The following is a 288,358-nucleotide window of genomic DNA, read 5'->3' on the forward strand; positions in this document are numbered from 1 at the left end:
GGTCGCTTTATAAGAAAAACTACACAATTTTTCAGTTTATTAATATTTATTAGTGTCACCCGATATCTCTTCAACTTTCCGAAGACGCTAAGGCATTCAAGAAACTAATTTTTCACCTTAATGAGGCCATCATCGAAATGAATTCAACTATTCGTGGATATACGCTCCTAGCGCCTACATTGATAATTCCCCATACGTTTTCTATGGAGTTTAGGTCAGATGAATGAGCCGGCCATGGTGTTGATCTTGCGTTGCTAATGGTAAAATCAGAGGGTGAGGCCATATGATTTCTATATAGAAATATTACGGAATGATTACTCAAAAATTATTTAAAAGTAGAAGAAATGAATGATCTTCTAGTTGAATCTTCTAGTTGACCTCCAAATCAGCCCCTTTTTTCTCCTTCAGAATTCACGTCAGCGCTGGGAATAGGATAAATTACCTACAGTAAACATGAATGAGTAATAACCCTGTGAGTGGGGAAAGCAAGGACGAAAACGATTAGTTCAAGATATCCAGCATATTCAAACTTTTCACTCGATATCAGGTCCAACGAATTGCATGCTAGATTATAACCAAAACCCAGGACGTATTTGATTAGCAGTTTGCGAGATGCTTGGTCACAATGTTAGCAGAATCACCTTGAATTATGAATAACTGAATTTAGAGACAAGAGAAATCTTACATTCATACTAGAGAAATCAAAGCAGTAAATCAGTAAATCTCGCCGGCCTCGGTGGCGGCGGAGTGAGGTCCTCGCCTGCCAAACATGTGATCACGGGTTCTAGTCCCGCCTGGGTAGGATGGCGTGGTTGTTCGCACACATAATAGGTGGTTTCCTTTTATTTTTTTACCTAAAACGAAAGATTATTACTCCTGGAGTAAGCATTTCAAACTTTAAGATTTTTTAATGACGATTTCTATTTTTTTCGTAATTAAATGTAAAGTGCAAATTTTCAAGCGCGCGAAAACGCGACGGATAAGTATGAATGCCGAGAAAAGCCCGTGTGACGTCATTCTGGTTCCCGCTGCCGCAAGGTGAGGTGACCTTGGGCGAGGAAATGTGCGCCGCTAGGCGCAGGCTGCTAGCAGGTAGCAGAGTGCCCTGCTAGCAGGTAGCGGAGTGCCCTGCTAGCAGGTAGCGCTTGGCTTAATTATGGATTATTAATACCTTATCAAACGAAGGAAACTTCTCGAGTTTAAACATTAGGGTTAGGGTGGCAGAGATTTTTCAGAAGCTGCCCGATCTCTAATCGATTGCCTTGAGGAGGGCACCTCACATGCAGCACTCCGTCCGTCGGATGGGACGTAAAGCTTGGGCCTTTACGAAAGGACCCAAGGCGCCTTTCGTAAAAAGTAGGCTAATACCGACGCCGAGTTTCTCTCATGTCGAGCAGCTAAAGGCACACACATTGAAATTCACTAATAACTATTTTTTTTACCGTTTGAGGCGAAAATTTCGAAAAAATAATAAACAGTAAGTAATTCCGTTTTCATTAAAAACCATGTTAAAAACAGCGCAATTCTTTTACGATAACCCTGCATAATGATTTTAAAATGAGCAAAAATTACATATAGTAATAGCATGTATCGTACTTCCGGTAAATACACACATTCCCTTGAGAAAACAGGATAAGGATTTTCTCATGTCAAGATGAATGTAGTTCTCAAGTAGAACAATGAAGTTGGGACCACACACTACCAATCCTTATGATTCTGGTCTGTCCGAGATGTACGGCCTCTTGCTCTGGACTTCGACTAAGATACCACAGGACAGCGACTTCACGCCCTCAATTTGCTGAAAATGGAGTGAAGACAGTATGTAGAAAATTGTGGTTGACTCAGTTTAGCTATTCATGTTTTACAAAAGATAATGCCAAAAAATAATTCGGTTACCATTAAAAACAAATACATGGCAGAAAATGAGTTAATCTAAATAAATAATAGTTTTTTAAACATCAGTGTATTTTTCCTGCATCACTGTGCCATGGGAATCTTTTTTTTTTTTGAAAGAAATGCAAAAAAAACAATGCAAAGGGTTTTCCACCACACGTAACCAGAAGGAGACTTGATTTAACAAGAGAATGATTTTGACAGGGTGGTTTACTATTTGTTTAATTGCTTAAATCGAAAGATTATTACTCCTGGAGTACGTATTTCTCGCTTTTAGATTTTAAATGACGATATCTATTTTACGCGATAAAATGAAAAGTGAAAATTTTCAAGCGCGCGAAAGCTCGACGGCTAAGTATGAATGCTGGGAAAATCCCATGTGACGTCATTCTGGTTCCAGCTGCCGCCGTGTGAGGCCACCTCGGTGCGAGGCTATGAACGCCGCTACGACGCAGGCTGCTAGCAGATAGCAGAGTACCCCAATAGCAGTTAGCGCTTGGCTTAAATAAGGATTATTAACACCCAATCAAATGAAGGAAACTTTCCGACCAAAGGTAATTTTAATAGATGATTATTAAAAGATTTTCCCTGAGCTCTGTGCCTCATGCAAGCATTGGTAATCTCAGACGATGTAAAACTCCCATCTACTCGTATAGAAACTAGGTCCCTGTGACGTCACGTGGAGTGGCATCTCATGGGCGCCAACCCGGCCTCTTTCAAATGAGGTTAAAATTAACCATTAGCATTCAGGTTAACTGGTATTTCTAAAAAAATAGTTTGTATATTATGAATACACTAATGGTGGGTAACGAATCGCAATCAATGCCTTTCGTTCTCTTTGATTAAGGAAACTACCCTATTGTGGATATAGAAGTGCCACATAAATCTCAAAAAAGGAAAGTTTGATTGCAAGGAAAACTTGTAATTGGAACCTGCCACGAGAGTACTAGATAAGGCAATTTAGATATTAGGCTTGATATATATTCTTCAAGTAACACGTCCATACACACGTACATGCGTCCATCTTTCTATGTCCTTACTGGCCGTACAAACAGTAAGGTCGCATCATCACATTCCTGCTCAGGTAGTTTAAAATATCGTACGCATCCTAACTTTTAACATAATCCCAATATGCTTATCTATTTATCAGTATTTTAGTCCTCGATACAAATTTCAAATTGCTTTATCTTCCGTAGCATTAACTAATTATGAACTCAGGAGGAAGAAAGGTGTTTTAACAGCGATTTCATTGAGTAGGATCGGAAAATAATCAGTCTTATCTTTGAATCCATGACAAATACCGATGAATACATTTTCATTAAAAATAAAAAAAACTAATGAAGAAGTCTTAACTCTCAGACTATGTAGCAGAATTTTTGACATCCCAATCCCTTTTGTTGCAACAGTCTTAAATGCGATTTATCGGTTCAGCAACCATAAAAATGTCATGAAAATCAGTTGCTGGTCGCACAATGAATTGATGGTTAAAATTGAAAAAGTTTGCATTCCAGCATAAAAACGCGAAAATAAACGAGCGAATTTGATTATACTTTTTTTAATGGGATCAGCAATCTTATCTATTACCTTTCTTATCCTAGATTTTTACTTGTCACGCTCATGTGGAAGAATGTTGCAACGAAAAGAAGTACAGTTTTCTTGGAAGGTCGATTAACTAATAACAAATGCAATAGGGTGGTTTCCTATTATTTTTTTATTGCCTAAATTGAAAGATTATTACTCCTGGAGTACGCATTTCGCGCTCTTAGATTTTCGAATGACAATATCTATTTTTCGCGATTAAACGAAAAGTGAAAAATTTCAAGCGCGCGAAAACTCGACGGCTAAGTAGGAATGATGGGAAAATCCCATATGACGTCATTCTGGTTCCAGCTGCCGCCGTGTGAGGCCACCTCGGTGCGAGGCTATGAACGCAACTACGACGCAGGCTGCTAGGAGGTAGCAGAGTAGCCTGCTAGCAGGTAGCGCTTGGCTTAAATAAGGATTATTAATACCCTATCAAACGAAGGAAACTTTCCGACCATATGCAATTTTAATAGGTGATTATTAAGAAATGTTTCGCTGAGCTCTGCGCCTCATGCATGCATTGGTAATCTCAGACGATGTGAAACTCGTATCTATTCGTATAGAAACTAGGTCCCTGTGACGTCTCGCGGAGTGGAATCGCATGGGCGCCAATCTGGCCTTTTTCAAATGAGGTTAAAATTGACAATTGCCATTCGTCTAAAATGGGATTTCTAAAACCCAATAATTTGTATATTATGAAAACCCTAATGTTGGTTAACGAATAGCCATCAATGCATTTCGTTTTATTTGATGAAGGAAACTACCCTATCGAAAGATAATAAAAATCAACAATGTAAATTTTGGAATGTGTGAAGGCGCAAAGCTCCGAAATGTCCACTTCGAGAAAATGTTTAGTGCATCGTCAGAAGAGGATAGAAACATTGGGATTTTCAATTTCAATCCCTTGCAATGGACATAAGTATTCATATTTTTTTTAAACTACCCGACTCACTTTAAATTGTCGTGCAAGAGGCATTTTTACATTAGCATCGGATTTTTTCTCTTAGATACTTCTACATTTCCAAGGGGTGATACATTTAATTCGGGTGATTAATGGACAAAATGTCCTCAATTTCCTCGTAAGGGTAACAATTCATCAAAAATTCAATATTTTGTATGTAAAACAAGCGGTCTAGGTCTATCGCAGCGGATAGGGTTGCTAACGTATCGGATCCTACGGTGCGTTTGGTTACCAAGAGCACTCAAAAATGGATGAATGCGGAATAAACTACGTTTCTCTAATTAGTAAGGAAAACGTGACACGACATCGAGAACCACGGAGGAGCTATTTTCCCAGCCTCAAGGCAGCCCATCCCACATTCCTGGAAAAAATTAATTACGAAAAAATAGACAATAGGGTAGTTTCCTTCATCAAAGAAAACGAAAGGCATTGATTGCGATTCGTTACCCATCATTAGTGTATTCATAATATACAAATTATTTGGTTTTAGAAATACCGGTTTAGACGAATGGCAAGGGTCAATTTTATGCTCATTTGAAGAAGGCCAGATTGACGCCCTACGCGATGCCACTCCACGTGACGTCACAGGGATATAGTTTCTACAGGAGAGGATAGGAGTTTTACATCGTCTAAGATTACCAATGCATGTATGAGGCACAGAGCTCAGGGAAACATGTCTTAATAATCACCTATTAAAACTGGCTAAGGTCGGAAAGTTTCCTTCATTTGATTGGGTGTTAATAATCCTTATTTAAGCCAAGCGCTAACTGCTATTAGGGTACTCTGCTATCTGCTAGCAGCCTGCGTCGTAGCGGCGCTCATAGCCTCGCACCGAGGTGGCCTCACACGGCGGCAGCGGGAACCAGAACGACGTCATACGGAGTTTTTCCCAGCATTCATACTTAGCCGTCGCGTTTTCGCGCGCTTGAAAATTTTCACTTTTCAAAAAATCGCGTAAAATAGATATCGTAATTTAAAAATCTAAAAGCGTGAAATACGTACTCCAGGAGTAATAATCTTTCGATTTAGGCAATAAAAAAATAATAGGAAACCACCCAGACGGCACAGGAAGTTTTCGTACCTAAATACGAGGGTGGACAATCAAGATACAAAAATCGCGCTTAGGAAGTTACTTAGAAGGTTTTGTTTCTTTATTTCCTTTAATGACGAAAAAAGATGCAAGAGGACTGGCAAATTCATATGCATCGATAAAATTGTATCTCATCGATAAAACTGTATTCGGTCTGGGACTATTTTCTTTCGCGGGTGGTGCCATCGTGCCCTATCCTCCTAGAAAGATCACATGCCTTCACAAGCCGTTGGAGATCGCGTCGTTTACGTCACGTCTCACTACATTTCAGGGATTTTTGTGGTTAAGTTAGTGAAGAATAGAGTGTCTGGTAATGTGGAAGTTTCCCTTATTCTTTAATTTCATTCACTGGGCTTCAGAAACGTGTTTGTGAGATATTTTTGTTAGAAATGCCTTTCGTGTGTGTATTGTCGGGATGTAATGGAAACTCCGGGACATATGGTTCAAGTTTTTAGCTCTCCAAAAGATCCTGAGTTGAAGAAGAAGTGCATTTGGGCGATAAGAAGAAAACATTTCACCCCTACGAAAAACTGTGAGGTATGTACTCTACCTCGCTGTAATTATTTGGATGTAATTTTAAGTCAGAAGTGGCTATTCAGTACTAAAAATGGTGATTCAAAATATTGTAGCAGTATTTCTTTTGAAAATTCTTGCATTTTAGTTGTCTTTTTTGTATTAATTCATTCGGTAAACGTGTGGTTAAAGGAGAAACTAGGAATAAGCTGCCAAGTTTATAGGATCGAATATTGCTTCTTAGCTTGCCCTATGGTGTATTACACGTCGGCTTTCATCATTTCAAATTATCTTATGCTATAGTTTAAAACAATAAAAATATCAGGCATACAAATATTTACTATATTTACGAGCCTAGTAATTTGATTTCTCATGCAGAAATACCAAAAATTGGAAATGATTTGACCTAATAAGTTACATGGTATTTTATTATTTATTAATTTTAGGTGTGTGAGCTTCACATTGCACCATTGTGATATCAGAAAGTAATCTGTGGCCTTGGACGAGAAGACGAGGAGAAAATTCTTGCTGAATGGAAGGTGCCCAGATTGGAGGAAGGTACCATTGCTTCACTGTTACCTGTCGCCAAGAAGACACCCAGCAAGGAAAAACTGATTTCCATCAGATTTAACACTGATTTCCAACAGGTTTGACGCACTGATTTCCTTCTCCTTTGAATCTGTTTTGAAAATTGAAACAGCTGGAAATCAGTAGGAGGACAGTGGGAAATCAGTTGTGAAGGTCCAACATGGCGGCTGTTTTCCTACTCATTTCCATGAATGTGGTTTGACTCTGGTTTCCACTGTTCAACAGATTTGAATCCGGTTTCCCCGTTTAAGCTTTTTCGAATCTGTTTTCCACCTTCATACCTATCTGAATCTTGTTTGCGACTCGATTCTCACCTCCTATGACCTGCTGATGCATAAGTTAACTTCAGATACATGAGTTAACTGCTGATACCCGAGGCGGAAATAATTATTTCCGCCAGGTCCAAGTTTCGCAGAGCTGCACTCAACCAACGTTTCTAACTCCACATGCTACATCTCTATCATTAATCTGGATGTAGACTCAGCTGAAAAAAGTTGACAAAATACAGCCTAACAAAATGAACTTCATGTAAGTCTTCCACCACAACAAAATAACACAGGCTCTATTAACGTATTTATTAAGAATGCACAAACTCTGTTGGAAGTACATATTCAATTGAAAATACATAGTCATCTAATTTGGTAAACTTCTGCGGCAGAATACACTTAAAATCTCAATTTCATGCGTTAGAAATAATTTAGGGAAACACAGAATTTACAGATGAAATCTCATTAGAAGGAGAGTTAGACAAACTAGTTGTGCTTTTTGTAATTGTTTATCAGTTCTTGAAAAGTCATCGAAAGGCAAAAGTTTTGCCAAGAGTAACAGAACAGTCACTGCACCAGAACAACAACAACTTGCATCAGATTCCACAATCTTGAATTATCGAGGAGCACAAATTTTTCCGTGATTAACAGAAAAATCACTACACTAGAAAATATTTCAGATGCCTTTACGAAAGAAAGACTTCTTTACGTGACTTATGAAAATAATTCTGGTTCAGAATTAAGCCAACGATATCTGTATGTTGCACTACAGAAACTTTCCATTAATGTTTAAATACATGAACACGGTCGTTTCACTTAGCACAAACAAACCAGCAAGATACACAATACTCTGAAAATCCTGGTAGGTTCTCTTCGGCGACGTAACGCAAGTACATATTATACATATTGTACACAAAAATATTAGTAATCGCTCAAAATCTGTTGACACAAGATAAATTATTCAATGAAAACACAAAAGATCGAAATCACATCAGGCTTCCACTGTCGCTTGAAGACTGAAGAGATGCACGAATGGCTTAATTCAACGCTGCGGGAATTTAGCACTGGTTAAATAATACTGATATGATTATTTTTTCTCCACGCCCTATTACTTTAGCACAAAACAGAACCACAAGCACGTAAACATTCAGAACCAAAGTTCAGAACGGAATCGGCGTATCGGCGTTGCTACTTTGGTTTGCTATCTTTTGTAGTTAGGTGGCAGCACCGCTATATTTTTTTTAAAGGCGAAGTCGCAAAGTGAGGTTTAAACGTGCTTAAGCCGTATTAGCCACTTAAATTGCATGCCCGGTGAGCTCCAGCAGGTGAAATGATGCACAATACAAAATGTGGATGATGTACAGTAAATTTTTTTTATCACCCGTGAATTTTTGCAAGACGGCAAGGTACATATTTCCTCTACGTCATTATTTTATTTCTGACCATGATTTTGAACTAATTATACTCATTGACACCTCAGAAGAAGTAATTTTCCAATCAACGCAGTCGTAAAGCCTGTGTGAGATAGGTTTTTATAAGACACTCATTACAAGAGAATTTCAAATTCATTCTACAATTCAACTCTGTTGGAAAGCACTTGTGGAAAACTCTTTCAAGCCAATAAATAAGGAAAAGAGTTTCAAATGACATTCAAGTCAGTGTCAATACAGTCCATGTGGAAGACGGCTGGAAACCAGTTACAATGGAAATGAGATTCAAATCACTTCCTTCCATTTCCTGTCCGCTGGAAACCAGTGGAAATCAGTGTCAAGACAGAGTCAAATCAGATTTTAAGGATTCAGATCAGATTCAAATGAGGTTCAAAACTGTTGGAAATCAGTTTTTCTTTCCTGGGCAGACATTGTGGCAGAAGTGACATATTTGTGGATGTGGATTTGATTTGTGCAAGTTGGTGCAGTGATAGTGGACGTTCATCGGAGAAAGTATTGACGATAGTTTGTATGTATCGACCAGTCCTCTTTTAAATAATTTTCTATTCGAAAGAGAATAAGAGTAATTGTTTCGCTAAATTAGATGTGGGATAGAAGAGAAAATTGGAAATATTATTGTGGTTGACAATAGAAAATACATAATATATGTATTGTATTTCTGTGGGTTTTTTCTTTCCTGCCTCTTTAAAATTTCTTGCGGTGGTGACTTCATGCAAAGTAAGTATAAAATCGGAGGTGTGATCTAAGAGATAACATGTTTTATTTTACAAGTGTTTATGCTGGTGATTTGGCAGGACTTTCATATTTTTAATAGGTTGATACATTTACTGCAGTTACCTAGGGACTTTTACTTATACCAAATAATTTTTCAAATACTTTAGCGCCTGATATGGGTAAGTTTTAGTAGCTGAGACTGAACTATACGTTAATTTTTGCTTGCATTTTGATGAATTCGATCATACTAATAGCAGATGTGTCAGCAATCCTGTTTCATCGGCAATTTTTATTTAAAAATCTTATTTCGTCAGGCTTTAGGGTAAGCTTTTTAATGCTCGTGGGCTATGTGATGTCTTATTTAGTGTCAAAATTAATAAGAATTTACTCTCATTAACATCTCAAGGTTTCCAAGTAAGTACGAGCCACTTAACAATGCTGGATGCTGGTGGTGCGTGAATTAGCCGTGAGAATCTCATTTTTCGCAGAGTTATTTAAGTGGCCGAGTAAGTTTTGTAAGTTCTCAATGGGTAAATAATACTATATCATGAATTCTAATTACCATGAAAAACTCACAACCGACAAAAACTTTGTCGGTCGTGAGTCTTTCATGGTAATTAGAATTCATGATATGGTGTTATTTACCTATTGAGAACTTACAATTCATTCGTATCAAGGTTCTCGCTACGGTCGGTAGTTATCGATTGTGTTGCGTTCGATACATTTTTCGATCGTGCGAGTTACGATATAACTAATTTCGACCTAATCGATTGAGATTAGCCTGAGTGCCGTGTTCCTGCGCGCTATGTATCCAATCGTACGTGCTTAGTAGCGGACATTCACATGCTGCGTACGCGCTTCGTCGACAGGCCGCGAATGGTATGTATCCATTGACGAAAAGCGACGGAGCGGCACAGTATCCCCTTAGTCAATGGGTACTATGTACATACGAATTAGATACGGAGGGTTCTGTGCCGTCTGGGCACCCTATTCTATTCTTCATGAAAAGTCACCAAATTATATCCTTTCAAATTTACCCACCGACCACAAACACGCATTCGGCACTAATCTCGGGAAACTAAAGAAATCGCTCGCTACACTTTCGATGTGAAGATCGCATTGCTCCATTCGACGTGAACTCGCTAAGCAATTCCTTCCGGCTTGCATCTCTGGCACGAATACACAATAGCTGTAACATATTTAATTACAAACAAAGCAACCATTAAACCCAGCCACAACAGGAGATATACCTGCCTCTGCAAGAATTACCAATTTATAATTCATTGCAATATCACTGGTAACCACACGTCAGAAATAAATGCTAGCAAAATATAATTATCACAATTCGTAGTTGATTTTTAAACGAAAAAGTCGTATATAAACAAGTTTACTTCTGCTAAAAATTCTTACACAGTTCACAGAATCATCACGTACCTTCGTCATCATCCAATACTCTGACAATGGTGTATATAAGGGCCTTGACTCTGACTCGGCAACTAAAACATCTTTCTTCGTAGCAGCAGTAGTTAGCAGCAGGCGCGCGAGTGAATGACGCCCACGCCTCTTATATATACTTTACGCCTGACAAGCGAGAATCGTGATTCGCCAACCGTGGGATTTCGCGGAGAATATGAAAACCAATAACATAGCAGAATAGTTGAGCACGCATTAGTTGATACAAGAGAAACTATGATTTAAGAAATGCAGCTCTTTCACTACAAAATACTTTCGTTAGTAACAAAAATTTTCATTGACAAATCCTGAATTTGACTAAGATACCTACTCACACAAAGAAATCCCAATTGATGCCATTGGTTTTGGAAAAAATATTTCACAAAGTAAGAGTTGCCCAGATGTGCAACATAGAACTAATGGAAAATTCTGATACTAAGCAACAATTGATGAATTCTTAAAATCCAATGCATGTCGGACCTGAGACGTATTATCACTGTGATGTATTGCATAAAACTAATGTATGTAAGGGATAAGTAATGGATCACAGCCCCCAAAACAATGACCTTAATCCAACGCTGACCTGTTTTAGACTTCTCTCTCTCGAAGATGCAAAATGACAGCACTTAATTACCGAAGCACATACTGGTCAACTCCTCCCTTCATACAAGCTTGTTCACGATCCATGAAACTTCTTTAGAAAGAATCTTTCGGTAGTAGCACAATCGTAGCTTACCATAGTTTTAACGTCTAAGATTAAGTAGGAGAAGGGTAACATAATTTCTTGACACTTTTATGTTATCACATTTTTAAGATTGAACCCAAAGGCAGAGTAAGGGAAACGGATCACTTATCCACAGCATCTACGTCATAACTAGTACCTACGCATTGAGGAAAATTTTGATACCAAAGACCTACACTGAGACAAAATTGTAAAAAAGCACCTGGAGCCTCAATAACACAAAATTTTGTTTCATCCAGCAATAGCTTTTCAGGGACCATAAAAGTTATGACTTGACCCACCTTTTCCAGAATCAAACCAACATTCTATCACCCATTTTATATCAACATTTCATTCCATTAAAGGCCAAACAAAGCGTAACAATTGCTGATAGCAGCTGTTCATTCTGATTGGCTGAAAGACAGTCTCAGCAATGGGATACAGAAATGGAATAATAGACCAGCCAAGTAATGGGAAAAGGGACGGGACTTCACATCCCTAGAGCCATTACGGGAAATATTTGAGTGAAATTGTCATTTTTCTGCCATTATTAGGGTAATTAATGGAGTTCTCCTTCAAGAGGGATGGACAATAAGATTGTATGATTGACATTTAAGATATAGAAAAAAGATTTCTAATCTTAAAAGATACTATGTATATCAAGTTGGTAGGAAATGAAGAAAAGATATTAACTGAAGGAGCAACAAGAAATGAAGCGCCCAAGGTAAGGTAAGTATACATCAACCGATTGAAGACAATATGAGTAAATTTTATTTCATTACAATCTTTTGTATAGATCTATCAAAATATGTACATTACATAAAACTCATAAATTACCATGTCATTTTTGTCCAAAATGATGAGCATATCCCCTTAGGATAGCATTTCCAGCTCTGGTAAACTAATCCACTGACGCTTTCCACAGCGTTTTTGAGGTAACTGATGGCCAGCAACTAAATACTACAAGAAACTGAATGAAACATCTTTGTCAATTATTCAATGAAACATGGAGTATGAGAAAAAAATTCATTTTGACAAGTTAGGAGATTATAAAATGACAGGAGGTGTGGGGCTATTAACATGGATATTTCTCTAAATTTATAATAGCCGTAGACCTGTAAGGTTGATTTACAAATTTGCCACTTTTTAGTTCATGTTTCATTAAGTTTCAGTCATTTAAAAGAACACCTAACCTTCTTGTGAGATAAGGGAAAACAGTAAATTTTCTATTGTCTGATTGTTAGACTAGACTATAGTTTCAAGGTATGTACTAATTTCAAAAATACATATTCGCAACTGAGAGGTAGGCCCAATGTTTTTGGGGGGGTAAAGGCATGTGACTTCTTGAAAACCAACCAAAAAGCAATGGGCAAGTCCTAGACTTCACAAAATTCAGTCGCCTTCTTTCAGACTTTCAGCCAAAAATTTTATTCCGCTTAAAACTAGATCACTACTCTAGTAATTTAAGGTGACGGAAGGGACAATTTTTGAGTTTTTGAGCATTTGAGTTAGGGGAAATAGAGATCCCAAAAGCAAAAATTAAAAATAATTGGTCGATATACAGCTACATGGACTGATTTTTCAAGATACAACTTCGTGGACTGGTATTCAGACACATGATTTGATGGACAAAATTTCAGATACAATTATATACCTCAAATTTTACATTTGCAATTTTCTGGAGTAGAAATTCAAGATGTGCAATTGAATGGAATGATTTTTTGAGATACATACTACTTTGCGGCTAGGAGTGGTCGATATACTACATCCTTTGCATCTTTCATTTTAATATTGAAGGAATTGAGAAAAATTTTGCCAAAGATATATGTAAATATGTAGTTTATCAAGGTGATTTTTGTTCTTAAGGTACTTCATTTGGCTGTAAACAAAATGTCTAAGTTGGCAATATTTTATGATTATTAAATAATTGCAAAATTTGTAAAAAGATTACTATTCAACATACAAATTATTGATTGCAACATATTTAGTAGAAACACTAAGGAATCACTACAAAATAAATAAATTATTAAAATTATGGCTTATTCATTGAGAAATAATAGGTATTTGTAAATTGACCCTTGCTTTCTCTAAGTTTTTGTATTCTCTTAAATGACTGTACATAATTTCATAAATTATTAACTTGGTAAGTTAACAGTAGCAAACTCATAAATCACTCGCCTAGGTCTATAACATTATTTTTGAGGAATATTATCGATAGCAACACTGCACTTCCTGCTTGAATTTGAATAGATATATGTATCCTATTACATATGTACATTGATTGAATTTCAGCAACAACTTACCTCATCCATTTACGCTTGTTTCTTTCATATCATTTGTACTCTTCACACCAGATTCAAGATTTTTTGCTTCTTCAGCTTTTTCTGAGGCCTGCTTTTCCAGTTTCAGGACAAAATCCTCAAATTTTCTCCTTGCCTTGTAGAGGATAATTGGATTTTTCGGCTCATGGCCAAGAGCAATTAAACGAGCATGCCTGGCCTTCATAGTTTCAAGACTATGACAGAGGATCCTTGATGAACTTGAAATTTGCCCTGGGTCAAACTTTGGACTCATTTCTGAATCACCTGCAAAAGAGAATACCAGAGGGTTGTAGCCCGGTTTTTCAGATGCACTTCAACTGCCTAGGCAATGTCCATACCAAATTTCCATTTTTGATCTCCCTGATTTCTCCCCGTTATTACCAGTGACCCAGCGAGTCCTTACAGCCACTCCCCATGAAATAAAGCCCACCCCTACCACTCATTTATGATCCTCACCGCAGAAACCCATTGGGAAGTGGTTATATTGTCAATAGTTTTTTTCAATGATATATTTTGTTGCATACTACAATTTTTTATACTTTGAAATGAATTCTTCAATTTCTTCTGTGCGTAAGCATTTTTTAAACAAAATTTTGGCATTAAAAATAATGGACTTAGAGCCATAGTACATTGTGTTCACTAACTTTGCTGTTATTAATGCTAGAAATCCGTTTAAAATTCCTAAATGCTTAAAAAAAATTGTTAGTAATAGGGTAGTTTCCTTCATCAAAGAAAATGAAAGGCATTGATTGCGATTCATTACCCACCATTACTGTATTCATAATATACAAATTATTTCGTTTTAGAAATACCGGTTTAGACGAATGGCTATGGTCCATTTTTATCCTCATTTGAAAAGGGCCAGATTGGCGCCCATGCGATGCCACTCCACGTGACGTCACAGGGACCTAGTTTCTATACGAGAAGATAGGAGTTATACATCGTCTGAGGTTACCAATGCATGCATGAGGCGCAGAGCTCAGGGAAACATGTCTTAATAATCACTTATTAAAACTGGCTAAGGTCGGAAAGTTTTCTTCGTTTCATAAGGTATTAATAATCCTTATTTAAACCAAGCGCTACCAGCCAGCAGGGTACTCAGCTACCCGCTAGCAGCCTGCGTCGTATCAGCGCTCAACTCGCCTCAAGGTCACCTCACAGGGCAGCAGCGGGAACAAGAAATACGTTACACGGAGAGATTTCCCGGCATTCATACCTCCGCGTCGCGTTTTCGCGCACTTGAAAATTTTCACTTTTCATTTAATCGCGAAAAATAGATATCGTCATTTAAAAATCTAAAAGCGTGAAATACGTACTCCAGGAGTAATAATCTTTCGATTTAGGCAATAAAAAATAATAGGAAACCACCCTATTCTTTAAGAAGAGCAAATTATTGAAAATGAAATGCAATATTTTGTTGAAAAAAACACTGGTAGTGCACTACGTTGACCCTGGATTCGTGCTCTGATAATGTTAGAGGGTGTAGTCCAGTGGCCAGGATAAGGGACAGGTGTCCTGTTGAGCTGGGTCCCAAATATCAGGGACGAAAATACCCGGGCAACTCACCCCCAAAAAAGAGCTCCATACAGAGAGGTTTAAAATGTTCTCATGCTATTCATAGCATGGAAATAGTTTTCCCATTGTAGGCACCAGCAGGGAAGGGTTAACTCATGCCTTTGAAGAAAAATTGAAAAGGGAATGACAAACCAAGGCTTATAAATTACAAAGACTCCTCACCATCTTTTCCGAGGAGGAAGTCCAATGTGTTGCATAGCTTGGCAGCACCCATTCTCTGTAGCTGCGGCTGTCGTTCAAGGACTACTTGTGCCTCCTCCTTGCTTATGTTCAGTCGAGACGAAAGGTAGTCCACCATGGAATCCTTATGTGGCCCAAGGAGTGCTCGCTTTTCAGCTTGGAGGCGAATTGTGCTGCAATCAGGACAAGACAGGATTCCATGAGTAAGACCCTCTAAGACCATTTTCAAATGCAGCAGCACCAGTCATGTAGCCAGATATTTGCTGCGAGCTGTGCTTGGGAGGTACATTTGTGGGTTGCCTGCGCTGATGTTGCATTTTGTTTTTGCCACCCATTTCATCAAGTCAGCTTTATATTTCAATTACAAAACGTTGAAAGTGAAATTAAGTGTTAGTTCTTGGGAGACATTAAAAAAATATACCTGCAGTCAACTCTTGATTAAAGAGCTTACGTGCTGAGAATTTTATCAGTGCAGCGCACCATCCATGTCTTGAACTGCTTAATGCCACCTTCCCTTGCTATCTGTACTCTCTCCTGCACTTTCTCCACTCGATAGCGAAAAACCCACATGTCCCTCAGGATTCTCGACGGTGGAACCCCGGCATCTGTAAAATTATCATGAATGCGCACACTATCAGAAGAATAGGAGCTTCAACAACCCAGAAAATAGATCATAATTGTGTTGAAAATTGTCTTGAAACTGTACCTTGAAATAGGATTGAAAATTGATACCCTGCAACGAGTTAGTAAATTACCAACACATTTAAATGGTCTGGAACTAATCCCATGAATTTATTAAACCAATTTATAATTTCTGATTCTTTATAGGGGATGGGAAGCCAAAATGTATGAACATTAGCAACAAAAAAGCTTATTGTAATAGTCTTGTAGAAGAGCATTGAAGATATTTATCACAATTTCAATCAAGGTTCAAGAGAATTTCAACCCGACTTCATTTTAAAAAGGATAGCATAATGGCACCCCATAAGCCCATGTGAGTTTCTAAGGCACAAAGAGAAGTCATTCCTTGGATGACAAGCTACATGGTAAACACTCACCTTAGACAAGATATAAATTCTTGCTTAAACAAAACATAAACACATAAAGGCTTCCGCGGAGTGGTGTCGATGATCGGCTGCTTTCAGGTTCTCTCCCGCATATGTTCATCTCAGGCCACGATATGTTTCGCTAACGTTGCAGTTTGCTTCTTCAAGTCCGAAGTGTAGTATGCAGTCTGTGGCGCCGACTCCATGGGGCCTGAGGGGGCCCAAGCCCCCACAAAAATTCGTTATGGGTGTGAGGAAAAAATGTTTCAAGCTTGTCGATATTTCCAAGAGTGTCCAGATATCCAGATTCGAGTTATCAGGGTTCTAATGTTGATCATTTGACTCTTCTAAAATGCTTAAAAAACTTAAAACTCACTACTTAAAAAATTTCACGGGACAAGATACCCGGTTTGGGCCCCCCCAATATTTTTTGGAAGTCGGCACCCCGGTATGCAGTTGGTGATTTCCATACCTTTCCTTCAGCCGGGGGCCGGTTCGTTTTGGTGTGCTTTCTTGTTTTCGCTGAAAACTTGTATCCAACAGCTGAGCAGTGTGTAGCCATCTTCTCCATTGAAATTATTTGGGTTTTTCTTTATTTCAATGGCTTCTCTGATGAGTCTCGGATAATAGCGTCTTTCTTTTGTGATCAATCTTGCTTCTCCCACATTTAAATTGTGTTTCCATCCGCTCCATGTGTGTTCGGCGATTGCTTAGGTACGAAACTGCCTGTTTTTAATGGCTCTCTTGAAGGCGGCATCTATGAGCTAGACTTTTGGCCAATGTATGCCTGGCCGCAATCACACTTCTCCTCATATACTCCTCCATGGATGCTTTAGGTCAGTTTGTCTTTGCTATTGCTGAGTAAATCTGCTGTCTTGGAGATGGAGGCATATCTGGTCACCATGTTGTGTCTCCTAATTATTCTCGCGATTTTTTCTGTGGTTCCAGCCATGTAAGGCAGTACGGCACATATGGGTTTTTTCAATGTTTGTAGTGCCGGTTCCACAGAGGTCCTTTTAAGGGCTGTAAATGTCTTCCCTTCTACCTTTCTGGCTGCCTTGATGATATTTTTTACATTGAAGCCGTTATTTTGAAAGGCCTTGATGAGGTGGCATTTCTCCTTGGGGAGCGATGAAGAGTCCGAAACTGAGTGGGCCCGATGGAAGAGCGTCTGCACCACTCCCATTTTTTGTTGTGGGTGGGTGGTGAGAATTTGCATTTAGGTACTGGTCTGTGAGGGTCTTTTTTCGGTAGATGGAGTGGCCAAGTGTTCCATCTTCTCTTTTCATGATCAGGACATCCAGGAAGAGCATAGGGTTGTTTTCTTCAACCTCTATGATGAATTGGATGGCAGGATTGATCGAATTCAGGTGTTGGAGGAAATTCTTGAGTTCCGTTCTTCCATGTTGCCATATCGCAAACATATCATCCATGTATCTTAGAAATAGCTTAGGTTTCTTCACCAACGAATGCAGTGCCTTTTTCTCGAGGTTTTCCATAAGGATGTTGGCGATTATCGATGACAGCGGAGATCCCATGGCGGCACCTTCAGTTTGCTTGAAATATTTCCCATTCCATAGGAAATATGAGTTCCGCAGACAAAATTCAACTAGCTTGGGGAATCCCTTTGGTAGTGTTTCTTTCGAGAGGGCCCTGACAATTTCCATGGTTTTGCCAAAAGGGATGCTGGTGAACAGGGAGATGACATTGAAACTTACTAGAAGGTCCCCTTTGTCGACTCTTAAGTTTTGGATTATCTTGACGAAATGTGGAGTATTCTTGACGTATGTAGGTGTTTTACCCACAAGACGCTGGAAGGTTCAGGCCAGGTATTTCGCCAGTTTGTGGGTGGGCGAGTTAATAGTACTCATGATGGGGCGTAACACCACTCCTGCTTTGTGAACTTTCGGAAGTCCATGAAGTCTGGGTGGTTTAGGAGCACTTTTGATCAGATATCACTGATAATGACACCAACCTTCTGATCCTACTAGCTGACAAAGGGAATTCTATGGTTGCAATGAATAGACAAGATTACGCCTCCAAGATCCTAGACCTATTGAAAGAAGAGACATACCAAGAGCTGAAGTCGGATCCCACCTCCAAAATTCACAGAGAAACCAACAGGCTCATCATACACTCATGCATTCCTGAAGAAGAGCAGCGATATCTGATCGAAAGTGCTCCTAAACCACCCAGACTTTACAGACTTCCGAAAGTTCACTAAGATGCTATCCGAGACTCATCAGAGAAGCCATCGAAATAAAGAAAAACCCAAATAATTTCAGTAGAGAAGATAGCTACACACTGCTCAGCTGTTGGAAATGAGTTTTCAGCGAAAACAAGAAAGAGCACCAAAACGAACCGGCCCCTGGCTGAAGGGAAGGAATATAAAGAAATCACCAACTGCATCCTACACTTCGGACCGGAAGAAGCAAACGGCAACGTTTGCAAAACATGTCGTCGCCTGAGATGAACAGATGCAGGAGAGAACCTGAAAGCAGCCAATCATAAAAACATAAAATTTAATACCTGAACGTATAAAAGATTTTTGTCGATTGGAATGGAACATATACAGATGCATAAAACAAATTAGAATTAGTTGTATTTTCTGTTAATGCTTTTGCACAAGTTGTTTGATTGTCCACAGCATTCTTGCATTTAAACATTAACTCGAATGTGATACACACAGGTAAATATGATTCAGTACTATGTCACATAAATAACCAGGCCATAATAGTACCATCTATAGAAGATGATAGAGATAGTGAGATTGATCAAAAGCAAAAAGCATTATGAATTAAGATGACAGGAATAGAATATGGAAAGAACTTAATTGACTTACCTAACAGTATTTCCAAAATTTGACTCATTCGTTCAAATGGTACGGTGAGTAGAAAACTATGGGTAGACACAGCAAGTGCAATATCAGCCGGATCACACTACCACCCAAAAAAGAGAAATGGATGGTGTTATAAGCATGAAGCACCCATATGTCAAGGCTATCTACCTTAAATTTGAAAAACTACGCAAATAGCCTTTGTAGTGACATATCATTACCTTTAACCTCTCACAGAGATATGATAATTTTGTCTTGTCCAATTGGCCATCGGCGTGGCACCAAGATAATGTTTTATTCAATTGTTTGACTGAATATCGAAGCAGGGGGAAGGCGGCTTCGTAGTTATGGATTCCAATTTTGGCTAAAACGGCTACCTTTTTCCTTAGAGAATCTGAAAATATAAGTATAAAATTTTCATGCGCGGTATTCGAGATCATATACTGATGTAGTGATGAGCAATTTTTACAAGAAATGGAACATTATCACACCTTCTTGTCAGTGAATTAGTATGACTTCGAGATACGAGACAAATCATGCAAATAGAAAATGATGATAAGAAAAATTTGGACCAAAGATCAGCGTTAGACCCACAGCGATTGGAAATGAACACTTTCTCACCTTCTGACTCAGTGAGGAGCCAGCAATTCATCGTAATGGTATCCATAGGCACACCTTCTTCAATTAAAAACTTAACAGCCCTTGAAATCTCGCTGGAACTAACATGTTTCAATATAGGATACTCCCTTAACATTAAAATAGCTACTGACTCAATGCAACCGGTACATTCCATTAGCCGGGCAATATTCTCCTTCCAAGGCAGCTTTCCAAATTCATGCTTCGACTCGCCTTCTATTTTGTCATCATTAGAATCAGGTGAGCCCAGAATCGTATTCGATTTGCTCATAAAACGTACATATACTTCCTCATGAATCCAGATGTTCAACTTTGGTGAAATTTTAAAGTAGGTTTTTATTACACGGCTATTACTACTACATAGAGTTTTAATATTGCCACAGCTAACAAATAACAATCGTGCAGAGGATTTCACCAACATTTTAAGAGTTCACACGATCAGCATAAATAAATATAAAACTACAACCCACTTTTAACCCACAGAAAAAATAAGCATATACGTCGATTTAAACCCCACATGAATTTTCTTCCGCGTGCGCATTCCCATTTTCTCCCAAATGAAAAGTGATATCCGCAATTTCTGCGTGCGAGGGATTTATAAATCGAGTTCAACGCGTAGTTCAAAACTAGAATGAAATGTTATAGTCAGAAGTGGACCGGGGAGTGCATTATTTTCAAGTTCAAGACAAGCTTGAAAAACTTGTTAATATTGTAGGAATTTTTTCATCCCAAAAACTCCCTCAGTGCTATTATAAACATCTTATATTATAAACTCGTATTTCGCCATCCCAGGCGGCCATTGGCGTATGAGGATATTGCTGAGCATAAAAGTCGACGTATGGAGTAATTTTATCATGCCTAAATCGAATCGGCGGAATTAAGCGGTGCTTTTAGTAAGTGTAATAAATGCTTGTACCACTTTTACATCGGAAGATATAACAATAGTTATAGCTGACTCCTATGAATATTTAATCGACCAAGCTCAGTTAGTCACCATTAGTACCAGTGCCAACGAGAATTTTCAAATAGATAACCGTAATTAAGCAACTCTATGCACTTTTCAACCTGTAGTAAACCATCTAAAATCATGCTTATAAAAAATGACTTCCTCTTTGACTACATCCACACAAAAATTGGGCTTAAAGAAATGGACATAAAATTATATAAACAATTGCCGCTTTATATGTGAAATGAATCAGTAACATCAATGCCTTTTTAATCAAAAAAGAAAAAGTGCCTCCTCAAACTGCACCCATGCCTTCACCATGCATTTGCACTGCACCCAACGTTCTACTTGTTCCACACCCATGCCCTGCCTACCCAAACAACAACCTCATCCTTCCTTCTTATGATATTTCTTAGTGAATGGGGAGCAGGAAAGGAGTGCGTCAGAAAAGGGAGAGGGGGAGGTTTATTGGGGGGGGGGGGGGGTTGCATGAGATGTTCAACCCAGGGAAGCTATCGGCTAGCAGATGCCAAATGCACACCACTTCGAGGGTGTGGAGATTGAGAGTGGAGTCAGTGGGGGGGGGGAGGCAATAATTGATACGTTGAAACATTCATTGAAGATAGATTTCTTTTAAGGTAAAATACTCTATTCTCTTTGTCTCTTCAAAAACTTGTACCTTTTCAGATTGGTATTATTTTTTGCAGTGTACTTTAGGATTGGAGAAAAGTTTTGTGTCATTTCAGTTTCATGCCTATTGTCTTTTGTACCAAGGGCGTACCCAGGATCAAAACTGGTTGGGGGGGGGGGGGGGGTAAGCCATAGCTGTTCAAGTTATGGGTAAGATTTAAGCATGGAAAAGAATTAAACAAACATTTTAAGGAGACTATAACTGCTCTTCATTTGTTTTAAAAAATTATTTGCTTGAAAAAATATTATTTTCCTTAAAGACATTTGCGATTTTTGCTTCTGGGGAGGGGGGCAGCTGCCCCCTACTGCCCCTCGCTGGGTACGCCCATGTTTTGTACCTTAACATGGACTATTTGCCTGTACATGGACTGAAACTTTTGGATTCTATTCTTTAACCCTTTCACTGCTGTGAACGTGCCTAGTACGTTCGCATGGCATACTGCTGTGAACGTACTTTTTCTTCCTTCATGCCATGCACTTTGCATCCAAAAGCACTTTGAAGGGTCCCTAATCTAAAACCCTTTCCTCGATGAGCTCACCCATGCAGGACCGTCTCATCGACCCTACCAGCGGGAGGCCTCCCTCCCGAAAAGTGACCTCTCTGACTGCAATTTGAAAATCAATCAATCAATCCTATTATCAAAAAATGATTGTTTTCATCGCACTCCTGCCAATCATGCAATCAAGTACGTCTTTGAACCGTGTTTCTGCGATGAAAAATAACGATTTTGATAACTTTGCTAAAATGGTCATTTTCCGGTGGTCCGCAGCCACGTTTTTAGCAAAGTTGACAAAATCGCTATTTTTCATCAAAGAAACACGGTTCAAAGATGTGCTTGATTGGCAGGAGTGCGATGCAAACAATCATTTTTTGATGATCGGATTGATTGGTAGATTTTCAAATTGCAGTCAGAGCGGTCACTTTTCGGGAGGGAGGTCCCCTGCTGGTGGGGTCGATGAGACAGTCCTGTGTGGGTGAGCTCGTTGAGGATTGGGTCCCGGATTAGCGACCCTTTGGAGGGTGTACCACGCCCATTATTGGAGTACCTGCTCCATGGGCCCACGAAACGCATTTTAACCTTTCCTCAGCATGTGAGGAGAAGGTTTTCAGAGATTGAACAGCAGCGAAAGGGTTACGGTGCTTTTTTCATACCAGATCTAAACCCTGATGAATACAATTAGGAATCTATTTTGGAGAGCCTTTCTCCAGACACTTGATAGTGTTTTGTAGTGTATTATGGTATTATGTATGTCACTTGTTTCCTGCCGCCCTCTCAAATGCTAGGTCTTCGCTTTCATGATACAGGGCCCATACAATCTCTCTGTCCCGAAGCCCTAAAATGAACTGGTCCCTGAGTGAGTGATCAGAAAAATCGATATAGTCATTTAAAAATCTATAAGCATGAAATATGTACTCCAGGAGCAATAATCTTTTGCATTAGGCAATTAAAAAATAATAGTAAACCACCCTATTGGAGGCAGACCGTTGGCGAGGCCAAATACCATCCAGGGTAAATGGCCATGGGAGTAAGTAAGTACATGGTAAACCTATGCAAGGCTGTAGCCAGGGGGGGGTGTCAAGGGGGATTGATTGCCCCCCCCCCCCCGAAATGAAAAAAAATAAATAGATACTTTATGCTCGCTTGGTGCTCACACGACGATATTATATAGTGGCGTAGGGACATCTAGTAGTCCAATGCGACTTAAGTCAATAATTATCTAAGCAAATTTGTTGGTGCAGTGTGTGTAGTTGTAGTGCAGTGTGTGAAATAATAGTGCTGTGAATTAGTAGAGAGGTGAGTGATTTATGAGCCTCCTGAGGGACCGCAAAATTGACAGCGACACCGAGGAGTTAATTGATTTGTTCGCTGCAAAGAAAGCTAGAAGGCTAAATTAAATTTTATAATAATATCTTTATATTTTCCTTTAATGGTTTAAAATAAATATGTATATTTAACCATATATGCTATTTTATTTATCCTATAAAAATAATTTTATGTTTGCCAACTATTCCATAAACCCCCCCCAAAAATATTTTCTGGCTACGGCCTTGAACCTATGGCTACGTATCATTCATGGTATAAGTTTTCTTTTTTTCCTGATCTATATCAAATTCACAAAGGGATCAATGAGACTGAAATGCAGAGGCAATAAGCAAAGGCGATATTCAAAGACACTCTAAGTACCGAGCAGTGAGGGTGTGATTGAATGTCATTAGACAGTAGACAGGGGTGGATTTAGGGGAGGTCATGATGCCCCCCCCCCAAATTTTATAAAAAGAATTTAATTTATTTTGGTTTGATATTTTTTGTATCCTGGTAAAGAAGTGAAGGAAATGTTTAAGCAAAAGCTACAAGTCCCGAACGGGAGAGAAGTTTGAGTTGCATTTATTATATCGTATTGTGAAAATCTCCCTACTGTAAAAAACGCCTTTCTCTCATGGGAGTAGTCCTAATTCCACAGACCCCAGTCATTACCCCTCTCCCCAACTTTGATGCTGAATCTGCCCCTGTCTGTAGTGAACCTATCTTTTGATTAAAAAACATCATTACTGCTAAGGTATTAACCACAAAATTTTACATAAATTTATTTATTTATTATTACAAATTATGTACACTGACATGGAGGTGTGCCTTTCTGTAGGTTTATCTATTCAATTATTTCAATGAACAATTAAGTATTAATGCATGCCATACGAGCACACAGACACAAGCGTAATGACTTGAAAATTTTTTTAGGGCTTGAATCATTTCCAAAAACACCTTGGAAAGAAAGCCTTTATAATTGTACATGGATGGAAATTTATATTTAAAAGTAACATAATTATAATTACATTTTTCAAAAAATGTTTTCCTTCTAAAAAATCAGAATAAAAAAATTTCAGCGTTTACAAATAAAATAAGCATTCCTCCAACTTACAATTACATTAAAAAACCAATAACTCTTCAAGGCATACATAACTACATTTAAGAAGTAAACACGTTAGTAATGCAAAGCCAACTAACACATTAGCAAAGTAAAATACTCTATGAGACATAGTTTTCAAAAACAGAAATTTCAATCGAAGTAATGTTAAGCCTACGATTATTATTGCATGGCTATGCATTGATATTGATTAAAGATATTTTTCATTAGCATGGACCACATATGCAATAGAAACTATAAGGGAAAAATGATTTAAATATGTCTCCATCATAATCTCAAATTGCATTGAAATATAAATTAAAAACTGAGTCAAGATTGAGAAAAAAAATGGAATGGAGGTCATGATTGTTACATGAAAAATCAGATTCATAAATTCTTATAGATGAAAACATTTAATTTCACACTTCCAGCTTAAGTTTGGCATACGAACTAGAGAGCATTTCATTAGTCAATATATTGATGCCAATAAGGAATCGGAGAGATATCAAGAACAATTTCCACGAGAGGAACATAATTTTCTTGAAAGATATGTCAACTTCGACACCTGAGTACCACCAGTGAGGTTTAAAATTAAAACCATGAGGTTTAAAATTAAAACCATCGAAACGTCCAACAAACTTTTTTAAAAATCAAGGACTGAATATCCCTAGCTGAGTTATTTCAGAAGATATAAAATTATTTTTTGTCCACAACATAATGCACATGTAAAAAGAAAAGAAAGTTCAATGTCCTTATTACTTTAGAGAAACCCTTATTTAGAGTATAAGAGTAGAATCAGCATGATTTCATCATGAGTAATTGATTTTAGAACAAAGGAATGCAAAAACACTATGTCAATACAATCATTCTATAGAAGTACATAGGTTTGAATAATTTTTTTAAAAACAGGAGAGATTCTTAAATTGCATCCACAGCACTTCACAAAACAAGACAGTTTCCATATCGTAGATGATTCAAGACAACCTAAAAAATCTTAAGTTTTTGAAACATAAACATATGTTATTGGAAATACATACAAGATAATGATAACTTTTCACGTACACTCTCTAACTTTAAAAAAACATACAAAAACTCTTTAATCGTTTTACCATTTTTCAAGGATAAATCAATAAAATACTGGATGGATTGTTCATCAATTGAGCCTTTCACCTATATCATACATGACAAACATTAAACATTATTCATCTACAGGAAGGTAATGCAACCTGCTGAGGCAAAAATCTTGATTTCAGCAAAAAAATGCAAATCAATGGACTACTTTCTAGATGAATATCTCTTATGAGTTGATGAGACATGCAAGTATCACACCATTTCATTCAATAAAGCTCTGGCCCTACGTATTACTATAACTTAAATCAGAAGTGTCCTCAATGCTCAAAGACCAAAAGGAAAAAAAAAACATCACAATAGATAGAGTACGTCCTCAAGGAATGATAATTTCTTCGCGATCATTAAAATTAAGAGAGCTATGTGTCGATGAATGCAATCTAAAACTGAAGATTGCACACATGTAATAGAAAAACTCTCAATAGTGATTCCTATCACACGCAAGTAATACTCCAACTACACAAATGGAATCTAAATGCCATCAATCGGGATTAATACGACAGCAAAACTGTCAGTCATGCATGAAATGTGTCCCTTTTCTTTCTTATCAAATAGTTTTCAGAAATTTCACAAGAAAAAAAAATCCAGCAGTGACTTAAGTAAGTCATGTCCAGCCTCAGCAATGCTCTTACACCATTTTTTTCAGCATAGGAAACTGTCACTTTCCTTCATGCACACATAATATTGGGCTGAAAACCACATCTTCCACAAAAGAAAAAAAGTCGTACAGAAAAACTTTGACAGAGTTTTGTGAAGTCGAGATCACTGTTCAAGAAACCCTGAAGATTTCTTTGCATGAAAAGTCACAGGCCCAAATCATTTTGAACACAGTTCATTACCCATAACTGTAATAAACACTTAAACATCTCCACTGGAAGTTGTCAAGTCCTGACCCCAGGACTCAGAAGTACAGGAAGCCAAAAAATCATGGCAAAGATGCCTCACGGTCCATGAGAGAAGTACTCCTCTGTATCTGCAGTACTCCATCCTGAAATGCAAGACAATTTTGTAACCAAGAAGTATACATATATTGAATGCAAGCATACATGCCAAGAAGCTACACCAACACACTGTCAGAACAATTTTCTTGTGAAAGTCTCTTAAATAACCCAAAAAAAATAGGGTGAATCTGCTGGTACATATCTAGAAGAGAAACTTCCGTTGATCTTGTTTTTTCATGCCCCAAGTTTGTTACATTCCTTCCTCATGCTTCTAACTCATTATCTTACCACCAAATTCTTCCCATAGATTGCAAAATGTGGACAATTCAGCATTTACCAAGATATATTACTAGTCTTAGTGATTATTATGTTATTGGGCATGCAGAATTTCAAGAAGTAACCATAATTAACAAGAGCGAAGGGAAACTGCTCTCATGATAGTCGGGTTGGAAAGCCATGTCAAGTGTCACATTATTATGAATCAACAGCTACATATTAACAGCTTAGGTAGCCAATTGATGACCAAAATATTGGTGACCAGGTCAATCCTCTAAATGTGAAAAATAATGAAAGAGCCTGTTAGCATTGAAAGACACTTTGCTACCATCAACCTATATGTTCAAGAGACCCTCCTGAATGTAGAGGTTTATGGTAAAGAGATGGATCCTCTCCCTTGATTTTTCATAGAAGACTTGAATTTTAAAAATAGTGACCCCCTTGGCTTTTGTACATTCGATCTTATAACTGCCTAAAGCCAGCAAGACTCCAAAACCTCCCCAACCATTCAAAGCAATGCACTGCATGATAATTAAGGTAAAATATCATTTTTCCCTGCTTTCTCAGACAAATGAAGCAGATGATTAAAATTGCATACACAGTAAATGTTACTGTAACCATTTTCAGAAACCACTGGTCAATAGTTAAAATAATACTTTTCTCAACCAAAACACAGTAAATTAAAAACTTGGAAAATGGCACTGACTGATGAGCACATCCCAGATAACACGGCATTTGTATTACATCTGTATAACATCAATAATACACAAAAAATACGTGACCAAATACATATGTATAAGATGGAATATGATCGTATTACATCGGTATATTTCACGTAGAAGTGGTTCAAAAGTCCCTATGGATGTATGTATACGTGCGTATTACAAATTGGAAATCTGAATACCCATACATGAATTATACATATGTATACGATGGAATACAACCGTATTACGTCTGTATATTTCACGTAAAAGTGGCTCAAAAGTCCCTCAGGATGTATGTATACATGCGTATTACAAATTGGAAATCTGAATATCCTTACATGTAATATACATATGTATCTGCAGGCCCTCATGCACGAATTATACATATTGATTTTCTGACCCACATCCACTTAATGTCAATATGGATCAAACGGATGAATAAATATAAGGAAACCAGAACATACAGATAATAAAACATTTATTCAAAGAGAAAAATAAAATAATACACACAAAGAACAAGTGTGGCCATGAATATTGCTAACAAGCATTAAGGGCCAGCAAACAGTAGGTGAAACTTAGTTTTAAAAAATGGCACAAAGATAAATCAAGTACAAACAATGGTTTGAGTTGGAAAGTAGAAAAAAATATTAGCACGGAACAAGCGTTGTAATCCATTGCACAAGAAGAAACCTGGATTCAGGAAACCAACTCTGCACCATTAGCCACTTCCTGAATGGAGAAAAGAAGAAGTCAAGTTTAATAGTCATGCAAAAATATATCTTTTTGTAAGATCTGAATAGGAGCTCAAGGCCTTTAAATTTTATTTTTTTAAATTCATATAGGCAGTCAGTATTCTGTGAAGTCTGTAATTTTAGTACTAATTCTGTATTCTGAATGCAAATGAAAGTTTGGCTTCTCTGCTAGATTCCAGACATGAGTTTTAAATTTTTTCATTTACCAATTATGCCGAGGTCCCAGCTAGCGCAGATTTGACCTTGTCCTTTGAGAAATCATATATTTTGGGGATATGCTTTCATTTTACAAAATTTATAGCCTTTCTCTTAAGAAGAATGAGAAATATGAGAAAAGATCATATGACTACTTTTAAATATAAATTAACTAGGAAAAAGTGTATCCATTGGTATGCTTATTTAGTACATGATACAAATATAATAGTACCATGATTTAGTAGCGGATGATTCACACAGAAAAAATATAAACTTGTGATATCAAATTTTCGAACAAATAAATTTCATACCACCGATAATTTCAGGCTTAACTTTAAGAAACCTCTCCATTATGGATTTTAAAAAACTTTTCCCTCAAACCTTACCTCGGTATTAACAATTCCACATGGTCTTCTGGCTTTGCTTCGTCGTTTTTTCCGTAATCCATTCTCCTCTTGTCCAGGCCAAGCTATTTACATCGTCGCCGCCTCCTGGGTATGCGCGAAAGAGCATGAAAGTAAAATTATATTTAATCAATTTGGCCCATACGCATCTCTTTCTTACACATAATGACAAACTTTCGCATGAAAATTACGTATTTATCTTGTGTTAATAATAACGACGAAATGCACCTTGATTGACTGCCTTTCAAGATGAAAGAAATATTACACTTGGCTTTAAGGGAACCGATATTACACGACCAATACTTCTTGTTCGTTAAATAATTAGAAGTAGTGGGCAAAACGGCTCGGAACCTCGAGGAATCTATTAGTGACAAGGCTACGCTGATAAGTCTGCGGTCAAAGATGTTATGACTAAAGCATAGGATAACTAGGAATGCAAGAACTACAATACAGTAGGTTGTGGTAATAAACAGCGATAAAACAACTTACACGTGAACGAAAACATCCCTTTAAACAATTTTTTCTGCTCTTTATTAAGAGAAGAAAAAGTGTAACTTCAGCCGCGAAGCACGGAATTACTATAAGACGCATAATCTATTAATTTATACGTACAAGGTTGACATTACACTATATTTTACCCGTTTTACAATATAACTTCAATGGAGACCAGTCTCCTCGATACGTAACTCAACAAAAAAGGAAAACAATAGCCAAACATAAACAAAATTGGCGCAATGTGGTCAACACATTGCGCCAATATAGTTGTATCCAAATATACTCAAATAACATAATTAATGTAGTCTTTGTAGGCGTACAATATAATAAAAGATAAATCATACCTCACCTTAGTTATCCAGTGACAGGAAACTGTTGGAGCTGGCTTGCAGGAATCGCAATAACCTGCGGGATTGAAGCATTGAAGCACATTTCCAGCAAAACATAGCTTCGGGTTGAGCACACCATCCACAAGCACCGGTTATCGAGGATTAAAACACTATGTCAATTCTTCCAATACGTATAATAATGCAAACAAATATAAAATTAACTATACATCAATAGCCGGAGTTCCTCCTACAGCACGATCTCGACGTTCTCGTAGTCTCGAACGAAATGCCGAGCTTAACTGTTAACGAGATTATAACGAAAGGGATCACTCCCTCTCACTTCCCTAGTTTATTGCGACAGTGGAGGCGCAGAATTGAGAATTTATTTTTTTTGTTTAAACAGTTAATTTAAAATATTGTTTAAAAAATTAAACTTCGCTTTTACTTTTGCTCTGTGCAAGAACTATTTTTTGTATTTTTCATGTATTGTGAGGATTGTGAGCCATTTTCCATGTGTATATTTCGCGGATGGAAACTGAATTTTACATATGTAATACGTCTGTATTTCGCGTGCATTTACAAATTAACATAAATATGGTCGCCATATTACCCTTGCTCACATCGATCAGTATATGATTTATTTTTAAGCTTTCTGGGTATAAAATCGAATGGATGAATGATCATTGAAATGAGAAAATCTGGCGTTTGCAGTGAACATATTATTTCTGGAAAAAATGTTTATGAACATTTCACAAGACGCCACGAAAATCCACCTCTCAAAAATTACAGAAAATATACATAATGTATATTTTGTGTATTTTTGACCACATTTACATATGTATTTCCTCTGTATTCATACATATGTAAAAGTAGCAAGTGTTACACGATATTTACATTTGTATTTTTGACCACATTTACATAAGTATTCAATTTTCAAAAATACAAATGTATTTATCGTGTAACACGTACCACTTTTACATATGTATGAATACAAAGAATATACATTCAATAATACATATGTATTACACATGTGATACATAACAAAAATACATATGTATGTGACCCATGAAAATACAATATAAATACATAATGTATATCCAAATGTGTGCTGTTGGGGATAAGAGCATCGTTTGTGGTAAAGGAGACAATTTTTGCTGTCTTATTGACAGAACAAACCATCTACCATATAAGAAAGTCATAAAGAGCTAGGGGAAATACGTTCTAGTGAGGTTGTAGCAGATTGAACACGGCTCTGGACCGCAGAGCAGTATGGCACCCATGGGTGTTTATGGGCTAATTGTAATTAAAAACAGTACGATGAAACTATTTTCCATTACCTAATGCCCATTGCTATGATTCAGTTCCTTGTCTTCTGATCCTGGGAGAAGTGGGGATGCTGTTGTTCTCACGGTTGGTGCACTGCAAGGAGTAAAGCATAAATCATTCTTTATTAGCAATTTGCATAATACATATACATATAATAATAACATAATACATATACAATAATAATAAAACATAAAAGTACAAACATAATTTCAAAAGATTCAGGCTTCAATTAGTAGAAGTTAGACATGTTTAAATAAATAAAAGATTGTGACACTTTTCCACAAAAATTTTTTACTGCATACAATGCGTTTCGGCTCACAGAGCCATCATCTGGTGCAACACTGGTCATAATAAATAAGACTAAACATAATAAATATAAGTAAATAACAATGCACTAAATGTAATCTTATTGACCATGAGGGTTTCTATTAAGGTAGAAAAGAGCGTGGTTTATAAAATTGTGGATAGGAAAAGAGAACGGGTCAATGTGGTCTGGAAGAGAGACAGAAGACGATGGAATTTTTGGTCAGTGACAATCTGGGAACGGGCATATGGAGGAGCGAATGCGTGCGAGTGGGTCTGAATGGAACTTTAAAAGTTAGATTACAGATGAGATCAGGACAGTCAACGACAGAGTTTAAAATGCTATGTAATAGTTTTAAATCGGATTTGAGAATTACATTTGGAATATTAGATGTAGAGAGTGTAGGCAAAACAGTATTAGCTGGCATATTACGAAGATGAGAGACTCTGTATTTCAGGGGTGCAGTTAGGAATTAAGGCTGGGAGGGGCTTAGTTACACCTAATACTGGGGTGTGTGGGGTATGGAATACCCACCAGGATAAGGGGTAGGTGCGAGATTAATAAATTGCGGAATTTTAAAGATAAATGGTTAAAAATTGTGAGTTTTACGGCTTTCTGAGGGATCTATTCATCCTTAGACTATTCTATTAGTAATATCAATACAATTAAGTAAAATGGATTAAACTTAAAAATTTCTCTGAGCTCTGGGGGGAGGGTTTATCCCCCAAAACCCCCCCTCGCTGCGCCACTGCTGTACTAAACTATTTGCGTGAAACTATTTTACTGAACTTAAAAAAATAAAAATCCATTCACTTGCTCCAAGGGTCTCAGAACTCACCGATTTCTTCCTTTCCCATGCCTGAACGGCAGCTTTATGCTTCTCGAATGCATGACACCACTCCGAGTACACTCGCTGGTAATCACGAGAGCGTGCAGGAGCACCACACCTGTTGGAATCCACAGTCAGGTTGTAGCTGCAGAGAAGTGATGGGCCAAGCCATGCATCGTACCGACCAGCCTCCCCTTCACTAACACTCACAATCACCAGGCCATGCTCCGATGTCTCTATGTACTTGTCGTGCCTGACAATATCAAAATACATGTTTGAAAATTTGACTTAGGCATTAGAATAATGGAATCAACTAAAATATATTTAGACCAACAATTTCATCAAGTGATTAACTAATACTAATTACACACAACTTGTTCCCAATAAAACATAGTCAATATATAAAAGACAAGTGAACCAAAAATTTTCTTGTTGTCTAATTAAAAATCATTGGTTGATATTAAAAGTAGGAAGTAAAATTTTACGAAATTTTCAGGAAAATACACAATTTTTTTGGAGAATATTCCATCCATCATTATAAAAGCAGCAACTAAATTACAAATGCATCAAGCTGTGAATAAATACTCATTTCAAATATTGATATTTGAAGAAAGATAGCAATGATTGGTAAGAATTAAACATAGCATGATGAAGCAAAAGTTTTCCCTAGTATCCTTACAAAAAAAATAAGCACACAAATGGCACAACATGCATGGGTAAAATAGACCTTCAGATATAACAATGTGCGATTTAACTGGCAATAAGTGTGGAAAAAGGCAAATATTGGATATTACTCATAATTAAGCATCCGAGAATTTTATACTACATATTTACAGTCATTCTCTGAATACATATAAATATGCTAGGTTGCATGAGCGTATTTAAATGGATCCACAAGAAAGATTTCTGTCAATTAACAGTACGGAGAGGTTAAAAATAATTAAGTTAAATATTTTGCATTAACAATGTTCTCGAAGGGATAATAGAAAACAAGTATGGGAGCAAGGTAAACAGTTGGCTCCAAATATCTAATGCAATGGATATTGTTTTGTAGAATGGCATGTGAATGCTATCAGTAAGAGATAGAGAAATAATTAAAAATGAAGACATACAATATCTATAGGGTTACCGACATTACATGCTTGAATTTGATGAAACCATGAGGTTATGTAGGTATGTATGTATGTTATGTATAAGCTTAGGAGGTTAAGGTTATTAAAGACCTTTCACCTGTATGACATGGTCATTGGCTGACACAGAGGTCATACTGTATTTTTCAATACAAGAATGGAGTCATGGGCATACCCAGCGAGGGGCAGGAGGGGGCAGCTGCCCCCCCTAGAAGCAAAAATCTTAAACGTCTTTAAGGAAAATAATGTTTTTTCAAGCAAATAATTTTAAAAATTAATAAAGAGCTGTTACAGTTTCCTAAAAATGTTGGTTTCATTCACATTTTCAATGCTTAAATCTTACCTATAACTTGAACAACCATGGCTTGTCCCCCCTAGTTTTATCCTAGGTACGCCCGTGAATAGAGTCATATTGATTGACCGGCAATCCGACAAAAATTTTGACTCCAAGCACTTCAGAAACTATATGCAAGCCTCAAGGGTTTCAAATAGATAATACATATATGTAATTAAATTAATAATAATGCCTCTAATCCATTACAGCACACTATTTTTGAATAGTCCATTCATATTCTGTATTTACCTGTAGGTGATTTGCAGCCTTCCTTTGTCTTTGTAATGATACCATGTAACTTTCTGGCCTTCCAGTCCTTCAGATAGGTGAACAAGGCAACTTAAATGGACACTTTGACCCCATGTGACTACAATTTTCTTCTTCATCACACTGGACTCACATATGTTGGCTGTCTTGTTTTCCACATCTTGCAGATACCTAGCAAAATATATAGGAAGACAATTGAGTCAAGTTTGACACTTATAAAGATTGCATGCTTTTAATGATGTAAGTGTCATATTGCAAAACAACTTCATGATTATTTCAATTTATAAATGTAGAGGGGCAAGGAAAATGGTATAAGAAGATGGAGTGCAGAATTACTTAAACAGTTTTTTTGGTACCAGCCATTGTTAAATAATTTGTGTCACACAGATCAATGGTAGGTATGCCGAAGTAGCATATAAAGCCAGAAGTACTACATGTGGACACTACCAAAAATACTATAGCCAATACAGAGAAATATTTTATAGAAATAAGATTTTTCCTTATAGAAGATGGTATAATGGCAAGTGTATCTCTGCGAACATTAGTATAACATGTTCATTAACAACAAATGATGACTTTACAATTTTGTACTCATCATTCACAATATAATAAGAAAATGATCAATGTCAATGAATGCTGTCAGTATCACTGACACTGAATTTACAAGCTGTGATATCAGACAAATTTAGTGTAAATTTTTAGCTTCATCCTAGCAAATTTTTCAAATAAAAAATTCCCTCCTTTTTAGGTACCCTGAATTTCCTTCAACATAATGAGATCTGCAATATTTTTATGCGTTCCTAAATTATTTCCAAGGTATCACAATCAAAACTATTCAAATAAATGAGAGAGCAATAATGGCGCAACGGTCTTCAACCCGCAGCACGCAGACTAATTTCTTGCAGCTCCTGGAGGCTAAATAAAATGTTGAATCGCAAACCAAATATCAACGCACTCGTCAAAAATAAACTATGTAAAAACTCACATTGATTGATTGAACTTTTTTACCAATAAAGATAATTGCAGATTGAAACTATGAAAATATTTTAACCGATGTGGTGGTAAAGTGACGTGGAGAACTGTGGCCCTCCAGATGATATGAAATCGATTTTTGGCCCTTGCATTGAAAAAGGTTGAAGACCCCTGACTTACAGGACTAATAAACATTCATTTGCTCATTCATCTCTGATATTTAATTAGCATAAAATTGCCAAATTACTTTTTAAAAATGAGTTGAATCTAAAATCAATCATACCCAGCTTTGTAGTTCCGGCAGGTATTCCCGACTTTATCCCATCCACAGTGTGGGTCCCGGACGCATCTCAGGCAGCTGTCATACCGCCACTTGCACATATACTGATCAATTTGTTTGATTTGTGTGTCAGTTCCAACATAGATAGCTTTGTGCTGCAAAAAAAAAAAATGTAAATCACAATTAAAAACAAATTTGTAGGACAGTCACCCTGGTAATTACTTATTCCCAGTGGCAGCAGCAGGGGTGGGTTATGGCCCACTCAAATTGCTTTTTGCCCACCCAAATTAGTTGGACAAATTTCAGAATTGAATTCCAAATTTAAATTTTATTTTATAAAGAAAACAAGTTAAAGCCCAAGGCATAATTTGTTTTTATTGTGTGGCATGTCAGGAAAGGGCTACCATTCATGTAAGGTCAATAAATAAATGTTTTAAATTATATTTTATCCTTCATATATACCCACGTGAACTCGAGGTTAGGCCCACCCGTATGGCTCGTGCTAGAGCTGCTGCTGCTCATTCCCCAAGCAAAATGACATATTTCATAAGTGTATGGAGTTTAAGTATAACGCGTTTGAAATATCTCCTTCAAAAATTTATGACCAACAACTACTACAATCACAAAAATTAATCTTAAAATAGGAGAGAAATTAATGAATTTTGCAGTGAGGATAATAAAAGGTACCTAGATGAAAAACAGCAAAAAGTACTCAATGTTAAACTTAGTCATTATTTTTCTGCAAAAAACCTATTATTAGTGGCCACAAACCCATCTTTTAGATGCAAAATTTTTCTGTCATCTATTCATAAAATTGCAATACTGAGCACATGTTAAGGATATAACAAAATTTCTTTTTTTATTTATTTGCATTCATATCTCCAAAAAAGTTACAGCAGATGGAGTACTCTGGGTCATGATATAAATTCCTCCTTTCTATTCGTATCTCCGATAAGATCAATTTAATTTTTAGATAAAAATCTGTCCTCAGCAGTATTATTAATTACCAAGACAGACCTTAATACATTCAATCCGGGCCCGATTTTCATGACAGTCGTCAGAATCGGCCAATAAAATAAGAAAGAAAAATAGAGACAGGTTTTCGCACCATAACTTCCGTTCAAATACTGCTATTTACAAATGGTGCACACAGGTCGAAAGAGGGAAATTTGCTGAAGGCCATACATATGATTGGAGGAATCGGAAGTGGATATTATATGGTACAGAGGCGGAGGAAGGGCTTCCGGCCTGACCAGCAGAGCACGTGCTCCGTATCTCGGCTTGGACAGGGCCACGTCAATTGACGTGCTCCGTGCTGAATGTGTTAATGCAGACAGGAAACTGTTAAAAACCACAATTTTGCAGAGATATTTTTATCCTTCATGCTAACAGAACAAAAATGTCATTTGTCAGACATTTTTGTTAAATGAAACTTCCAGCACATCCAAAACAGTAAACAATATACAAAACTTGAAATAAGTTCTCAAATGCTAACTGGTTTTCATTCAACACACCTTCTTTGATATATCCATGACCCTTATTGGTTCACCAGGAGTAACATCATAAACATCCAAAAGAAAAGATGAACTCTGGGCTCCTTCATCTGTTAGCCACTGCACCATCTTATACACTTTTCCTTCATCTGATAGGAAAAAATGCTTGATTAGTACATGTGATACTTTAATAAATAAAAGTAACAATGATAATAATTTGAACTCAATCATTCTCAAAGCAGAACATTATAGCACCTCATACATGGCATTGAAAAATAAAAAGTATCAATATTATAAAAAAAGGCATACAACAACAAATAAATATGCACTCTATGGTTTCCATAAGACAGAGAGGAGTCTAGAAGCAGAGGTTCCACAGTAGTGTACAGCGTGGAGAAAAATTGTGTCACTAAACTTGCCATGAATAGCTGATGCCAGTAGGAAACAAAATTACTGATAATGTTTAGGTCGAAAATGTACCATTTTTAAGCAGCAGCAGCTTTGAGCCAAGTGTTCCGAGCAGCTGAGAGTTTTCCCTATTGCCACATTCCTTGGATACATTGATTTTTTTGGCAGGCAAGGCATTCGAAGTCATGAGTTGTCCATAGCACCCAGCAACAAGGCGAACTCACGGCCAGTCAGACAATTTAGCTTAAAGTTTCTGTTGCTTAAAAACTGAGTGTTTTTGACCTAAACATTATTATTAATTTTGGTTCTTACAGCCATCAGCTATCCAGGGTTAAAATTTTGAGAAAAATTTTTTCTCCACCTTGTGTATGTAAAAATAGCCCATGGGGTAATAATATGGTTTAAGGGCAAGTGATTCCTCTCAGTGGTGCCGACTCCATTGGGCCTGAGGAGGCCCGAGCCCCCTCAAAAATTCATTATGGGTGTGAGGAAAAAATGTTTCAGGCTTGTCAATTTTCCCTAGAGTGTCCAGATATCGAGGTTCAAGTTATCAGGGTTCAAATTTTGATCATATGACTCTTCTAAAATGATTAAAAAACTACTTATAAAATTTCCCGGGGCAAGATCACCAGTTTGGGCCCCCCCGATATTTTTTGTAAGTCGGCATCCCTGCTCAAAATGAGACCAATATCATTGGATTCTTTCTCATGCAGCGGTTGAGAAAATTTGTCCGAAAATTTAAAAATCTCCAATTAGATTTTAATTATGTATTGACAGCTGCAATCAAGGGTCACTCTATGCACCATGTCTCCCCCATCAAAAATATGCACTCACTTGAGCCAATGTACATGATCGTGTACTGTGCTTCCTTTCCTTCCACAGAGCTGTTCATCCTTTCCACAACAATTTGGGTGAATATCACATCCCTCTTGTAGAACGCAGGCTTGGAGAATTCATGCTCAACTGCCATGTCCATCAGGGGATGAGATCGGATGAAATTCAAAACAGTGTCTGGAAATAGTAACAAGAGAAATAAGAATGAATAATGAATACATTGAATTCATAGTAACAATTAAAATTTTTCTGGTTTCATGCATGTGGAAGAGCAACATTTTTTAGTAAAATCACCCATTTGATGGGTCACAAACCCATTCTGACATTCAAAATGGTAGATGAACACTGAGCACCATCATCTACAACTACACCATTGGTGTACTTAAGAGATAACAGCAGGGGTGGATTTAGGGGAGTTACAAGGATCATGAACCCCCCAAATTTGATCAAAAATTATGTTTTTTTAATAGCTTTGTACCCTTGTAAAAGAGTAAAGGGAGTGTTTAGGCAAATGAATAGCTACAAAAGTCCCAAACAAGAGAGAAGTTAAGTGAATAAAAAAACCTCTTCCTGAGTACCAGCTAAGCCTGCATATGAGTGAAAGTGTTCATTTGAAACATTAAAACCAACAGTCAATATGGCATCAGCAACAGACTTGCTGAGTTCATTGCCAGCTACACTTCCCAGTACCCGTGTCAGTGCCATGCCGTGCAATGCTGAATGAAAGCTCACATTTCATTACATTACATTCAGCACTGGTACCAGCATTGGTAATGGCACTCCAGAACGCTTGAAAATGGCCCATGAAATACAAAATAATTTTGAAGGGATTCAGTGCTTATTAATTAAATATTATATTCATATTACAGCATTCCTACTTGTTTGAAAAACAGTTAATGTAATGCTTTAGTTTTAATTCAGCCTCTCAATAACATAACTGGTAACTTAAGGCTTAACTATGTGAAACCTCTCCATATTGGAAATAAAAGATTAAAACCCGCGTTTCGTAAAGTAGTTACATCTTCAGGAGAAGATGTAACTACGTTATGAAACCTGGGTTGTGCCTTTTTATATACACAAGTGAACCTTAAAAAGTTTTAGCCTGTATAATTTATTTCAGCAAATATTAGTTAATTTGCATAATCAATCAAAGAGGTTCCCTTTAACTGATACACCCAATATAAAGCAAAATTTTGTGCATTATTTCCCTTTGAGAGGTGCTGTTCAATCTCATTCAACTCCCTACCCTCAAAGCCAAGCTCTAGATACACCATTGGGTATTGCTTACCTGGAAGAGTTTCTGTGTCATCTATGCACTGGCCAGGCCTTGGCTCAGGAACACGGTTAGACAAAACTGGCAACCAGGCAGAGCTACTGGTTGCCTGCTCCTTGAATCTCTCTGCAAAAGCTTGCTGGACAGATTCCAACGTAAAGGAGCACACAGCTGATCCCATAAGGCCATTGTTGGATGTTGAAAACGTCCCATAAAAGTGAGTATCATCTCCTGGGATTTTGTACATGCTCTCTAGAAAGATCATAGAAAAGAATCATCAACTATCTTTACTCGAATGATCCATTACAAGTAAAAATATCTGTAATCACGAGAATAATTATTCAAGAGACTCGCCACCTATCCTGAGTTAAGAAATCCAGCATATATTAAATAAAAAAAATCAAATGTAATAGTGCCATACACAAAATTACTCCTAAAAATTCATTAATGAAGTGATTACGTTAACAAATCAAGCTGCACTGTCTGATTGGCTTAAAAGGTATCTAAAATTCACATGAAGTTAATAACGCTCATTCCTGATACGAGAGAATATTACAGCCAGTAGAAAATGGTATGAGAGAATACTTATAAAATGTAAACAAATGACGCATGTATCTACGAAGGAAAATACTGATGATCAGTTATCCACAAAATATTATGGAAAGTACCATGTAGAGGGAATAAAAAATAGGGCAGAGTCATAGATCAGTGATTCCGCCATTACTTCATTTGAAATACCTGGAGTTTATTATTTCTCACATGGACCTGATTCCTGACTCAATCAACACTCACTTTAGACAGCCAGCACATGGTGTGACTCAGTGCATATGTCACACCATGTGCTGGCCAGGTAGGTCCTTGATTGGTAAACAATTAACTTTTGCAATCATCGTATAACGTAAATTATGGAAAGCGCTGGCAGCCTATGATTCCAAATTAATGCTAGCATGAAGGGCTGGGAGGAAAATTGCTATGTGCCATTGTGATTACACACTTAAATCACATTCACACATTAAAATGAAATTAGAACCAACATTTCACCATTATGCTTCAATTATTGTTGTCGTCATGCCATCGATAACAATTACCGTAAATAAAACTCATTCAAACCGGGCATGTGACATCAGGACATGGCTTTTCCTCTTCGGTATCAATTCGAAAAATTTGCAACCTCAATGGCTCCTTTTATTTACAAGATGAAAAAAAAAATTTATGCCAGAAATGGCTCTCTTTAAATACACTGATTTGTTAATAATCTCTCATCGACTAACTCTGACCTTGGCAAATATTCTAACATGAATATAAAGGCAATTTCAAAGTGTATACTCACGGATTTCATTGAAGTAAAACGGGAATTCCCCAGGTATAGAGCAGTTCAGTCGGGCTTTGAGGAAAGTAACCCAGTTCTGGTTGAGGATATTCTTGCCACCCGTATCACGTTTGCACACACGAGCAACGCGAGAATAGATGCTTTTTCCGCAGTTGATGTACTCCACGGCTGTCTCTCTGAAGAAGAAGAATACGTACTTCCCGACGTCAAAGGATGCCACGAAGTTGGGCTCTGCAAAAGAGAAATGTTTTTTTTTTTAAAAGAAATCACCAGGAAGATATGGCGCAAAAAGCACGTGCTAATGAGACACGAGGATTTCAGGATTTAATGGCACCCAACTAAAGATAATTTAGGGTCCCAGAGAGATTGAGTGAGGGCCAGATGAGAGCATGAAACTGACTTTAGAAATATGAATGGTTTATCCAACAATAATGGCTTTAAAAAATTGAGGCTGTTTAACACAAAAATTAGCAAAAAGTTTAAACTAAGTACATCATGAAAAATTAACTCTGTGGCATTTATGGAACAAATTATAGAAGGCTGGATGCTATTTATCACTCTTCTAAAGAACTAATAAAAAAATGCTGCATACACTTTAGTGAAATTGAGTGGAGTATTTTCCAAGCTGCCTCCGTGTCTTTTTGGAGACTACTTCTCCATTTCATGTACTATCTACAGTGAAACCTCGATTTTACATTCTCCCATTATACATTTTCCCTGATTTTGCACAGTTTTTATCAGGTCCCAAACAATACCGCCTTTATATAATGATACTCTATTTTACAATTTCCTCAATTTTGCACTTTTTGTAAGTGGTCCATTCAAAAGTGTAAAATAGAGGTTTCACTGTATGTTATTTTTCAAGAATTTACTTGGACAGTGTAATAGATTAAAGTTATATTAATTATATAAGAAACTCAAGGTGAAATAAATTAAAAAACTTTTCTCAAGCATTACACTGGATGTGAACTCAGAGAAGTATTTTTACAACAGGGCAAGTTTCTTAAAAGATCATTTCAGATGGAATTTATACCATACCTTAAATTAGATATTAATCATTCAAAGGAGGAATACCAAAGGAATAAAAAAATCATATTTATGACACACATGGCAAGGTTTTCCCAACATTGTCTCATTAGCTGATATTAGAAAATAGCTGCTAATTACTTGCTACTTGGACATTACCCTATTTGCAAGGTGTCATTAAATAAATAAATAAAATGAAAAAAAAACATTAAGTTAAAAGTATAAAAGCACGAACTCACTATCAAGCCACTTAGAGTCATATTTTAGGGTTCTCTTGAATGCAAATTCTCTTCTCCCAGTGGTCAGGTTGTGCAGGTCAGTGCGGAATATGACTGTATCAGCTTTGGTGAATTCAGCATTTGTACCACTGTAAAGTCCCGGTAGGTTTCCAGGGTTACCCTTGTCAACCCAAACTGCAGTTGAGTTGTCATTGGGGTCAAAGGGACACTTGGCAATCCCAGTGCCAATGCCAGGAACGTATTCATGCCGTGGTAGATGAGTGAGGTTCGACTGTTTCGTACAATAGAGGAGAGAAATATCAGTAACAATATTAACATAATAATAGCATATAAAAATAATTAAAATTACAAACAAACTACATAATATAATGTAATCCTTTTGAGCCTTATTAACCAGCACTCTGCTTATTCAATGCTAAAAGAAATTTTCCCTCAAAAATAAAAGTTAAAAAAAAAAAACTAGTTCACATTCATTGTGATGGAAAAAATTCCCTAGACTGGGATTATAATCCTATGTTAAATTTACTTTTTATGAATCAAGCAACCTGAATAGTATTGAGGTCTGCCTCGATAGTGACCAAAGGTCTATGCTTTGATTTCTGGTCCAGGGAAGTTATTTCCCATAGCAATTATCGCATTTAAAAAAAGACTTCAACCCTTTGATTGCCACACAACAATGAAGTCATTGATAAATTGATTTTGGATTTGGGGTATGGTCAAGATCTCCACCGTCGCATTTTGTCTTCAATTCAAAAACTTATTGAAATCATGCACAGGGAAAACTTTGAATTTTTCTTCACACGCCTAATGCTGTTTTTGCTACAATTGTTGGTAGCAGCCTTTACACATATAGCCAAATGATATGATGTATCACAACAAGCTCATGAGTGAGATAGAGCCACAACCTATCATATCGGCTACAAATATAAGGCTAAGCCTACATTTGATCATTAGATCATCACAATGACTCAGAGAGTGCCACTGATCAACTTAAGTTGATTCCGAGTTCACATGATGACAAAGGACAATTATATCATGTAGCAATATACGAACTACCTCCAACAGAGGAGGCATCTGGTGATCATCACTGCAAAATTACTGCACTTGGGGTGCCGCAATGCAGCCAGATGTCTCTTGCTGGAGGCAGTTCATAAATTGTCTTAAGAGATCATTTTCCTAAGTAATCAAATGAACTCTATTTACCTTTTCATTTTGGCACTTTCAAAAATACCCCTGAATCCAAAAAAGTCTATATTGAGGGTCATAATTTTTTTTCAGCTCAAAAGGAAATAAAAATAGCAAAATTAGTTGCAACAAGGAGTATTGTATACTAAACCATTGGGTTAGTTGCCCATCTAATTGTTCCATTTATGTACATCTAAATTATAAGGAAAAAGTTATTTTGTATCATTAAGCTTTTAAAACTTACATGAATCACCCAATCCTTTGGACTGTGGGCATTGGTACCACATATATAAAGACGACTGCCATCTGCCATTGGTTGTATAACACGGATATGATTCCTGCAGTCGAAATGCTGTCAGATAAAATAAAAGAATCTCATTAGCATAGAGTTTAGATAAAATTGTAACTTAGAGTCCTAATAATTACAAAATGATTCTCAAGCATGTATGTACTGTGAGGCAATGATTTTGAATGTATGGTCACTTTCTCAAGGTATTACTGAATATCAAGCATATCAATGAGTACTTACCTCGGATTTTCCTCTGGAGACACAATTAGCTACACTGCTGGGCTCTAAACTTAGGGAATCCCTCTGCAAATTCAAATGAAAGAGGAAAATTATAGAAGTAAATATGTGAACGTCCAAGTATCACTAGCAGCATTTTGCACATAACTCTCATTGCTAGCATGAAAATATGTGCAAAAATTATTAATTGAAAACTATGATAGCGGATGTATGGAAAAGAAGGATAGATATGTACATGAATTTTTATGGTTAAGTTGATGATGTATGTTTTGGTTTGTATGGTTTTGAATTTGTATAGTTAAGTTGATCTATAGCTCAGGGCTGGCTGGTATTTCAAATACAGGTATATATTTTAAAATACATTTATTATTTTGTATTTGGTACTTTTCCATTCTAAAATAAAAAATACATTAGTAAAATACTTTTCAAGTAGCTCAGATAACACTTCTGTAAACATTACGCTGCAGAAATTATTTCGTTTTTGTCAGAATCGTTTTCTTCATGTTTAAACGCAACTATCCATAATGTGCCAAGGCAGGTTTTATTTTTTAAAGATGTCTTTGTTCTCATATGAATGTATTATGTATTTTAAAAGGTACATATTTAAAATACTATTTGGAAGTTTGTTTTTCAAATGCCCAAGTCAAAGCTATCAAATGCTTAAATACCTGTTTCAAATACATACCTAAGTCAAAGTAAAAAAATATTTCGCATTTCAAATACATTTGGAGTGGTATTTTATACTTCAAATACTCCTCGAATAGTATTTTGTCCAGCCCTGCTATAGCTACATTAGTAAGATGTAAAAATTAAATGCAACCAAGTAAGTTGTGCACAATAAAATTAACTGCTGCTTACCTCACAATCAGATCCAGTTACATTGGCTGAATTAAGTCTGTACACAGCATCCCTGAAATGAAGGCAAAGTTTTCATTGCAAAATTTCCACGAAATGGAATACTACTGCTTTTCAAGTAATTTAAACAATTGAGTAGGTACTTACATAGCACCAACATATAAGGAATCTCTGGTGTCATCCAGAAAGAATGTTCGGTAGTAAAGCTTTCCACAGCTGAACTTCTTAATATAATCAACTGCAAAAAAAGACAACAGCTATATCATCATAATGAAAATAAGAGAGAAACTCTCCATGCATACATCAAATATTCACATGTATGTAGTGAATATGGTGAATTATAAGTCTTAGGTAAGAAGAGGGAAAAAATTTCACTGTTCACTAAATATATTACAGCAGCGGAGACATTGTAAATATATGCTTCAGATACATATTAATAAAAGCCTCTTCCTCCATTCCAATACATTTTTAAAGAATAAAAGTTATTACAAAGCTCAAAAGAGCAAAAAAGTAATATTAATGATAAGATGATACCTCCCCAGCAAAAATGCACAGCAATTGCCCATTGAATCAAATCCGCTCATCTGGTAGCCCAACAATACGAATCTGCTCAGCTGGCAGGGATGAGCGGATTTGATTCGGTGGGGGATTGTTGAGCAAGTGATTTTTGCAGTGGAGGTATCGAAAAGACTTTATGTCATAGCTTAAAATAAAAACTGGCATAAGGCCTGATAAAATTAACTTGTTCATTAATTTTTACTTTTTGATTAACGTATCCATCAAATTTGATTATTTTTACAGTATAGATATATCTTTGGGAAGGAAAATACGGATAGGCTCCTATATCAAAACATGAGAAGCACATACTAAGAGGTATTTGGAGTTGTTACTTAATATGTACCAAAAATGTTATGTTCTATCATTACACTTTCCCAAAAAAGGAATAGCCAGTAGTTCTGTTACTCAAGAACATGGAGAGAAGTCCTTGGATTGTCTTGAATAGATAGAAGCTCAAGAGGCAGAAGTGCCTTTTTTCAAGAGAGAGCGATAGTTAGTCGAACTGACTGGCAAACCTCGTCTTTAAATATTACAAAAGCATACCTGGGGGTGGTGTCTGGACTCCAGCAGTAACAATCTCTGCCTTGATCATTCCATACGAGGATGGGACCACAATGAACAAGAAAATGGACATGATGGGTGACAAGGAATTTCTTGTCGCTGCCATCTTGATATCTTCTTTCTCTATCTTTTCAATTTCTCACACATAAAATTTTCTGATCCACAACTCTGTCCGTGATGTGGAAGTGATTGAGAAGAGGCCACAGTCTGAGCCTCCCGATCACCCAGCTGGCAAGCAATAGACCTGAAATGACATACGAAAAAAATGTATTATTATCAAGAGCCAGGCAACAATTAACATTTAACATTATTCACGGTAGACAGAAAAAAAGAGTACCTTCTTCTCCATCTAACCCCTTACTAATTATATAGGTATCTACTCTTGAAATTCTCAAATACAGAGAAGTGAAAACACAAGGTGACGTCTCATTTCTCGATTTCAAGGTAGCATTTGAGTAACTTAAAGACCTTTTGTACAAATTACAGCCTTGCGGATTACGCAAAAAAAATGTTAGGCAGATTTAAGGCTCATTGAGTGATTATAAGCAAAAACTTGTAGCTCTGATGTAGCTCCGGTGACAACTAGTGTCCTACAAAAAGTGTAATTACTCCCTATTTGTGAATTAGTAGTAATAATTAAGGTAGTTTTAGGATATTATTCACTTAACACTCTTGGAAGTACATAGACGAGTTGAATGGCATAATGCTTTGTTTTCCTTTAACATTTCGATATCATGAGTCTCACTGACTATGAGCAACATGAAAAAACCATAGTCCACACCCAAGTCATGAATGGACTCCTCAGGTGAAAATATAAACAATTTGATGTCAGTGATACAAGTTCAATACAGTGCAACGGATTCTAGTCATGGGATTTAGTTTAAACGGCAAACACCTACATCACAGGATGGAATTAATGGGACTGACTGGCTGACTACAGCGATAGTTTGTTTTCATGCCATTCATTTCAGCTGGAAATTTTATTTCCCCTAAATTTAACTCTCAAGAGGAAAGCAAAGTATCAGGAGGACTTCAACAAAATCGATTTTTTATTATTTCCTTCGCTAACTGTTTCCAAATCCCATTGCATTGCAGCCGTGAGTTAAAAATTGAGGTTAACATAAAGTAACGTAAAACCTCTGAAGAAGCACACCAGATATATTTCCACACACCTTAACGGATCGATAGATCATGACAGACTGAATTAGAATAAAGAATCTCACCCCCACGAATGGAAGGTTGAAAAAAATCTAAAACACCAAGCTTACATGAGACAAAAGAAGTACGTCTGCAAGTTTAACCTCAACTCATAGCATCTTATAAAATCTTTTCAGGCCTCATTTGGTGGAAGTTTGATATATCCATGATAAAAACACAACTGATAATTCCGGCTTCCGATGTCGGTCAGGTTTAGTCTTCATAATTTTAGAGTGCTTTTGAACGCGCTCACTAGACGCCTGTCTTTCTAATTCTACTTCACTAACACTGGAAAGGTTACACTGGTCCTTACACACTTGTTTTGTCATAATTGTCCCGCGTACGCACTTAGCGCACAATCATCGCCGCTGAAGAGGTGGAATAAATACTCACCGGCAGCAGGACTATCCACCGCTATATAAGCCGGCTATTTTTGACTTTAAATCAAAACTCAACGACCACTACAGATACCATGGTCTGTAGTTGAGTTTTGACTTAAGGCGTGGAAATTACAATTTGTGTTTTTATCATGGTTCAACACATAGAAATTGTGGTGTCAATGTTTGCCTAGGCTTTAAGCAAATTGCACAGCCCTCACGCGCGTTCTTGTATATATTTACGCATGGGTCTAGAGTGAATACCACTTTCCTGGTGCACCTAACGAAAGGGGAGGAAAAGTGATCAATTCCTGCGGAAGTCACCACCTCGCGGACAACCCCTGCTTTCCCCAGGCGACAATGCCCACGACAAACTACGGCTCCTTGTTCCAGATAATACCGCGACAACAATGGGCGTCCCATCGCCAAACCAACTGGTCAGGGGGACAAAAGCTAGCCTCTATTCAGAGCCTCCATCTTGCGACCACGTGCACAAGAAGTTTCCCGCCGACCAAAGAGCCGGACGTGACCCTTTACCTCCTGGACATTGGCGAACCCATTAAAGCCACCACGTAGGTGCGTTCGGTCTCGGAGAATATGCTGGACACCAAAACCACGAACATTCTCACCGCAAGACTCGGTATCTACAAATGAACGCCCGCAGGTACCCGCGAACTTTAGAAATATTCAATACCAGCAGGAAAAACCTGAATGGGATCATATTTTTCAATTAATCTATACGTCAGCTAACTTCACGACCTATTCTTGACGAAAAATCATAGGTCTTCACTTTTTCGCGGATAAGTTGATGACGACACGAACTCATGCCAAGCGAATTATCGCTCCTCAGCTACTCACCGGCCAAGTGCATGACTCTCCAGGGGCTCGTTGTTGTTTACACTCTTGTGAGTGATACATTCCCTAAACCAAAGGTCCTCCCTGAACTCGTAAATGAGTCAGATGACGTCACCAACTCATGAAAAGTAGGCGGTAAAATTAATGTTTCTTTGTTTTAAATTTATTAGTGAAATGGGAAGATCTATTTTGTCGTAACTTACCTTTAACCGGCAATAAAATCTTTCCTTAGCCAAGGATACGCTCATGCTTATAAAAGAATGGATAGATATGTAAGGTTTTATAGAAAAGGTAATTGAAGACGCTGATAGCGTTTTACGGTGCAGAAAAATGGACACTTAGAAAGAAGAACGAGAATAAACAGGAGGCGAGAAGTGGGTCTGGATGAGATTGAAGAAGGTACAGTGGAACGAGAGAAGGAGGAACGACGAAGTGCTGGACAAGGTGGGTGAGCTTCCGGTCGAGATACGGAAGAGACACAAGTTGTGGATGGAGCGAGTATTGAACGGGGAGGGGATGTTGAAAACAGTGTTAACAGGGTAAAGTGCTAAGTAAACGAGGGAGAGGAAGGAAGAGAACGAAATTTAGATAGAATGAAAGGGATTAGGTCTTAATGTGAATTAAACAAGTAAGTAAGTGCATTACGGGAGGGATGGATGCCAGAATGCTTCTTATGCAATCCGTGGAAACCTACTTCAATCGGTAAGAATACTTAATCATAACTTTTCTTTACCTTCCATCCGTCAAAGCCTTTTCATGAATAACGATTTCGGGTCTCGTGATTGACCGACCCCATTCGCATGGGCAAGAAAGTCTTTCATTGTCATTTTCATCCGCAAAGTTTACTCGCTGGATTCTATTTATTTATAAAACAATTCATATCTCACGACGTCAACCGCGTAAAGAGTAAGGACCACTACAGAATTCGATCAAATCAAATGTTTTGGTCTAAGTGGAATGCGAACGTTCACTGGTTATCCATAGCTTAGGGAATGGATACTATCCATAAATAAATCGTAGTTTTGTACTCGATGTGTCACTCATATTATATTAAAAACTGTTACCAGCCACGTTTAGTGTTTACATGATATAACTTGATGCATTGTAAAAAATATGCATGCATTTTTTTCTCTGATTACGATTCGAAAATTTTCATTTTTTGAACAACAATATTAGCAATCGCACATATTTATTTACGGAATCGATGCAGGTGCTTGCACCTTTGAGGCTGCCTAAAACTCCGAATTATTTGTACTAAAATTGTGCTAACAGCTGTGGAGTAAATATACACTATTATATTATAATTATAAATTTGATGAGGCAGCAATCTGGAGGGGTGGGTTGAGGGGCGTGGGAAGGCACTTTTCCATTCTTTGGGGCCCGTCATTTCGGAACGTAATCGTGGGTATAGTCTTCCTAGCCAGATCACAGATAATATAGGCAGGGAAGTAAAATCTGATGCTTTCCCTGCGAATATATTAAAAAAGGCTATTCGGGCTTCCAGCCGGGTGGTCTCCCTCCATTCTGCCGACGTTTCGGAACCCGACTCGTGTTCCGAAACGTCGGCAGAATGGAGGGAGACCACCCGGCTGGAAGCCCGAAAAGCCTTTTTTGAATATATTCGCAGGGAAAGCATCCATTCTGCCGACGTTTCGGAACACGAGTCGGGTTCCGAAACGTCGGCAGAATGGAGGGAGACCACCCGGCTGGAAGCCCGAATAGCCTTTTTTTAATATAGGCAGGGCCCCACCACTGCCCGTCGATGCATTACTATGGAGAGCGACCCACCCAAATTTCCCAGAGCCTTTTTTAGCCAAAGGTAATCAAGTATTGTTCGATTTTTTTCACGTAATTACCTAGAAAAGTAAGAAAATGTGTCTCCATTAAGATATTTTTAACTCACTACCTTCATTGAAAGAGTTAGCTAAACTATAGGCCTACTTGGACATCAATGCCTTTCACCTAGAGATCACGACTCGTGAAAAATATCCCGATAGAGACGTTAAATAACTTTAGGAACTACATTTATTTCCATGAAAATTTCATTTTCACGGTCAGAAATAATGACGTTTTACATTCCTTAGGCACGCATTCAATAGAAATATCTGAATTTAAGATTAAAACGGAAAACGATGAAATAAAAGATTAAAATTAACAGTGATTTCGTTTCAAATACATTCCTCACTGAAAGACAAAAAAAAAAAACACTTCGTAATTCATTCCGTAGTGAGCCCACTATATGACGTCAGATTCGTCTCCTTTTTCTCAATTAACGCGTTTTAGTTGAGTACTTTCAGGGTAGGGAGACTTATACCGGCTAACCGGCCGATGACGAACATATTTTGCCTCTCATGGAAATGCGCGCGCACATATTTTAGGTCACAACAGTAATTTCGAAGATGGGACGAGAAGATAGCGTTCGAAATTTGCGACTGTCGGAAAGTCCGAAGCATAAAAAGGGAAGAGCAGAACTCGAGTGATTTATACGGTAGGGTGGATCCTTTTACGGATTGAGGAAGGGAGGATAATGCCTCCGACGCATTTTGAATCATTGGGATTTATACCACGCATAAACGTACACGCAGTCGTCCGATCCCGTAGATTACGGCACAGAACCCTTCCCCCACAAATATCGCCCCGGCTTTTAAGCATTCCCCCTTGCTAATGGCTTCTGAATCCAAACGTTGGTGACACCCTTCAATATCACCCTTCCCCACAAACCCTTCCGTTTTCATTTCGCTACCCCATTCAACTGGCGCGTTCAAGCGTTCGTTTGTTGCACTCGCGCGCATCAACAATGGCGGCCGATTCGCCACGAGCCATATTATCCAACACTTATACTTCTATTCACGCCTATGAATGCCGAATCATTCACTGCACGTTAGATTTTTCCCAGAATGCGAAATAAAAATGGGCGTGGAAAAGAACACTTCTATATCTACAATGCACCCTCTGATTCGATGCGGGGGCGTGTTGCAGTCGATCTATGGGTGTATGTTGAGTGAAGAAAGGGTAAATTAAAGGAATATCGGCGACGAATGGACTGAAACGAAATATTCGCATTGCAACGCTCTAACCTCATTTTTGCCATGCAGACATTTTTGAGAACCGATTAAAATGTTCCCATGTTGACGGACGACACACAACAAGGTTCAACGGGACGTAGTGGGACCTTATCTATGAAACCCTGCTTTCTATTCCATAGAACTCCACTACGAAATTGGCCATAATTAAGGCTATTAACCCATGCATATGTACGGATTGATGTGATTTATCGAATTCATTACTTCCCAGTGCTATTACTCTCGATCGAAAATATCATATTGGAAATTTTGGGGATCTCTCTTCACTCATCGCCCTGCACCGGGTTTAAATAGAAACTGATAAAAATGGGCCCTAATTGGCTACATTAATGAAGCTCCCACGTGACAGAATGCAGCCTCCTCTATATAGTACCACCGCCCTGGACATTTGAAGCAGCAACCAATTACGAGTAAGAGGAAACTTTTACCTGCATGAATACACTCGGCAGTACGTGATCTCATCTTGATTTTGTACTCTGCAAACAAATCGGGGGATTCAATCAGGAGTCGGTTACACAGATTCTGTTTAATTCGTGCATTAGGATGCACTCTGTATAGTAGCCACGGGAATAACGCATTAACGGATGTATCTATGCTATACAGCAAAACGCAGGGACTTGAGTCATGGGTACAAAATGAAGAGAGGAGCGGAAGAAAAATTTAACCGCGACCCATAAAATGTGATGCATATACCGACGAAACTCTGAATATTACGTCTTACTTACGATTTAAAAAAAAAAGATATTAGGAAATTTTCGATCTTAGAATGATTTCAATCTAAAGATTGGAAGATACAGAAAAACTAATGCCCGCATTAAAAATTTTTCTTTACAGTTACGACGTGCGAGTATAAGTACCATTAACATTAATTTAGAGTTACTTTTTGAAGTACGATAGTTTTCTCAAATCCTATAAAATGGAGTTAAATTTCGTTCAATTATCCTCAGCATTTACTGTTCGTTGTTAGTTCATTTTGAAAACTAATTACCGACCATAAGATTCGGAGAATCCAATAGGCCTGAATCGGAGCCAGGCTATCTTAATCCAACAAGCAAAAGCAGAGCAATACTTATTGTTAAATGAAGCTGCTTAATACTAAAGCATGCATATATTGTAAGGTCCCACGTAAGGTAGAAGAGAAATACAACACATTAATTAAATTCTAAAAAGTAAAGTCTTCCCGACGATTGTATATTCTGCGGGCGATAACGTCACAGTTATCTGGCTGAATGAAAGGCGCTTTAAAGAAGGACCAAATGCAAAAACTACAGTTTGAATAAGCGAACTTTTGGTTTACGATTAAATTTGGCGGAAAAAATCTCTAAAGCGGTAGAGAAGCGATTTAAGCACCCCGTAGACGCGAGGATACAAAAGCATACATCGTAGCTAATGAAAGCGGTGCTCGCTCCACTCGAACGAGCGCTGCAAACTTTGATTGTCCTAGCAAACATTTACTGAAAAAAAGTAGTGCATCGTGATCGTCCAAAAAACCTCCCTAAAAACATTTAGATAAAATACGAAACTTTCGACGGAAGCAGCTGTTTCAAGTTGCGTTCGCAGAACAGATAAATAGATAAAGCGTCGGCATGCATCCACGTTATCCCTATTGCAGGGCTAATTGGACAGCGTAATGATTCAATTACTCCGGCGACACGAGCCCATCCAAGACCCCTCATAAATCCAGCACCCAAATGAAGGGATACGCTTTAATCGCACCGAGTCGCTAGTCGCTGGCGGCAGTAGTAGAGGCAAGGGGACATTAGCGTAACGAAAGCATTTCGCGTGAGCCTCAAACGCGGAATTATCCCCAACGCTCAAGAGATGGCGTGCCGGAGAGAAAGGGCGGGAAGTAGTAGAAGTTGGGGAAACGTTGCGTCGACGAGGGAAATTAATGGAGATTAAGAGGAAACGCGAGATGGAAGTAGGGATATTCCGACTGAAATGGTTGAATTAAAACCTGCGTTCGCTCGAGGGGAGAGAGAGAGAATCTTCGGTATTCGAGAACGCCACGGACATGCAGCATATCCTTCCGCGCGCGCCTCTTCCGGCGAGGAAACAATTACGCTTCCGCTACGAAATGTTAATTGTTGCCTTCGTAAATAGCAACGGAGACTGGAAGAATTCACTTCGCTTTAATTTGGAGGGTGGAAGTGAATTTTCACGGAATACCTCAATTTTCTTCTTGTAATTCCGACTCAAGAAATAGGGAGGCAATGAGGTATAAATTAAATCGATGTGTTAAACATGTACTTTATAGGTGATATGTTACAGTTATCTAACTAGCAGCAATAAGAGATAAAGGTAAGTACAGGGTGTTTCAAGTCGAGGGAGAAAATTTTAAGCATTATTTTTGTCCATAAACATGGGATTGCAACTCCTTAGTTATTGAGCCATGGCGACGCAAACATTTTTTCGAATACACTTTGCAGTTATCATGAAAACGGTTTTTCTTTAGTAACCAGCCTTTTCGACATTTTATTTAATATTTTGGATTTTTAAGCACATTAAATACTTAAGGTTAGAAGAAAATGTGCGATTAGAATTGACATAAACCATTTATCTGAGGATGCGTCAAATTGCTCAATCGTATTTTTAATACTCGCTGAAAGTTCTTGTTTAATTAAGATTAAGTATTAGAAATCTGACATATATACAAGTATGAACGCATAGTTACGGTTAATTTTGTTTTAAACAAGCCATTCTTTCACAAGGTTGCTATAACAATTGTGACATCTTCCTCTATTTACACTGGTAATTGTTATTACGAATTGCATACGATCGATAGTCATTGTAGAGTAATTTGGGCGGTGAATTAAACGTGATTGGGAGTCCAGATCGGACGAAACAAAACATTAGCGGATCTCAGATCGCTGATATCTTTGAGCCCATAATCCCATTTCCAAATTTAATTATTTAAGTGGGAATCTGTTTTTTAAACATTCCCCCACGACGCAATTCAATGTGTTCCGATTTATCGATAAACGGAAAAAATATAACCCGTATCACGTAAATACCAGTAACGTTGAAAAGAACCAACGATTTGATTCACAAAGTCCAAATTATTTAAAAAGATTTGACGAAATCACAAAATATATTCTCTCTCCTGTAGTATTTATTTACAAGATGGCAAAGCGTATCAAGTTATACAAATGTGTAACGTCTTGCTACGAGCACTTTTAAGCTGATCTATGATGCATTGATGGGGTTGCGTTGAGATGACATGCAACGTGTGTACGTTGTGTTTACAACGCAACGCGTTCTTTGGATGGGATTGTTAAAAAAAGAGATGAAAGTTTTTTTTTGGAAAATAGCTTCGCGGTACTTATTATGAGATATAAATTTGGTTGAAAGACGTTTTCATGTGTTTGACATCACAAATGGCACGAATAAGGGGATGGCTAAGGGCCGAAAAATACCCTAAAATAACTACCTAGCTTAAAAAAAATAGTAAACAGGGGTTAACTCAAAAATATGGACCAATTTTCAAAACTTCGTGCTTATTCAAGAACGAATACAAAATGAACACGCTTTATGCTAATGAAAAGAGGACATTTCAAAGTTTTTTCCATAATGGGTGACATCCATTTAATTTCAAAAAATTTAATGATTTGTTATAACAATTTCCTACGAATTATTGAAAATGGGCCAATACAGAAATCCTGTGTAACGCACATACTCGGAATTTTTGCGGTGATTTGATATCGATAGAACTGCTTAGATTAAACATGACAGCAAGATGATAGATCGATAGGATCACGTGGAGATAAAACACGAATCCCAGAGTGAGACGTCAGAACAGCCTGGTGGGACATTATTTCGTCGGGGTACGGCCAAGTGCTGAGGGTGACGGCACCCTTTAAATCAGGCAGACATCGTGAAAGCGAGTTAGACAGGGAATGGATGGCGGTGGGGGTAGCTGAACAGGGTATCGAACAGCGTAAGGGAGGAAGGGAAAGGACTTAGTGCTATCTCGTAGTACGAGGGTGTTACGCATTCGCCAAGGCCCCATTCGACAGCGGCGTGGAACGCCATTTTACCCCCACACCACTCGATACGAGCCCTCAATGAAAGAAACATGAATACGGCGATAATATTACTCTTATACAAGAATATGGCTCGCTTTCTCTCGCTGGTGGCTCTGCCCCCTTTAGAAAAAAACTAGACGCAATGGTTAAATACAACTGACGACACGATTCAACTGCATGAATGATGAAGAAATATGAATAAAGCATTTCAATAAAATAATTATGACTATATCTCAGGATCACGGCCTGCAATTTGCTTCAGGATGTGCTTTGGTGGTTTCCGGGATGCCTCTACTGATATATATTTTGTAGTCAATCCGCAATCATCTGAAAACCATGCATTTCAAATCAAATCCAGGGGGGTCTGGAAGGGCTCTGCTTCCCTAGACCTCCCCGGAAATGGCCTGCGGTCTTTTCAGGTCAAGTTCTTAAAATTTTTGCCTGCCTTTTGTTCATTAAGGATCGATTTTTTCCGGTTATATCTAACCTCCTTAAATTGAATCCTAGGAATATCAAACTCTTCTAGGCTTCCACGCTTCCTAACTGCTATAAGGAGGAGATTAATGGCTGCTACAATTACTCAGATGCCATTAACAAGTTTTTCCGCGATGCTCAAATTTCTCTTTGCAATCGATTTTTTAAACCCCAAAAAGTAGGCACAGTTGGTAACAATGTATAGTGTAATAGATAGAAAATTTGGTGTTTCGAAAGTTTTTCCTAGGGTTTCAGACGATTTTAGAGGGAGTCGATTCCATGACTTTTTCATTTATATTAATTATTCCGCCAGTCAGTCCATGATCGGAAGTGGGTTTTGTACTATCATTTAATATGAAGGATACAAAGAGTCAACATTACCACCAATAAATTATTAGAAAAAAACTGTTGCTGAGAATAATGTAGTAACTGGAACACGTTGCCTCGATATACATACGATAGTCGCGGCATTTTCAAGAATAACTTTTATGGATATTTCAAGAATTGATTAAAAAAATATTTTCGTGGATAAAATCGGATGGTCGCACGTCGGATAGTAAGTACCTACATAGAGCTCCTCCTAGGATAAGATTCCCTAGTCGGCCACAAGATGTCACCCACTATGCATTAAAACGGGTTTACTAAAGTCGCCACTCGCGGCGCTGACGGTAGCGCGATCCGTATTTCACGGGGAAATGTAAGAAACTTAGGACCGTAAACCGAAATCTGAATACGAGATCATATAATCCCAATCAAATAGTATCGACTGAATCGAACTCTATCGACCGAATCGAATTATCCGAATGAATCGATGGTATTCCTAGCGAGTGCAAATAATACATTTGAAACATAGGTGATAAATGACTCGCTCTGCGTTCATCGCCACGATGTGTACATTTTTGGAAACATAATATAGAGGAGCGAAGTGGCAGAAAAACAAGGTTCTACGAGATGGACTGGTACTTCCACTATGTGGTCCCATAGGAAGAAAACCCAGGAATACGTTCCTTCCCCTCCATTCCAGTCTGTTGCTTTCAATTCCAACCACCCCTATCTTCAATAATGACTCCGTTTCAACCATACCTTGCCCACTCGTTCAAACATATCCACCCCTCTCAGACGACTGGGAAACTTTTTTTTGTCTCGGGCCGAACAAAACCATCATACTATTTTCAAAAAGGAAAATAAAAAATCGTCACCACCCGGCAAAAAAACGATTGATTCAACAAAAAAACAAACGCATTCAATCGCGGCAAGGAGGAATATTCTCTTGCATCCGCCTTTTCATACATTCTCACAACAGCACACCACACACGTTTTAACGAAAAAAAAAACAAAAAAGGAACGAAAATGAAGCCGCCCTTTTCCACATGTCGTGGCGGAAAAAATACGCCATTGTTTGAAGGTACGAATTGAAAGGTATGAAATAAAAAATGGTTTCATTGTATGCACTCCCTAGGGGTGTGTTCCGGATTCCCTGAAAGGGTGCGAAGTAATATCTGGATCCTCCATCCATATTTCAGTGACGAAAAAAATTGAATAACGGATGCGAAAAGCGTTTTGATTCTTTTTCAAATTGCTTAGGTCCATCCGCGGGAAAAACAATTGAACCGCCATTACCGCAATGTGCCACCTGTGCTACCTGTGCCTTCAAAACAGATTGATTTAAACGGGACAGGGATGTTTTTCAAATATTTTACCCTCGGGTTATTGCTATACGCTCCGATTTAACGACAAAGCAAAAATATTCTATTCGGCGACATAGAAAGACCAGAAAGATTGAAAAGGGTCATTCATCTGACCCGCAGGTGTCCAGAATCACTAAAATGATTTGAAGTAACCAGAAACGACAATTTTTCAACCGTAATTTTTCCACAATACTCATGTATTTACAAATTTGAAACGTTTTTCGACATGCAACACGAATGTACGGACCAATACCTAGGAAAATTACAGCTAAGAGATTGTCTTTCCCACTAAAGATAACGTCCAAAAACGTGAGTTCATTTCAACGTGATGTTTATGGCATTAACTAATACGTTTGGAACGTATATATGTTACATTAATTAACACAACATTCAATTGAACACACTAATATTGTTTGATTTTATTATGATCTGTCTGATTTGTCTGTTTGTAATAGAATTCATTGAAACGTTTTTTCCAATATTTTATAATTTCCATTTAAATATTCTAAAACATTTGAACGGATTGAAAACCAACGTATAAGTCATAGACACGCGAGGAAGAAATGTTTTTAATATGAATTCGATAAAGATATTCTTAAAATTATTTGAACACTGGACGATTTTAGGGAAGTTGGCATAAAAAATTGACCGGTGTTTTTTGTTCGTCGGTGTTAGGTACTTTCAGGCCGACGTTCCGAACGACTCAGGAAATCTAAAAAGCCTTAAAATTGAACGAACTCATGAACGTGAAGCAGTAGGTGACAACAATCTTATTTTGTGTTCGCTAACTAATAGCAGAGAGGAGAAATAGGTAACGGTAATAGGTAACCTCGCTAATAGGTAACGGTACTTTTGGGCTCCTGACAAAAATCCAGTTATCATCACAGATCAGCAATCCAAAGATTGGTTTCACGCAGCTCTGCCCTCGATTCTCTAACCAGCCTTTGTAATATATTCACACCCAAATCAACAGGGGTATCCTAAAAAAATGGTTCGAATTTGAACGTGGTTTAAATGAAAATAGAATTCCTTACAGTATGTGTTTTTTTATTTTTCGAATTTGTCGTCTTGAACAATTTTTTTACATAATCAATAATTTTCACTATGTGCGCCCGTAGTCGCTCGACAAGAGAGAAACCCGGCGTCGGCATTATCCTGCCCTTAAGGAAAGGCGCCAAGGGGACCACGGCTTAGAGTCCCATGCGACGGACGACGTGCACTAAAGCAGGGATAGGGCAGCCGCTGCCACTCACATTCCCTACTTTCTTCACATGAAAAACTGAAACCGCACCATTCTATAATGATAATCACGTATTTCTTCTCTTTCACACGCAGTACAAGAATAAATTAGAAAATGGAAAAGGAGCAGCAGTTCTGTTACGATCTGCGTGTTTTACTTAGAAATTTTGCTCTGGAACAATTTCAGTACGCGACTTTATCCACACGACTAACATCTAGAACATGGAAGTTGATAGGGCGTTGTCATGGGAGGAAGATGTCGCTCGTAAAAACAAATGAGGTTGATATAGCCGCCATTCCGAGTCTGCTGGACAGTGCCAGACCTCGGGTGCTCCGCTCAACCCCATATCCCGGAGGATTATATGTAAATCTTGGCGACGCCCATGCAATGGAGTTTGTACATGCTCTTAGGGACTGCTAATTCTTGTCACGAACAGTCCATTAAGGCCGCAACGGGGACCACGGCATACAGAAGTAATTAGTACCCTGCTCGTCACGTAAAGGGCGTTCGGTTGCGAATAATGTTAAGATACCAAACTACTCAAGGCACGTATTCAAAGACACCAAGCTAATACGTGCATATACTTTAAAATCACCAGTAAAAAGTGATAATTTCACAATAAAACTGGAAAGTAATCAATTCAAATACAATTGAAAAAATTAGTTAAACAAAGGTAAATAACTTATACATTATACATGGTGTAAGATAGAAATTTTGGGCCTAGAATTAAAATGTAAAATAAGTATGCGCCATCTATTAGGTACACCCAACGAGGTTAATACGCGGTTATTTCGTCTAAAACAAACAATTTTTGACAGGATTACCTAAAAAAAAACTTGGTTTTACACAATTTTTTTCAATTTAGGCATTTTTCACGGGGTAAACACCATTCAGCCGTATTGGAAAATAACCAATTCTCCATTTTTAAGGCGTGCTACTTTCTGAATATAGAATTCCATACTTAACTGAATTGACCGTTTGAGGAGTACAGCAATTAAGCTCAGGTGTCGTCTGATTGGCTGATGCTCTCTTGACATTATTTCCTTACTTTCCTCATATTTTTTATGGAATTGATTACAGGTGTCCAAGTATTGCTAATAAGAAAGGCAGTATCTCGATTGAAATTTTTTGGATTCATCTACATCTACATACTACCCAGCAAACCGCCTAAAAGGCGTGTGGCAGGGGGTGTTAGGACACCAGCCTTGGCACATAAAAAGTAATGCTCTAACGAAATTACTACTGGAATTTGTTAAAGTTCATTATGGTTCAGGGGAAAAAGGAATTCGCACATCTATCCGTTCAGCAAAATATCTCTCCTAAATTATCGCTTCTATAGGACCAAGAAATATAGTTAGGCTCTAATATTATGTTCACCGTGTCACTCTTAATGATATACATTCTAAATTGTTATAACAATCTAAGCCTAGCGCGCAGCCTCCGAGTCTCCAGCGGCTCCCAGCCTAATTCGCTTAACGTCTGGGTAACGCTGCCTGTAAGCCAGTAGCAGTTTTTGACAAACCGCGCAGCCTTCCTTTGTATTTTATTCAGTTTAAGGCGATGATTCAGTTAAAGGGATTGAGGCGGATCTCGACGACTTTCTTGATAATGCTGTTCCAGTAGCGTCGTGAAAGGCAAAGAATTTTTGCATCTCCCCATCTAATGGCATGATCGTCATTGATACTGTGTTCAGCCACATACTTCAGACTTCTCTGGTTGCGCAAATCTAAAATGCCTTCGGTGCTCTTTCAGCCTCGTCTCTATTGTTCGGATTGTTTCCCCTACATATGATATATTTTGCTGCAGTTGCAAAAGCCACACAAAGCCAACATTCCTAATAAAGAGAGGATTGCTCAGAATTTCTTGAGAAGAAACACTTCAATCATTGTTCTTCCTGCAGACAAGGGCAATGCCACCGTCCTTGTGAAAAGTGTTGATTACCGCCATAAGATTCTAGAGTACTTTGTGAGGGTACATACCTACAGGAGAATACTCCGAAACAGCAAATCTTTTTACACCTACGTGTGACTTGCGCACGCGACGTGGAACGACGAGTCACTCCATGAAGCGGCACATTTTGGGGTCCTTGCCAGGTTGTCAGCCGACCAGAGACCAAGAACACTCTTTCACAGTTTTTAAAATTAGTTTTATTTCCAAAATCACAGCTTACACAGCTAACAATCACCAACAACACCAATAATCTCCAACTCCACACTTTGTGCCATGGCGACTCCCACAGCAATGTCTCCTCGGGCTATACACCAGGTTAATTCGTATTGGTCGACGTTTCGGAAAACAACTTTTCCTCCATTCTCAAGGCGTGCAACAGTCTGAATGTAGAATTTCACAATGAACTGAATTGACCGTTTGACGAGTACAACAATTAAGCTCCAGTGTCGTCTGATAGGCTGATGATCCATCCAAACAAACAAACCCCGAAAGCAAACCCATCCAAACAAACCCCGCTTCCTGACAACCAGGCTTTATCAACAAACTCCTCCCACTCCAGAGCCTCCTCCATCCCACAACTCAGACGCACCACCCTTTGTGTTCACAATACGTATTTCATCTCTTTCACATCTTTCTTTACCCGTTCCATATATTTTGTTCAAGACCTTCCTTTCCGGTTCTTGCCATCTACTTGTCCTTCTACGATTGTCTTCATCAGACCATCATGTCTGAAGATGTGGCCAATAAGGTTGTTCCGTCTTATTCTCTAGGTTTTCACGAGGCTTCTCTTCTCTCTTACTCTTCTTAGGACTTCCGCATTACTTACTAGGTCAATCCATTTGACCATCATAATTCCATACCACATTTTTAATATTTACCGTGCTGACCTAGTGCTGTAGTTGGGCCGGCACGGCGTACCCCCTAAAATCCATACTCGTTAAATTACCTTTTAAAATTGCATAAAAAGGCCCTACTGTAAATTGTCCAATGGATTTCAGAAAGAAAAATCGGAACTGATTATTTACTTGTTCGGAGTTATCCCGTGGCACAACTTGGAACTACTTGGGCCCATAAGAGTTGGAGTTCGACATTTCAATCGCGCTCAGATGTATAATACATGTCCAGCTCGGCTGAAGAAACAGCGTGTCGAAAATGTGACCCACTCAACGAAGTCCACTACAAGTCCATCTGGAACCACCTTAACTGATTTTTGGTGAGTACCGCCAAAATCATTTTCCCAACTACAGCACTGTGCTGACCATATCACCGTAGACCTGTACCCTAGTGCGGGCCATTTTCAATACTCTTGAGTTATTTCTTAACAACCAACCTTAGATGCGAGGAATAGGTGTTCGGTATAATTTTAAAGAATGAAAATTTCTTTTGTTTTTACCACTTGCTTATTTCAAGGTTAGATTTAGAGGTTTACCACATTGTTAAAAAATGGCAAACTACGTGTTTTAAAAGACGAAAGGCGTAATATTACGCCCATAACACGCAAAGTGCTAAAGCCTACAGTCCTTGATTTATCCGCTGCTGTCATTGCCCATGCCTCACTTCCGTAGCAAAGCATATTTAACATGTAAGTTCTAAGAAATTTTACCCTAAAAGCTTTATTTTAATGTTTTGTTGTAAGACTATCTTTCTGTTGGTGGAACGATCTCTCTGCCTTGGCTATTCTGCTGATAATTTCTTTCTTGCATCTTCCATCACTATATATTCCGCTCCCCAAATAATGAATTCATTCATCTATTCTAGTTTTTGTTTCTCCATTTTAACGTTAGAATTGACATCTTCTGGGATGACTATTATTTAAAATAATTAGAGTTTAATTTTGAGCAAGGCTTCATCGACAAGATATGATACAGAAAATGAACGTGGACGTGGAAAAGGAAAAATTTCTCTCCCTCACGCAAGCTTCAAAATGGATGAGGTTCATACATGTCAATCTAAATCTGCTTGACAGACACAGGGTGAGCTGTGCCAATGCATCAGTCGGTGTCATCCTACCGTTCGACACACGACAGATATTTTCAATCAAGTCCACTGAAAAAAATACGTGAATAGCAGGAGCGCCCGTTGCGGCTGCACAGTGACCGTGAGCTGAGCCCAGCATTGAAACGACGAGACTTCGGATAAATGCCGAATTTAACTAGAAATTGCACAATATATTCGTGGAGTTCGGTAAGTGAGAAGATATCCACGGTTATCGAATCAATTTATCAGAGCGTATTATGCAATGCTCCTTACTATCTCAGTCCATGACTTACGAGGGAAGTGTCACAAGTAGATCACGTCCAAATTTGGCTAGATTATAGGAAATGGATCCCCATGAAGTGTAGTTTTTGTCTCGGCTGCCAACGCTGAATAATTTTTGAGATATTAGGGACGGAAAGCAGCACGAAAACGCCAAAGTTTATGCAACACACATCACGACAATACACCGTCTTCGTCGTAACAACGAAGTATAAGGGTCTATTGTTACTCTGCTGGTCGCAAAAAAATAGGCGTTTCCCACTTACATTCCGTCGCTAATACCCCAAAAAGTATTGAGCGTTAGCGGCTGAAACTACACCTCATGGTCATCTATTTTCTATCACCCAGAAAATTCGAACGAGATCTGGTGGTGACCCATGAGGGACTTCCCTTGTTAGATACATAAATAAACAAGTAAGGAATCCTTGGCAACAATATAAAAACTAAAGTCACCATTAACGGTCGCCATGTTAACCCCCTTCGTCACCATTGAGGAGATCGGTAAGTGAGAAGATCTTCACTTTTATCGAATTAATTTATTAGAGCTTATTCAGCAGTGCTCCTTAAAATCTCAGTCCATGACTTAGATACCCAGATTTGGAAACCCAGTGGAAAGAAAGCAATGTCCAATTTTACTACTATTAAGAACTTCCACCACATCGTGCCTCACATCATACAAGATATTATTTCCAAATGTCGATACTCGATTCCAAATATTCTCGGGTACGGAATCGGAATCGAGAATCGATCGCTTAAAGTCGATTCCGTTTCCATCGATTCCAGGAAGATAAATATTTTGAACATAAATTATAAGCTTAGGGCAAAAAGGCCGCCACACGCCTGAGCCATTGCGCACTGTACAATGTATACAGTGTATGTATGTATGAATGTATGTATATATGTATAGTGTATACTGTATTATGTACAGGGTACACATAATTAAGTCAGCAATCTATGTCTGAAACAGTTAATCTGTTTAATATTTTATTAAAGCTGAGAGTATATAATTACAATACTAATTCGCTATTTTTAATAAATATATTTTTTGGGCAATTTAATTGTCTTTGTCATCATATTCCATTCAATTCTTAAAATTTTAATGACAGCAATGCTACAGAAAAATAAATATCCCACTTGTTAGTACGAATAAAAATCGATGGAATCGAGAATCGGGAATCGATTTGAAAGAATCGGTATCGAAAAAAAGTGGAATAGACTCGTCCCTAACTAATTTATATAGCTTTTTTTTACGATACATAGGGTAGTTTCCTTCATCAAAGACAAAGAAAGGCATTGATTGCGATTCGTTACCCAACATTAGTGTATTCATAATATATAAATTATTTGGTTTTAGAAATCCCAGTTTAGACGAATGTTAATGGTCAATTTTAACCTCATTAGAAAAAGGCCAGATTGGCGCCCATGTGATGCCACTCCATGTGACGTCACAGGAACCTAGATGCTATACGAGTAGATAGGAGTTTTACATCGCCTGAGATTACCAATGCATGCATGAGGCACAGAACTAAGGGAAACATCTCTTAATAATCACCTATTAAAACTGCCTATGGTCGGAAAGTTTCCTTCGTTTGATTAGGTATTAATAATCCCTATTTAAGCCAAGCGCTACCTGCTAGCAGCCCAATCGTAGCGGCGCTCATAGCCTCGCACCAAGGTATCCTCACACGGCGGCAGCTGCAACCATAATGACGTCAGACGTGCTTTTCCCAGCATTCATTCTAAGCCGTCGCGTTTTTGCGCGCTTGAAAATTTTCCTTTTTCATTTAATCGCGAAAAAGAGATATCGTCATTTAAAAATTTAAAAGCGTGATAACCGTATCCAGAATTAATTATCTTTCGATCTAGGCAATGAAAAATAATAGGAAACCACCCTATTCCCAGTAATTGCAAGCGCGGCATAGAATATTCCTATTTTTGACATTCATTCCAATGCCCGCGGTAGCTAGAGCACTGCCACCATTACTATTACCCGTCGAAGTCCTTTGATAAACTTATATCTTTCGTCAGTATCGCTACTTCCTTGACTGCCAATTAAAACTTCCCTCCGTCAATTCTCGTTCTTGAGACGGAGCCGCAATAGGAACTGGGACGGAAAACCCAACGAGAGAATGTATACGGGTTGACTCGGGCGACCTGCAGATAACTCCTCCGAACGCAGCAACACTCATCTAGCATTCAAATTGCGAAAAACAACAAAACCCTTCCCGCATCTGCATATCAACTGGCAATTACGTCAAATTTGGTACACGCGATACCGTCAGCGTGGAAGCGAACGCCTCCGTTGAGATGCATGGAGAAAAGGAAAGGACGAAATATAGTAGGCCCGCTTGAGGATAAAACAGCTTCGTCCTTTGTATGCAAGTACCCCTGGAATAAGGAGAAAAGCACACCTCACGAAGCTCCCTTAAACTAAACTCGTGAATATTCATTAATTTTATCAGCAGAGTGACGAGACGACTGGAATTGAGTTTTCTAAAATGTGAGCCCGAGAAGTTCTGATGAAGAAGCCGTTGGATATTTCTTATCATTACCTATGTGACCAAAACTTTTTTGTTTTAAGAAAATGGTACACATATAGCAACAGTGCTAATTTAAAGTGCAGTTAAACAATAAAATGAAACAAAGAAGCTAACTACATGTATAAATCAAGAAGTAAAAAAAAACAAAAATTAAACAACAAACCGATCACGGTGGCCCCAACAATAGTATTTAGCAAGTTATAAAGTCGTTTTGCATTAAATGATATGATGCCACGTGTATTTGAAAGAAAATGGTACACATACAGCAAGAACGCTATATACTATGAACTCATTTTACATTACATGATATGATGGCAAGAGTATTTGAAAGAAAATGGTATACACAATACATACAGCAATAATGCCAATTCAAAGTGCACTTATAACGATAAAATGAAAAAAAGAAGCTCAATTAAAGTAAAAATCAAACAGTAACAAAACAAAAACTAACAAAAAACCAATCACGGTCGCCACAACCTCAGTATTTGGAAATTTATGCACTCATTTTGCATTAAATGATATAATGCCACGTCTATTTTAAATAAAATCGTACAAATACAGCAAGAATGCCATTACAACAATGACATGAAACAAAGAAGCTTACTAAAATTACAAATCAAACAGGAGAAAAGGCATAAACAAAACAAAAAACAGATGACAATGGCCACAACCTCAGTATTTAGCGATATATGTATGTACTCATTTTGTATCAGATGATATGATGCCAAGTCTATTTTTAAAGAAAATGGTACACATACCGCAAGAATGCCAATTTGAAGTGCACTTATAACAATAAAATGAAACAAAGAAGCTAACAATAATTAAAAATTAAGCATTAACAAAAAAAAAGAATTAAATACACCGGTTACCGTGGCCACAACTTCCGAATTAGCAAGTTGTATTGTCATATTGCATTAAACAAGATTTTCCCAAGTCAGAGAAAATTTTAATTGACAACTGAAGATCAATGCTAGCCGGGAGAGAATTTTTTAGGACGGAAAGTCGATAGAATAAAGAACGCTTAATTAATGATAGCCTGGGTAATGGCATGTGGGGCAGGGAGTTCAAACAAGTGCGGCGGGAATGTATTCTAATAACTAGAATGAGACACGAAGAGCAAAACTATACTATTATCTTCTTTTTTCGATTATTTTCTCTTGAAAGTATTTCTTTAAATTGAAACCTAACTGAATGTTCAAAACATACATACATCTAAAACATGAGGGGGCCGCTTAGGCTTCCTTGTAGGACACCGGATGTCACTTTAACTACATCAGATGTCATACTACGCCAAATGAGGATATTTTGACGTCCTACGCGTCCTTTCGAATGTTGTAATTTGTGAAATCAAAAATACATGTTTGGTTTTCAATGTAAAACTCGAAAATTATAAAAATAAACTTTATAGGGCGTTTCCGCGTAGTTCAAGTCACATTCCAATGTTTCGCGACCCCTGCTGGTCGCTTCTTCAGAGTTGATTGGGCTGCTAACGGTGTGCATTGAAATAAATACTCTTCAAGTTTGTAGGTTGAATGTGTAAGGGGTGAGGAGGAAGGGGGAAAGGTTGAGGAGGATAGCCTGTCAAAACAGGCAACAGGAGTTACTCAATTGGAGGCCGCCATTCCCGCTGAAATAGTAATTCTGTTTTCGAGTTTCTATCGCCACTGGAAAAAGCCGAGGTTTAATTTTTTTTTGCAAGAACTCTGGTTTTCTCAAAATCAATATGGTTTCCTCGAACAAGAAGCATGTAGACAAAAATGGAGCGACCATCAGGGGTCGCGAAACGTCAGAATGTAACCTGAACTACGCAGTAAGATCCGGAAAAGTTTATTTTGATCTCTACATTTCTTCAGGCGGAAGAAAACCCTGAAGAAATGCAGAGATCAGACCATCTCCACGGAAACCTACGTTCTAACATTTAAGTTTATTTTTATCAACCCTGAACAGCAAAAGTCTCAATGAAGAAACAATGTAAAACTTGTTTTTTTTTTGCTCACCAAATTCACTAGCAAGGGGGTGGTGGAAGGTTTCCATTTTAACAGCAAGGGGTCGAAGTAAAAAAATGTTTGAGAACCCCCGTAGAATGTAGATGAAAGAATTTCCGTCACCCTGGATGTGAAGCAGAGATCACGTGGGGTGCATCCGAAAGGTTTATAGAGGAAGGATATTCGGAAGCCATTAAGGCCGCCGGGAGCGGCCGGATTGTAGTTATGGAGGGAGGATATGGACCCAGCATCCCTGCGGAAATGCTCTCGCGTCATTAAATCCCGAATAAATTCTCATCGAAGAGAGTTCCAAGCCTCAACCGCCTCCCTTACCCGCTCTCTCCTTCACGCCATTAGGTTCCCATGCCAACGAGAGCGCGCTGCAAATGTATGCAAAAGGCGCGCTAAAAACATAATGGAGACGGTTGCCACGGAAACCGTATCCATTATTCGAAATGAGTCGGCTTTACCCCATCCGACTCCCTTTTTTATGTATTTTAATGGGGTTAAAGTGAGAGTCCCGCAAGAGCGTGATTACAGAGAGGCTTTGGCAAACATTTCTTTTTGTATTTAGTTCCGCACAGCCCATTAGCCAAGTATATTTTTATTTTAAGACGACACACCGTAATAAATTTCCTGACCTAGGTGGATATTCAGGCGTAAGGAAACGCCTAAAAAATGTTGTGATGAGGAAGTGCAGAGTTTTAAGAAGTATTTTTATAAACACTTTTTCCCATCAATAGCGCAAGAGCTTTAAGTTAACAAATTTCAACACAATTATTAGACTTACTGAACGAATCTATGACCATTTCACGGTGGTTACTTATTGCAGGCATGCATATTTTATTGTTTGCGGTGTGCAGGGTCTTCACTCTAACTAAATAATAAAATTCACGGTTTTTGTTCCAGATTTTCACGGTCTAAATGTCGTCAAATTCACAGTCTGCTGATGAGCCATTTTAGGCAGAAATACTGATCACCTAAAAATAACCGGCCGCACGTTAACTAAAAATTTAATACGCGACAGACGTTGTGAATCCAAACGCAGCAATGAAAGTATCTCATATGACGTCACCTATCGTTGATCGTTGACGTCACTTATCGTTAGCAAAATCCAGGGCCGGCTAAAGGTTGTGAGAGGGAAAATGGAGGGAGTAGGGTGGCAGGGAAGTGAAGAAGTGTCTGATTTTTCGACAGGGTTAATGAAAACTTTGGTTACCGGTCTTCCAATAACAGGCTTTAAGTCTATGTGTCGCCATGCACTCGGACCAATGTTTGCGCTTCGAATATACTTGTGTAGATAAATGCCTGGACAGTGTCGGCGCGTTACTGACCTTGGAATATGATCGACACATCGATTTTTCTTTTGATTTGTAAATCGTAGGTCTACAATCAAGTTTAGGAAACTTTTTAAGGTTTTATGATGAAATTCATGGTTTATTCACTGTTGAGTGGTAGCCCTGGGTTTGTCAAGTAATGTATGCAAATGTTAGTTACGTTCATTAAATTCCATTGGCGAATACAAAAGCAGGTGATGAAAGAGTTGAGCATAGTCTTATAACGTTTGCATTTAATAAAGTCAGATTGGTAAAATGCATATGTAGAGGGGGCTTCGACAATTGTCCTGGCACTTAGCCTTATCTTGACCAAACATATAACACCTGCCTGCCACTTGCAGACAGTGGACAAGGAATAAATGAAATACGCCAATTTAAAATATTCCTCCCATATCGATATCCATGGAGGAGAGATAATTTTTATAAGGCTTTGTGAGTTCATCTCCACCAATACTTTGTCTTGGTATGACCACATTTTATATGTTTACAATACATTTGATGCTGTTCTCCATCATCTACTGCCTATCCAGGTACGAATTCAACGTTTCCCCTCATTAATTTTTCCACAATACAAGTAAGTACTACTAACTTATGTCCTTACAGCAGATCATAATATCAAGTTTCAATGCCTGATAAATGTCTCATTCAGATTCATGTATAAAAACAATTTAGCTATAACAATACTAAAAATTAAACATTTTTGATAAATTTTGTGGGGGGTGAGTCATGACCCCCTGCATACGACACTGATTATATAACATTGTCCATGATTCTCACTGCAGTTTTCTAAAACCCTGTTTACAGTCTGCCTTAATTTCAGCACGTAAACTTTCGAGGCAATTGAAATTTTCCCGTTTCAAAACCAGAAGGTACGGTCACGCGGCGTCCATCTAACCGGCGACGGAATCCGATTACGGCCGATGCGTTCGAATTCCTCGTCTCCGAGTGGGGCCAATCCAATCTCAAAACTCCGCTGTGGACACGAAGCGGTGTGGACGCTCAGTGTGCTGAGGACGGACTTCCGGACGGACTGAGATTGGAAAAACAAACGAGGACTAGACCTCGCCGTAAATCTCATTGTTGACTTGGACCGCATTCGACCGGGCGCGGAAAGCCGCAGGAACAAAAGAAGACCCTAGAAATTACTAGGGCGCGGATGTCCAGTTTAATGCCGCCCGCATGGAAAGTGGCGGGAAAACAAAATATCAAGCAGTTTAACTGGGCCAACTTGAAATAGCTGTTCCGAAAAAAGAAAACATAAATTACTGGGAAAATATTGCATTAAAGAATATGTTTCTCCTAGTAATTAACTCTCCAAAAGAAAACTCTACATAATTTATCCGTGAACTTAATAAAATACAAAGGAAAGCTGCGGGATACGTCAAAAACTGCTGATGTCGTAAAGAAAACGTTATACATATGTTATACGAATTAGGCTGGGAGCCGCTAAAGACTTGGTGGCTGCGCGCTAGGCTTAGATCGCTTGTACAAATAAGAATAGATATTTTTAAGAGTAGCACAGAGGACTTCATATAAGAACCCCACTATTTTTTCAGGTTCGGAGGAAACGATAGATAAAGTGATATATTTTGCAGAACAAGACCTATTCCATTCAATTAGGATCAAGTCCTGGAGAAAGTGTCGCTTTTCCAATACTAAGGATGCGATATAACATATGAAGAGGGCATAGATATTAAAAATAAAGTTAATACTTTCCAGAGAATATGTGGCACAATTGAAAGAACTCTAAAAAATAAAAAGAGAAAAGGAACACAAATAAAATTTTATGAAATGATGGCAGTCCGTACTGTACTTAACGGATCAGATTGTTGAGTACCAAATAAGAATGAATTATGGCAGACGGAATCGTCGAAAATGAAAATTTTAAAGACGATCAGTGAAAGGCTGCACAAGATTGGATAAATTAAGAAATACTCAAGTAAGAGATGGACTGGGTTTCCACGCAGTTATTGATAAATTACAAGAGCACAAACACAGATGGAAGGAACATATACTTCTAATGCCAAATAAAAGAATTCCAGAACAAACAATGGAATATCAACCAATTGGCAAGAGAAGTGTTGAAAGACCAAGAGAAAGATGGTAATGTGGAGCCGGAACAGGCTTTGTAGCCTAATCCTGGAAGGAAGAAGAAGAAGATTTTGCGGAACGGATAGGTATGTGAATTCGTTTTTCCCTCCGACAATTAATGATTTTAATAAAAGCTACGCGGAACTTTGTCAGAAAATTTCCCTTTCTATTTGACCACGGCTGGTGCCCTGACACCCCCCATGGTTACGAAAATATTTATCGTTATTTACCGATGTAATAGTTGTTTTATAGCACTCCTTTTAAAATGGATTCATACAGATACATTTATAGATGAGGAAGTTTTGATGTACTGCTAGGCATCAGATCTCTCATTTTTTTGCACCCACTAAACATAAACTGGGATGGAAAAAAGCAATATTTTTTGAACAAGCGCAATCAGACTTTTTTTTAACGTACAACAATACTCTGGCAGCGAAAAGCAATCAAACGAGAAGAATTACTTTTTTCACGAAGTAACTGTGATTGCGCTCAGTTACTTCTTCCCAGTACTTCTACCAACACTGTTTACAACTCGAATACTGAAAGGAATATAGTAGTTCGTAACATAGAACATTTCTCAACAGGGATATCGACACCATACCCAACCAACCCACCTCTGCCTTCAGAACCAGATCCCGAACACGGATCTTTCAATGACCCTACCCCCTCTGGAGCGGTGTCTGCCTTTGGCATCCATCCATCCCCCCTAAACTCAAGTTTCCACCCCCCGCAACCCAAAAGGGTTCACACCCACGTTTCCCCAACTCGGTGGAAAGGGACCCGTTTTAAAGGGACATAGGAGAACGTCAGAGAGAGGGGAAGAGACATACCCTGTCGCTGGCACACCCCAGAATACGACCCAACTCCAGGAATAAAATCGTTCCTAACCCCACACACATACACCAGCTGGAGGAACTGGAGGAAGCTCCAGCCGGGCGACGTAAAGGGTCCTTTACCCAGCTAACACACACATCCCCAGCATGTGCCATGAAGAGCGAACTCTCTCTATATTTGTATATATGAAGGAAACCAGAGAAAAAGACCGGTTAGGACCCCTCGGAGTGAACCAATTTGAGCTTCCGAAACTCCCCAAATGAACTTCTGCCCGCAATCTAACCCCGAAAACGCCTTGCATTGTGAGCCTGTCATGGCTGCTTGAGACAGAATAGATTGTAGTTCAGATGACATCCACGGAGAAGGCAGGGCGACACTCGGTTTTCTACAATCGGCATCGAAAACAACGCGATCAGCTCGCAAAGTAAAATCATTTCATGAAGCTTACTCCGAGAAAACAATTACTGCTTATTGCAAACGAAATTTAAATTTTTATTAGTATATACGCATCTAGGAACAATGGTATGCCATTGAAATTAAGACTCCGCTTTGGGGTTATAGACTCCATTTACATTTGGAATGTTTTCGATGTGTTGCTACTTATTTGAACAAAAGTGAATCAATGATGGCAGTTACAAGAGAAATCCAGAATTTGAACAAATAAATGAAAGTCCTGAACTAGGACATTTGGCATTGCACTGATGCACCTCAATCCGTAGATTATCTAATCAAATTCGACACATCACTCAAGACAACACAACCAATTTCTTACACTTTCACAATGCCTATATTCATTCTTTGCATCAGTTATAAATTTAGGCAACACACTACATATATCATGGGTCCTGGGAAACTTTGCTTAAAGATTTCTGTTCTAGGTCTGCGTAATTCTACAATTAAGTGTCATTTTCATAACAAATTAAGAACATGTAGACTGTTCACACAGATAGTGGTTCATAAAAAGCCACGCCATGGGAGGGCGACATTCGGTTTACAACAATCGGCCTCGAAAACAATGCAATCAATTAGTAAAGAATATTGCTTAGCGTAGGCTAGTCCGTGAAACCAAGAATCATCATTTTCATGAAAATTTCAAAATAGACTTCTAATAGTAGGTCATAGATAGATGGCCACAATAATAGACTTTCCGAGCTATATTTTTAGAATATTTCATTTGAGAATCCAAATTTTTATACATACCCCTATCGCCACACTTAAGCACATGAATAATGCTGATTAATACCAGAGCATTATCAATATAAGTCATAAATCCGAGGATTGGTTCGGAGTAATCCACTCGCTCTCCTGTCTGCTAACCTGTTCGAATTTTATCTCTTTTAAATCTTTTGAACTTTCATCGACATGGATTATTCAAGACCTTCATTAGCATTTCTTTTATATATGATCAGTGCTGTAGTAGGGGAAAAAATTAAGCGGTATTCACCACAATTTGCCAGCAGCTGAACATGTATTACATATATCCGGCCGCGATTGAAATGTCAAACTCCAACTCTTATATTAGTTCCAAGTTGTGCCGCGAGATAACTCTGAACAAATAAATAATCATGTCCGATTTTTCTTTCTGAAATCCATCGGACAATTTACAGTAGGGCTATTTTTTACAGATTTAAAAAGGTAGTTTAACCGGCACGCTCATAACGAGTTTGGATTTTAGGGGGTACGTCGTACCGGCCCAACTACAGCCCTGGATACGATTTAATTGTAAATTCTCTCGATAACAAAGGCTAAATAGTCCTAGATAGTTATATAAAACGTTGTAGGTTATTTGGAGTATGTATGGACCTGTGTGGAAATTACAAAGCTGTCTCATTCACAGTTTTTCAAATTAGAGTAGACTGCCGGGCATACCTCGCTTGATGTGCATAATATCGTGAACTCTATTTTTATAAAATGAGATGGGAAAATCATTCCGCCAACAACGCGATACATGGACACAACAGCATCGCTAAGTGACAGTGACGTAGAGTCTGTTTACTCGGTAGAAGGCGCTTCCTATGCAACGCGTGGACACGAGTTGACACGAGACGGCTTGTGTCGCAGTTTTTGCCTCCCATTCCACCGGTGTCGTAAATGAACCGGGCGTTTGGTCAGCACGGTCAGCACAGAAGCCGCATATAGGTGATTTTCCTCGAGCAAACACAAGTGGACGCATGGGTCACGTGAATGGAAAGCACACAGTGGGCTGAAATCGAAAATAGCTGACCTAAAACTCAGAAATAGTTTTTTTTTCGAGTTAGGAAGTTGAAACTTTGCACAGTTGCTGTCATTACATAAGTGCATGTTTTGACACATGACGATTTTCATAGGTGGCTTCTTTTAAATAATACGTGACCTCAAAAGTAAACAAGTTTCCTAAAAACTGCTCGTATTGAATTTTTTTCGAAATTCATCACATGAAAACTAATGGTATAACTTTTTTAGCAATGCAATGAAACCAAAAATAGAACATGCAATCTATTCAACGGTTTCCTATTGTTATTATTAACAAATTTAACATAACACACGGTCTCAGGCGTTATTTTGTGGAATTGCTTCATTATTGAATGAAATAAAATAACTTTGTTTTATTCCACACTTTATTCAACAACAAATTTCACGGCTTTGCTGTAGTATTTGATTTGTGACCAATACGATACATAATGGCGGACCCTATTTTTCGTTGAATATTTTTTTTTATTGTTTTTGTAGGAGAAAATGGTTTTTGTAAAATACGTTAACATTGATCCTCCTTAACACCTCTTTTATAAAGTTTTACCATTATACATACATGAAACATATCGTATTATTTTAGAATGTACCATTTTACAGAGAAGAGGAATCAGACCCTAGTGACGAACTGAGTTCATCGGAGGATTGAAAATTAAAATTCGGTAAATGAAAAAACACAATTAGATGGATTAAAAAAAGGACAGTAATAGGTGATTTCCAAAATAAGTATTTCTTTAATATTCTAATTCATCCTTCTAAATTAGGTCATTTATAAGTAGGTATTAGTTGATGTTGATATTCCATTGATGCTAGTTACATTTTTTGATCTAACTTTACATTTACGAATTTAGCAGCAATAAAAATTTTTTTACCGATGCCTTTGTACGATTTCATTTTAAATTTGCATTTATCAAATCTGTCCCTAAATAAATTTGTTCATGATGGATGACCGAAAGAGAAGTTTGCCCAAGACAAAGTAACTCTAAATTTACCCTCTTCATATATAAGATACAAATTTCGAATTCAAAGGGATAACAATTTTCACTTTCTTTCTCCTTGAATATTACCCTAGCCTTGAATGAACCTTGGTCAAATGGAAAAATCTTGTGGAGGAATCCAAATACCAAGGCTATGCGTCGTAATAAAACGTCCCTTTCCGCGCGACCCACCTCGACGAGGATTGAAAAGGAAGGGTTGGGACAAAGAGAAAGGCTGTTGCCATTCCCAGAAACTGTTCATTTCTCTCTCTTTCGCATGCCGCCTGAATATTCTAATAATACTTCAATATCCGAAGTTTACTTCTTATCCGTAGAACGGTTAGGACAAAAATCAAATCCTTACCATCTTCACTAGAGTAATGCGTTAAATAGTCAAGTCGATCGATCTATTATCCTGGTAATAGTGTTTTAGGTCCATACTGATCATGCGCAATGCTTCAAATAACGACTTTTAAGAATAAATTCTCAAAGAACTTGATAAATCGACAGCAGTCTCCGAGCCCCAGGTTACCGCGTCGCGTAGCTCGGATTTGACGCGCGATCGAAAAATCGCTCTCGTTTCCTTGGTTGCAAACATTTTTCCAAGATTTTCTCGTAGTATTCTTAATCAACCTCTACTCAACACTGTGATGTAAATTTTCCGAGTTACATATTTCCTAAACGAAAAATTATGTCAACTTTATTTTAAATTCCACGCGAAAAATGGGTACGCCATTTTGTGTTGTAAAACCATCCAGATGTGAACGGAAATCTTCAAAAAATAATGGACAATACAGCAAAAAAATCTGGTCAAAAGAATATTCTGTTTTTTATTCCATAAAATCATAATACCGCAACACCACCTGCTTAAGATCAAAGATTTTCGAAGAAAAACGAGATCGCGAGCGTTTTTTAAAAATTGGTCATTTTTGACCGACTGTATCTCAGCAACTTATCAATTTTATGTAAAATGGCATACAAATCCATAATCAGCAATCATTTATAAGTATTTACGCTAAGTTTTTAGTACCTATTTAAAAAAAGCTATTTTGGACTTTTTTCCGGCTTTTTCCGATTTCGGACCACTGTGGACTGTGGTGTACGCTTCGTGAGTAAGTTAGCTGTGTTGCCAATTATAATCGTAGCATTGGCAACAAATAAAATTCAATAAATAATTATTTATTGAGTTTTCAATCACTCACCAAATTCCCAAGCACACACATAAGCAGAAGGCGAGGACCATAGGACTGAACTCACCTAAAAATAAAGAAATTATGTAATTAGTCTTTGCAGCTATACATACAACATCATTCTCTCACCAAAAGTTTATCAATTATAGTATCAAAGTAGGTACATCTAAGGTAAAAGTGACCTAAAAATCTCTACAAAGTAGAGGTGACACAAAAAAATTGCTAAACTCCTTTCTGCTCGATAGCTTACGAACTTCAATGTTTCACTACCGATAGCACTAGAAGCATATGACGGATTTCAAAGTGGAACATCCGTTTGCTTTCGTTAGAGTTCATTTCAGATATCTTTGCTAGTATTTAATCAAATATTAAGATAAAGAAGAAAATCATTCAGATAAAACGGGATATTATGAAAGGAGGTGATATTTCTCAAAATATCATTGCTGCAGACCCACAAGGTTTATTTACAAATTTGTCACATTTTAGTTCATATTTCATGAACTTTCAGCCATACAGAAGAACACCGAACCTTCTGGTGAGATAGGGGACAAAGGTAAATTTTCAAATGTCTAAATTTTGGACTAGACTAGAGTTCATTTCAAATATCTTTGCGACTGAGACTGAGATGAGAGTAGAGGACATGTGACTTCCTGAAAACCAATCAAAATGAAATAGACGGAACCTAGCCTGATAGGGAAATTCAGTCCCTTCCTGACCACCGTGGTATACGGTTCGTGAGTAAGTTAGCTGTGTTGCCAAGTAGTACGAGAGTTTTTGACACACTCTTTCGTTTCCGTTCCTGACAAAGTCTTTTGAGGAAACATGGCAACAAGAGGCAATGGCCTCTCTTTCTCCCCCATCTCTATTGTCGTAGATCCCACCTCCTGCCGCGACGACGCTCGAAACATTCCGAGCTAGCACGACTGGGCCAGTCCCAAAGACACTTTAAAAGGATCATAATACACTGATATATTTTATAAATTTAAATTGGCATTCATGTTCCATGAAAATATGAAATGTGTATCGGTCACTTACGTACCTGGGGAGCGAATTAATGACCATACACGGAAATAGGGGCACCTTTGAGATGATTTTTTTATGAGTTTCCAACTGGTTTAGAATCTCTTTTTATGTCCACGCGTCGCTAATTGAAGACTTCAACTTTTTTTTCAAAAAATTCATAGCAGTGGCTCATCGGGAAAGCACCAAATACTTCTTAAGTATTGTTTTATCAACGTAGAAAAATGTACCAAAATGGAAGTTTGTTAACTTTACCAATTATATTATTGCCACAAAAACAATGAACGAATTCTCTGGCTATGCAATTCCGAAATGCGATAGCTGCAAGTAAATATTTATGTGTTAATTTGACAAACAATTTATAGTGGGGCTTAAATATGAATTGCATCACTAAAGATGCGTTCAAACGCTGCACTGAGTCATGTGAAACCTCAGACGGAGTGGAAAGGCTACATGGGATATGGCCAATATAAGCCTGGTTGGCCCTATCTTTGAGTACGCTTCTCTAGAATGGGATTCACACATGAAAGGTCAGGGTGCTTACTATATTGGAGAAGTGCTACGAAAAGCAGCCAGGTATGAATTAGGAAGATATGAGAAAATAGATAGTGTTGAGAAAATGATATACGTACTGGAATGGGATAACAAAGTAAAGGAGAAAAAACAGCAGGATGTTACCAAAAAAAGAGCATGGGAAGATCTCGTGAAGGAAATATTAAGGCTTATCTTTGTTGGAAAGAATGATCAACAATTTAACATTAAGTGCCGATCACAAAGGACTAACATTAAGGAGATTTCGTACCTTAATAGAGCAAAACTTGTCTAGAATGAAATACCAGCAAATTTCCTTAAAGCTTTCCCGAAAATATATATTTAAGAATAGGTTGAATAAGGGTGTCTATCATTTAATGGTAAGGTATTGTTAACTAGCGCAAAGGTGTTTATTGTTCGTACGTGTATCTATGCTACCATCAGGCCAACAATCAACTTGTACATTATTGATGTAATAATAATAGTGATGAAATAAGAGAGGTAAGTTGGTAATTGAAATGGCCACTCATGAAAAAATTATGATAAAAGTTAAATTGCTGCATCTCTATGCGCCTGATTTTCAAAAAAATCATTTTGAAATGAATGCGGATTCCGTATTATCAAATATCACTTTAAAATATGAATAAAATTTTCGCATCAGTACACCAGCTCACATGACTTAATAGCGACTGTCTATCTCTTCCGATGTATTGATCAATTACACATCCTTAAGCGGAGTACCTATTCTGTGATGGTTAATATGCTGAGTACATAACGGTATGCAGCATAATGCACATTCCCTCGTTCATCACAACTCTGAGCCTGTAGCATTACATTATCAACAAGAGCTCAATAACTCCTCAGATCGAAAAGCAACAGATAGGACGGACCCCGTTGACCAAGCGGCAACATATCGGACTTTGATATTACATTAACGCAGTCAAAGCAAACGGGTACACATTACAGTGCCATCATGAAGCATAAGGTAGAGGAGAGGTTAGCGCGATAGTGTCTACGAATTGATTGATTAATTGATTATGGGAGGATTGCAGGGTAACATATCAAACATATCCTCAGCTTCATAATACACAGATGGTTGAGAATCCCAGCGGTCCCTTTTGTATAGTGGCATGCCCTATCACCTGCTTTAACCGCTTGGAGAGCTGCTTGTGGGATCAATAATCCGACACGGGAATGAGCATTGCAAACAATATCAGCCGCCCTTGGAAACTAGATGCAAAGGTGTTTACACCGCCGCAGGAATCCTGAACAATGAAGTTCTTGGTGTTGCCATTTTTCAACCACTAGGTGAAGGAATTGAGCGTCATATTTTTGTTTCTTTTCTTACTAAAAGCAGATGATTTATCTTGAACAGTTGAGAAATTAAACATTAAATATAATTTTAATTACTAAGTATATATATATATCTATATACAATGTTTTGGAAAATATGATATGCACGTGGCACGTAATATAAATAGTTCAAGTTAATAACGATAAACACAGAGACACAAAAAAGAAACACTCACATTGAAAAAATAAACTCGTCGAAGCTATCGAAGCACTTCAGGCTTCTTCGTCAGCTGAAGTATGAATGGTGAGGAAAGGAGAGGGTTGGAAGAGGGAGAAGAGGGGTAAGGGGAGAGGTGTATGGGGAGGGGGAGTTAGGAATAGGGGTTAGGATGCGACGTTCAGACCTGGAAGGCTATTGGCTTGAAAGTGCCAAATGCAAGCCAATTCGAGGGTGTGGAGGTTGAGGGCGGAGTCGGTGGGAGGGAGGGAGGCAATAATGGATACTTTGTAGCATTGATTGAAAATGGAATCATGTGAAAGACAATGTGTAGGAACTGGTAGAGAGGAGTGGGGGGAAGATGGACAACAGGAGGCGCGATGATTGTTAATTCTGAGATTGAGAGGGGTAGTGCATTGGCCAATATAGAAAGCAGGGCAGAAATTACAGTGAAGAAGGTAAATGATGTTGGTGGAAGTACAAGTAGTGGAGGGGAAAATCGGTAGGAATTTAAGCTTGGGGAGAAAAGAGGCAGGGGGTGGAGAGAATATCTTGCAGGTTTTACACCTGGGACGATTGCAAGGTGAGGGTGTGGAGATAGTGACTGACTGCGACTTTTGGAGAGGGCGGGTGGCTTTAAATATGGTGTTTAAATTCGGCGGTCTCTTAAATGTTATCCGAGGAGTGGAAGGGAAAATCTGAGAGGTGGACTTGTGTTTGGAAAGGATGGGGTACAGGTCCTTCAATATATTTTGTAGCAAATGAGCACCAGGAAAATAGGTTGTGAGCAGAGAAGGAGAGCAATGTTTGTCTGCGCGGGGTTTATTGTGAATAGCCGGTTTTTTTCTTATTTTGTTCAACAAGAGTTTTTCGGGGTAGCCGCGGTGAAGAAGAGAGGTGTGGAGTTTGGAGAGGAATTTTTGAAGGTCTTCGGGGTTATTACAGATTCTGTGTCCCCGGACAGAGAGGGAATAAGGGATGGAACGTTTGGTGTGTGGTGGATGGCAACTGCTGTAGTGAAGGTATTGTTGTTTGTTGGTAGCTTTGATGTGAACCGATGTTTTGAATTTGTTATTATCTGAAAGGTGTATGTCCACATCTAAGAAGGTGATATTAGTTTTGGAGATGGAAGAGGTGAAAGAGACTGAGGCAGAAGCGTTAAGTGAAGAAACAAAGGTATTGAGAGAGTCGATGTCATGAGGCCAGAGAATGAAAATGTCATGTATCTGAGCCAAAGAAGAGGTTTTAGAGGGTAATCAGTGAGGAAATTTTCTTCAAACAGGCCAAGGAAAAGATTTGCATAAGAAGGGCTAAACCTACTGCCCATGGCGCAGCCAGATATTTGCAGATAGTAGTTATTGTTAAAAGAGAAGGAATTGTGGGTGAGAATGAAATGGGAAAGATCAAGAAGGAAGTCAGTGCTAGGGTTTTGAGGAGTGGGTCGTAATGAAAGATAGTGGCGGAGAGCAGCGAGTCCCTCAGAATGAGGGATTGAAGTGTAAAGTGAGGTTACATCAATAGTGGCCATGATAATGGGCTGATTGGGGGGGAGGGAAATGGAGTTGAGTTTAGAAAGGAAGTCATGAGAATCTTTGATGTATGATGGAAGGGACTGAACGAAGGGTTGGAGATAGAAATCAACGAAGGCCGATATTCGCTCCGTAGGAGAGTTGCGAGAGGAAACTATGGGGCGGCCTGGGTTATTAGTTTTATGAATTTTTGGAAGGATGTAGAAAGATGGCGAAGTGGGGTGAGCTGGTAAGAGAAGAGAAATGTCTGACTGGCTTAGGCCCTCAGAGGGAGCATTTGTTTTTAGTAGGGCATTCAATTCTGTGTGAAAATCAGAGGTAGGATCTGATGAGAGAGGGGAGTAGGAGGAAGGGTCTCCTAGTAGTCGGTTGCATTCTGATATGTAGTCGCTGGTGTCAAGTACAACGACCGTGGAACCTTTGTCGGCCGAGGTAATCACTATGTTAGGGTTTTTTTGGAGTTTCCTGATGGCGGCGGACTCCGAGGGGGAGAGATTTGGCGGCGGGTGGAGAGAGCGTAGGAAAGATTCACTCGAAGCCCTAGAGAGGAGACAGTTGATAAAAATTTCAAGCGGGTGGTGGGGAGGAAGAGGTTTGGGCTGGTGAGAGGACGGGGAGCGGAATTTGAAGAGGGCATTGTGAACAGAGTCCTCTGGATTGTTGATAATACACTACAAAGTTGAGTCGTCGCATCCTACCATCTTTGTTCTCTGCACTCGTTGTTTACGTTATGAAAGAGAATGTGGCCGGCAGTTGCTCGGCAAGATTTTCCGTTATTTGTAGTAGAAATACGGCACAATAAGTTGTAGTTCGGCTCCTAATTGCTACATTAGCACCAAGGACGTGTTTAAAAATTTTATTTTCCCTCAAAATATTGAGAGAAGAGCGAAATGGCTTCAAATATGCCGAAGGGACAAGTGACACCAAACAACGTCTTCCCGCCTACGTGAGGTAAGTTTTTCTACACATAATGGTTCCTTTAATACTATTACCTTAAATTTTTAATAGTGCTGATCCACATATTCCAATTATTAGGTTTGAACTGTGTATAAGTAGTAATTTAAAAAAATATGTATTCCGGTTCAGATAATCCGGCGAGGTTCTTGACGAGTGTTTTTGTGCTTGTATGTTTTCTATTCATCAGAGGAATATGTGAAATTTTGTGACTAAAATATAATATTTAGTCTGGGTTTCAGAGATGATTGACTTAGTTCTTTACTACGTACCAGAAAGTGTAACAATAACTATTAGTGCTGCTAGTTTTGTACTCAATAAAAATATTTGTTTTTGTCAATGCCGGTATGAAGTAATCTTACGGTCATTTACAACAATAAAGACAATTACGTTTTTGACTAGAATCTGCATATCCGGATACTTATTAGTGGAAGAAACTCCGCTTTTCATTGCTTAATTTGTGTGTTGTTCATGAGAATAATGACTATTATATTTCGAAGTAGTGTGAATGCTTAATTTTAGGATGCAATTAAAATCTCGACGAGTCGCTTTTGCGACTAATCTTTTCCTTGACTCATTCCGAATTTTTAATTCCAGTTTTGTTTGAAGAGGATTACATTCCTAGGGCTGGTTAAAACGGAAAAACACATCAACACCGAACTTTTGTCGTGGCCCAGTGCTTATACTGCTGTCTGCTCCTGTGTACTTGAAGTTTCAACATCTTTGGCCGAATATTTACTTGTGGTACGTATTCGAGCTTAGTAACTAATTGTAAAATATGGAAATATATAATTAATTAGGTTTTTCTGAAATGGCTTCAGTGATTATCAAAGAGGACGGTACCATTCATGCCTAATTATTGAGAGTTATTACAAAAATATGGCTATGGATAACTAGGAGTTTTTGATTATTTCTTCGTACACCATTTCAATTTCAATGCGTTATTGTCAGTGTGTATATTATTCATGTACATTTCTCTAGAACTTATTGTTTTACTTTTATATTTACTTTTATTAAGCCTGTGCGTTTAATTATGCTTTTATAAATCTTATATAAATAGTGATTATTAAGAGTGGAGTGGAAGCTTATTGTTAATGTGTAGATATAACTTATTCAAGACCTGATGCGGTATTGTGTGAAAAGAATACGGTTTTAATGATATCTTGGAGATATCATGATTTCTGTTGCAATAAAAACTTCTTTAAATGCATTTCTTAGTGATATGTTGCGATAAACCTAGGATATTGTACTCCTAAATCCATTTATGGTGTTTATCCTAAGCCGTAGGGGGACTTTCTGCCATTTCCTTTTGCGTTGATTCTATATTCTAGTGATTAGTAATGTTTACCACTGGAATAAATTAATAAATTTGATTTGCATTATCACTTGCATGTTGCTGCTGCTGTTCAAGCAGGTTCCAAGGGTGTCATTTGGCGAGGGAGCAACATAGGAAGAACTAGTGCACGATGCTAAAATTACTGATTGGGCAAGTTCTACATTTTACACTAAATACCCTGACATTGAACGTTCAACTACCCTTTCTCACCAGTATGTATGAATAGGGTACCACATTACTATTTATTTGTTTCTTAAGGGTTGAGGTTAGTGTCTGTAGCTTTGAATATATTTGTTGAAGGTAATTCATTAGAGTTCCTACAGAAAATGGTGCACTGCAAAGTTAAAGCCAAAAACCTCATAATGAAAGTGGCATATAAATATTAGACACATTGGTTCTCTTTGAGTTCGAACTTAACTTTAATTGTAGTATAAGCTTTACTTTTTTTATACATCACTGATTGGCTGAATTTTTATCATTTTAAGATTGGCATCATTCTTTTCCAAAGATATTATGGCTTCATCGATAAACATGCAGAAGATAATTCATATTTAAATGTAATTTTTGGGTTTCTTGTTTAGTTCTCGTATTTGTTGAATAGAACACCAAAGAATCATTTTGTCTTCAGTAGAATACATTATAAGGGCCTACTATACTGTATGGTTGAAGTACAACAGAGTGTTTTAAGCATGCTGTAGAGTTGTAATTCTTACTTTCAATTTTCTACTTCAGCATATGGTTAAAATAATTTTGCAATAGGTCATTGCAACATGGTTGAATTTTTTAATCAATGATATTGTAAACCACATACTATGAAGCCACTGCTTTTTATCCTTCAGTCAAGTTTTAAAGTTCCAGTTACGAAGTACCCCCTTATTTTTGCAGAGGAAATTAGTATGTATGAAATGTTATTATGTTCATGAGATTAATGCTGAAATCAAATTACAAATAAGTGCAACAGTCGTTCTTAGAGAGGGGGGAAATCAAGCCAAAAACATGTTTAATCAAATTAAATATTGCAAGTAATATGATTCCATACTCAAATCCAAGTCGATATTTGGCCTCACCAACAAGTTTTCTCTTCAGACTCCTCTGTCCTCCATAATGTCAACCTTTTCCCCAACTCATCCCATGCCCTCAAACACTGGGTCATTGCATCTTAGTCTTGGTCTTTCTTGTGGGTGTCTTCCCTCTGGTTGACCTCTCCACACTCCTCACTTCTTCTTACATGACCAAGCCATGCAATTCTCCTACTTCTGATCACAGTGACAATATCTTGTTTTATGAAGTTTCCTGCTCTATGTTTTTCAGTATTCTCCAAACCCCTTCGTCAAACGTTGGACCATATATCCTTCTCGATGTTTAATTTCCAACAGTTATTTACTTCTTCTAAGGCTGCTTTGTTAGGGTCTTTACCTCAGCCTCATTTAAGAGCACTTGCTGTATTATGATAGTATACATTCTAATTTTTATCTATCTTGAGTTGATATATACCTGGGGTTGGTATATTGAGAATTTGGATCTATGATAATTTTGATAGGCTCCTGTAGCATCTATTAGCTTAATTTATCCCCATTTGTATCTCTTCATCTATTTCATTTTGGCAGTTAATGGTGACTACCAAATACCAGCAGAGAAATGTTAGGCTCTGCCACTCTTCCAATTTTCATATATTTAGTTTTATCTTCAATTACCTGTAATCCTACTTTTATTACTATTCTACTTGGGCTACTGATTTGAGGTTACTTTTACTATAGGCTTTTAAGGCTACATCAGCAGCATAGGCCAATATATTTATTTTTCCTTCGATACTTGCCCTTCTTGGTATAGCTTCAGTTGCTTTCAAAGCTTTTTCTAGTGCCAAGTCTCTTCTTCATAATTGAGAATACTTCTTTTGATGGGTAAGTTTAGTTTTTTTGTGCATAAATGCACTGCAATTCAAAGATTCCTCTTTTTAAGTTAGTTTCTTTCCAGAAGTGTGGATTGCTTAATCCTTTTGGCAAATTACTACATTATATGTTGTACTTAAAGGAATATATATTCCATGACGGTGTTAATGGAGAGTGTAAATGTTGTTCATCTCATTGATTTGAGGGTACCATGAACATTGACTTGAACCCTTCACTGAACAGTTTTCTGGGGTTGAAATCTGTTCTTCATAATTACTAGTGTCTCTTTTGATAAGCAAGTTTGGTCTTGCTGTGCATAAATTCACTACTATTCTGAGATTCCTCTTATACAGTCAATTTTTTTCCATAACTATTGACTACTTAATCCTGGTCTGAATGTTATTAAGTATAATGGATGTAATACCGGAGGAAACTGTATGACACATTCCATGATGGCGTTAATGGAGATAGGTAAATGGTGTTCATCGTTATAATGAGGGTCATTAATTGGGGGGTACCTTCACCATTGACATGAATTCTTTGCTAAACAGTATTCTGGGGTTAAAATATGGGATACGTTTGAGAATACCTATTAAATGTGAAATCTATGAACCTATTCCGCTGTTTGGAATGTTTTAAAATGTAAATATTTTTTAAAGGGGAAGAGCATACGATGGTTGAGATTAGGCAATGGAGTAGTTTAATATGACTGTATGTCTTCAATTTGATAATATTTTTAGATGATCTAATAAATGTTGAAATATTTGTGTCAAGGAGTAATGGCAATGGCGTAACTAGGAATATGCTTTGGGAAGGATAGGATGGCCTGGGGTGGCACCCCCCCCCCCCATCAGACAACGAATCAGTCCAAGAAAATTTTTGAAGAATAACATTCCTGGAAATACATTTGAAATCATTTTGGCACTAAAGATTTAACTTTTAGTCGATGCAGTTCAATATATAAAATAATTATAAATAATTTTTTTATTTCTCTGAGGCTTTGGGGAGGGATCTTTCCCTTCCTCCCCCCGTAGATATGCCACTGAGTAACAGTGTTGTGGAATGTTAATGTCATATTATTCCTTTTTATAATTTTGTATGCTGACAGGAAGATTGCCATCTTGGTAATAGAATTAATTTCTTGAAAGTTGTCTGCCAATTGAAATTTAATTTATTAATTTCCTATTGCTCAAACCATGAAATATGATATAGAAACAAGTGATTGCATGTTTAATAAACATCTACACATTATAGAACTTTATCATGACTGTTGATTGTGAGAATTTGATGTATCACTGAGATGCTGTTCATTAAAATTACTTGTGAATTAATGCTTTTGGTGTAATTAACGAAATTTTATTTATATTTTTAATTACAGGTTCATATACTCGAGTAGTCAATGTCATGGTGGTAAAGGAACATAGCAAAATTGAGAATAATGCAAGATGTGTGGCAGCTGTCATCACCTGTACATCATTCTCTCCTACTAATTTGAATCCATTTTAATATAAATGTTACATCATGTGCACTTCAGATTTATTTATTTTGTTTATTTTGCATTATGTAAATAATCTTAGTTTCAATGAAATTGTTAAATCATTCTGGAAATCTTAAAATGTAACATTTCTGGTGTGTGTACATTATATACTTTGGAAAAATGTGATTTTTTCCTTTATATACCTCCTTTGATGATATCTTTTATGATCTGCAACTCTCGTGAAAAGTACAAAAATTGCATGTCAGCTTGTGACTTCTGTAGTTTTTCTTGTCTAATTTTGGGGTAGGATAATATTTCCGATTTGTCGGCACTAAAAATTGACCAGACTTGTCCTCAAATTCCTCGTATAATATCCATTGCGCTGTTTTCATGGAAGTTTACTCGGATATTACATGCGACATCTCTTCCGATCAGAAGATAACAAATCTCTCTCAGCTGATATTGGACTTTTCAAAATCTGAAATTATTCCTTTGACGAGAAAAAATCGCTATATAGTAGCCCTGAGAGCAGTAATAGTAGTTTTGGAAATAATTTACCCTGTTTCAGACATAAATATGAGAGTTTCATATCTAGAAAAACGTCCTGTGAAAAGAATCAAAACTTAATTGAAGCGCGAATATTTGTTATTTTTCACGATTTAAAATTTACAAAATGATAGTAAAGTGTTCCTAGTACCTCAAGACTGAATATATTATAATTTATAATTACCGAAAATGCGACAGGAATCGCGTATTTATGAAAAAACTGGCATTATATCACTTTCCCCCATAAGACTCTATAGAGACGGAAGAACTAAAATGGCGGACGTTTCAATTCCCATAGTGGAAGTGTATGGAACGACTCGACCCTATGAGGGAGTAGTGTAGAGAACTGCCATCCAGAGGACTCTGATTGTGAACACCCTCCGGCGCCTGTTGTCTCATGTGGGAATTCCAGAAAACCTTCCACCGAAGGTTTCGGCAAAAATGCAAAATGTCCGTGAGAAGAGTAGTGGGGTTAATCCTAGGCGTTGGGGAGAAAGAGAGTCCGCGGTTGAGGACAGAAACCTCGGCGGGGCTGAGCTTAGCGGAAGAAAGGTTTACCACTTGCTGGTCGGTGGGTTCCACTGGGTCCCGGTCGTTAGGGTCAATTGGCAAAGGATCGCGCCGAGGAGGCCGGGTTGAGCGCTCCGGGGCCGCTGTGGGTCGCGGCGGAGGTGGGGGTGAAGGGGGGAGTTTAAAAAGTGTGGCCAGGTCTGGTTTGACACCTATGAGTGGAGGGGGGGCCTGTGGGTGGGGTGAGAGACGCAGGGGGAGGGAAAGGCCATCTCGGAAATGTGAAATGCATAGGGAAGAGAGTTTGTGCAGTGAATTCTCGCGTTTCTTCTCGAGGAAGAGATGTGGGCATACACCTTTCAGATAATAACAAATTCAAAACATCGGTTCACATCAAAGCTACCAACAAACAACAATACCTTCACTACAGCAGTTGCCATCCACCACACACCAAACGTTCCATCCCTTATTCCCTCTCTGTCCGGGGACACAGAATCTGTAATAACCCCGAAGACCTTCAAAAATTCCTCTCCAAACTCCACACCTCTCTTCTTCACCGCGGCTACCCCGAAAAACTCTTGTTGAACAAAATAAGAAAAAAACCGGCTATTCACAATAAACCCCGCGCAGACAAACATTGCTCTCCTTCTCTGCTCACAACCTATTTTCCTGGTGCTCATTTGCTACAAAATATATTGAAGGACCTGTACCCCATCCTTTCCAAACACAAGTCCACCTCTCAGATTTTCCCTTCCACTCCTCGGATAACATTTAAGAGACCGCCGAATTTAAACACCATATTTAAAGCCACCCGCCCTCTCCAAAAGTCGCAGTCAGTCACTATCTCCACACCCTCACCTTGCAATCGTCCCAGGTGTAAAACCTGCAAGATATTCTCTCCACCCCCTGCCTCTTTTCTCCCCAAGCTTAAATTCCTACCGATTTTCCCCTCCACTACTTGTACTTCCACCAACATCATTTACCTTCTTCACTGTAATTTCTGCCCTGCTTTCTATATTGGCCAATGCACTACCCCTCTCAATCTCAGAATTAACAATCATCGCGCCTCCTGTTGTCCATCTTCCCCCCACTCCTCTCTACCAGTTCCTACACATTGTCTTTCACATGATTCCATTTTCAATCAATGCTACAAAGTATCCATTATTGCCTCCCTCCCTCCCACCGACTCCGCCCTCAACCTCCACACCCTCGAATTGGCTTGCATTTGGCACTTTCAAGCCAATAGCCTTCCAGGTCTGAACGTCGCATCCTAACCCCTATTCCTAACTCCCCCTCCCCATACACCTCTCCCCTTACCCCTCTTCTCCCTCTTCCAACCCTCTCCTTTCCTCACCATTCATACTTCAGCTGACGAAGAAGCCTGAAGTGCTTCGATAGCTTCGACGAGTTTATTTTTTCAATGTGAGTGTTTCTTTTTTGTGTCTCTGTGTTTATCGTTATTAACTTGAACTATTTATATATATCTATATATATATACATCTCAAAAATGAATTAAAAATGAATAGCTACTCCGAGAGACAGAATTTCCAGACAGAAATGTTTGTAGATTCCATGAATCTATAAATGTTTTAATAACGATTTTTTTCTCCAATTGCAATAATTAACATGGGGTCGCAGCTCCTTACTTAATGACCTATGGGAACGCAAAAAAGTTTTTGGATGCAATTTACAGTTACCATTGTTTTTCTTGGTTATCTAGCCTTTTCGACACTTCATTTTATACTCTGGATTCTTAAGGATATTAAATTGTCAAGGTTGGACGAAAATCTGCCATTACATTCGTCTGAAACAATAAATCTCAAAATGAGATTGTGTTATCGTTATGTTGATACTCGCTCAAAACTATTGTTTCATTAAGCTCAAAGATTAATTGTTTCAGATGATTATAATCCCACATTGCCATAGGCAATAACTAAGGAATTGCGATTCCATGTTCATGGACATAAAATGTTTAAAATTGTGAGAAAATTCCACACAGGAAAAAAGCATTCGCCTTGACCAGGATTCGAACCCGGATCCCCAATAAACCGGAAACCTCAACTACAGTATTACTATGGGAAATGGAAAGAATAGGCAAGAGGAATCCATTGAATTGGTTAAAACTTTCGCGGTCCACGATGACGTAGCGATCTTCTTTTGGCTACATCCGCATCACAGTTAAAAATAATTATCTTTTCAACCCCAAACTTTTTTGCGCAAAAGCAGAAAATCGCTCTTGTTTATATATTTTCCCAGAGGTTGGCATTTGTGAATGGCGGCGAGCACATCGACGAGATGCAGGAGTGAAGCGAGGTGACAGTCGACGAGCGGCTTCCGCACGCCTCTCGCTCCCGCGGAAAACGTCATCCCGCGATTCAATCACTCTGTTACTACGTTTTTTCTTCTCCCGCATTTCTAGTTCGAACCTTTTCCGACAGGAGGTGCGAGTGTATCGGAAAGGCTGAATAGCTCACGACCCCAAAAATTTTTTATTCGCCAGTTGGATCGGTTTCCACAAACCGTCACTTCCCAGAAATGCAGTGCGTCGGCTTTTTTATAAGGCAACAAACACCAGCAAACGAACAGATTTCTTTCAGTTTTGTGAATTGTATTTGGATCCAAAAACCACTCCGCCCGAATTCTTCCAATTTCAATTTGAAACGACTCACATTTTAAGCGCAAACAACTGCTAGGGGGCTGCATACATTAAAGATTTTTGCGAGAATCAACTTCACGGTTAAGGTGATGCATAGTAATTTAAAATTTTTGGTTCAACCAATTTTTTCTTCAATCACTTTTTCAATTAACTCTGATTCTCCTCGATCGTTCCCCGGCTTGAAGACAAGGTTGCGGAGTGCAGTCTCCACATGCCTGCCCTTCTGAAATGCGTGCTCATGTCTATTCAGAGGACAGTCGCGAGTGGGACCGTCTCTGATGTATCTAAGAGGGACGTTTTATTTTCAACCTCCGTCAGCTCAGCAAAAACACAATACTAGCAACAGGCGGGCACTGCACGCATAGGGCAACTGCGCATCCTCCGCACCACACGCTCAAGTCATTTCTGATCTTAAGTTTTTAGTTTAAGGTTAACAGCAATCTCATTAACTACATTGCTTCAGTGGATTCTCACGCCAAGTGTGCAGTGCGGAGCCATAGCCTAGCAACTCCCCGAATGGCTTCAGCATTGACATGTCTCGACCTTTATGCCGATAAAAGAGAATTTTTAATGCAATGTGGCTAGAGTGTGAAATAGTGAGAAGCATTACACTCATTCCCATTCAAAACAAAAGAGAAGATTGTGCGAAAAATCCACAGAGGAAAAAATCATTCGCCTTGACCGGGATTCGATTTTTCCTCTGTGGATTTTTCGCACAATTTGTGCATTGCGGGTGACTCCGTAAAAGTTATCACCGTGACTAGTCCCGGAATACTTAAATAAAACAAAAGAGGAGGCATGATGGCTTCTGGAAGTGTTCTGATCCATGACAACGACCGTCATCTCAGCGCTGATGCAGCCCAACTGCTCCTTGAGCATTTTCAATGGGACATTTTCGATCATCCGCCGTGCTATGTCGACATAATGCCGCGTGACTTCCATATGGGAATAATTGGCTAGGAGGGAAGGGTTTTCAAACAGGCTTTGAGATTCAGAACTAAGGAAAATTTTCATTGGAGGTCACTGGAGGCAACATCTTCTGAAGAGGATACAGTAAAACTTGTCCACAAGCACGACCTATACCTCACTTGACGAGGCGATTATGTCGAAAGGATACCAGAAGTGTGCTCAACATTTATCATTGAAATTATTTTTAATCATTCACTTCGTTTTCTGTGCATGATCCATCGGAGGTTAAAAAAGCGTACCTCGTATCACCTTTCTTCTCTAGCGTTTTCAGCAGAAGAGGCATCAGGCTAATGATCCTAAAGGAGCTATCCTTACTGTGGTCCGTTCTTCCTGGTTTGGGAATAAAGACGATTTTAGTGGTTCTTTCTTTCTATTCTTTTCTGGATGTGCAAATATGCTAGGAAGGAGCGGTAAATTATCACCATTTGAGGTAGCACAAGCTCCCTCTTAAAGAAGTACCAGGAAATTGTTACCGTGAAACGGTCATTTGCTTCCGCCATTTGCTCCGGATATTACCAAAGACGTGCAATTAGCCTTTTTTAAAAAATAATTAGCTATATTTTATTAAAAATTCAATTGCTTATTACCTTCAAAGATAAAATTTTTGCAATTCAGAATATCCTCCAGACTTTTTCAATCATTATTACTAAGTATTAGTGCGTTGCACGATTGGCTATTGATCGAAGGGTACCTGGTGAAACTCCTACGTGAAGATTTCGTAAACCTCACCAAATCCTTGACGCATGAGGTGGCACAGGGTTAAGAAATACACCCCCTGCTCCAAATGTGAGAAAATCTCTCGCCAGTGGCTTAGTCCGAGGTGAGGTCCACCCTAAAATATCCGAACCAACCTTCGGATTGGCACACTGAGTGAGTGGGTAAGCTGTTGTCACGAATAATACAAAAGACGATCATTAAGTAGTCGGCCTCTAAATGCGTAGTCAACCACCGCGCATTTAAATGGGTTTACAGAAGTCGCCACTCGCGTCGCTGACGGACAAATTGATCCGAGTTTCACGGGGAAATAAGGTATTATTCGGGTTGTCAGCCGAAAGTTACATTCATGACGATGTCATCGATAAAAATGCATAATTTTTCATGCTATTTCTCTCAATTTAAAACACTTTTATGCAAAATATTAGAGTAAAAGTGGATCGCATTGCACTCATCACCGTGCCGCGGACATTTTTGAAAACCAATTAAAATGCGACCGAAGAGACAATTGTGAAGCAAAATAAAAATCTATGGCCTTCTATGGGGTGGCATCCTCCATGCAGTCCTCTTCGTGGTTTCCTATGGCAATCGCTTGCTATCCATGAGGCTCTAGTTCCAAATTCGGCCGATAGTTCACATAGAAGTGTTTCACTTGTCTGGATTCGCGATTTTTTTCTAGGACAGAAAAAGATTTGAATATGAACTATGTTATAACGGAATAATTGAGAAGGTCTACTGACGTCTTGCCATGTTTTAGTCATACTGGCAACGGGACTACCGTACTAAAGAAGGCCTCTGTCCAGCCAATGGAAGCTTGAATGAAACCGCAGTGGCAACAACAATCAGCCTTCTTTGGGATGTAATTGGCCATCTTCTATGCAGTCCCTTTGCCAGGAGAAGTCCCTCGAAAGGGATTGAACAAAATGATCATTCGATTCAGGCTGTAGTTAAAAAAGGAAGTGTCATTCATAGTTATTTGAGAAACGTAAATCCCAAAAAAAAAACACCCTACCTCCGGCAAGGGCGTTCGTCAGAATTATGGGAGAAAATGCTAATGCGACCTTTCGCAGTCATTAATCGATGGGGCGAAATAAATCCCGGATTTCGATGGTCTTTTGTTTCCTGCGCGTTGAAAATGCCACGCGAGCTCGCGATAAGTTGATAGGCCCATTCATCGCTTGATTTATCGATGGGTTCCGAAGAATGGGTTTTCAAAATTTATGTCCCCATAGGCTACAGTGGCAGAAGTCAGGAACACGAGAACACAAATCAAACGCTTTTTCCTTTCATTTTTTTCCGAAAAGATTTCTTTCTCCACTACGGAGATATTTCTCTCCTTCCACAATTAATATCCACGATGACAAGAAAAAAAATTTCAGTCGAACTATTTAAGCCATTATTACACAGGGTTATCATAAAAAATGATGCAGTTTCGATCATGGTTTAAATGAAAACAAAATTACTTGAAGATAAGATTTTAAATCGAAACTTTAAGCTTGTACGTAGCGGATGGGGTCCATATTATCAATAAAAAAAAACTTTATAACTTCCACAATATATTTAGAAAAATATTTTCTGTACTAGATAAGGGAGTAACAGCAGAAACCGGTCAAAAACATTTAAAAAATTATTGTGGAAGTAACTAAGTGTCTGTTATTGATTAGATAAGTTTTTTTAATTTTTTAATTTGTTGCCTAAAACCGGTTTTTAAATAATTAATATATTTCGATATGCTTGGCCATAGTCGCTCGACAATAGAAAAACCCGGTTTCGACATTAGCCTACTCCTTAGGAAAGGCGTCAAGGGGATCACGGCTTAACGTCCTATTCGACGGACGGAGTGCTGAACTTCAATTTCCCTCTTCTTGGAGCAGGGATCAGGCAGCCTCTGAAAAATCTCTGCAACCCTATCCCTTCTTTCTTCTAATGAATCACCGAAATAAGTTTTTTTAATTTTTTTAATTTGTTGCCTAAAACCGGTTTTTAAATAATTAATATTTTTCGATATGCTTGGCCATAGTCGCTCGACAATAGAAAAACCCGGTTTCGACATTAGCCTACTCCTTAGGAAAGGCGTCAAGGGGATCACGGCTTAACGTCCTATTCGACGGACGGAGTGCTGAACTTCAATTTCCCTCTTCTTGGAGCAGGGATCAGGCAGCCTCTGAAAAATCTCTGCAACCCTATCCCTTCTTTCTTCTAATGAATCACCGAAACCGTACCATTTATTTACGATAAACCTAATTTTCATTCATGTTTTAGGTGAATTGATTACATTGATTCTACCCCAGTCATAACTTAATTCAAAGTTGTCTTTTTCATGATTAAATTATCTATTTTATAATAAAAATTGAATCTTATATTTAATTTCTAATTAGGAAGTCCTAAGAAGAGTAGGACAGAAGAAAAGCCTCATGAATACCTTAATAAGAAGACGGAACAACCTTGTTGGCCACATAATTTGAGTTGAGACATGATGGTCTGATGAAGACAATTTTCGAGGGACAAGTGGATGGCAAGAACGGAAAAGGAAGACCTAGAACAAAATATATGGAGCAGGTAAAGAAGTATGTGAAAGATAAGAAATACGCAGGTGGGAAAAGATCAGCTGACCGGAGAATTGAGTGGAGAGCAAGAAGGCTCACTTGCTGCAAGAAAACAAGCGACCTTCTGCCTAAGCGAAGGACAAGATCTCGCGCTTACTCTACGAGGGAGTGTATCAATTGCAATGCCCTTGTGGTAAATGTTACGTAGGACAGACCGGACGATCTATCATAACCAGGATAGGGGAACATGAACGCGCCACGGAGAAGAAGCATTTCCGCCTTTCCGCTATCTCGGAGCACGTGTGGTCAGAACCTGGCTACACTGTGGATTCCGATAAGCCTATAGTCCTGTGTAATGAAAGTCGTTACAATCTTAGGCTAATCCCAGAAGCTATAGAGATAACTAAGCATCCTGAGAACTGCAACAGAGAAGACCGCTACACATTAGCCAACACATGGAAAAGGGTCTTCAAAATCAATGACCAATCAGAGCCCGCCTGAGAACCAACCAATCAGAACCAACCTCTGATCCCCAAAGTACCTATATAAGACGGGCAATACATGCATTGCCCTTTGTCTCGGATGGACACCGCATAGTGACGCCCTATGGCCGTTAGCGCGGATGAAGCCGCTGGAGGAGACTCTTCGTTCTCAGACACAGAAACTTTTCCAGGAGGTCGCGAAGTCACAGTTTCCGGAGCTGCGACGGATAGCAGAATTCCCTGTCCGGCCCTGGGACAAATACAGATGACCCTGCGCCGGAACCGGACAAACAGAAAATCTTCCTCCGAAGGAACAAAAGAACGCGGTCCCGTAACGGGATTTACGGCCTCAACATAGGAGGCTTTTACAGGGAATAAGTCCCTTGGCAAGTTGGAACCCGAAGCGAACCATAATCTGAAGAGCCCAGGAGTGCTGAGCAGATTAATACCAATATACAATTGGTATGAAATACCACGCGTCTAGCTACTTCTGACCTGAAGACGCCAGCAGGATGGCTGGAGAAACTATCGTCACCTAAGGACAACTCAACGCGGAGGAACGCCCGAAAGCCGTGACTCACATCCTTCGAAGCAAAGTTCTGACTGCGTGTCTCTCAGGAGCAATACCCAGAGAAAACAAATATTTTATTATCAAAATTGTAAATTCTTCTTGCCTTGCCCAAGAAATGATAGGAAGAGGGATCCTGTTCTTTCCTATCTTGAGAACGAGGGGCATCGTCCCACCGAAAATTAAAACAAACTATACCCCGTAAGCTCCATCTTTTTATTATTTTAACTTCGTGTTTTTTATGTGCCACCCCTAGGGTAAGAAAAAGTTTTATTCACGATGTTCGTGTGAGTCACTTTCAAACACGTGCATTATCAAAATTATCATTTATACGAGTGAGGGTCATTCCTTGCAGCGAGGTCAAAACATGAAGCAAGGTCACTTTGAGAGCGATTCGTGCTCTATCATCTGTAGAAATAAACGGATGAGCAGAACTTGAACAAGAAAAAATTCAGTACATTTCAGTACAAATTACAGTACCGTGATTCACGCGCGTTTAGGCACGCGGGCATTCTTTTAGCCCGTGAACCGTGGATCCGCTTAAACTTCTTGAATTCCAGTATGGCAAAGGGTTCTCCACGATAACCTATTCACCGTGTGCATTCAAAACAATTCCGACAGCGGCGCAATTCCGCAAAGCTCACAAACAGACGACGCAAACGCAACCGCAAACCTGAACGAGGACGCCGCGTTTGGCGACAGCGCATAATTGCTGAGCGGTTGTTTTTGCGAGCGACGAGAGCCCTGTCGTCATGCCGACGGGGGTAATTATTGGCCAATCAAAGAGCGGGCGGAAGCTGTCTTTTCCCTCTTGTTTTTCATTGACCCCGACAAGGTTCCTCCGACGGGGTTGGGTCGCATAGCTTCGAGTTTCCGAACGACAAAAATAAACGAACATACCATTGACGGGAAAGACCAGAGAGAAAAGAACACAATGCATTAGGGACACAAATTTTTCTCAGCATAATTTTTCTTCTCCAAACTGTGGAGGAAAATGAGGATTTGCAATCACGACTCATCTTTCCCTTCGACAAGTCATTTTTGGTTACGAATTACTAATTACGTTAGTACCCTGCCTCAGCGTAGATAAGGGAGCTGTAAACAAAAAACCCTGAGAAAACGCACTGAGAAACAGCCAACCCTCTCGTGGATACATGTAAACAAAAATAAATAAATACGTCCATTACCTGAAAATAAAAGCAATGAAATAGTAAATATTTAAGAAATTCTGCATAGATACGGTAATTTTTTTAATTAAAGTATAATGAAAACATAATGTAGGATAATACGTTCCCGGTGTGAAATTCGTTTTAAAAAATCATTACATTAATACAATTATTTCTCTCAGAAGTACGCCACTCAATATGTGATATTATCCGAAGGCTAGATAAGAGAATATAAGTTTCTTTATTAAAATAGAAGGATTATTTCCTCTCTATCGGTCGAATACTGTATTTCTGGTTTCTTAAAACTTGTTTTAAGCTTAAGGCGTCGTCGCCACATTTTCAAGGCTAATCGAGGTACCCTGGTTAAATTTGTCTGAATCTCAAATTTATGAAACAAATACATCTGAGACAATATCGGAGTTAACAGTGTATCGCAGGCTATATCGCAGTAACAGATGGGCAAAAGATTCGTCCTCTAAACAGCTCGCAAGAAAAGTTCCACGAAATGAAACCCTATTCCTGCTGCCACTCCGATAGATGGCAGGCCTTTCGCCTGCACGCCGGGGCTGTTCATTTGTCCGTCAGGCTGTTTATTTTCTCATTAAACGGAATGAAAGGAGATACTCTGTCAGAGCAAAAGAGGCGCCGAAAAAGGGGGGTCGACCATTTCGTATTCTCCTGCCCCCCCTCTCCCCACTAACAGATCCCCCTGGAGGAGGAAGAGGATATTGGCTGTTTGCCCTGTCAACCGTGGAATTTATATTGACGCTCCCTCGTCTCAAGTCGCACGTCACCGTCAAACACGCATCGGGGCCATGTTGCGAACAGGGACGGTTACTTGGTGAAAGGTTTCCAATTTTGCTGAGAGAGACGAACGGTTCGTCTGCAATGAATGTCGGATCGCTTCAATGTACCCTCTCTACCCATATTTTAAAAGCACTCGTTTTCGAAATGTTTTAACTTATTTATCCCACTGATGACACCACAAAACAGGGTACTTTAAGGGGATGTGTCGTACTTTGGAAACATGGCACTTTTTCTTTTGTGATCTGCTAAGAATAGTGTTTTTTTACCGCAGTCATGCATTTATGGTAGTGAGGAACCCTCTGAGAAATCGCCGTGATGTAGTACCAGATAAGTTATGATTTATTAATTGCTGAAGCTTTATTGCTATTTGTCGATGCCCCTAGGTATCGAAACACCTGCTAAAATTCAAGAAAAATTTCCCTGACATTTTCTACTATCCTTTATGGGTCAGCCATATTGGCTCATTACGTCCGCTACTTCAGCGCCGCGATCGTTGATTTGAGCCTCGAATTGAGAGGAACTAACAATAAGTCCATAGCAAGGTTTTTAGGTTGACCTCCGCGTCGATTCATCTTCATGACGATAGTTTCGACGGCGTTGCAGCTGGCGTCTTCAGGTTCGAAGAGTTTAAATTCAGGTATTTGCCGCCTTATATAAGCCTTGGTTTTGGCTAGGTCCGTTCTGATTGGTCCGTTTGGGTAAGTCTCTTCTAGGCATTTGAGAGCGAATAGCTGCCCTCCCTGTACAATGTTGTAGTTTTCGCTATTTCGATAGCCTCTCGTATGAGTCGGGGAAAGTAATGCTTCCCTCTAGCAATGATTTTTGCATTTTCAAAGTCCACATTATGTGTTGGTACTTGGTCCTTCCCATACGTGCTCGGCGATGGCGGATAAGCGAAACTGTCTATTCTTGGTGGCCCTTAGGTGTTCTTGCATTCTGCATTTCATGGCTCTTGATGCTAGGCCAATGTATGAGTCTCCGCAAGAGCACTAACTTCGACGCGGAGGTCAACCCGAAAAGCTTGCTACGCATGCGGCACCACTCCGCGAAAGTCTCCGTCAACAACATACAAAAAGTCTTAAGGCGACAAAAAGTCTTAACCTTTACTGCCATGATAAAATAAAATAAAAAAAACTTTGTCCTTTCCACACAATTTTAATATTTAGCGACCGGTTTCGACGTGCTTTACGTCATTTTCAAGCTACACTGCCCAGTCAGTCTAGCGGCAGACTTGCTTGAAAATGACGCAGAACACGTCGAAACCGGTCGATAAATAGTAAAATTGTGTGGGAAGTAAAAATTGTATTTATTTTATCATGTATAACTTCCAAAAAGTAAACTAACCTACCATCAACTTCATTAACCTTCACTGCCATTTATCGTTCCCCTATGTGTCGAAACACCACCTTAAAAATCAAGAAAAATCTTCTTTCACATGATCCACCTAATTTTTCGCACCGACTCTCGACGATTCCTCCTATTACACCGATGTTATCATCACAACAACATCTTCCATGCGTCGGCCATGTTGGAAAATTACCTCAGAGCCTCCAGCGCCGCCAACGGTGATTTCATTCTCCAATTCGTAGGAACTGAATCATAAGGAGGCCAACCACTACAGACTCAGTCTGCCGTGCGTTTCGACCATTCATTCCTTCTCATCATTTCTATTCATTTCTCCGACGCCTCTCATTAGTTCCCAGAATTCCACCGTATCTCTCTTCCCCGTCTGTTTACCCGTGCGAAGGTTCGCCGCGGATAGCAATCGGCAGCAATGGAAGGAGACCAATATTTACGGAACCGATACTTTCTCTTTCCCCTGAATCTCCCCACAGAGAGGTCACCACTCGTAATAATAACATTCAGAGGTAATCCGTGGTAAAGGGGGAAAAATAAATACCAGATAATTCACTCTTATCAGTCGTTCAATGTTTTCCATGCCGGCATTTGGCTGATCAGCATAGATGAATAAGAGTTTTATTTATCACGGTAGCGGACTTCGGAATCAAGTGAATTTTATATTTGGCCACACAATCAACCTAATGCAACTCATTTTACCTAACCTAGGCCACTGACGTTGCTTGCGGATAATTGCGCGAAGATAAAACAAAACTCAATTCAAATGATAATGTAGCATCAATCATAGGTTTTAGTGACAGATTGAGCACTGCCAATACGGTAAGTGAGCTAAAATCAAAAATATTTAAGGCCGAGGGGCCATAAATACTGGAAGCCGTCCTTGGATTGGATTTTGCCTTCTCTCTAAGAAAGCTAGGATGCTGAGATCAATAACGGCTAACATTAATGTCTGACTAACGCTAACCATAATGTGATACTACCTTCAACTTTACCTAGAGGTCGATGATAGTTCCGATTAGCTTCTGTGTACGGCCAGACTCCATGCTAACCAGAACTTTCATTCACCGCCTGGTAAAGTGAAAGACTGTTTATCTTATGGTTAGCGCTTACCAGGTATTTTTAAACCGAAAATTCACTAACTCATTCTTACCCTTGAGGTATTCCATTATAAGATTTCTTGGACAATTCACATTTACTTATACCACTACTTTTTTATGTATCGCCAAAAAGTTATTGTTAAACCGGTTATAACTGTCACAATAATCACGTTATATTGCAACTAACCACTTCATTAAATGTCCCATGATGCCATGATAGAATCTCAGTTTGTATTGCACGCTATGATATTTATTAAATATTCATGGTTAAATAAAAACACAGTACTGTTCCACAACCTATTAAATGTATCAAAAGCAGGTACCATGAATTAAAAAAATATTTTGCTCTAAATTACTCCTCAAAACGAGGCTAATAATCACACAAGTCCGTCAAAGATTAATCTTGGCGCTGGAAAAGCCTAAAAAAAATGACCTCATAATATTGTATCAATTTTAAATTTTAAACGGCATTCTTATTTTTGTGCAATCAATCAATACTCTTTCAAGAGAGAGAGACCTAAAGTAACATATTAGATGAATAACACCTCTTTCTTGAACCATGCATTATATTTGACTGATTCTATGCTTTGTAACATTTGAGAAACTAAAGACAGATCAAAAGTAGAATTTGCAAGCTGCCCCAGCAGGATGACGAGTTTTGTATCCTGCGACTTCTGCAGCAACCTTTTAATTACATTTGATATTTGGCCTTCTTTACTGCGCGGAGCAAACAGTCAAGTGGATTAGTTCATTAGCTTTCGCTAGAATTGCTCCTCATCAACATAATACCACTGAAATGGATAATTAGCAATGAAGTCGCTTTTTCTTGAAATGGAAAACTTTGTAAGTCTCACATACGTACTACTCGAACGTTTAACGGGGAAACCAGTCGGGTAAAGGTAAGCACATGAAATAACTAATTTTTATTCAAAATCCTACAATAATTCGTTATATACATTAAAATAGGGTTGACAACGTGACATCATACGGGACATAATGGGATCGTACGATGGGTTAATAATTTAACTAGCTAATACCAGTGACTGTTGTCCTTTCTGTTGCATAGCAACGATATATAAAACAACACCGCTTATAACAATTGAATTTCCGCCATTAACACTCCCATTATCTTTCTAGAAGGCGCAGTTAAGTTAGGACGTGGCTACGCTGAGCCATTTTGAAAGTTGCCCTTTCCGTTGCCTAGCAACGATACATAAAACAACACCGTTTATAAAAATTGAATTTCCGCCATTAACACTCAAATTATCTTTCTAGGTGGCGCAGTTAAGTCAGGGCGTGGCTACGCTGAGCCATGGGACATCACACATGGAAATAAGACGAGCAAAATGCGACTAATTGGCAATTATTCCGGAGCAATTAATCCAGATTCATTCGACGCCTCGCAACCGGAATGCTCAAAGGGACACGTGCGAATTAATCACATAACGACTACAGACTTTTCATGACAGATGACAGGCAAACGAGCGCATTCTTCAAGTCACTTACACGATGAAAAAAAAGTGATCATTTACCTAAAATGCAAAAGGAGCCGTAATTACAGAATTGCATGTGCTGAAAAAAATTGGTGATAAGCCAATTTCAACCAGTCTCACCAGAATATTGATTTTAATGTTTTTCTTTTTTTAATCCTTCACTACACTGATACATGTGATGACCGTTATGGGTGCTACTATTTATTACATAGTTGCTAAGGAGGCTGATTTGTTTATATGTTCATGTAACTAAGTCATGGACTGAGATCGTAAGTGGCACTGCATAAAAAGTTCCAATAAATTGATTCGATAAACGTGGAGAACTTCTTACTTATCCATCTCCATATATACGTGCGATACCTACAAATAATTAATTACTTTGGGCAGAAATAAGAGAACAAAATGGATATTTAGGGTGTTTTCGTCAGAATTAAAATATAATTACGAGATGAGTTATTTATTCACAGTAGTATTAATACATTCAGTCGACACAACTCCACAACATTTATTCACTGCTTTCACGAGAAGTTAATCAGACTAACATGCCAAAATTGGATTTCAAAAACATTCAAGACTCTTCCTAAGCAAATACGATTAAGGCTCTTCCATATTTCAGGATGGATAATGAAGGAATTGGTGGTTCAATACCTCGATAAATAGAGTAACTTGGTTAAGAATGAATGATTCGATTCCGGCTAATTATTATTGTGTAGCAAGGGTCATGCACTAGCTACGTCTCAAAGCAAGATAGTTAGTAAAATTATTACAAAAAATCGCCTATTTGGCGAATAAATCACGTATAATATTTTCAAAGACTAGCGAAGTAGCTCGGAAACGTGGTTCGATTCTTGTTGCAGGTGAATTTTTAAAACTCCTAACACAGTAACTATTGTGATAAAGTTCAGACCTACTCCATGAACGGAGATGGAATCCAATTCCATTTTGACGAAAAAATATCCCCAGTGTCGGGAATCGAACTACGTATTTCCGAGCCACTACGTAGACCACTATTCTCGCAATTGAATGTATAAAAATAGCATCGAGTGCTAAATTAAATGAATTGTGAAGTAGTCTGCAAAGAGGCGCGGAAAACTGAATGTCCGAGGTTCGATTTCCGGTTCAGGATATATTTTTTTCCATGGTACCGGTTTTATGAGCAATTATTTGTCATGAAATACAATATTATGTGTGAATTAATTAATTCTTAAACTAATTTTCCTTCACTCAATTTATGTCGTTATGGAGTTATTATTATGTCGGTAAATTACTGAATTCATAAGGGTGAGTAAATGACGGGACAACAGAGGGCGGTGCTTATGCCCTCCACCCCTGATCATCTTCTACCGTGCGAGCTAAAAAAAAATTCAAAAAATATAAAGCGTTAATCTTCGAATGCCATCAGATTTATGAGCGGCTGCGTGAAATGGAACTGCTCTCTCAGGCACTCCCACTTGGACGTGTTAAGGGCGCCTTCAATTTATCTCGCTGCACGGAGAAAAATACTCGAAGAGGAGAAAGGTTCGCTATGCGCTGTTGTTTTGTCTCTTTTTCCCTCCCAATTCCACAGAGAGGGGGTCGCAATCTCTCCTCACGCTTCCCATGAACCCCCAGATCCCATTGGAGGAAATGGGCACACGACATGCGAAGGGGATAACCGAAATAAAATGAGAATTTCCGAAAAAAACAATTGACGACGTTGTGGCGTGCGAGTGGCGGATATTGGGGTGCGACACGCAACTCCTTCAGCGAAGCGAGCTTTCAAGATCTCCTCCTTTCCTGCTCAAGATGTGGGGCCCTCACTCAGTTGGCGTTTTGAATGAAAAACAAAAGGGCATCGCCATTCGCTGAATACGTAACTGTAAGATTTCTTCCCCCATATCCTCTCGAGACGAATCGAAATTGATTGAATGAATATTGGTGCTCCGTTAAAGTTGTCACGACCTGTCACGGCATTCTTGACCCAAAATGTGAGACGTATAATGGAGGCATATTTCTTCGAGAGCCGATTTTGTCTTCAAGCTCGTGAAATAGCTTTCATGATCGCATAAATATACAGAAGAACGGCTACAGAAATTCGAATGTCTACCCAAACCCAACCTGAACTTTGAACAATTGAACTCTGGTTGCTATTCACCGCGAACGGGAGCAGTTGAAGCCAGACTGAAGTTTCAAACATGGCCGATCTATTTTAAACTAGGAGGTTGTAATTATCCCTACCTGAACTTTGAACAATTGAACTCTGGTTGCTATTCACCGCGAACGGGAGCAGCTGAAGCCAGACTGAAGTTCCAAACATGGCCGATCTATTTTAAACTAGGAGGTTGTAATTATGTGGAGGCGCTCTTTCCAAGTTTTTAGCGCGGTCAAATTTCCGCCATCTTGGTTTGACAATTTTTGTACTTTTATCTCCGCCTGACATTTTGAGGTGGCTAAGTTTAGTTCTGAAAATAAACTACATTTTAAAACATCCTACCATAACATTAGTATTTTGCCGGTGATTACCATAAGATATTTCCCACCATTCGCGATAATTCTATTAATATTTAAGCTTTGTGTCTGTTAGCCACTTTACAGGAGGGGATATCCTTGAAAATATACTTTATTACTGTAATTGTTAGATTTCCGTTGGCTATAATAAAATTAAATACCAGTATAAGTGCAGGTAAATGACTAGTTTACTCTCGTAAAATCTTTTTTCATTCAGCTGACCTGGTTGTAGAACGATATCGTGGTGACTAATAATAATTTTTCCCTGGGAAAAGATGTTTGAGTCAACTTCTCGAAGCCTACCAACGAAGTAAGAAAAAAAGGTTCACATTGTGCGTTCCATAAGTTATTTTAATGTGTTAACGAGTTATGGCCAAAAATTTCACCCAATAGTAGGTATTAACCGTTATGGGATTGTCAATGTTTTGGTCAAAGTGGGCGTGGCTTGTCTTACCCAAGCACCCCTATTCACGCCACGCTTCGCTCCACGTTCGAAACCAATGATGCCTCCTCCAGATATTTACAATCTCCTTGATTTTTAACTAGAAGGTTGGAATATATAGAGACGCAGCTTCCGGGTTTTAGGATGTTCAAAATTCCGCCATCTTGGTATGACAATAGGGTGGTTTCCTATTATTTTTTTATTGCCTAAATCGAAAGATTATTACTCCTGGAGTACGTATTTCACGCTTTTAGATTTTTAAATGACAATATCTATTTTTCGCGATTAAATGAAAAGTGAAAATTTACAAGCGCGCGAAAACGCGACGCGTAAGTAGGAATGATGGGAAATCTCTCCGTACGTCGTATTTCTGGTTCCCCCTCCGCCCGGTGAGGTGACCTTGAGGCGAGGCTTAGCGCTGATACGTCGCAGGCTGCCAGCGGGTAGCCTAGTGCCCTGCCGCCTGGTAGCGCTTGGCTTAAATAAGGATTATTAATACCTTATCAAACGAGGAAAACTTTCCGACCTTGGCCAGTTTTAATAAGTGATTTTTAAGACATGTTTCCCTGAGATCTGTGACTCATGCATGCATTGGTAACCTCAGACGATGTATAACTCCTATCTTCTCCTATAGAAACTAGGTCCCTGTGACGTCACGTGGAGTGGCATCGCATGGGCGCCAATCTGGCCCTTTTCAAATGAGGATAAAAATGGACCATTGCCATTCGTCTAAACCGGCATTTATAAAACGAAATAATTTGTATATTATGAATACACTAATGGAGGGTAACGAATCGCAAATATTGCCTTTTGTTTTCTTTGATGAAGGAAACTACCCTATTTTTGGACTTGGTCTCGGACAGATGTATTGAGTTAGCTAAGTGGTATTCTGCACCAAGCTAAATGAGAATGCTGCCATAATAACTTGTTTTTAGCCGGTGATTGTCATCCGAGTTTTCCGTTCATTCGTGATACTACTATTAATGCATAAACTCTGCATCCTATTAGCCATTTCACCATTACTTTTTTTTATTTTTACTATTAGTTTCAAACGAAATAAATTATCTACATATAGAGCGATCATAAAAAATCGCCAAAGATGGATAATTCCCACGTTTCCCGTCACGGAAAGGCCAGAGGTGGCGGTAGGGTCACATGGCTGCGGTGGGTTTCCAATATTGACCGCATGTAGGTACTGAAGCCAATTATCGCTCCTTCCTGTCCAGTGGATAATAGCCGTTATTCTGAGCCTTAAAAAAATCGGAGCACTAGCAGACGATACCTCTCACTATCTGCAAAACCGGCTATCGAAAGGAAAAGTATCGAAAATGAAATAACAATTCCTAATGTTAAGTCGGGTTGTTTCACCAACGATTCTAACCGCAATAGGACTTCCGATGATAATCTCACGGCGTGGCCGCGCCGAAGGTGCGAAGCATTGGCTTGTAGCGGTGAGTCAAAACTAACCCCAAAATAACCCCATATTGCAAAAGAATATTACAAAATGGCGCTAGCGTATCGTTGACAGTAAAATGTGGAGTCGGTGTGAATTAGGAAACTTAAAAACAACGAAAATGTGCACAATTTATAAGCAAAAAACAATTTAATGAATAAAGCATTGAAATTATTTATGAAATCCTTTTTACAATTTTAATTAAATGATGAAAATTTAACGAATATATTTTTTGTAGATATTTGACACCAACTTCTCAATAAATTTTTCAAAAATTTCGCTCCAACTAAATGCAAAAATGTGCTGAATAAGTCATACATTAATCCACTAAAAAAATCGGAACGTGTGTTACACAAATTTACGTTACTTACCTAATCATATTTCTGCAATTATTAAATTGAATTCGTATAGTAAAATTTATATAACAAAAATATTTTTTTGAGCCTGGAAAAGCGATACTGAAATTTCAAATACGACGACGCAAAATCGATCAATTGCGAAGCGAACGTATTCAAAATGCACCTATTTTTACGTGAGTCTGTCGTTCGTAACAAAATACAAGTTAAGGCAATTTCTGCGCCGACAATTGCCCACAACAGGAAAAAAATCCGGCGGTGGACGTAATCACGTCTGGAACTGTCCAGCGCGTTCGGGACTTCGACGCTTTACGACAGGACATTCGTATTCCATTCGGCGAAAGGTCCAAACGAATCCAACGAATTGGCCGCACGTGTTCACGCGGGTACCATTCCCCGGAATATTTAATCTGGTTATCTCGGAACTTGGACCCGGCGGCGGCGGATCTGCCCAACCAACGCAGCCTACGAAGCGAAAGATTTACGGACGCGCAGCCTAAAAAATTGGAATCGAATTATAAATAGTACAGAATCGGGCTCATGATAAAATACGTTGGTATGGTCATGAATATTACAAAATAGGATCCTGAAGGCGGCCTTTAAATGTGTTGTCAACCGCCGCGAATTTAAATGGGTTTACAAAATTCGCCACTCGCGTCGCTGACGGACAAATTGATCCAAGTTTCTCGAGAAAATAAAATGTAATTAAGAGCGTTAATACAAAGTTATATACACGATGATGAGATCTATCAAATTCATAACTTTTCAATGCTATTCCTTGCGATTATAAACGTTTTAATGCAAAATATTGGAAAAGAGTGGATCGCATTGCACAAATCACCGCGCCTGCGCACATTTTAGAAAGCCGATTAAAATGCGCCCGATATGACAACAGAAATCAGCTTTCTGTGGTATGGAATTGGTCCACCTCGATGAAGACCCCTAGGGTATGGTGATTGGAAGAAGCGACTGACATACATCGTCATTCGTGGAATGAGGGAAGTATAAGGGCCCCGGTGTACCCCATGCTATTTACCACTACTTTCTTGGTGATTTTTAACGAGGTAAAAGTAATAAAATTTATCAATGTCCAATTCTTCATAAAATTTCGTTTTCTAACGCACTTATTCCAAAAAAGAATGTGGAGCCCGATGGATTCTTTTCGTCATTCAATTATATTTAAGTTTTTCGGCGAGTTCATTTCAATTGTTGTGTATTCGTTTAATCTAATATTGTGTCCTTTGTATCCATTCATTTCCTTTCCAATTCTTCATAAAATTTCGTTTTCTAACGCAATCATTCCAAAAAGAATGTAGAACCCTATGGATTCACTTGTCCGAATGTAGAGCCGTATGGATTCACATTGACGTGTCCACTTAAATTGTTGTGTATTGGCTTAATCTAATATTGTTTGCTTCTTGTTATTGCGCCACTGTAAATTGGCAATAATTGCTGTATGTGGGCTTTTGAAATAAATAAATTAATATTGCGTCCATTAAATCCATTATTTTCCTGCTACTTTATTTCTTTAGTTCTTCTTTTTTTAATTTGCCGGCTTCTCTTTGCCAGAAGTACATTTCCGCGGTGAATAGTGGGTTATCAGATTTTTCTGTTAGTGGCTATATTCTATGTCACATTGCGTTTGCCCATTTTCAATATTTTTTCTTCTCTTTGACCTTTGTATACATGAATGCTATTCAAAGCATAAAGCTAGGTATAAACGCAGTCCGTTCTCTGTATGAAAGTCGACCCTTTCGCGAAGTTTTCCATTTTCTCGTGTATTCGGTAAACCCCTCCCCCCATGAAATGAGTGTTTTTCTTTTTTTAAATCTTTTTCCTCTTTTTAATCTTTGGGACAGTAACTGCCTTTTAACCCATGCCTTTATCTTTGAGGCAGAAGTTAATTATTGTTTTTAATATTAATGAGCGCATGCCTAATTACCGTTTTGAAACTTCTCAAGCTCCGTCGCTCGCAATATCTGGAGCACTTGTTAATTTTTGGTACGTTTTTTTTATCAGCAGTAATACCTGCATGGCTTCCTGCTCCATCAATTTTCCTTTGAGGTTCCCCCTTTGCTGAAAGCCCGTGACCTCCTTGACGTTGTAATTTCCTTCTGTTAATGAAGGTATTTTCCATTAATGAAATTTTACTTGTCTTAATGCAATCATGTTTCGCTAAGGTTTAATATTTTTAGGGTTACGCACAGAGGGATGATATCGATATTATCTGGCCAAAAGTCAAAGATAGTTTTTTTTTATGAGCCGTAAAAGCTGAAACTTTGTATGACATATCACAAAAGACTTGCGCATATAATGGGGCAAATATATTTTTCATGTCCAGAAAGGATTATCGGGTTCTCTGCCGGAAAATTGGCTGCGTTTCTCCCGAAATTTCGAAATACAATTTGTGCTTCTTCCTCAGGGAATCTCCGGAGGTAATTCTTCGAAACGTTGAAAGATATGCACCCGGTGGAGAACCCGAGGATCCTTTTCTGCACTTGATACGTCTGGAAAATCTAATCCTACTTATCTTAAGTATTTTTTCAAGGTTTTCATTCGGTATCTTCTAAAAGCGTTACGGGGATGGAAAGGCAACTTAGTTGGGCACTTAGGGAAAAACACTCGGCGATGAATTTTTCCGTTGACGGGGCACTTGACATGCAAGAATATTGTGATCCCACTGTGCACTGGGGGAAAAGGGAATGAAAATACAAATCATCTACTTAGGGTACGTTCTTTATTTCGATATTTCTCGAGAAGAACCCAGTCGTTCAGCTGAATTTCGTGGTCAACTTTGATAGCTATAGCAGTTGACTTGAGCGAGGCTTGGACGTTGACAACATTAGAGAAGTCAAGAGTGGAAGCATTCAAAATGTGGTGCTCCAGGAAGTGCTAAGGAGAGTAGGAGAAAAGAGAAGCCTCCTAAAAACATTAAGCAGAAGAAGGGACAACTTAGTTGGCCACATTTTGAGGCACGATGGTCTGATGAATACAATCGTTGAAGGACAAGTGGAAGGGAAAAAGGGCAAGGGACGGCCCCGAATGAGTTATATAGGACAAGTTATAAAGGATATAAAAGAGAATAAATATGTAGCTATGAAAAGATTAGCGGATAGGAGAGAGAAATGGAGAGCTGCGTCAAACCAATCTTAGGATTGTTGACTAATGATGATGACAGAAGAATTATAAAGATAGAATGGAGAGACCGAATAAGTAATGGGGAAGTGCTAAGAAGACCGGTAGAGAATAGATGTCTTATGAAAATCTTGAGGAGAAGAAGGTGTAACGTTCACCCTGAAAACTCTACTGGGCTCACCGTGGAACCGGCCGGTTAAGGCAAGCCCAGTAGAGTTTTCAGGGTGAACGTTACACTTCCCCCCTTCCTAAATAAAAATTTTTCCCTAGAAAAATTTTTGTATTACACCAGCTTTAAATCTTTTATATGCCAGGGACCATCTGTTAGTCCCTGTTCATCCTGGAGAAGGTAAGCCTTATTTCCTACTTTAGAGTGGACTAGATAAGGACCTAAATATTTTGGTGCTAATTTGGAAGAAAAGTAATTAGCAGCATTGGATTGTACAAAGTTTCTCCTTAAAACTTTCTGTCCGGGCTCTATATTCACATCTCTCCTCCGCAGGTTATAGTAATGGGAATTCTTTTTATAAGCTTGCTGTAATCGCTCGACAACTTCCTTCCTTATTTCCTTGACCCTCTCTAGGTGTTCTAAATGTTTTCTACGATTTTGAAAATCTGGAATCTCTCTTCCATTTATTTGTATTTTCCTTAACGTCCCATTTAAGAAAATTTCTTCCCCAAATACTAGTTTATGAGGACTACATCCGGTCACCTCATGATCGGCAGAATTTATGGCATAATTAATTTTAGATAAATTTTTATTTAGGAAGGGGGGAAGTGTAACGTTCACCCTGAAAACTCTACTGGGCTTGCCTTAACCGGCCGGTTCCACGGTGACTCACTCTCCCATTTCCCCGTATTCCCTTCGCTGGGTGTGCGGAGTCATGGTTCAGGCAACCACCCCTCCCCTTCCCAAATAATCCTTCCCCTACCTACACACCCACCTCCCACCAAACCCCCCTCCCCTCCTGGATAGGTCGGTGGGCTGGCCGGGAGAGCCCAGGTAACCATGCGTTAGCCAGGAAGCGAGTCTAGGTGAGAGAGGCGAGCGAATATGCGTGTGTGAGGACAGGGAGACGGAGGACAGACAGAGAGAGAGTCACCGTGGAACCGGCCGGTAAAGGCAAGCCCAGTCGAGTTTTCAGGGTGAACGTTACAAAGGAACAACTAAGTTTGCCACATTGAGGCATTATGGCCTGATGAAATCAATCTCCGAAGAGTAGGTGGAAGGGAAGAAGGGTAAGGGACGGCCCCTAATGATTTATATATAGCAATTTATACGGCTTTTAAAGAGCAGAAATAATTATAAGGCATTATACGTTAAGAAATAAGAAAGAAATTATTAAGGATTTAAAAGAGATGAAATACGCCACAGTGAAAAAGGCTAGCGGATAGGAAAGCGGAATTGAGATCTGCGTTAAACCAAGGATTGCTGACATGTGATCATGATCACTTAGTTACATTTGTGTGATGTCAAATTTGCAAAAATTGCGCACAAAAGTTTCACAAAATTCGCACAAAATCTTTCGCACTCAATAGGGTGGCTTCCTATTATTATTTTACTGCCTAAATCGAAAGACTTTTACTCCAGGAGTACATATTTCACGCTTTTGGATTTTTAAATTACGATACCTATTTTTCGCGATTAAATTAAAAGTGAACAATTTCAAGCGCTCCAAAATGCGACGGCTAATTATGGATCCTGGGAAAAGCCCGTGTGACGACATTCTGGTCCCAGCTGTCGCCGTTTGAGGCCACCTTAGTGCAAGGCTATGAGGGCCGCTAAGATGCAGGCTGCTAGAAGGTAGCGCTTGGCTTAAATAAGGATTATTAATACCCTATCAAACGAAGGAAACTTTGCGACCAATGGTAATTTTAACAGGTGATTATTATGAGATGTTTCCCTGAGCTCTGTGCCTCATACATGCATTGGTAATCTCAGACGATGTAAAACTCTTGACTACTCGTATAGCATTTAGGTCCCTGTGACGTCATGTGGAGTGGCATCGCATGGGCTCCAATCTGGCCTTTTTCAAATGAGGTTAAAATTGGCCATTAACATTCGTCTAAACTCGGATTACTAAGACCAAATAATTTGTATATTTTGAATACACTAATGGTGGGTAACGAATCGCAATCAATGCCTTTCATTTTCTTTGATGACGGAAACTACCCTATTCTCTGAAGATATCTTCAAAAGTTAGCCTTTTCTATGAGCCTCAATAGGATATAAATTGGAATCATAAGTGATGTTAATTTATGGAACAGTGCCATAAATTAACCTCACTTCCCGGTTTAAGTGTGGCATGCTTCTTTCTAGGTAATTATGCGAAAAAATTATGAAACAGAATAGCGGGAACTCTTTTTTGTTCGTTTATTTTTTTTATTTTATGCGTCCTGCTGCGATATTATGAAAGGATACTGCTCCTTGTGATAAGAGAAATTTGGGTCCGAAACAATAATGAATATCCCATGATTACAGTATATACTCTGTGCCGTGGTATCTCGCCTGGATCTAATCGTTCGATTTGTAAGGGTAACGGCAGGCTCATTTATTTGCGAAAAAGGTCCGCGATGCATCTTGAATATCATCAACATTTTTAAAGGCTTAATCCGTTTTAACCTTTAAAAGCACTTATCGTGAGCAATCTTTCTTAAATTTGTTTTAGATTTTATCTTTTGTTTTTCTGTAACAGAGGGAAAAATCAGTATTTTTAGGGACATTTTAGGGCCTTTTGCTAAAATGGCCTCTCTATATCCTCATCCATTAGCCATTAAGATCAAGTTTTTGTCGCCGCCTGCTAATAAATTACGTTGAATGTCATGGTTCAAACGCATACTCCATTCTAAAATTTGAGAATCAAAATTGATGCTGCACGTTGGCCACTATTAAACGCCTTACCTGAGTACGGTTCAATTATCTCATATTTTGGTGTCCTGTTTCCAGGCGAATCAAAGGGTTTTTAAGAGAAATACATTTAAATTTCTTATCCGCCGTTTAATAGTGCTGTTTTTTCGCGAATAAATTTTACATTATCATCGCACAGACTTGAGAGACTTATCTGTGGAAATAAACTCAATAGATGTAATTTTTCTGATATTGGATTACATTTTTCGGATATTTTTAAATACGGTCCCGGTTACGATGGGGCACGTTAACGAAGTGCACTTTTTCCGAAAAGAGTTGCAACTGGCGCGCCACCAGTAATGGTCATCGGAAACGGGGCAAGTTTACACAACAGACTTGGAACCAAGAAACATTTTCTTTAAAACGGTTAAAATCCCAAACAGGCCAACAACTTACAGCACGAATTTTGACTTTACAAACTCCTTTATCAAAACAACAATATCAAAATTTCCTAAGTTTAAACATTAAAATTATATAATTCATTTAAAAAAATCCGCGTAAAAGTGCCCCGGTCTCCCCTAATTTGCGCCGCACTGTGCAGTTCAGGCTTTGTACAACATTGAAGGAGGACACGAACAGGCTTAAGGAGGTAAAGATTCTGGAGTTAAGAAAATTGAGAAGGTGAGGTGAACACATAAAAACTTAACGTGGGAGGCGCATGGCATTTTTGGTAACGATAAGAGGCTTTAAAGCTATGGTCAACACGGCTCTGACTGGCTAACCTTCCTCTTTTCGGCTAGTTCCAGCCAGTTCATCGCGTTCGTAAACAAGAATAAAACGTCAAGCGTTATCTAATGATAAATAGTTTCCGTAAAGACACGTTAGGTGCTGTGTCCGTACAGTGATGAACTCAAGACCAAGAAATCGGCCCCTGTAGCGACTTAATTGGGTATTTAAGTTGAACGGAAAATAACTTACAAGGACACATCGCGAAAGTGATATTCGGGATCAGAATGCCGATATTACTTTCTGCAACTACATAGTAATGTAGAAAAAGTGTCAAGGCTTCCATCCACATAGGCCCGGATTCGAGAGATATTCGCATGTAAAGATGTCGCGCGCAATTAGAAAATGTAAAACAAATCGCCAAGTAACTTAATAAAACGAATGGGGATGAGTTGTGACAGTGATTTCTAAAATTATAAGAGAGAAAAAAATTGTCCCACATCGGGACCCGGGATACACGTCAACAGTCACTGGACGAGCGTCTTACATCACTATACCACCGCGATAGTTAGGCGATTACTCAAGGGAACTCATGGTGCGCGAAATATTTACATGAGAATATCTATCGAAACCTGGCCTAAGTGGAAAAAAGCCGCGACACTTTTTTTTACATTACCTATGTAGTTTCAGAAAATAATATCGGCAATCAGATCACAAACATCACTCTCGCGATGTTTCCTTGTTAGTCTTAAATTTTGGTCGAAATTTGAAATACAAAGTAGCTAATGCACATGAAACTTCGATCATATAAGAAGAAAGCCATAAGCTAGTAAAGGAAATCTAGACGGCTTAGTCCTTTTTTGCTATAAAACTGTAAATGCGATTCATCAACCAGTAAACCACAGAAGTCCGCCAAAATTCCGTTTCTGAGCACACAAAGAAATAGATGTCCCCTATAAAAGTGTTTGCATGTCACCAGAAGCGCAGAAATATATGGGCTTGAGTTTGATGTCCTTCACTTTAAAATAATATTTAAAATAGGGTAACAGAATTTTGCAATAGAGTAGCATTAAGGGCGTTTTATATGGGGGACACCTGATAGTACAATCTAACGTGTGTACGAAGGCGCAGTAAATATTGCGTCGTGTACAGCGGTGAACCGCTAGAACGCGAGTATGCATGGACGTGAGATGGCAAAATAGCCCCTGTTCTAATTTCATTCATGCATTCGCGCAATTCTACGCCACTTTAGAAAATAATGCTGTTCTAATCTGCGCAATTGCGTGCCCCGTGTAAAACGGTTTTTAGGCAATACAAAAAAAAACCTTACAAATTTTCACCCTTATTGTAACGCAGACTTCGCAGTTTCGACGACAACGGAGTTGGTACCTTCGACCCAAACGTAGACGTTTAAAAATCGGCAAAAACTCCATACTAAATTATATGGAAAAGGGTTATATCCTTGTTATTTCCATCATGCATATTACATATGATGAATTCACCTAACGTCTCTTTCGCCTTGCCCTTGACTTTTATGACTTTTATTCCCTAGGGAGTGTCTAACTCACAGAATAGTAAACTTAATACATACATGCATAAAAAAATAGGCTAACTCCAGCATTGCGAAAAAGTACCTTTTCATTCATGAAGTCCCTAAAAAAAAACAACATTTTGCAGAATCAAAAATGCAAAAAAGGGTACGATACAAAAAAGTACGAGGGAGTCATCGTTTATTCAGCGAAACATAGAACGACCCCAGTTGTTTTTCCTAGCCTTGCGCTAGCCCCGACCGTATAATGAGGGTCAAAGAGTAATTTATTCATTAAAACTGAATAGGGGAAAAAACACACTCGACAGGACGAGGGAAGAGGAACTAGATGGCGAATCTTTTTTGTTTTTTTTTTTTGCTTCGGGAGGAAAATCCGTTTAAAAAAAGCAACGGACGACAACAGAGCCTTTCGAGGAAGGAAGCGAAACGGAGTTTTGAAAAAAGAAAAAAACAAAAAAATGAGAAAGGGTACACCGTAAGTCTAATGGCGACTCTTTCATCCCAACAAAAAAGGAAGGCTATTAAAGACGAAAGCGGGAATGGAAGATGACCCTTTAAATGAAGACAGACAAAGCCGTAGAAACGTATTCAACACACTCCCAGGGGAATTGCGTCGAGGCCAGGGAAGGGGGTAATGACCTATACGTCCCAATTACAGTCATACGATGATTGAGCTCCACGAATGTAATCATGTAATCATCAACAAGTGACAGCAGTAAGCTGATGGAGACTTTTTCATCAGAAGATTAAGTTTTCAAAGGGATTCCGACTAAAAATCATATTCAAAAACTGACCTCAGTCTCTTCTTAGGGCCTTATTGGATGAGGTGGCCAGGCCATGTTACTACAGCAACGCAGCTGGTTCAACAGCTTGTCACCGGGCAACGATTTTGCGGAGGTTATAATGCTACACGGAAAAAAAGATTTGTAAAAAACTATCAAACTGGTATGATAGGTAGTAATTTTGGTAAAAATATACTGAAACTTTGATGCAAATAATGAAGCGCTTGATTAAATTTATCAAACTTTCTCCATAAATTTTATCGAACATTTCGACATTTCATAATTCGGTCAATGTATAAAATATTTGAGTTAAATTAACTGCATAATTTTAATAATCTATACGCTTTTGGTTTGGAAACTTTCATCGAAGTTATGCTAATTTTACGAAAGTGCTTGCTTGTTTGGTAACACATATGCAACTCTATCGCTTAATTTGATAGAATTTACTTGTATTTTTTCCCCACTTTTTTAAATATTTCTTTTGCGGAAACTTACGAAGAACTTCTAATTTCATGATTTTCAAGCAGAACAATGTTTTTTCAGGGTTGAAACTTTCATATGCGCACGACGTTTATATTATCCCTTTTATCTTAGTAGTATCGTAGAGTAAGTATAAGAGTATAAGAGAATATACTTACTCTATGGTAGTATTTATCAAACTGCTGTGGCCACTTGGATAGAATTTTTCAAACTGAATTTATTAAACTGATTTGGACATTGTTACCGAAATATTTAACGTTCCAAGACAACCGAAAAGTTTGATAAATTTCATCAATATTTGAGACTTCTAAATAAACTTTTTTTTATTGTAGGGTAGCCAGCAACGTTACCAGACTGGCGAGCGAACGGATACCAAAACCCGTCGACACTCGGTTCACCACTGGCTATTCAGACGGAGCTGTGTGTAGATGACCACTCCAGAGTCCACTGGCCTTAGTTATTAGTATACTAATAGCAGGGTTCCCACTCTAACTACATTATAAAATCGACTGTTTTTTTCCAGGTTTTCACGGTCTAAATGTCATAAAATTCACGGTTTGTAGATAAGGCATTTCAGGCAGAAATATTGATCACGTAACAATCATCGGCCGCACGTGAACTAAAAATGTAACAAACGCAACAGATGCCCTGAATGTAAACGCAGCAATGACAGTGCTATCTCTCATGACGTCACCTATCGTTAGCAAAATTCATGTCCGGCTAAAAGGGTGTGAGTGGGAAAATGGAGAGAGCAGGGTGGCAGGGAAGAGAAGAAGTGCCTGATTTTTTGCCAGGGTTAACGTCTTCTAATCGTAGGCTTAAGGTCAATGTGCTGTCATGGCACACACGGACCAATTAATAGTTGCGCTTTCGAATACACGTGTGCAGGTAAATGAGTGGACGGTATCTGCACGTGACTCGACCTTGAAACACGATCGAAACATCCTTTTTTTTCTTTTAATCCGTATACCGTAGTTCCACAATCAAGTTTGAGAGATTTCTAAGGTTTTATGACGAAATTCACGGCTATTTCCAGGTTTTTTCACGGTAGACGAAATTCACGGCTTATTCAAGGTTTTAAGGTTTTCACGGTTGAGTGGGAACCCTGACTAAGTTATAGTCAGTCGACAGGACTTTGGTAAGTGAAAACCAACCCCACTCCGAATTAGGATACCAACAAGGATGAGAAATTTGGGAACTCGTCACGAATGCTCAGACGAAATAAAACGAACAAGCATACAATTTTCAGTAATGAATCGAAATAAATTGCACAGTATATAGGCTACTACAACTTCCAAAAATGCAAAACCTAAAACAGAGTTTCTCAACATTAGTACTGAAACGGTTACGTTACTAGGACGGAAAAACATGAAAAAATAGCACAGAACCGAACATATCAACTGAATAATTCAACTTAGACTGGCGTATGATAAGGGCTAACTCCTCCAGTGAAATTTCTCGAGGTAGCTCGGATGGTCGTACGCGTATAAAAATAGGCGCCTTGAGTTTATAGGCTTTTTTCATTGCTTAACAAATGGTATAATCGGATATTTTCATCACGTTTAAGCCCAAGAAAGAAAAATATTCGCCACTAGATATATTTAGATCAACTTCGGCATCAAAGCGTAGGTGCGTGGATTTTGCCGCAAAAAAATTATCTTTCAAGCAGTAATTTACTAAATAAAGAACCGTAATCAGGTAAAGAATAACGCATCTGAATATTTCAAAATATTGCGTTAACCTTTCCAGTTATGCACTCATTGTCAGCATTATTTCCTTACCAAAAGGTTGTCATTAATAATATCAAAGTAGCTACATCTAAATTAGAAATTACCTAAAAAAATCTCTACAGCCCTTTCTGCTACCTAGCGTTCGCACTTCGATGTTTCACTACCGATAGCATAGAAAGTACACGACGGATTTAAAAATGCAATCTACTCATGCTTTCGTAAGGGGGTATGATATTTTTTTACTCCATCAGCATGAGGAATAAAAATTTGTAGTTAGTGATCTCATTAAACCTAAATTAAATTCTCGTCTTTGTTTCAAATTGGCGTAATTATGAATAAAAACATGAGTCGACATCAATCCCGTTCTTCATGATAGAATTTACGATAAAAAATACAAAACCCTATTTCCAGAGGCTCTTACATCTACAGATATGAAAATATATTTCTCCATCTGGCTCGTTGCGTGCTCAAATTTTGATTTCAATCGTGCCAACGACATCCATCACACCGCACCTACGCAAGCAGAATTTTTACGACGTCCGACGCATGCATCCATTACAAGCGAGTACACGGTTTGTTCGTTGGAAATTCTACACGAGCTGCGTGATCGAAAATCTGCTCTCAGAACCTCTATTTTTATTTTATACGTACACCGAATTTTTTTTGCTGAATGACAAAAAACATAGGAGAACCTGGAACACGTCCTATCGACATGTTTTTTTTTCCTTTCCTTTCAATTTTTAAATTTTTTTTACGACCCAAATGAGTCCGCGAGGAAAAAAAATATATAAAATGAAAAACGGATTCCGAGATTGGCGATCGTCGCGCCCTGCGGTTCGCAAAGGAACGAATTTCGATAAGGGTACACGCAGTTTGTTGTGCGGGTAGCAGTGGCGTAGCTAGGAATATGCTTTTGGGGGGGATGAGATGGCCTTGGGCGGGAAAAGTTTTGAAAAATGACATTCCTGAATATACATTTTACATCAATTTGGCACTAAAAATTTAAAGTTAAGCAGATGCTGTCATCATATTTCAAAACTAGGCACTATTTTCAAGTAACTTTTTAATTTCTCTGATGCTTTGGGGTGGGGGGATCTATCCCCTCATCCCCACCATAGTTACGCCACTGGCGGGTAGGCTAAATTTAGGAGACCAGCGCAAGTGGTAGCGATGCTATCGTGAACAGAAAGAGGAAGGTAAAGAGTTCTTAGGACCTTATTAATTTCACTGTCTTCGCAAGTATGTTTCGTCCACAATGATGTTCTCAAATTTTAGAAATAAATTTATTCAAAATATTTATAAATTTATTCCAAATTTTGATCTATTTTTCATCCCTCATCTATATCGCAGCATCCCCATCGCAATTTCACCTCTACTCCTCGAACCACCATACGAAGTCCACCATTCTTTATTTGATAATACTGTTGAAAAATATTGTGTTCATCATTTCTTGCGTTTGCCTCACCATTAGTTAATTGCCTCCTTGTCATTGTGAGTTGTTAGTCTTCTTTAATTGGCCTCCTACTGTTATTGGACTCCATACCTAATGAATAAGGCGTTTTCATGAATGGACTCGCTTTCGCTCATTTTTGGGGTTGCTCTACCCCCTCAACCCTTCCCGGAAAGGCCTATGGCCTTCTCTGGTCACAAACAATATTTATTTACAATATTTGTTGAACCCTATGACGTAACACCGTATCTCCCTCCGTTGTCAACATGATAATTCACAAAAAGTGCAATTGCAAGATTTGGCCAAAATTAAAAGTGCTCCGATCGGTCTGAAAATTGATTTCTCGATGTGTCATAAGGCTTATATTCAAAAGTTCAAATTCAATGAGATTTTTGAAAAATCAATTTTTTTGAGCCCAAAATGCCCCCCAAAAAAAAAGACGTTGAAGCAGTTGGAAACCTGTATTAGATAGAAACTTGAGTTTTTTGACAAATTTTCCTAGGACATCTGAAGATTTTAGAGGGGGTCGATTCTATGACTTTTTGTCCTATCTCGTTAGGTTCACCGCTAACATTTGCACGAATCAGTCAGTCGGTCAGTGGTTGGAAGTGGTTTTAACAGGATACAGATACCAACCAGTGGGCTATTCAAGCGTACAAAAAGGGGTTTTTAATGACTCATTTAGCTATCACATTAAAAAAGTAGTCTTTAAAGTTATAGGTGCAAAACTTCTCTCAATATTCCATAAATACACAGATAATTTCCAGAGTATATTCACCTTATTTTTAAATGATAAATCTTAATTATCTCTCGGCGGAAAAATACTTCACTTGGTCATCAAATTGTAAATTTAATACGACGACTCGTGGAAGATGCCGCCACTCCAAAAAGTTTCCCAAGTCATCAAAAGAACACAGTTAAAAACCTTTTTCCTCGCTGGAAAGTGAGGAAACAAGAAATATGCTTATATAAAATACTTTTGGTGCCAAGTATTGTAAGGTTATTAGTGTATTACGTGGTTTTACAACCTTAACTTTGACTTGACCGCGGGTATTTCAACATACATGAGCCAATTTCAAAGCCGTATACCGTTTGAATAAATATTTGAAAACATAGAAAACGGGATTTTCAGAGCAACAATACATAATGCTACGTCAAGTAAGTCTAAAAAATACATGCCTTTTGAAATTACATCGAAAAACTCAACAGGAACTCTTTAGAATTACACCATTTTATCAACAGGTAACAATGATTATTCATTGCATTGGCGATCACTCACCAAGTTCCCAAGTATACACACAAGCCGAACTGAACTCACCTGAAAGTAAAAAAAATACTGCGTTAGCCTTTACAACTATACACTCAAAATCATGTTCTCACCAAATTTTTATCAATTATAGCATCAAAGTCAGCACATTTAAAGCAGAAGTGGCCCAAAAAAATCTCCACACTCCTTTCTGTTCGATAGCGTTCGAACTTCGATGTTTCACCACCGATAGCACTAAAAGTAGATGACGGATTTAAAATGGAATGTTCGTTTCATTTCGTCAGGGTTCGTTTCAAATATCTTCGCGACTGAGAGGCAGGACCAAGTTTTTTTCTGGAGAGTGAGGGCGAAGGGCACATGAATTCCTGAGAACCAACCAAAATGCGAGAGGTACGGCCTACGGAAAATTCAATCGCTTTCTGACCACCGTGGTATACGGTTCGTAAGTTAGCTGTGTAGCCAAGTGGCACGAGAGTTTTTGACACAGTCACTCGTTTCCATTAACTGGCGAAGTCTTTTGAGAAAACTTGGCAACTTGGCCCACCTTTCTCTCTCTCCCCATCCCACACCCCTAGTGTCGCAGATCCCACCTCCAAGCCGCGACGCCGCTCGAAACATTCCGAGCAAGCACGAATGGGCCAGTCGCAAAGATATTAAAAAAGGATCATAGCGGCTATGATTTTTTTTACTCTACCAGCAACGGGAAATAAAAATTTGTAATACACGATCTCACTACGTAATACTTGATATATATAACATATACATCAAGTATTACGTATATAACTTGATAATAATGAACATTGCACAGCATAAATCTGATAGTAACAATAGCTACTCCTTCTTTCCCTATACTCAGAAAGTATAAAAATCCTATCTATCAAGTCGATCACCAGAAATATAATCCGGCACTTGAAAAAATATAAGTGAATCCAAATAGTTTATTTTACAGGGGTCGTACGAAGAGCGTTAAGAACGTTATACCCTGGCGGGTCGTCAATTTGGAGGCTTCGCAGCTTTTACGAAATCGAATCTACGTTTTAGCATCCTTGGATACCGATCACGTCGTCGTAATGTTACAAGGAATCCTTGCGACACAGAATATGTCCCATAGTGACAGAATAAAAATAAAAAATGGATTTGGGACCATTTAGTATGAAAAAGTTTCCATAAAAAAACGATCAGCTAAGGAAGAAATGCAAATCACGAAATGAATGAAAATTGAAGAAAATTTACAATCGAAAATAAAGGTGCAAAAAATTTAAGTTGGTTCCAATTAATTGATTAATCTAGCCATCGAATATGATTACTCTAAGTACATCTTAATACTACCCCGCGAGCCGCCCGCCTAAAACGGCGTGTGGCAGTGGATGTTAGGACACAAGCCGTTTAATATTGTACTTACAATGTAGCAACGTACCAACTTACGCGGTGGGAATTAAGAAAAAAATAATAAAATTGGGTAACCTTCTGTGACGCTAGAACACATGGAACTTGTGGTAAACAAGATCAGTTTCTGAGCTGAACTTCTTCGTCCTACGAATTTTGACGTAAACATAGAATGTTTTTTTTTTTAAGAAACTTCTCAATATTATGAATAATTGCGTGCAAGCATAAAAGAGTTTAAAAGAAGAGAGGTAATTGACGTGGAAATGGCACATCTGTTGTGAACCATCGATAAAAATAGGAAAAAATTATAAACTGGGTAATATTGCACTCAAGGCGAATGAATTACGACAGGGAAGGGTATGCGGAGGTTATTCCTGGGGGGATTGAATAAGGGGCGTGGAGAAGGTTCTATAAGGTTGGGGACGGAAAGGGGAAGAACGTGTTGAAAATTTATGACTTCCGAAAAAATATAAGAGTAATGAGAAGAAAAATGTGCGTCGGAAGTGGAGAAGTAGTGGGCCTATTCCCCCAAGTCTTTTCATTTGGAGACCCTGCCCTTACCCTTGAGGGACACGCTGGCTGGATTCTGCACAGGGTCTGAGCATAGGGGACAGGGACTTGAGAAAATGGGGGTGGGAACTTTCCCTTTGCCACTCCTATGCTCCTGAATTTTTCAAAGAAGATGGACCCTGTTTCTCTGGGTTTTCAATATTACATAACACGTTGCGCACGGCAGTGTTTAAATGCCTCCTACCCCTCTGTTCCGGCAGTTATTTAAACCCGAGTAACATAATATATATATTGTACGTATGTATGTAATTGTTATGCGTTTCTAAAAGCAAGTTAGTTACCATGTGTATTAGTATTGTGTGCATTTAGAACATTATAGGAATATCACAATTGATTGAAAACGATAAGAAACAAATATCACTAAATTCAGCGAAAGAAATTTATTTGTCATGTATTGATAGCACCAGTCCTGTATAAACAGTGTATGATGATAGCCCCAAAACGATTTCACAAGGGGTACCTATACACTCCACCACACTGAAAGGATTTTCTGTTGTAATGTAATTGCATTGAGTGGAATAAAGTTATTTTATTATTATTATATGCATTCTTCCATTTAATGTGCCATTGTTTATATTTAAGCAGTATTTTTAATGGAATTTTTGTACTTATTCACGCAAGATGTTATCAACCCTTTTCGGTGTGATGCGAATGCGTGAAAGTAGCAACTTCGAAAACAAGCCTTTTTTTAACGAAAAATATATGAAGGCAGTCAAAAAGCAAAGACGAACTTCGACCTGAAGATGCCTGGTGGAATCCCAGCGAAATTGCTGTCAATCTCAGACAAACAACGCGGCGAAAACCCGGGATATAAAAAATCAAAACGCCACGGAAGACCAAGAGCCAAATTTCCAAAAATATACAACTTATGCAAAATTATATTATTGATGATATTTTTATTTTACATAAGTAAAAACATAAATGATTAATAAACATTTTCAAAATAAAAGGAATCAAGAATAAAAACTATTTTGTTTTTTTTTTATTTATTTTAAAATTTATCTGTCGATCGCGGTAAAAACGAGAATCTAAATCTACCAGCCTAGTTTTCAATTTTTCTTGATTCCAGTTTTTATTGCAAAGAGTCGCGACACCTGAGTTGGAAGCGTTATATCTCGATAACTAATCGTAAATAATCGTAATAAATCACTGTAATGAAATAAATAGGAAATGGAAGGCCATTTCTTTCTACGTTTTCTCAATATTATCAGAAACCTACCCTTACGTTAGCGATTTCGTTCTCCGGCTTCGTTTGAAAAAAAGCATGTTTTTTTTATTCTCGGTAAATGGCAGCTCCAATTTGAACGCTATTTCTTCCGGAACTTCTCCTTGTATGGACATGACAGCCGATACAATAAAAGAAGGCACTCTAGAGTAGAATTTTCAACTAATATCTTCTTCTTCTTCGTGGCACTATAGCCCAGTGTGGGCCTTCGCCTGCTGCACTCCTGCTCCTTCATTCTGTCCTGTTGGCAGTTATCTCCCGCTAACCTCTTCCTCCCATCTTGCCCAGGTCACACTGTACTTGGTCCATCCATCTGCTCTTGGGTCTTCCCCGTCTTCTCCCCTTAAATAGCCTCCGTTTTAGGGGCGCAGCTAGAAATTAAGGCTAGGAGGGGTTTTAGGCGCAACTAATACTTTGGGGTGTGGGGGTATTGCATACCCACCAGGGTAAGCGGGAGGTGCGGGGGTCCTCCTCCAGAAAAATTGGAAGAATGATGGTTCAAAATGGCGAGTTTTACGGCTTTCTCAGGGATATTTGATAAATCCTAACACTATTCTATAAGTAATACTGATCCAAATAAGTAAAATGGATTAAACTTAAAAATTTCTCTGAGCTCTGGGAGGGGGGGGGTTTAACCCCCAAAACCCCCCCTCGCTGCGCCACTGCTCCCTTTGACCATCCGTTTTCGTATCTCATCTCCTGACATTCTCTCAACATGTCTCATCCATCGTATTTCTCTCATACATTCCCTCAACATGCCTTTTGCCACACGCCTTTTAGGCGGCTTGCGGGGTATTATGTAGATGTATCCTCTGTGCCTTGATGAACTTTACTATGGTCTTCCCTTCGATCAGCCGTTCTATTTCCTCATCATATCTTACCCTACAATCCCCCCGGTCGTGCAATGGGCTATGTATTTTACGAAGGAAATGTCTTTCGTAGGTTCTGAATCTTTCTTCATCCGACGCTTTCATTGTCCAGGTCTCTGAGCGATATGTCGCCACGGGCCGTACTAATGTCATTTAAAGTTTCAACTGATATCACTAGCGCCAAAACTTGTAAAAGAAATCCCACGATTTTTTTTCTTTATTCAACTTATTTCCGCCCACTGTAGCAATACTTCTACATCTTATCGTTCTGAGCATAAAAGGCTCTCGAAGAAAACCTACAGTTGTCACAAATATATTGCTGAAGGTTGCAAAAACTCAATGCACTCATAAGTTTATTTGTGAAGCTGATCAATATAAGCACACTGACTGTAAGAGACATGTTAAAAACGGAAATTCAATATGGACGGGAACTGTCAGTAAATTACTTATAAGTATGAAAGTAAGTAAAGAGAAAACAGGAAATGGCACGGGATATATTATTTTAAAATTTCTCCCAAAAGCAGGCATGCCCTGAAGATTCATCCTTTCTGTAAATTCCACTCGTAGAAATTGAACAAAATTATATTCTGACCTGGCGTCACCATCCGACTTAGCTATTTGGCTACTGATCATTCTGAAGAAACAAGTTGCCGGCCTCGGTGGCGGTGGGGGAAAGTCTGAGCGGAAATGGGTAAAAATAATGGAGAAAAAAATTAAAAACTCACAGAAAATTGAAAAGCACTGACGGCATCACATCATTTCACCCTTAACATCCGCGACTTCTAGGGTCCGAGGGGAGCCAACTTCGCTGGAAGATGGTGCTGAGACATCGAAACCATCCGTTATACGAGGCATATTCATAAAGTCAGGGCCTTTTGGTCACAGGAAAAAAATATACTCATATGAAACACATTTTATTGGCACTTCTAGTTGGCTACAAACCTACTTTACTTCTCCACATGATCACCGTTTACTTCTTAGCATTTTTCGTAACGCTGCAACAGCTTCTTTAACCCCTCCTCATCGTAGCTCGCCGCCTGAGAGATGAAACAATTGACTACGCCGTTGAGTCAAATAGGACAGGTTATTAAGGATGTAAAAGAGAAGCAATACGTCACTATGAAAAGGCTAACAGAAAAAAGTGGGATGTAGAGCTGCGTCACACCAGTCTTACCATTGTTGACTTAAATATAATGATGACCTTTACAACCCCTTCCCAGATTTTTGTAAGCACTATTACAGTAAATTGGCGTTTGCCATAATTTACTCTCCCTTACGTACTAGACTTCAATCCCATCCTTTCCTCTCCATTTCACTATTTTTCTTTCGCCAAAAATTTTCTACATAGGTACCTATGGAAATAGGAAGCTATGACTTCAAAATCGACTCTAGTCTACTTCAATTATCGTTGGTTGGTTTTAATTTTACAAATAAAACACATTTTCCCTATATACCTGCTCGTACATAGACTGGGTGTTTACACGAGGCATCATAAAGTAAGGGGCCGTTTGATCGGTGAAAAAATACACTCATATGAAACACATTTTCTTGGCAATTTTAGTTGGCTACAAACCTACTTCACTTCTCCACATAATCGCCGTTCAATTATAAGCATTTTTTTCTAATCGCTGCAACAGCTTTTTTTAACCCCTCTGAATAGAAGCTCGCCGCCTGAGAGTTGAACCAATTGACAACGCCGTTGAGTTCCTCTCCGGTTCGTCGTGCAATGCCTGATGCAATGCTGTGACACAAGTTCAGATGTGCAAGCTGCTCCTATATCCTCTTGCATAGTCCCCTAATCCCAATACTTTTGCTAATAGGACAACTGCCACTACCGTACCCTGGCACAACCGTACCCAGTCTACTCTATATGCGAGGTATATTAAGGGCCGTTTAGTCACAGGAAAACATATACTCATGTGAAAAACATTTTATTGGCACTTTTAGTTAACTACAAACCTACTTCACCTCTCTACATAATTAACGTTCACTCCTAAGCATTTACCGTACCACTGCATCAGCTTCTTATGTCCTCTGCATAAAAGCTCGCCGCCTGAGAGTTGAACAAATTGATAACGCCGTTGATTTCCTCTTCGGTTTCGAAATATTGTCCACCGAGCCACTGTTTCACGTGCAAGAAGAGGAAGAAGTCATTAAATGCAAGGTAAGGACTGTGCGGTGGTTGGTCAAATAGCTTCCAACGAAACTCTTGAATTTTCTCCTTGGTTTTGGCAGCAGTGTGAGCCTGTGGCTTCGTGCAATTGGTTCAACTCTCAGGCGGCGAGCTTCTTCTTGAAGAAGCTGGTGCAGCGGTACGAAAAATGCTTATAAGTGAACGGCGATTATGTAGAGAAGTGAAGTAGGTTTGTAGCCAACCGAAAGTGCCAATAAAATGAGTTTCATGTGAGTGTATTTTTTCCTGTGACCAAACGGCCCTTGCTTTATGAATGTGCCGCGTATAAAGGATGGTTTCGATGTCTTTGCACCATCTTCTAGCGAAGTTGGCTCCCCTCTAACCCTAGAAGGGTAATTTTAAGGGTGAAATATTGTAGTGCCGTCAATGATTTTAAATTTTCTGCAAGTTTTTCAATTTGTTTGAAAAATGCTAATAAGTGAACAGCGATTATGCAGAGAAGTGAAGTAGGTTTCTAGCTAACCACAAGTGCCAATAGAATGTGTTCCATACGAGTATATTTTTTCCTGTGACCAAACGGCCCTCACTTGTGAATATGCTTCTTATTAAATCAAATTACAGATGAAAATTGCCATTTTTTTTATTGTCAAGCTCGATTCAGTCACCATGTTTCCAGAATAAATGCATCTCTTGTTGAATACAGTTGATCTGAACTTAAAAACATCAGAGAATTTATTTTTAGAATACGTGCACCAAGACCGGCGATGGTTCGGCCACATGTCGCCCTTGTTTCCCCGCCATATTTTATCGGAACGATCGAGATGGTCATAAAACTTCACCTTACGGCCGTTTTGAGCGGGCAAAATGAAATCCCTATGCCGCGACCCTCGCGTTAAAATAAAAAGGACCAGGAGGCAGTCAATTTCACCACGTCGTCCATTAAAGTCATGTCTCTTGCCTTGCTGAACCGGCAAGTTTGGGAAAATTATTTTTTTTATCATTTTCCATATAAGCCTCCCTCTATTCCCTCAGTTTGCTCTTATGCACACCTACTCAGCTCATATTCCATTCAGGCCCTCTTATCATGGCCGATTCAGAGCCAATTTCACTGCCTTAACCACAACTCTCAACTCTTCAAGAATGGCTTTATTCTTTTCCAATATGGAAAATATTTCCCTTTATTTTCCAAATTTGGGATCAGGAATATTTTGGCAACTATCCACCTTACATGCTCTGAAAATTTCAAAGGGCTTATATTTTAAATAAAGTAAATAATTACGGAACAAAGACTAGTAAATCGAGATTGATGCGTTTTCCTATGTATTTATTGCTCAGTACTTAGTTTGGTATTTCCTATCTCCCCTCACTAGATTAGTTTACTGCTTAAATAGTCATTAACCCGGTAAAATGCATGACCTGAAAACAGAAGTTCAGAGTGCATATAAAAATCGGAATAGAAGGAAAAATGCATAACTGAACGTACTCCTAATTAAATGTGGCTCAAAACATCGGCAAAAAGAGTTGCTGAAGACCATTCGGTACGACTTTAAAAGTTTTTACTATTTTGTAGATAGATAAGAAGTTAGATTAAAAGACACCCGATAAAATAAAAATTGGATTGTTTATTGGCCATATGGACGCAAGATATTTTTTTAGGGCGCAACAGCAAAATTTATTTTCACAGAAATAGCCGATTCAACATAGAAAAGTACGGGATAAAGGAATTATAATGGACATTAAATCGAGAGACATTATTCGTGAAGCCTACTGGGATTCACTGGGAGTTATTGGATCAAGGTAACACTATTTCATCACAGTAATTGCTTCCATTAAATGCCCGGTGAGACCACAACAATGGTCGTGGATCAGTGAAGGAAACTTAGCTCCATAACATATTCAGGGGGATGGTCGTATTTACCGTAGCATTTTCAACAGAGATATTATCCTAAGGCAATGCAATGGATCATAAACTATGGGCGAATGACTAGGTAGACATGGAGTATGCGTATTAGCAAAGACTGTAATGAGTCGTGGTAAAAAAAAATGGATATGACGTATGAGAATATAGCCTCATTAACCAGCGGAGTAATGGCCACTCTGAAAAGTACTTTCCACGGCCGACCACGATCTATGAGTTGAAAACTCGACTGCGAGAGACAAAGCACAGGTAATAGATCTTTGAAAAAAACAACATGTATTACCACATGGCATGCAGAAACCATAGTATTGGAGTAACTAGCTTTTTCTACAATTTAATAAGGTAGCTTTATTCCAACGATACACAATTATATCATAATTGAAACTTTCAAGCCGATCCGACAATGGTAAGTGGGAGAAAAATGAATTCCAAGATTCCATTGATGAAACAGACGAAGAAAACTAAGACAAAGCGCGAAAAATCAAATGAAACCCGTAAGTAATATTATTTAAGAAAAAATGCCAGTAAATTTTATTTTACCAACACATTAGAATTCCACCAGATTAAACCTGAAAAAACTCTCCCTGTTCAAACTAGTATAAGGCGTTATCCGTTCAAAATTAGTATTTTTTTTCTAATACCGCATCCTTTTTAAGATGTGAGCGTTTCTACGCGTCACTGACTGATCGTTACACCCAGTTTTTGTGCATATATTTCCCCTTTGACTCAATACAAATCAATGTAGGAACTTTCTGGAGGATTCCTCCAAAAATAAGTTAGTGAAAGCATACACTGGCTTTGGTACCACCCTGTGACCCCTGTAGAACCGGAGATTTTAAACTTCAAAGTCGTCGTCACTGACTGACAAAAATGAAACTCCGTTTTTTGACATCGTCACGTTTCTTATGATAGCTCTGAAATTATTCAGGATAAATAAAATCCACGAAATACGTAAATTAGTTCTAGCTGTTGTTTAAACGTATGCAAAATCGTGACTTTGTGTAAGTAATGGTTTCCTCTCTTTGGTCAAAAAAGTGGAGCGTCACTGACTGACGGGAATTGTCACTGACTGACACATGTGATTTGACGCTTGTTAACTTTTCTTTTTCATGGAATGAGCATTGCAAAATATACATATTGAACCCAGAAATTCATATAAAAGAAACCTAAGAGTGGTATAGCCAGGAGGTATGCCCAGGGGGTACGTCGAAGGGGTCCGGACCCCGCCCCCCGAAATATAAAAAACACAATTATTTTCCTTCAGAAAAAGTGTTAACATTAGTTTAAAAACCCCTACCTTATACCCTGTTTTAAAAAGTTTTCCCCCTGTATCGGACCCCCCCCCCCCCGAACGAAATTCTTGGCTACCTCATTGAAACGTAAGCACATAGTATGCATTATATCCAGAACTTTTGCTTCCATTTCTTTGGTCTCGCTTAAAATAGTGAGTACGCCTAGCACTGTGATCTATTATCTAAGGGACATCTTAATTACATTTATAGCAACTAACTCCACATGGTGAACAAAGAGTGTATGTTGTATGGGTTAAATTCCGTGCCACTGTTATTCCAGCATTTCATTGGAGGGAGAAATGCCGTGTACAGGGATCTCTGCAAATTTTATTTTCTTGCTGTTTTAATTGCACACTTGCACTGCATTTATCACAGGAGAACCCGACTTAAAAGCTTCCCAGGTCATTTTTCTGCCTTTGCCCTCAACTACATCAACACCACCCTTGCCATGATCTGTTACGATTTCATTGCCGCTCTCTATTCTTCCTTTTTAATTCCTCGCATTCCCCGCTACGCTTTTTCCTCTCACGATGCTCGCCCTGTCTTTCAGCTCCCGTCTTTGCCATCTGAATCAATCCTGACAGATGGTACAATTAAGGATTTCAGATCTTAACAATCATTCCACTCCTATGTCCCGCTTTCACAACAAACGAACCGAAGCGACGCGACGACAATGAAGGTGACGGTGCAAGCGGCATGCCGAAGGCAACAATTGGCAAAAAAATGAAATACTCCGCCTTGTAAACAAATAATTTACTGAGAACAATAAAACTTATATGGCATTATTACTCGAGGAACATACTATGCCACAAATTTAGTGTACCAGTCGGGGCCAATGAAGCGCACGCACCAAAATTTGAAACCTGAGCACTACCAAAGCTTAAAATGTCAGTCAGTGACGGCGCTCAAGAGCAAACACGGTGAATACCAGAGAATTTTTTAATTCTGATCTTTCATCCTTGTGATGGACTTGATTAGGATACGAAACGATTTATCTCCCGCATCCTTCGTTTTCGGTCAGCGGAAAAAAATGGATGTCAATCGTCACTGACTGACACCAAAACGACGCACTGTTGCATTACATTCCTCTGCAGGAACATGTGACTTTCAAGTATTGATGAAATGGATTGGTAAGTAATAGTCATGATTGGGGAGGATGGTTAACTGAAAATTTTCATGGAAAAATCGTATCTTCGTTGCGAAATCTTCAGTAATAGAATGGCTCTGTAAACGGAATCATTTGCTCATTTAAACAAGAGCTCAATTCCGCGGCGTTTTCGTAAAAAATGGTTGGAGTATGGGGATAAAAAAGTACGGATTATTAAAATTTGAAATATTTACACCATTTCAGGACTTTGAACGGTTCATTTATCTCAAATTGAATTTTTGAACCCTGGTATGACAGTTACGTAGAAACCCTCATGTAGAGAGTTGCCTAGCCGTCAAAGCATAGTAATCGCTTTGAAGCCGGCGATCTCGGCGATCATCTCCATTTCGCTGAAGCTACTCCCCCTATACATTTGCGCTCTCATTGTCTCGGAATGATAATATGGTTAATGGATATAATATGGTTCTTCTCTCCATACCATACTTCCTTGTTCCGGTTTCGGCCGCCCCAGCGCCGACCATGGTTAAGTGGCAGCGTTACTAACTACTGATATCTCCGTTACCAACGCGTGCTCAGACGTTTACGTTTAGGGCTATCGCGGTACGGACTACGGTTACGACCGAGGTTGTGTGAAAAAAATTAGACTTCCTGCTTCCCCTCTTCATATGCGTGGCAGAAAAATATCATACAACAAAGGAAAAAGTCGTATTTCACCCAATAATTGTCGCCGCCTGATTTGTGGTGATACTTTTTCGACCGATAACGCAAACCAAGATGGCCACATGCGCGATCTCATTGGTAAGAGGGTATCATTTATCTCACTCTCATGCACCTCAGAGCCTTAACACACGATATGATATTCTATATTTTATAAAACCGTTTTGTTGTTTGCTATCTTGTCCAGGTCAAAACTTCTAAATTAATTTTAACGAACTTTCCGATTAGCTATCCAGCTGAAATTTTCAGAATAACTCAGAATCAGATAACAATGCCTTTTACAATGATTTTGACTTTTATAATGCTTTTAACTGTTTCACGATTATTATTCACAATTTAAAATTAAATATAGAGATTCGCTCAAAAGAATGGGCAAAAAATCTGGTGGCGGAGCTGCGATCATTTGAAGGAACGAGAATGATAGAAACATAAAAACAAATTTGTTTACTAACTTTTTCATTGTTCTAACCATAAATGGATGTAATATAAGAACTACTAACCATTTGTAAGTTTTGCCGTAGGATGAGTGTGCAAGTATTTTAATTTATACAAGAATAGAAGAAGTCGAATTTCACCCAAGAAATGGCGCCTCTCAAGATATTAACATACATTAACATTAACATTTTGACCGATGGTGCTTATCAAGATGGCCACATTCTGCAGTAGGATAACATCATTCCACTGTCTTCGATCTCAAGAGCCTTGCATGAACACATGGTGTGATATTCAACGGTGCGCAGATTGCAACCAATCAACTATTTTTCTTACAATAATTGAAGAAGTCGAAATTCGTACAAATATATAAGTGGCGTCACTTGATCTGTTGTGATACATTTTTGACCGATAGTGCTCACCAAGATGGCCACGTTCGGGGATAGGATATCATCATTCCATTCTCGTGGACCTCAAGAGCCTTGCATCAACGCACGATGCGATATTCAACGGTGCACACACTTTACCCAATCAATTATTTTTCGAGATGGGACGCACACTTTATTCCAGTACGGTCCCACCTCGCAATTTCCAATTAGGGCCAATGATGATGCAGCCTCTCGTATTTTTGCGCAACTTTTATTTCGGAGGAAGGACGAAAAACGAACAAATGATTTTCGATCGGGGAAAAAAATGAAAATCAACTCGCGTTTTTACACGCGGAGTTCAGTGAAGCTAAAAATGATCGGGCGCAACAATAAAAACAAAAGAATATCTCTTTCGGTAGCTCCGAGTGGAAATCCATTACACGCCACGCAATAAAAGGAGCACCGACTCGTTTGAATAAGTCCAAAAACAAGGCTCGCGATTCGAAATGACTATATGTATTATTCAATGCACTTACAAGATACACAAGAGCATTGTTACAGTGAAGGACATGAAGGCTGAAAGGACATTTCGTCGAAATAAACTCAAACTGCTGCCTTTTTTCAAAAACTCACGTCCTTCGTGTACTCTCCTAAATGCGTCAACTTATGAAAAAACTATTGATTAATAACAAATGTTACTTCAAATTTCAGGATTTCTACCTGAAGTGTGGCCGTGGTGTTATTTAAGCCATTTGCATAAGCTTTTATACGATGAAAGGTATTCAAACCATCCACAAAGCAAAGAAGAAAACTGCACATACTAAAAAGAAACTACATAATTCATTGAATCCACCTTCGGTATCTGTGTCGGCAGGGAAATATTAAAAATGGATTTATGAATACAGGAAATAAATGCTAGCGGGGTTAAAAAATACGACTGAGGCGTAAAAGACTAAATCTCTAATTAAGATTAAACATTGAAAATAATAAGAGGACACAATATAAATAATAGGAACGTTGCAAAATCATTTGATTACATAAGCCCGTCGTGTCCTCACTTAGGAAAATAACGGAATTAACATTGTTTTTAGTTTAATACAGAATTTGACCGAAAATTATTTTTTAACTATTATTTATCATATATGTCATTTTTATCGACATAGTTTTGGGGATGCGAAGAACAATATTCCTCCTCAGTCTGTCATTATTTTAGCTTTAAATATATTTTTTCACGTTTGCTATGCTTTTACTAGCTGCAGCACTGAAGAGGCAAAATGAATACTGAAAAGAGTTGGCCAGGGGAAGAACAACTAAAAGAGATTCATTTATAATTATTCATTTAAAAAATATTAACCTAAACATTCACCATTCTATTTGCCGACAAATTACTAGCAAGTAATACACAAAACTCGTAATTTCCCCAAATGAAAATGAACCCCATTCCGTTAGCATTACCTATACCACTGCGCCACGATCTATGCATCCTAGCAGGTTTGGCAGTGAATCCGAGAGGTATTCTGAATATTTAAACAATGATGCCCCCAGCAAACCTTTGTTTGCAATTATATTTAAGTATTACTAACGAATAATATGCCTACCTATTAGACCAAAAAAAATCGGATTTTCATTTGATGGAAAACATTTGTTTGGCAATAAAAATACACAACCAAAACCAACTCTCACTGTTACAACCAAATCAGGAAACATTTAAATATAAAAGACCTTATAATACGGAAAAAGTGCAACTAATTATTTCATTCATTCCGACTCAGTTCCCGAAATTCAGGGACAAGATTAATTTAAAACGCTCGCACCAACCGCGGCTGTATTGTTGACGTTATTTATAACAACAAATTAAGGGGGCATACAACCATTCCCTGAGGTACCCCACTAACTCTGCGATACTCTCCGGGTTTATTCCATTCCACGCACGTCCCCAGCGAAGTCCAGTCAGGCCATTAGAGCCGTGATGAATGAAGATGGGGAGGAAAGGGCTTTTCCCCTTGGGGACGTCCTTTGCGATGGATAAAAAATCCATTTTCCGAATGATACTTATGAAAGGGGGAGCCCAGTACGGCCAACCCTCATGGTCACTACACATTTCTCTCCCCCCATGAGAGAAAAACGGCGAGGGTTTCCAAGAGAGAAAATATATTAATCACTTTTTTTAATGCTCTAGAACTGAGTGGAGAGCTTCGGAGGTCAAGATGCCTCCAGAAAAAAAATATAAGGACGTCATTATGGACTCATATCCTGCTTGGAAGGCTTTTTAAGTGGATTAACTGAAAAAATATATTGAAAAAACTCAAGCAAGGCAATCGATTGGTTAAAAAATGGAGAAAAGAAACTCCATAGGACGGAGTCAGTAGGCATTTGCGGAATTACGTACGCTTGAAAAAATCCCGAAGGATTTAAAGGATCACCTTGTCGAACGCATAGCACTTTTATGTCTTTAAGAATTAATTCCCTACTTTTAAGGATATATAATCTACTTTAGGGACTACGTGATGCAGTGTCAGCGAACTCCTTTTTAGAAGTCTCCAAAATAAAAATTAGCAGCAACTGTTTCAAGTCTAGCAACAAAGACAGTAACCATCACGATAGATATTTCTCTTATTATAAAAACAATATCCAGAAATCTCTTAGCGCGTCGACTAATTTCATGCAACGAAGAAATAGTAACGGTAAACGCACTGATGTACCAATGATCTTTAGATAAATTCGCTCTGTATTTCCGCAGCATGATTTACTAATGAAAGGGGTATTGGAAGAGAAATCCACGGTAAAGTAAAACAAGATAATTTCACTAGTTCCTCAAACATAGTGTACCTGACATTTATTCACTAAGAAAATTCACCTACTAATTCTTCACTATGTGGTATTCCATTATAAGGTTTCATGGATATTTCACTTATACTTAAACCACTAGTTATTACATAACGCGAACCGAGTTTCGATGAATAATCATCATCTTCTGGCGTAAATTATGATGTGTTTGTATTGAAATGGTGTCTACGTGGGGCAGACAGAAAGAAGTTTCGAAGGCAGGAAGAAAGAAAATTTAAGTGTTTACAAAAATAACAAAGATGATAAAAGTAATTTAATAAAAGTAAGTAAATCGAGTAAGGGAGGTATTGAAGTCCAAGGACATGTTACACCACGGGAATACTTTAATTTCGGAGCGACAGGAAGAACATCATATATTTCAAGGTCCGACAGAAACGATAAATGAAGCTAGATATTTTGCCGAACGGATAGTTTTAGGAATTCGTTTTTCCTCCAACAATAAAGTAGTTTCATAAATGCTAGATGGAACATAGCCAGAGCATATCCGTTTTATTGGTAAATGGCTGGTGTCCTAACACAACCCTCTACACGCCTTTTTAGGCGGTTCGCGGAGTATCACGTGGATGTATGGTTTTCTTAGCTTTTGCACATTACACCATAAATGGCGGATTCTTAAAAACAAATGTTGATATCTTAATCAAAATCCTAAGTTTGATGAAAAGAAACATCCAAGAAGGCAACTTATTGAAGGAGTGTGTTAAAAAACCCTCTTGTCACTCGGCAACGCGGCTAACTTGCTCACGAAGTACACTGCACACGAATGAGACCTTAAAGCGACCAATTTTCTTGGAAGCTAAGATCCGCCCATCGCATTTTGGTTGGTTTTTAAGAAAGTCACGTGCCCTCTGCCTCCACCCCCCCCCAAAAAGCTTGGTTCTGCCCCTCATTCGCAAAAATATTTTAAATGAACTCTAGGCCTGTCGAGCCAGCCTCGACTTGGGACAGCAAAGAATTAAAATAGCGACTTTATTTTAAGGAGCATTCCCATACGGCTTGTTCATAATTGAACCAAGCTCGTCCCACAGTTTCAATCTTTCAATCTCATTATCTTAACACTACCTTCATCATGGTCAGGACAAGTTCGTCTCATATTTCACCCCTGAATATAAATCCTATTATTTACCGCGCTATAATAATAACAACCTAGGCACGAAAAATTGTAAGGAACCATAGTATATCTTTCCAGGGAAAGTGAAGGAGAAATTGAAGTAAAGGTTACTAGTGACCGCGTGCTATGCAAACTAAATTTAGGAAGATTAAAAATTAACTCCTAGAAAAAAACAAATTTCCCTAAAACGTCAGAACTAAACAAAAACTGGAGACTTAAAACCCATCGCATCGGCAGAAAAAATATTCCAATATTCAAAACATAAAATAATAAGAGATGACATTGGATCGCAAGCGGTAAAAAATGCGACTGTTGCTTAGGAGAATTCCTACACGACTTGCTTGTAATAGAAACACTTATATATTTCAAGTGTAAGTTAAGGCTGGTAGCGAGCGCGTGCTTTGAATACTAAATATAGGAAATTTAAAAAAAACAAAATTTCCCAACAGGGCCACAATTAAACTAAAACTACAGACTTTGATCTAATCGGCTTTTCATGGCTCCAGCATGTGGGCAAATATAGGCCCACAGCAGAAAAACTTCTTATTAGTGATGGGTCGGTTCGATTCCTCGATTCTTCGATTCCTCGATTCTCGGCCAAGAACCGGAATCGAAAACGAGTACTTGCCAAGGTGAAAAATCGATTCCGATTCCAGTAGTACTTCAAACCACAAAATATACGACCGCGTTCCCAAAAGTCATTTGAAATTTCGCGCCTCGTAATCGTGATAACAAAACACATATCTTCCTGGGATGTGCGAGTACTCGAAAATTCAAGTCGAGTCGAGTAGTTGGTACTGGACTTGCGCGTTTCGAGTAGCATTACGAATGTCGAGTCGAGTAGTTAAGGTTATATAGAGCTTTCGAGTATAGTAGGTCCAGCGATCTGCCGACAGGAAGCGCTATCATGAAACTCGTGTTTTAATGCAGTTTTTAAAGCCGATAAGTCACCCTAATGCCTTGGCCTGGTAGTTTCAGCTTGCCGAATACACATGGGCAGTTGTCGACATGGGCGCCGAATACCTTTACGGCAGCCGCGGCGGCCGATCGTCTTCCTACCCGGCGCGCAATGGTCCGAAATCGGAAAAAGCTGGAATGAAGTCTAAAATGACCTTTTTGGGGATAGAGACTTGAAACTTAGCGTAAATACTCATAAATTATTACTAGATATAGCTTTATATGCCGTTTTACATAAATACGACCCTTTTGTGAGATACAGTGGCCCAAACATGACCAATTTTTCAATGCCACGCGAGATATCGTTTTTACTCAAAATATCTTTGAATTTATCCAGGTGGTTTTGCGTTGGAATGAGTATAATGGAATAAAGAAACGCAACATTCCTTTGACCTGGTGCTTTCCCTATATTTTCAATGACTTTTGAAGATTTTGGCTCTCATCTGTCTGGTTTTACAACGCAAAATGGCCGACCCGTTTTTCACCTGAAATTTGACATAAAGTAGATATTATCTTTCGTTTACGAAAAATATAACTCGGAAAATTTGAACCACAATATAAAGTAGAGATTTCTAAAGATTAATAAGTAGAAATCTTGGAAAAAAGTTTGCGACGAAGGAAATTATAGCGATTTTTTAATCGCGCGTCAAGGCTGATCTACACGCCGCGGACCTCTGAGGCTCGGTAACTGAGGCCGATTTTTCAAGTTTTTTTAAAACATTAGCCTTGAAAATCGTCATGTAAAGCATTGATAATCGTCTTAATTGACTGAAAACACTAAACTGAGGATGTTAAAAAGGATTATGTATAGATCGAATAGGCCATTTAGCGCATTACTCGAAAGAAAATACTAAGGATTGGATATTTTTCGGAACCATCCCACGCATAAGAAATATGGCTCGGGTATTGAAGTAAAGTGAAGAAATTAAGTCAGCATGCTTAAGAGAGAGAAAAATGAACTGTTTCCACGAAAGGCAACAACTGATACCCTTTTTCCCTTTCCACCTTCGCCGAGGTGAGTCGCGCGGAAGGGGGAGTTTTCATATCACAAGGCATCTTTTAGCCTTTTTTATTACTGCATCCGTCCGATGTGATATTCATTTGTAGCGTTTAGTTTCTTTCTTGAACTTAAAAAAGCAAGAGACTTTAACCCTGATTAAATGACGTGCGAAGTATAGAATTTTTTTGGCTCTACAAAACTCAAGTTTAGTTCTATATAGTTCGTTCGCTTCGTCCATTTGAATTCCATGAAGATTCAAGGTCCAAATAAATCGTTGATATTATTTTTAATAAAAATTCCAAAGTGTCCAAAATCTTGCAATTTTGGTAGGAAAGTACTTGCCCTGTCACACAAGTGTGTAGCAAAAGCCAATTTTCTGCAGGCAGTAATACTGTAACATGAAGATGTCAAAACCTGCTGGCTGAGCATGTAGAATAATTGGATTTTCTGCTTGAGAATTTGAAAGGGCCAAATATTACATGATTCATATACTTAGTATGTAATCTTTATTATAGCTGTGAAAATTACTATACTCAGGGCTCATTATAGGGCACGATCCTCATTATATTTTCCTTCTTACATTAGGCTAGACATTCATCATAGAAAAATGGAGTAGAATATATTGTAGTATGCATTGCTGTATTGCCTGGATCAGAAATTATCATACTTGACTCGATACTTGCGAGTAATTTTCAACTCGACTCGAGATCAAAAAGTGCTACTTGGAAATCCCTTTTATATTCCAAAGGAGCAAATGCAGACAAGGGAGCCTGTGACAGGTATATAGTCAAGATACAGTGATGCATTTGGAAAAGTACCCAAAGTCACCATAGCAAACACTGTTGAAGCTGAAGTGGAGCTTATTTATCATAGATGAATGCACCACCAAATTCCTTCCCTGGGAAATACTGAAAGACTTGTATCTCCTACCCAAGGCTGAAAGTATAAGCGAAGAGGTTTCTTGCCATACCGCCATCCACTGTGTTCAGGGAAAGACATTTAGTTCTGCAGGAAAAATATGTGATATAAAATGCAACAGGCTTTATCCTAGGATATCCTAGGCTATCCTAGAAAGCAAAGCATCTTCACTCTGTCAGCCGACAGAGTGAAGATGCTTTTATATCTGAGCAAAAATTTAAAGTCTGTAAAAGGAGCCTAAATTTGTGAGACATTATTGATAATGATAAGATATTATCAATAAAAGATAGATATTAAAGGAGATACTTTTATTTTAAATTTAAACATGAGTGTTAATATTCTAAAGTAATACCTATCATGTAACATCACTTATCAGGAATGTTCTGTTTTGAAATTTAGCTATTATATTTTAATTACATAGTGATGATATGAAAGATGCTTTTGTTTGACTGACTCTTTCACAGAGTAATATTTTTTAAAGTGGTTTTCTTGTTGCCTGGAATTAAGTGATATTTTTCTTGGAGCCTATGGCATCAGAATCGATGGAATCGGTATCGGTAGAATCGGAATCGAAATGTCAGAATCGGAATCGGGATCGGAATCGATAAAATTTTGGAATCGACCCATCACTACTTCTTATGTACAAAAAACAAACTAATAAGAGATGACGTCGTATCGCAAACGATAAAAAAATATGATTAAAAAAAAAAAAGGAGTATTCTTATTCGGCTTGCTTGTAATAGAAACCACGCCCGCCGCAGAATTTCTATCTCATTATCCTAACACCACGTTCATTAGGTTAGCACATGTTCGTCTCATATTTCACCCCTGAATATAAATCCTATTATTTAGCAAGTTATAATGAGAGGGTTCAAGATTCACAATAAGCCTCTTTGGCTTATTAATTAGTGCAGGTAACGAGATATTCACGTCCCCGCTGGAAATCAAACACCGCGCCATGCTAATCTCCATCGGTCTCGCAGTTAAAATGGTGGGAAAAAAACAAAATGGTCGCGTCAACGCGCATAAGTTGATGGTGTGGGCATAGGAGGGTACATTGATCCGTTAATGGCGACGGTAATTACTTTAATTTCCGCATGGAATGCAATTCAGGACGGGCGGAAATTCATTTGCCCGTCTGATTCCACGCCAAGTCAAACGTTATAGCTAAGCCGATTACGAAACAACCCAACTATTTTTATGTTTATCCCATAGCTGCGAGCGTGAATTAAGTCAGGAATGGAATAGTGCAAAATGTCGATCTAAATACAAATAGGAATCAATGGCACCTAAGTAAACACGACGGCGAATTAACTCAAACAATAACCGAAAATAACAAAACCTTTGGCCAGAAAAAGTATGGAAGGCATGCTAAGTGCACTTTTAAAATTCAGTCACTCATGAATTATAAATCAGAGCGAGGCAAAAAATTACTCCGTGGCGATTCGCTAGAGAAACATTTTTCAAAGCTAGTGATGTTGATTTGTTGCCCACTCTCCGAATAAGAACGAATATTTAAATATTATTGCAATTTAAAAATAATTTTTATAAAAAACATCGTTTTCCTCGTGACAATTATACAAGAACCTTTGATGTAAACCAGGGGTTCCCAAACTTTTTTGTACCAACGCCCCCCCCCCCCCCGCTACACATATCAGCTTTCCATTTTGCAATACCCTATTTCCACGGTGCCGTACCTACCAACTCCTACTTGCACAAGTACTTGTACTCGTACAAGTATGTGCCTACTTGATACGGTGAGTAGGTAGATTTTTTTGTTCACTGATGAATGCGGTGACGCAGAATGGAAAGATTACAATTATGAAAACTCATAAAGAATATATTCCAAAGATCTGAGGAAATTATCTTTGTAATTTTTTTTATTTATTTCATTTGGGTGTCACGCCACCCCTGGACTTTCTCCACGCCCCCCAGTTTGGGAACCCCTGATGTAAACAAATGTGTTGCCATGATTTTCCATCATTCTCCTTCCTTGAATGAACGCAGCGCAGTCATCGCATTTTGGTGGACATTTTTTGAACTAATCTCCACATTTACTTATAAATTCCGAATAAAAACCGAAATAGAGTTCCAATTTTGATAAAAGTGTCAAAATATTGCATTGCCATCTGGTTCTGAGTTATCCTGAAAATTTCAGCTTGGTATTTAATCGGAAAGTGGGTTAAAATTAAGTTGCAGGGTTTGACCCACACAAGAAGAAAAACAACAAAGCGTGTTTATAAAAACGTCGTAAAAAGACAAATATGTAAACAAAGTAACAATACATGGTAAAAGTATACGCAGCACGGCTTCAGGGCTATCCTCAGCGTCGACTCATGCTTGTGACGACAGTTCCTACGACGTCACTTCATACGCATGGCAAAAAATTGTTACAATTGTAAGCCCGTTAAAAAAAAAAAACTTTACTACGACTATCTTGACTCTCACCTGTAGTCAAAATGTCTCGCTTATCAAAAATAAGACGGATCATCAATTGTAGAATAGATAATAGTGCAAATTCATTGTTCGCATGACTCTCGATGCATATAGCTGTCGTTTTCGCCGCAGGTTAATATCGAGAAAAGAATTGAACTTTCGTCAACTAATGAATATTTTAAGTCGAACTACGTCGCTTTAAGTTGTTGTGAACCGGTGGGCGATCTTCATTTATTTCCAATTCCATAGCTACGCCACGAGCAAATAATGCTTCATAGAAGAATTTAGAATTGCTAATTAAGAAATTCAATGGTTTGAACATTATAAATCCACTCTTAGCAGAAGCAAAATGAATACTTCCCACGCGTGTCAGAGATTTAAGTCCGTTTTACACGGGCTACGTATTTGCGCTCGTTAGAACTGCATACATTTCTCATAATGGCGCGCAATAGAGCGAATACATGAACGAAATTATAGTAGGGGCTATTTTGCCATCTCAGGTCCATTTATTCGCGAGTGCGTTCTCTCATTTCACCGCTTTACACGGCGAAATGTTGACTGCGCCTTCGTACACATGTCAGATTGTGCCATTACGTCCCACTATTAAAACAGCTTGGCATTTATGACAGCTTCCATCCATGTAAATAGCCTACAAAACTCGAATTAGTGCGACCATCGGAGGTAAATAAAAGAGGCGTGCAGTACAAAAGGAATGGTAATACATGGTAATTCCAAATGACGGACCCATTTTCTAAATTTCGCATTTATTCAAGAACAATCCTAAAATTAACAAGCTTTATAGCAATGAAAAGAGGAAGTTTCAAAGTTTTTTTCATAACGTTAGATATCATTAAATTTTATAAATTTTATAATTTGCAATGATTAGCTTTAAATAATTAGAATAATTGAGCTTAATTAAACAAAATTTTTAAGCTAGTATCAACAATACGATCGCGCAATCTCACCCATTTTGAGATTAGCTGTTTCAGACAATTAAAATCACTTTTTTCGTCTAACCTTAACTATTTAATGCTCCTAAAATTCCAGACTATTAAATAAAATGTCGAAAATGCTCGATACCCGAGAAAAACAGTTTTCATGGTATCTAACTGCAACGTGCATCCTGAAAATATTTAAGTGGCCATAGATAAGTAACTAAGGAGTTGCAACCCCATGTTTATGGGCAAAAAATTCTTACAACTTTCTCCCCTATCATCTCTTGAAGTATTGCAGATTCATCCTTAAACACATAGTATAACGCGTTATAGTAAACAAATATTGCATCCCGATGGAAAAGCAACTTATTTTTGCCAATTTCCACTCGATCCAAAGCAGAATAAATAAAAGCACGAAAATTACGTCTATACATTACATCCTCGAAACAAACTATGGTCATCATCATTAGTGAACAATCCTAAGATTGGTTTGACGCAGCTCTCCATTTCTCCCTCCTATCCGCCAGCCTTTTCATCGCTATGTATTTCTTATCTTTTACATCCTTCATAACCTGTCCTATGTAACTCATTCGAGGCCGTCCCTTGCCCTTCTCCCCTTCCACCTGTCCTTCATCGATTGTCTTAAGACTTTGAAATCGTTTTTAAATGGGCTTACGACCACTGAACTGATGGATAATAGTAGAATGAGAATGAAACCTATGAGTGGGTATTTACCATGTGTGAATCCACTGGATAAACTCAGGACTCTGTAGGCCGCATCTGTGAAGGAGAAAAAAGGATTATTGAGTTGATTACAAGACGAATAAGTAAAAATACAATTCTAAAATTAAAGAGAGTACGTGGTAGATAGAAAAACAAGGAATATTAAAGCTCTCGAAAGGATGCCATAACGGAAAAGGTACGAAGCAATGCGGTCGCCGTAGATGGGGATTGTGTAGGTTGGGTCAGAGGTGCGGATGATATATTAATTATGGATATTAACGGGTGAAATCAAATGAATGAATTAGAATTAATCAAATTATTGGCACGTTACCAAGTTACTTATTCAGTTATTACCAAACCAATCCTGTATATGAAGTCAAATCGCGTCAGTTACGAGGAATGGCTGGTATCAAAGCAACAAATTCAAAACATAAGGCAAACATTATCCATATTCTCTGTATTATGATGATGCTTTAAAACCGCAATGTATGTCAGCTATGATAGCGAAATAATATTTTGATAAAATAAGCGAAAAGTAATTTTGCATGATCGTGCAGTAGCGAAGCTACCTCCTCAATGCTTAAAATCAATTCTACTACTATTGATTCTATTGTAAGGTTTATCCGACGCAATAGGTCATTTCACAACGCCTTTTTGTCTCATCTTCACTTCTGTTTTTTTATTCACCAGTGAACTCAAAAAATTACTTTACCTGAATAATAATAATATTTATTGGCTCTGGGTACAATACCCTTAAGAGCACCAATTTAACAATAGTGGTGTGCTTCAGGTGTTTAAACATTCTATAAAACAAATATCATATTAACGTAATTGTGAAAAAAGAAAAGACACATACAAGAAAAGCATGGAAAATTAATCATTCAATCAGAATATGTCATCTACAATGAATACATGGGAATAAAACAGTGATAAAAAATGGAATAATTCTTCCATTGTGAAAAAACCAAAAACAGAAACTTTACTGAATTACTGAAGAAAGAAAACATTAATAAAACCTTTATGTAACTTAAAAACCTTTAACGAGATATATTTTGTAAAATATTCTCAAACTGCCCGGTAATTTAGTGTTTTCCCCGCAAAATCTGTGCGGCAGGTGCTCGGTAAGTGTAAGAGTCATAGCAAGCATTATTTCACAAGGGCCACCATTGACCGTTATTTTTTTATTATAAAACACTAAAATTACAAGAAAAGATATAATAGTATTGAAAAAACTACTGCTGGAGTTGTTACATTAGATATGGTAACATAGAGTTCTTTTATCTTCGGTTCAGATATATTTACTCAATCGCTGCACTGATTAAGCGTCCACTTACTTATCCATGCCCTTGATAAAAGTGGTAAACCTGATTCATAAACACCATACCTACTGAGTATTCACTCCACCCAAATCACGCTACCTTGGAAACCTTGTCAACACAAAGGGAAGAGTTACCTACTTTATCACAACGAAACTCCACGACAAAAATTGAGCGATATTGGAATAAGGATGCCAGCCTATAAAAAAGTTCCTCGCCTTTTCTTCCCACGTTCCCTCGGCAAAATTACATTCATAAAATTAAAGTCTCTCTCTCACACATCGATCGGAAAATTCGAGAAACGAGGGCATCGCTATAATTTTTTTCGGAGGCGAGAAAATGAAAAGTATGAAAAATTTAGAGGACCGAACCCCAGGATCCAACTGGGGGCTTGGTTGGGAGGAGGGGGGGGGGGGAATCGAAAGAACGAGGGTTAGGGGAAGGCCTTAATCCACCAGGGATCCAAAACAAATCACGATGATTGAAATTCTGAGTGGGGAGTGGATTACGGGGGAACGTGGATGGGAATATATATTTTTTTTTCTAATGGAAAACTCGTTGCACATTTTTTTGACGCCGGTAGAATCCGCGAAAAAGTATTCGGGAACAATTATCGAGGGAATTCGAGTATTCCAACAGTTGACAGAGACGAGTATTGGAGGAAAACAAAAGCAGTTAAAAACTGAGAAATACAGGAAAAAGTAATGGACTAGTTCACCAATTTTTACAGGACTGCCAAATAGTGTAAAAAGAATGTGTTGAACTTCGGAAAAGTAGTTTAACAGGATGAAAATTGGTGGAAATGGTCTTTCGGTAGCTCTGATCAAACTACCAAAAGTCCAAATAACCAATTTTTACAGGACTGCCAAATAGGGGAATATGCCGCCATTTTGAAAAATCGACGGCCATCTTGGATTTCCTTCAGCGATCATTTTAGAATTTATAAGTTGGTGTATAAGCGGGCTAAAATGACCAGGTTTACCTTGAATTGGAGAATAAATAGCAAAGATTTCCTACCAATTAATCAATCGAGGTATAATGTAATAGATTTTATAATGAAAAAATACGTGCCTAATAATAGAATACTAAATCTACAAGGAATGAAGAATTGTTTTTATTTTCTAGGCATGAATGCATGATTTATCCACCGTAGCTACCAAACGGTTCCACCGATTGAAATACTAAATTATTGCTGGCATTGCTACACTAACCAAAATAACAAAGGGAATATTTTACAACATTTAATCTTCAACTAAGGCCGGAAGTGACCTGTAACTACACAATCGGTGCACTGCTTTCACCGAGCAAACTTTCGTTCGTTTTCTTCCGATTCTATCATTCTCAGCAACTCTCCAAAATCACTCAGCGTTCTCGCGTGGTTTGCTGGTGTTAATGTATGAACGGTTCCTTCCCCAAATGAGTGAATCTCCATGAACGAGTTAATGAACCGGAACAGGCATGACGTCACAATTCATTAAAATATGTGCGATTCCTTTCTTCAGCGAAAAAAATACCCTATGGATTTTCGAAAAATATTCATTGGGACATGTTTAATTTATGGCAAGGTTAAAGGTAAGAAGTTTTGTTTTCGAGCCCATTGACTTTCCGTCATCAAACCGCGAATTTTAGACAGCTCTTTGACTTCCGAAAAAATGCTGGTAAAAGTCCGAAATGGAGTTTTTAATACACTTATACTCCTTAAATAGGTACTACTTGATGCCTTTCACCCGTGACCAGAAATATAAATCGATTCGCCGCATCTAAAGTTCATTTCAAATATCCATGTAATTGAGAGGCAAGCCTAGGTTTTTTTGATAGAGAACGCGGAGGACAAGTCACTTATTGTGATTTACGGAGCCTAGCCTCCGTGAAATTAAATGCCTTTTAAGACCTCCGAGTTGCCACGAGGGCAGAGAGTTTTTGAGACAGTCTTCCGTTTCCATTCACTGATAAAGTCTCTTAAGGAAACATGGCAACGCCCGCCTCTCTCTCTCTTTCCCCATTCCACATCCCTATTGTTGTAGGTCCCACCTCCATCCGCGACGCCGCTCGAAACATTCCGAACGTGCACGAATAGGCCAGTTGCAAAGATATTTGAAAATAATCATACAACGTGAAAAAAATTTGAAAAAATATTTTCTGTTCCTATATTGGGCATTCCGCCCTTAGCACAACACACAGAAGGCCACGTCACAGATGTAGGTCTTCTAAATCAGTATGGGCAACGCTTACGAAGAAAAACTGATAGTGAGCAAAGGTGATGACTACCTGCAGCTTTATGTAAGTATATATTTGTGTCATAAACTGATTTATCAAATCAATGGGTCACGATTTCACTTCGTAGAATGGTAGAATCAAAAATAAACTTTTTTCATATTACACACAGTGTTTATTAAAAACGGCATTCGATCTTTTCAGGTCATTATGAAGAGGCAATTAACATTCACGCAACAGACATTGACAATAATTCATTTGTTTAAAAATGTATGCCAATGAAAACCAGTTCTGTTACCTCTTCATAATAACCTGAAAAGGTCGAAACCGGTAAATTAAAAAAAATACTCTGTGGAAAATAACAAAGTTTATTTTTGATTCTACCATAAATAGCTTTATTCAAGCGCCATTGGATTCCAAATCGATGGCGGGTCATGTGAAAGGAAATTTGTAAACTCGTCGTGACGTCAACCTTTATTTTAAATGTACGCAGTAGTCCAAATATTTTTCCTCGGTAAAGTAGGTAATCAGTTTGGATATTTATCTCATTACTTTGTTATTCGCCGATCCGATATAAATAATACACGCAAAGCGTTCATAATCGTACCGAATTTAAATTTATCAAGGAAAACTACCGCTTTAATTGCGTGTTTACGAACTTCTGGTCCATAGAGCAAACTAAATGAAACCAACACATTTTTTCTATTGCCCAATGAGCTTAAAATAAATCGGTCGAAGCATCATTGTGGAATGAATTTCGAAGTAGCACGACATAGAAAATCAAGCAAATTTCCATTAAATTGACCAAATATTTGCTTTAAAAAAATCACATTCCACTACATGAGAACTACGCAAAAAAAACTCTTAATCATCATTTGGTTAGTACGCCAGCCGAATCAATGAGCCGAATAGAGAGCCATTAAAATGATTGGATAAAGTACCTCATTTGTTTGCACAACATGTGAATGCAGAATGTGATCAATTCATCCATTCCCAGTCACACTACTGTCTGCGTACTCACGCGATTCAATTTAGTCCATTTATTTATCCAAAAATACTAGAAAAATCGTGGTAATATTTTAAATTTTGTTTGAAACATGAATAATTTGTTATGATTTAAAGCATAAAATCCAACCTCAGAGTTGAATCACTTAGGCACTAAAGGACTCGGTCGTGGACTCGAAAAGCATTATACGTGCATCAGTGGCGTAACTAGGAATACGCTTTGGGGGGGATTGGAGTACCTGGAGGGCGACCCCATCCTCAGACAACGGGGATTCCCGGAATAGCTTTGAAAAATTACATGCCTGGAAATACATTTTACATCATTTTGTCACTTGAAATTTAACTTTAAGCAGATACAGTTACTGCGTATCAAAACTAGACAATAGTTTTAAATATTTTTTGAATTACTCTGAGGCTTTGGGGGCATCTATCCCCTCATCCCCCCATAGCTACGCCACTGACGACTGACGTGCATCTTATACCGCGAAAGCCTAAAGGTGGTTTCATACTGTGAAAGACTCGTTGAGAAAGCTATCTCGAATGGAAGTGACGTCATGTCAATCGTCATCATTATGGACATATTTTCCTGAATGCTCTTGACTCCCATCGATTCCTTCAAATTCGTCTTGCCTTGCACGTTCTAATTTCTATCGAATCTCGAATGGCGTTGAGCGTTTCGACCAACCTATGAAGGTTTTCTAGCCATCCCAGCGCTACCTTGGAGATTGAATGATTATTGACGTCATGGCCGCTTGGTAGAGAAACGCCGTTGAAGCCTTCATAAAATTTCACGAGGGGCAAAGGTTTTTCTGAGAAGTGATCTCCCTATAGGCTACCATAAGAAGCAAACGAGAAATTCGGCTCTGCAAGAAATTGCGACGAAATTGTTTCCTATAATTAAAATGATAATCATAAATGTCTCGGTCAAACATTACGTTATTCATACGTCGATCATATTGTTATTCAAGTCAATTCGAGTTTTCTACAACAGTGTGACAGGCCGTTCACTCCGATTCAAGATGTGTTAAACAATCCCTCTTGAAAGACTACCGCTAATGGTGTTGAACAAGAGGTTGTGTAACGCCACCTTTGCTAATATTGCTCTTTTATTTCATATAATCTTTTTAACGCCACACAATCTCTCCCTTTTTACAGTCAACAACCACTACCACCAACATCCCCGTAGCAACCATTTTATCAATAACATCAAGTAAATAAAAACAAATATAGCAACAATTTTATCAATAACATCAAGTAAATAAACACAAATATGACGGCGTTACAGCCTTCTTCCCCCTTAAGAACGAACTTATTTCAAATAAGTTCTGTTTAATTTAATCTGAAAGGCAAGTGCCCAAGCCCGACATCGTCTCTACCACAGTGACGTTTCTCTGAATAGATCTACTTAAGCTATCAGCATTTTGAGGAGACGACTTGATGAAAACCCAAGATTTGTTAGGGTGTTCCCCATCAGTACGGCAGGTAGTAGGAAGAATGGCGGATCCTACTTGGCCTCTTGGTTGGTCGATAACCAAAGTAGGATGAGCCACGAGCCCTTGTGCGAAACCTTCCACGGGGTGGCCGATCTGTCTTGCTTAGTCCAGGGCGGTTAGTTCGCTTGGGCATCACCTTAATTTGTCGTCCTCTAAACAGAGAGTCATCCATAGCCATAGCAGTTTGAAGAGACTCTCTATCAGCAAATTCTATGTAAGCAAAACCTTTTGGATGGCCATCACATTTATTACACAGAATGGTTACTCGATTTATTGAACCACAGCCATGAAAATGCTGTTCTAGTTCTTCAGCAGTTGCTCCGTAGTCAACATTTCCAACATAAATTGAACGGTTGTCTACCTCCATTTTCTCCTCAATTGACATATTCAAAGGACTAGTTAAGCTAGGTGGGCTTCCCAGATTCATTTGCTTGTCCACTTCTGACTGTAGTTGCTTCAATTTTTCTGCTTCTTTCTCTCTCTCTTCACGTCTTTTCATTGCCCTGGTCTGAACCGCACACACCCACTCTGGCTCTGGCATTTGCTTCCTTACCTCTTCTACAAGCTTTGCCGTTTGGTTTCCCAGCAAATATATGCCGCGATCCAGCTCGCGTCTGACTACAGCTGCCTTCCCAAACACGCGTCCAAATTTACCTACTAGTTCGACTTCCGCCAGGGGAAGTGTAATAGGGCTCTGGGAAAAAGGAGTCATTACACATATTGTCTCGCCAGTCAGCATTTCCGGGGCTACAAAATCTTGAGATATGATGTCTATTGACGAGCCAGTATCTCGTAAAATCGGCATTTTGTATCCATTTACCAAACCTTCAGATATAAAATCTTTCATTAACTCATCACTTTCGAATGTCATTACGCGTCCCACCACCTCTTTCGTTCTCTGCGTGGGGGGCCTTAGCTTAGGGCATTCAGCTTTTAGGTGATCAGTCGACCGACAGATATAACACTTACGAAGAGCTCTTTGTTCAAAAGCATTTTCAATTTCTTTGGAGTATTCTTTGATATTCGGTGAGTTATCTTCTCTATTCCAATTATCTTTCTGTCGGGGAAACCAGCGGTTCTCACTATACTTAAACTTTTCTTTCTGATCTTCTATAATTGTCTTCCTGCTGAATAATTCACGTACGTTAGCATAATCATCCAGCTTCTTTGCCAAAATATCAGCGTCTTTAAACGAAGTCCATTCATCAAGGAAATGGTCTCTCACTTCTGCTGGAACCTTCCTTTTTATTTGTTCCGTCACCATTAAATCACTAAGTTGCTCGAATGTCTTTATTCCCAAACCAGAAATCCAACCATTCCAATAATTCCTCAACTTATACGTAAATTCCTTCCACGATGTTTCAGCTGTCTTCAAATTGTTGAAAAATAGTTGTCTAAATTTTTCTGAACTTAACTTGAACCTCTCCAGCAACAGTGTTTTTACGTAATCAAAATTGTTCGCTGCTTCTTCTGGTTCCCTGGCAATTAATTCCGCAATGTCACGCGGCATAAGCCCTATGAGATGCACAACCCAGTCCTCTACGGGAACTTGCGCCCTTTTTGCCTGCCTTTCGAAAGTGACCAAATACAGACTAATGTCATTTTCCTTGGAGTCAAAGCATGGCATGACATCTGATAATTTAAACTTTGGTCTAACTGGCATGTTTTGATCTGACATACCATCGCGTAGTCCATTATTTTGAATTTTTAGCCTTTCTAACTCAAACTGCGTCTCCTCCCTTCGTCTTCTTTCTTCAATTTCTTCTTTTCGTAACCGTTCCCGCTCTTCAATTTCTTCTTTTCGTAACCGTTCCCGCTCTTCAATTTCTTCTTTTCGTAACCGTTCCCGCTCTTCAATTTCTTCTTTGCGCAATCTTTCTCGAAATTGAAGCCATTCTTTACAGAATTCTTCTTCATAATTGCAGCTATTAGTTATCAATTTTTTTATCGAAAAAATCTTTGCATCTTCGGGAACTGTTTCTCCCAACTCTTCCGCCAACAACAACAAATCTTTCTTTAAATATCGAGCTAAATAGCTCATCGTAATATTTCAAGATCTGACTAGCACTACGCCCGAAAAATTTATTTTTTCCGTCACTGAGATAAAACACGCTGCCAACCCAGGCACTTACCTCTGAAATTCTGCGTGGTTACTTCAGTCTTGACTCTTCTTTTTTTATATTTTTTTTAAATCCCTGCAGCCAAAGTATATCTCCTTCCACCGTTCCGGTTTTTCCTTCCCTGCAGCCGAAGTATATCTCCTTCCACCGTTCCGGTTTTTTTTTCTTCAGGAGACTTCTAATGCCGAGTCGCCGAAACACCAGTTACGTCGTATCCCACCGTTAAGCCACCAATTAAATGTCTGTAACGCCACCTTTGCTAATATTGCTCTTTTATTTCATATAATCTTTTTAACGCCACACAATCTCTCCCTTTTTACAGTCAACAACCACTACCACCAACATCCCCGTAGCAACCATTTTATCAATAACATCAAGTAAATAAAAACAAATATAGCAACAATTTTATCAATAACATCAAGTAAATAAACACAAATATGACGGCGTTACAGTTGCCAATTCGTCGCATTTTTATGCCCGCGAAGGGCGGTGCATAGTAGGTACAATGCGATCCAATTTTATCCAGTATTTTTCACTAACTACAATGTTTTTTAATTGCAAGGAATAGCATATAAAAGTTATGAATTTGATAATAACATCATCATTTACATAAATTTTGGTTAACACCCCTAATTAACCGTATTTTTTCGAGAAACTCGGATCGAAACTTTTCCCGTCAGCGACGCGGGTGGCGACTTTTGTAAACTCTTTTAAATGCGCGGTGGGTGACAACAAATTTAGAGTCCGACTTGAGGATCCTCTTATTTAGTGTTCGTGGTCTTGAACCTCATTTTATCGTTAGAAGAAAACTTACTCCACGTTCCTCGTTCGAGGTATCTCGAGTAGTGCGAAAGATTATTGAGATCATTCATCTCATATTTAAAATGTTTGATCAAGGGGAATGCAAATGATAGAGGAGGCCCAATTCCATGCTCTAAAAGGCTGACTTCCGTGGCCACTTCGTTCGCATTTTAATCGGTTTTCAAAAATGTCCGCGGCGCGGTGATGACTGAATGGCAATCCATTTCTTTCCTTTAATCTTCAATATAATATTTGTCATTGCGAGGAATAGCATCGAAAAGTAATGAATTTGATATATTACGTCATCTTGTACATTAATTTAGGTTTATACCCGTAATTATGCCATATTTCCCCGTGAAACTCGGATCAATTTGTCCGTCAGCGACACGAGTGGCGAATTGTGGAAACCCGTTCAAAGGCTCGGAGGGCGACAACACATTTGGGGGTCGACATAAGGATCCTCTTTTTAATATCCGTGGTCTTGAAGCTAATTTATCGTTATAAGAAAACTTACTCCACGTTCCTCGTTTTAGGTGTCTCGAGCAGTGGAAAAGATTCTTGAAATCATTCATCACATACTTGAAATGCTCGATGCTGATACATCTCCGGTTGAATCACATCGGCCATTATTCTGCCCGCTCGCGCCAACCGCTTGAGAGGCGCCCACAGGAATGAAAGTATTTTCCCGGAAGAAAATGAGGCGGGGAGTGAAAAAGGAACACCACGATGGTTGAGGTGAGGCGGTGGTTTGGTGGGCGTTTGGAGGGAGTGTGGCCTTGTCGACTCTTTTTTGAGTTCCCCACCTCGGCTCCTCGGGCGAGACTTCTCTCTCTTTCTCTCACTCGAACGACTTAATGTCTCAATCACGCGGAACACGCAAGCCTCCCTACGGGGATAAAGCCCCTTCCCTCTCTCCATCTGAGCCCGCCCATCCAGGAGAAAAAAAGACGATCGCTGGAGCGAGCCCGCCCTCGAGACTCAGACGAAAAAAAAAATCAAGTACGAAAAAAAACAACAGATTTTTACAGCTAGAGTATAAAACACACTCACCAGTAAAAAATAAGGTTAATAGCTTATTATTTTACCTGTAAGCTAATATGAAAGAAAGAAAAATGCACGTTATGAGATTAAATTGGAAGCAAGTTGTTAAAATATGTGACTGAATGTAGTGTGTTTCATTTTTTTAAAAATCATTCATCACATACTTGAAATGCTCATAGGGCCATATATACCAAACGCGAATATGTAAGCGTTAAGATGAGATAGTCATTGCTTACGGTAAATAAATTCAGAGACAGGAAATAAAAATGCTAATTATAATTATTCGAATATTTTATCTCATAAACCAATTTTTCGATTGTCTTTGGCGATCATCGATGGGGAGGAGTACAGGTATTAACTAGGAGAGGGCATAATTAATAAAAGAAAGAATAAAAAACACGTTTTTCCAAAAACGGTATATAATTCACTAAAAAGTAAAAAATGAGCTTTTTATCACTCGCAAAACAAAGCGTAGTTGCTGATTAGATTTACTAAATATGAGAGTAAAAGAGTCTGATAGGTGAGTAACAATCGGCACAAAATATTAATATCTCAACCTAACTTATTGTAATATCTAATCATCACTCGGACATTAAAGCAACCACGCTTTCTTCTCCGAGTTTTGAAAAACTTATTTCTTTTCCTCTTCAAAGCATTTTTACTGTTTAAGTGTTTCTTTACATATTTTTGTATATTATTTTTTACTTTTAACGGCGAATCGTGTGATTAATTGAACCAGAGCTGTTAAAGGAATTTATGCAAAAAAGTTAATAACTAAGACCATCTATTTAGAAAATTTAAACTATTTTCCAAAACGAAATTTAGTCTATTAATGATAGCTCAATGAAAGGAAGGGATTTTGGTCTTTGTGAGGTCAATTTTTTTTGCTCACATTATTCCAAATATTTTCCTCGGTGAAGTTATCATTTTAATTATCTACCTCAGTATTTTACTATTCGCAGACCTGTTCTCGGATTCAACAAATTAATATGGAGCCTAATCTAAATATGGAACTATGGAAATAATGCAGAGATACCAGCGAAAAACTACGATTAAAAAATGTCTGCAAGTTCATTTTACAGCGATTATAAATAATTAATTAGCTTGTTACACTACCAATCAGAAAGAAAACGTGGCAAAAAAGAACATTTCTTTCAGTAGAAGGAATTTCTACCTCTTCCACAAGTATTGACAAATCATTAAGATAGTAAAGTTTATAAAAATATCAATATAAGAGCGAATACCAATTGGTAACTGGACCCTGCGGTGGCGTGTTTGTTTGAGCATACAGATGGCCGGCACGATTATTCACGACTGGGCGCGAACCGGTTTCCACGGCGACGGACGAAATAACAAGAGAGGGGGGGGGGGGGAGTGAAGACCTTTGAAGGTCCAGGGAAGGCTTCTCGTGGATGCAGAATAAGCATCGGCCACTTACTTGCAGGACGCAAAAAATATTCTCAGGCAGGATATCACCAACCCATGGAGCATTCGAACATCGGAATGCACCGAGCTCGCCCACGATTTGCTCGCAATGCACTTGGTCTGAACTCGGAAACAATCAGATACTGGTCGCTATGGGCAACCCAAAGAATTGTTGTAATTTGTATTTTTTAGTTGTGAACTATGTTTGCTTCTTTATTGCTGATGCTTTTTCCGCGTTGCTTAATGACCAAGCATATTTATTTATGTACTCTTAGCAACAATACCTTCTTAAGTGACGTTCTTTAAACGAAGTTTCAATCCATCTGAGTTGAAGTCTTAGTATTCATTTACGCTATCACCAGTGTGTTCCGGCGGGAATATAATTTTCACGCTAAGGAAATAACAATAATCAGTTTATGAGTTTTGATTTAACACCTGGATTAGACGATTGACAGAAAACCTCCCTTGGTTCATTAAAAGTATAATAAACTGCCGTCAACATATTTCGTTACTAAAAAGGAATACAGTCCAGATTCTTCCTCCACCTGCACAGACCCTACTTTCTACTACCTTTATATAATCTGTTACCGCTGGACATACTATTTTTAATAATACTTTGTTGTTGCTATTTTAATAAAGCTTATTTCTCAAATAATATTGACTATTATTTACATGTATTTGTACTGATAAATTGAATTATCATTTTTTTATCTTTTTTTGTTGTTACACAACACATAAAGTGTAATCAGCCTTAAATTACTCCACTCATCAGAGTCCTTAGATTGTTTACTGTCTAACAGTCTCTTATCAATCACAGAGTGAGTCGCTGACCGATGAGTATACGGTTCTTTCCATTCAATGATGCACCAAGAATCAAAATACCAAAGTGTCTATATCGCTGGCTAAGTTCTAGCAACACGTATTTCAAAATTTGACCGGTTTGAGACATGTATCTTAAACAAAGTGCAATGACATTAAAAAAAATAAAATTCTGGCAAAAACAACGCTTTGTTTGCATCTGCATGCTTCTTTTTCAGTTTTAAGAATTTTTGGTTTTTAATTTCAGCGTGCGATTAAAAATATAAATCGTTTATTTTTCTCTCCTGAAAAGTTGCTATTTTTGAGATACGTGTTGTTAGAAAGTAGCCATCGATACACTGAATCACATGACCGACTTGATTCATAAAGATCGAATCTGTGCAAGTAACGATTTTTCCCATCTCTACCACGAATCAAGATACGATTTTCGAAGCTCACCTCATAGAGATGGTAACCATATGTTCGTTATAATAGTTTCACCTGAATCAATAGCAAGTCAGCTTTTTTTGCGCAGTGCATGCTTGCAGCACGGCGCTGCAGTAACAATTCCTCACTGTCGCGATACCTGCTTTCCTGTGAACAATTTTTCCGATCGTGGAGACTGAATGAGGCCTATTTATCGACGATTTATAGCTTCGCCGTTCGGATTTCCTTTGAATGCGAAATACTGCAAGCGGAATCGCGCGATATTCAGATTTTCTTTCGCCATAAATAAGCGCCGCGTTTGAAGTAACGTTATATTTTATCGTCACACCTGCGGATATCCTTAATATTCCTAATGCATTCGAGTTTGTCGAGTTTTTACTTTATTATCGCAATGAAATCCTATCATTTTTTAACCAAATAGAATCAATCACGCCGATTATATAAAACCGACAATAAAGGATTATATATACCGACTTATTTAGAACTTTTATACTGTATCTCCTACTACTTATATATTAAGCATTTCTAAGTGCCATTTAAATTGGATTTTACGTAAGTATTTGATGTGTCCACTACGGCATTACTACGCGGGCAGTGCAGAGTACTTACACAGAATTCGAAGCATCCAAGAAGCATCCTTTAACTCACTCTGAATGCCTTTTCTCGTTTTTCATTTGCTCGACAGTTGAATTGGGACGGGCCATTGTCTGTTTTTTTTTTACGATCTGTAAACGCGTCGGACGCCATTGAATTTTTCACATAGGTACCCCCTCCTTCTGATCGAAGTTTTTCGCCGTATCTATTGTGACGGCCATTTTAACCATAAAAGCCCCGCCGAATTTATGGGCAACAATGAAAATTGAGTGTGCCGGTATTGTTGCGTGTTAACTGCAGGGAAATCCGGGGCATACCCCATCGCGCGGAAAATAGTAGTGCCTTTTAATGGGAATAAAAGTATCTCTTTTTTTATCTGAAGAGAATGGAATTTGTTCTTTTGCATCATATATTCGCAAGTCTTTTTTTATAAATGATGGAATTCCATTCTTAGCAATTGAAAATACATTATTGGTTGCTCCACACATTTTTAGCGAAATCGATAATTTTATTAGCCCAGTTTACATGTTTTGCCCATTATAGCTACGAGTAGATACAAAATAACTATTTTACGATATTTACAAAGAGAAAAAATTCCATTATAGATGGGAGGTCCGATTACAAACTCAGTTCTTCGAATAACGAGCTTGTTTTTAAGCTACAGACATCAAATAAGCATTTTTGCTCTTATTTCTGGAGTAGCTCATGCAGGATTAGCTCAGATATGGAGACAGAAGTCGTTACTAATGGAATTAACTCTGATTTTTATTGCTGGTGTATAACTTTCAAAATTGAGGTAACATATTAATAATTTTGTAATCAGTGATGCTATTTTCTAGTTAAGCATCAATAAAAGTACTTTTATGAACTTCATTCCGGAGGAAATCGTAAGAAAACAATTCCGTTGATAAAAAATTGTAAATAAAAGTGAAATGGCTAAAATAAAAAAAATTACTCAAAATGGCTAAAATTTCATGAATGCCATCTGTCAGTAGGTCCACCATTTAGGTTTCATACATTATCTTGTTTCAGCTTGTAACAATTCTCATTGACGACGATAGAAAACAATGAGAGTCACACAATGACGGGCAACAATTCTTATTGACGAAGCAAGGAAACCAGGATTATGGTAACATATTTACTTTAGCGACCAGACTTTGCACAACCTCTTTTCAAAAATAAACATATAACCTTTCAAGCAAAAACGCCATATTATTCATTTAAACCCTGGTTTCATAGTGCGTAGGCATGGTTTTGTAATCAATTTGTCACCAAATAACGCCACCAATGTTCCTCTCCAGAAGCTGAGCATATTGCATGACAAATAATGGGAGCACGTAACTACTACAGCTATCTATTAGGAATTGCATTGAATATGGTTTCACTGAATCGCTTTACCTGGTAGGAATCGAAAGCCTTCTCGCCATGATCATGCTTGCTGTAAACTTGCTGATTTCCAACCGGAAACGGGCTTCAGTCCCAAGCTGATAGAACAGTCGCCTATTTGCCTATTTTAATCCGTGAGCTAGAGCAACTATAAGAATTCCTAGCGGAGACATCCATGTCGACGGGATTACTGTGCTCAAACAAACAAGCTTGGGTGTGTGAGCGAAGAAGCCATTCATACTCTCGTATCGCATATGAAGTTCGTTCTCGGGGTTGGCAGTTCTACAGGTAGCAGAGGGCGTTCATTTACGTTTCCGTTGGAAAAATGTGAGTTTGAAAATAACACAAAGTTGATAATAATTATAACGTTAACTATCGTGGGCTGTGTTCAGCCTATGAGATAATTTGGTGCGCATACATATAAATGAGTTAAAAACTAAATAAAATCTTTGAATATATTGCTTACAAATATTTAAAAACACAAATTGAAAATAACGAAAAGGAACTATAGCAGCTCTTCTTCAACTTGAAATAATACTTCGAAGACATTATATGGTCATATAGTGAACAAAATTGACAAAAATACTATGGCAAAATGGTGTTTCTAGGTAAACATAATGCTGGATTAAAAACTTCGATCGACATGTTTTGAAATTGAGCAAGTTAACTTTGTTAGGTATCTTGCGATAACTCCATTCATCAGGGAAATTTGAAAAATAGCACTAGAAATGAAGGAAAAGTCAGGGCAATAGAAAAAAGTTGGTATGCTAGCTACACTCAGTGAGAGATAATTTTTATGTCGTATCAATATTATGTAAGTATATGCATATATTTGTATACTTATTTCTTCAAATAATTTTGTGAAGTTGTGAAAATATTGCCGTGCTTACATTTTTTTACCGTCCATCACTTTGCATGACTCCTTCCCACAAAGAAACACCATATAATGCCTACGGAGTATTTTGTCAAGTTGAGGAGAACTACTTGTGGTTCATTTTCGTTCTGTTTATTTTTTATTTTCATGTATATTCATGTGCTATTGATTCAAATTATTTAATTAATTTGAAAATTCACTTATTAAGAAGTACCAAATTATCTCATGGGACAAAAAACAGCCCACATTATTATTTAAGAACTATTTTATTGTTTTAAAAGCATTTAACAATGACATTTTCACCAGTATATGCCAAAATGTTTTCATTGCGTGTAACCAAAATTATATAGAAGCAGGCAAAAATTATTTCCTTCAAATTTTGATTCCTTTAGAGCCTAATTATATTTTAAATATTACAATGATATGTATATTTAATATAGTATTGTAATACAAAAATAATTGTTACTAATTATAACAATAAATTAAATGTTTTACATAATTAAAAATTGACTATAATTCTTACTATCTTAACGGAAATTGCACTTAATTCGATATCTTTTAAAATGTTATTTCGCGGAGCCTGCGCGCTGAACTGTTGCCGTATGTGTTAGTAATAGTATCAAGGTATATCCGTGGCAGTATATCCGTGGCAGAAGTGACCGCAATGACCACAAGGCTCACCACCAAGATTCAGCTATGGTGGATCTCTCTTCCGTGGGCAATAAAACCGGATCAAAGCACTAGTAAGTAATCCTGATTCTTGGGCAGTATTGGCCAAACTGTGGCAAAAAAACGGATTCAAATAAAGTCTGTCGTCCATGCTTTAACGACTTCCTGAATGTAACGTTACTGTTGCCAGCTTTCTCTACCCTAGGTGTCAATTCCGATTCTTTAGAAGATAAGGGCTAGCCACAGCTAATATAAGCTAGCCACAGGGACACAATGCAACAATCTTAGCGATAGTCGTGAATTCATTCGCTAAAATTAGTTAGAGACCGCTTATACTAACCAGAATATCCTTCTAGAGCGTTTATTCCATCTCATTCGATGCTTAAGGTTAGCTACAGCTAACATTAATTGCCAGTAACTATGTGTTATAAAACCCACTTCCGATCACTGACTGACTCACTCACTCATATAAATGTTTGAGGTGAACGTGACGAGAATCGTCAAAAAGTCATAGAAAGAACCCCTTTAAAGTCAGTGCGAAAAATCCACAGAGGAAAAATCATTCGCCTTGGTCTGAAACAAAGAAAAAATCGTTGACACACTAAATTTTCTATTTATTAGTGTTGCCAACTGCCTCTATGTATATATATATTTTTTTTGGGACATTTGGGGTTAACGAGACGAGATAAGAAGCCATGTAATCGAACCCCTCAAAAATCGTCTGAAACCCTACGATGAATTGTAGATGCAGATGATTTTCTATTTATTACAGTGTTGCCAATTGCCTCTATTTCTATGATTTTGGGGGCATTCGGGGTGAATGAGACGAGATAAGAAGTCGTAGATTCTTTTCTCCAAAATCGTCTGAAACCCTACGATAAATTGTCGAAGCACTAATTTTTCCATTTTTTACGGTTTTGCCAACTGCCTCCACTATTTAGGAATAAAAAAATCGATGGTAGCGAGGAATTTAAAAATCGCTGAGAAGCTTGTAAATGACACTAAAGTCATTTTGGCATCCATTAGCCCACGCCTTGTAACGGTCAGAAAGCCTGGAAGCCAAGAACTCTTTGGTATTCCTAGGATTCAATTTAAGTAGGTTAGGTATCTCAGAAAAAAATGATCTTCAAGGAACAAATGGCAGATAAAAATTGCCATAATTGTAAGAACTTGCGAAGTGACCAGAAAAGGTCGTAAGCGTTCGAGTTTTAGCGAGTAAAGATATGTTAACAATCGTCACGAGAGATGTTCATATCTTCGCTAACATTAGTTAGCGGGGATCGGGTTGGTGTGGTGCCTGGAGTGTTGGCTTCCCACCCCGTGGGCTCGGGTTCAAATCCCGGCGGTGGCAGAGAATTTTCATAAACTACCCGATCCCTGCTTGAATGTTGTGTGGAGGACATTTCAAGCGCAACACTCCGTCCGTCGGATGGGACGTAAAGCCGTGGCCCCCTTGGCGCCTTTCGTTAAGAGCAGGGTAATGCCGACGCCGGGTTTCTCTCCACCCTTCCTTCCATACCCTACCCTCATGGTGTAAATGACCTAAGCTGTCGGTCGTCTACTTCAAATACTGTACTGTAACATTAGTTAGCAACCGCTAATAATAATCACAATAAACGCCCGAGGCTTTGAAATGAGTATTCATTTTTGTGGTGTCCGAAAGCTTCAACCGGGATATAAACCTGAGACCGTCCGATCAGTAGCCCAACCCTTTAGCCGCTGGACCACCACCCAAAGGAGTTAACGAAGATTAACAATGAGCAGAATAATCGCCCTGTTCGGTTATAAGATATATATATATATATTTGGATTGATTATGGAAATTATTCCGGTTCTTCAGGCGTTAAGGTAGAGGGACAGTTAACATTGCAAAGCAAAAAGTGCATGTGCTATATGCCCGCAGGAGTATGCCCGAGTTATTTATTTTTTTCATTGCCGACCTCATTGTTGTTTCCTATGTACCTTTTTTATGCTGAATATAACGCGATAAAAATATCGAATAAGTTTTCAGTTGTATCTTTCCTGAGAATTTTAATGCAGATTTCGACGCAAATGCAGTAGAATGCAAATGCGTTCGACTTCCCTAACTTAGAGATAATAAGCGAATTTCCAATATAATCTTCGACCCTTTGATAGTAAAAAAAAATATATTTAACCCCATCTATTCGCAATCATGCTCGAGCAAAAATTTCGTTATTTTAGATATTTCACGTTTCGGACACAATTTTCCGCCAGCGAGATGGGGAGGGATAAAAATTATAATGATGTACATGGAAACTATTTAATTTCGCCAAAGTGGGAGAAAATAGCATGACAGGCTCAGCGAGCATATTCAGCCGTAATTCACGAGACGGATAACGAGGCATTTTAGATAATCGCTGCGGTCGCTTTGGTGACCGAAATGAAAAAAAAAATTATTCATCGTTTCGCAATAATTTCCATTTGCACGTCCTTCCTCGAATTTTCGCCGATTTATAATGAAATGCAAATCAAATTCTCTCCGTGCTATTGAATAATTCGCTCGGCTTCAATATCCTCATAATCATCGCTTGAATTCGCAGTAGCTATTATTGTTTTTTTTTTGTCACATTTCAACATAGATTCATTTTTTTTTTAGATTTGTTGCGAAGGGGATCAAAATTAAATATATTTTAATTGGAGATAAACGGGGAAATATTTCTGTTGCATCCGATTTTGCGGATTATCAATTGTCAATTGAATTCCTCGCTTCAGTTATTCCCGTGAAACTCATTTTAGATTCAAAGTTTCCGCTTGGAATCACTCATCCGGGTTACGAATATATTTCAATTTAGAAGCAAATAAAGAGGCATGGAAAAGTTGAGTAATTTTCATTTTTGAATTGAGATGCATATATTATTTTCGTATTGGCTCTAATATAACACCAAACCGCCACCTTTTTTCAACGAATTTTAGCGCGAATGGCACTAATTAAGCGTCAGATGTTTTTAAATAGTAAAGGGTCTGATTTTTACAAAATGTTGACGACGTCTATTTTTTTCACGAATGATGTAACATTGAGTCTTTTTATAACAACTTTCAAGTGAATTCGGCCAGATAATGTTAATTAAGGCATTTTGGAGGGCAGATTTTTTTCTTTCATTTTTGATGGTTGGTCAATATGTATTGTAAAAATTAGATAGCCAGGTCGCGGATGAAACAACCGATTTCGTATTCGTCATTTGTGGATCTTTGTAGTCCGTTTTTTAATCGTGGCTATAGTTATTCGTAATAAGTCACTTATGTTCTTCACTATTCTTCTTCTTTTACGAGATTCTAAGAGCAGAAGTAAGTTAAACAACTAATGAATACATTAGCCACAGCGTCCAACTTAAAACATCCATACATAGGTATAGGATAGCTATTTCGTATAAAAAATAGGAGATGTAATGAGTAACGAATCCGTTCTGTAACAGAGCGCATCAAATCGCCTAAACTCAAACAACAGTACAGGGTATGGTACCAAAACAAAATAATAGCATACAATTTACAATAGATTATTATTAACAATACAATTTACAAAAATGTCTGATAGCTTTGCTTTGAATACCTTTGCGTTATCAAGTGATGTAAAAATTTCTGGCAATGAGCCCCATAATTTGAAGGAGACGTCCCCTTAATCCCTTCAGACTTAGCTTAATTTTTTAAGAGGCAAACAGGTTTTTTTACATTAGTTATTACTGACTACGGCGTAATTTAATGGTGAATCCGTAATTTTTGCCAGTATTTCCTAAAATTCGATAGCTCTTATAAATATACAATTTAATCTCTATTTACTAAGGCTCAGCTTCGTAGAATTCCATTTTGGTAATAACGCTTTTATACAGCGTTAATAATAATAATAATAATAATAATAATAACAATACAACAAGATAATTTTTATAAAAATACAAGATAAAATTTCTTCATCATATGGTCCTTGGCGTAACCAGAAATTGTCATTGAGATCCATAAGTTCGCTAGAAATGAGAGTCCAATACAGGGTGCTTAAGGGTGAATCTGTGATTCTTCACGGTGTTGTAGGGGAGACAATTGTAAGCATCTTTTGCCCAAAAAATGTGGTCGTAACTCCTTAGTTACGGCGCTATGGCAAACGCAAACATTTTTTCTTAATGCACGCTGCAGTTACCATGAAAACACTGAATAACTGATGTGCAGCGATGGAAGGGATCTGATTTGTGCTGATTGTGCTACGTGCACAAAGATAAAAGTAGCTTATCTTTACGATGCAGTGAACCTGATCATCGCAATACATTCATTAATCTTCAGTTCCCCACCTCTGTGTCAAGCTTCCATTGTTGTAGCTAAACGCCTTGGTAGTTGAAATGTCTCTGATTATCAGGAATCCATTGTAAAAATAAGCTACCATTCTCATCGTGGATAGAATAAAATGAAGAAATCATATCTCGAGCAAAATCAGCACAAGTTCCAGATCCCATCCATCACTGCACATTACGTGCGAAAATATCATTTGATATCAATTGATTGAATATCATCACCGAGAAGATATCATTTGCCTTGACCAGGATTTGAACACGGATCCCCGATTTCCGATCGAGTGCTTTAGCCAGTTAAGCTACCGAGACGTCATTCTCCCCTGTGGAATTCCACAGGAAATCTTTCGAGGCATCATTCTTCCCTGTGGAATTCCAACTTATATATTCCAACAATAGCTTAACTGGCTAAAATGATAAAAACACAAATGGTAATTTCCACACTATTTAATTTAAAACTAAACGACCGACCATGATTTAAACACAGCGTAATTTTCAAGGTGATTGCCACAAGGAAATTACCATATGTGTTTTTATCATGGATAAAGTCCACAAAATCTAGCCTGAAACGCTGGCATATGATTTTTTCTCTGTGGATGTTTCGCACAATCTGTGCATTTCGGGTGACTCCGTAAAGATATCACCGTGACTAGTCCCGATTTCTTCAAATATCAGCACATTATGTTATTCAAAGTTTTCATGTAACGGTAAAGTCCATCCAAAAATATGTTAGCTCAGTTCCTAAGGACTTGCGACCCCATATTAATGGATAAAAATGCTTAAATTTGTCTCCCCTACCAACTCCTGAGGTACTACAGATTCCTCATGAGACACCCAGTATATCACCGAGTATGAGAAGGTTAATAGCGACACCATCCTCGATTCCAGCATTCTGACAAGCAATCGTGATACCTCGTCAATACCCGAGGGAATCTCAGTGCTTTAATTCCTTCCTCCCTTCCTCCTTTGCGATGCACCTCCGCGATCAATAAACTCCTCGCAGACGAAAAACCACCCCGCGCGGCAGACAACCCCCTTGCCAAGTTTTGAGTTGCCACACCAACCCTCCCGTCTCGGATACGAGGAAGGAGAAATTTTAAAAAAAAGTAAAGAAAAAAGAAATAAATACAAAGCCGCCCACGAAGCGAGCGGTACGAAACTTGTCTCTTCCCTCACGGCCTACTTGTCATGCACGCTGCGAGTTCACGGGAAGGGGGCGGGGTCGACTCCGTGAGAAAAAGCACGCTTCCTCTCTCACCCCCGCCCTTGTCGAGTTTTGAGGGCTGGGTGAGAAAGTCCTTAAAGCCCATCCACGTCTTCTCTCCCCTCGGCCAACCCCCGCATAACATCCCATGGAAAGAAACAGGCGAAACTAGCGGATCAACATAAGACCCTGGGGTATTACGCGTGGGGAGACAGCACCAGTGGATACACAACAAGCCAAAGGCCCCGGAGGAACGAGGGAGGGGTCTTACCGCTGAAAGAGGTAATCTACCCCTTAAGAACACACACATGGCATTACACCTACATACTGCCCCCCAAGCCGCTTCAATAGGTGCGTGGCGGAGGGCGTTAGGACAGCAGCCGTTAACAAGTAAAAAAATAAAATAGAAGCCTTACGCCTAACAAATAGCACCTCATTTTCATAAGCAATTCATATGCATCGATGCATGCGCAAGATATTAATAAATTATATATTTCTTTATTTTTATTTTATCTATTCTTGTACCACTGAAAACGGCACCATTGGCCTTTTACATCGGGATTTTCAACTTAACAATTAAACATACACGAACATCGATGACGTGGATAGGGGCATCCTACCTAGTCGGGGCTCGATCCCACGATATGGCAGGCGAGGATTTTAACCCGTCGCCACCGAGGCCGGATTTATCAAAACCTAATTGCGTTGATTTAATCAAAGAGAAAATGAATATCGTCGGAAACAATCAATTTATTTGTGATTGTTTCTTCACCTGTTGTTTCTTGATAATTCTCGAAGAATATTTGTGGCGTTTTAAGTGATCTATATCTACATACTACCCAGAAAGCCCCCTCAATAGCCTTAGTAGTAGTAGCGTTAGGGTTCGTCGACAGCTAGGTCATTCTGCACCACTACTCAGTAATTTGATTCCAATCGTATATTAAAAGGATCGTTACTGGACAATTTACTTAAATAAAATAGACAGGAACATTAAATTTTATTAAACAGACCTATTTCTTTGAGAAACAAAATTATAGTACTAAAATTAGTAGGGTAGTCTCCTAGGAGGGATTCAAGGTCACCCTTATATTGAACCGTATCCGCGCGCCACGGTATTTGTCACACACTGTCAGGATATGTCGTATACTTAAGTGGCACCTACACTCATCACAATGAGGAGCTTGCTTCAGTGAAGAGAAAGGCATGAGTCTAAGGGCAGTGCCCTATCCTTAGCCGTGTAATTACTTATTCCTCCCTTCGATTGTTCCTGGCGGAGGAGGGCCAAGCTGACGTTGTCGCCTTGAGGCTTCGGAGTTTATTATCGTTCAGAGTCTTCCACGACTCCCTTCATTGTTCAAGGCTCAATAGGCGTGTGTCGGGGGATGTTAGGACACCAGCCGTTTACACATAAAAAGGAAATGCTCTAAGCATTTGTAGCTTTCATAAAAGACTTTAATTGTTCGCGGGAAAAATGAATTCTCATACCTAAGCGTTCGACAAAATATCTCTCTTACATTATAGTTTCGGTCAGACCGGTAAATATAGTAGGGTTCTAGATACTTAAAGTGTCGCTCTGAAAGATATCTATTCTCAATTTCTCAAGCAATCTAAGCCTAGCGCGCATCTTCCGTGGACGTGAAGCTGTTAGCCCCTAGGCTTCTTTCGATAGGAGTAGGCTAATGTCCACGCTGGGTTTGTCTCTTGGTTAGCAACAAAGGGGCACATATTGAAATTGATTATGTAAAAAAAGAAAAGTTTAAGGCGAAAATTTCGAAAAAAATCAAAAAAGATAAACTGTGATTCTTTTTTCATTTCATGATGTTCATGTTTTTATATTTTCATTACTTTTTGCAACAGTTGCATGTTTGAGGCGAAAATTTCGAAAAAAAACATAAACTGTGATTCTGTTTCCATTTAATGATGTTCAAAATCGCACCATTCTTTTATAAACCTGTTTTTATATTTTACTTTTATATATTATATACATTACTTTTTTCAGCAGTTATACAATTAATACTGATAAAAATCGGCTCACTGTAGTAAAGGCTATTTATATGAATGGCAGCACTGCTTCATTGTGAAAGAATATCTTCTTCTATCCGTAATTCGTAGCTGACATTTTTATCTGGCATTTTTTACGACAAAAATGAATAACCGTTACCAAAAGCTCCTCCCAATATTGCCCTAATTCAAATTCCTTGTGGGATCTCCTTTTTGATAATAGCTAAAAAAAATGCCTTTTGCTATTTGTAGTCCCTTAGTTTTAGTATGCCTCGAGTTTTTTTTTACAATAATGAATATATTCTTATGAAATGAATACAATTATTTAATCATAAGCAACTAGATTTGCGTAACCAACTCCGACTTGCACAATAAGTATTTAGCCTCTTATTTTGCGAGTATTTCAAGATGTAATCGAAGCAATACCTCTTCCTTTTTATTGAAAAAATGTTTAATATGCCCCAAAAGGACTTTTAGCTGCAAATGCCACGGGAAGCGGTACTCGCCTGTTGGTAATCAGCCAAAGTAACTGTAAATAATTGTTTTCATTTAAACCATGCTCAAAACCGCTCAAATATTTTACGGTAACCCTGAATTTACAAATATCTTGTACGATGTTGGGCACGATATGATGGAAGTTCTTAATATTATTAAAATTAGACATTGCAATATTTCCACTGAGTTTTATCATGACAAACTTTCGTCGTCACAAGCAGCACTTGATAATTTTGTTTGTAACAAGGAAACGCTTTGTATCATAATGAAACTCAGTAGAAATATTGCAATGTCTAATTTTAATAATACTGAATTTACAAATTGAAAAAAATAGAATATCGATAGGGGGGAATAAGAAATAATTTTTAGGGTTATCAGAAGCCACTACAATCTTGGTCTCATGCGCAAAAACTGGGAATCGCACACGAAAATGATCACTCCGGATGCTGGAACACACAACATCTCTCTTCCAATTTAACGTCGAGTCGGTAGTGAGGAAGGCGCGGAAGGAAAGGAATGATGGTGGCTTCACGAAGAAACCCTGCCGGAGGATTTCCCCGTGGGGAATAAGTGTTGAAGGGAGGGGAAATGAAGATGGAAGGTGTGAAAATCTACGACGCGAGTGCTGGAGATGAGTGCCTCACTACGAGACGTGCTCCAAGGCTCCCTTCCTTATTAACTCCCAACAGCCGCCACGGGTCCGGCCATTCCAAATCGACCCACTTCGCCTCCCCCTCCGAAGATGCAGACTGCGCCGCACTCGAGATAACAAAGAAACACGCTGCTAGTTGAGGACGATCGAGGGAACACAATCCCGAAACGAGACCGCGCGCTTGCTTCCCACCCAAGGATACGTGTTATGGTCGGCCCTTTTACATCCACAGGGTGTTCAGGATGGAATGTTCAATGTTTCAGGTGGTGGGTGGGGAGACAATTTTAAGCTTACTTGTACATATAACGTTTTCATGATCTCGCTCTGTTGTTGGATGAAAAATTTCTCGGGTTTCCCACCGGGTGTGGTATTGGGTTAGTTCTCCCAGCGTTTCAACAGCTTAGTCTGCCATCGTTTTCAGGGGCAGTGGCGGATCTAAGGGGCCCCCTTCGACATCCAATTTACACTAGACATACTTTTGTTCGGACCTGCAATACTTCTGATAGTTTACCCCATACTTAGCCCCCCACCCCTTGTCCCTATCCTGGATCCGCTACGGTTCAGGGGTATACTCTTTACGGTACTTATTTATTTATTCATATCTTTGGTTGCCCTTATTGTTGTGTACGGATGTAGCGATTAATTCTGACATTACAGGCACTGCTGAATAGGAAGCAAAGATTCTACATCGCTATGTTGTCTGTCATTTTGACCGAGTTAGATCTCGCAACTCGATTTCTCACTCACCTGCAACTCACTTTCCGATTTAAGGCTACTTATTCCATCAGCTCATTGATTACCTGATGTGAAAACATGAGGAAGCAAAACGTTGAAAAATCATTGGTAGCACGACCGTACTGAAATATAAGAGGGCAGTTTTTTTCAACCTCCGACAGCTAAGCAAGAACACTATAAAAGCACTGTGCAGATAGGGCAAATGCGCAAATGGTCCTCCGCGCCACACGCTCAAGTTATTTCTGACCGTAAGTTCAAGGTTTTGTGGCAATTAAGAGAAAAACTTTTAGACTGCCAAAATAACGAAATTAAGAATATATTATCCATTACAAGTAATCTTACTGTATTCTTGATTTTGATGTTTTTATTTAATCGCGCATGTAATGAATGTAAAACTGCTGAGTTTCTCATCTGACACAAAGTAATTGCTAGTATAAAAAAACTTAATATGAATACATGAGAATGAGGAAGGATATGTCAAATGTTGAAACTGTCGACGCTACTCTCAGATGAGAGCTTTATCCCAACATAATAGTCCAAATGCTAACGCCTTATGGCAGTATAGCCTCCAGACAGAAGGCTTCGCGTCGATACCATTCCAACGGTAGTATTATCAATTTTTTTTGCAATGATCAATAAACTGAGAAGCTACTTGTTCCTTAACAAGGATGCTGAAATTCTATTTGAGACAATTACTTGATTTTTTTCATGGCATGGGTACCACCGATTATGTTGATTGCTTGTACTCTTCTATTTTTCTACATTTTTACATGATCATATTTTTTATAGCAGTAATTTCCATTTATTGTATTCTAATTGTATTTTTTAATAGTTTTCAAGTTTGTTCACATCTCAATTCATTATATATTGACAAATATTACTATGATGAGTCATAGATGAGCAACTATTGTTAAATCTTATTTGTAAAACATGGCCTTATTTTATATAAATAGCAACCCTTATATAAGATTGTATCTTCTGCAGTACCTAAGTTCACTCATTTTCTTTGTATCTCGGTGTAACTTTTGAGCAGTGAAATAAATATTTTTAATGTTATTATCTTATCCCCTTTAACATAGGATCAGAGCGTAAACTTGGCAACAAGTTAATTATTCAACCACATTGTTACGTAAAATTTAAGAGAAATGACCCAGATGGTCGTTACGGGTCACGTTCGGATCGGTTGGGCTTGGGTTCCCACCTTCGACCCGACCTTTTGAAAATAAAATGCAGCACTGGAAAATATTGCTCTCCTAGAAGCTGTTTGGAGATTCGTACTTGAGGAATCGGATAACGGTTGAATCGTGGAGTAAAAAAAAGTCGAAATTCAAGGCCCGAGTACAAGGCTTCTGCTATTAATATAAATAAGCTAATGTACAAAGGGAAAAATAAATAAATAATTCTATCAAATATACCTTGCCTGGATGCGTATTACAGATGTGATTTTTTTCCAAATCGGTTGATATTTTCTGTTCTCCATTTTGCTTTGAAATTTCGAAATTTTTAACGAAAAATGTTTATAATTTTGAATTTGATTTAAGCGAGCAATATTTTTTTACGTTGGGGTATAATCCTGGACTTTCATTGATATTTAAAACCAAAGGCGTGAGCTATATTTCTTTTAATAATCGAGAAAATGATTTTTGATCGTGTCCCCGAAAGCAGTTTTGTGGTGTGTGCAACCCGCAACCCACCGTCTCATTTTGCTCTGTGCATGCGATAAATGACGCCAAATCGAGACATTTTCAGCCAAAAACGTGAAAATCATGTCTGAAAATGTCAAGGGTTGTCACTAAGAGCCACTGATTATCCTGAGTTATCAACGAGTTTTACATTGCCACCACAGTAGCGGTGATATTGCTGCATCAAAGGTTAGGGAGAAGCAATTCGAACTCCAATTGCATCAGCCAAACCTCAAAGAGTGGAAAGCAAAAAGCGATGACGCTTGAACACATGGAGCGTTCTCAGAAAAGGACCCAATTCACTGAATATTCGATTTTCCCAGTCTATCCAAAACCAAGCACCCTGGTGCAGTTCTCCCACCAAACAATGCCTCGTTCTTAATTAAGTAGCGACGTGGCATTCGGGATGCTAGACCCTTAAAAAGAGAATTCCCCGGGCCATTTCCAAAGAGCATTAAGCGATCCCCGGCGACCCGCGAAATGGGTGAACTGTGAATACATGAGGGAGCCCATCTTCTCGTCTTTCAAGCGTCCATTAAAAGGTCGACTGCTATCAAACAGTTTTCCTCCGCCATTCCACCCGTGCGATTCATTCTCACACGTACGTAGATGCTCAACAATGAACTGTAAAGCCCCGTTCATTACAACCTGCTTCCCACTCGAACGGTATTCGAGAATACGAATTTCAACTAGTAATTCGTTCCCAAATTACGAGTGGGTGCCGTAGAGAAAATGATGGGAATTAAAAAAAAAGTTTTTAATAGTTTGCATAAATGTTGTCGCATTCAAAATAGTTCCATTTAGCTATTCATTAGATTAGATTTTCATGAACATCTATTTCACTTTTCAACGTTTAATGATGTGACCGGGGAAATATGTTCAATAAATTCAATTCGTCAAAATGGCTTTAAAACATGCAAATCCGGTGCAGTAGGAACATAGCACATTGGATAGGAATGATCGTTTTCATTTCCGTAAGTTCACTATTTTCAGGGTGACAAGGGAATATTATATATTATTCGTCATCTTCTACGTCTTCATGACCATATTGGAAACTCTTATACCACTCGTAAATTCATGTTTTACTCCCCGCAGACTATCCATAGGACTTTATTACACATTTCATAACCTTTGTTGCACTTTATTTGCTGGTCATTCTTTGCTTTGCAATCATTCTTTTATCCATTTCTTTTAACAAACGAAGATCGCCCAGCTCATAAAAGCGCATCTAACCGTATTGACTCCATAGTAACAGATACGAAAATTCAGAAAAAAATGTCAGCGTGGTAAGCAAACTAAGATAAGGAATAGGGAAAATAAACAATGATTTCGATAGCATTTTATTGCTGCACGATGGTTCCTTAAAAATGTTTTTTTTTGGACTAAGTTCTGCGCACTAAGCTAAGATTCCTTGAGTAATTGAGAATAGGGTGACAGGGAGAGCATCTTATTAGAACCCCGCTTTATTTACAGGTCCGACAGAAACGATTCATTTCTGAAAGACATTTTGCCGAACGGATAAGAATTTTCGCCCGAACAGTAAAGGATTTTAACAAATGCTAGGCGTAATTTCGCTGCGGAATACCCTTTTTTTGTCAACAGCTGGTTTTCTAGCACCCCACGCCATATGCCTATTAAGGCGGCTGGCGGAGCAATATTTAGATTTAGATGTAAGAGGGGCTAAATAAATACTAGTTGTAATTTTGCTAGAGCACTTGCTTATTTTATGCGAACGGCTGGTGTCCTATCAACCCCCGCCACAAGAATATTAAGGCGACTAGCGGGGTGGTATGTAGATAAAGGGAGAAGGATCACTTTCTCCGGAAAACACATGAAAAACACAAGATCTCCAACAGAGTCCTCTTCCTTACTATCTTTTTTCTCTCGCTCACACCACTGTTATCGCGCCATCGCGACTCTTTTGTCTTCGCATTCAAAGAAGGGATCTTCCCTCCTCACTTGTTTTATATCGCAGCATCATCGTCTCTCCTCGACGGCAATAAAGACAGGAGTTGGGGGCCATTTTCAATACTCCGTCGTCGCGTGCTTTTTTTATTACGCGTGCGTACCCCTCGACTCTCCCGGGAGAGTCGAGGGGAATAAAAAAAAAGGAAACCGCATCCATTGAGCCAACGATTGAGTGATAGGATCTCATGCCATCGCCAGCCTTTAAAGGCGATGAAACGGTCGCATTTCCACTTCCCATCCAACGATGAAATTCCTTTTCGATCGTGTAGGTAAACAGATGCGTCTCCACGCATATCCAAATAGGATCCTGCACGACTTGTTTTTTTTTCGTGGCGATCTAAAACCTATCCTTTTTCTATTTAAATTTCCAGACTAAATTAAAATAAGGCTATCTTTCATTTGCCTTGAAATATTACCCTAATCGACTCCACGGATAGCACTATGTTTTCATGCAATTCCGGTGCAATAGGACCATGTTCTCCGTATACCCTGAGTAAAAAAGTATTGCTTTACCAAAACCAAATTTAACATCGTTGAAAAGATGATCTTTTTGTACGTAGGACCAAAGATATACAATGCGTTACCCCAGTCACGTACTATTTTGAAGCCTATGAAAAAAGTTTTGCAAAATACATATTCCTAGCTTCCCACCAAAGAGAGCGTAGAGCAAGTATTATTGTAAACATTTATGTACGTACATTAGTTATAAACAAACTGTTAGCTAGTGGATTTAAGATACGCACTTACACTGTTAAGAGAGAGTAATGATATCACTGCCAGAGCTATGTGTATGTATCTTTAAGTAAAAGCATGACGCATTATTATTTGATGGTACTATCATTAAACAGGTTATCTTTCAAGGCTACCGAAAATTACTCTACATTTCTAATTTAAATGTAATTTTTTGTATGCAGTAATAAAACTTATTAGTAAAATTATAGAATATTGAACAGAAAGGGTCATTTTCCTTTTCGTACGTTTACTACGTTCTGGGAAAATTCTATACATTACTATTCGTTTACTCAACTTCATTCATTCACACGACGCCTTAAGCGCAAACATACAAATAAATTCACAGGTAAGAAAAGAAAGGGATAGGAACATGTAATAGAAAAAGGACGAGGACAACGGTGCTGTGGTGGATGGTTAAAGCCAGAAATCAGAGGGTAAAAATGCGGCCTGACTGGGACTTATTATTTATGTGTTTCTACATGCATGTGTGTTTTTCTTTGCAACACCATGTATTAACTAATAATCGCCGCAAAAAAGGTATAACGCTGAACTTAAAGCATTTGTATAAAATTATTCCACTTTTCGCTTTTGTGGTTTCTTTTAAGTTTGAGGAACAATATAAACATTTTCTTACACCTAAAGTCTGGCAATATTTTTTGCATATAGCATACGTAACTTCGATATTCATGTAATATTCTACAGCGCGGAAATTTAAATCTACCCTTCGGCCATTAAAAAATCAAAGAATGGGTACAATTTAATTCTAAAAAGTTATTAGTAATGCGAAGATGTCGTTCTCTCCATAAAAATTACAATGAAATGTACCAGTCAAATATTTTGCCCGTGACGAGATGATGGCGACGACTGTTACGCCGTTTTCGTACATTTTCACGTGTTCTTCAGTAGTACGGTAAAACCAATCCATGTTACCACCCGACATAATAGTCGGCTTGTAACTTTAATTTTAATAATAATAATTTGGAGAGACAGTCTAAGTGATATAAGTATTACTGTAATTGAAGCGATTTGACTGAAACTTGAACTCAAAAACACGAATATTAGAATCACATCCATCAAAAGACAATTATGCAGGTTTTATAAATTTATACACCCGTTCCGCAACGTTTTTATCCTGCACATCTGCAAAATTATATTCGCAACCAAAGTGAAAACTTAAGATGGTATTTGCCATTTCTGTCGCTTGATCAATATTTCTAGCACCAAGTGCCATTTAGAAGAAAATCCAAAATCATAATAGAAAATTCGTCGAAATTAAAAGTGAGGGAACACTATTTCTTTGTTAAAACTTTCGCGGGTGCTCGTCATTATGAATTAAAACTTTTGGGCTATGTCGCCGCGTCAATTCTTGGGTGGTCCCAACGTTTCCCGGCCGATGCTGGTCGCTTTATCAAGGGATTCTGAAGAGTCAGGAATTTAAACCCCTGACACAGATACATATATAAAAGAATTTAAATTCTCAACTCTTCAGAATCCCTTGAAAAAGCGACCAGCATCGGTCGGGAAACTTTGGGGCCACCAAAGAATTGACGCGGCGACGTAGCCCAAAAGTTTTTATTCATAATAAGGGAACACTGACCACAAGTAAGTGGTCAATGTTTCCTTAGTTTTAGTAATAATGGAACAAGTTATTAAAAGAACACATCACTCCCACAACACCGGACTCATATTTTGGCTTTGCACCTCAAAAACATGACCCTGCACGACTCGTTTTTTTTCAGTAAGCTGTTCATCACTCGGATAATAAAGTGTGGTAGCTGATTAGGTTTAAAAATTAAAATCGCATGCCAATCCTAATTCAACATTCCGACTCTGTCTCGAAAACCAAATCAGCACCCAAGATTTATTCTTCAAGTGACGAAAAACTCATATTTTACTTTGCAGTGTATTTCATAGTTTTTTTAGAAAAACCGTGTTTTTTGTTGGTATATATTTGTATGCAATTTTTATTTCTCTGAGTTACCATGTACATTAATGTTTGTTGATTTTTTTTACATATAAGTTTGAGTGTGTGAATCTTACAACAGAGATTAAATGTGCTTTTAAGATTCAAGTTACTAATTAATTTCCATTAAGCTTGAAAACATTGTTTACCTTTTTTTACTCTACACTTACATTTCATTTCTTCCGACTCTCTTATACTACATTATGGTCTGTAGTTTTAAGCGTAGTCAATACGGAGAAGGCCAAGCGAGGCCATCATGCTCGCGTAAAAGTTTTTGCGTAGCCGATGAGTTTACAGCCCGCCACTGTTAAAAGGCTTGAATACCTTTAGACTCGTACACACCCTTCTTCTTTCTTACTGGAAAAGGAAGAGAGAAAAGGATTCTTTCCGCTTATGTCACAGCTAAGCACTGATATATTTAGACTGTGAGACTATCATATAATGCTAAATTTAAAATTAGATTTTTTTACCTTTTTTACCTCGTTTGCCAGCTTTTTATTCATACAAAGGCAAAGTTAACAATGGTTCATAGGGAAAACCTATAGCATAATTAATACTCGGTCATTCATGAAAATAAGTAAATTAAAATGAATTAATTAAATTGCAATATTTACACGGAATCCATTTTAGCACGACGCGTTTCGTCGTTACAACAACATTCCCGAGTGTCCATTGTTGCACCACAGTTGTGGCACGTTTCTTTATTGTACCACGTTGCACTGTTGTAACATGTTGCATTGTTATAACTCGTTGTTGCCACAACAAAATATATCGTGGTAAAATAAATTCAGCGGAAATATTGCACTTTTTATATTTTATTTCCCGATATTTTTTCAGTCCGCCACTGTTAAAAGGCTTGAATACCTTCAGGCTCCCACACACACTGCGCTTCTTTCATACTTGCAGAGGGAGGGGTGGAGGGGTACGGGGGACGTCGGGTCGGCCATTTAAGCCATCGATTTTTTCTTTTGCCATCCGGACTGCGTTGCGTGCACGAGACCTCAGCGATGAATGAACGGACGCATACACGAGATGAACACGAGACGGCAATCTATCCCATCCCTTTCTCTCTCTCTGCGTTCAATGGACCATTTTGAACGAGACGGGGATGCTGTGTCAGAGAGGAGATGGAAACCGCCAGGGAGGAAAATCGTGTTCGGCTCGGCTTCCCCAATATTGCTTGCATGCATTTCAGCATGTGACTCTGCTCCAGGGCTAGGTATACCTTTCATGGCCCCCTAGGCTATTGGTAGCGGCACATAACAAGGATATAATAACTATAATTAATACTATACTCATATTTTACCGATTACGATAGGTTTGAATTATAGGGTTGACTTTATTATGCATACTATCAGTCTCCCCTCTTCAATAGGGTGGTTTCCTTATATTTTTTTTATTGCCAAAATCGAAACATTATTGCTCCAGGAGTACATATTTCACGCTTTTAGATTTTTAAATGACGATATCTATTTTTCGCGATCAAATGAAAAGTGTAAATTTTCAAGCCTACGAAAACGCGAAGGCTAAGTACGAATGCTGGGAAAAGCCCGTGTGACGTCTGGCGACTGCTGTGTGAGGCCACCTGGATGCGATGCTATGAACGCCGCCACGATGCAGGCTGCTTGCTGCTAAGCATAGCGGTAGCGTAGAGCACCCTACTAGCAGGTAGCGCTTGCCTTAAATAAGGATTATTAATGAAAAATACCCTATCAAACGAAGGAAACTTTCCGATCCTAGGCAACTTTAATAGGTGATTATTAAGAAATGCTTCCGTGAGCTCTGTGCCTCATGGATGCATTGGAATTCTCAGACGATGTAAAACTCCTGCCAACTCGTATAGCATCTAGGTCCCTGTGACGCCACGTGGAGTGGCATCGCATGAGCGCCAATCTGGCCTTTTTCAAATAAGGTAAAAATTGACCATTAAAATTCGTCTAAACTGGGATTTATGAAACCAAATAATTAGTATATTATGAATACCCTAATGGAGGGTAACGAATCGGAATCATTGCCTTCCGTTTTCTTTGATGAAGTAAATTACCCTATTCACAATAAGGATAATTAGTCTACTACTAATCCACAATAAGGCTCCTTTCATTCTATCTAAAAAAATCCTATTCTCTCCCTAGTTTACCCAACATTATAACCTCTAACACCTTTCTCAACAACTCCTCCCTACTAATTATTTCCTTCGTATTAAGGTGTGGACCTTCAGTCTCCTCCGCATCTCATCTAAAAGCTGCATCTCCTCACCCACCACATCCAGCACTTCATCGTTGCTACTTCTTTCCGTCCACCTCTCTTCCTCCTTCCTATGTGTCCAAGTTTCCGCACCGAAAAGATATAACAATACTCTCCTAAGCTCCTTTATGTTCATGAACGCCGTTTAGTTGCGTTCAATGCTGAACTGTTTTAACTTCGATAATGGATCGAATCAAGACATCAATTGATTCGCGCTCCTTTCGCAGTGCTTCGTAGTCGTTGTTTACATGTAAAAGTTGAAACCAACAGTTCATCACCGTCATCAGTGGCGTAACTATGGGGGGGGGGGGGTGGAAGAACCCCCCCCCCTCCCAGAACCTCAGAGAAATAAAAATACTATTCAAAACTATTGTCTAGTTTTGAATTATAGTAAATTTTAACGTAAACTTTTAATGCAACCCAAATTTTAAGTGCTAAAATTATGTAAAATGTATTTGCAGGCATGACATTTTTCCAGGTCACCCTTCCCCATCCCCTCTCATCAACCCCAAAGCATATTCCTAGGTACGCCGATGATCGTCATCCTAAGTTATCAATCCTAAGATTGGCTCGACGCAACTCTCCATTCCTCTCTCCTATCCGCTAGCCTTTTCGTGGAGACGAAATTCCTTCTCTTTTACATCCGCTATAGCCTGTCCTATGTCACTCATTCGGGGCCGTCCCTTGCTCTCCTTCCCTTCCACTTGTCCTTCTACCATTGTTTTCATCATGCCATCATGTCTCATAATGTGTCCAACTAAGTTCTTCGAACTTAGTTTTTCTTCTCCTATAGAAAACTTCTATTTTAACCCACTCTTCTCATTACTTCCTCATTACTTACTAGATCTATTCATTTCATCTTTATCATTTTTCGGGGTTACCACATTTCGAATCTACATCTACATACTATCCTGCAAGCCGCCTAAAAGGCGTGTGGCAGGGGGTATTAGGACACCAGCCATTTGCACTTAAAAAGGAAATGCTCTAACGAAATGATGACTGGCATTTAATAAAGTCCTTTATGGTTCGGTGGAAAAGGTATTCGCACATCCATCCGTTCGGCAAAATATCTCTCATAATTTATCGCTTCTGTCGGACCTGGAAATATAGTGGGGCTCTAATATTAAGTTCTCCGTGTCGCTCTTAAAGATATCCAATCTCAATTGTTCCAACAAGTATAGCGCGCAGCTTCCGAGTCTCCAGCGGCTCTCTGCCTAATTCGCTTAATATCAGGGTAACGCTGTCTATACGCCCAATGCTTCCATTACTGACTTCTATGCTGCTGTCAACGTCCAACCCTCGCTCAAGACAACAGCTATACTAATCAAATTCGACCACGAAATACAGCTGAACGACTGAGTTCTTCACGATAAATATCGAAATAACGAACGTACTCTGAATAGATGATTTGTATTTTCATGCCTCTTTTATACCATTGCACAGTGGGATCACAATATTCTTGCATCGCAAGCGCCCCAGCAACGGAAAAGTTCAACGCCAAGTATTTTTCCCGATGGCAACGGAAAGTTCGGTTCTGCGCGCGAATACAAAGAGGCATGCCGTGAATGAGCAAATAACGAGCGAATGTGCGAGGATCGATACGTTTCTCAAAGGCAGCCGCCGCGGAAGAATTTCTGAGCCCGGTGTCATCCGGAAAATTCATCATTCGAAATTCTCTTAATTTATCGCTTCTGACGTACCTGGAAATATAATGAGGCTCTAATATAATGCACTTCGTGTTGCTCTGAAAGATATCTACTCTAATTTTGTTATAATAATTGAAGTGACAGGAAATATGGGAAAAAGTTAAAATATTGCCATATTTTGACGATGTTGGAAAGTCCTAAAAATTTCCCCTATCTACTACGAAGAATGCATAGCGAAAAATCAGAATTACGAGTTTTTTTATTCAATTTATAGCTGTTAACACAATCTCTGGAAGCCCTTTATTAAAGTTTTCATCAGAACGCCAAGGGTTCAGAAAATTATTTCGTTTCTCAGTGAAATTGAGGGCTCTTGCTCAGAAATTAATTAACATTTCCTCTACCACAGCGAAGGATATTCCTTCCCGTGCATAAAAGTTAATGGGTACGAACATTTGCTAACGCAATTCTCCTCCTGATATCCTTACTGCTGTGTGTCCGTTTTCCTCCATATGTTCTGCCAATTAGTAAAACCTATCCATCTGTTCCAGTTATTCTCAGTTTGACGTAATTTATAACTGATCGGAAATGAGAAATTATTCTGAAAAATTGAAAATGGTAATGGTAAAAAATAAACAATAATGATAAAATGATAATGGTCATTTCAGAAATAGTAAAACGAGCGATAAATTGTACCAAAAACACATAATTCTGATTATTTCGAAATACATACCTCGTAGCATATAAAAATATGAAACTTTAGAACCAGAAAATCTTCACTGCATGGGCATCACATTAGAGGAAAACGAGTAAGGATATGAAGTAGCAAGGATATCAGGAAGACAACTGCTTTAGGAAATGAGGTGTAACTGCATTGGGGGCTAATAAGAGGATCGTCCGGTAAGAACTTTATGAAAATTCGAGTCAGGAAGCTGATCTGGAAAGTAGTGTTTCACGGTGCGGAAACATGGACTCTTAAGGAAAGATGACGAAGGTAAAAAAAATGATGTACAAAATACAATGATTACAGTATCCAATTACCTGCTCCTTTATTTTTCTTCTAACTGTTGATAGAGTGCCCAATGATGGCGAAACATATATTTCAGGATATATGTGAAGTGTTTTTCAATCGCACAGTGGCGACCTGTGCTGGAAAATATTCTTAATGTTGATTTTCAAGCTGCTAAACTGTTATAGGGACATGGAATAAAATTCCATCCAAAATTTGGCCAAATATGTACACCATTCATTGGAAACGAGGAGTTATTCTGAAATAACGATCATTCCATAGAAAGCGCAAACAGCTATAAATTGTATTAAAAAACATAAAACTCTGATTTTTCGCTATGCAATTCTTGTAGCAGACATGCAAAATTTTAGAACTCCCTAACTTGATCAAGGTAAAACAATGTTCACACTTTTCACAGATCACTAGCTATTGAATTAAGAGAACACAATTAGAAAAGATATCATTGAGTCCCACTGAGGCGAGGAATTAAGAGAGATGATTTGAGGAGAGGATAAGTATACGAATTAGTTTTTCTGATTAGACTGAAAAAAAGATGCAGAATTAATTCTGTTAGGGTGGAAATAATCATTTGGAATCAAGTATTTTCTTCTCTTATTACTCTCATAAATTATCGATAATGGAAACATGATATAAACAGCGAACAAAGTCTTTACCCTAAGACATGGAGTAATTCAATTTTGATAACTATAATAATATATTTAGACAAAAATATAATTTTTTGTTAATGTCGGTGCATGTTCCTTTTCCCGCTATTTAAAAACCAATACATGGAAGATAATTACATAATTATGGTAACCTTAACACTGTTCCGCCTTCCAGGTTACCTAAAGCTCCTAACATTTTGTTTATGTCTTTGTTTGTGAATAATATGGAGTAATAAACGCTATTACATGGTATTAAAAGAAAAGATCGATCGTACCCCAACACATGAAGGCACAGGGTAGTGTATATGGTGGCCTCCTTTTCCAGGGTAAACAAAAGGCGAATAGGGGTTTTTCTTTTCTTTTTTCTCAAAAAAAGGGAACGTCAGAGCAGAGATCGTTTAAGGGTTGCGAGGCACGAATAACTCGGGCAGAAACACGAAAGCCCCGAGCGCTCCCTCGGATGTTGTATCCCATTAGAGCAGTGATGGCTGACAGACAGGTGGCTCCCTACGTTTACCCGTGCAAACCCTACAAAAGATAGATTCCCATATACGTTGAAACGTCAGCTTAAACGAATGACGCGAAAAAAGCTTATATTCCAACTCTTTCTCACTCCGTATTAGGTAAGGGGAGAGGTCGATCCAGAATAAGAGACATATTTTAGGGCCTAACTCAATCTTTAATCCTCACCCCACATCGCACAGGGGGCTGAAATCAAAAGAAGCTGGCCAAAAATCGCTGCAGTATTGCTAAATTGATGAAAATGTTTACGATTTATTTATTTTAAAGATGCAATGAAACTTATTCAGGAGAATGCAGTACACTTTATTGTTGACGAGGCCAATGAAAATGAAGAAATAGGAAAAAGCGATGCGGGAAGCATGATTGCCGGAGGCAAGGCGAAATTTTTGATACGTGACCAACTAGGGAAAGATAGAATTTCTTCCATTGTTGACAACGTTAAAGCTATTAAATATATGCGCAAAAGGTGAATGATGATTAAAAAATTGGTATTAGGTCTTTCAAATTGAAATTTTGGTCATTGAAGCGTAATTATCATCATCATTAGCCAACAATCCAGATTGGTTTGACGCAGCTCTCCATTCCTCCCTCGTAACCTTTTTATAGCGACGTTTTTCCTCACTTTTCATGAAACGTAATAAAAAAAAAATGCAAGTGGTCCTGACCTCGGACTGAAGTAGTGCTCAAGTTAGAGCATGTATTTTAGAAACTAGCCTCAACTTACCTTTCTAGAATTAGATTAAGTGTGGTAAAGTTCAGCTGTCTACTCTTGTCATCCGTGGCATCATGCTCCTAAAAAACTACCGTCGATGGATTACAACATTGCACATGGAAGTATTTTTACGAAGATTTAATTTCGGTCATAAACGGGTGAGACAACAGTAAGCAGTGGCACGGGGCAAAGGAACCACGACTCAAATTGAGTACCACGATGCCAACTTATTAATAGAGTGGTTTCCTATTATTTTTTTTATTACCTAAATCGAAAGATTATTACTCCTGGAGTACGCATTTCATGCTCTTAGATTTTCGAGAGACGATATCTTTCTTTTCGCGATTAAACGAAAAGTGAAAAATTTCAAGCGTGCGAAAACGCGACGGCTACGTAGGAATGATGGGAAAAGTTCGTGTGTCGTCGTTCTCGTTCCCGCTGCCGCCCTGTGAGGTGAGCTTGAGGCGAGGCTTGAGCGCTGATACGACGCAGGCTGCTAGCAGGTAGTTGAGTACCCTGCTAGCAGGTAGCGCTTGGCTTAAGTAAGGATCATTGCAACCTTATCAAACGAAGGAAACTTTCCTACCTTAGACAATTTTAATACGTGATTATTAAGAGATGTTTCCCTGAACTCTGTGACTCATGCATGCATTGGTAATCTCAGACGATGTAAAACTCCTATTCTCTCGTGTAGAAACTAGGCCCCAGTGACGTCACGTGGAGTGGAATCGCATGGGCGCCAATCTGGCCGTTTTCAAATTAGGTATAAATTGACCATTGCCATTCGTTTAAACTGGAATTTCTAAAACCAAATAATTTGTATATTATGAATACACTAATGGTGGGTAACAAATCACAATCAATGCATTTCGTTTTCTTTGATGAAGGAAACTACCCTATTGTGGAGTCTAGTTTGAGCGAGCTTTGGGACTATGTTGCTCCGTCTTCTCCTTAAGGTTTTCAGAAGACTTTTTTTTCTCCCACTCTCCTTAGCATTTCCTCATTACTTGCTCGGTCCATAAATTTTACCTTCATCAGTCTTCGGACCACATTTCGAATGCTTCCACTCTTGACTTCTCTGCACCTGTCAACGTCCAAGACTCGCTCCCATAACAACGTTAAAATATTAAATTCATTTGCACTAGAAACCTTATTAAGGGAATTAAACTTTACTCCAACAGTCTATTCGAATAATGGTACTAACAATTTGAAGTTCTGGATATTAGTTTCCCGCCAACAAAGCTAAATGATTTGGAATTTATTTTTAATGATGCGGGAAATATGAGTTTTCAAGTTCTAACCGCGTTCACACAGAATGGCCCTAGCCGTCGTCGAGCAACGAAACAAAACCCGTTACGTTCGTAATTAATTAATTCACATTTCTGCCTCCCTCCATTCATAGCTTAATCCAGAGGTTCGTGGCGAGGAGATTATTTTAATTTTTTGACGTAATGGAATTTTTTACGGCACCCCCCCTTTATGACTTAATCCGCAAGTTTTTTTGGTGAGTATTTTATTTTTTTCCTAATGGTTTTTTGGGGACTGTAATTATGTCAAGTAATTATAAAAAAGTGTGTTCCCAACGGGTGTGTTTTGAATTTAACTGACAAATTTCAACAAAGTGTCCACGCATTGTTCCACAATTCGAAACCATTTCTCCGACCAAATTATTCCATTAATGTATGTGGCAATGATATAAGTTGTATTTTAATATTCATATTTGTAGTCGACGGTATATATTATTAAGGGATCGTAAGAAACTACCGTCCGTGAGTATTCCTAATCAAAATTGACCGTCGGAGGCATTACCCCGGATGTTTCCACACAGTTGTTTTCAAAAACAGTACAATTGATTCAGAAAATTCAACTCACGATTATTATTGTCATCATTGAAGTAATCATGCCGATGCAGTTAAGATAGTGTTACGTCTAAGATTCAAGTGTGACATTTACGGGCTGTGAATACATTTTTCAGACAAGCTATTCATGATGTGGAATTCCTCATGGTGACACGCTAGGACCAATATTTTACCCAATAAATGCACCTACACAGTAATGATCTAAGATTGTAGTGAGGGATGATCAATTAAGATACGAAATGGATCTCAATAGCGACACTCAAGAAAAGAAAACGTGTTACCACCGCCACAATTGGTGTCAACGATAATAGCTTTTTCAAACTCGACCACAATCTAAAATATTTATTTAAAAAATGGCGAACCAGTCTATTTTGTACGTATCCATTCCGTTCTTGTGGGTTGACGGAATGTAGGACTTATGAATCATAGCAATTATGATCGACCTGGGAGAATCCCATAGGGTAACTCAGGAAACGGATGCTGGGGACATCGTGCAGGCAAATCCTCAACACGCTTCATTGGAGAAGCCGACAACCCTTCAACGCACGCGTTTGCTATCGCCACTATAGGGGATGCAAACGGCAGTTAATCCACCTAGGAGGTGTAGCCTGCAATGATGGCAAAACCACCTATCCTCATTAGCCGCCATCAGCGACAGCAGCCGAGCATTTCGCCGATGTTCATTTTCGTCGATGTTTCAAGCGAAGGGAACACGTCATTAGGATTGCTATTCGCATACCTCGGCCAAATCGAGTATTTCACCGCGGAATATCGATCCCAAATCACCAGGGTGCTAGGTTCGAGTAATGCGTGCGGCCATGATATATGCTGTACTTCAACATTCATATTTCCAGACGACGGTATATTTTATTAAAGGATCGTAATAAACTACCGTTTGTGAGTACTCCTAATCAGAATTGACCGTCGGAGGCATTACCCCGGATGATGACCAGGGTGCTACGTAAACCAGAATCGATATTAACCATTCGATATGCTACCGATTGAAAATATCGAATTTTCTCCCATTTAAGAGGTAGGTATATCGTTTGAGGTGCTGAGAATTTATTGAGTGAAGGGGAAAAAAATACTAGACCTTTCATAACTACGTGCGCCCGGCACCAATAATCACTGCACGCCGCAAAGCAGTCTACTGAAAAGAATATCATTGATATCGAAAAATACAGTCTTAACAGGAGGCCATGTACCTTGCTATGCCTTTTTCAATGGAATATTTTTTTGACATTAGGAATACCGAATGCTTCATTTACATACTACCCAGCAAGTCGCCTAAAAGGCGTTTGGCAGGGGGTGTTAGGACACCATCCATTTGCACGTAAAGGAAAATACTCGAACGAAATTACGACTGACATTTGTTAAAGTCTTTTGTGGTTAGGGGAAAAAAGGAATTCGCATATCTATCTCTCTTAATTTATCGCTTCTGTCGGACCTGGAAATATAGTGGGGCTCTAATATTATGTTCTCGGTGTCGCTCTTAAATATATCCATTCTCAATTGTTCAAACAATATAAGCCTAGGGTGTAGCCTCCGAGTCTCCCAGCCTAATTCGCTTAACACCTGGGTAACGCTGTCTGTACGCCCGTGGCTGTTTTTGATGAGCCGCTCAGCCTTCCTTTGTATTTTGTTTAGTTCGCGGATTAAGTCTTTCTGCACCGGATGCCATACGCTCGCTGCATATTCAAAGTGCTCGAATGGGTAGTTGTTTCATTGAATGATCCTTAGTTTGGCTGTAAATAATTATTTTTCATGCGACACGTTTAACGTGTTACATTATCTATAAATAGCGGACCCTAATCACGTTGAAGTGTCGGTGTAGAGGTTGGTGTCGTTAACTTCCAACATGGAGACCACAATTAGCGGCTCCATTGCGTCGATATATTTTGTCGTTCAACATTATAATGTTTGTCCCCGGCTTCAATTTCATTTCAATTGCATCAAGTCTAGGCAGGCAAGCAAGTCTAGCACTTGTTAAACACTTTAAATCAACTCCTCCCTGTGTAAAAGTGCCTCTTTTACCAGCGCAACTCACCTCCCGCTGTCATTCCTGACCGTTAGCCACTAAAGTTTTAATTAGAAGTAGGTTTGGGGTTATGGGCCATCGACAACAAAGGTCATTAGCAACACGCGCAATCTAATTGCACCATAACAAGATATAATGTTCCCAATTTAGTACAGCACAGTTAAGAACATGAAAATAAAAGTATTACCAATCCAAGTTACATTTATAAGGTGTATTTTTTATGAGAAACATTTTAATTTGCGGTACAATGTAATGTTGATGGAGTTCGAATATATCACTCACTTGATGACTCAACCCGAAGATTGGTTTGAATATGTGTACACTGAAAAATATTTAAAATGATTGCGTTAATTAAGTCACGCCACTAAAAGACAAAAATCATAGGTCAAGCAGGAATGATACGCCCTCTTACGGCCAGGGAAAAGAATGTACGAATTCATGTCGCTGCTTCCATTTAAACAATTCTTCCACAAAATTAGTGGCATTTCACGGGTTAAAAATTTGATTTTGAGCCCTGGAAATGAATTAAATAAATTTGCCAATCAAATACAATACATTTTAACCGCGTCCTTCCCTTTCAAAGATATTAAAGAAGATGAAAAATATTACAGATAGAGATAAATATGGGGAGAAATAATCAAGAGACACGCAAACACAAAACGATTTCACAGAGGTCAAATTCAGTTTTGAAACGTTTGCAGAGAACTGAAGGGTGACGTTTCCGTACGCTAAACGTCCAAGCTGGAAATCATCGTTTGCCTCAAAAGTTTCAAAGGACCGACTATAATCTAAAAAAAAAATGTAAAGGTCACCGCCTTGTGCCATTAATTTCGCATCAGATATCGGCGAAAAATGGAACGGGAGGTTGTGATCGCGAATCGTACGCCCCGCGACATGGATAACTATGTTTTGACATTATCCGGGATTTAAGGAAACACACATTAGAACACAAAAGGCAGGCCTCGGAAAAAATTACGCGAATAAAATTGAATGAAGGGTATCGCCCACGAGAGAAACCCCGAAATTTTGACGATTCGTCGACGTAATCGCGATCGACGATATCGAGATCGAGCATTGCGATTTCATACTTTACGACCCTCATTCATTTCGTTTCGACAATTGAGACCGAGAGTTTGATACCATCACCACGAGGGGTCTCGTCGAAATTCCTCGCATGACCCAGCCCTGTGAAGAGCGACACGAACCGGACTAATACCATTCCAAAAAATAAAAATAAAACAGTCCCAAAGCTTTGAATTGAGGCTGGCAGCAATTATGCGATGGGGGGAAAACGACTCTTAAACGTGTCGGTCGGAACAATTACAGCAAGAGCGATTTCGGCGGATATTGCATAATTACAAGATTGTCCGCGCGCGGCGCGGTCGGTCATTGAAACGGTCACGCACTTTTATACAAAAGCTTCCTCGCGGAATGGGTAACAGGGGTCTGTAGGGTAGCCCAGGGTATATATAATAATAGCAGCAACATTACGGGGGAAATTGAGGAAGGTGGCGTGGCAGAGAATAAAAAAAGGACAGGGAAATTTAATATAATGGACACAGAACAAGGGGAGAAAACGATTACAACGTTTTTATGGGTTTCATATTCTCTCCAGAAAAAAAGTCCGTGCACCAGCTTGCGCTCATGCAGCGTTTGACCGCCATGGCCCTTCAAAATTCATAAAAATTACTAAAAAGTTTGCTGAAAATTAAGCCGAAACACGAGTTTTCCCCACAACCGGGAGCAGGCTAAAATAAGTCGCAAATCTCCGATAAACTCCAGTAACAAATGCTCATTTATTCAAAAAATCAATATATACTACAATGTTAAAATTAATTTTTTGGTCAAGTGTATTTTTTTTCAAGCAATGGCAAATTCAAAACTTTTATTCGGGTTTTCTTTCATGATATCTCTTGATTAGTTGTAAAATAGATAGGTTATCCAAAAAAATAATAAAAATCAGTTGTTAAGTTAGTTAGGCCTTTTAAAGGGTTAACCGGCGATAGGGGTAGCAAGAAAGACATAGTAGAATAGCACAGGCGTAAAGGTCATACAACAAAAAGATTCTACTAGCGGCTGACAATATAAGCATATAAGTAAAAAAATTCATCATATATAACCTCTGGAGCATGTTTATCCACGGTGGCGAGGCTTGGACGTTCATAGGGAGGTCAAGAGTGGATGCATCAAAAATGTGGTCCTACCGAAGAATAATGAAGATAAAATGATCGACCGAGTTAGTAATGAGGAAGTGCTGGGAAGAGAGGGAGAAAAGAGATGTCTTCTAAAAACGCTAAGGAGAAGTCGGGACAGCTTAGTTGACCCGATGAAAACAATCGTAGGAGAGGTGGAAGGAGAGAAGGGCAAGGGACGGCCCCGAATGAGTTACATGTGCCAGATTATAAAGGATGTAAACGAGAAGAAATACGTCGCTATTAAAAGGTTAGCGAATCGGAGTGAGGAATGAAGAGCTGGGTCAAACCATTGTTGACTAATGATGAATATGATATAGAGCAACAGTGAGGCTGCAGAGCAGTGCCGTAACTATGGGGGGGATGATTGGATAGGTCCTCTCCACCCCCAGAGCCCAAGAAAAATAAAAAAATATTTAAAATATTGTCTACTATTGATCTATATTAACAGCATCTGCTAAAAGTTAAATTTTAAGTGCCAAAATGATGCAAAATACATTTCAAGGCATGTCACCTTTCAAAACTTTTCCCAGACCCCCGTTGCCTGGGGGGGAGGGGAGTCAGTCACCTAGTCACGCCACTGCTGCAGAGTCTAAAATGCATTAACAGTAAAAGGGGCTAAAATGCCTTACGAGGGTACTGGAAGCGAATACACTAAGGCATTACACGTCCGCAGTTTCATTCCCCAATTCAGCCGCCATTCTATGATCACACATGGCTCGTTCACCTAATATTCAAATGCTCACTCAGAGAACTATAAAATATTACGAGACGAGTTCTTCTCGGTCTTTTACTCAGACCCACATTTTTGGGTAATCGGTGATGGTAATATCCTTTCGTGGTTGCGAATATTTTAGACGTCGAATGCTAGGAGGAACTATTAAGAGGCGATGAAACAGAAAAACGGGTCCAATAAATTTATTTCCTTCATCGTAATTTCATCCGAATTATATGAAAGAATCTAAGTCGCGTGATTTCCGATTTGATTCAGCACATTCCTCGGGTTCCTTCGCAAGATGGTTCAATTTGCAATTTCTCGGCTTCGCTTCGATCGTTTATAGTTAAGTGGTACTGACAAATTTCAATTCACAGTGAAGACATCCAGCCAACGAATACTGCAATCGGACTCTCCTAACTTCAAACCCGTGAGATTTTAATATTGCCGTTATTTTCTGAAAACACTTCGTACAATGGACGTAATGGCATTTTTTTTAAAATTCAGGTTCGTACATAATCCTGCACTCTTTGCTTATAATCCGTCGTCCTCATCAGCTGTCATGTCTACGGACTGATAATGGGTGTGCTTACGCCCTGACTTGCATAGCAGGTCATGACCACCTTCAGGAAAGGCTGGGATCGCGGATGTCACCATACCTCCTTAAGATATTAGTGAGACAGCTACACGAATACTTTGAAATGAAACCCAGCCAAACATCACTAAACTCTATTCGCCATTGAGTCGGAACGATTCGTTCGATTCGAAAGACATCAGGATCAGCTGGATTTCTGTTTGGATCGCGGCATAGCACTCACTCTGCTAAAATTGAAGTCGATTGCGACTTTGGCTAATTGCATAAAATATCTCTCCTATAAAAAATCAGTAATAATAAATACCCTACACCAATTTAGTTCATATTCACATTGGCTCAGCTCAAGTATTTACGAAAATTATATACTCGAATGTGATGATAAAACTAGTGCTTTCAGTTATATTGGACGGAGATATGACGAAGATATTTTCGAAACATTTTTAAGTTTCTGTTTTGAGACAGCCAATTTTCTAGTTAGAGACCAATAATTTAAAAATACACGAGATACCCGTAAGTTAACAATAGAAGCTTCTGAACATCAAGCATAATTTAAAATTACTGGTCTTTATTTCATGATATCCTTTTCCACAACTCGAGTTTTATTCGCAAGAAGCGACTCCAGGCATTGTCAAACTAATTGGGAATTAAAAATCGTTTAATTAGACCAACAATTACATTGCCCACGCCACAAAAAAATTATTTTAAATACTCGAGCACAATGATAGCCCAGCCACAGACGATTTAACGAAAAAATAGCGTCATGAAAGGAATTAAGAAAGCGTTTTCCACGGAAAAAATACGGAATAATCCTCGGATAAATGCAGTCTTTAGAGCATAAAGACGTCTGATCAAACGGCACGCTCGAAGCGAGGGCTTGGAATTATCCTCATCAAAAGGTTTAATCCACTGTTCATGGGAGGTCTACGGGACAGCCACTTGCTTTTAATTCCCTCCTCCCCACACCAAAACGGGTCACCTAAAACCTTCACCCTTACACTCCATTTGGCCTACTTAAAAGGCCCCCATTAAGTTCCCAGCCGCCCTTTACGCCGTGCAGTATGGAAGAAAGTGCCAGGACCGCGTTAGCGCTCCACCTGCAAGTCACTATTCATTTTATTTTTAAATCATACATTTTTTTAAGTTATTACTGAACACGTATTTTGTAAAAAAAATACATTGAGACGGTGAAACATCCAATAATAGTTTTCCTTGAGTTTTTGAACATTTACCTTCACTTAAATTTCGATCGTTCTTTTTTCCCCCTAACCTACTGTAAATATGCTTCGCCAATTTTAACACAGACCTATAAAATCGGGTCGCACTCAAAGGGCATATGCTTGAAATAAATATAGAAGCAGTTTGCAAAAAAAGTGAATTATCGGCCGTTCCTCCAGTAACTATCTCAATCAACAAATTATCATATTTATTGCTCTTTACTCCCCTAGATAGTGTAACTGTTATTAGAAACAATAAAAAAAATGTGTAAGATTTTCTATTAAAAGCGAAAAAAAACTATTCCTGAGAAAATTTTGTCATGTTTGTATGGCTTAACAATGACGAATGTGCATGTAAATTCATTCCGATCTCCTACATTGCCAACCATTTTCCGATATTGCTGCTTAGTCATTCCACAATTCTGCCCACTTATTTTCGATTTCAGCCAACCGTGCGACTTCACTATATAATTTACAAATGAAATTGTACTTATATATATTATTGAGTGATGAGAAATAGTTTAGGCCATCTCTTACACCTGGCATATTACTTATGAGTACCATAAAATATCTCCAAAATGTGTTAACGTCTTGTATTTTTACAAGTATTTGTTCTTTAATGAGAAATAGATGAAGTAAATTTTTTTACATCCGCCATGTTACCAAGTGTACGACAAAATATCTCCAAATAGCGTTAACTTAATAGCTGTACCCAAACAATAATACTTATTAATTAGGTGATGATCATTGTTACTTTTAGTGGCATCCCGGCCAACCATTCACTTACTATCTTATACCATCATCTTAGAAGTACTTGCTCTTAAAAAGAATATTGATGGAGGCTATTTGGCGCTTAACACACCTTGAGTTATAGTTTCGCTTTCACTGCCAAGCTATGGTTACGAACATTTTCCGAAGATTCAAGCGTGATGTAGTTGTATTTTTCCACATTGAAATTTAGAAAATTTCCACATCATATAATAACATTAAAACCAAGGTCGTAATAACTTTTATACTCGAGGGAAATTGCAAGTATTTATTTCAATATGGAAAAATTCCACACCATCATGCTTGAATATTCAGATTTTATTCGCAACCATGGCAGTAGAAGCAAAACTATACCTCAGAGTGAGCAAAAAGTGCCGAATAGCCTCCATCGACATTCGTTTTAACAGCAAGAATCTTGAAAAGGATGTAGTAATATTGAAATCTAGTTTGTAATAAATTTTATAATCGAGGAAAAGTGTTTATTTCAAATCTGTTTCATCATTAAAAGAGCTACGTCAATATGTCTTCTCAATATCACCGATCACCGCGCTGAATGTAATACCTGCACCGAGCTATATTCCTATCTAATCGGCTTTCAGAATTTTCTCCTCGGAAAATTCTACCTTCATTTCCCTCTCTTTCGACTTTCTTTGATGTTTTCTGAATGCCCAAAGGAGAAGAGACGGATCTCTTGTTTAGAAGGAACCCTTTTTAATCAAGGGAAAGAAGGTAGGATATCTAATGAGAGGAAATGAGTAGACCAGGGCGTACGAAATATGAAATGAAAGAATACCACGGAAATCAGCCCTAAATTGGATTTCCAAGACGGGGTTAGTACCAAACAAGCAATGGACGCTCACCCATGCAGTCTCAAAGTATACACGGTGGAGGAAAATTGTGTTGCGAAATTATGACTAATTCATACTGCCTGATGATACCTGATTTTACCATAAGGAAAAACTTCTACCGCCACCGAATTTTGAACACGGACATTACATGAAAGCGCCAATACCCTAAGTCCAATTCCCATAAAACTAGACACTAATTCTATATAGCTGGTATAAAGATATATATTCTATATAGCTACTATATTCTCATCTAAACACGTACTATCCACAAGCTTACTACAACCTTTAAATCTCTATAATATTTTTTAAAGGGAAACTCGTAACAGTTTAGCAGAAAAACTTTAAAGAGCCGAAAATGGAAACTAACGAAATGTAAAGTAAATAACGACAATGAAAAAATACTCTTTCGATTGCTAAATTTTTATAAGTAGTGTGGTGACTGTGCATCGAAACGCAGGACATAATGGAATCTCTCACCCGGTTTAAAACCCGCGGGCACTTTTCCTGATTCACCGAACAACGAGAACTTTCCATTATAACAACATATACCCCTATAGCCAAGACGATTCACGGGCATTCTTAAAATTCCTGGCCACCAACGCGAGAACCCGCGGGAATATTCATTTCCACGATAAAAAAAAAAAGATAAGAAAAACGGAAAATGAGCGAACAATCGCGATGGGGCACGATCACCACGACGCTTAGGGAGGCCCACACTACCTGGGAGAGAAGTGTCTGTATAAGCCAAAGATATTTCCCATTTTGTCACTTAACCTTGGCAATGGACCATTATTTTTTTGCAATCGCAAAAATATACTTTCAATGTTGGTTTTCATCGAAAAAAAGTTACGGATTGTAAGCACTAAGTGCCAATAGAATAAATAATAATGAGAAGTCATGTTTTGCATAAACATAAGAAATAATTTTTTTTATAATCACGCCAAGAAAGAGAAGTGTTTGAATTCGGTTCTGCCAAATCTCATTGGTTTGTCGGCTAGTTCCTTCAACAATGCCGTAAGAGAATATTATGTGGCTCCAGAAATTATCGACTTTACACAATTATATTAACGGTATACAAAAACACATAAATATGCATGCAAAAATATATAAGATAGGTATATATTGCAAAAAAATTAAATTAGAGAAAATTAAATAGATAACATACATTTTCTTAACAAAAAAATATAATTTCCTCTAACAATCAGTAAGGAAGGCAACATTATGTTTAGATATTCTTTTAATACACATGTTATATCAATCAATTCATTGACGTATGCATAGGCTTTCAGATTCAACATACTACTAGGTAAATATGAAGTTGCGAAGATATGGCGAGGAATTGTTCATCTCAACGTTAAGACGAGGAAAACTCGCTTAAAACTAGCGTTTTCCCCTTAGTTTTCCATCATCTATTCGAGCAAATTCGATACAGTTCTATCAATAAGAACCTGTCTAAAAAATGCGGACATTCTGATGCAATGATAAGAAAGTATAATGTGTAAAGTCTATTGTCCACGGTCGTCAGGTAAGAAATTACATGCAATCCGAAGTTTATACTTTTAAAACTACATGAAAATTGCCCCGTTCGTCGCACAAACCAACTTGAGGAACACTTGACGCTTAAAAACGAAAATTAAAAAAAAAAAAACAATTCGGTTCCTTCAACATACTACTAGGTAAATATGAAGTTGCGAAGACATCGCGAGAAATTGTTAATCTCAACGTTAAGACGAGGAAAATTGGCTTACAACTAGCGTTTTTCCCTTAGTTTGCCATCATCTATTCGAGCAAATTCGATACAGTTCTATCAATAAGAACCTGTCTAAAAAATGCGGACATTCTGATGCAATAATAAGAAAGTATAATGTGTGAAATATCTGGTAATTTTTCCGGGTATTCTTCCGCGTTAATCCATTTTGCAGGACAATATTTGCAAAATGGATAAACGCGGAAGAATACCCGGAAAAATTACCAGATATCATCATAATCTCCGCGGAAGCCTACTTGGAAATAATGCGTAGTCTATTTTCCACGGTCGTCAGGTAAGAAATTACATGCAATCCGAGGTTTATACTTTTAAAACTGCATGAAAATTGCTCCGTTCGTCGCACAAACCAACTTGAGGAACCATTGACGCTTAAAAACCAAAATTAAAAAAAAAAACAATTCGGTTCCTTGGTTAGCGGCTTGGCCGGAGGAAACGAGTTCTTCCGAACGACAAAGCGTGACCAGACCTCGCAGAAGAAAGAGGCAACTCGTGGGAGTAAGGTCGGGGTTCCGTTGACCCCACACTCCGTGTGCCCCACGAAATGGCCACTATACGCCGGGCGCTCACGGCGAGAGAACCGGCAAACGGACCCCGAGAAGCTACCCACTTGAGTCAATCATTAAACCTATAGAGGGATACCAAGGAGACTGGATCGACTAATGCTGTTATCGCGAGTCTTTGAGTTACCAATTCACAATATTTTTTTATTCCAGCATCGATAAAAAGTTCAAATAAATTGTTACATAGATAGGCAATTTAAAAGTTGATATACATACATACTAGGCGTATAACTATATAACTATCTAGTTAGGCGTATAACTATCGTGTAACTAGGCGTAAACTATACGTATAGCTATCACAGTATCGGAGACAACTTATCATTGATACATAAAATTATATATTTCTATATTGTTTGAAACACGAATACTAGGAATCGCAAAATTGCGATGATTCTTAAGACAGTTTTACACGGGGCACGTAATTGCACAATCTGATGTGTATAAAAGCCGTTTTACACGGAGCACAGAATTGCGCTGGTTAGAACTGCATTAATTTCTAAAGGCCGTTTTAAACGGTACACGGAATTGCGCAGGTTAGAGCTGCATTAATTTCTAAAATGGCGTGGAATTGCGCGAATTCATGAACGAAATTAGAACATGGGCTATTTTGCCGTCTTGCGTCCACGCATTCTCGCATGTGTTCTAGCAATTCACAGCTTGAAACGACGCAATTTAGACTGCGCCTTCGTACACACGTCAGATTGTGCAGGTACGTGCCCCGTGAAAAACGGCCTTAAGTAGGCGCAGTCAAAATTGCGTCGTTTCAAGCGGTGAATTGCTAGAACTAATGCGAGAATGCGTGGACGTGAGACGACAAAATAGCCCGTTCTAATTTCGTTCATGCATTCGCGCAATTCCACGCCGTAATGAGAAATGAATGTAGTTCTAACCTTCGTATTTACGTGCCCCTTGTAAAACGTCCTTCACAATGAATCTTAAAACTACATTCAAGAAAAAATATCTTAATTATAAAATTTGCCCGTTTATAACCAAGTAATACCGTAGGTGATTGGTAAAATGCTCCAAAAGATGAATGATACTTAGATTATGTTTACACCTAGCGTGCGAGTTGTATTGTTTCTCTTTTCGGAGGATGACAAAAACAACACATTAATGAAGTTTCAAATAAATTAGTGCACTTGAATATGATTAACTTGCTATTAAAAACTGTTGAACTCCCTTGACACTACCACTGGAACACGTGATGGCTTGAAATTGCGCAGATATATGCCTTTAAATACTTAAAATCGAGCATATTGGACTAATTTCTTTTCCATGAAACCCATTTGATAAGTAGCTATAAATGTGACTTAATCCAAATGCCAACTGAGTTTCCATAGATACGGCATGAAAATCATGTCTCATTTTAACATCTCTTTCTGCGTGGTTTTAAGGCACAGATTCAACATGTGTTCAAGATATTTTCAAGGGAATTTTAATGCAAATTCTTCCCCTAGTCAACTAAAACGAATAACACTAAACAGGATTAATAAAACAAAAGCATCAAACACCAAGACGGGTCGCTTTCACAACCAATGGGTGAAATCGGTAAGGCATCTATATATGCAATATATAAATATGTGGTAAGTATTTACATGGGGTAGCGCAAGTTTGATTTTTGCTATATTTAAAATTGAGTTATAATTTACAATGAACTCCATGGAAACAAACACAAAATTACCGCATGCAAAATAGGGTATAAATTTCATTTTAAAATCTCCGAGTGTCTCCGAGAAGCTTTTTTGCAGGCAAGCTTCCTAATCTTACAAATAAATAACACTAGCTAATGAGAGCTTACACAAAGTAACAATCAATACCTTCCTTTGAGCTCCAGAGTTCTTCATTCCACCCACGCAGAAAGCATGTATTAAAATGGAATATAAGGGCCCGATTTATATTCAAATCGTTAAAAAAATACAAATTTTCATCAGTATGATACTTAGTAGTTCATCGCTAAAGAACGAATAAGCAAGCAAAAGTATAAATGTAATTTTGGTCAAGATTATCAGCCAGCCCTAGAAGACCGAAGCGGTTTCAAAGCGATGAAGACATTTAGAATGCTCTCCAGACAAAAACAAAAAAGCCTCCAGGATAATTTGCGTAAAAGCTTTTCCGGTAGAGGTCCAATATGTGATTAAGAGGAGTGACTAAGAATTCAAGAGAAGCAATAAGGTAGCAAACAGTCATTGGCATCGAGGGGTTCTTTCACCTTCGCCCGAAAATAGCTATTCTGTATCAACAAACTAACGAAATTAATATTGTTGACAACAATAACGCACTCCTTCTGTATGTAAGTTACCCTGAAAACCTAACGGATTACGTGCTATATACTTCAAAATTTCCTAATATTTTAATAAAGGAGGAAGATCATGAAGTACACCAAAGAAACGTGAAAAAAGCATAAGCCTGATGAATAAATAGTCCAAAGAGGAAAGATAAATCAATCCTAGGCTCAACTATTCGTCATTAATAGTAGCAAAGCAGCCTTCATAGAGCAATTTAAGTACTTACGTACCACAAAAAAATCCTCATTGCAACAAAGCTACAACAAAATTACGATGAATAATAATAGAGATCGTCTTCAGGAATTCTAACATACGATAAATCCGAATATAAACAAGATTTTCGGGGCCCATCATCATATCTAATCCAAATTTACACTTGACAGCAGCTGTCGAAGGGGCACACAACATTACTCTGAAAATATGTTTTAAAAACCTAGACCTAGAAAATTAAATGCTTCAAAATTTGGTTATTTTAACTGTTGATAAAATATGTGAAGCAAAATAACTTTGACATCTAAACATCTCCGCCACTTCGTGACATCATTCATGTTCATTCCCTTGAAGACTCGATACATTTGCATTTCTAAGCACCAAATTGTTAACTTTTTTGTACAATTTACTTTTTAGTGAATAGAGTTCTACCTGGCGTCATGGCGGAAATCATTATAGCACGCAGACTACAATACCATAGCAACTGTAATAATAACGTAACTTGCTATGACAACAAACCTCTTAAATTGAAAGTTAATTATTGTACATCGAAGACGATTGAGATCTCCATAACGCATGAAGTGAGCTCAATCTCAGGTCACGGTGGAAATACTAACATATAAACTATTGTGGTGATACAACTTTATCACAACATTAATACTGTAGACAATTAAATTATTGCCTGATTTATGAGTGCCCATTCCACGCTTAGGAAACTCAATTTTGCGTCAGTGTAAATTATTGCATAACATATTAATAATAATGGTAAAACAACAATACCAAAACCGTAATTCTGAGGTCAATAATGGCAAGGTTTAACTCAAGGATGAAAGCTAAAACTCTGTGCTAAGGGAAATAAATTTCGCGTCACAGTAGAAATTAAAACATAAAAATAATTATATACAACAATGGCATAAGAGAAGGGCTAAGGACAATTATTGTAAGGTTTAAGTCGAGATGAGTGCTACACATCGCCAAGTAACCTTATGCCACGGTAGATATGAATACTGACATCAATTTAGAGGAGCACAGACTGCACGAAAAGATTCAAAATGCACGAAGAGGTATTGCCATCAGTTGCTGCCAAACGCAGCTTCACGCAGTCCAGACGGCCAGGCAAGCATGTTTTCGCCACGGTATCCACCTTGTGTTGGGCCAGGTGTCGACCACCTCCCTCTTGCCCTGCGCCCGCCCGCTGGTCACAAAAGAAGTGGATGCCAGTCAGAATGAGAGGCTAGCTAGCGAGTTGAGAGTCCTAAGCCGAGGGAGACCGACTGACGATGGCACCACACACACAGTCATACCGACAAGGAAGAAGAAAACGGGACGAAAAGAAGACAAGGGGGGGCCCACGCCCGGGGAATGGAGGCAATCGATTCATGGGGGGAGGTCGACGAATCTCTCTCCGAGGCAAGGGGAAGAGAAACACTCTTTTCTGCCACCCCTGCCCGAACGAGAGGGACAGAGAGCAAGGGAAGAGACAGCGCTTTGCACCGTCCAAGTCACTCACCTGCGTTCAGAGATGCAGGAAAATGAAACAGGGATGCCCGCCGAACCTCACTTCACGGTACGCCGTACGGAGTCAAAAACCTTCCCACAACAATCGTTCTCTCCTAACCAATCGGAGACGAAGAAGGCAATCACAACAATCACACGGCACGCGACAATGATCACGGGACGAAGTTCACACTCGAGATATGTTTGGGGAGTAATTGTTTACCCGCAAGTCTCGTTGTTATGAACAAAAAAAAAGGTGGCGGCGTTGAGATGCCCTATCGCGGGGCTTCGCAACGTTCACCGAACGGGCGACCTCGCGTCTACTGGCTGGGGTTGATGGGTGCGACCGCAGCGCCATTCCCCCTCACGGCGGCCATCAGGGGTAAGCTCGCGTCGGCTCGGGAGGGGAGGGCGGAGAATGCTGAAGGGGAGGTAGGAGGGAAGTAAGGGAAGGGATTGAGGGGAGGGGATAGAATATTAGGTGGCGGCGAGGTGAATTTCCAATTCGTCATTTTTTTCACTGCTTTGTTGAGGCGAGGCGCTTCCCAGAGGATTCCGGCAATGCACAGAGGAACTTTCGTCACGTGTTCTTTATGAAACATTCACGCGAATATCATTAAATAACCTCCCATGGTTGACGCAATAAAGGAGCCATTAATATACTTTAAAAGCGTGTTTATTTATTCATGGAGCAATGCGTCACACGTGTTTTTGCGGGGAATTTTGATATAAACCAAGATATACGAGAGAAATTCCAAGTGTAAAAGAAAAACGAGGGGGAAAATGGGTAAAAAAATATAAATATCTCATATAGTCACCATGTTTGATAGACATAAATTATAGCCATGATAAGTCAAAAAATAAAAACATTATACACCTCCCTGGAAGATCCAAGAGCGCTTTTTAATTAAACGTTCCTGCATTGAATTTTAAAGTACCCATATAATTTATGATTTATTTTCAACTGAAAAAATAGTCAGACCAATGAATCATGACTCGATGATAATTAACACTAAAAACCGCTTCGTGTAAAACGGCAGAAAGCTCAGCAACATATGAATCGCAACCCAAGCAATCATATAGAAAGAACTAGAGAAGTGATGAATAGTCAGAAATCCTGAATAGAGATAATAAAAATTATCATGTGGTCGGATTACGCTCTCATTCTTTTTGTTTACGCAAACAAATTCAAGTCTCGTTTACCTCCTTACTTTCAGGGCACATTGGACCTCAACTTGCCCCGGCACAACTATGGACCACTCATGTGCAATAAGTTTAACATGACTATTTTTCAGTCAAAAACGCACGGAAATGAAGAAGGATTTGGTGCTTTCCCGGCGAAAGCTGTTCATAAAGTCTTCACGGGAAATCAGCCGGGTAAGGATGGACATTGCTGCCAACGTTTCGATGGCCTTCTCTGCCATCGTCTATGTAAGCAAGCCGTGAAGAAATTGACTTTTCAAAAATTACTTTGTATATTTCCTACCTTATATTTATCCTCTTTTTATTTAAGCTCCTTCTTCTTTTCCACTTTGCCTATTTCACTACCACTTCATTTGTTTGTTAACTTTAGCTCAGTCATTTATTTCAATAAACTTATATGCAAACAACTCGGTCGCTATGATTTTCTATCATTCTCCTCCGCTGGTTAATGATCGCAGCGCCGCCATCGGATTTTGCTGGTCATTTTTTAAATAACCCAAACGTTTAATTTTAAAGTCCGAATAACAATCGAGATACAATCCCAATCATTTTAAAGGTGTTAGAATATTACATTTTCATCTGGTTCTCAGTTATTCTGAAAATTTCAGCTTGAAAGCTAATCGCAAAGTGGGTTAAAATTGATGACTTCTTCTCAGGTTCTCAGCCAGGTTAATTCTGTCGTATAAGCCAACGCGACACGCGACGTTTCGAGAGACGACTTATCTCCCATCTTTAAGACCGTGTTACACTTTGAAAGTATAATTACTAGTGTGAAATCATTGGTGTGGAATTGGACTTTCAAAGTGTAATTCGGCCTTGAAGATGGGAGACAAGTCGTCTCTCGAAACGTCGGCTTATATGAAAGAATTAACCTGGCTGAGAACCCGAGAAGAATTCATCAATACTATTCACCAGGAGAAATTTAAATAGTTTATTGGATTAAAATTGAGTTGCGAGAATTTACCCGAACAAGGCGGCAAACAACGAAGCGAGTTTAAGAAAACGTTGTAAATGAAAAATAAGATGGTAGTTTATTTGCGGGATCCAATTGGAATTTGGAAATATTTTCATCGTAAAACTAGTGATAATAGGGTTTTTCATCGCATGCTACATGATTACCTAGCAGATGCCTTTGAAGCCTAGAACGAAATCACGTAAGAAGATAAGTGATGTAAGAATTATTGTTCTCATTCTAATCAGCTAATACCAAGTTTTTTTTATCAATTTCTCTTACCAATAAAATCGTTATTATCTTTATTCACAAGAAAACTACTCAAAAAGCTAACATATATAAAAGTTAGTACATACATATAATCCACTGAAGTGTCGTACACTTTTCAAATAAGCACATGCTTCGTATCGCAAAGTAAATGCCAGTCACAATACAGGAACCGGGAGAACTGCAACCATCTTTCAAAAGTATGTTGTGGTAATTCCCAGAATACAATATGAAGATTGATGGAAAGATAAGGATGATCCTGAAGAGAAAGATGGAGGCTGTGGGCTTCGAGGAGGGACACCGCAACCAGTATCATCATTCATCATACCATGGAGCCAAATGACATTAGCGGGGATTAAAAAAAAACCACGAGAAAACTAGAAAGAATAGTTTATAGAGAAGTAGGAACTACGTCAATGGAAGACATTAAATCACACATTACTTCTTGAAAAAAGAGAGATATAACTAGAAGGAACACAAGGGTCTTGCGGCTTCATCGAGATTAATCCACCGCTTAGAAGTCCCTGAAATAAGTCGCCCTCGCTCACGTTGTCACGTTCACATGAAAAATAACTACTGAATTTGTAGTGAAAAGAAACCACATAATCTTCCAACATAATTTGACTGTTTTATTATCTAAGATGAAAGTTAACTAAGGGGAGCTGAGGGATAATTTTTGCAACGAAGTTACGAGGTAAATATTGTATGAAAATCCGAAAGATCCGACATTAAAACCAGTGCATTAATTTACATCTCGGTCAGCACGGCTAAATACACTTTTTTGTTTACCTGAATAATTTCCCATTTCCATAAGTTTTCCATCATCCAGCAAAACTTTTCATCTGGTTTCGCCTCTCTGAATTCATTCAATTTCCTAACAATAATCTGAAAAGGAATTAATAGACTGTTTAAGTAGAATATACGGTATTGAGAAACTTGCGTAAATATCTTAGCTTGAACGAATAAAAATCTAAATGACGAAGGATTTTATTTTTTTCAATATTCGGAAGTATAAATTCCATGCCAGTAAAATAAATGAAGCTCGAAAATACCCGGCATTTGAAAAAAATGTAATTTTTAATAAATTCAAAGGGAATAAATTTCATGAAAAGTTTTTCGTGGTCGAATCAAGAAAGAAATAATCAGTTGAATAGACCAGGCGAAGAGGGCTTTCTACAGAAGGAAGGATCTTCTTACAGCAGAAAATACAAGCATAAAAGTAAGGAACCAATTCATTAGATTCTACACATGGAGTACGTTTTAGTATGGAAGCGAGGCTTGGGCTTTAACATCAGCAGAGAAGTCAAGTATTCGAAAAGTGGTGCTACCGAAGAATGATGAAGATAAAATGGATCGACCACGTAACTAATGAGGAAGTGCTAAGAATAGTGGGAGAATAGAGAAGTGATCTAAAAACCTTACGGAGAAGGCGGGAAAACTTAGTTGGCCACATTAAGAGGCGTGATGGCCTGATGATAACAATCGCAGAAGAGCAGGTGGAAGGGATGAAGGACAAGATACTGCCCCGATTTAGATACATGGGGCAGGTTAATAAGGGATATAAAAGAGAAGAAATACGTAGCGATGAAAAGGCTTGAGGATAGGAGAGATGAATGGAGAGCTGCGTCAAACCAATCTTAGGATTGCTGACATGATTATGACGATGGAAAAAAACTTATCGAAACGGTAAACTGTCCAGCTAATAAAAAAATGTTATTAGCCGAGCTTCAAGGTATTTCAAACATGACTTCAGGAGGAATGAGTAGCTCCTACTCACCAACACGATGTTTCTCTGAAAATCTACGAAACATGTCCATGGTTTTCGATTAAAATACAAACGTATCACTTGTCTGAATAGCGCACGTAGAAAACCGACACGACATCCTTAAACATTTCAAGAATTAACTACCGTAGTAAGAGCAGCCGGAAAACTAAGGAAGTACGTAAGCAGGTATGTTAGGAGGCTTTTACCTCAAGATTAAAATGATAAATTTTAGCATAAGGAAATCACCTAGTCTAAGCTCCAAACTCTTTTATATCGAACGACCTAGGTTTCAGCACATAATGCCATTTTCCATGTAAATGATTCCGCTCAAGATAAGTGTCCCCGCCGAAGGCGTTTTTCCAAACGCTGTACCAGTGAGTCAAAACCTCACCCCAACCAGGCAGTTTACAAAATATTGAAGGAAATTAGCGCATTTGTTTGCATTGTCGGTTTTAACATGTTGTTACTGTGAAAAGGAAACTTGTTTTTTGGCGACTGGTGAACAGAAAGCTTTTTGGGTTTCACAGTTTGCAATGACGGAATCTGTGGTTAATGTGGAACGTGCGTTATGCATTCATTACCACCACCACTTTACCTTTCCGAATTAAGAAACAGGAATGAAGCAGCCTTTGCAATAAATTCTTGAGAGACTCTAATCAACCTTGAGAAGAACTGTGGACGTGTGCCATGTGACGAATGGCGCTCACATTTAACACTGGTAGGCCTTCATTTAAAACTGTTTCATTTGACTTTACATTTGATGTATGATTTATAATACGGTAGTTTCCTTCATCAAAGAAAACGAAAGGAATTGATTGCGCTTCGTTACCCACCATTAGTGTACTCATAATATACAAATTATTTCGTTTTAGAAATCCCAGTTTAGACGAAAGGCAATGGTCCATTTTTATCCTTATTTGAAAAGGGCCAGATTGGCGCCCACGTGATGCCACTCCACGTGACGTCACAGGGACCTAGTTTCTATACGAGTAGATAGGAGTTATACATCGTCTGATATTACCAATGCATGCATGAGGCGCAGAGCTCAAGGAAACATGTCTTAATAATCACTTATTAAAACTGGCTAAGGTCGGAAAGTTTTCTTCGTTTGATAAGGTATTAATAATCATTATTTAAGCCAAGCGCTACCAGCTAGCAGGGTACTCAGCTACCCCCTAGCAGCCTGCGTCGTATCAGCGCTCAAGCCTCCCTCAAGGTCACCTCACAGGGCGGCAGCGGGAACGAGAAATACGTCACACGGAGAGATTTCCCGGCATTCATACTTATCCGTCGCGTTTTCGCGCGCTTGAAAATTTTCACTTTTCATTTAATCGCGAAAAATAGATATCGTCATTTAAAAATCTAAATGCGTGAAATGCGTACTCCAGGAGTGATAATCTTTCGATTTAGGCAATAAAAAAATATGAGGAAACCACCCTAATGCAAGTTTAGCGTAATAAAAATTGGAAAGCGTTAAAACTCTGCCATTCATTTTGAAACACTCGGTATTTTTACGGCAATTCAACGACGAGCCGTTGAGCGGGTGTACTCTAAATTAAATCCCAGCCTGAATCCTAATCTGACCCATGCGATAGCTGTTATCCATCCCCTTCCTTCTTCTAGTTATATCTTTCCGCGATATCGAACGGCCACACGCACCGCCAGCTATAGCCTCCACAGGAAGAGAAGTGCTCAGCCAAGACGATATCCGGTTAGCAATGGCGTACTTCCTGGTATTGAATCCTGTGATTCAACAAGACATTTTTTCCTTAATGGACATCGATTTTCGAACTCCTTGGAAATCGTCGTTCAAAAGTGGAGCGCGAAATGCAAATGATAATAAACAGCGAAATAAATTTAAATCGAATTAAAAAAAAACGCCTAGATGCCTCACAGAAATCGCAATTGAAATTCAGGAAAATTGATCAAAAACTCAATTATCACGAATACCAACAGCAATAGGGTGCTCTCCTATTATTTTTTCATTGCCTATATCGAAAGATTATTACTCCTGCAGTATTTATTTCACGCTTTTAGATTTTTAAATGACGAAATCTATTTTTCACGATTAAATGAAAAGTGAAAATTTACAAGAGCGCAAAAACGCGACGGCTAAGTATGAATGCTGGGAAAAGCCCGTCTGACGTCATTCTGATGGCGGCTAACGCCACATGAGGCCACCTTGGTGCGAGGCTAAGAGCGCCGATGCGATGCAGGTTGCTAGCAGGTAGCAGAGTACCCCGCTAGCAGGTAGCGCTTGGCTTAAATAAAGATTATAACGAAGGAAACTTTCCGACCACAGGCAATTTTAATAGGTGATTATTAAGAGATGTTTTCCTGAACTCTGTGTCACATGAATGCATTGGTAATCTCAGGCAATGTATAACTCCTGCCAACTCGTATAGCATCTAGGTCCCTGTGGCGTCACGTGGAGGGGCATCGCATGGCCGCCGATATGGCCTTTTTCGAATGAGGTTAAAATTGACCATTAACATTCGTCTACACTGGGATTTCTAAAACCAAATAATTTGTATATTATGAATACACTAATGGTGGGTAACGAATCGCAATCAATGCCTTTCGTTTTCTTTGATGAAGGAAACTACCCTATTTTTGATGTAGGTAAGTGTGTTTGATTAAAGTTCATATCCATCTCCATATTCAATCCTTTTTGCATGATATTATTATAAAAATAAGGTAAAGGACTACGTTATATTTATTGAACTTTTTTGGAAACAGTTAAAATGCTTTATACCCACTTACTTATCCATTAAGAAGTCGAAATCGTTGACGTGTCAAGAGTCAGTCCTTCTAGTGACCTCTAAGGGCACATATGGAGCCCGGTTGAGTAAATTTGAAGATCCAAATGAATTGAACAACTTTATGGAGAACCCCTGTGTACACTCAGTATTATGAGTAGGATAATGGTTAGATATAATCTGAAAAAATTACAAATAAAACAAAGATATTACTATGCCGTTTAAGAAAGGAAGTTAATAAAAATATTAAATTTGGAAGCAATAAACTGGAAGAGATGGATGAATTATGTTATTTTGGAATTATATTATTTGACTTATCAGCAGAATAGCCCAGGCGAAGAGAATATTAGGCCAAAAAAATCTACTCAGTGCGGGAAATTTAAGCGTAGAAGAGGGGAAACAATTTATCAGAACTTACATCTGGATGCCTATCTATGGAATTGAGGATATTGACAGCAGTGGAGAAATGGATGGTGGCGCCTATGGAAATGTGGTGCAAAAGAAGAATGTTGAGGATCAAATACATCCACCTGGTAAGTAACGAGGAAATCTTAAGAGTAAGAAAGAATAGAAGCCTCATGAAAGCTTATCAGGTTATTGAAAAGATTACTGTTTGAAATATTATGCGCATAAAATTAAAAAAAAATAAAAATGTACAAAATGATAAAAACTACCACTTGCAACAAAAAAATAAAAAATTAGTAATAATGAAAAAAGAAAATACAATGTGAAACTTAAAAAATACTCATTCTATTACAAAAATTCGTATGCAATTAAGGCAATAAAATGTTTTCTGATCAATGATCTCATTGCATATATTGAAGTTTCTGCTGACACAACAATATACTACCCACAAAACACAAATGCGCTCCAAATTATAGTACGAGTATTATTAACTGGCTGCGCCGCGCCAAATAATATGAGAGCAATTTCGACATCTGCCTTATTAACCGAGGGAAAAATTTATTTTTCGTGGGACGATCTAAGAATCATTGCAGCCAATTACGTGATCAGGTTCTGAAAATGCGGAAAGTCGAAAAGTTTTCTTTTTGTTCTCTCTCAGACGTTCTTCTGACCTACGTTTCAGCGATTCCAGATGTTTGCCTGGGGGAACGATTTGCCACAGCTGCATGTAATTTCATACACTCCTTCGTAAATACCCGAAGGGAGACGACCTTTTTCATTTCGAAGGAGGTCAGAGGCATTCTTGTCGCTTCAAGACTATGTGCTCGGTGAAAACTCTTGCTATTTATTTTGCGAAGTCCCGGATCCGTATAGTAAAATGGTGTAAGGCTTGCGCTCTTTTTTATACGTAGAAGTATGCCTGGCGGCGTCACACTTGCCGTTTTCATTTCGCGTGAAATATTATGAATGATATTTCGGCTGTAGCCATTCATTTGCAGAGTGCTTTTGAGGAGTTGCTTTTCTCTCGTGAGCGAAACTGCGTTAGAGATGGCATGTACCCTCTGGAAAACTGATTAAAATGGTAATATATGCTCTGTTGCAATATTTAACTGTTTACAGAAGGTTAGAGTATAAGTGAATAAATCCACCACTATGTTACGCTCATGTGTACATTACACATCTACAGTAAGTTCTTACTCGTATCCTTCATCTATGATGAATAATTTAAAATGATAAGCAAAAATAAATTAATTTTTGTACCTTTAACGCTAGTAGCAGTAGTATAAAATATTTGGGTGCAACGAAAACTATGGTCATTAGCATTACACGTTAGACCTATTCATCATTACTAATTAATATAGAAGTACATTGGATTATTAAAAAAGATATTCTACTTAGATGATTTTCACGTTACAATTGACTAAAAAGCCCAGTTTGTTTTAAACAAGGAGATCAGGATTATTCAAGCCCACCACTACCTCCAAGCCTTTTGCTAATTTGGCGATATTAATCACATTCAGTGAGGAGAAGCAGCCCGGTAAAGGGCAGTCGTTCACTTCACAAAGGGATGGACATTTTTCAGAAGTGAACCGGCAGGAGTGGGTCATGCTTTCTGTGAAAAACTGTTAAACATGCTCTGCTGTGCTCTGTGGCAGCTTAAAACTGCTTACAGAAGGTTCAGGCACAAGTGAATGAATCCACCACCAATGTTATACGCAAGCGTACATAATATATCTGCAGTACATTCTTACACACATTTGTCATGTAATAAGAATGGAAAAAAATGAGTGTTCCAGGTTCATTCATGATTTTATAAAAGATGAGCATATATCCCCTTATTTCTCTAAGTTAGAATGGCTTTAAGCTAAAACAAGTACGGAAACATGCTTGCCTCCTCTTTATAAAAACTTTTCAAATGTAAATAGCCATAATATATCATGCAATTTTTTCAGTCTAAAGAGAAAAAAATCGGCATGTTGTAACTCGAATGTCACCAGATTTTTTACTTGTCCCACAACATCGAACCACTAAATTCAATAAATCCTTTTCTGTTGTTGGGACATTACACTATTACAAGGATTTGTAATAGTACTCCTGAACTAATGAAAAACTCCATTTCATTAATGTCTTTCAAAAATATACTGTTCAATAAAAAAACTATTACAACAAAAAGTTGATTCTACCAATTAGCCTGTATTATCTGTTACCATTAATATATCATTTACTGCATGCATCAAAATATTCTGGGTACTCGAGCTCTGATACTCATGTATACCTTTGTATGTTCTTAGTGGACCAAAGGTCCAAGAACAATAAACGTATCTTTAAAACACTAGTATGCTATGGTAAAAATAAATTAAGTATACCAACAGATACATAGCATGGATATTCGTGTGCGTTTGATTGTTGTAAACTCCGATGTCAAAGGCCAATGGTGATGTTTTCAGTGGTAAATGAATAAATAAATAACTTTCAATTCAGCCGTTCAATATGAAAAACACCTATGCAGGCATTAATATTATTTAGATATACAAAACCGTTTTAAATATGTTTCGAATGCCTATTTACCATACTTTTGCTCAAAACCATTAATGGGGTTAATATAGGTAAAAATAGATTCAACAAAACGATTTTTCCAAAAACAGCATAAAATGCTACTAATTAATTTATATCATCAACAAATAAGGTGAACAAAAAAGCTTTTTATTACTCGAAGAATAAAGCGTGGGTGCTGATTAAGTTCGGGCGAAAAACCCACAGAGAAAAAATTTTTCGCCTTGCCCAGGAATCACATTCCGATCCCCCGATTTTCGGTCGTGTGCTTAAGCCAGTTAAGATACATCGTGAATGCGTTTCTTCTTTTTAGTAACACGTGTTTTTTATAAAAAATACATTTTTATATTTAATATTACCTATCACATTAATTTGCATTAGCTTAAAAATTGTCTACGAGCACCTGAATCTCGGCGCAGCCTTAAAAAGTACGAGATAACGAATTCCACGTATAGCAGGATATTGCAATCATATTTAATATTTTCGATAAGTCAAAGGGCCGTAGGCCGCTGTCTTCTTTTCAATAAAACGTGATTTTTCCATGAAAATATGTACTTCATATATATCGTAACGTTATGCAAATATCACCTTAATTTACTTACATATAAAATTCTCTTTGGGTAACTGACTCACGGTGCATCATAAAAAAGGCCTTCAGCAATGAGAAAGCATACGCGCCGCAGAAGTACGAGATAACGAATTCCACAAATGGCAAGATATTTAAAAATTTCGATAAAATTTTCGATTTCTTCGCAAAAGGCCAATATTTTCATCTTGTTAATAAATCTTCTTTTTCATAAAAAAATTTATACTGCAATATTAAAAATCACCTTAATTAACGTTACATCCAAAATTCTCTCCGAGTATCTGACTACTGACGAAGCAGCCTTAAAAAAGGTCCTCGGCAATAAACAAGCATACGCGCCGCAGAAGTACGAGATAACGAATTCCACAAATAGCAAGATATTTCAATGATATTTAAAAATTTCGATAAAATTTTCGATTTCCTGGCAAAAGGCCAATATTTTCATCTTGATGATAAATCTTTTTTTCATAAAAAATATTTTTATATTGTAATATTATACATCACCTTAATTAACGTTACATCCTAAATTCTCTCCGAGTATCTGACTACTGACGGTGCAACCTCAAAAAAGGTCCTCAGCAATAAGAAGCATGCGCGCCGCAGAAGTACGAGATAACGAATTCCACAAACGGCAAGACATTTCAATGATATTTAAAAATTTCGATAAAATTTTCGATTTCCTCGCAACAGCCCAATATTTTCATCTTGTTAATAAATCTTTTTTTTCATGAAAAAAATTTATACTGTAATATTATACATCACCTTAATTAACGCTACATCCAAAATTCTCTCAGAGTATCTGACTACTGACGGTGCAACCTCAAAAAAGGTCCTCTGCAATTAGGAAGCATACGCGCCGCAGAAGTACGAGATAACGAATTCCACAAATGGCAAGAGATTTGCTCGGGCCAAGTCCGCAACCCTGAGGGACTCCCTCTTTGCGTCTGTTTCCTTGGAGTCTTCCCAAACACATTAAACCAATTCGAGGATGCGGCACAACATTCCGCCCGTAGAAATAAGACCCAGAGCCTCTCCTTATATCCGTCCGCATGCCCATTTATATATATACATTCCCTTCCATTCCGTAGTTTTCCTGTGTCGAATATCGTTCCCATTAAAAGTTTTCCGGCGACTTATCCGTTCCATCTCTTTGAGATTTCCATCCTCTCCGAGGGATATAATTCTTTTTTTCCCTATGGGAGAAATTTCCAAGCTTTTCATTTCGCGGAGCATTGCCTCCTGAGGGAGGAGTTCCCTTTGAAGGGACTTCTTACGATTTCATATAAGCTGCTTCAACCAAACCCTCGGGTAAGCAGCTGCCTCGCCTCCTTTTGGTTAAGGCTTTTTTTTTACACGAATCCAAACCCTCTCTTTGACAATCTTTTTACGCTTTGTGTTCATTTAAATTTCTCCGCAATTTCGCCTGCAATTTTTCCGTCGACACGATTTTTCCCGTTCTTCAAAGATCCTTTTCACCTGCAATTTTTTTTTCGTCTTCCCAAATGCAATGCTTCTAGCGAAAATTATAATTCCTTCTTTCAACTAACTATCCTCCGCTGACTTCCATTCATCACTAACAAACCTGAGGTCACGGTTTCATGTCGTTCACAGGATCTTTGGTCGTAACCGTTTACAATTTTAACATGTTTAACGGATTTCCGCCGGCGAGAAGATATTTAGGAACGTTGCTGCTTTGGTCGAGATTAGTATTCTGGTGAAATATTCTGGTGATACATCAACTTCTTTCTTCCGAATGACCTGTAGCCATATAGGCACACAGTGTGGTAACGATGTCAGAATCTAATGCTGTCCAATTTCCACGAATGACCCAGATATAAAGGATGTATCTTTATAGAGGAAGCATATTTTTTGACGAAGGGAAGTTGAAATAATCTATGCAACGACATTTTACGTTTACTTTAACGATACTTGCATGTAATTTACAGACAGTAGACGTCCATTTATTGAATTTCAGTTTCGCAACAGGCTCTTTCCATCTGTGGGCTTATTTCGAGTGGCTTAAAAAATGATTTAATAAGTGGATTAAGTTATTGAAAACTTCAACATCATATTGTTCCAATTCTATACAGTGGCGTAGCCAGAAATTTCGTTGGGGGGGTCAAAACCAGGGGTGGAAATTAAAAAAAAGGGTACTAAGTATTTAAACTAATTTCAACAGTTTTCATAATCGAAAAAAAACTTTTTTACTGAGAAATCATTTAATTCATGACATTTCAATATTATGTTTTCTCTAATGAAGTGAAGTATAAAATTGTCTTCAAATATTTCACCGCTCCGCACCATCTCGCTCTGCCATTGATTCTATAGCAGAAAGGAGTGCGAGTTTTCTTCAAGAGCCTTTGCCCAGAATGGTAAGATGTAGCCATATAGCTACGGTGGACGGAAATGGGTTAAAGCGTAATTTATTCAGGTGGTAGGGCGCGTCGGCGACTAAGGCCATTTTGCATCACTTAGTGCTCGGAGCATTAAAAAAGAAAACAATAATGGTTTAAAAAAACTATACTAGTCTAGAAATAAAGTAAAAAAATAAAATTACTTCCAATCATATTTCATCAAAGAGGTCAGTTGATCGTATTATCCTGACGAGTAAAGTAACATGTTCGAAGTTGATTCCTTACAAATTGCCAAGGTTTTTTTTCTTTTTACATTTCATTCGAAGTTACATCAGGAGCCTGTATTATTATGTGAAGTCGGCAGGGACGGATGAAAACTGCTACGGGGTAAGGAGATACTGTAATATTACGTACTTCAAGACTGTGTAAACAAATTACAATCAATCCCCGGCGTCAACAATTAAACTATTTTGCCGTTACATATTATATAAATATTATATTATATAAATATTATAAATTATATATAAACCGTTATATATTCTTCGTGATCCGCTAAAATAAAAAGTATAACTCCATTTTCGCCCAAGTTTTATAATTTATGAACTCGTTCCTTGAAACCATAAATACTTAGCATTTTAATTCCACATCGATGTACAATTGACGTGTTCACTTCATATGACACTATAATATGGGATGGAAAAATCAATTTCGATAAAAATCTAAAATAGAGTTTTAACTGTAAAAAATAGAGGAAATCGAAAAGGAGCCTTGACCTTCGAGTTTCGATCCAAACTCGATTTTTAAACATCGATCTTGACCATTTCCATAAATATCAGCAGCGTCACTAACGGCCTATGATAACGTCATCAGTACAATTTGAGACATTTCTTTAAATAAGGTCGGTAAAATTGGAAAGGCACGCTCTCGATCACCCAGATAGCATCTCAATCAGTTGATCTTTCTAAAAACTTTTGATGAAGGCGAATAGCTTTTTTAATTAATGTGCTTCCATTTTGTAAAATTTAACTACAAATAATTATTGGCGATTAAAGGATTGTTTTGTAGAATAATTGTTCATTCAAGCCCCTATGTGCTAACTTGCACTGCACTCGCTGTTCGCACTCACTCACTGTTCGCACTGCAGGAGCATGTAAAATGGTTGCATTTTTATTGAAATTCACTGTTCCACTACTGTAAATGTAGTAGAGTCTCAGTCATAATTTTTTTGTGAGATATTTATGTGTGTACAAAGAACATTCTGTAAAATTTTCACTTGTTTTCACTCAGGCCTTTTTTAGATTCAGGCCCTTTTCTAAACGGCTGCAAAAAAAAGCATGGCTTGTTAATTTTTTCAAATGGTGTTTTGAGATTGTCTACTTGTAGGGAACCAATGATATAAAAATCAGGATAATTAAAAATGTTGATCAACATTGCCTGGGTGACTTGAAATGGATTGACCCTAAAACTGACACAAGACCGAGGATTTTTCAGCATTGATAAACGAATTGTTTTTCGAAAAAATGACAAGAAACGCTAAAATATTTTATCAGGTCTCTAACAAATATTCGAACTTGAAAAAGGACCGATCTTTAACTCTTTTTACCACGAAAAGCACTAATTCGAAAACAGAACAAAAACATCTAAATTCGTTCATGGTCTCAGATCATTATAAGTAGAGATAACGAGACTAAAAAAATATTGATACCACATACTAATGACAGTACCCAAGGTAAATCTTGATAATAATCTCACAAATTATATTTTTTTAACTGTAGGACAACGCTAATCCAACAAATGTCAAATTTTCTCTTTAATTTACACCAGATTCGCTGACAATAAATCACAGCCCTTATCTGTAACCGTTGCATGAACGCGCATATACAGTCCGCCATAAATCAGTCTTATTTCCCGCTGAGAGGGACTAGAGAGACGAGAGGACTTGTGGGCAGGAACGTCAGCATCGCAATTAAGACGCACGCAAGATTTTTCGCGAGATTAGACGGATATCTCCTTATGCTGTCCGCTCAGCGTGCCCTCGCCATCTGCATTCCGTCTTCTTAACCCTTAAAGGTCCACGGGACATACATGTCCCAATTTTTTAAAATTCTCTCGTAACTAAATGAGAAGGTGTATGATTGTAAGAATTAGTTCTATTGAAGAATAGGCTATTGGCTTCTAGTTTTAAAAAATTCTTTTTGTTACATCTTTTATAGATACTTTGGTTTCCACATCGTTATGAACATTCACTTGAAATGCTGTTTATTAAGTGGAAATTTGATAGTCTATAACAAATCAATGAGAGGGTCAATTACAACAAGACTTTCGGTTTATCCTTCAGCCAGTGGAGTGAGTACGAAAAACTCCGTATTTGTGCTTTAATTATCACAAAATTAGTGTTTTTATGTCACTGAACACTTATGTCCCTATAATGGAGCGAGAATTGGAATTATTTCACGTCCCAAACTGTAGATAGTAGTATTTGGATTTAGGGTGCGTCGACGGCTAGGTTATTTTGCACCACTACCGTGTGATTTGGTTACAAAAACTTATGTAGAAAGTGATCCACTGTATATGATGTCTTCGTACAAAGAGTATGCACAATTAGACTTTATTAAAAATGTTTATTTCTCTGAGGAACCGAAATGTACTATTTAAGTTGGTAGGGTGGTCTCCTAAAAGGGCTTCTAGGTCTCCCCCTAGATTATTCCGTCTTCGCGCTTTTAGAAACTGTATCTCAGAAACTTTTAGAGATATCGCTTTCATATAATAGTTTTTGGAATCCTCGAATTGATATTAGCCTAAAAACGTATTTTGCTATGCGATCTAATGGCTGCAATCTTAATGGAATTTAAAGGGTTAAAAGGCAAAGGGTTACAGATAAAATAAGGACTATACCTACCTAACTAGGGACTACCGAATATAGTAAACTTTACCATAAAAATCCGCGAACGTATGTGTGGGCATATAAATGTGCTATCTTACTGATATTTGGGATTACCACCCAAGTATCCCCAATACATACACACTGCCTCAACAAATTATTCGTCTGCGAGTCTTTTTTAAGTCTTAACCTCCATCATATCACAGGTTTTTAATCATTGCTATTCTATTAATTTCGATTTATAAAAAGGAAAAAAAGGCATTAAATTTGACGATGCAGTTTAATTGTCAACAAATATAAAAAATTGATAATATTTGGATTAATAAAAGAAAAAATGCACATAATTTAAGAATGAAAATAAAATTAAAAATATTATCGTTGTAATCTATGAATGTATATATTTTTATAAAGTTGTATTTCAATTAATTTTTAAACTTCATTTTCACGAAAACAACACTACAAACGTCAACAGTACAAATGCGCCATCATTTTCATTTTAACTTGTAATCTGACTGGTTGAGGTTAGAAAGAACGCACCGGAATAGTTAAAATGTCCGCGCCTTCGGCGCTATGATGTATCGTAACAAATTGCCATATAATTGATGAAATTGCGAGGCAAAATTATTTTTAAATTATCCGTTTTTAATTTAATCTCCTGCCGTTTGGTGTAAATTACGGGAACATTTTAAACAATTTTATTCGTCCATTCAAATGAGTAAACAGTTGATTGTCAAGGCCCTGATCATAAGAATTGAAAGAGATATATTCGCGAAATGCCTCCTGTTTTCGCAACAAAAGGTACGCGACATAAAGTAACCAATTTTGTACCCAAATAGAAAATGAAATATAAGAGACTGGAGCGTGCTACTTCCTTCCACAATCTTCCCTCATTCATCACACGTTGGAACAGGCCATTATCATGGGGAGTGGGAGAGATGAACAAGATAAGAACTCTTAACCTCGATGTTGCATGCAAGAAAATTCACTCGCCAGCTTTCCGATTAGTTGACTCAAATAAGAAAATGAAAACCTAAGTCAACTGAAATGTAAGATGTACCATATTTGACGACACCTGCGTCTTACATGCGAAGGTTCGACAACCATTTTCAATACTGTCTCCAACATATGTATAGCAATTATATTTACTAACATATTTATTATCAAGTTGAAGAATATCTTAGATGTTATTGTTATTTTTGAGCTCATTACTGATATGAGTGGGTTGGAAGCCAAGGCGCACAAGTGATTTTTTTCTCAATATAGTAAGGTAAAGTTAATTGTTAGAATAAATACACAAAAATCTGGTTGCCAAGGGAAACGAGTGAGTCTCTGTTCTTTGCTGACATCGAGTGGAAAATCAAATGCGCTGCTTAGTAACTAATTGATCTCGTTTGTTTTCTATACCTAATTTCTGTACCTACCTCTGTATAGAAAAGAGAAAGCACTTGTACATCTTGGCTTCAAACCCACTCATATGTGACGTTATTAATAGTTTATTTATTATGCTGTATGTTATTATCATTTTGCTGGCTCCAGCGATATCGAAGGGGTACTATTAAAGACAGCGATACTTGCTAGATGATGGAAACTGTAGGGATGACGATTTTATTACCTTTAATGACGTTGAAAATGACTTTGACAACGGATTTCGTGACTTCGAAAGTGACTTTCATGATTGGGAATGTTTTCCCCCATTTATTTGATTTATAATGTTTCATGATCAGTTGTATTGTGTACTTTTATGAAGAAATTAATACTTTTTTTTGGCAATTACATCAATTATTGTGCCACCTATTTGGCTTTTCTGATGCATGAGGAAGCGCCTTCAAACGGACTTTTTTTTCCTACACTTGCCATACTGAAGTTGTCTTGTTGTTAAGGCAAACGTCCCATTAATTAAGCCAAATTCAAATATTTTCAAACTCATTCGTATACGTGGCCCCAAACGTTCATAATTTGTTTACCGAGAAAATAAAAAAATGTAAAAAATTGTACATTTTTCCAGCAGAAATAAATACTAGCAATTTTTCACGTCGTCATCATCATTAGTCAACAATCCTAAGATTGGTTTGACGCAGCTCCCCATTTCTCTCTCCTATCCGCTAATCTCTTCATAGCTACATATTTATTCTCTTTTACATCCTTTATAACCTGTCCGATATAACTCATTCGGGGCCGTCCCTTGCCCTTTTTCCCTTCCACTTGTCCTTCAACGATTGTCTTCATCAGACCATCGTGCCTCAAAATGTGGCCAACTAAGTTGTCCCTTCTTCTGCTTAATGTTTTTAGGAGGCTTCTCTTTTATCCCACTCTCCTTAGCACTTCCTGGTTACTCACACGGTCAATCTATTTTATATTCAATTTTTCACGATTATGAAATTTATTAAGACATAGGCTTCAATGCTACTATAGAGCGTTTCACTTTAAGTCGACAGTACAGGCCTTATGGAGGACAGTGCAGCTAAACTGCCACTGCGCTGTTAGTCATCCTGTCAGCCTATGCAAACGCACATAACAAGAGCACCAAAATGGTGTAATTCAAAAAAAGAATTTGGGATCGCACGAAATCCGACGTACATAGAGAAATTTTTAGCGGAAATGGTTATTCCTAGCTGGAATACAAGTTGAAACATCTTTCGTTATCGTATTTTAGTACTAATTTAATACGCACAGGCTGAACGATGAAGTTAAACAATTGTAATGTAAAAATAACAATGAAATGAAGAATAATAAAATTTATCGCCACTTCTTTATGGGACAAAATTACTGTTCCTTCGATCTAATGCTTTGTTCTATGGCTCTGACTTGTATTTTCTGAAAAGCAAGGTTGAATAAGGCGAGGATGATGATATAAGATGGATAATTGGCTTTTCAATGTTATCATGGAAATTTACTATAAGCGAAACGTCTATTTCCACTTCCTTGAAACGATGACGAATTCTAACGAGTTGTTAAAAATTTATTTTTGGCTTCAAGTTAAGTTCGCAGTGGACTTAAAACAGAGCCACAACTCCTCCAGAAGGCGGTACAACATAATTACATACCTGTTATACAATGAATTTAAGTCGTAAAAGAATCAAAATTCCCTTTCTCCGACGGACATAAGCTGTAAGACGTAAGAAAGATGACCTTATTGATACCTTGCTTCTAAGCATTCATATGTGCCTTTTTGTGTGCTTATGTGAATTTTGCGGAGATCGTCAATAAAAACTCAAGGGTAAATCCAATAGTGCATGAAGAATAAGTAGTAGCCGATTCTTATTACTACTCTCCTCCTGCATTCCAAAGATTAACCATGGAACGTCCAATTTAAAAAACCATCCATAATCTATTTGAAATTTTCTCTCATATCAATGTAGATCCAAACATTATCGATAGTTACATGCAAGGAAATAAAATGCAATAAACTCGATGTAAACGAAACGATAATGAATGTGAATTATGAATAAATGAATAGTGAATCATGTTAGTAAAATAATTCACTGCCACCATAATTATTTTCACCCAGCAAATTTTAGGGTGAGGTAAATAAAGAACATTACTGACAAAATGTAATACAAGTATTTCAACGAATTGCCAACACACGCAGCCATTAGGGCTAGTGTTAATGTTTTTTAAGCTTCGTTCTCTTCTTCAATTTATTGGCTACCGTTTGGCCTGCGTTATAATGCAATCTGTATCGCAAATAAATAATGAAGAGCGATAATCTTTCAAATCCCAATAAATACTCGTTGCCTGAAGATTAATATCACACGAGCGTTGTATTCAGCAGAAACACAAAAAGTGTAATAAATGGTAACGTAGTCCCTCCATACCTTCTCGTTCGGGAGTCCGGCAGACTTTCCTCTCCCTCCATGTAGAGGGTTGTGTTCGTGTTTGTGTGGTGGAAGACGATGTCAGAAAAATGAACTCCTGTATACCATCCTGCAAATTGTCTGCATGCCACAGGTCTTCTCCCACTTTCTTGACGGGCTCAACATATTTTTTTCAGTTCTCCGCAGGAATAGTATAAAAGCTTTCTACTATCAGTTTTTCCACTTCAGTCTTCTTGAAAGTTGAATTCTTCGTGCCGACATAAGGTTTCACTTGAGCCCAAACCATCTGAATTGGATTTAACTCACAATGGTGGTCATTTAAGCACTGTACACCTTATTCCTTATTATTCCTTGGCTAATTCATCAATCTTAACTTTTTCGAATTTTTCCCATACTATAAATAAAAGATCTCTTTACAAAGCTGTCCTCATCAAAGCTAATTTCTTTACCAATCAACCATTCTTTAACATTCTCTTTCCTCCAGCTTGTAGTAGGTAAGGATTCCAATTTCCTTGATTGATAAGAATTATCTACCACTATCATTGGTCCTTGGGGTAGGTTTGCAAGAAGTGAGTGCTCAAACCATCTCTCGTAGCACTCGTCATCCACTTCCTAATGCTCATCCATTGAGCTCTTTTTGCACAGAAACACATGCGATGCCCCTTTTATGAACTCTTTTTCTGTCCCTGCATGTATCATTGCAAATCGTCCTCTTCGGGAAGTGGGGGCCTTAAGCCCAGTACTTAGTCCTGCAAGAAAAGCTTGACGCGGAGTTTCTATTTGTTTGTCTGGCCAAGTCATGTTCACTGTTTGGTCAAAATTAATCCAATTTTCGTCTGTGAATACAATGGTCCTCTGTTCGCGACGATATTTTTTTAGCTGCCTTAAATAATAGTGCCTCCAACGAATAATATAATCCCTTTCAATAAGGATGCTACTTTTCGCCCAGCGTTAGTACACGAAGCCTATGTCCAAAAGAACACGATATAGTGTAGTCCACTGGGAGATCACTATCCATATTTACCGAGCTTAAGATGGATTTTGAAGTCGGAGAAATATTTTTCACGAAGGATTCATGAACCCGATCTCACAAAATGCCCGATCGAATGCCCGATCTCACAAAATCGTCGAAAATCACTGCTCTCGAATTTTTTAGTTTTTGAAGGAGTTATAAATGGAACACGGGGGCTTTATTTCTCACTCGGTAAACAGTGGACTCCGAACACCTTCGAAATTTCTCGGCAGGTCTTACTTATGCTGAGAGATTTACTCAAGTACGAGAAGAGCACCAACTGTCTTTCGGGGCTTCTGAGCTTCTCAACTTTTCTCCTCCTCTTTGTATCGGACATGGTGATTAGGGGCGTTACAGCAGAGATAAGTATAAAACACAATTCACAGCTCTGAAACTCAGGAGACCACACAACACTTGTTCACTCCAAAAAAATGCAACCACAAACTGAACGCCTTCGTAAATTCTTCCCCAGACCCCTTCGGCTAGGGTAGCTTCTCGTGCAGTGTCTTAAGGTACGTTTTCATGAACGCGTTTCAGGCGAAGCGACGCGAAAGCGAGATTTTCATCCAATCAGAAGCCCGGATTTCTTCGTGTGATATCGCGTACGCTCGCCTAGCTTCGCGTCACCCGAGATGAAATATGTTCAACTTTCGACGCGTGGTACGCGTAGAATCTCAATCATGGCCGACCAGCGAGGTTTCGTGGATGAAGTTATTATTTCGGAAATCCGAAACAAGTATACATATATATACAATTTTAATGGGTAAATCATTGATGAATATAAAAAAAGGACCCGACACAGATCCCTGTGGTACACCTTTCTTAACATCTAACATAGAGGAGAAGTACAAAGTCCCATCTTTCTGGTAGGTTACTCTTTATGCCAAGGCTTTAAGCCAAAACTTATTCAGTGAGGAAACTATGAATGGAATACCCCTCATACCTACTGATTTACATTTCAAAAGTGATTGACATGATCCATAGCATCAAAGGCTTTGCTTGAATCAAAAAATATTCCCATTACCTTATTTTTATAATTTATCTCCGGTATAACATTGTCAATTTCATTAAATAGAGCCAATTCCATTGCTTTTCATGCTGAAAACTGTATTGGTGAAGTGATTATATGATATAATATATTGTCTATCAAGATAGTCTTGGAGCCTCTTGCTCAATGCACAATGTGCACATGCTCAAATAATTTGCCTAATGCAGAAGTATAAATACTGGCCTGTAGTTTTTGTAGAGTATTTCTGTCAAACTAATTATTGTAGACTATTTCTGTATATTCTATACTCATTATCTACTGACATATTATACTACTTTTTGCAATTGTTAAATTAGTGGCTGAAACTAAAGGAAATAATTCTGTTGAAACCAAAATTATTCTTTTCAGGGAGTGAAAATACACGGAAAGAAGATGATCTTCTTGCTGCGCTAGTGAAAAATCAGCCAAGGGAGATGGATGAATTTGATTTGTATTGTGCATCCCTGGCAGCCCGACTCCGAGATATGCCACGCAGAGACATGCATGAAGTGAGGTTTAAAATTGAAGAAATTTTGTTTAATTATTCTAAAAATAAGAAATAAAAGTTGAATGGTTAAATTATTTCTTTATTTCAATCATCAGCCATGATGTTTGGATCTTAAAGAGTCCATTGCCAAGGAACCTGCCCAGCTTCCATGAAGTATGTAGCAAAATCTTCTCGATTCTTGTATACATCTCTATTAGAGCTATTCGCTCCCACCCAACCTAAGGCCCTTAGGCAACCATCTTCTCCTGCATCTCCCCTCCAACGACCTGGCACCAATTCCCCTTCAACATTTTGGCCATCCACATATCCCACTGGGCAGTAACACCGATTCCGAAGTCCCTGGAAGAAAATAAGGTAAACATAAGTAGATATAATTCTAAACAGACTGCAATAATGTCTTCTTTGGAATCCTTCGAAGGCAACTCCATCGGTAATGGGTACTATAAGCCCAAGAGAATCCCGAAATTAATAGTTGATTTCTTAAACAGTAATGGTAATACTAACCTCATTCTTCATTATCCAATTATGCAGACAAACAATTGCTTTTATGTACTTCTGAGTACTGTCTAACTTTGCAATAACTGGCTTCCGAAGTAGCCTAAATCGGGCCACCATAATGCCATAGGCATTTTCAACTACTCTCCTGGCTCTAATCAGGCGGTAATTATAAATTCTCTTCTTCTGCGTCAGATTTTTCCCAGGGTAGGGTCTCATTAAATATGTTTTTAATGGAAATGCCTCATCTCCGACCGATACGTGAGGTGCCAATGCCTGTGATCCAGGCAAGACGGCAGGAGGTGGAACACTTAAGTTGTCTTCATTTAGGTACTGGTCTAACAAAGAATTCTTAAAAATGCCTCCATCACTCTGCCTTTCAGCAGCACCAATGTCAACTACTGTGAACGTGTAGTTGGCATCGCACACAGCCAGCAGGACCAAACTATGAGTGCCCTTGTAATTAAAAAACTCTGATCCCGAGTTAGATGGAGCCTGAAATACACAAAGAGAGAAATTATGAATCATTTATGGACATGGATGCATTGAAAATAGAGAAGGAAGGAAGTTTTTTGACCTACCTGAATTACGATGTACTTCCCATCAATCGCCCCAATGCAGTTTGGGAAATTCCACTTCTGCCAGAAAGAGAGGCTTACACATCTCCAATTGGCAACGGAAGGCACTAAAAATACTCTGCATCTTAAACAAGTCCATAGAGCTTCGCAGGTTTCGCTTACCACATTAGAGATGGTGGCTTTTCCCACACGGTATTGGTATGATAAGCTGCCCAAGCTATCCCCAGCTGCTAAGAACCTAAGTGCAGAGAACGCAGAAATCAAATGTTACAACTGCTTAGAGAATTAATTTACTACTGCTGTAGTAAATTTAGAACTAACATCAGCAGTAAAAGACCTCAGCGGTATTCAATTCAATTTAAACTCACCTTAAAGTGATTCTTAGCCGTTCTCCTGGTGAGATCACATCTCGAGGCAAAGAAGCTTTCGTTATCGAAGGTCCCACTATTGCCAGCAACGCATCGAACATTTCTGGGGACATTCTTAAGTAGTTAAAAAATTACTCGCGGTCATTAAGCCTCATCTCTTGGAGGAGATGATGGTAGTCTCCCTGCCTTCTGCGTTCCTCAAATATTGGGCGAACCCACCACCTTTTTCTTGCATATCGCCGTCTTCTTAGTAAAACAAGGCCCAATAAGGCATTGAACCTCCATTCCATTCGTACAGGATTCAATGGCAGTAATTTCTCCTTTGCCGTAGATGTCGCGCAAGCACATCCTACGCGCAGGTTCGCTTTCGCTTGCATGTGAACGGTTCACGCGAATACATGACGCGTATCGTCGCGCGAGTGCGCCTCTGACGCGTCTATGAAAACGTACCTTTATGGTACCCTATGAACAGAACTTGAGGATATACCCAGAGCGCCCTTTTGGGAAGGCATGCACTGGAAGGGGTAGTCCTTCGCACGGATTATGAGATCTCTTGGATTCTGCGGCGGGACGGAAACACCCAAGGCGAAATTTGCGTCATATTTCCAAGCCGATAAAATTTGCTTTCTGTCGTGTATCAATGTATTGAAATAAAAACACTTCTGCTACGACGTACGAATATTCTCTGTTCAGTATATCTTACGAATATGTATATATTTCATTGTATGCATTGACAAAAAGCTCCTTACCCGCCCTGGATTTTTTTCTTCTGCGCGCAAGAAAAAGCAAGAAGCCCGGCCCAGCGACGTCATAATATTTTTTCCTAAGATCAAAACCTAGATGATATCAGTTAATGGCTTTTTCGCTAAAAATAACGTTTCAGTTTTCTTTTTACTTGATACGCAGCATATAGGGACCTACGACATACGACAAAGAAGAATATTTTGTAGAAGATTCAATCCAATATAAACAATGGTTAGGCGACAATAATGAGAAGAAGATAAAGCAAAAAGACACCTTTGTAATGGAAACTTAAGGAAATGTTATTTACATCCTGAGTTATATTTTTTATCGAAAAACTATTGGCACCAATGAATGCAGCGTCTCTTTCTCTTTTGATCGAACAGGTTAGTCACATAAAATATTTAGGTATATATTTTGACCAAAATTGTAAATGGAAGTCTCACATAAATAAATTAAAATCAGAAATGATTTCTATTGTAAGAAAATTCCACTTCCTCAGATACATATGCCCTGAATCAGTGTTATAAATGGTATATTATGCTCTCGTTAATTCAAGATTGCAATACGGAATAGCCTGCTGGGGTGGAGCATATTTTATCAACATTAAACCATTGATAGTGGCGCAAAAAAGGGTTATCAGGGTTATAACACGATCGTATAGGAAAAGCCACTCATTTCCTCTATTCAAAAAATTAGATGTCCTCCCACTAAGGCATTTATTCATTTATAAAGTCCTTAGAATATTCTATAACCGTAGTGGTGAAAAGGCCCGACCACAATCTTATGACATTAGAGCTTGGAGAAACTTCCATACACCTAGGCCAACGACTGAAATTTATCGACAGTCATACAATTACTTAGGGCCTAAATTGTTTAGCATGTTGCCGAGTAATGTAGCAAACTCGGAAAAAAGATGGGGATTTGCATCCGCTGTAAAAAAAATGGCTTATGAGGTGTGAGGAAGTAGAGTTTCTACTAAGAAAGGTGGGTTAAAAAGTTTACAATAAAAGGTATATTGTATATTCTATGTATGTAATTATGCGTTTATATAAGAAAAATAAGAAAAATAGTTATCCTTGTCCAAATATTTGAAATATGTTTTGTAATAATGAATGCAATCGGCAATAGAACAAATAACTGAATACAAATAAATTTTACTTCTCATGTGTACTAGCACCAGACCTATGTAAAAAGTTTAAGATGGTAGCCCCAAAACTACTCAAAGGGGTACCTATATATTCCAAAATTCTTTAAGTATGTTCTAAAATGTAATATTTGATTGTAAACGGAATAAATTATATATTATTATTATTAATTAGAATTCATTGTTAAACAGTGCATAGCGCAATAATAATCTTCATACTGCCATTGGCAACACTGCGCTCCCGGCCTTATGAAGATTAACATGGGAAACGATTCTCCATAAGAGCCCATACGAGTAATTTATGTATATGATGAAAAAAGGGGGCCGATGATGCCTCCTTGCGGTACACCCAATGTCACTTCAACGAAGATATCGTAACTCCCAAATACTTCATCTGAGGTCTTTATGTTAACATCACCCGCAGCATCTACATGGGCAGATAAGTCAAACCAATTGATTTCCGGGACTCCAAATGCCTTCCGCACCAAAAAACATAGCTGCGCGCAATAAAGAACAAGAGAAACACGCGGGCTTTCCTAAGTTATCGAGCAACATGGCACACGGCCTTTTTTAATCATGAACCAAAAGGCGGTCTTCATGAGTGGAGGTTCAGAAACTACGACGCCAACTGCAAGGGGAGGAAAAAAAAAGTCCATGCGATCAAACGTTTCCCCCTCCTCCTTCTGCAGTCCTTAACGCCTGAGACGAGAGGCGCTCCTCACTTGTTCCGTTGCTCACGCGCGCGGGGAAACTCGGCTAAAACGCATACATGCACGCACCAAGTCCGCGGGTCGATGCCAGACGTCGGGGCTTCGTGTTTTTTTAATCGCCTCATTTTATTTTTTTAATTTTTTTTAGAAACTCTTCCCTGTCCACGCATCTCCTTTACAAGTGGCGAGAAATGCGCTATACATCCAGGTTGGCCTTCACCCCCTCTCCGACAAAGCACGCACCCTTGTCGAATATGCCCTAGGGGTTCTCCCATATGGGCACACGTTTAAAATCCCACTTGACGCCCTCCGCCCCTCTAGGTCGGTCCTTTGCAGCGAGACAACCCTTGAAGTGCGCTCTCTCCATCACTACCAGTGAAGACAAGGGACTTTCTTTCTTTAGCAGAGTTAAGTAACAGTAGAGATACGTTTTTAGGGGTGGGTCGACTACAGGGCCATTTGCACGGCTGATTGCTCCTAACGTAAAAGGAAGCGTATTGCATTCTGTTATGAGTATCTATATATATTTATAAAATATATACGGATATTTCTCGTAGAGTATAATTAATAAGTAACATTTATAAAATATAAAAAACCATCGTAATGGTTACCTGTTCAGCTATTGGCTGCACCTACCGAAGCGAAGCTAGGAGGTCTGGAGTCACATTTCACGTGTAATTAAAAATTGCAAAATTATTTGTTTTTAATATGTTCCACCTTGTAAGGTTGTGTACATTTAAACTTCCATTCATTGAGTTGCTTAAGTGAATGAAAGATTTAATGAAAACGCTTTAAACCCAAGGTCTAACACCCTTGTGTAAATCTAAAATGCTAACTCATAGATTTTGACTCGTTAAAAACAGCTTTTGCTGCCTATTTTACCACACTCCTGCCTTTTCTACATGGTCAGCATATTCTTTCGCAAAAATTACCTATTACGCAATCTTTAACGTGTGCGTAAATAAATGAGTGCTAAAATGTGCGTAAACGTAAATGAGTGTTTCAGCCTTCATTTCGTACTTGGGGTCTTGTGATATTGGCATTCAGCTTTGAACAATTTGGTTCTATTGATCCCTCCCTTTTATGAAAATCGACGATGTACTACTTGAAATGACTATGAATATATAGGAGTGAAATTCTGCTGGTCATGAAATTGCAACGAACAAGACTCGTGAAGTTAGTTCAACTAAATCCACCTCTACCCTGAACAAAATGTTTAAATTAAGCAGTGAGAAGAAGGGAACTATCGAAAAAAGTATTGAAAAATGCATAGAATGGAAGCCCATGTAACGGCGATAGAGAGGAATGATTTTGAATGGAAAGCTTATCCATTATTTGGTAATTTTATTTAGACTTTCCAAGTTCTGTGGATTACAGTAGTAGTATTTAAAGGGCATAGCCGAATAAGAGGGTGAAAAGTCCCCCCTCCAGAATTTTTCTCGGACATGGAGCATAGGAATTGGGATCAAAAAGGACTAACCTCCCCACACTTCCAGCCCGATAGAGGCCCACCAGGGCCGGCTGGCTCGAAATTTCGATTTCCACTGTTTTTTAAATATCTCGTAATAGAAAGCATATATTTCAATGCAGTTTGCGCCACGTGATGGCTTTCTTCATGGAGCAGATGCACAATTTGTTTCACGACTTTTCAGTGGCTTAAGGAGAAATGGCGTCGAAGGAGTATTTTCATACCTTTCGGCTAATGTAATAAAAAAGGAACATTTAGGTGGTGGAACTACGCGAAAAACAATAAAATATGCGATTTTGGCCATTTTTTGCTGTTTTTCCATGACCTGTGCTCTCATATCACCCGTTTCATTCCTTCTTGCACATAATTAGTCCTCTCACTAACGCTCAAAGTCATGCCGATTGTAATTCCAACCACAAAACGATGCCGATATTCTGAAATCAATCTTGTAATCGGCACATCCAATGAAAACTCTCATGGAAAAAGGTGGCATTTTGATTCTAGATAAAAATTCTAAAAAAAGAGATGTCGTATCATACTTAGAAAATGATCTGAAGTTCAGTGTACTGATGCCAGCGTTGAAAGGCAAGCGAGCTCAATTGACAACTGAAGAATCGAATCAATCCAGATTCGTGACTAAATTAAGATGGGTTTTGGAGGCCGTCCATGGCATTATCAAGGAAAATATCATTTGCTAGATTACAGGCTGGATAATAAAACGTTGCCAAAAACAGGAGATTACTGAAGGATAACATCTTTTATTAATAGCAGATTTGGAAAACGGCTTGATTGCGGTATTGGTATCAGTTAAGAGGTTATAAATGCAATGAAAGTGACGAATGGAGCAGTTTGATTTCACTTCCTCGGAAGGTGAGCTCATCAACAAAGTGTTCCCCAATATGACTGATCACAACAGAAATCACAAATGGTTGATTGAGCGAGCAATTTTGACGGCATAGAACGAAGATGTGGATGACTCAAACTTGGTAAATCAGGATCATATAGTTGGCACTCTGCATGAATTCAAATCTTTTAATTGTGTGACAAACGAAGACGAAGTCACCAACTATCTATCTGAATATTTTAAGTCCCTGGACGTACCTGGCTTACACCAGCACGATTTACAGCTTAAGGTAGGCTATGTGTTCATGATATATTCCTGTGATCCCGAGGATTATCCTTTGACTTCTGACTGAATAAAGTCATTCGCAGTAGCCAATTAGTGATTCTCGATAGTAGGGGAGAGTAGGATAAAACAGGGTGATCTGATAAAACGGGGTATCGTGGTTTTTTATTCTGGTATGTGCTGACATCTTCCATTCAACACTCTACCTTCTTCGATAGATCCTCACAACCATTTTGACAGTACGAGCTATCCGCTGTGTGCACGTGTGAAATTTCTGCACTAAAAAATGCTTTTTCGTGTGGTGCGATGTAATTTTTGACTCTGAAGTGGGTGATTGTATCTGGAATACCTTCATTTGAAGATTTAAAAGTAATTTTTTTTGCAAATGAAGTATTGTTTTCTCCATGTAACAATGCATATTTCAATATGAATATTCCACTCCTTTTCTCTTGAGGTCGTCTGCTTCATAAAATGGCTTGGTTGGATAAAACAGGGTACTACTAAGCTGGACAAAACGGGGTAGTACCCCGTTTTATGCAACCGACTTTGAGTTTCAGTTTGAACGATTGACTTGAATTACAACTAGTTTAATACCACACTAAATTATCATAGTTATCATAATTGTTATCACTATTGTTTTAATTAGTAATACATTATATTATTAATGAGCTTGGACAAGGCTTGGTTGTGCCATAGATGCCGATATGGCTCCTTATAAAAGGAAGACAGAAAGACAGTGGAAACGAGACTTCTAGGGTGGGCTCGCAAGGATACACTCCTGGGGCAGGGCCTGTAAGCGCGAGCTTTTCACCTCTGCACCGCAGAAGGCAGAGGACAGGAAGGAGAAAGGAAGGAGGCGCCGCCGCGATCAGACAGAAAGACAGTGGAAACGAGACTCCAGGGCGTGATCGCAAGGTTACACTCCTGAGGCAGGGCCTGTAAGCGCTAGCTTTTCTCCTTTGCACCCAGAGAGGGAAGGACGGATAGGAACAAGGTAGGAGGCGCCACCGCGAAAGACAAGAATTCTGAGGGTTCAAGGTGAACCCTGCTAAGGGTACAACGCACCGGGGCCCGGAACCAAGCCCGAGGCTTATACGCCAGGACACCCAGGGAGGGGCTGGAGAGGAAGGAAAAAGGGAAAGAGGCGCCGTCGCGATCGGAGCCCGCCGACGCCTCCAGGGAAAGGAAAGGAATGGAAGGGAGGGAAATAGGGATAAAACACTCCAGCGCTATAGAAGCGAAGGAGGCCCTACCTAGCGAAACCAAGCATACCGCGAAAGACAGTCATGGCTACAAGAAAGCATGAAAAATGCCGTAGCATAGGTTCTGGACGGCGAAATTGGTTATTTAAAAGCTTCATAATCGTTCGCCGTCCCGCAGACTACTCTCGAGGCCAGGGTTAAATAAAGCCCGAACTGGGCTCTGGTTTCTGCAGAGAGAGGTGTCCTAGTGACAGCAGAGAGAGGTGTCCTAGTGACTGCAGAGACCTGTATGAGTGCTTCAGGGATTTATATGCCCACAATGTCTGTGTTCCCCCATCAGAGAGCTAAACCGGAACTGCTTGATAATGCTTCACCAGGGTCAACGGCAGAATATCTCCCTAGTGGATGGATGCAGAAGGATATATTCCTGAAATGGTTTGTGCATTTCATTGAATTTTCCAAACCAACAAAAGAAAAGCCAGTGCTTCTGCTTTTGGATGGACATGCAACACACACCAAAAGCATTAGGTTAATTGACATGGCTAGAGAAAATTACGTCCATCTATTATGCTTTCCACCACATTGCACACATCGAATGCAACCCTTAGATGTCGCATTCATGGCACCATTAAATAATTATTACCCTCAAGAGGCAAGGAAGTGGCTTCAGTCTCATCCTGGGCGTGTGATCACAATCAGTCAAGTTGCAGGGCTGTATGGAACAGCATTCATGAAAGCTGCCGGTAAGTCTCCAAAGCCTCATTTAGAGGGTAGGAAGAAGAAGACAAAGAAAACTGCTGAAGAACACTAGTCATCGGCATAACAGCAAGAGGAAGAAAATAGAAACACCTCTTGCATTCACAACAATGAACTTAATTCGAAGTCCAAATTGGAAGAAGCGTGGATAAAATGCTTTAATCGCAATGAATGGGCTCCTGAAGAGTGCGCTGGTATTGACGATGTACATGATAAACTAAATAAATGTGGATTTTGTGACTAGGGTATATATTGATCGCTTGAAAAACAATTATTTAGACATACTATGCCTACAAATATATCGTAAAACCTATTACCCCGTTTTATCAGACCGGTCTGATAAAATGGGGTACTTGACATATAACAAGAAAATATTAATTAGCTTTGTTTCAGCTGATTAAAATTTTATTTCATTGTCGTCAACTTCTAGCAGAAATATTAAGCATTTTTTCAACAAAAATTACCAGAGAATCATTGCCTAGTTTATGAGATATGGCAATTAATTTGTTAAGTACCCCGTTTTGTCCAACTTTCCCCTACCCGTCTGATTGAGGATTGTGATCCACTTTTCTTGCTCAGTGATTCATGGGGCCGATTGTGTAACTTGGCTACCTTTCGATCGTTACAGATGCGTTCACTCTCGATTGAGTTCCCGGTATTCGAACGTTAGCTGTAAGTGCGATTGTGTATGGACGATCGTCAACAAGCAATCGAAAGTTACGACGTTGTCATATTTACTTGGAATTGGGAATACGTTACGCGATTGTTTTCCTTGGACGCATGCGCAGTAAGACTGAGAGTGGCTGTGTTTATTTGTTTTGAAAAGTGAAACCAGCGAAACTAAGTTAACAATATTGGTTTCAGAGACAATTGGCCAATTAGGTTTATATTATCGAAAGAATTTATTTTGCGTGTTAAACAATCTCTTTAAATTCAATATGAAATACCTTCCTTTCCGTTGGAGCGTAGCTGATATTTGGGATAAGTAGTTTTTACTCAGATATCGCTGATTATTTTGAAATGCCGCGGTAAGTGTCCGTTACGTACCTTTTGCAATTCGCTAAATATTAAATTGTATAATTTGTAATTGACTTAATCCATTTAGAGGAAATATATGAACGGATATTCGATATTGATAGGCTCTAGTCTTCGCCTTTGAGTGTCTGCAAGGAGCAATGCCGCAGCATATTGAATATTTGCAAGAAATAAAAATTGACGAGTGTGAATTAGTACGACGTCTTAATAATAGTCGTTAGGTAAACAGTTAAAAAAACACGTAAATCATGAAATAAATAAGTACCTTAATATTCTCAATCAAAAACATTCTCATCATCACAAACCTTTCACTATTACTTGAAAGAAAAAGCAAATATGCATAGTCATCTTTGATATCTCCTCTCGTCTCAAACACCCGAATATCAGTTCGAAAATTTACCCTTTTTGAGGAAACCATATCGCATCGGAGACATTAATTGAAGTACGTAAAAACATAAAATTTCCAATTAATTTACGACGTCATGGAAAAGTTAAAATAAACTATTAGAGTACATAAATTAAATCATTTACTTGTCAATAACCGCCCGATGTTCCGAATTAAATTAAACCTCGTAGAGAAGATAATTTTGGCAAAGTATTATAGCACAGCTATAATTTAGCTAATATATTATAGTGGAACCACGTTTAAATCAAGCATACAAAAAGGACAATTTCATTTGAATTGCTCTTACGAATTGCACACGCATTGCATAGCGAAGCAATTGTAAACGTCCTCATCTTTGTATCGTAAAGTAATCTAACACGTACAAATTGTATTTATCAATGTAATTTCACTACTTATTCACGTTATTAAAAACATAACACAATGATGTATAAATTAAATAGAATGTTTAATTCACTTAATTCCACAAAAGATAATTTCATTTCAATTGCACACACATTACATAGCGAAGAAAATGTAAACTTGCTCATCTTTATATCATAGTGAACCAACACGCACAAATTGCAATTATTTATGTCAATTCACCACTAATTCACGTAATTATCAACATAACACTGCGATTTATAAATATAATTGATTCCATAATACACTTAATCCCAAATAAAAGACATACAACGTGACCATGAAAGGTAATAAACATTCTAATTCCATCCCAAACCTCACCTGCGAACGATTCGATAGCCTTATCGTCAAGTGATGTGTTGACGAAAAGATGATTCCGATCGAGAGCCGGAACACTTTCGAACGTAATGTTACACAATCGCTCCTTCAATTGCTTTCGAGTTGTTGATCTAAACTCCACGGTAACCGGATCTTTACGTTCGAACGTAATGTTACACAATCGGCCCCGTATTTTTCACTACTTATTCAATACGACGTCTTAATAATAGTCGTTAGGTAAACAGTTAAAAAAACACGTAAATCATGAAATAAATAAGTACCTTAATATTCTCAATCAAAAACATTCTCATCATCACAAACCTTTCACTATTACTTGAAAGAAAAAGCAAATATGCATAGTCATCTTTGATATCTCCTCTCGTCTCAAACACCCGAATATCAGTTCGAAAATTTACCCTTTTTGAGGAAACCATATCGCATCGGAGACATTAATTGAAGTACGTAAAAACATAAAATTTCCAATTAATTTACGACGTCATGGAAAAGTTAAAATAAACTATTAGAGTACATAAATTAAATCATTTACTTGTCAATAACCGCCCGATGTTCCGAATTAAATTAAACCTCGTAGAGAAGATAAGGGGGGTGTGCTCGAAATCTTGCGGAATAATTCCACCCAGTAACCAAGGGGTCACGTGGTACAATTCCGTCTGATTTCGACGGAATCGGAATTTTGGTGTGCTTGAACTTATCGGAATAATTCCACCCGGTATCCACGGGCGGAATTATTTCACCCGGGATAGACAGTCCGGAATGGGTATTCCGATTAGCAACAAGATAAATAAGATGGCGAACGCTATGCTTAATTTTGCGAGGCTTCGAAATTTTGATGAAGAAGATCTTTTGAATGAAGGGCGGCAAAGAAGATATAGGAGACGAGAAGATCCATTTTTGTTGAGCGATAATGAATTTAAAAGTTTATATCGCCTAACCAAAAATTTAGCGAGAAATTTAATTGAAGAACTTGAGGGATACTCGCCTCAAGTGCCACGAAAATCGGCCCTTACGATGTAAACAAAGGTAAGTTGGCTTTTTTACTCACTTTTTCATAATATCTGTGAGTAATTTTGTAAGATTTTAAGTGAAGATATATCAATGAGAGAGAGACACCCTTTTTAGCGCTGTGAGATAGCTTATACTGTTTGCAAAAGCTATCTGAATGGCTATATTAGATGGGAAAAACATATGACTAGAAGTTTGGCAATTTAAAGTTAAGTTAAAAGCTTCATAAGGCAAGTGTGGCGTATAGAAAGTGAACAGAAATGAAAATCTTCTTTTTTGAGTGCTTGAAAATGCCGCCAAAATAAAATTCTCACCGCGATACGCGCATATCAGTGAACCTTTTGTTTAGAAATGTTTGTCTAGTTGGTAAATACGGCCTGCTGCGTGAAGTGATATAGCTGAAGATGTACCTCTCTTTGAGAATGAAATTGAAGTAGAGCTGTGAAATCTAGAAACTTTCAATTAATTCACTGCAGCTGTGTATATGTGCAGATTTATTAATTCGGTTGCTGAATGAATTCGCATCTGGGGAAGTACTATTTTTGCAGTTATTTGCATATCATGATGTGCAAAATCTTGTGACTGACCCATTTATTTAATATGAATTCTATCAAACTTTTTACACACAAGCGATGTTATAAGAAATCTTTAATTTATCGAATGTCAATGGAAATTGATGAGTATTTCGTACATTTTCTGTGGATGGTATTCATTTCGAGTGTGTCCATAAATTCATTTTAGTGAACATGTATTTTACGCACGGAAAAATGAGGGAATGAGATTTATTTTAACTTCGCTTGACTATTTGACTGTAATTATAGAGTGATTAGTGGCGTGGTTTATTCCTTTCATTAAATCTGGAGAGTCATTTATTTTCAGGTGTTAGCAGCATTAAGATTTTTCGCAGGTGGACCATACCAGTCTAACATTGCAGAAGATTGTTTTACTTCAATGAACCGTAGTTCCGTCAGCAGAAGTATAGAGGAGGTGACGAATTTAATAAATGACCATCTTCTTCCCCGCTGGGTGACCTTTGACCTGTCACCAAACTCAATAGCTTCCTTAAGACAGAGGTATTTGTTAATGTGTATGATGATTCGGAAATTTTACTACTGAGATTGATAAGTATTTAAGGGTAGTTTGAACTACCAGATTTTAGGTCATCAATGTCGACTTAGTGATTTATACATTGTCTTTTGCTCAACTTATTAATTTTTTAATATTGTGTTTTCTTCAGATTCTTTGAGAAATATGGTTTCCCAGGCACTATTGGAGTAATTGATGGTACCCATATTGCCATTGTAGGTCCTCCTTCAAATCACCCTATTTACAGGGAAAGGGACTACTATAACTATAAAAGATACCACTCGGTGAATGTGCAGTTGGTAATTGCTTGCATAATATTACCTTGTGCATGTGCCAATAATATAAAAACCTATAATAGAAGCAAATAATATAAAAACCTATAATAGAAGCAAATAATATAAAGTAGTCATACTATTTATCTTGGAGGCTTACCATTTGATAAATTTGCTGAATTATTATAAATTATTATAAGGATTTGAAACTAAACTCCTGTGTGGTTTGGCAGTTTTACCATACTATATAGTGTGATTCACCTCCTAGGTGAAAAACTTCTAATTTTCGGCATTAAGTTAGTTTCCTTTAAGTAATTCAGAAGCATCTCGTAATTATTGCAAGCTTGTAATTAGAAATCTATTATAAAATTTACTGCACTATCAAATTCTTTCATGAGGTATGTGATGCAGACCTACGCATATTAAATATTAATTCCAAGTACCCGGGTGCCACCAATGATGCATATATATTTGGAAATTCTGCCTTGAGGCAGGCCATGGTGGATGTCCAGCAGAGGTCAAAGGTCTGGCTACTCGGTAATGGTTCCATAACCTAATATTTTTGACATAATATATTATTCTTATATAATTTTACTATCGAGAATGATAAATATTTAAGGGTAGTTTGAACTAGCAGATTTGAGGTCATCAATGTCGACTTAGTGATGTTTACATTGTCTTTTGCTCAACGCATTAGTTTTTTAATATTGTGTTTTCTTCAGATTCTTTGAGAAATATGGTTTCCCAGGCACTATTGGAGTAATTGATGGTACCCATATTGCCATTGTAGGTCCTCCTTCAAATCACCCTTTTAAATGGTCTAATTAATCTAACTAATGGTCTTTCGCTATTTATCACTTGATAAATTGTGCCATCAATAACATTACTAAGAACTTCATTCACCATGCTGAGGTACAATCATATTGTAGATGCTTGTGTATTATTATCATTGAGAAATCAGTATATTTGTGCATATAATATCATTTATGTCCTTGTCACACATCCAATTCAAAATATCACCATGTTGCAGGCTTAATTTATGTCAGATTTGAGAATAGGTAAAGTTGAGAATAGGCCAGCATGAGTTTTTGCTGGTATTAATGCACAGTCAGACATAATTAATTCTGCCTACATGTGTTAGAACAGCAGCAAGTGTGCTAATTAAACTGCTTCAATTTCTATAAGTAGCTCTGCAATCCTTCAAAATATGTTTGCAAGTGATGTCTCATCATGTTAATTGAATATATTGAGCTCCTATTTACATTTATAACACCTTTTGTAGGGAATGCATTGACAGAATATACTTTTTTACTTTAACTACCATTGTAGATGATAAGATTTCTGCAGCTTGATATTCTACAATTTAAAGGATGATTAATTTATAAATATGATAGTTTGAGTTTCTTTGAGAAATATTCATATTTTTCAGATATAAGAGCGTAAAATCTAGTAACCACATACTTCATTTATTCAGGTGATAGTGGATATAGGCTTGAGCCTTGGCTACTTACGCCTGTCTTAGGGATGGTGATGCCAAATTCCCCTGAGGATAGATACAACAGAGCCCTGAGGAGAGCTAGAAATACTGTTGAACGATGCATTGGACTTCTTAAAAGTCGTTGGAGGTGCTTATTGAAACACCGTGTTCTTCACTACATGCCCAACAAGGCAAGTAGAATTATAAATGCATGCGCTGTCCTGCACAATATGTGTTTGGATAGAAATGTGCAACTTGAGGAAGAAGTAGAAGAAGAAATAGAAGTTGAAGAAGGTCCTCAACCAAATATTGAAGGTGATCAACGTGAAGGGAGGGTGGTTAGGAATAGAGTCATTGCCACTCATTTTTCCTAATTATTTAAGGTTAATGATGACATGAATTATTTAATTTTGAGTTTTGTATGGTTTAAATATTGTTATAGTTTTTCATTTTGTTAAGATTTCTCCTTGTTTATGACTGGAGTTCCTCAGTTTGTTTTCCTGGCTGTCACATACGTTTTATAGTTGATTTTTACGGCTTCCACTTTTCCTGAGGACATTCTTTCCTTAGCTTGATAGCCTTGTAGGTAGTGCTTGGGTACTATCTGACATTCTTAAAGAAAAATTCTCATAGTGTGAGGTGGCTCCCTGACAGAGTTAAACAAATTTTAAATGACTTATGGTGGGAGCCGTTAGAGCCTCCTAGGGTACACGCTAGTCTTACGTTGCTGGAGCAATTAAGATTAATTATCTTTCATATTGATATGCTGAGAATACTAGCATAGAAGTAAGGAAACAATTCATCAGATGTTACATATGGAGCATGTTTCTCTATGGAAGCGAGGCTTGGATGTTGACAGCAGCAGAGAAGTCAAGATTGGAAGCATTCGAAATGTGGTGCTACCGAAGAATGATGAAGATAAAATGGATTGACCGAGTAAGCAATGAGGAAGTGCTAAGAAGAGTAGGAGAAAAGAGGAGTATCCTTAAAACCCTAAGGAAAAGACGGGACAACTTAGTTGGCCACATTGTGAGACATGATGGCCTCATGAAAACAGTCGTAGAAGGACAGGTGGAAGGGAAGAAAGGAAAGGGACGGCCACAAATGACTTACATGGGACAAGTTATAAAGGATGTAAAAGAGAAAAATTACGTCGCTATGAAAAGGCTAGCAGATAGGAGAGGGGAGTGGAGAGCTGCGTCAAACCAATCTTAGGATTGTTGACTGATGATGATGATCATATTGATATGAAAGACATCATATGATAACCACATTATATGTCTGGCTCCAACAGAATCGATAAATTAAGTAAGATATCTTGCCAAACGGATAGGTATTGGAATTCGTTTTCCCCCAAAAAATAAAGGACTTTAATAAACGCTAGGTAGAAACTCGTATACCCCTTAACCCCTTATTTCTTCTTTTTTATTTTGTACTCCATTTTCTTTTTGTGGTGGTTGGTGTCCTAACACACTCCTACTTATGCTTGTGGGGTAGTTTGTAGATGTAAGTGTCTGCATGTGGCAGAAACTATATAATTATGCTTGGCAAATTGATTCAAGGTCATGAAGAACTCATATGACTAAGCTGAAGCTACCTCCCCTCCAAGTCATTCCAACTGCCATTTATTTTAGCACATAGTGAGTAATTTATTGTCATGGCAGATAATGTTTTATAATGATTCTAATAATACTTTAGGGCCTTGTAAGTGTAAAGGTTTAGTCCTAGTCTCATAACCAAGTGTAGCTACCTGCACTCGGAAAGCCTCATATGTTAGAAAACTTCTTAACAGGTGACTCTAATGAGACAGCATTCATTCCACATTAAGTTGACAATAAAATGAATTGGACTTGCTCTGACATCAGAACCAACCCTGGGCTATAAAAAGCTGTTTCATTGAAAACTGAGATAATTTTGTTTGCAAAATAGAATGAATTTGGATGTTACTCATTCACAGATACTTATGAACTTAACAGCCAATGAAATATCATTCAAAGGTGTTTTATGTCTGCTAGTATCTAGATTCATAGTCAGAAATTTTTTGCCAAAACCTTCTTTTGGCATACTTTTTTGTACTTAGTTGGCTCATTCTATCAAAAATGTGACATGGTGATCAGAAGGCAAGACCATTATAAAAATGAAGCATGTTGGTTTTATAGAATATTGAAGTTTTTGGGGCAAGTCGTTTCCTTGATTTATTGATGATTCCTCATGAGTTGGCTTGTGCAGAGCAATAATTAAGTTGGTGGAAATTGTAATGGCATGTATTGCTAAACTTACCTCTTAAGTTGCCTTATCAACTAAAATTAAAAATGGAAATCTTATGCCATTGCAAATGTGTATAAAACATGGATGAAGTTTTTCAGTTTTTCAGGATGAAGTTTTTTGAAGTTTCAGAATTTTGAATAAACAGTTCTAAAAAATGTTTGTTTATTATTTCACAAAAAATTACTAGTTATTGGTATGTATTTGATGTGTTATAGAATTTATGGCATTAATTCAGCAGCATAAAAGGGTATTTAAATGCATTAGTTATTGGCGGTCCCTATATCTCTTAATGAATTAATCTGAAAGAATATTAGCACCAAATAACTTTTAAGTCTGCAGCCATTGCTAAACTTTTATATTTCCTGTTGAGTGGACTGAATAACCACCTTAAAAATAAATACTTTATTTCATTTTAAATAAAGACTGTTTAATTGACTATTTAAAAGAATTGATAAAATATGTTTCTCTTATGTTCTATTATTTTTCTGGAGGCATTTCCGGATTAAAATTAATTCATTGAGTTTTCTTTTCTTAATTTTCAATTTTTCCTTCTCTATCTTCATCATCTCCTTCCTCATAGCCTCCTTTGCCTCCAGGTTTCTTTCCAATATCATTATTTTTTTTCCTTTAATTTTAGCACCTGTTGCTGCATTTCCAAAAATGACTCATCCCTTTCTTTTACTCTCATTTCTTGTGAAGTTTGTCCAGTTTCTGCACAAAAGAAAAACTTTTTCAAAATCTTGCAAGGTATTTCTATCAACTGGTGTTTAAAATCAAATTACTTTATGATATGAACCCATTCATGACTTAAATTTTTTTATGCACATACTTTAATAAGTAACGCTATGCGATTCAGTTGACTAAAGTAAGTAAGTTGATTCAGTAAGAAAGTTTTTACCTACTTATCATGTTAATGGCGGTGTATTTGCATTAGGTAATTAGCTCAGTACTTACTTTTTCTAGTGGATGTGTGGGATATGGTACCTCTATTGACATTTTGGGTATCAGAGGTCATCTGTTGGCCGGTTGGGTTTACAGTTGTGGGAGCTGGCTGTAAAATTGGTTGCAGAGAGGGTATGGAACAAGCCTTGTTTTCTATGACAGAGGAGGATGGCATAGTGTGTGCATGAAAGTTGGTGGTAGAGGTGCATGGTATTGGCTGCAAGTTTGGGATAGAGGCAGAAATGCGAAATTCAGACTCAAAAGAGGATTGCATGAGAGAGGAAGGGGGTGTTGGCTGTGAGTGCGAATGGCTGGCAGATGTGGGTGGCAATGGGTGTTTTCTATGTTGGGTAAAGGAAGTGGATGGCAATGGTTGTAAGTAAGGTTCTGCAATAGTATTGGATGATCCTGGATTGTTGGGCATTTGCACATTCGTTTGGGAGTCTGTGGTTATTGACACCTGCATTGGAGTTTCCTGTGACTTAATGAAATTAAGGTAAATTATTGATGTTACATTTTTTAAAAAATTTTAATGAGCAATAATTATTGATTCACCATCATTTTTACCTCATAAGCTCCTATTATGGGTGATTCCTGAATATCACTGTGGCCGCTAATGGCATTATGTCCAATTAGGGCTATTACTCTTTTATGGAAAGAATTCGGCTCTGGTTCCTTGGGGCTCCCTATCCCAGACTTCCTACCCTCTTTCATATAGGCAGCTGCCTTTGCTTTAGTAAATGTTTTTATATCCGACCAGCTCTGTGAACATTATGAAATGGTTATAAAGATTTTTCCATGCTGAAAACACTGTTTTTCTTTCCATTTATATCCTTGTCATATTACATATATCTAATCTACAGCTTAACACAATACTTCTCAATAATTTACCAATGAATTTTAAGTACCAACAATCTATTCACATTCCCGAAATTAGAAATGTTATGTATATAGTATTTCCTTACTTTCCTCCAACCTTTCCAATTTTTTTTTGGTCCATTACATGCATTTAGCTTTTCGGTTATGTCCATCCACATAGCTTTGGAGTCTTCCGCGGTGAATTTAATGTTCAGTCTATTCTTTGCTATAGCATCATTTCCTACAATCATATTAAATATTAGGGGAAAATTTAACATTTTTTTCTTATTTACAATCGCTGATAGGTGTACCTTCCACAAATTCTAGGAGTATTCTCTTCTGCTCCGTAGTCAATTTCATGATTTTTGTAAGTATTTCACCTACACATAGGAAGATGATATTAGTTGAAATTTTATCAATAAAATGTGTAAGCTATTGAAAGATCTACATCCGAGGCGAAGGAGAGAGAAGCTTACCAGTAAATCTGAAGAACAGTTTGAATCAAATGTTACCATGCACTTATTTAATCAAATTTATTTCATTATTATGCACAATTTATTTAATGATACATAATATTTAGAAGTATTTTATGCCTCCACACGCAATAAATCTTTGACGTATTTAGTGGCGAGCATTCCTTTAACCAGGTACGCTAAATCAATTGATGTCCACGCTATCATGATCTTAAGATACTGTCAATCGGAAGCGATTAATGAACAAAATAACTCGCAACTATTAATCTATCTTAAGGTTAATCTTCACCAGGAGACTCTTATAACCAGACAATATTCCTGAAACCTTCCTTATATCTACTACTATATAAACTCACCAACTGATACTTAAAACGAGGAATTAGAAAGTTACAGTATCACATTTCTCCAAACTTTTATGGAAAGCTAGTCGCATGTCATAAATTTCTCGCAACGTAGTGTAATCATTGAGCAAAGAACTGTAGTCACTTCATAGTTATTTGATTAATATTCAAAACATACTGGACAATGCAATTACAGGCAATCGACTTGCCAGAATTGTACTTAAATGATGGCTAAAAACATGCCACAGTATTTTGAAGAAAGGTTTTCTCTATGGCAAACTAGTTTATTTATACGAATGAAGCTTAAATTCACACCAACCTCGCACTTCCCCTTCGTAAAAACTTACTTCTTCAACACCTGCGACTCTCACCAAGTACAAATGCCAATAATAATATCCGTGACAAATGCAACTGAATTTGTTTACACTAGTTATTTAAGGCAGTTAGAAAAATAAGACGTGATGAATGCGCATTATGTGCAGTGTTGCCATATCCATTCAACGGAATCTCATTTCATCGCGAAGGCTCATTTCGTCGCCGGAATAAAAATTTTCAAGCACACCAAATTCCGGTCGCGTTGCTAACCTGTCGGAATCAACAGTGCGGAATGAAGACCGAGCGGAATTATTCCGCAAGATTTCGAGCACACCCCCCCAGGGGGGTTGTGTTTGAATCGCTCGTAATTATTCCGAGCACGTAACCAAGGAGTCACGTGGTACAATTACGAGCGATTCGGAATTTTGGTGTGTTTGAATCACTCGTAAAAATTTCACTCGTAAAAACCCTTCGTAATTATCTGACACGGTAGCTATCGGTCGAGATGATTACGAAGGATTGACTACGATGGATACTAAGTAAACAACATGGCAGACTTCATGATGCTAATGTACGCACATGAAAATTTTGAAGATGATGAGTTAATTGCGGAGAGGACTCGACGAAAATTCCGGAAAAGAAAAGATGCTTTCGAATTGAGCGAGAAGGAATTCATAAGCATTTATCGCCTAAGTAAAGAGAGGACCAAAAAACTGGTCGAGGAATTGGAGCCTTACATCGCCGAGCCTTCACGGTCATCGGCTATAAGCACTGTGACCAAAGTAAGTATGCATTGTAACTGTATCTATAAAAGTATTCATTATTTTCATTCATTGACAGTTTACACTGATTTTTGCTTGTGATCCAACATTACATAACATCTTAAGCGCAAAGATTTCTTTCTTTCGTACATTAGTTCTACCTTCGCAGTCTTTATAAATTTAGAACACTTCGCTGCTCACTAAATTGGAGTGCGAAAGTTGAAGAAACAACAAAAAATATTGTGTTTCATAAAGATAAGAAGAATGAGGAACTTTTAAAAGCGAGATTTTGTCATCATAACAATGATTTTAAATTGGTGTATTTAAATTTGCCCCCAAAACAGATACTGTCGTACGCAATGCGTATAGAGGCGTATGCGATGTAAATACGTTCACTCATTGTTTTCTCTAGTTCAATCCCGCAGTGAATGAATTGGCGTGGATATGTGGATGTAAATCATTCGTTTAAAAGTGTTTCTACTGTGGTTTTATCTTTCCGTTACCATATTTCGTTCTTTAAGGATAAGTTCATTTAATACTTTCAAGTTTGACTTTGATCTTTCATATTATATCAATAGTTTGTTAATAATATCCTCGACAATTAGTTTCTTTAGACGGGAATTTCATTACTATAGTTTTACTGTGTTATTAATTCCTAGTACACTGGTATCTAGTATTATATTGTGTTATATAGGTTTCATTGCACATTAAATTATATCTAACTTAGAATATCCTAGTAGATAAGCGTGAAAATACATTGAGGAGATTTTTCATACGCTCATGTAACGCTTGTGTGTCGATAAATGCTCAGATTTGCCTTAATCGCTACTCGTAAATACTAACTCAAATTTCATCACAGGTTTTGGCTACTCTTAGATTTTATGGTGGAGGACCATACCTCTCAAATATAGCAGAGGATGTTTACACGAACATGGAGAGAAGCTGTGTGTGCCGGTGTGTGGAAGAGGTCACAAATGCCTTGAATACCAATCTTATTCAACGTTGGGTATCCATTAGGCCGGCCCTTATTTTTCATAATTGCGAAAAGTTATGTTTTCCTGGTCTCAAAATGATCCAAATGGTATTTATATTCACGTATTAAAATTTGGTTACTTAAAAATAACGGCAACCCGTGCCCCAAGGGCCCTAAGTACTAAGGACCCTCAATTGAGTTTTTTGGGCCCTAAAAAGCGCTACTTCTATGTAAAACGTAAAAGTAAAGCCCTTATGGGCCGATTTTCTGTTTGTTTTAACCTATCTCTAAGCGTTTAGGAGATATTGTCCGTCGTAATGCAATCCCCCCCCTAGGGCGCCACTCCGCACCGCGGCACCGCTGAGGTATGTCCCGCACCACTTACTAGAGACTTCCCCTCAACCCCCTCCCCTCCCTCGGCAAAGACTTTGCTCCTGATGACAAGATTTACATGCTAGTGGTACAGTATTGAATTGGTTGTTCCTCTTGTGTCATGATTAATGTTGTTAAAGCCTATAATGTCAATTTTAACCCTTCAATGCCGTCCTATGTACTGGGTACCGACCCCTTAAACGTTGATTTTTGCCGCCATACGGCCGTGAACTATTCCAGCAGGCTTTGTTTCAAAGTGCTTTTTATGTACAAAATATTATAAGCATGTGTTACAAATGTGTCTATGAATTATAAAGGAATGAAGGGAATGAGCAGGGCTTTCAGGGGTCCAACAGTAAATAGAAATATTCAAGGAAGAAGAAACGAGGCAGTCAGTTCACGGATGTAGATCACTGTGGATAGATAGAGATAGTTCTTGTGTATAGTGTGCAAAGGATAGGAAGTGCTAAGTTTTTTAGGATGTAAGGAGAAAAGTGGTGAAATAAATACTTTATCATGAACGTGACGTTCAATTTAAGAATAGACCAACAAGGAAAGGCATGTAATCAAGACTAAATCCAGGCATTGAACTGGTTGGAAAAGAAAGTGAAGAAATACTCGGCTTAAATTTACCGACAGTGAGAGAAGTACTGTGTGTTTTCTCTATCAATCTTTCGTAACAAAACTTGATGATTTGCTTGACATTGCAAGGAGCGGTACCATTGCATTTTTGACGCGCGAGGAGGAAAGTGCAGTTAATCTCTCGGATAAATGTGCTTGGGCTGAAGAAATAAAGTTCTTACGAAAATAAAGAGGAGAACGAAATGCAGTTATTGGTTGAATAGATGTCAATACATTCAAGAAGAAATGAAAAGATGTGGTTCTCCGCTCCTTTTGTTTGCATTAGCTCCCACCAGTGACCCACAGTTCCTACAAAGACTTGTTAATTACGAAGGTGTTAACCTGGACATAGCGAAAGCAGCACAAAAGAGGTTTTCAAACCACTTGTGGTACATGAGTGAGGAGTTGGTATGCCTGTCATTCTTTGACGGATCCATTTCTAGGTGTGAAAAAAACGTGATACGCCGTATGTGGTCTTGTGTAGGAAAATATGATCCACCGAAGAAGGCAGTCTATAAACGTAAATACATGACTAAGGTATCTATACCAAATTTTGTCACCTCTAATTCGAGAAAGCTATTTAATGTATTGTAAATATGTATTGCATTCTTTGATGTGAACATGCGAGAATGTGATGAACTTACAAGAACGATTTGCAAATTATTCGGGGTCATTAAGTGGGAAATGATTGTGCAGCGAGAGGAGTGAAACTAATTCAAGATTTTTAGGCAGTCACGTTGAAGGAAGAGAGCTTTCAAAATATTACTAACAATAAGTGTGACTTTTCATCGCAATACAACCCTTACGTGCGGAAAGGCACTTTAATTGCCAAATATGGGATGTCAGTGAAAAATTATAAATACAATGAAATTCAATTTTATTTTGGTTAATGTACCGAAATTCATGGACAGAGCGAAAATAAATTGATCTCTTGGATTGGAAGTATTGTTATGGCAATTAAATTCTTTCTAAAGTAAGCACATTTCTTCAGAGGCTAGATCTTGACATCAGGAGCAAAGTCTTTGCCGAGGGAGGGGAGGGGGTTGAGGGGAAGTCTCTAGTAAGTGGTGCGGGACATACCTCAGCGGTGCCGCGGTGCGGGGTTGCGCCCTAGGGGGGGGATTGCATTACGACGGACAATATCTCCTAAACGCTTAGAGATAGGTTAAAACAAACAGAAAATAGGCCCATGAGGGCTTTACTTTTACGTTTTACATAGAAGTAGCGCTTTTTCGGGCCCAAAAAACTCAATTGAGGGTCCTTAGTACTTAGGGCCCTTGGGGCACGGGTTGCCGTTATTTTCAAGTAACCAAATTTTAATACGTGAATATAAATACCATTTGGATCATTTTGAGACCAGGAAAACATAACTTTTCGCAATTATGAAAAATAAGGGCCGGCCTAGTATCCATGGACCTTAGTCCACATGCTATGTCACGGCGCAGACAGAGGTATAAACTAACTTGATTTAAAAATCTATGTACATCCGCGAATAGTGGATGTAGTACACTGAATACTATCATTCTTAGTCTAGTATGTATATCCTAAATGGTTGGTTTTCACAGGTTCTATGAGATGTATGGTTTTCCTGGAACAATAGGGGTGATAGATGGGACGCACATTGCCATAGTGGCACCTCCTAAAAATCATGCAGTTTTTATAGAAAGGGATTATTTCAATTATAAGAGGTACCATTCGATCAATGTGCAAGTGGTGAGTGATTGTGATGCCATAATATTTTATTCTGAAGCAGTTAGTGTCAATTACCTTTTAGAAATTTACTTTAAAGTCCATTATCTGTTGAATTAATATTACCTGCTGTGGTATTTTGGTGGTCACAAGTTGCTTAAAGAGCTTCTGACATTGACATGCCTAACTGGTCTTCCTGCATAGAAAGTAATCATAAATATATTCAAAATATTTTAGTGTTTACTTGTGTATAGTAAATTTTATATTTATAAATATATGAGTAATTGATATTTAGGGTAATCCTCCTTAGTTAACAATTGATGTAAGTTTTACTTAAACTGCAAATTATCTGTGTTTTTAGAGAATATGCATGATATCCCATGATTATGTAAAGTGTGAATGTAATGCTGCCACAAATTTTAAGTGTGTGACTTTTTAAATTCAAATCTTTAAGTGAAATTTAAGTGGGTTATTAACAGATAGACAAATCACCACTCCCTTTAGCCTGAGTGACCAGTATTAACCTAATTTCTGGTATTATTTATTTAGGTTTGTGACGCTGATTTAAAAATTTTGAATATTAATGCACGTTACCCTGGATGTACAAATGATGCGTTTATATATGCACAATCAGAATTAAGAAGGAATTTAAGGACTCTGCACGAAAGATCAAATTTCTGGCTTATTGGTAATATTTTATGATGAATGCTGTATATATATGTATCAACATAATTCTTAAATCCTTGTCATTATTATTGCCTAGCCATTGAAATCCTTAATATTTGAAACCCTTATTTAAACTAATGAATGGTCAAATATCTATTATTTTTATACTTATTTAATAGAGGTTGTATTTGATATTTCATAGTAAACCTTTATTTTGTCAGGGGATAGTGGATATCCACTTGAGCCGTGTCTCTTAACACCTGTGGCTGGTAATGTCCCACAGAATTCGCTAGAAGGAAGGTATAACAGAATATTTGTAAGAGCTAGGAGCACTGTGGAGAGGTGCATAGGGCTAATGAAGAGCAGGTGGAGGTGTCTCCTAAAACACCGTGTCCTCTATTTTTCTCCAAATAAGGCTGGAAAAATTGTGAATGCTTGTGCAGCACTTCACAATATGTGCATTGAAGACAACGTAGTATATGAAGATATAGTGCCTGATGAAGAGTTAGAATTAGAAGATCCCAATATACTAATAGATCCCCAAATCCCTTTAAATAATGCTAGGCATGGGAGACAAGTTAGGGATAGAGTTATTTTAACACATTTCAGTTAAATTTTGTTTTTTATTGTTCCTGATCAATTTCTTAATATAAATGTTGCAATTTGTTCTGTTCTTTTGTTTGCATCCTTGTTTTTTCAGATTAACTTCATGGGAGTGTTCCTGAATCAAATTTGGGTGAGACCTCTGTACACCCCCTACTAATACTTAAGATTTAAAATACTAATCCAAATGATATGGTTTAGGGGTATTTTGGTTGATAAAGAATTCCCATTGGAAATACTCTGGTTAAATCCAGGTATTTATGGTTCTGAGAGGGATCAGGTTGATGTGGTGGCTAGAGTGCTGTCTTTCCACCGAGTTGGTACGGGTTCAAATCCTGGCTGTGGCAGAGATTATTTCAGAGACTGCCTGATCCCAGCCTGAATGCCTTGAGGAGGACACTACAAGTGAAGCACTGTCTGTTGGATGGGAAATTAAGCCTTGGTCCATTTGGTGCCTTTCGTTAAGAGCAGGTTAATATCGACGCCAGGTTTCACTCCACCCATACCTCCCTGCCCTTACCTTGTGACGCAAATAACCTTAGCTGTTCATCATCTTGCCCTAGATATCATAATTCTAGGAATACCAACAATTTAAATTATTACTTCTTAGTTCTACTTGAAGGTTTACCATTACCTCAAATGTGCTTTGAAAGATTTTTTTGTTCTCTTCACCCTGAGCCTCCTAAGGCTTAGCTATTGTACAATGAGCAGGCATGAAAATAAGTCTTTTAAGTGTTGTGCATGTTCTTTCTTGCTTTACCTCAGCTAATACCATTTGTTCTTCTTTTTCTATAATATATGGTTTCCCTTGGTGTGACCATAATGGTATGCAACTCATAATTAGTTGTTCATGTTAAGAGATTACTTTCTGCCAATGGTAATTGAATTACTCATTAATTTGGTGATTGCATGCATGATTTGTCTTCTATTAAAGTGATTAACGATGATCATTGGTTTTTCCTTCCATAATAGTTGTTAATACTAAAAATTCAATAGTAATTCATAATTACATTCACAATGTAATGTTTCTATAATATGATGCGTTTTCTCAACTTCACATTTATGAGATGAATGCAAACGCCTTACAACACATTACTTCAGTTGCAGTGTATCAAAGATTTCATGTGTGAATATGAGCACTTTACTTTGAAAATAAAGACAATTTAATGCCAAGACGAGTGTGTTTATTATTTTTTATGTAACTTCTACCTTGTATAATATAAATTTAATGTTCAGCTATGATAGTGACAAACCTGATCCCTGAAACAGATGCACTTACATGGAAGCATATGTGAGTAGGTACTCTTAAGATTACCTAAAATGGATTAATGCAGCATTGAATTTATGTAAACATCTTTTAGAAAACAATATGACTCATTCGTTGAGCAAATAGGATTCAGTAAGAGGTATATACTTTTTTAATAACAGTTAATTTTTGTTTTCATTGCTTTATTTAATTAAAAGAAATCAGAATTGGGCTTGAAGTATGCAACCAATTTGAGCAATATTATTGCATAAATATTTCCCAATATATATCAAGTACTCAGGTCTAGTGGAACAAAATTTCGATACTTTGGACCTTATTTCACTGCATAATATTCCACAGAAAGATTTATTCATTCAAACGTAGGGGTTCGACCCAGTGCAGTATAAACCGCCCTAGGTTGTAAGAAATAAAACTTTCTTTGTAATATTTCTTAGTGGAGTAAGGTCCACATTATTGATTCACTGAATTTAATATTATTGTCATTCAGGATGTTAATGCCTCATAATTAATTTCCAATACAATAATTTAGAGTTTGATCAGCTTTTGAACGCAATTATTGATAAGAACCACCTTTCCAACTATTCTTTTATTATTTTCTCTAAATACATTCTAATCATCTTTAATTCTTCTACTTTCATCTTCTTCACCTCTAAAACCTTCTCCCTCCATTCCTTCTCCTCTTCTAATTTTCTTTTCAGTAATGCCAATTTTTCTTTTTTTAATTGAAGCATTTCATCCTGAGCTTTAAAAAAATGGGCATCTCTCTCACTTCTCTTTTCTTCCAGTATTAGTTTCGGTCCTAGGCACAATTAAAGGTTATTAGAATGTGTGTGGGGCATAGAAAAATAATTAGTGTGAAGTTATGGAAAGTGAAATTAGTACAACAATAGAGAGACTGAATAACTGAGAGATACTGAATAACTTGAAATTCAAAACAATAAGCTAGAAAGTTCATAGAGCACTAAATTGGATGGTTAGAGCTATATTCACTTTTGGTTTATTAATTTCACAAATCTGAAGAGGAAGTGACTATACAAGTTAGGCCAAATGGCTAGACCTACTTTGTAGTCTCACGCATAGGCTATGTAGCCATTTCCTCTTGGGGTACTATATGACTTACTTTTCAGAGTGGTCGGTCTAGTCCGTTTAGTTACAACTTTTGTGGATGGCATAGCAGATTCTCTTGAAGGGGAAGTGAATGAGGTTGAGGGAAAATGAGAAGTAGTGAGAGTCTGAATTAATGTGGAAGGGGGATTTGAAGTGGGAATAACAGTCTTAGCAGATGTGGAAGGAGATTTTGAAGTTGATGGGGTCTGGTCAAAGCAGTAATGATCAAATGAGTCAACAGAATTACAACTTGTTTCAACTTCATGGATATCAGATGGTGGATTCTGTTGCTGAAATAAAAGATTATTACAATGATGCTACTTGGCAATAATCTCATCTTAGCTTCACTTGTGGTCTGTTACACTGATTTAGTACCTCAATACCAAAAATAATTGGGGACTCCTGCACATCCTCATGACCATGTGTAGCATTTTTTTCCAATAAGTGCTATCACTCGCTTCATGAAATCATTTGGCTCATTAAGTTGAGGGGCCCCACCACCAGTCTGGCAGCCCTCTCGACTATAAGCCGCTGCTTTGGCCTTTGTCGTAGATTTCAAATCTTGCCAACACTGAGAGAAATTGAATTATCACACAAAGTGTTCTGAGATTTTTAAATGATAATTTATGGAAACTTAGTTTATCAGCAAAATTCATAATGCTACATCTTTTTCTAATGATGAGTAAGTATTTATTTTAACGTTTCACTTAAGCTATGCACTCTGTAAAATTTTTAAATAAAAAAATCATTTATAGAAAAATATGGACCAGATATGGAAGAATTATGGGCTTATGTGTCATTAATATTCAGCTTAAATAATTACTTTTCGCCAAGCCTTCCAAGTCTTCACTGGACCAAGGCATGCGTTTAACTTACAAGTTACATCCTGCCAAAGCTTCATCGCATCTTTGGCCGTGAAGGTATTGGTCAGGTTATTCTTGGCTATATTTGCATTTCCTGCAATATATGAGTGGATGATGTTATAAGGCAGATTAAACTGGATCATTTTATACATGGTTCATTCTATATAGTATACCTTCAATGAATTGTAGAAGCATATATTTCTGCTCGGCGGTTACCTTCATGTTTACGTCTTTGTTTACTTAAATTTACGCCGCGCTACTGACGAATTCGTAAACAAATGAAGGAAATTACAACGTTGCCACAACCACCACTCGTGATCCATCTCATTACGAAGGCTCCAATACGACTTCGAGACGAAAAGTTTCAAACACACCAATTACCCTTCGTGTTGGTGAGCACTCGTAATGGACCGCTCGTGATGATGAGTGAGTGGAATTATTACGAGCGATTCAAACACAACCCCCCAGGGGGCCGATTGTGTAACTTGGCTACCTTTCGATCGTTAGAGATCCGTTCACTCTCGATTGAGTTCTCGGTATTCGAACGTAAGCCGTATGTGCGATTGTGTATGGACGATCGTCAACAACGTCAACAAGCAATCGAAAGTTACGACGTTGTCATATTTACTTGGAATTGGGAATACGTTACGCGATTGTTTTCTTTCTGCTCATGCGCAGTAAGGTTGCGAGTGCCTGCGGTTGTTTTGAATAGCGAAACTAACTTAACAATATTGGTTTTAGAGACAATTGACCAATTAAGTTTATATTATTGAAAGAACCTCACTTCGCTTGCAAAGCATTCTTGTTTTGCTCAATATTAAACGCATTCATTTCTGTTGGATAGTTGCTTCCATTCGGAACAGCAGACTTTTAGTTAGGCAGAGCTTATTTTTTTTTAAATGTCGCGGTGTCTTTTTCGGTACTTTTGCATTTTACGAAATGAGAACTTGCATCAGTATTTTATTTAGTTGGTTCACTTAGAACAAGTGCGCGAACGGACGTGAAAACTGTGGCTCGGAAGTAAACTTCAACGCTGATTGCATTGAGTAATTAATTCCATAAGAAGCATCTAAACGTATTCCTCCATCGCCTTGTGCGCCAATTGATTTTAATTTCACCATTTTTAATTTTCCGAAGTTATATTTATTACACCATTCATTCCTTAAATAATGGATGGTGTTAGATAAAATTACGAATTACTCGTTTGTCTACTTCTGATACCAATATTGTTTGACGGCCTCGGTGGCGCCGGGGTAATGCCCCCGACTGCCAACCTAGAGGTCGCGGTTTCACATCGATCCCGCCTGGATGATTTAACAACCATTAGGAGCATAGCTGTACGTGATTGTTGAAAACAAGTAAATTGTAAGAAAGGAATAAATAGTCTTAAATTCGCTTGAAATAGATACAACATTATTTTTGTTTTTTTTTTTTGTGCCACAGCTTTTCACGATCAATTCACCAGCCAGGGCATTTTAAATTATATTTCCGTAAAAGAATATTACAGAGAATGTAGAACTTCAAATGAGCAACTGGGTGCAATGCTGCAATTCATGGAGCAGCACCCAGGACTCGCGAGGGGCCGGTTGTTGGGCCCTGCAGGAAGGGCTAGGGCCAATGAGCTGTGGGAGGAGATGGCCACGGTATTGAATTCCTGTGGGAATGGCCCAATGAGGCCCGCCCACAAGTGGCAGAAGGTACGATACTTATTAGAATGATCTTACTATAGTTAGATATTTAATGTATTTACATGCATAATTGAAAAATATATTGCTTACATTTAGTTGTTATTATTATGTAATAGGTATGGCAGGACTGGAAATGCAACATAAAGAAGAAATATATTAGGATCAAAGCCCATCGGTCGGCAACTGGGTCGGGGTCACCATTGACATCCGAACTCAATCCTCTTGAGGAGAGGTTAATTTTTTTCCTCACTCCGGAGGGTGTCCAAGGTGATGCCAATTTAGTTGAGGCGGGACCCCCTCCGAGGGAAGAGGCAAGTATTGCAGAATTTTTATATACTTCTTGTACTTTCCAAATGATGCCGATGTACCTGTACCTAACAGAGAGCAGCATAATTTTCTTCAAAAAACCTAACTTAAGCTTTTTTTCACAGGAAATTGACCGAGGAGATGAGGTAGAAGTTACCGAAGTGCCAGACCCGGTAAGAACTGTTTAGCTATTGGTTAATATTGTGATTTTACTATGCCAACATCTAAGAGATTACAAGTTGTCGAATGGGAATCGGTAAATTTTAAAATACCTATATCGCCAATAACAGTAATGCTGTGGCAAATAAGGTTGCTAAATTCTTATTGAACATTTTATGCATGCAAAGGACTCAAAGTAATTGTTGAATGAAATTTAGAATTTAACAGAATTGATGCAATATTTTAATGATGAAATACCCCTTAAATGATGGAGTTGGATTATTTTATTTGTTATTAAGACCAAGTTGAGGGCTATGATGTGTTGAGAGGCCCTTTCACGACCTAAAATCAGAAGAATAATAACAATAGAACTGAAAAAATTCCCTCTCACCCAAATTATAATGAATGAGGGAATTAAAATTATGCAAAATCATATTTTGAAATGAGTGTGCATGTTCATATTATATTTAAGGTCGATGATGAAGCTGATTATGGTGGAGTAGAGGCAGAGGCCGTAACAAGACGTGGGCAAGGGAGGAAACTGGTGGCGAGTTTTGTTGGAGTGGAGGAGAAGAGGCTGGATTTGGAGAGGCGAAAACTAGAGGTGGATGAAAGGAAGCTGCAGGTTGAGGAGAGGAAGCTAGAGTTAGAGGAGAGGAAATTGGAAGTTAAGGTGAAGAAGCAGAAAAGTTTTGAAAGGATTGTACAGTTGCTGGAGTCGGGTTTGGAGTTGTTAGAAGAGCATTTGCAAAAATAGTTCACATTTATATATTTTTATATTATAAGTTTTTACATAATAAAGCATTTCATTTAAGAAATTTTATTTTCCTTTATATATATCTCAATCATAATTTTATACAAATGAAGTAGATCAGTAGTCTAATGATCACAATTACACATTAAATTCAGTGAATCAAATACATAAATTCTGACTATTAATGATATGGCAGGTTGCGGGAAGAATATAAAAATTGAACTTGTTATTCATTATTTAAGAATTCGGTAGGTTTTATTTCTAAACAATTGGTGAATTACTCTGGTCCAGGATTCCCTTTTTATTTCACCTTAAAGCCTAATCTCTGTCAGTTACATCCAAAGATTTAATACTTTACTTCCCCCAAACGTCTTAAAATATACTTTCTAAAAATAGGTAGTTATGACATCCTCCCCCCCCCTCTGCACTCACCCCATCCAAATTCTGCCTCCTCAGCATTTCATCTAAAGTTTCTTGTCTTCACAAGGCATGTTTAGTCTACTTTTTCCTCTTACCCATTGTAACCCTTCACCTTCTCTAATCTTATCCACACCCACATACCCCTAGGTACTATGCGAAGAGTTACTGCAGCTAATTTGTCTGCTCTCCATGTTTTCTGAGCAGTTGGCAGGGTTTACCATATGGTAGTTTTCTTCTTCAAAGAAAATGAAAGAAATTGATTGCGATTCGTTACCCACCATTACTGTACTCATAATATAAAAGTTATTTGGTTTTAGAAATACCGGTTTAGACGAATGGCAAGGGTCAAATTTATCCTCATTTGAAAAAGGCCAGATTTACGCCCATGCGATGCCACTCCACGTGACGTCACAGGGACCTAGTTTCTATATGAGTAGATAGGGGTTTTACATCATCTGAGATTACCAATGCATGCATGAGGCATAGAGCTCAGGGAAACGTCTTAATAATCACCTATTAAAACTGGCTAAGGTTGGAAAGTTTCCCTCATTTGATAAGATATTAATAATCCTTATTTAAGCCAGGCGCTACCAGCTAACATGGTACTCTGCTACCTGCTAGCATCTTGCATCGTATCAGCGCTCAGAGCCTCGCCCCAAGGCCACCTCACTTCCAGCATTCATCCTTAGCCGTCACATTTTCGCATGCTTCAAAATTTTCACTTTCATTTAATCAGGACTAATAGATATCGTCATTCAAAAATCTAAAAGCGTGAGATACGTACTCCAGGAGTAATAATCTTTCAATGCAGGCAATTAAAAAATTATAGGAAACCACCCTATTGTAACAGCGTACACCATCACATGGACTACCTTTCGTCTGACTCTTACCCTTCAACCCATCTGGCATGGATGCCCATACTGGGTACAATACCCAAACCAGTGCAACTCTATGGGTCATGGGAACTAACAAACCTTTTCAACATTTTAAGGTTGCAAATCAGGGAAAGGAATTGAAGAACTGTAATTAAAGATAGTTCATCAAGAACAAAGTTGAACACACACAAATATTTTCAAGAACTAAGAACTCATTAACGAAGAACAACAGACAATAATGAAACACACACAAAAAGGAAAATAAAGAAGCAGAGGATATCCACAAAAAAAGGCCAGGGCACAAAACACACTAACCTCTTTAAGAGCTGCCATGATGTAAAGTAAATGCAGAGGTTTTTATTTTCAATTAGGATGTTGATATCATTTATTTAAGTATTACTTCATTGTTAGCGCATTGGCCTGCCGTTTTCAGGAGAAAGAAGTTCCCCAAAGTGTTGCCTATGGCCAACGGACACTGACGGTGAACTTTTACGATGGTATTGGTTAGGAGCGTGACATTTGAGATTGTCGTCCCTGCAGACGACCCGTGAAAAGACGGAAGATTGTGGCAGTGGGGTGAGATGAGTTTGCGGGGTTAGAGAATAGTGTCTGCCATCCGCCTCGCTCCTAGACGATGGGAGGGGAATAGAGGAATAAATATCATTGGCCAAGAGTGTAGGGAGAGGGAGGTGACAAAGACATAGGTGTCCATGAAGATAGGGCAAACAGGTTCCCGCGACAGCACTCCCCTCAACCGGTGCGGTAAGAAGTTACTCACATGTAATTATTAATTTTGAATCGTGGAATACAGAAATACACTTTCATTATTTTATTTTAAGATATCTTTTTTGTATGTAACGGACGTGCGCATGATGCGCACGAGTTCCGTGTTTACATTGACGGTGGATTGGGACCTGAGGTAATTCTGTTACTTTATTGCCTTTTGCAAGTGAAAAGGCGACAAGTTTTACTCCTGAGTGCAGTAAACAGGAAGATAAATCTTCAAAATGCGTGCAAATGTGCTGTCAACGGCTGTCTATCTAAGGATTGCAAATTTTTCCGATTTCCTATAACAGACACCAAGTAAGGTAGTAGTCGTAGTAGTTACGCCGCAAACCATTCAATTGGTCGTAGTAGTGTTTGGATTTAGAGTGCGTCGGCGGCTTTGTCATTTTGCACCACTACTGTGTGATGTAATTACAAAACTAGTAGGAAGTGATCCACTGCATATGATGTCTTCGTACAAAGATGGTGCATAATTAGACTTTCTTTAAAGTATTTATTTCCCTGAGGAACCAATATGTACTATTTAAGTTGGTAGGGTGGTCTCCTAAAAGGGCTTCTAGGTCTCCCCCTAGATTATTCCGTCTTCGCGCATTGCGGTACTTAACACAATCTAACATGATGTGTCTAATACTTAACAGGCACCTACAATCATCACATTGGGTAGGTTCCTTCTCCTCAGTAAAGAGATACGCATGGGTCAGGGGGCTGTGCCCTATCTTCAATCGTGAGAGTACTACCTCTTCTCTCCGATTACTACGAACTGAGAAGGGATACGCTGCTACTACGTCCTTGATGCCACGGAGCTTGTTATTATTAAGAATCCTCAACGACTCACTCCATTGTTCCAATACCGCATTTCTTAGAGATGCTCTTAAGTCCTCGTAGGGAACCAGCGTTAAGGCAAACCCTTCGTCACTCAGAGCTTCCTTGGCCATAGCGTCTGCTATCTCATTCCCAGCTATCCCTTCATGTCCCGGTACCCACAGAAAACGGATATTCAAACCCTTTCTCGTAAGGGTCAGACACAGGGAGTGTATTCCTTGCACAATCGGGTGCACGGGTGAGAAGCCTGAGATGGTTTGTAGCGAGCTCCTGGAGTCAGTGCATATGATAAAGGAGCCACCGTAGTCACCTAGGGCTTCTAGAGCTATCCTTTTTAGCATAAAGCTCCGCAGTGTAAACACTGCACATCGGCTGTAGCTTCGCCCTGATGTTCCCGTGGATAGGGGAGAACACTGCACATGCAAAAGCAGAGTTATCTTACGAACCGTCAGTGTAAACGGGGGTAAGGTTGGGTGATTCCATCGGAACATGGCAAACAAACGCTGGTACTCCGAGGGAGTTGTGGAAGACTTCGGTCGAGATCGTAAAAGAATATTCACCACCGGAGTGGGAGTGATCCAAGGGGGGTGTCCGAGAATGAAACAGGATACACTTCGGGTAGGGTGAAATCGCACCCACGAATAAAATCGTTAAAACGAACGCTTACTGGTCTGCTTGCTCTACTCTATGTTTCTACCGCCTAGGTGTGACGTGGGATTTACATGGACACCCCGAATGCGAGAAAAGTGAACACACTTGGTTTTCTCCAGAGAGAGAAAAGGAAACCGTTATTTTGGGTCAACTTGTGAAGTGTATTTATGGTGAGATGTGTTATACGCGATGCGTTCACGACCCTGGATGACCTACAGCAAACAGCGAGATCATCCACAAACAGTGACCCTATCACTGGCTCCTGGATGCAGTGAGCTATGTCGTTGATCGCAATAGCGAACAGCGTCACGCTCAAAACGGAGCCTTGGGGAACTCCGCTGTCAAGAGGGTAAAATTTGATAACAACTGCCCCGTCCTCACTTTAAAAACACGGTTGGTTAAAAATGTTTGTATAAAAATGGGCAAACAGCCTCTAAAAACCCACTCGCGGAATACGCGTAAAATCTTACGTCGCCAGACCCGGTCATAAGCTTTACCTTTGTCGAATAATACATCAACTACGTGTTGGCGGAGAAGGAAGGCTTTTGGATGAAATTTTCAATTCTAGGAATGAATGAATTTGAATGGAAAGCTTATCCTTTATTTGGTAATATTATTCAGATTTTCCAAGTTCTGTGGATAACAGTAGTAGTATATAAAAAGCCGAATAAGGGGGTGAATAGTGCCCCCTCCGGAATTTTTCTCGGACTTGGAGCATAGGATTTGGGATCAAAAAGGACTAACCTCCCCACACTTCCAGCCCGCTAGAGGCCCACCAGGGCCGGCTAGCTCGAAATTTCGATTTCCACTGTTTTTTAAATATCTCGGGATAGAAAGCATATTTTTCATATGCAGTCTGCGCCATGTGATGGCTTTCTTAATGGAGCAGATGCACAATTTTTTTCACGACTTTTCAGTGGCATTAGGAGAAATGGCGTTGATTTGAAAATTTCAAACGCTTTTTTTTCATAAAATATTTTTGAGAGGGCCACAAAGAAATGTATCGAACGAGCATTTTAATACCTTACGGCTAAGATAATAAAAAGGGAACATTTAGGTGGTGGAACACCGCGAAAAACAATAAAAAATATGCGATCTTGGCCATTTTTTGCTGTTTTTTCCATGACCTGTTCTCCCAAATCACCCGTTTCAATCCATCTTACGCATATTTAGTCGTCTCACTAACGCCGATGCCGATATTCTAAAATCAATCTTGTAATCGACACATCCAATAAAAACTTTCATGAAAAAGGGTGACATTTTGATTCTATATAAAAATTCTAAAAAAAAAGAGGTCGTATTACACTTAGAAAATGATCTGAAGTTTAGTGTACTGATGCCAGCGTTGAAAGGCAAGCGAGCTGAATTGACATCTAAAGACTCGAATCGATCCAGATTCGTGACTTAATGAAGATGGGTTGTGGAACCCGTCGATGGCATTATCAAGGAAAATTATCATTAGTTAGATTGCAGGCTGGTTAATAAAATGTTGCCAAAAACATGAGATTACTGAAGGATAGCATCTTTTATTCATAACAGATTTGGAAAACGGCTTATTAAATTGCGATATTGATATCAGTTAAGAGGTTATAGTAGTAGTAGTAGTAGTGTTTGGATTTAGGGTGCGTCGACGGCAAGGTCATTTTGCACCACTACTGTGCTATTTAATTACAATTGTTATGTATAAAGTAATCTAATGCATCTGATGTCTTCGTTGAAAGTGTACATAATTAGACTTTATTAAAAATGTTTATTTCTCTGAGAAACCGAAATGTACAGATTAAGTTGGTAGGGTGGTCTCCTAAAAGGGTTTTTAGGTCTCCCCCTAGATTATTTCGCCTTCGCGCTTCGCGGTACTTAACACAATCTAGCATGATGTGTCTAATACTTAATGGACATTTACAATCCCCACATTGGGGAGGTTCCTTCTCTTCAGTAAAGAGATACGCATGGGTCAGGGGGCTGTGCCCTATCCTCAATCGTGTAAGTACTACTTCCTCTCTCCGATTACTACGAGCTGAGGAGGGCCACGCTGCTACCGTGTCCTTGATGCCACGGAGCTTGTTATTATTTAGAATCCTCCATGACTCCCTCCATTTTCCAAATACCACGTTTCTTAGAGATGCTCGTAAGTCCTCGTGGGGAACCAGCGTTGAGACTAGAACTTCGTTATTCAGAGCTTCCTTGGCCATAGCGTCTGCTATCTCATTCCCGGCTATCCCCTCATGTCCCGGTACCCACAGAAAATGGATATTCAAACCCTTTCTCGAAAGGGTCAGCAGGAGAGAGTGTATTTCTTGCACGATCGGGTGCACGGGTGAGAAGCCAGAGATGGCTTGTAGCGAGCTCCTGGAGTCAGTGCATATGATAAAGGAGCCACCGTAGTCACCTAGGGCTTCTAGAGCTATCCTTTTTAGCATAAAGCTCCGCAGTGTAAACACTGCACATCGGCTGTAGCTTCGCCCTGATGTTCCCGTGGATAGGGGAGAACACTGCACATGCAAAAGCAGAGTTATCTTTCGAACCGTCAGTGTAAACGGGGGTAAGGTTGGGGTGATTCCATCGGAACATGGCAAACAAACGCTGGTACTCCGAGGGAGTTGTGGAAGACTTCGGTCGAGATCGTGAAAGAATATTCACCACCGGAGTGGGAGTAATCCAAGGGGGGTGTTCCGAGAATGAAACAGGATACACTTCAGGTAGCGTGAATTCGCATCCGCGAATAAAATCGTTAAAACGAACGCTTACTGGTCTGGTTGCTTTAGTCCTTCGGTTAAAAACATTAATAAAACGGGGTTTAAAAAGTAAACTATAACATGGGTGACTCGTCATTGCTAAAATTTTGGAAACGTAGCTACAAAGAAGCCAGGTCCTTCGGTAGCATAGAGGAGGCTCGCCTGCGTCGGTATATATACTGGGAATCGGGCTGGTCCTAAACGCCCCAGTGCATAGTCGCAGACCTGCGTTGTGCACTGAATTAAGTGCTTTCAAATACGTCTCGCGTGCGGACGCATACACGAATGAGCCGTAGTCTAATTTCGACCGCACCAGTGTGCGGTAAAGTAAAATTAAGGTGGTGCGGTCTGCTCCCCAAGATGCGTGGCTTAAAAACTTTAAAATGTTTAAAGACTTCAAACAGTTTACCTTGACAGAATTAATGTGCTCCTTCCAGTTGAGTTTGTGGTCGAGGGTCATCCCCAGAAAACGGACTGATTCCACAAATGGGAGGTTTCTACCACCTAGGTGTAACGTGGGATTTACATGGACGCCCCGAGTGCGAGAAAAGTGAACGCACTTTGTTTTCTCCAAAGAGAAAAGGAAGCCGTTATTTTGGGTCCATTTGTGAAGTTTATTGATGGTGAGTTGCGCCATACGCGATGCATTCACGACCCTAGATGATCTGCAGAAAATCGCGAGATCATCCACAAACAGTGACCCTAACACTGGCTCCTTGATGCAGTGAGCTATGTCGTTGATCGCAATAGCGAACAACGTCACGCTCAGAACCGAGCCTTGGGGAACTCCGTTGTCAAGAGGGTAAAAATTTGACAACAACTGTCCCGTCCTTACTTTAAAAACACGGTTGGTTAAAAAATTTTGTATAAAAATGGGCAAACAGCCTCTAAAACCCCACTCGCGTAATACGCGTAGAATCTTACGTCGCCAGACCCGGTCGTAAGCCTTCTCTAAGTCGAAAAATACGCCGACTACGTGTTGGCGGAGAAGGAAGGCTTCTTGGATGAAATTTTCAATTCTGACCAAGTGGTCCATTGTGGAACGGTTCCGTCTGAATCCGCATTGTATCCTAGAGAGGAGTTTTCGACGCTCCAGCCACCAAATGAGACGTCGATTTACCATTCGCTCCATTAACTTGCACAGGCAGCTGGTGAGAGAAATCGGCCGGTAAGAATTCGGGTCAGCTCGGTCTTTTCCATGTTTTGGGATGGGGACAATGACGGACTCCCGCCAGGACGGAGGAAAATCCCCATTGGCCCAGAGCTGATTAAAAGTTTCAAGGATTTCCAGCAACGCCGATTCCGATAGATTTCGGAGGAAGGCATTGTGGATCTCGTCGGGTCCTGGGGACGTGTCGTGGGAGTCATGAATGGCAGATTTCAGCTCCCAAATGGTAAATGGCATATTGTAGTCTGCCGTTGTTTTAGGCTCCATAAAGGATATAGGGACGTTCTCGAACCTTTTCTTGAGGATCGAAAAAGAAGGGTCATAGCATTCGTCGCTGCTCACTTTGGCGAGTAATTGGGCGAATACGTTCCCTATCGCAGCTGGAGAAGTGATAACCTTTCCTTCGACTTCTAGGAAGGATATACCTAGATGCTGGCTGCTACCCGATATGCTCCTCACCTTACGCCATACCTGTGCAAGTGGAGTCCTGTGGTTGACACCGGAGACAAAATTCATCCAAGAAATCCTCTTTGCGTCCTTTATTACCTGACGCGCTTTCGCTCTTAGTCGCCGAAAAGCGGAGAGATTATTTGCTGTAGGATACTTGTTGAAAATTCGGAGAGCTTTCTTACGTTTTTTAATGGCTTCTGCGCAGGTTTCATTCCACCATGGCACCGCATTTCTTGGAAGGATGCTTCGAGATCGTGGTATGCTAATTTCGGCGGCTTGAATGATGCTGGATGTCAAAAGATTTACGTTTGTTACACAGTCGTTGTTTTTATCCCACACGTAGTTAAAATTTGAGTTAAAAAGATGCCAATCAGCTTTCCGGACAATCCAACAGCCTGGTCTAATAAAATCGGGGTTTATATTTTGCTCCCTTTTGATTAAAAGGGGAAAGTGATCGCTCCCACTAAGATCCTTATGCACAGAGAGTTTGAGTTTATTGACCAAACTAGTCGATAAAATACTCAAGTCAATGGAGGAAGAATCGCCGCTATAAGAGTTAAAACGGGTTTTCTCGCCGTTATTGAGTAAAAAAAGGTTAAAATCACTAATAAAACTTGATAAAATACGTCCCCTGCGGTTGCACTGTTCCGGGGTGCTTCCCCATAGACGATCGTGAGCATTAAAATCTCCGAGTAAAATAAAAGGCTGAGGTAGCTGGTGAACAAGGGATTCTAGATTAAAACGGGTGGCGGGTGCACCCTCCGGCAGGTAAACGTTGCACACCGTTATCGCCTCGGGAGCGTGCACCGTCACCGCTACCGCTTGGAACGGTGTGTTAAGATTTATTCGGGAGGTGTAAAGAGCCTCCCGGACAAAAACCGAAACTCCACCATGGGCTCGTTGGCCACTAGTATCGTCCAGTCTAAAAGTGTTAAAATGTTTTAAATATCCCTTGTCTGTATCTTTAAAACGCGTTTCCTGCAAACATATACAGAAAGGGTTAAAATCATTTATTAAAACAGCCAGCTCCTCCTTATGCCGATAAAATCCATTACAATTCCATTGTAATATAAAATTCATAAAAAGGGTTTAAAAAGGGTAAAAGATAAATAAAAACAGAAAAAAAGGATGTCAATATTGAAACTTGGAGCAGCATTAGCCCGGAAGTCTGTGGAATCATCGCTTTAAGCGACTTTTCCTTCCCTTATTCCTGACTTTTTCGATCTCTGTGTCCGAAATACAGAGATCTTCGTCTATGTCCTCCTGCATCGGTTCCATACCTTTGCCGGAGGGACCAGGAGAGGGAGTTTTCTCTCGCTGGTCAGGTTTTCTGGTGGTTTTCTTTGTTGTATTTTTGGGAGACACTACGGAGGAGTTAGGGGTGTTTTTTTTAGTATTGCTATTGTTACTCGCATTTGTTTTTTTTAATAAATCTATCTGCTTTTCAGGTTCCGTCTGTGTAGAAATGGTGCACTTCTTAACTGGAGCAGAGGCGATTGCGGCAAAGGAACGCGAGAAAGAGGGGGCACTAAGGGCTTTGAACTTTTTCCTTGCCTCCAGGTAAGATATTTTTTCCATAGTTTTTATTTCCATAATCTTCCGTTCCTCTTTCATTTTCGGGCAATCGCGAGAGTAAGCCGCGTGGGTACCCTCGCAATTCACGCAGCAGGCCGCTTCCGCACATTTGTCCCCATCGTGCTTGTCCTTGCCGCAGCGCGGGCAGGTGGCCTTGCCCTCACATCGCGGTGCGATGTGGCCGAATTTTTGGCATTGGAAGCAGCGCATCGGTTGAGGGAAGAATGGTCGCACAGTTACAGATTCGTATCCTAAGAAGACTTTAACGGGCAGTTTGTCTAGAGCGAACGTGAGAATTACTGACGTGGTATTTATCACTTCACCGTTTCGCTTCGTAGTCAGTCTGCGGCAGTCGATGACGCCCTGGGGGGCCATCTCTCTCTTGATCTCTTCTGGTTCCACGTAAAGAAGGTCGTAGTGACTTATTACTCCCTTAGAGGTATTTAGAGTGCGGTGGATCTCGACTTTAACTGGGATGTCGTGTAATTTTTCAGTTTTAAGCAATTTTTCAGCTTGGATGTTGTTCGCAGTCTCTATTAGTAGGGTACCATCTCTTAGTTTTTTCACCGAATTTGGCTCTCCAGTAATTATCGATTGCATAGCTTTTTTTATGAAAAAGGGAGATACCTTTTTCAGAGTGTCACCTTCTTTGGCGCATTTCATAGACAAAAAACGCTTCGAGCTTTCAAAAGACTTTTCTCCTCCGCCCGTGTCCGGGCGGGATCTTTTTGGTGGAGGAAGAGTAATCGTCTCCATGAAAGTAAGAACATAATTCATCCCCTGGGCTCCCCACCCACCACGGAGCCACACATTCGGGACGCCACACCGAGATCCGGTGTGGTCGCCAGGGCTACCCAAGGGATATAGGAACCTTTGATAGGGGGTCTCTTTTGGGTTAGAACCTCCAGCGCGGGGGCCCTCCGAACCCACGCACCTTCGGCCGCCCTACGGAGACCCCCATATCTCCAGCACTAACCCGTCCTGGCGTACGCTCGGAAGGAGCCGCCAAGCTCCCCAGCCGCCAGGAGCCGATTGACCGAGCTGGGCTCTTCTCGGCCGCCCGTTTTTCGGGGAATCCAGGGCCGAAGTGGGGTATTGAACTCCGGCCCATACCGGGTTTCCGACGCCCAGCTGGGAGCCGGAGAACTCACCCACCAGGATCCCCTTCTCCCCCTTGTACGGGTCTCCACGCACGGCAAACACGTGGGTGAATCTGGACGCCAGATGTATCGGCTACTCAGCACAGCAGAGTCACATGCTGTCTGGACGCTATCCTAGCGTGCGAAGGGTTTTTTGACGAGGTTGTCTCCCCGGTGGGCTCGGGTCCGTGGGGGCGCGGCTCCCCAAAGGAAGAGATTACTCTCTTCCCCCCGTGCGGGGGTTAAGAGGTTATAAATGCAATGAAAGTGACGAATGGAGCAGTTTGATTTCACTTCCTCGGAAGGTGAGCTCATGGACTAAGTGTTCCCGAATATGATTGATGAAAGAGAAATCACAAATGGTTGATTGAGCGAGCAATTTTGACGGCATAGAACGAAGATGTGGATGACTCAAACTTGGTAAATCAGGATCATTTAGTTGGCACTCTACATTAATTGAAATCTTTTAATTATGCGACAAACGAAGACGAAGTCACAAATATTTATCTGAATATTTTAAGTCCTTCGACGTACCTGGCTTACACCAGCACGATTTACAGCTAAAGGTAGACAGTAGTAGTAGTAGTAGTATTTGGATTTAGGGTGCGTCGACGGCAAGGTCATTTTGCACCACTACTGTGCTATTTAATTACAAAAGTTATGTATAAAGTAATCTGCTGCATCTGATGTCTTCGTTGAAAGTGTACATAATTAGACTTTATTAAAAATGTTTATTTCTCTGAGAAACCGAAATGTACAGATTAAGTTGGTAGGGTGGTCTCCTAAAAGGGTTTTTAGGTCTCCCCCTAGATTATTTCGTCTTCGCGCTTCGCGGTACTTAACACAATCTAGCATGATGTGTCTAATACTTAATGGACATTTACAATCCCCACATTGGGGAGGTTCCTTCTCTTCAGTAAAGAGATACGCATGGGTCAGGGGGCTGTGCCCTATCCTCAATCGTGTAAGCACTACTTCCTCTCTCCGATTACTACGAGCTGAGGAGGGCCACGCTGCTACCATGTCCTTGATGCCACGGAGCTTGTTATTATTTAGAATCCTCCATGACTCCCTCCATTTTCCAAATACCACGTTTCTTAGAGATGCTCGTAAGTCCTCGTGGGGAACCAGCGTTGAGACAAGAACTTCGTTATTCAGAGCTTCCTTGGCCATTGCGTCTGCTATCTCATTCCCGGCTATCCCCTCATGTCCCGGTACCCACAGAAAATGGATATTCAAACCCTTTCTCGAAAGGGTCAGCAGGAGAGAGTGTATTTCTTGCACGATCGGGTGCACGGGTGAGAAGCCAGAGATGGCTTGTAGCAAGCTCCTGGAGTCAGTGCATATGACAAAGGAGCCGCCGTGGTCACCTAGGGCTTCTAGAGCTGTCCTTATGGCATAAAGCTCCGCCGTGTACACACTGCACATCGGGTGAAGCTTTGCTCTGATGTCCCCGTGGATAGGGGAGAACACTGCACATGCACAAGCACAGTTATCTTTCGAACCGTCAGTGTAAACGGGGGTAAGGTTGGGGTGATTCCATCGGAACATGGCAAACAAACGCTGGTACTCCGAGGGAGTTGTGGAAGACTTCGGTCGAGATCGTAAAAGGATATTCACCACCGGAGTGGGAGTGATCCAAGGGGGGTGTCCGAGAATGAAACAGGATACACTTCGGGTAGGGTGAAATCGCACCCACGAATAAAATCGTTAAAACGAACGCTTACTGGTCTGCTTGCTCTACTCTATGTTTCTACCGCCTAGGTGCGACGTGGGATTTACATGGACACCCCGAATGCGAGAAAAGTGAACGCACTTGGTTTTCTCCAGAGAGAAAAGGAAGCCGTTATTTTGGGTCATCTTGTGAAGTGTATTTATGGTGAGCTGCGCAATACGGGATGCGTTCACGACCCTGGATGACCTACAGAAAAACGCGAAATCATCCACAAACAGTGACCCTATCACTGGCTCCTGGATACAGTGAGCTATGTCGTTGATCGCAATAGCGAACAGCGTCACGCTCAAAACGGAGCCTTGGGGAACTCCGCTGTCAAGAGGGTAAAAATTTGATAACAACTGCCCCGTCCTCACTTTAAAAACACGGTTGGTTAAAAATTTTTGTATAAAAATGGGCAAACAGCCTCTAAAAACCCACTCGCGGAATACGCGTAAAATCTTACGTCACCAGACCCGGTCATAAGCCTTCTTTAAGTCGAATAATACATCAACTACGTCTTGGCGGAGAAGGAAGGCTTCTTGGATTAAATTTTCAATTCTAGGAATGAATGAATTTGAATGGAAAGCTTGTCTTTATTTGGTAATTTTATTCAGAATTTCCAAGTTCTGTGGATAACAGTATTAGTAATAAAAGGGCATAGCCGAATAAGAGGGTGAATGGTGCCCCCTCCGGAATTTTTCTCGGACTTGGAGCATAGGATTTGGGATCAAAAAGGACTAACCTCCCCACACTTCCAGCCCGCTAGAGGCCCACCAGGGCCGGCTAGCTCGATATTTCGATTTCCACTGTTTTTTAAATATCTCGGGATAGAAAGCATATTTTTCATATGCAGTCTGCGCCATGTGATGGCTTTCTTAATGGAGCAGATGCACAATTTTTTTCACGACTTTTCAGTGGCATAAGGAGAAATGGCGTTGATTTAAAAATTTCAAACGCTTTTTTTTCATAAAATATTTTTGAGAGGGCCACAAAGAAATGTATCGAACGAGTATTATAATACCTTACGGCTAAGATAATAAAAAGGGATCATGTAGGTGGTGGAACACCGCGAAAAACAATAAAATATGCGATCTTGGCCATTTTTTGCTTTTTTTCCATGACCTGTTCTCCCAAATCACCCGTTTCAATCCATCTGCGCATATTTAGTCGTCTCACTAACGCTGATGCCGATTGTAATTCAAACTACAAAATGATGCCGATATTCTGAAATCAATCTTGTATTGACACATCCAATAAAAACTTTCATGAATAAGGGTGAAATTTTGATTCTATATATAAATTCTAAAAAAAAGAGATGTCGTATTACGCTTAGAAAATGATCTAAAGTTTAGTGTACTGATGCCAGCGTTGAAAGGCAAGCGAGCTGAATTGACATCTAAAGACTCGAATCGATCCAGATTCGTGACTAAATGAAGATGGGTTATGGAACCCGTCGATGGCATTATCAAGGAAAATTATCATTAGTTAGATTGCAGGCTGGTTAATAAAATGTTGCCAAAAACATGAGACTACTGTAGGATAGCATCTTTTATTAATAACAGATTTGGAAAACGGCTTATAAAATTGCGATATTGATATCAGTTAAGAGGTTATAAATGCAATGAAAGTGACGAATGGAGCAGTTTGATTTCACTTCCTCGGAAGGTGAGCTCATGGACTAAGTGTTCCCGAATATGATTGATGGCAACAGAAATCAAAAATGGTTGATTGAGCGAGCAATTTTGACGGCATAGAACGAAGATGTGGATGACTCAAACTTGGTAAATCAGGATCATTTAGTTGGCACTCCGCATGAATTCTAATCTTTTAATTGTGTGACAAACGAAGACGAAGTAACAAATATTTATCTGAATATTTTAAGTCCTTCGACGTACCTGGCTTACACCAGCACGATTTACAGCTAAAGGTAGACAGTGTGTTCATGATATATTCCTGAGATCCCGAGGATTATCCTTTGACTTCTGAGTGAATAAAATCATTCGCAGTAGTTAATTAGTGATTCTCAATAGTACCCGTCTGATTGAGGATTGTGATCCACTTTTCTTGCTCAATGATTCATGTGTCTTTTGTTTCGCTCCACGTTCTTTTCGAACGGGTCGTTCGAGAGCAACGCAACACTCAAAATGACCTTAATTTCTTTCTTACTTTCACCGGTGTGATAGTTTCGTGCAGCGATGGATAGACCGATACTCCCATCATGTCATGGTGGGTGACACTCATTTTGTGCGATTGGCATCCTTTCTTGGCTATCGTATTGAAAGAGGTAAACGAAAACGTCGCAAAAGAAAAGAGGTACTACCCCAGGCTGATAAGGGAGGCAATAGAGATCGTCAAAACCGTAAATAATTTCAATAGAGATGACGGATACAACATAACCAACGCCTGGAAGAGAAGTGTTAAGAAATCAAACCAATCACGGCGCAGCAGCAAGGGTAACCGGCCAACAACACCGCGGCCGCCAGGAGGGAGAGCTATAAACATACGCGGCAAAAACAAAGTAAGCACCACTTCGACCTCAAGACGCCTGGTGGGATCCTGTTGAAACTGTCGTCACCTCTGGCAACGAAACGCGGCGATAACCCGGAAAATGAAGAAATCCACGATAACGAATTGCTAATGAATCCTTCATACAGCATTAATATTTTACTTAATGCTTCCATAGCTCGTAGGTCGTCCAGCGACCATTGGACTATGCGTCTCCGGCCAAAACACTACGGAATTGCGGCGAGTGCTGCTGGGCGTGGGCCGCTTCTCCTAGCCGGTTCTTCTTTTAATTGGATCAAACGATCTAAGGAGGGACATACAACATCACAAACTGAGGAGTAATTTCCATCGAATTCTCCTACGCCTTAGTTGCATATCGCCTAGGGTGGTCCTGCTAACTACACTCCCCGCCCCATCACTATGGGGAAACGTCATCTATCGGCGTCATTTAGCAGCCATCAGCCGATGGCTTCTTAAGAAAAGAGAGAGTAAGATATCAACTTTGTCATTTACTTAATTCATAATTATGTCAATTTTACATTTGTGTTACAGCTGCCATTCCATTCATACATTAATATCCTTTTTGGAATTTCGTATTGAAAGAGCTTAACGGATAATCTTTTCCTAATGAATACTTCATGCAGTGTTATTTTTACTAAATGCATCCATCGCTCATAGGTCGTCCAGCGACCATTGGACTATGCGTCTACGGCCTAAAACACTACGGAATTGCGGCGAGTGCTGCTGGCCGTGGGCCGCTTCTCCTTGCCGGATCTTCTTTTAAATGGATGCACGATCTAAGGAGGGACATAGAATATCAAAAACTGGGGAGTAATTTCCATAGAATTCCGCTCCGCCTTAGTTGCATGTCGCCTAGGGTGGTCCTACTAACCTTACTCCCCGCCCCATCACTATGGGGAAACGTCATCTTTCGGCGTCATTTAGCAGCCATCAACCGATGGCTTCTAAAGAAAAGGGAGAGTAAGATATCAATGTTTTCATTTACTTATTTCATAACAATGTCAATTTTACATTTGTGTTACAGCTGCCATTCCATGCATACATTAACATGGTACTCATTCCAACCCATAGGTGGTTTTCAAGTGATCTGAGTCCAAATGACCAGTTGGCTTTCACCGGTGTGATAGTTTCGTTCACCGATGGATAGACCGATACTATTCCATCATGTAAAGGTAGGTGTCCACCATTGTGTGTGCTTGGCATCCTTTCTTGGCTATCGCATTGAAAGGGGTAAACGGATAATCTTTTTCTAATGAATCCTTCATATAGTGTTATTTTTTTACTAAATGGATCCATCGCTCATAGGTCGTCCAGCGACCATTGGACAATGCGTCTCCGGCCAAAACATACGGAATTGCGGCGTGTGCTGCTGGACGTGGGTCGCTTCTCCTTGCCGGTTCTTCTTTTAGATGGATGCACGATCTAAGGAGGGACATAGAATATCACAAACTGAGGAGTAATTTCCATAGAATTCTGCTCCGCCTTAGTTGCATATCGCCTAGGGTGGTCCTGCTAACTACACTCCCCGCCCCATCACTACGGGGAAACGTCATCTATCGGCGTCATTTAGCAGCCATAAACCGATGGCTTCTAAAGAAAAGGGAGAGTAAGATATCAATGTTTTCATTTACTTATTTCATAATTATGTCAATTTTACATTTGTGTTACAGCTGCCATTCCATTCATACATTAACATGGTACTCATTCCAACCCATAGGTGGTTTTCAAGTGATCCACGTAACTACACCTTTTCTTAGGGACGGTGTAGTGAGGTAGGAGTTGTTTGAACGGTAGGCTCACCAATGCCTAACTAGCATTTTCACCAATCGGGCGATTGTAGCTGTATTCAATACCTCCGTAATTTATAGGTGAATGGGTCGCGGAGACTGGAGAAGGAGAGACGGAATCCATCTCAACAAGGAAGGAATGCGCCTACTCTTATGTGTTTTACGGGAGGAGTTGAAGTACCGGTAAAACACATTTTTTTACGGTTTCATAGTAGGCCTGTCAAAGGGGATTTTTTTTCCGTTGGGGTTGTTCCCTGAAAAAGATCAAAACGCATTTGCCTGGATACCTCGGAAGGTAATGTGGAAAACCCAGGGATGAGGCGTAAAAATATACAGATGTCTGTCCACGTAAGCAAAACAACATTGTACATTTAACGTTGCTTCCACATGATTTTTCAACCAATACATTAATTTCCTATACAATATTATGGAAATTCGTTTTCACTGCAATAAGCAGCAAGGCTGCGAAATATGCCGAAAGAATTCGTACATTCGTCTTTCATATTTCAAAACGTTTTTATTTTCATGGATTAAAAGGAATATAATTTTTAGGATCTTTGTTAAAATTATCACGTCATAGCAGTACCACGTTTTATCATGTTGAGCATATACGAACTTACGACTGCGATTTCATCTAACTCATTTTACATATTCATTTCATGTGTGTTTCGACGTATTCATTAATACCTTTCATCTTTTATCTCGAGTCATACTCTTTTAGGCATTATAATTATCTTACCATTTCTTTCTACAATCGCTAACCTCTTTCAGAGCTGCTATGATGTAAAGTAAATGCAGAGGTTTTTATTTTAAATAAGAAAGTTGATATCATTTTCTTAAGAATTACTTCATTGTTCGCGCATTGGCCCGCCGTTTTCAGAAGAAAGGAGTTCCCCAAAGCGTTGCCTATGGCCAACGGAAACTGACGGTGATCGTTTACGATCGTATTGGTTAGGAGCGTGACACTTGAGGTTGTCGTCTCTGCCGACGACCCGTGAAAAGACGTAAGAATGTGGAAGTGGGGTGAGAAGAGTATGCGGGGGTAGAGGATAGTGTCTGCCATCCACCTCGCTCCGAGACTGAGAGCGCGTTCCGAAATTCACTGGTAGTACTGAAAGTGCTGCCAAACCGTTCCGAATTCAACTGGCAGTACGGCACAGCAGCCGATGACGTCAGTCAATTGATAACGTTTCCCACTGTGAGGTCTACGGCGTCTACTGCAAGCCGAGAGCAGCAATGAAGGCAGAAAAGGCGCGAAATGGAGGGAAATTTGGGAATCGACGGGAAATTAATGCGAATCGACGAGCTATCGTTTATTGCGCTTTAAGATGGAGGATATTCCCGTATCAATAAACGTAGCGGAGGAGGATATTATCATAAATGTGACACAGGAAGAATTAAATAGGGCATTGGCAGGTATGATATCAGTAATGTTTTACTGATCTGACACATATTTTTGAAGCACAACTTAGGAAATGATTTTCAGAAGTGTGGTTGGCCCAAATACGGAGCGAGGATGCGGTAATCGTAGGTCATCTTTCCGTAGAGTGAAGATATTTTTGCATTTGAAAAAATACTTACGTCAATATCATTACGTCTTATTAAGGATTATTGGTATTTTCTGCGAAGGGAGTGTAATTGTGGAAGAGTGTCCGAATGTGGAGAGATATTAAATTATACCCACTGTTCCTTTACAATGCGGATGAAACGCCTGCAGATACTTTCCCTCTACTACCCCGTGAATGGATTATCCAGTTTTAATTACCAAGTACTCGATTCAATTGCATTAAGCTATGGAAGATATTTATACTATATTCCAATTATTAGTACGCCAATCAAACTTATTTTTAATTTTATTAAAATGTCATGCACATAAAAATTCCTTGGAAAAAGCCCTGTTACCGTCCATTCTGTCGCTTCAGCTGAATATCATGGACTCTCGTTTTTTAAATGATGAATAACTATTTTATCTTTACGATTATTACGTTTGTAGGCATGGGCGTACCCAGCGGGGGGCAGTGAGGTCATCTGCCGACCCCTAGAAGCGAAAATAAATTCAGTTGAGAAGAATTGTGAACAAATATTCCTTTTGAAGAAAAATGATTTTATTATAAGACAGAGCTAAAATAAAAAACGTTATTGTTTCAAACAAATAAATATAGAAACTAATGAATTGTTGTCATAATTTCCTTACAATTTTGGTTTCATTAACCTTTTCTTTGCAAAATGTTACAACTGAACGACCACAGCTAGTTTTCCCCCCCCCCCCCCACTTTCCCCTATTATTGATTCTGGGTACACATATGTTTCTTGGTGATGACTTTTTGATGAATAAAAAAATAGGGAATCTTAAAAGATGTTTATCAGGTGCATGAATACGATTTAAATGTAAATCGATTTAAATGTAAATCGATTTAAAAAATCTATAAATCAGGAAAGGCATTTAACTCATTACAAAAACATATACATTAGAACTATCATAAAGTTGCCTTATCATTTACTTAAATCAAGACAATTTTTTTCTAGATCCTTATTATGCCAGAGAGCTGGCATTTATTCGCCGACCAGGAGGGCAAGCTGAGGGGCCATCCGTGAATGTGGAAGAGGGTTAGTACTCCCAGCTGATGAACTATATATGAGAACCAAAACTAACTATTACCTATTCTTTCATCTTTCTCTACATAAGCTAAAGCCATTAATTATTACTGCAGCCAATGCAGTTTGGGAGCGACCCGCTGTTCTGGCTCTACTGGCAGAGGTGAGGGCCAGGAGAGATAGAAAAAAAATGAAAAATACCTGGGAGAAGTGGCATCTGCACTCGCTGCACTGGGGCACCATTACTCAGTGCAGCAAGTGCGAAGTAAAGTGGATGCGCTCAAGAGGAGGTACAAGGCCATTAAAGACCACAAGTTGAAGAGTGGCAATGGTGCTCCCCCACATTGGGAGTTTTTTGAGGTATGCAGAAATTTAAACATCACTGTTACTCATTCAAATCATGATATCAAATCATCTATGAATAATTATTTTGATTGATGCATCGCCAAGTTAGGATAATGTTCCTTCATTACATTTACTGTGGTTATTAAATAGCAGAGTGTGAGGATAAATATCTGAGTGTAACTGAGAATTTGAAACCAACTAATGCCATTTTAATGAAAGAGCAGAGTGCTATCACCCATGACCTATGATCCAAATTACATCTGTTTTTCAGTCTATGGACAATATTTTTAGAGGCCAAACGTGGGTGGCTCCACGCTCCACCGCTTCCAGCAACAATGGGCCATCTACAAGCCATGACTCTACTGAAAGCGGCAGCAGTGGAGAAAGGTATTTTTTACCTCTTTTTTATTCATATTGGTTACTTGTATAATAACCCTTAAATAACCCAGTAACATAAATGATATCCTAAAAGTTTTTCTTGTCAACTATCATTTGAAGTAGTTGAGAAAAATTGTTTAATGTTCTGGCTGTCAAAGATGTGAACTTCCTGAATCGTTGTGCCCTTTTTAATCTACAATGTTATGAAAATGAAAATTTCAAAAGCTATTTTTCATAAAAATTTTTGGAGAGGGCCACAAAGAAGATATGTATCGAACGAGTATTTTAATATCTTACGGCTAAGGTAATAAAAAGGGAACATTTAGGTGGTGGAACTACGCGATAAACAATAAAATATGCAATTTTGGCCATTTTTTGCTGTTTTTCCATGACCTGTGCTCCCATATCACCCGTTTCATTCCATCTCGCACATATTTCGCCCTCTCACTAACGCTCAAACTCATGCCGTTTGTAATTCCAACAACAAAATGATGCCGATATTCTGAAATCAATCTTGTAATCGGCACATCCAATAAAAACTTTCATGAAAAAGGGTGACATTATGATTCTAGATAGGGATTCTAAAAAAAAAGAGATGTCGTATTACGCTTAGAAAATGATCTAAAGTTCAGTGTACTGATGCCAGCGTTGAAAGGCAAGCGAGCTCAATTGAAAACTGAAGAATCGAATCAATCCAGATTCGTGACTAAATTAAGATGGGTTGTGGAGGCCGTCCAAGGCATTATCAAGGAAAAATGTCATTTGTTAGATTACAGGCTGGTTAATAAAATGTTGCCAAAAACATGAGATTACTGAAGGATAGCATCTTTTATTAATAACAGATTTGGAAAACGGCTTATTAAATTGCGATATTGATATCAGTTAAGAGGTTATAAATGCATTGAAAGTGACGAATGGAGCAGTTTGATTTCACTGCCTCGGAAGGTGAGCTCATGGACTAAGTGTTCCCGAATATGATTGATGACAACAGAAATCACAAATGGTTGATTGAGCGAACAATTTTGACGGCATAGAACGAAGATGTGATTGACTCAAACTTGGTAAATCAGGATCATTTAGTTGGCACTCTGCATTAATTGAAATCTTTTAATTGTGCGACAAACGAAGACGAAGTCACAAATATTTATCTGAATATTTTAAGTCCTTCGACGTACCTGGCTTACAGCAGCACGATTTACAGCTAAAGGTAGACAGTGTGTTCATGATATATTCCTGAGATTCCGAGTATTATCCTTTGACTTCTGACTGAATAAAATCATTTGCAATAGCCAATTAAAGATTCTCAATAGTAGCCGTCTGATTGAGGATTGTGATCCACTTTTCTAGCTCAATGATTCATGTGTCTTTTGTTTTGCTCCACGTTCTTTTCGAACGGGTCGTTCGAGAGCAACGCAACATTCAAAATGACCTTACTTTCTTTCTTACTTTCACCGGTGTGACAGTTTCGTGCAGCGATGGATAGACCGATACTCCCATCATGTCATGGTGGGTGACACTCATTTTGTGCGATTGGCATCCTTTCTTGGCTATCGTATTGAAAGAGGTAAACGAAAACGTCGCAAAAGAAAAGAGGTACTACCCCAGGCTGATAAGGGAGGCAATAGAGATCGTCAAAACCGTAAATACTTTCAATAGTGATGACGGATACGACATAACCAACGCCTGGAAGAGAAGTGTTAAGAAATCAAACCAATCACGGCGCAGCAGCAAGGGTAACCGGCCAACAACACCGCGGCCGCCAGGAGGGAGAGCTATATACATACGCGGCAAAAACAACGAAAGCACCACTTCGACCTCAAGACGCCTGGTGGGATCCTGACGAAACTGTCGTCACCTCTGGCAACGAAACGCGGCGATAACCCGGAAAATGGAGAAATCCACGAAAACGAATTGCTAATGAATCCTTCATACAGCGTTAATATTTTACTAAATGCTTCCATAGCTCGTAGGTCGTCAAGCGACCATTGGACTATGCGTCTCCGGCCAAAACACTACGGAATTGCGGCGAGTGCTGCTGGATGTGGGCCGCTTCTCCTAGCCGGTTCTTCTTTTAATTGGAGTAGTAGTAGTAGTAGGTTTGGGGTTAAGGGTGCGTCGACAGCTAAGGTCATTAGCACCACGCGCAATCAAATTGCGACATAAGCATATACTATAATTTCAGTTTGGTGCGGCACTGTTGACAATATTGATGTAAACTTCGAGCCTATCAAATTGAATTCACAAGACCAGTTTTCTTAACGAATTCTATGACGCGGCATAGGCGGCCAGGGTCATCGCCCAGAATAAATTCTAGGTTGCCCCTGACGCCTGTCCGGCTTCGCGTAATATGATGCTCATCACACTCCGTCAAGAGGTGTCTCACAGTCAGGGGACAGTCACAAAAGCCACATCGAGGTGGGATCTTGTCTTGGGTGAAGAGATAGGAATGTGTCAGGGCGCAATGACCGATTCTCAGTCTAGTAATAATGACCTCCTCCCTACGATTCCTCCCAACAGAAGAGGGCCACATTGACGTAACCGGTTTGATAATTCTCAGTTTGTTATTCGTTACGTTCGTCCATACCTCACTCCACTGCCGTAGAACTATTCCGCGCATGGCCATCTGCAGGTCTTGATAGGTTACAGAAGTCGAAGCCTGTGCCGGCAGCGTGAGCGCCGCCTTTGCAGCTGCATCTGCTTTTTCGTTTCCTGTTATTCCCATGTGCCCGGGAACCCATAGGAACGACACTTGGCGTCCACGTTTACAGATATAATATAGAGCGATTTGGATATCTTGCACAATAGGGTGCGTCGGGAAAATAGCGGCGATAGATTGCAGCGAGCTCTTTGAGTCGGTGCATACTATGGTGGAAGGGTTGCAATCGTCGGCGACCATCCCCAACGCCATCTTAATGGCGATAAGCTCCGCTGTGTATATGCTACACAACGGGCTGAGTCTCGTCTGCTTGATGCCGTGGTATGCCGAGGACACTGCGCAGGCACAGGCGGCTTCCGACTTGGATCCGTCTGTATACATGAGTCGACTGCCCTTATGGCGACTGACGAATTCATTAAAATGACACTGATACTCTGAGGCAGTGGAGTATTCTTTCAGGAGTCCTTTAAAAGCATCATAAATTTTGGGATGTGGAATTATCCATGGCGGGATATCGGGGTAAACGATTGGAGCTACATCCGGGAGTTGAATTCCGGATGCTTCGATGAACTCTTTCAATCGTACACATAGTGGCTTAGTGGCTCTCGTTCTTATAATAAAAATTCTTAAAAACTTTGGATTAAAAACAATGTTAAAACACGGGTGACCTCTTGAGGCTAGGATTTTCGCCGCGTAGTTTAACATCAGGATGTTCCTTCGGCTCTGCAAAGGCGGCTCTCCAGCGTCTGCATAAATGCTGAGCACCGGGCTGGTGCGGAAGGCACCAGTTGAGAGCCGCAACCCTGTGTTGTGCAGCGTCGTCAAGGTTCTTAAAATTGACTCGCGGCCAGACGAGTAAATAAAACTCCCATAGTCCAGCTTGGATCGAACAAGTGCGCGATATAGTAAAAGCATCATGCTGCGGTCGGCGCCCCATGAGGAGTGGGTTAAAAACTTTAAAATATTTAGGGTCCTAAGACAATTATTTCTTAAAAACTGAATATGTTCCCGCCAATTTAATCGGTGGTCTAGGGTCATACCTAGGAACCGAGCCGACTCCACGTACGGAAGGGGTCTGCCATCCAGTTTTAAAACTGGAGGGGCAAAGTAACCTCTCTTCCGGTGAAAATGCACGCATTTGGTCTTTTCCGCTGAAAATTTAAAACCATTTTTCCGTGACCAGTTGCCTAGGTTATTTAAAGCTAACTGTAGTTGTCTGGCTACCGATACAAGTTTGGACGACCGGCAAAAGATTGCCAGGTCATCCACGAACAGCGAGCTCATCGTTGGGGCTTTGACACAATCCGCCACGTCATTTACGGCTATCGCGAAAAGTGTCACGCTCAATACGGAGCCCTGTGGTACCCCATTTTCCAGGGAATAAGATTGCGATAAGTCTCGGCATATTCTGACCTTAAAAGTGCGGTTCTTTAAAAAATTTTCAATGAATATTGGCAGATGGCCTCTAAATCCCCATTTGTGGAGCGTCAAGAGTATTTTCCGGCGCCAGACCCGGTCGTAAGCCTTCTCTAGATCAAAGAAAATACCAACAACGTGCTGACGAAGGACAAAGGCCTCCTGGATGTAGTTCTCTGCCCTGACAAGGTGGTCAACTGTCGATCGGCCGCGTCGGAAGCCACATTGGACAGTGGAAAGAAGGTTTCGACGCTCCAGCCACCAAACAAGTCGTCGGTTCACCATTCTTTCCATTACCTTACACAGACAGCTGGTGAGGGATATTGGACGATAGTTGTTTGGATCAGATTTATCCTTGCCCTGTTTTAAAATTGGAATAACTATAGATTCGCGCCAGGACGGTGGGAAGCTTCTCTCTGCCCAAAGTTGATTGAAACATAAAAGAACTTCCAATAAAGCTCTCTCTGGAAGATTCCGGAGAAAGGCATTATGGATCTCATCCATCCCCGGGGACGTGTCGCGGGAAGCTGCGATTGCTGATTTTAGTTCCCAAAGGGAAAATGGGACATAGTAGTCCGCCAGTGTCCCCCTATCAGCGAAAGAAAGTGTGTGCAATTCGCAGCGTCTCTTCAAGGATAGGAAGGAGTCCTCATAATTGGAGTTGCCGCTTATGTTAGCTAACAGCCGTCCGAATATCTCGCTGATGGCGGCCGATGAGGTTACGATGTTGTCATTGTTTTTAATGTATGTGACTCCATGCTGACGGTGGTCACCACAGATACTCCTCACCTTTTTCCACACCTGCGACACTGGTGTCCGGCAGTTTATCCCGGATACAAATGACATCCAGGAGTCTTTCTTCGCCTCTTTGACTACCTTTCGGGCTTTGGCTCGGAGACGGCGAAAGGAAGCCAAATTTATGGCTGTTGGGTATTTATTAAAAATTCTTAGCGCTCTCTTGCGTGCCTGAATAGCCTTGGCGCAATCGTCGTTCCACCATGGAACGGAGGCTTCATACGGGCGTGTCCTGACCTTGGCACACTACTATTTGCACATTCGCCGATACTGTTTGTCAAAAATTCAATATTCTGGATACCACAGCGGCCTTCGTTAAATGTAAAATTGAATGATTCTTTAAAAAGAGCCCAGTCGGCTCTCCGGATACTCCAATTGCTAGGACGTAAAATATTGGGGTTAAAATATTCCTCTCTATTAATAGTAATGGGGAAGTGATCACTCCCACATAGATCGTCGTGAACATTCATTTGAAATTTGTCCGTTAATGTGCTCGAAGTAAAACAAAGGTCAATAGTCGAATAATTGCCGTTAAAACTATTGAACCTAGTTTTCTTTCCGTCGTTTAATAAAACCAGGTTAGAGACTGTTAAAAACTGCGATAAAATGCGTCCTCTCTGATTGCACTGTGCCCTGGAGCTACCCCATAGTGTATCATGGGCATTAAAATCACCTACTATAATAAAGGGTTTTGACAGTTGGCAGATAAGGGAGTCTAAATAAAAAAGGGTCACCGGTGCCCCCTCTGGAAGGTATACGTTACATAGAGTCACCGACTGGGGTCCGTGCAGCGTTACCGCTACCGCCTGAAAAGGCGTGTTAAGCGCCACCCGGGAGACATGAAGGGTCTCCCTAGTGGCGATCATAACACCACCGTGTGCCCGTTGGCCACTTATGTCGTCATATCTAAAAACGTTAAAACCACTTAAAATACCCTTGTCCGTTGCTTTAAAATGTGTTTCTTGCAGGCAAATGCACATTGGATTGAAATCACGCAGTAAAATGGCCAGCTCCTCCTTGTGCCGATAAAAACCATTACAATTCCATTGTAAAATAAAAGCCATGATTAAAGATAAATAAAAAACTTGAACTGCGTGAGGTATGTTCAGCGCTTAAGTCTATTCTTCTTTGTCTTTTTCTTGGCTTGGAGGATCTCTGTCTCCGAGAGACTTTCGTCTTCCTCCATTGACTCTGGTTGGTTCAGTTTACCTTTTGTGACGCCGGAGGTAGTTGGGGGTGGCGTAACCTCACGCTTCTTTTGCGTTACGCCAGTGGGTTGATTGGTTGGGTTCCTTTTAGGGGAACCCACAGCGGTGGAATTATTTTTAGCAGCCGGTTTAGATGCCTTATCCGGTTTGGCAGGTTCTACAGTGCTATTATCATTCTTGGGGATAGAGTCGGTTTGTGTGCCAATTGAGGCCTTAGTGACCGTTGATTCGACAACCTTAGCAAAGGATTTCGAGAAGGTCGGGGCAGTTATTGATCTATACTTCTTCCTTGCGTCGAAATATGTAATTTTTTCTGTTGTTTTAATCTCCATTATTTTACGCTCTTCTAACATTTTTGGGCATTTGCGGGAATAAGCGGGGTGTGTGCCCTCGCAGTTCACACATTGCGGACCCTTGGGGCAGCTGGAGTCACCGTGTGAATCCTGGCCGCAGCGTGGGCAGGTGGCCTTGCCTTCGCATCGCGTTGCGATGTGACCGAAGCGCTGGCACTGGAAGCAGCGCATCGGGGCTGGTATGAATGGCCGCACGGGAACTGATTCATACCCTATGAACACCTTGTCGGGGAGCCGATCGCACGAAAACGTAAGCACTACGGATGTGGTATTTGTTACTTCGCCGTTCCGTTTTGTGGTTAGTCGACGAACATCGCTCACTCCCTGAGATGCCATCTCATGCTTTATTTCGTCGACTTCCACATACAAAAGATCGTAGTGACTAATTACGCCCCGACAAGTGTTTAGGGTTCGGTGGACCTCCACTGTCACTGGGATATCATTTAACAGCTTCATTTTAAGGATCTTCTCGCTTTGCGCCTTGTTCGATGTTTCAATTAATAGGGTCCCGTCGCGTAACTTCTTTGCAGATTTTATGTCTCCCGGTACTGCTGCAGATAACACTTTACGGATTAAGAAGGGGGACACTTTTTTCAGCGTTTCCCCTTCCTTCTGGCTTTTCATTACCAAGAACTTGTTGTTTTTCATTTCTCCCCCGCCCGTTTCCGGACGGGATCTTTTTGGAGGTGGAGATAAATTGTGATCCATAGACTAACCCTTTATTCATCCCCTGGGCTCCCCACCCACCACGGAGCCACACATTCGGGACGCCACACCGAGATCCGGTGTGGTCGCCAGGGCTACCCAAGGGATATAGGAACCTTCGATAGGAGGTCTCTTTCGGGTTAGAACCTCCAGCGCGGGGGCCCTCCGAACCCACACGCCTTCGGCCGCCCTACGGACACCCCCATATCTCCAGCACTAACCCGTCCTGGCGTACGCTCGGAAGGAGCCGCCAAGCTCCCCAGCCGCCAGGAGCCGATTGACCGAGCTGGGCTCTTCTCGGCCGCCCGTTTTTCGGGGAATCCAGGGCCGAAGTGGGGTGTTGGACTCCGGCCCATACCGGGTTTCCGACGCCCAGCTGGGTGCCGGAGAACTCACCCACCAGGATCCCCTTCTCCCCCTTGTACGGGTCTCCACGCACGGCAAACACGTGGGTGAATCTGGACGCCAGATGTTTCGGCTACTCAGCACAGCAGAGTCACATGCTGTCTGGACGCTATCCTAGCGTACGAAGGGTTTTTTGACGAGGTTGTCTCCCCGGTGGGCTCGGGTCCGTGGGCGCGCGACTCCCCAAAGGAAGAGATTACTCTCTTCCCCCCGTGCGGGGTTTTAATTGGATCAAACGATCTAAGGAGGGACATACAACATCACAAACTGAGGAGTAATTTCCATCGAATTCTCCTACGCCTTAGTTGCATATCGCCTAGGGTGGTCCTGCTAACTACACTCCCCGCCCCATCACTATGGGGAAACGTCATCTATCGGCGTCATTTAGCAGCCATCAACCGATGGCTTCTTAAGAAAAGACAGAGTAAGATATCAACTTTGTCATTTACTTAATTCATAATTATGTCAATTTTACATTTGTGTTACAGCTGCCATTCCATTCATACATTAACATCCTTTTTGGAATTTCGAATTGAAAGAGCTTAACGGATAATCTTTTCCTAATGAATCCTTCATGCAGTGTTATTTTTACTAAATGCATCCATCGCTCATAGGTCATCCAGCGACCATTGGACTATGCGTCTACGGCCTAAAACACTACGGAATTGCGGCGAGTGCTGCTGGACGTGGGCCGCTTCTCCTTGCCGGATCTTCTTTTAAATGGATGCACGATCTAAGGAGGGACATAGAATATCAAAAACTGAGGAGTAATTTCCATAGAATTCTGCTCCGCCTTAGTTGCATATCGCCTAGGGTGGTCCTACTAACTTTACCCCCCGCCCCATCACTATGGGGAAACGTCATCTTTCGGCGTCATTTAGCAGCCATCAACCGATGGCTTCTAAAGAAAAGGGAGAGTAAGATATCAATGTTTTCATTTACTTATTTCATAATTATGTCAATTTTACATTTGTGTTACAGCTGCCATTCCATGCATACATTAACATGGTACTCATTCGACCCATAGGTGGTTTTCAAGTGATCTGAGTCCAAATGACCAGTTGGCTATCACCGGTGTGATAGTTTCGTTCACCGATGGATAGACCGATACTATTCCATCATGTCAAGGTAGGTGTCCACCATTGTGTGTGCTTGGCATCCTTTCTTGGCTATCGCATTGAAAGGGGTAAACGGATAATCTTTTCCTAATGAATCCTTCATGCAGTGTTATTTTTTTACTAAATGGATCCATCGCACATAGATCGTCCAGCGACCATTGGACAATGCGTCTCCGGCCAAAACACTACGGAATTGCGGCGTGTGCTGCTGGACGTGGGTCGCTTCTCCTTGCCGGTTCTTCTTTTAGATGGATGCACGATCTAAGGAGGGACATAGAATATCACAAACTGAGGAGTAATTTCCATAGAATTCTGCTCCGCCTTAGTTGCATATCGCCTAGGGTGGTCCTGCTAACTACACTCCCCGCCCCATCACTACGGGGAAACGTCATCTATCGGCGTCATTTAGCAGCCATCAACCGATGGCTTCTAAAGAAAACGGAGAGTAAGATATCAATGATTTCATTTACTTATTTTATAATTATGTCAATTTTACATTTGTGTTACAGCTGCCATTCCATGCATACATTAACATGGTACTCATTCCAACCCAAAGGTGGTTTTCAAGTGATCCACGTAACTACACCTTTTCTTAGGGACGGTGTAGTGAGGTAGGAGTTGTTTGAACGGTAGGCTCACCAATACCTAACTAGCATTTTCACCAATCGGGCGATTGTAGCTGTATTCAATACCTCCGTAATTTATAGGTGAATGGGTCGCGGAGACTGGAGAAGGAGAGACGGAATCCATCTCAACAAGGAAGGAATGCGCCTACTCTTATGTGTTTTACGGGAGGAGTTGAAGTACCGGTAAAACGCATTTTTTTACGGTTTCATAGTAGGCCTGTCAAAGGGGATTTCTTTTCCGTTGGGGTTGTTCCCTGAAAAAGATCAAAACGCATTTGCCTGGATACCTCGGAAGGTAATGTGGAAAACCCAGGGATGAGGCGTAAAAATATACAGATGTCTGTCCACGTAAGCAAAACAACATTGTACATTTAACGTTGCTTCCACATGATTTTTCAACCAATACATTAATTTCCTATACAATATTATGGAAATTCGTTTTCACTGCAATAAGCAGCAAGGCTGCGAAATATGCCGAAAGAATTCTTACATTCGTCTTTCATATTTCAAAACGTTTTTATTTTCATGGATTAAAAGGAATATAATTTTTAGGATCTTTGTTAAAATTATCACGTCATAGCAATACCACGTTTTATCATGTTGAGCATATACGAACTTACGACTGTTATTTCATCTAGCTCATTTTACATATTCATTTCATGTGTGTTTCGACGTATTCATTAATACCTTTCATCTTTTATCTCGATCATACTCTTTTAGGCATTATAATTATCTTACATTTCTTTCTACAATCGCTAACCTCTTTCAGAGCGGCTATGATGTAAAGTATATGCAGAGGTTTTTATTTTCAATAAGGAAGTTGATATCATTTTCTTAAGAATTACTTCATTGTTCGCGCATTGGCCCGCCGTTTTCAGAAGAAAGGAGTTCCCCAAAGCGTTGCCTATGGCCAACGGAAACTGACGGTGATCGTTTACGATCGTATTGGTTAGGAGCGTGACACTGGAGGTCGTCGTCCCTGCCGACGACCCGTGAAAAGACGTAAGAATGTGGAAGTGGGGTGAGAAGAGTATGCGGGGGTAGAGGATAGTGTCTGCCATCCACCTCGCTCCGAGACTGAGAGCGCGTTCCGAAATTCACTGGCAGTACTGAAAGTGCTGCCAAACCGTTCCGAATTCAACTGGCAGTACGGCACAGCAGCCGATGACGTCAGTCAATTGATAACGTTTCCCACTGTGAGGTCTACGGCGTCTACATCAAGCCGACAGCAGCAATGAAGGCAGAAAAGGCGCGAAATGGAGGGAAATTTGGGAATCGACGGGAAATTAATGCGAATCGACGAGCTATCGCTTATTGCGCTTTAAAATGGAGGATATTCCCGTATCAATAAACGTAGCGGAGGAGGATATTATCATAAATGTGACACAGGAAGAATTAAATAGGGCATTGGCAGGCATGATATCAGTAATGTTTTACTGATCTGACACATATTTTTGAAGCACAACTTAGGAAATGATTTTCTGAAGTGTGGTTGGCCCAAATACGGAGCGAGGATGCGGTAATCGTAGGTCATCTTTCCGTAGAGTGAAGATATTTTTGCATTTGAAAAAATACTTACGTCAATATCATTACGTCTTATTAAGGATTATTGGTATTTTCTGCGAAGGGAGTGTAATTGTGGAAGAGTGTCCGAATGTGGAGAGATATTAAATTATACCCACTGTTCCTTTACAATGCGGATGAAACGCCTGCAGATACTTTCCCTCTACTACCCCGTGAATGGATTATCCAGTTTTAATTACCAAGTACTCGATTCAATTGCATTAAGCTATGGAAGATATTTATACTATATTCCAATTATTAGTACGCCAATCAAACTTATTTTTAATTTTATTAAAATGTCATGCACATAAAAATTCCTTGGAAAAAGCCCTGTTACCGTCCATTCTGTCGCTTCAGCTGAATATCATGGACTCTCGTTTTTTAAATGATGAATAACTATTTTATCTTTACGATTATTACGTTTGTAGGCATGGGCGTACCCAGCGGGGGGCAGTGAGGTCATCTGCCGACCCCTAGAAGCGAAAATAAATTCAGTTGAGAAGAATTGTGAACAAATATTCCTTTTGAAGAAAAATGATTTTATTATAAGACAGAGCTAAAATAAAAAACGTTATTGTTTCAAACAAATAAATATAGAAACTAATGAATTGTTGTCATAATTTCCTTACAATTTTGGTTTCATTAACCTTTTCTTTGCAAAATGTTACAACTGAACGACCACAGCTAGTTTCCCCCCCCCCCCCCCACTTTCCCCTATTATTGATTCTGGGTACACATATGTTTCTTGGTGATGACTTTTTGATGAATAAAAAAATAGGGAATCTTAAAAGATGTTTATCAGGTGCATGAATACGATTTAAATGTAAATCGATTTAAAAAACCTATAAATCAGGAAAGGCATTTAACTCATTACAAAAACATATACATTAGAACTATCATAAAGTTGCCTTATCATTTACTTAACTCAAGAATTTTTCTTTCTAGATCCTAATAATGCCAGAGAGCTGGCATTAATTCGCCGACCAGGAGGGCAAGCTGAGGGGCCATCCGAGAATGTGGAAGAGGGTTAGTACTCCCAGCTGATGAACTATATATGAGAACCAAAACTAACTATTACCTATTCTTTCATCTTTCTCTACATGAGCTAAAGCCATTAATTTTTACTGCAGCCAATGCAGTTTGGGAGCGACCCGCTGTTCTGGCTCTACTGGCAGAGCTGAGGGCCAGGAGAGATGGGAAAAAAATGAAAGATACCCTGGGAGAAGTGGCATCTGCACTTGCTGCACTGGGGCACCATTACTCAGTGCAGCAAGTGCGAAGTAAAGTGGATGCACTCAAGAGGAGGTACAAGGCCATTAAAGACCACAAGTCGAAGAGTGGCAATGGTGCTCCCCCACATTGGGAGTTTTTTGAGGTATGCAGAAATTTAAACATCACTGTTACTCATTCCAATCATGATATCAAATCATCTATGAATAATTATTTTGATTGATGCATCGTCAAGTTAGGTTAATGTTCCTTCATTACATTTACTGTGGTTATTAAATAGCAGAGTGTGAGGATAAATATCTGAGTGTAACTGAGAATTTGAAACCAACTAATGCCATTTTAATGAAAGAGCAGAGTGCTATCACCCATGATCTATGATCCAAATTACATCTATTTTTCAGTCTATGGACAATAATTTTAGACCAAGTGTGGGTGGCTCCACGCTCCACCGTTTCCAGCAGCGATGGGCCATCCACAAGCCATGACTATTCTATGACTCTATACTCATGACACGATTCATATTGGTTACTTGTATAACAGCCCTTAAATAAACCAGTAACATAAATGATATCCTAAGTTTTTCTAGACAACTATCATTTGAAGTAGTTGAGAAAAATTGTTTAACGTTCTGGCTGTCAAAGATGTGATCTTCCTGAATCGTTGTGCCCTTTTCAATCTACAATGTTATGCAGATAAGCCCTGGATTAAGTTCTGATAGGGACCACTAAGCCTAGCTTTACTGATTGTGAAAGCTTAGAGGGAACTGATAATTGGAATAAAATAGGACATAGCAAACCGAGGCAGAAGAGGCATGAGGAGAAGATGGAGCTTCGGAGACAATTTTTAGTCCTGTGGCGGAGTCACTAAGGGAAGGGGATAATGAAAATAAAAAATAGTTTTCTTGAGATGTTTATTTGGTGTGGAGGCCGTCTATGGCATTATCAAGGAAAAATATCATTTCCTAGATTACAGGCTGGATAATAAAATGTCGCCACAAAAAGGAGATTACTGAAGGATAGCATGTTTTATTAATAACAGATTTGGAAAACGGCTTAATTGCGATTTTGATACCAGGCAGGAGGTTATAAATGCAATGAAAGTGACGAATGTAGCAGTTTGATTTCACTTCCTCGGAAGGTGAGCTCATCAACTAAGTGTTCCCCAATATGACTGATCACAACAGAAATCACAAATGGTTGATGGAGCGAGCAATTTTGACGGCCTAGAACGAAGATGTGGATGACTCAAAGTTGTAAATCAGCATCATATAGTTGGCACTCTGCATAAATTTAAATCTTTTAATTGTGTGACAAACGAAGACGAAGTCACCAAATATTTAGGAAAAAAAGGAGATTACTGAAGGATAGCACGTTTTATTAATAACAGATTTGGAAAACGGCTTAATTGCGATATTGATACCAGGCAGGAGGTTATAAATGCAATGAAAGTGACAAATGTAGCAGTTTGATTTTAATATTTATCTGAATATTTTAAGTCCTTGGACGTATCTGGCTTACACCAGCACGATTTATAGCTTAAGGTAGACAGTGTGTTCATGATATATTCCTGAGATCCTGAGGATTATCCTTTGACTTCTGACTGAAAAAGTCATTCGCAGTATCCAATAAGTGATTCTCAGTAGTACCCGTCTGATTGAGAATTGTGATCCTCTTTTCTTGATCAATCATCCATGTCTTTTCTTTCGCTCCATGTTTTTTCCGAACGGGTCGTTCGTGAGCAACCCAACACTCCAAATGATCAGTTGGCTTACTTTCACAGGTGTGATAGTTTTGTGCAGCGATGGATAGACCGATACTCTTCCATCATGTCATGGTGGGTGAAAGCCATTTTGTGCGCTTGGCATCCCTTCTTGGCTATCGTATTGAAAGAGGTAAACGAAATCATCGTAACAGAAAAGAGGTATTACCCCAGGCTGATAAGGGTCAAATAGAGATCGTCAAAACCCCAAAACATTTCAATAGAGAAGACGAATACAATATAACCAACGCCTGGAAGAGTGTTAAGAAATCCAACCAAACACGGCACAGCAGCAAGGATAACCGGCCAACAACACCGCGGCCGCCAGGAGGGAGAGCTATATATATACGCGGCAAAAACACCGAAAGCACCACTTCGACCTGAAGACGCCTGGTCGAATCCTGGCGAAACCGTCGTCACCTGTGACCACGAAACGCGGCGATAACCTTGAAAATAGAGAAATCCACGAAAACGATTTCCTAATGAATCCTTCATACAACGTTATTTTTTTTACTAAATGCTTTCATCGCTCATAGGTCGTCCAGCGACCATTGGACTATGCGGCTCCGGCCAAAACACTACGGAATTGCGGCGAGTGCTGCTGGACGTGGGTCGCTTCTCCTTGCCGGTTCTCCTTTTAATTGGATCGAACGATCTAAGGAGGGACATAGAATATCACAAACTGAGGAGTAATTTCCATAGAATTCTGCTCCGCCTTAGTTGCATATCGCCTAGGGTGGTCCTGCTAACTACACTCCCCGCCCCATCACTATGGGGAAACGTCATCTATCGGCGTCATTTAGCAGCCATCAACCGATGGCTTCTTAAGAAAAGAGAGAGTAAGATATCAACTTTGTCATTTACTTAATTCATAATTATGTCAATTATACATTTGTATTACAGCTGCAATTCCATTTATACATTAATATCCTTTTTGGACTTTCGTATTGTAAGAGCTAAACCGATAATCTTTTCCTAATGAATCCTTTATGCTGTGTTATTTTTTTACTAAATGCATCCATCGCTCGTAGGTCGTCCGGCGACCATTGGACTATGCGTCTCCGGCCAAAACACTACGGAATTGCGGCGTGTGCTTCTGGACGTGGGTCGCTTCTCCTTGCCGGTTCTCCTTTTAAGTGGATCGAACGATCAAAGGAGGGACATAGAATATCACAAACTGAGGAGTAATTTCCATTGAATTCTCCTCCGCCTTAGTTGCATATCGCCTAGGGTGGTCCTGCTAACTATACTCCCCACCCCATCACTATGGGGAAATGTCATCTATCAGCGCCACTTAGCAGCCATCAACCGATGGCTTCTTAAGAAAAGGGAGAGTAAGATATCAACTTTTTCAATTGCTTTATTCATAATTATGTCAATTTTACATTTCTGTTAAATTCCATTCATACATTAACATGGTACTCATTCCAACCCATAGGTGGTTTTCAAGTGATCGACGTAACTACACCTTTTCTTAGGGACGGTGTAGTGAGAAAGGAGTGGTTTGAAAGGTAGGCCCGAAAATGCCTTACTAACATTTTCACTAATCGGGCGATTGTACCTGTATTCATAACCTCCGTAATTTATAGGTGGATGGTTCGCGGAGACCGGAGAAGTAGAGACGGAATCCATTTCAACAAGGAAGGAATGCGCCTAATCTTATGTGTTTTACGGGAGGAGTTGAGGTACCCGTAAAATAATTTTTTACAGTTTCATAGTAGGCCTGTCAAAGGGAATTTCTTTTCCGTTGGGGTAGTTCCCTAAAAAAGATCAAAACGCATTTGCCTGGATACCTCGGAAGGTAACGTGAAAAAACCAGGGAAAAGGCGTAAAAATATACAGATGTCTGTCCAGGTAAGCAAAACGACATTGTGCATTTAACGTTGCTTCCACGTGATTTTTCAACTAATACATTAATTTCCTGTACAATATTGTAGAACTTCGTTTTCAATTCCATAAGAAGCAATGCTGCGAAACATGCCGAAAGATTTTGTACTTCCGTCTTTCATATTTCAAAACTTTGTAAGAGCAGTTTCATTTAGATTATTATAAGGTGCGAGACGACGAACGCCTCGAACGGACTTCCTCTGAGACCCAGCCATTAAGCACGTTCCTGCTGTCATCGGAAGAGTCGCCTGACAAACGATCCCTTCGGTGACTCCAGGGCGTGGGCTTGTGGTTGCTAGGGTCGGCAGTTGGTGTTGTGCAGCGAAACAAGGCGTATGGCTTGGGCTGAATAAAGGAAGTTGCTTGTGTGAGAGAATTTGGACTTGTTCCCTGCTTTGTTTCCCCCGAACCCCTTTACCGTCGGCGAAGACGACTTACATTTGGTGTCAGAAGTGGGATCTTTGCTAAATATTAGGGGAAGCAACTGCAAATCAAGTCACATATAAGTCAAGGATGACGGGTCGGATCAGCTTATCGGGCCGCGAGATGGACCTCCAGCAGGCGGTGGATGAGCTATCCGCGCAACTGAGGATTCTCAAGGAAGAGAACGAAGGTTTTCGGGCCCGCGCGGATAACACGAAGGGGGAAGGACAAATCACGGGGAAGTTATTCTCGATGGTATCCTCCATTGATTATTTCTCTGGCGCCGCGGGGGAGAACGTGGAGACGTGAATTCCCAGGTGATTCACACCTGATAGCCGATGCGGCATATGCCATTGACCCTCAACTTATGGTCCCCTACAAGGACAACGGTCACATGACAGAGCGGCAAAGGTTCTTCAACCGCTCTTTGTCACAGGCGAGGATGGTGATAGAGAGGGTATTTGGGCTGATGAAAGGGAGGTGAAGGAGCCTGCTAAACTGTCTCCCGATGACATGCATTACAAAAATTCCACAATATATCATTGCATGTGCTGTCCTTCACAATGTTTGTGAGGTGATGAAAGACAACTTTGAGGGAGAGATACCCTTAGCAGAGGGACATCTAATATTGCAAGACGATCCTGCAGTTTTGCCTGATGCTGCAAGAAGACAGCATGGCAATGCCAAATATTAGTTATTCCGAACGGTTCGAAAGAACTCATATTTTAAATATCAGTTCAAATATTAGTTAGAACGAACCGTTCAGTGGCGAACTGTTCGTTTTCGTCGACGGAGGGGAATAGTAGAGAAAGAAGGGGA

The 288,358-nt window shown here is 38.8% G+C and overlaps 6 protein-coding genes and 1 long non-coding RNA gene across 10 annotated transcripts; 2 read left to right on the forward strand and 5 right to left on the reverse strand.

Annotated features, from left to right (window-relative positions):
* Positions 1–11,986: 11,986 nt before the first annotated feature.
* LOC124168279 (transcription termination factor, mitochondrial-like) lies at positions 11,987–20,377 on the reverse strand. The gene is made up of 7 exons (XM_046546423.1): positions 19,813–20,377; positions 19,413–19,585; positions 19,198–19,294; positions 15,761–15,914; positions 15,292–15,482; positions 13,537–13,818; positions 11,987–12,203 (listed from the first exon to the last, which is right to left on the reverse strand). Exons 1-6 carry the CDS (start codon positions 20,246–20,248, stop codon positions 13,538–13,540), a joined length of 1,332 nt encoding a protein of 443 aa, XP_046402379.1. The 5' UTR covers positions 20,249–20,377; the 3' UTR covers positions 11,987–12,203; position 13,537.
* Positions 20,378–24,037: 3,660 nt separating this feature from the next.
* LOC124167776 (semaphorin-2A-like) lies at positions 24,038–198,039 on the reverse strand. The gene is made up of 17 exons (XM_046545791.1): positions 197,721–198,039; positions 142,469–142,513; positions 45,304–45,565; positions 44,350–44,440; positions 44,206–44,257; positions 43,351–43,413; positions 43,066–43,173; positions 41,637–41,907; positions 40,372–40,602; positions 39,057–39,293; positions 37,769–37,945; positions 36,548–36,675; positions 35,037–35,188; positions 33,764–33,952; positions 32,060–32,303; positions 30,929–31,010; positions 24,038–26,483 (listed from the first exon to the last, which is right to left on the reverse strand). The coding sequence occupies exons 3-16, from the start codon at positions 45,425–45,427 to the stop codon at positions 30,942–30,944; spliced, it is 2,136 nt and encodes a 711-aa protein (XP_046401747.1). The 5' UTR covers positions 45,428–45,565; positions 142,469–142,513; positions 197,721–198,039; the 3' UTR covers positions 24,038–26,483; positions 30,929–30,941.
* On the reverse strand, positions 148,233–150,550 carry LOC124167777. Its single transcript, XM_046545792.1, has one exon. The coding sequence runs from the start codon at positions 150,523–150,525 to the stop codon at positions 148,462–148,464; it is 2,064 nt and encodes a 687-aa protein (XP_046401748.1). The 5' UTR covers positions 150,526–150,550; the 3' UTR covers positions 148,233–148,461.
* Positions 198,040–236,485: 38,446 nt separating the features above from the next.
* On the reverse strand, positions 236,486–239,981 carry LOC124168254 (uncharacterized protein PB18E9.04c-like). 4 transcript variants are annotated; one of them, XM_046546392.1, is made up of 6 exons: positions 239,631–239,981; positions 238,781–238,849; positions 238,577–238,710; positions 238,179–238,373; positions 237,624–238,092; positions 236,486–237,380 (listed from the first exon to the last, which is right to left on the reverse strand). In XM_046546392.1, exons 2-6 carry the CDS (start codon positions 238,827–238,829, stop codon positions 237,283–237,285), a joined length of 945 nt encoding a protein of 314 aa, XP_046402348.1. In that variant the 5' UTR covers positions 238,830–238,849; positions 239,631–239,981; the 3' UTR covers positions 236,486–237,282. The 4 variants fall into 4 exon arrangements, with proteins under 4 accessions (XP_046402348.1, XP_046402347.1, XP_046402349.1 ...); XM_046546391.1 differs by having other exon boundaries at positions 239,603–239,981; XM_046546393.1 differs by having other exon boundaries at positions 237,624–238,086; positions 239,603–239,979.
* Positions 239,982–243,729: 3,748 nt separating this feature from the next.
* On the forward strand, positions 243,730–246,454 carry LOC124167916. The gene is made up of 2 exons (XR_006866792.1): positions 243,730–243,776; positions 243,891–246,454. It is a non-coding gene; the product is annotated as an uncharacterized LOC124167916 (long non-coding RNA).
* A 1,615-nt stretch (positions 246,455–248,069) lies between these two features.
* On the reverse strand, positions 248,070–249,098 carry LOC124167616. Its single transcript, XM_046545597.1, has 3 exons — positions 248,694–249,098; positions 248,481–248,614; positions 248,070–248,228 (listed from the first exon to the last, which is right to left on the reverse strand). Exons 1-3 carry the CDS (start codon positions 248,740–248,742, stop codon positions 248,070–248,072), a joined length of 342 nt encoding a protein of 113 aa, XP_046401553.1. The 5' UTR covers positions 248,743–249,098.
* Positions 249,099–249,966: 868 nt separating this feature from the next.
* Positions 249,967–251,430, forward strand: LOC124167617 (myb/SANT-like DNA-binding domain-containing protein 4). Its single transcript, XM_046545598.1, has 4 exons — positions 249,967–250,217; positions 250,325–250,519; positions 250,640–250,687; positions 251,146–251,430. Exons 1-4 carry the CDS (start codon positions 250,062–250,064, stop codon positions 251,428–251,430), a joined length of 684 nt encoding a protein of 227 aa, XP_046401554.1. The 5' UTR covers positions 249,967–250,061.
* Positions 251,431–288,358: the final 36,928 nt, after the last annotated feature.

This window comes from Ischnura elegans, chromosome 11 (assembly GCF_921293095.1).
Source record: "Ischnura elegans chromosome 11, ioIscEleg1.1, whole genome shotgun sequence".
NCBI classification, from domain to species: Eukaryota; Metazoa; Arthropoda; class Insecta; order Odonata; family Coenagrionidae; genus Ischnura; species Ischnura elegans.

Bases quoted from the DNA above. Each gene is read 5' to 3' on its own strand.
- LOC124167777 (XM_046545792.1), bottom strand. From the start codon at position 150,525: ATGAGCTATTTAGCTCGATATTTAAAGAAAGATTTGTTGTTGTTGGCG.
- LOC124167616 (XM_046545597.1), bottom strand. From the start codon at position 248,742: ATGAAGGTAACCGCCGAGCAGAAATATATGCTTCTACAATTCATTGAA. The intron at 248,615-248,693 runs GTATACTATATA...CATATATTGCAG, and splicing joins GCTTCTACAATTCATTGAAG to GAAATGCAAATATAGCCAAG. The intron at 248,229-248,480 runs GTAATTATTTAA...AATTTCTCTCAG, and splicing joins CTTGGAAGGCTTGGCGAAAA to TGTTGGCAAGATTTGAAATC.
- LOC124168254 (XM_046546392.1), bottom strand. From the start codon at position 238,829: ATGAAATTGACTACGGAGCAGAAGAGAATACTCCTAGAATTTGTGGAA. The intron at 238,711-238,780 runs GTACACCTATCA...ATATGATTGTAG, and splicing joins ACTCCTAGAATTTGTGGAAG to GAAATGATGCTATAGCAAAG. The intron at 238,093-238,178 runs GTAAAAATGATG...AATTTCATTAAG, and splicing joins CCATAATAGGAGCTTATGAG to TCACAGGAAACTCCAATGCA.
- LOC124167617 (XM_046545598.1), top strand. From the start codon at position 250,062: ATGCTGCAATTCATGGAGCAGCACCCAGGACTCGCGAGGGGCCGGTTG. The intron at 250,218-250,324 runs GTACGATACTTA...ATTATGTAATAG, and splicing joins CCGCCCACAAGTGGCAGAAG to GTATGGCAGGACTGGAAATG. The intron at 250,688-251,145 runs GTAAGAACTGTT...ATTATATTTAAG, and splicing joins TTACCGAAGTGCCAGACCCG to GTCGATGATGAAGCTGATTA.
- LOC124167776 (XM_046545791.1), bottom strand. From the start codon at position 45,427: ATGGCAGCGACAAGAAATTCCTTGTCACCCATCATGTCCATTTTCTTG. The intron at 43,414-44,205 runs GTAAGCAGCAGT...TTGAATTTGCAG, and splicing joins TAACTGGATCTGATTGTGAG to AGGGATTCCCTAAGTTTAGA. The intron at 32,304-33,763 runs GTAAATACAGAA...TGATATTGTCAG, and splicing joins AGGCTGCAAATCACCTACAG to GCACGACAAGTACATAGAGA.
- LOC124168279 (XM_046546423.1), bottom strand. From the start codon at position 20,248: ATGTTGGTGAAATCCTCTGCACGATTGTTATTTGTTAGCTGTGGCAAT. The intron at 19,295-19,412 runs GTAATGATATGT...TTTGGGTGGTAG, and splicing joins ATCTCTGTGAGAGGTTAAAG to TGTGATCCGGCTGATATTGC. The intron at 15,483-15,760 runs GTAAGCTCTTTA...TCCTGATTGCAG, and splicing joins ACTGATAAAATTCTCAGCAC to CACAATTCGCCTCCAAGCTG.